The sequence below is a fragment of the Culex pipiens genome, chromosome 1, assembly GCF_016801865.2.
Source record: "Culex pipiens pallens isolate TS chromosome 1, TS_CPP_V2, whole genome shotgun sequence".
Lineage (NCBI taxonomy): Eukaryota > Metazoa > Arthropoda > Insecta > Diptera > Culicidae > Culex > Culex pipiens.
In genome coordinates, this window is record NC_068937.1 from 127,472,572 (window position 1) to 127,760,929 (window position 288,358).

At 36.7% G+C, this 288,358-nt stretch overlaps 17 protein-coding genes and 1 long non-coding RNA gene across 32 annotated transcripts; 10 read left to right on the forward strand and 8 right to left on the reverse strand.

Moving 5' to 3' along the window:
• Positions 1-7,203: 7,203 nt before the first annotated feature.
• LOC120423353 (NADP-dependent malic enzyme-like) lies at positions 7,204-9,228 on the forward strand. The gene is made up of 2 exons (XM_039587128.2): positions 7,204-7,327; positions 7,386-9,228. The coding sequence occupies exons 1-2, from the start codon at positions 7,308-7,310 to the stop codon at positions 9,193-9,195; spliced, it is 1,830 nt and encodes a 609-aa protein (XP_039443062.1). The 5' UTR covers positions 7,204-7,307; the 3' UTR covers positions 9,196-9,228.
• Positions 9,229-14,007: 4,779 nt separating this feature from the next.
• On the reverse strand, positions 14,008-20,963 carry LOC120423344 (NADP-dependent malic enzyme). Its single transcript, XM_039587113.2, has 4 exons — positions 20,617-20,963; positions 15,397-16,789; positions 15,039-15,333; positions 14,008-14,724 (listed from the first exon to the last, which is right to left on the reverse strand). The coding sequence occupies exons 1-4, from the start codon at positions 20,634-20,636 to the stop codon at positions 14,564-14,566; spliced, it is 1,869 nt and encodes a 622-aa protein (XP_039443047.1). The 5' UTR covers positions 20,637-20,963; the 3' UTR covers positions 14,008-14,563.
• Positions 20,964-34,715: 13,752 nt separating this feature from the next.
• LOC120423345 (suppressor of lurcher protein 1) lies at positions 34,716-114,919 on the reverse strand. 9 transcript variants are annotated; one of them, XM_039587121.2, is made up of 10 exons: positions 114,729-114,919; positions 94,135-94,164; positions 93,801-94,062; positions 50,822-50,970; positions 50,647-50,718; positions 38,247-38,412; positions 38,063-38,180; positions 37,611-37,700; positions 36,514-36,893; positions 34,716-34,992 (listed from the first exon to the last, which is right to left on the reverse strand). In XM_039587121.2, the coding sequence occupies exons 3-10, from the start codon at positions 94,006-94,008 to the stop codon at positions 34,871-34,873; spliced, it is 1,305 nt and encodes a 434-aa protein (XP_039443055.1). In that variant the 5' UTR covers positions 94,009-94,062; positions 94,135-94,164; positions 114,729-114,919; the 3' UTR covers positions 34,716-34,870. The 9 variants fall into 9 exon arrangements, with proteins under 9 accessions (XP_039443055.1, XP_039443053.1, XP_052565150.1 ...); XM_039587119.2 differs by having other exon boundaries at positions 94,135-94,254; XM_052709190.1 differs by adding an exon at positions 114,362-114,492 and having other exon boundaries at positions 93,801-94,254.
• Positions 38,267-38,731, forward strand: LOC128093199 (uncharacterized). Its single transcript, XR_008212321.1, has 2 exons — positions 38,267-38,406; positions 38,542-38,731. It is a non-coding gene; the product is annotated as an uncharacterized LOC128093199 (long non-coding RNA).
• LOC120423347 (uncharacterized) lies at positions 60,719-69,294 on the forward strand. Of its 2 annotated transcripts, none has more exons than XM_039587124.2 (4): positions 60,719-60,846; positions 67,706-67,823; positions 67,899-68,086; positions 68,282-69,294. In XM_039587124.2, exons 2-4 carry the CDS (start codon positions 67,733-67,735, stop codon positions 68,285-68,287), a joined length of 285 nt encoding a protein of 94 aa, XP_039443058.1. In that variant the 5' UTR covers positions 60,719-60,846; positions 67,706-67,732; the 3' UTR covers positions 68,288-69,294. The 2 variants fall into 2 exon arrangements, with proteins under 2 accessions (XP_039443058.1, XP_039443057.1); XM_039587123.2 differs by having other exon boundaries at positions 60,845-60,984.
• A 16,663-nt stretch (positions 114,920-131,582) lies between the features above and the next one.
• On the reverse strand, positions 131,583-134,714 carry LOC120423354 (myosin regulatory light chain 2, smooth muscle minor isoform). The gene is made up of 3 exons (XM_039587129.2): positions 134,456-134,714; positions 132,322-132,458; positions 131,583-132,229 (listed from the first exon to the last, which is right to left on the reverse strand). Exons 1-3 carry the CDS (start codon positions 134,636-134,638, stop codon positions 132,046-132,048), a joined length of 504 nt encoding a protein of 167 aa, XP_039443063.1. The 5' UTR covers positions 134,639-134,714; the 3' UTR covers positions 131,583-132,045.
• An 8,165-nt stretch (positions 134,715-142,879) lies between these two features.
• Positions 142,880-157,047, forward strand: LOC120423355 (uncharacterized). Of its 2 annotated transcripts, none has more exons than XM_039587130.2 (4): positions 142,880-143,019; positions 154,634-154,746; positions 154,813-155,037; positions 155,112-157,047. In XM_039587130.2, the coding sequence occupies exons 2-4, from the start codon at positions 154,744-154,746 to the stop codon at positions 156,051-156,053; spliced, it is 1,170 nt and encodes a 389-aa protein (XP_039443064.2). In that variant the 5' UTR covers positions 142,880-143,019; positions 154,634-154,743; the 3' UTR covers positions 156,054-157,047. The 2 variants fall into 2 exon arrangements, with proteins under 2 accessions (XP_039443064.2, XP_039443065.2); XM_039587131.2 differs by lacking the exon at positions 142,880-143,019 and adding an exon at positions 149,780-149,901.
• A 4,931-nt stretch (positions 157,048-161,978) lies between these two features.
• LOC120423349 (serine protease easter-like) lies at positions 161,979-164,639 on the forward strand. The gene is made up of 4 exons (XM_039587125.2): positions 161,979-162,935; positions 162,996-163,419; positions 163,913-164,109; positions 164,172-164,639. The coding sequence occupies exons 1-4, from the start codon at positions 162,014-162,016 to the stop codon at positions 164,621-164,623; spliced, it is 1,995 nt and encodes a 664-aa protein (XP_039443059.1). The 5' UTR covers positions 161,979-162,013; the 3' UTR covers positions 164,624-164,639.
• Positions 164,620-166,751, reverse strand: LOC120423350 (CLIP domain-containing serine protease B10-like). Its single transcript, XM_039587126.2, has 3 exons — positions 165,797-166,751; positions 165,318-165,741; positions 164,620-165,255 (listed from the first exon to the last, which is right to left on the reverse strand). Exons 1-3 carry the CDS (start codon positions 166,674-166,676, stop codon positions 164,655-164,657), a joined length of 1,905 nt encoding a protein of 634 aa, XP_039443060.1. The 5' UTR covers positions 166,677-166,751; the 3' UTR covers positions 164,620-164,654.
• Positions 166,752-170,283: 3,532 nt separating this feature from the next.
• On the reverse strand, positions 170,284-171,433 carry LOC120423340 (serine protease easter-like). The gene is made up of 2 exons (XM_039587110.2): positions 171,036-171,433; positions 170,284-170,975 (listed from the first exon to the last, which is right to left on the reverse strand). The coding sequence occupies exons 1-2, from the start codon at positions 171,338-171,340 to the stop codon at positions 170,330-170,332; spliced, it is 951 nt and encodes a 316-aa protein (XP_039443044.1). The 5' UTR covers positions 171,341-171,433; the 3' UTR covers positions 170,284-170,329.
• Positions 171,434-172,919: 1,486 nt separating this feature from the next.
• LOC120423339 (CLIP domain-containing serine protease B10-like) lies at positions 172,920-175,057 on the forward strand. Its single transcript, XM_039587109.2, has 3 exons — positions 172,920-173,878; positions 173,936-174,359; positions 174,416-175,057. The coding sequence occupies exons 1-3, from the start codon at positions 173,002-173,004 to the stop codon at positions 175,020-175,022; spliced, it is 1,908 nt and encodes a 635-aa protein (XP_039443043.1). The 5' UTR covers positions 172,920-173,001; the 3' UTR covers positions 175,023-175,057.
• A 304-nt stretch (positions 175,058-175,361) lies between these two features.
• Positions 175,362-176,181, reverse strand: LOC120423341 (uncharacterized). The gene has a single exon (XM_039587111.2). The coding sequence runs from the start codon at positions 176,169-176,171 to the stop codon at positions 175,422-175,424; it is 750 nt and encodes a 249-aa protein (XP_039443045.1). The 5' UTR covers positions 176,172-176,181; the 3' UTR covers positions 175,362-175,421.
• Positions 176,182-179,848: 3,667 nt separating this feature from the next.
• On the forward strand, positions 179,849-196,384 carry LOC120423342 (glutathione S-transferase D7). The gene is made up of 5 exons (XM_039587112.1): positions 179,849-180,016; positions 180,097-180,306; positions 195,743-195,884; positions 195,942-196,193; positions 196,259-196,384. The coding sequence occupies exons 2-5, from the start codon at positions 180,107-180,109 to the stop codon at positions 196,319-196,321; spliced, it is 657 nt and encodes a 218-aa protein (XP_039443046.1). The 5' UTR covers positions 179,849-180,016; positions 180,097-180,106; the 3' UTR covers positions 196,322-196,384.
• Positions 196,385-206,136: 9,752 nt separating this feature from the next.
• Positions 206,137-212,462, forward strand: LOC120423333 (uncharacterized). The gene is made up of 6 exons (XM_039587100.2): positions 206,137-206,296; positions 206,378-206,519; positions 209,948-210,410; positions 210,479-211,077; positions 211,169-211,663; positions 211,870-212,462. Exons 2-6 carry the CDS (start codon positions 206,385-206,387, stop codon positions 212,368-212,370), a joined length of 2,193 nt encoding a protein of 730 aa, XP_039443034.1. The 5' UTR covers positions 206,137-206,296; positions 206,378-206,384; the 3' UTR covers positions 212,371-212,462.
• A 1,687-nt stretch (positions 212,463-214,149) lies between these two features.
• On the forward strand, positions 214,150-219,752 carry LOC120423357 (phenoloxidase-activating factor 1-like). 4 transcript variants are annotated; one of them, XR_008211805.1, is made up of 4 exons: positions 214,150-214,575; positions 214,658-218,738; positions 218,842-218,927; positions 219,008-219,752. XR_008211805.1 is itself a non-coding variant. In XM_039587134.2 (2 exons), the coding sequence occupies exons 1-2, from the start codon at positions 214,227-214,229 to the stop codon at positions 215,455-215,457; spliced, it is 1,149 nt and encodes a 382-aa protein (XP_039443068.1). In that variant the 5' UTR covers positions 214,150-214,226; the 3' UTR covers positions 215,458-219,752. The 4 variants fall into 4 exon arrangements, 1 of the variants encoding a protein (XP_039443068.1); XR_008211803.1 differs by having other exon boundaries at positions 214,658-218,927; XR_008211804.1 differs by having other exon boundaries at positions 218,842-219,752.
• A 543-nt stretch (positions 219,753-220,295) lies between these two features.
• On the forward strand, positions 220,296-221,281 carry LOC120423329 (glutathione S-transferase 2-like). Its single transcript, XM_052706363.1, has one exon. It carries the CDS (start codon positions 220,661-220,663, stop codon positions 221,273-221,275), a length of 615 nt encoding a protein of 204 aa, XP_052562323.1. The 5' UTR covers positions 220,296-220,660; the 3' UTR covers positions 221,276-221,281.
• Position 221,282: 1 nt separating this feature from the next.
• On the reverse strand, positions 221,283-281,599 carry LOC120423326 (cadherin-89D). 2 transcript variants are annotated; one of them, XM_039587087.2, is made up of 8 exons: positions 280,930-281,593; positions 248,553-248,866; positions 242,535-242,984; positions 242,217-242,470; positions 237,864-242,162; positions 237,591-237,806; positions 221,703-222,005; positions 221,283-221,640 (listed from the first exon to the last, which is right to left on the reverse strand). In XM_039587087.2, the coding sequence occupies exons 1-8, from the start codon at positions 281,024-281,026 to the stop codon at positions 221,586-221,588; spliced, it is 5,988 nt and encodes a 1,995-aa protein (XP_039443021.1). In that variant the 5' UTR covers positions 281,027-281,593; the 3' UTR covers positions 221,283-221,585. The 2 variants fall into 2 exon arrangements, with proteins under 2 accessions (XP_039443021.1, XP_039443022.1); XM_039587088.2 differs by lacking the exons at positions 221,283-221,640; positions 221,703-222,005 and adding an exon at positions 237,254-237,382 and having other exon boundaries at positions 280,930-281,599.
• On the reverse strand, positions 266,988-269,238 carry LOC120423327 (uncharacterized). The gene is made up of 3 exons (XM_039587089.2): positions 268,913-269,238; positions 267,923-268,852; positions 266,988-267,379 (listed from the first exon to the last, which is right to left on the reverse strand). The coding sequence occupies exons 1-3, from the start codon at positions 268,982-268,984 to the stop codon at positions 267,206-267,208; spliced, it is 1,176 nt and encodes a 391-aa protein (XP_039443023.1). The 5' UTR covers positions 268,985-269,238; the 3' UTR covers positions 266,988-267,205.
• Positions 281,600-288,358: the final 6,759 nt, after the last annotated feature.

Sequence of the window (288,358 nt, forward strand, 5' to 3'; positions counted from 1 at the left end):
ATTACTTTTCCAGTGTAGAAGATCATATTCATTTCCATTGATTCAAATTCCTAAGCTAAGTGCAATTTTGTAAGTAAAGCGATTGTAGAGAGGCCTTTAATCTAATCAGAAGAGGTGCTGATTTCTGAGAACAGCTATCACCACGCTATTTGGAGCTGGCAGTTTATTAACATTCCAACGCCCAAGGCTCAAAAAAAGTTGGAACGGCAACTTCAACTCGCTGGTTCTCGGGCGTAACTTACCCAATCAAGACGATTCTTTTTTTCCAGTGATTTGTTAGGATGTCTAGATGATCCTCGAACTTTGCAGAACTCAATTTGATCAAATCTGTTCCCGTGTAAAAAAAAATCGCCAAAAATTCCGCGGAGGCAGTCATTTTAAAAAAGTTGGAACGATGTTTTCAGTAGAAATTACAGATTTGTTCGAATCAAGTTCTGTAAAATTACAAATCCCTGGAAACAAGAATCGTCCCGATTGGTTGAGTTATGCCCGAGAGCCAGCGAGTTGAAGTTACCGTTTCAACTTTTTTGGCAGGCTTGGCCGTTCGTTGGGCGTTGAAATGTTAACGAATATTACAAGAGAAAAAATGTGAATATGTGATAAGGGAAGCAGTTTATTGCCGTTGAGCGCAAATAAAATTTTATTTACAGTCACAGATATAAAAATTGCACTCAGCCGTTGAAAATGTTTCAGAAGTTTTTTATTTTATTTTTTGCAATAATTTGAAAATAAAACGAAGACTTTATAACACTATTTAATAACATCATGTTCGACAGTTTTTATTTAGAAATCCTTAATTTCATGTTAAAAATAAGTTGTTTAGTATAAAAATCAATTGAACATCGGATGGGTGCTAATGTGAAAAAATAAGGGTAGTTTTATTTTCATAAACTTGTGTATTCGTGTCAGCAGTGCTGACTCAGCACTATGGGTTGCTACCCGTTGCAACGCGTTGATACCAGATTGTCGTAATCCACGTTTCATGTTATATCAAAACCGGACTCATATTTGGATGCTCTGTGCTCTTCAGCTTTCCCGAAAAGAGTATGATGCTAGCTTAAAAAAGAAACAGCGTGTTCAAAACTCGTCTAAAACGTGTTTTTTTGCTTGAAAATAACGTTTTAGACGAGAGGTGCTCTGGCAACGCTTGCTGGATGCAGTCGAGTGCAAAATCGCGGTCGTTTATTTTTTCGATTTTTCGCTGCAAAAATACGATTTTTCTGGTTAAAAGTGGTATCAATCGTCGCGGAATTTGCTCGTGGTGTCGGAGAACATGGAGTTTTCCGATAAATTGTGGTTTTTTCGTTTTAATTGTTTCATCAAAGTTTTGCTCTTGCTCCGGCGGTGCCGATATTATTTGACGTTTTGACAGTTGCATACGCCTTCAGTGCTTGTGTGTGCGTGTGGTCAAGCAAAACTCGAGTTCTAGGGAGGTTCAAATTTAAACAAAAGATCGAATTTGCAAGAAATGTTCGTGCTGAAAGTGAAAATGAGGAAAACAAATCTGAATCTAATCAAAGTCTTGTTGGTGTCCTACTGGAAACGCGTTTTTTCGGTGAAATCGTGATTATTTCGTTCTAGAGTCGGTGCGGATCGAATCGGTTTAATGTGATTAGTGTTGATTTTTGGGATAATTTTGATGACCAAAATTGTTCCCCCAAGCCAGCCATGTTGGTTCTTTTGAAGTCGACGAAAGAGTCGCGACTCGCGAGTGTTTGTATTGGTGTGGTTGCTGCTTAAGACTGAGGAGCCGGGCTGGGCGATCAAGGAATGAGAGGACGATTCCGACGTTGAGTGGCACATACACTCTGGCTCGAGCCGGCTCTTCCGAATTGGTTGACCGGCTCGCTTAGCAGCGGAGTTGAGGGCGATGCGGCTTAATTCTTTCCTGACGAGGAAGCGGGTGAGAGCGTTCTTTTTGCACCTTTTATATTGGGTTGTGGGCTGTTATGTGTGGGTATGAGGGTGCATGCTAGTGTTGGTGGATAGTGCGGGTTTGCGTCAGGGGGGAAAAGGAGAGAGAGAGTAAACAACATTGCGCGCTCTTTCGAAATAAAAGTCGATGAATGTGTTTGTCGGCAGAAGAACTATAGTGTTTTTTTTTGCCAATGCCGGGTAGACCTAATTAAACAAACTTGCATGCAATATTATATAGACGTAAACCAGAAGACAACTGATGAAAATATTCACTTCAAATTAAATTCAAATTGCAATTGTTTTGCTCGTAGTTCGTTTGATGCTTTTAGACAGCTCAAGCCAGATTTTCACTACCATTTTTGCCGTTTATCTTCCCCACTTTGTGTGGGTGTGTTTTTTTTTCTTTCTTCAGCTTATTATTCAGTTAGGAAGGATTAGGAATAAAAATAAGTGACAATATTTTGACCTACGATTCGGTCTTTCCAAAGCCAGCTGTTTAAGAATGAATCGATTCTAATTAAACAAAATGTAATATGCGCTTATATTTTTTTTAAACTTATAATTTTTGTTTTATAGTAATTTGTAATTTTGTAATTTGTGCACTTATTTATAGTGTTATTTTTATTGTTCTCTGATGTTTAGCATATGATTCGGATTTTGCTGTGTTATTTTCAGTCGCTTTCATGTGTGTGAATTGGAATAACTCCTTGAAATCGTGATTTCTGTGTTTGTGTATTATTTGTGATTCTTAGGTAAAGAGATTAGTGCAGTGCCTATGAGGACGCACAGTCCTGTTTTTTTTTCGTGTTATTTTCGTCTCTTTTGTGTCGCTGTTTGTGTGCATGGGGTTATTGGTCTTCTTCTTCTTTTTTTAATTTTTTTTTAGTTCGTACGTTCGTCGGCCGATGAGTTTTGTGTTCTATTCATATAGTTTTTGATAGAAACGATCCGAATTTTTTTTTAAGACAAGCAAGTCGTATTGCTGGATTAAGTCCTTTCTATATCATCGATGATCGGAAGGCACGCCGACGAATATATTTAAAGGCTTATGATATAAACCCATTTTAATGAATGAAGCCCTTCCTACATCACCGTTGATCGGAAGGCACGCTGACGAAGAATTTGTGGAGAATCGCAGTCGAATTAATACTATAATGATTTGCAATTGTTTCACGGGAAGATTCGTTTTAAATTGCGTTAGCAAAATATAAATTATCATTCAATTCGACCATTCGTTTCCCGCGAATCACGGTGACAAATATTGTTTCAACGCGATTGTTCAAGTCCTTCAGATAACATCATAACTCATAAGTCATTAATTGGTCGCTCATCTAATAATAATTTAAAAGTATAAATAGTCTCAGGTCATCTCTACGTAAATATGTTACGCTGAGTTTAATATTTCACCTTTTAATCACACATAATTTTGTTTCTATCTTTCCACAGCCGGCTGTCTAAGATTGAATCATTTATGCTAAATTCAACACCAAATAACCGGAAACAGTCTCATCCGCATCATCCGATTGTTTGCTTTGAGAATACATAATACATCACCCTATTCAACGAAATACATTGATTATTGGGCCACATCATCATCCTCTATGATGAATCCTGGCCATTACCCTTCCCCACTAACAAAATCCATAGTAGAAGTAGTTTTCCGGCACACGCGGGGGTGTGGATATCGTATAGAACCCACCCTTGGTAGCAGCCTGTGCTAACTAACATTCCCGCCCCGTTCCCTCGAGATCTACAAACTGACATGGCGGGCGCCGTTGGTGGCCAACGACTGTTTCCTATTCGCACCGGCTCTAGTTTTGATGATCGTGATGTTTTATCTTTTCAGCGCATTCATGCATGCTGTTGATAAGGGAAACATCATTTGATCGTTAAAGCGTGTGACCGGTTGTGCTGATGGGATATTACGGTCCTGTTCAGCAACGGAGAAGGACAACCATGGGTGGTCTCTCATGCTCATGCTCATGCTCATGAAAATAACGTTTTAGACGAGTTTTGAGGACGCTATGTCTTCATTTAGGAGCAAGTAAGCACCATACTCTGTTCGGCAAAGTTGTAGAGCACATTCCAGAGCATCCGAACATGCGTCCGGATTTGATAAATATCAAAATAAAAAAAATGGTTTTCTCCATGCAAATTCATATGGAAAATTTAATCGCTTTGCGCAAAGTGAGGACTAAACCAATCGGTTCCCTACTTTGGGGAGTTGTTTAGGACCCCAAAAGGAACTGAAAAAGTGCTGTGCTGGAAAATCGATTTGGATATTACACCCTATTGATGCATACAATTTCAGATGGAAATTCAATCAAACAAACTTCTCGACTAATCGCGTTCGCATGGCTGCCTTGGTGCTAGAGCGTCCAATTTCCCGTCTCGGGAAAAAAATCTCGGGAATTTCCGGGATTTCCCGAAAAAAAAAAATTGTGAATTTCCCGGGAATTCCCGAGATTCAAGTGGAAATATACATCTTCCTAAGTATTCGGCACTAGAGTTTTGAAATTTTGCAAAAGAAATTTGTGAGAGAACTTAATATGATTTTATTCAATTCAATTTACTGTTCATATTGAAATAATCAGCTCGTCTGAAAATTTAATTTCATGTAAACATTTATATCAGATAGTATAAATTTCTGAAGTTTTCACAACTGGGAATAGATCTTGCTTATTTGTTAGACAGCAATAATTATAGTACTTTGGAATGAATTTGTATCATTAAATGTTTCAAACAGGGTTTTGCAAGTAGAATATGTTAAATAGTATACGAGAAAATTCAATATGAAGCTAAATATGAATTAAGCACTGGAGCTACCAAGGTTGTAAGAAGATTCAATATGAAAAACATGTATATTATTCATGACCTGAAACCAGTAAGAGTTGTTCTGGAAAATATAATTCCATCAACAATATAATTTTTGCAATTTTGTTTTCATTTTAACTTTCTGTGCCAATGTTAACACCAATGTCATATTCTCTCAAACTGGTCACGGAGACAAATTTTAAAGCAATTTTATGAATGTGGAGCATGGATTCATTTTACTCACTATTCAAACACTTTGATAAACAAATAACGCTTCTCAGCAAAAAATATAGATGACCAGGTTTTGGTTTGTTACGATTTGAAAGACAGCATGTAAAATTTGTAAAAGACCAATAACAAATTTTGTTATGATAACATAAACTGTTATTCAAGTCTTATGCAAAACTTGATTTTTCAAGAAGAATCCTAGATTAAATTTTCAAAACAACCTAGCATCAATATTAAGATATCAACATACTCAATTGGGTACTAAAGCCCTATGTCAATTTTTATGTACAACGGTAAAATTTCTGATCACTTTTTAATGCAAAAAACAAAAAAAAATGACAAGACAACATTTTTGCAATGGATCAACTATGGTCCCCTTGGAACGAACTGTCAAGTAGGAGCTTTTCTGTCAAGAAGGACCGCGAGATTAATTTTTCAAAATTGATTTAAAAATCCATTTTAAACTCTTTGTGGTCGTACAAAGGGTCATTGTACTCAGAAAAATAAGCTTTATTGCTGTAAACAATAATATCAGCAATCTAAGCTTCATTTTAGGACCCAATTTGACCAATAAAGTTGATGTTCTATGCAATATTGTTGCAAAACATTAATTAAAACCAGGATCAGAACCATTTTCGATAAATTTGGAATTTCCCGGGATTTGAGGATCGCAGCAATCCTTGGTCGCGGTTGGTTGACAAGAATTTGCGCTCCGCGTTTTTTGGTTTCTCTTCGTTTCGAATTTTTCATCGTGACGTTTTACGGTTCGCGATTTTTAGACTTTCCGGCGGGACAGTTCCGTGAGAAGTTCTTTCGGTAGTGTAGTGTTTTGAGTGGTACAAGAATTCAGACGGATTTTTGCAGGTTTTCATGTGATTTGGGTGTTGTGAAGAAGTGACACTTTGAGAAGAAATCTCGGTCACCGAACGGAGTATTTTTAATCCATTTGTCACATTTTGGTCAGAAATTTCTGCCGATACAGGAGGTGGCCTTCAAGAGAAAATGGGTGGATTCCAAGTTTGTATTGTTGTAAAGTTGTGAAAATTGCTGAGGAAAATGTTGAAGGAGTTGAGTAGTGAGTGAAGGGGGCGGGAGTAGGCAACGTTTGCTGAGATTGGCGGCTCGATTTCTGAGCGGCTCAAAATGCAGGCGGCTCGAGAAGTCGCCGGATTCGTGACGAAATAGTGAATGTAATCGCTGCCGGTTTGACGGATGATGCTGCTTTTCGGGTGAGAAACTTCCAATTGGAAATATGGAGCAGCCGTGACTGGCTGGTTACGGTGTTCGCTTTGTAAGCGAATGATCCTGGGTTCGATTCCCATCTGCTCCAAACGAGAAAGATCAGGAAATATGAATTTTTGAAACTCTTAACATGAATGAAACATTAAAGTCGCTCGAAGCGGGGTTCGATCCCCCGTCCTTTGGATTGGTAGAATTAGGAATACTACTACTACAAACTATATACGTGCTGGGTCTTTGTCCATTTGACAAGGACTTGGAAGTGCTAAATAACGTTTGAATCCGATTGATGCAAACGTTCTTTAGGGCGGGGCTTGTCGATTCAAGCTGAAGTACCTCGCGCACGGCTAGCCTGCGTAGAAATGGGTCACCGAAGCTCGGCAGAGCTAACACCTACCGAATGCCTATGCGAGTTATTTGCATGTATAGAATTTAAAATCTAAAATACATGGAAACAACTCAATTTGTAAGAAGCGACCGCGTGGTCCCGTTTGGTTGGTTGCACACACACACACACACACATTTGGAATTTCCCGGGATTTCCCGGGAAGTTTGTTGAAAATTTCCCGTTTCCCGGGAATTTTGTAACCCCGGGAAATTGGACGCTCTACTTGGTGCTAATTTGTTAAACATTACGGAAACGAATGCGTAGGACCGAATTAGTGTTTGAACTTAGTTATTCTTTAAGCTAAATGTTCAGATTTATCTCAGGTAATGTTTATTTCGCAGCCTCGAATCGATAACTTCTTGCAAATTTAATAAATTTGATTCTCATTAGACAATCGAAATTTTCCAGACAGTTTGGAGCAAATCGTCCAATCTTGGCATGACTAATCCGCCATCCAATCCGTGTGCTAATTCTAGCAAAACAATGTCAAAGGGCCGTTGTGGGTTTATAAACAAAGAGTGTATCCCTTTCATGCCAGATGTAAAAATTCTCTAGCGTGAGCAGGACACACTCTTTGTTTACAAACCCACAACGGCCCTTTGGCATTGTTTTGCTTGAATTGACCAATCATGCCGACCTAAACCAACCCTAATAAATTTCTTGCTCCACCGGCATCAAGCTCTCAGTATGCCTTGACAACTCGATCGCAAAATTTGAAGCGATGGCCCTCAAAACGTTAAGGTAGGTCACCTTGAAGATCACCCGAACATTCCAGACTAATTCCCTCCCAACTCCACAGCTTATGCCGCCTGCTGGCCACCGCCAAGCTGGTTATCACCCCAAGCCGCGCCTTCCGCGAGGTCACCGGCGACATCATCGTCCCGGGCCAGGTCAAGGGCATCAGCTACCTGCAGGACTCCCGTCTCAACAAGGGCCTCGCCTTCTCGCTCGAGGAACGTCAAACGCTCGGCGTTCACGGCCTGCTTCCGGCGACGATCCGCACGCTGGACACGCAGGTGCAGCTGTGTCGGACCGTGTTCAGCCGCTTCGAGGACGATCTGAATAGGTACGTGTACCTGATGGACCTGCACGATCGGAACGAGACGTTGTTCTTCAAGCTGGTGGCGGACCACATCGAGCTGATGCTGCCGATCGTGTACACTCCGACGGTGGGGTTGGCCTGCCAGAAGTTTGGATTGATCTACCGGAAGCCAAGGGGGTTATTTGTGACGGTCAACGATCGCGGGCACGTGTACCAGGTGCTAAAGAACTGGCCCGAGTCGGACGTGAGGGCGATCGTGGTGACGGACGGAGAGAGGATCTTGGGGTTGGGTGATTTGGGGGCTTGTGGGATGGGCATTCCGGTGGGGAAGTTGGCGTTGTACACGGCGTTGGCTGGGATTAAGCCGCATCAGTGCCTGCCGGTGACGATTGATGTTGGGACGAACAACGAAGAGTTCCAGAACGACCCGCAGTACATTGGATTGAGGCAGCCACGTGTTCAGGGCGATGAGTATGATGAACTGGTCGACGAGTTCATGAGGGCGGTCGTCAAGCGGTACGGTCAGAATACGTTGATTCAGTTTGAGGATTTTGGAAATCAGAACGCGTTTCGGCTTTTGGACGCGTACCGCGACAAGTACTGCACGTTCAATGACGACATCCAGGGAACGGCTGCAGTAGTGCTGGCTGGGTTGTACGCCTCGGAACGCCTTACCGGGAAGAAGATCGCCGATCATACGTTTGTGTTCTTGGGCGCTGGAGAGGCTGCACTTGGGATTGCGGACCTCGTCATTCAAGCCATGGTCGAGGAGGGTCTTTCAAAGGAGCAAGCGCACGAAAAGGTCTGGATGTTTGACAAGTTGGGACTGCTCGCCAGTGATCGCCCGGAAGGTGATCTTGGTGGACCAAAAAAATCCTTCATCCGTGATCACCAGCCTACCAAAGACTTTGCCAACTTCATCAAAGAAGTCAAGCCGTCCGTCCTAATCGGAGCATCAGCCGCCGCCGGTGCCTTCACCCAAGAAGTCCTCCAAACCATGGCCACTAACAACGCAAACCCGATCATCCTAGCCCTGTCGAACCCAACGGCCAAAGCCGAATGCACCGCTCAGGAAGCATACGAGCAAACCGAAGGCCGCTGCATCTTCGCTTCCGGATCGCCCTTCCCCCCAGTAGAATTCGCCGGCAAGATCCTCGAGCCCGGCCAGGGCAACAACGCGTACATCTTCCCCGGCGTAGCCCTCGGAGTGATCGCATCCGGTGCCCACCACATCCCGCCGGAAATGTTTGTAATCGCGGCAAAAGTTGTCGGTGAGATGACCACGGACGAAGATCTGGACCGCGGTTCGCTCTACCCACCCCTTCGTCGGATTCCGGAATGCTCGCTGGAGATTGCGATTCGGGTGATCGAGTGTGCTTACCAGAGGGGGATCGCGTCGTTCTATCCGGAGCCGGAGGACAAGAGGGAGTTTGTGCGGTCGACGCAGTACTTTGCGCGGTACGAGAGTGCCCTTCCGGTGACGTGGCCATGGGCGGAGCGTAGAAGGGGGGCAGCGTCTGTTATGAAACTAAATTCACCCGCGTGTGGAGGAAAGGCCAGAGGTTGATTTTTTTTTTCTAAAATTTGAATAAATTAAACATTTTGAAAACAAAATAGTATTTTCTTGTTTTACCCTCCTGAGATTTTTACATAAAGAAGAAGTCTTGAGCTTTCAAATGTAACAAAGGGAGCGTTATTACGTACACAGAAAAAAAAAATGATGGTAATATTCATCAGGAAATGGTGACAGATTTTGTGTCAAAAAAATGATTAATTTCACCCCAGATAAATTGATAAATTTTCATCAGTTTTTGATGAATATTCATCAGGTTCACATTTTTACACAATTTTTATGTAATATTACTCAAAAAAAAGAGGAAATATTCAACCTGAGCAACTCTCTACGAAATCGGCCGATTTCGACCATTTTTATTTTTTGTATTTTTTTATTTGACTCAAACTTTTTGTTCAAGTAAATGCTAGAAGTATAAGTAATATTAACCGTTTTGATAAGCTTAAATTTGCTCTTCACAAGTTGCCACGTAAACCAGATGTGCTTGTTGTGAGTGAAACATGGGTTTCCGTTGATTTAGTTCAACTATACGATATTGATGGTTACGAATCAACTTTTTCTTGTCGTAAAGATGGTAGAGGGGGCGGTCTAGCTGTGTTTGTGCTTAAAAAACTCAACTTTTCAATTATCAATAGTTCAGAAATAGTCTCTGCAAATAACTCGATAAATTTCATTCAAATTAAAATTTTTAGTGATAACGATAAATCTCTTCTTGTTTCTTCTTATTATAGGCCACCAGATGATAGTATTTTAACTGATTTTTTCAACCATTTAGAAAGTACATTATCTTCAAGTAACTCATTACACATACTCGTAGGCGACATAAACATAGATACTAAATCCTCTTCTACTAAATTAAACGATTATTTAAATATCTTATCATCATTCGGTTTTTCGATTACTAACACAAACATAACTAGACCATCCAGTAACTCAATTATTGATCATGTAGCATTTAATTATACTGAACATTTTTCAATCATTAATGATACCATCCATAATCCTGACAGTGATCATAATTTTATTGTTACTTTAGTTCCATTTTCTCCTCATTTATTACCAAACACACCTAAATTTAAACAACACATCAATTATTGTAGATTAGAGCAACTTCTTGAACTACGATTTAATCCAACCTACATGGGCAATTATGATGATCCTAATGAATTTTACAATTATTTCCTTTCGACTCTTAACAGAACTTTAACAGAATGCACGACACAAATCGAACTAAAGTCAAAACCATCAGAAATCTGTCCTTGGATGACTGATGGTTTAAAAACTTTGCTGAATTCATCGAAAAATCTAAGAAAAAAAAGAAAGAAGTTTGTTTCACTAGGTAAAAATACTGATAATATTGACATAAAAATACAGAATCTAACTGAAAGAATTCAAAATTATAACGACACATTGAACAAAAAGTACTACATTAACAAATTTGCAAATGCCAAGAACACAAAAGAAATTTGGAATAATATTAATAATGTCTTAGGGCGTAATAAAAAATTCAACTCACCATCTGAAATGACCCAAACTCTTCCTTCTGGCCAACAAGTAAAAATATCAAAAAAACAAGAAATCGTGAACGAATTCAATAAATATTTCACTTCAATTGGAGAACAAATGGCTCAGAAAATTGTAATTAACCCGAATGATGATATAAACAAATTTGAAACGTTGAAACGAAGTCAAAGAACTTTTTTCCTAAATCCTACTAATGAAACTGAAATTGAAAATCTAATTAATTCGTTTAGTAACAATACTGCTAGTGGCTTCGATAAAATTAGTGCTTTCCTTCTTAAAAAGTTAAGTCATGTAGTTTCCCCTATTCTTTCTAATATTTTCAATTTGTGTATGTCTCTAGGCATTTATCCTGATAAATTAAAAATAGCTAGGGTAACCCCAGTTTTTAAAGCAGGTTCCCCTTCATTATTTAACAATTATAGGCCCATCTCTGTTTTGTCTGTCCTCAATAAGATATTTGAAAAAATTCTATTCAATCGCTTAACCATTTTTCTAAATAGTAATAATTTTCTCTGTCCCCAACAATATGGTTTTCGGGAAAAATCATCTACATCGAATGCTGTTATTGACCTCGTAAATAAGATTCAACTTAACTTAGATAATCGCGATGACGTTCTTGGTTTATTTTTAGATTTATCGAAAGCATTTGATACAGTTGATCGAAAAATATTAATAGATAAACTTAGATATGCTGGCGTTCGTGGTATTGCTTTGGATTTATTTACTAGTTATCTTTCTAATCGTGCTCAGTTTGTTTGTATTGATGGAATACATAGCTTGCTAACTTTAGTAAACGTGGGAGTACCTCAAGGCTCTGTGCTTGGTCCATTGTTTTTTATTATATACTTAAATGATTTTTCGTTACTTCCTCTTAAAGGGGACTTGAGGCTCTTTGCAGATGATTCTTCTCTCTTTTATAATAACAAGTCTACTAACATGAATGATCTTAATTTGCGAGACGATCTAACAATAGTAATCGAATACTTTAGATTGAATAAATTAACATTGAATAATAACAAAACGAACATTATAAATATAAAAAATTCTTCACGTTCAATACCCAATAGTTTATCTCTCACCACAAGTAAATTTCCAGATTTAGAAGTAGTCTCAGACACTAAATATTTAGGTATCATTCTAGATAATCGTCTTAATTGGTCAGCACATATCAACGCTCTTATACTAAAACTTCATAAAATCACTGGTATCATCTTTAAAATAAAGCACAAGCTTCCTCAAAAAGTTCTTTTTCTCATCTATCATTCTCTATTTCATTCTATACTTTCCTATGTAACAGCTGTTTGGGGTAATGCATGTGGTCTTCTTATCAATAAACTTCAAGTAGCTCAAAATAGAATCCTAAAAATCATCTTAAATCTTCCTATTCGTAGTCACACAGTCGCTTTGTATGTAAAGAATAATATTTTACCTGTCAGGGGAATATATGTGTTTCAAGTTTGTAGTTTCATTTACCTTTGCTTAAATAATAAAACCCATAGTAATACTAAATTTGTTCGTTCTAACCATCAATATGGTACAAGATATCACGATCTGTTGAATCGTCCTAACGTAACCACAGTACCTGGTGAGCGCAGTATAAATTTCAATGGAGCTCAGCTTTATAATTATTTTAACAATAGATTTGGTAAAAGTTCATCCTTAAATATCTTCAAAAATCAACTAAAGCAGTGTTTGTCCCGACCTGACATCATAGAAAAACTTCTAAAGTCCGTTAATATTTTCGCTTAATTATTTTGTTAGTTAATTCTCCGATTCATTCCCTCGTTTGTATTTGCATCCATCTTGAACACATTTATCTTGGTAGTTTTCTTTTATTTATTTTCAGCCGCTAATCGCCAGAAACCGAACTCCTTAAAAGGTCTACGCCGATGGAGTTCTGGAGCCAGCCGCATCAACTTTGTCGTTACATTTTTATTTAATTTTCAATGACATGTAATCTACTTAATTTGTATTGCACATTGAAAAGAAACAGTTTTTTCAGTCAGCACTTTGCTGGCTTTTTCTGTCAAATAAAACAATCAATCAATCAATCAATCAAACTTTGTGGGGGCCTTCCCTATGACCAAATAAGCTATTTTGTGTCATTGGTTCACCCATACAAGTCTCCATACAATTTTGGCTGCTGTCCATACAAAAATGGTATGTAAATATTCAAACAGCTGTAACTTTTGAGTGAATTTTCTGATCAATTTGGTGTCTTCGGCAAAGTTGTAGGTATTGTTGAGGACAATTGAGAAAAAGTAGGTACACAATGACAAAAAATAGCATATTTGGTCATAGGGAAGGCCCCCACAAAGTTTGAGCCAAATCAAAAAATACTAATAAAAATCATTTCCGGTTTTGGTAGAGAATTGCTCACCTAACTAATTTTCACCATTCCAAAATTCTACTTTTTTCAGTGTAACGAAAAATTTCGGATTTTTGAAATGAGAAAATTCAGGACCACCCTAGGATCAACATGGCCAAAAGACGTAGAACTTCATACTGAACAATAGTTCCTTTGACACCAAAGCTTTTTTTTTTTTGACTAAACACCCGATATTTCCACCAACATATTTCGCAGGGATGGATGTAAAAAGGCCAAAAACATAGTGTAAATAAAAAGTCCGTTCTGCTCGCTTTAGTTATTAAATAACTAAAAAATGACGAATTCCTCGTCACAGTGTCCTGATGGAAACAAATATCGAGCTCGAGTTGTCACTCTCCCTGCACAACATGTTAGCTGTCATCGGGCGATAGGCTTAGACTGTCTAAAAACATTGTTATCTTTTTCGTGAGTAATTCATTTAATTAAAAATCATCGAATAACATGGCAAAACAATACGTTTGAGCATTGAGCCTGTGCTCGAAAATCTTCAAATGTGGCATCCCTGCTTAGACAACCAGTTATAAGTCGCATGGCATGAAAACTATAGCTATAGCTATCGAGAAATTAAAAGTGAGAGTGTGTGCAACATGGAGTTAAACTTTCTGTGAAGTTGCTGTGAAGATTACCACGGCACTTTGAAAAGTTTAACTCCATGTTGCACGCACACACTCTCACTTTTAATTTCTCGATAGAAAGAGAAAGCAGATCTGATGCAAACAAATCAACTTCTATGGCACTCAGAGGTGTAATTGTGTATAGTTAATCTTCGACTAGAAAGTCTCTGGCTTGAATTTAAGATTTAAGGAGATATGTTTTTTTAATATATCACATTTGAACAGTGTTATGTTATGAAAAGCGGCATATTTTTCGAATCATAATAAAACGTCACAATATTTTTAATGTCACAATTTATTTGAGAGTTTTCCTGTATCAACTTTACACAATTCATCAATACAGATATCAGTACGCAGATTGAAACTAAACTTTGCCTTTCTTAAAATTTTAATTCACGAATCTTCCGCTTTGAAACTTGTCAAACGTCCTAATTTTCACCGTCGCTTTTTTTTTAAAGGTGTGACTAACTATTTCTTTGTTTGTGTGTGTCTGTGTGTGTGGTGTAACGATTCTCGATCGTTTGCAGTTGTTTGTGTGTCAGGAACATAACTCATCTAACGCGCTGGCTAAGTGGATCAATTCATCAATCTAAAACACTACAACACGGTACTCTCAACTTATTATCACAAGGAGTTTAGATGGAAATGAAAGCAGCTTTTCGTTTTCCGTGGTGGGAAAGGGGGGGGGCAATTTTTCGCGTAAAATTAAATTCGTCGCTCGGCGCAAATAAATAGGGATTTCGTGTAGATTCCAGGGGGTTTTGTTTTGAGACCGACTGCGGTGGTGAGGAAATAAATACTGGGGTGTTTTGGGACAGGGACAGATCGGCTCAGCTTATGCCTGCAGCTGAGTCGGGTTGATCGAACCGCCGGTGACTTCCTTCTGCGGGGGCCACTTCCAGGTGACGGGCATGGCCGACTCGTAGTTGAAGTTGTACAGGTGCGTCTTGATGTAGGCCAGCTTGTCCTTGGGCTCCGGGTAAGTCGAGGCCAGTCCTGGGAAAATGGAAGACGTATGAGTTGAAATCTAAAGCCACAGATAACTAGCATGTAAAGTTCACTGAAGCTCTATGGAGCTATTTCTTTTCAGATTATTGTAACTGGAAGTGACTGGATAACCCAAAAACATTAGATACTTTTTACAGCCGAATGAAGTTACCTGAAGCTCTACCTCCTCGAACAAGTACCAAATACTCCCCCGTTGAGTATGTTGATCTTCAATTGACTGGTTCCTTAACTTTAGAGTGTCCCACACTAACCTGAAGTTAAATCTTCTCGAAAGACCCCCCATCGGCCCACCCCCAACTTACCCTTCTCATACGCAAACTTGGTCACCCCGACGGCAATCTCCAGCGAGCAGTCCCGGATGGCACCGAGCGGCGGGTACAGCGAGCCCTTGTCCAGGTCCTCCTGCGCGACGTGATCCGCCACGGCCTGGGCCGCGATCAGGAACATGTCCTCCGGGATGTGGTGCGTGCCGGTGGCGATCACCCCGAGTGCGATGCCCGGGAAGATGTACGCGTTGTTGCCCTGGCCGGGCAGGAAAGTCTTGCCGCCGTACTGGACGGGCGGGAAGGGCGAACCGGACGCGAAAATGCAGCGACCCTGGAAGAAGCAGAAGAATACGGTTGGTGAGTTGGGGTGAGGATCGCGATCGTGACGACTTACCTCGGTGTTATCGTACGCGGCCTGGGCAGTGCACTCGGCCTTGGAGGTCGGGTTCGACAGAGCGAAGATGATGGGCCGGTCGTTGTTCTTGCCCATGGCTTGGAGGATTTCCGGGGTGAAGGCACCTCCGGCGGCCGAAGCACCGATCAGCACCGAAGGTTTCACCTCGTTGACGACCTCGGCAAAGTTCTTCATCACTTTGTGCTCCTTGGCGTAGAAGGCTTTGTGGCCACCGAGGCGACCCTCGGGACGGCCCTTGGCCAGCAGACCGTCAATGTCGAACAGCCAGATCTTGTCGCGGGCTTCCTGCAGGGTTAAACCTTCGACCTGCATGGCTTTGCAGACGAGATCAGCAATACCGATCGCGGCTTCACCGGCACCCAAGAACAGGAACGTGTTCTCGGAGATCTTCTTGCCGGTGACGCGCTTCGAAGCCAGCAAACCAGCTACGGCAACCGAGGCCGTTCCCTGGATATCGTCGTTGAACGTGCAGTACGTGTCACGGTACTTGTCCAGGAAGCGGAAAGCGTTGTGGTTACCAAAGTCCTCAAACTGGATCAACGTATTCTGGCCGTATCGCTTGACGACGGCCTCCATGAACTCGTCGATGAAGTCATCGTACTCCTTACCCTGGATGCGGTTGTGGCGAAGGCCGACGTACAGTGGATCCTCGAGCAGAGCGGTGTTGTTCGTGCCGACATCGATCACGATCGGCAAACACTGGTGCGGTGGGATACCGGCCAAGGCAGTGTACAGGGCGAGCTTACCGACCGGAATGCCCATTCCGCAGGCGCCCAGGTCACCCAATCCGAGGATCCGTTCGCCGTCCGTCACCACAATGGCGCGCACGTCCGACTCGGGCCAGTTCCGCAGAACCTCGTAAATGTACCCACGATCGTTGATCGTGACAAACAAACCACGAGGTCGGCGGTAGATCAGCCCAAACTTCTGACAGGCCAACCCCACGGTCGGCGTGTACACGATCGGCATCATCTTCTCCACGTCCTCGGAGATCAGCCGGAAGAACAGCTTCTCGTTACGATCCTGCAGGTCGACCAGGTACAGATACTTGTTGAGATCTTCCTGGTAGCGCGAGATCGAAATCCGGCACAGCTCCAGCTGCTCCTCCTGGTTCTTGAACCGAGCCGGCTGCAGCCCGTGGATGCCCAGCACCTGGCGCTCCTCCAGGGTAAACGCCAAACCCTTGTTCAAGCGCGGGTCACGCAGATGATCGATGCCCATGACCATCGAGGGGCTGATGATGTCCCCGGTCACCTCATGGTACCGGCGCGTCGGCGCAGCCGATGGCGCCGTTGACTTGGGCATTAGACTCTTGGTCGGGGACGCCGTCGCCGCCGAAATGGTCTTCAGGGCGTTGGAAGTGCCGCTCAAGCTGTAACAAAAACAGATTTAACTCCTCATTATCTTCGAGCGATATGTTTTCATTTATCCCATCTAACGCTAACGTTTAAAGTAAAAATTGGTAGGCGGTGGCCAAAACAAACGCTAAATTTAGCGACCATCGCGTCGCCGCCATTATTATCTTAGGTTAGGTTGCTTGGATCGTTTCGTCGATCGCGAGACAAGCACTCTTGGTTGGAGATTTCATATGTTAAAAATAGCGCTGCCGCGCGGCCAACTTTGTTTGCGTGGCTTACTGTGTATCAAGCTAGCAAAAGGGGAAGTTCGAGGTCAGCGATTTGGTTTGACGATAGCCAGAACGGTTGGTTTGGTTCGGCTTCAGTTACGACATCAAACTGGTGCAGACAGCTGATTGCCACTTGTTGAGGATGCTCTATTCGAACTGTTTTGATCATGAAGTGAAAATTGGAAGCTACTCATTTGAAACGTTCAAACTCGCTAATATATTCTCTTTGCTTCATTAAGGTATTCGCAACGCTTGGCAACAGCCCCAACTTTCTTCGATTCCCTTTTGGCGTGGCACGATTTACATTGGATTTACCGTTAATCTGGATGACAGCGGTTAGGGGGCGTTAGCACTGTTGAATCTGGTGAAACTTTGTGTTCAGTGATCCCAGAAGGTTTACTACACTCAGGAATCAAGAAATCTGATATTTTTAAACTTTTAAGGGATTTATAATGGATTTTGATAAAATAAACTGTAACAATACGTGACCGAAGCCTTAATCGACCACCTGGACCAACAGTTGAACTCCAACTGAATCAAAGTCCAAAGAGACCCAACTGTGGTTTGTAATTTGAACCCTGGAACTCGTTTCTTCTGTAAGCTACCTGTACCCATATTGGTCCTACTTGGCGTGAAACGCCAACTCAAATTTGTGAATGTTTTCCTGTTCAGTAACCCTTAAACAACGCCACACGAGCAGGTATTGCGTATCCGTACGCGATACGCATATTCAAAAGTTTTTTTTTACAGCCGCGATTTGGCTATCAAAAGACAAACTAGTGGTGAGGCTTTCAAGGTTTAAGGCAAAAAGGGCTCGTGGAAGATGTGCGAAGACTAGTTTGTCTATGTTTGTGCGAACGAAACTGGTTCTTCAGGGGTGATATGCGAAATCTTTCATCAAATTTAGTAAACCCTGTAAAGAATGAAAGTTTTATTTGGCTCTCAGAATAACAAATTAAATGAGAAACACTAAAAAATTTACAAACACAAATTATCCAAAGATTTGTATGGTACTTCGGATAATCGATTCACGAACATTTTTTTTAATTTTCTTACTTTTAACATGAAATAAGAGTTCTGTCAAGTCAAATTTGATTGGTTGATTGCCTATTGAACTAAAAAAATAAGTTTTATAAATATTTGTATACCGCCATTTTGGCCGCCATCTAGGATTTGAAATTTTTTAATCACTTTAGAGTAGTATAGGGGTCATACTTAAGCTCATCAATCAAAAACAAAGGGAACCAAAAAAATGTGTGATTCGATTATCCGAAGTGAAGGTTTGCCAAGGCCTTCGGATAATCGAGTCTGAACTGTATGTGCCTGACAAAATTTTGAATAAATTCTTGCTAAAAGATTACATAGGAGACCATTTTGCAAAACTATATAATACATTGTAGAAAAAAGCAAAAACTGCTCGAATGGAAATGCTCCAATGAAACGACTGACAGATGTCAGAAGTCTGAATCCTCAGAGCAGTTCACTACGAAATCGACCTTTTTTTAAATTTTTGTATTTTTAAATCTGGCTGAAACTTTTTTGATGCTTTCTGTATGCCAAAAGAAGCCATTTTGCATCATTAGTTTGTCTATATAAATTTCCATTCAAATTTGGCATCTGTCCATACAAAAATGATATACGAAAATTCAAAAATCTGTATATTTTGAAAGAATTTTTTAATCGATTTGGAGTCTTCGGCAAAGTTGCAGGCATGAATTAGGACTACACTGAAAAAAATGATACATGTTAAAAAAAGTTGGTGATTTTTAATTTAACTTTTTGTCACTTAAACTTGATATGCAAAAAACACTATTTTTTATATGTTTTAGGGTACATAAAATGCCAACTTTTCAGGAATTTCCAGTTTTAGTGACAAAAGTAAAATCAAAAATCACCAATTTTTTTTTACCGTGTATCATTTTTTCAGTGTAGTCCTTATCCATACCTACAACTTTGCCGAAGACACCAAATCGATCAAAAAAATGCTTTAAAGGATACAGATTTTTGAATTTTCACATATCAATTTTGTATGGACAACTGCCAAATTTGTATGGAAATTTATATGAACAAACTAATGATGCAAAATGGCTACTTTGGTCATACCGAAGACACCAAAAAAGTTTCAGCCGGATTAAAAAAAATACAAAAAGAAAATCGAATGAGCGAAATCTGAGAGAATTGCTCCTCAGTTAACTGATATTTTGCTTAAATGGCAATGTGGAATTGTATCTACTTCCTACTAAAGTAATCAACACATAAACATGACAAAACTTTACAAGACAAATCTTATTTGATTGATAAATTTCTTTTAGGCAATCATGATTTTCACATTTCTTTAACAAAATGGTACAATACGAAAAGTAGGTAAGAAACTGACAAAGAACTATGGTTGAAACGGAAATTTCTGTCGCAGAACAAAGCAATCGATAATTTAATTTGATATCTGCCAATCCAAATCGCACTGTGCATCGATTCATCTTTTGTCTTCCATAGACCTTCCCCTGCTAAGTGGTCCAATTGACAATCAACAGAGCAGATACCAAATAATAATGGCGACAAAAAAACATCAATCCATCATCATTGTGTCTGGTGCCATTTCCGAAAAATAAGAGTAATATATTACCCAAGCAACCACTACCAACGACCACCGATAACCAGCTCTCAGCTGACCAACCGACCTGTAGCCAGAGAAGCCTGCTTTGTTGACAGCTATTATCACCTTCAGTAGGCGCGCGCGCTCGCATGCTATTCATTAGAGCCGTTGTGATAAGTGATAAGAAGTGTCAAAACACACGACGACGAACGTAAATCCCCATCCCACGCCTGCTGTTTTGTTCTGTTTTTTTCGGTGCGTATGCGCATACGTCACACGTGACGGCAGGCCTTGGAATTTGTTTTTTTTTTTTGGGGAATTTCGAGCGAAAACAAATCAACTTGCTGACATCGACAAAGTGTGCCGCAATGACTGCTAGATTAGCCCTAATTGCATCCTGCGCGATGCAACGCGATATGCCGCGATTATCGCATGCAAAGGCTGTCACTCTCGTGAAGTGGGTCATTCTCGAAGTGGAATTTATTTGTGTACTTTTACTCCATTGAAAATTGCAATGTATACAAACAAGTGTGACACCTTCCCGAGTGCGGTTTGGAGCAGAGGGGAGCCGATTCGCATGCGCTCTCTTTCTCTTCGAGAGGAGTTTCGCTCGCAGTGGGTTTTTTGCTCTTATTCGCTCGAAAAGAAAAAGTCTACCGAACAAACTCTATTACGTCATCCCCTATGTGGGTGACTCGTGTCTGGGAAAGCTCCATTCTTTCCGATTACGGGGGGTCAATTTGGTTACCCATTTTGACACTTTTATGGCCTTCGTTGATGACCTATTCGAGGGGGGTATGGTTAGGTCGTTCACGACTCCAGTAGTTTTCCACTAACACGCACACATCCAAGCAGGCTGCGTACCGAAATTTGATTCCCGAATAGAAAGAAGAAGGTTCAGTGCCAACTCCGATCCCTTCGGGCTTGTTCAAATTTTCGAAGGCCACCTGTCCCAAATAGCAATTAGCTGCCAACTTACATAACCTGTCTCGCTAGCATGGTTGCTATTGTCGTCGTTCCGCAGGTAATCCTTCAAGTTCAAATTTCCCTTGGGTCACTTGGATGCACCACCACGAAATCTTCCTCTTTCACTTCCGCGAAGCGCTTCTTCCAGGAATCAACGCCTACTGCCGTGCCTCGCAAAAACGCCTTTCTCCAGCTCTAGCGCATGGAATGCGTACGAATCCGACCTGCGGGAACCTGCGCCACAGCAATCTTCTTCCCAGGGGGTTCCAAAATTGGACCAATTTGAGAACACACCACACACACACGTCGACGTCGACGACTGCCTTGCTACGGCTACGGCTGCGATTCGTCTGCCAACCCGTTGGAGCAGGATATCTCGGGCAGATGACCAACGTTGGGCGAAAATTCTCGCTCCCTCTCTGCGAGAGAACCTCGCGTTCTCACACGAGTGCGCACCCCTCGCGCTTTTTATCCTCGTGACACACCCCTCGCCACGCTACTTGGCCTTTTAGCGAGAACCGGCTGTCAGCGGATTGTATCAGCTGGTGGTTACACCGACGGTGGGATTCCTACGACCACTCTTTGGTCAAACCCCCAAAAAATTACATTTCTGACAGCCATTCGTTGAAAAACGAAGATTTTTGACAGTCGCCGTTAACTGTCAAACGTCGGATTTCAAAGCTTTCCCACCGCGTAACGTAGCATGCCGCGCGGCACCAAATGTGTTGTTTACATTCGCGTGAAACCGCGGAAGAGTAGAGTAGAGAGAGTAAATCGCTCCCCTTGCGCGAATTTATCCTATAGCGTTTTTATTCGCCGCGGTAGCGCGTGCATTTTTGGCACTTTGGCGAAAACAACAACAAACGGAATCTGACGTTTCGTGCGTGTGCGGTTTGTTTTGACTGGTTGTGGTCATTTTGGAGCCGTCAGCCGCGGTGCGGCCAAGGACAAATCATTTGACCGGGTCGGGCGCACTTATCGGGCCGTTATCGCTCGTTATCTTGTTAATAGTGGGCTGTGACGAGGGGATGGACACTCCTTATTGACATAAAATGAGAAAAAATTGCACTAACTCCTAGCTTGTTAGCAATTTGTTGTTCAAATTTACTTAATTTATGTTGTAATTAAAAGTGTATTATTATTTACAATTTTGATCAACTTAGTCAAGTGTCCTACCCCCCGGTTTCAAAGTATCACGTGAAGCTGTGAATGCGGCAATTGGCGAAAATCTCAGAAGATTGCGCCGCAATTGTTATCACGAAGGCAAGACATGCGATATGTTTGAGTGTTTTGTTTGGTAATCAATAGTTCTGCAGAAGTGTGTTTTTAAAAAGATATTTGTTAAAGTTAAAGTTGAATTTTAGGGTTTTCAGAACCAATCACGAAAATATAAATAAATTGAATTTATTTTGTCCATAAAAGAGAATGTTACTGTTTTGATTTTAAACACTGAGCAATTTGTTTTCAAAGTCAGATTTATAACTCAACTTTAAAAGTAATTCAATCAAGCTGAATCTACAACAACAGATAAGTCTGGTTTCATTCCAGTGGTCTTTTGTTTCCACTTGGCCGTTGAGCTACTTGCTATTCATGATTTTATCAAGTGATGGCTTCTATCCTTGGGGCAGTGATAACAGCAAACACAAGGGTTTAAGGTCTTTCCACAGACAAACAGACCTTATTTTTGTAAAAGTACATTAATCAACAATTTATTGTTAATTTAAATATGTGGGAAGTAATCACAGTTTTTGAAAATGTTCCGTCTGTTGTGTTTTCCGTTTGTTTGTCAGTTGTTTTTCTATCGCAACAAATAAAAAATAAGAATTGACATTGAATTTTCTAAAAAAAATAACTCATAAAAAAAATATTCCATTTCCCTTTGCCGCGATGGATCCATTTGTCATCCACAAATTGAGCAATTCAATTTAATTTCAAGATGAACTGCTTTTTCCTTCTCATTTTTGGGATGACTACCCCAACTCTCCTTCTTCTTTCACTCGACTAGCCTGGTCACGAGACTGCGCCGCGTTATCATGGTCACAATTCAACAGTTAATTTTTCAAAAGGGCCTAACTACCCCGCTCAAACTAAATGCAAGCTAAAACAAGTTACGCCCTTTTGAAATATCAACGCCGAATTATGCCCAGCCTACTATATAGTCGTCATCACCAGTAATTAAATTAATGCAAATCGAAGCAAGCCGCCGCAGCGACTACCGACTTGGTGTTTGTTTTTCTTTCACTCTTTACTATTTTTATTATTCAAATTGCAACCGCTTATCACCCGCGTTCCCCTCCCGCGAAGCTGATAAGCCAGCGTGTTAACGAGGTGTGAAATTGATGTAGATTATAATTATGAATAATCAATTATTATTGCTGGGCGGCAGCGTTGAAGGCTGGCAGTGGAATCAGCGGTGTTGGCGAAGCATGAAAAATCGGACGTCAATAATTAAAAGTGGTGGTTTAAGGGTATTACAGAAAATTATTTCTTTTTTAGTAAGATTTAAGTAATAAAATATTTATGACATTTTGAAAGCATTTCTAAAAAAAACTGAAAAACAAAAAAAAAATAAACCTTATGGATGCTGATGCTGATTACTTACCCTGTTCACCTTGGTTGGTGTGCTTTTGGTTTGTTTGTTTGCAATTTTCATTAACAGACGAATGGGTAGCGTGGCATTATGGTTAACCCACAGAAAAAACAGGCGAAATTCTCCTTTAAAATACATCAATTTATAATTTAACGGCCAATTCAAATGAATTGGTTTCTCCATAAAAGTCTCACTATAAATTTGGGGGCTCTATCCAAGGCTCTATCCATAGAAAGGTTTTTTGCAAATATTTTAATCTCGAGAATGGATTTTCTGATCGGTGTCTTCGACAAAGTTGTTGGTTATGATTCGGACTATTCGGGAAAAACATGTACACTAGGGTGGTCCAAATCCGGACTTAATCCCTTGAAATCAAAAATTTACCCATCAGCTAAACTCCAAATTTGGGCTCATTCAATCCCTCCCTCTAAGCCTTTGTATGGAAAACATCGTCAAAATGTCTAAAAAAATTTAGATACATTGTGACAATTTTTCCCATACAAACTTCAAGGGCTTAGAGAGACGGGTTCCCGTGGTCAGAACGACCCAAATTTGGAAGTTAGCCTAGTGATAGACCACCAAACTAATTCCCATTTGTTGATTTCAAATTGAATTTGGAATGAAAAAAATACTTAATAAATGAAAAATAAAATTAATAAATTAATAATTAATAAATGAAAAATAAATGAAATAAATGAAAAAAATACCAGTAAATTTTTGAAAAACTAAATGCGGTTAAATTAAAATGTATGAAAACAGATTTTTTTCAGTAAATCGCAAATCGCTAGTTCTAAACGATTTTTGGGAATTTTGTGTTGTATGGAAACATTGCTTCCTGTTTCCGAAACATCGCGTTTTTGACACCCCAATATAGATCTTTTTTTCAAAATAATACAACGGGGCGAATCTGGAGTACAGTATAAATTGGGACAGCAATTTTTGGAGCACTTCCCTAGTGACATTTTAGGTTTTAAGTAGACCATAAATGCCTATTTAGGTTGTATTTAAGTATTTAAGAGCCATGATTAAACCTGTAAGTTTAAAATTATTACTAGGGTTAAATTCATGAAAATTGGAAAACAATGCAATATTTTGATTTTTTTTATGTCTGTTAGAGCGTCCAATTTCCCGGGGTAGCAAAATTCCCGGGAAACGGGAAATTTTCAATAAATTTGAATTTGAAATTATTGAAAATTGTTTTGATCCTGGTTCTGAATAATATTTTGCAACAAAATTGTATACAATAGCCACTTAAATGGTCAAAATAAGTGTGATGATCAATTAATGGCTTGACTGCTTGTAAATTAAATAGAACTTTAAGAAAATATATCAATTTTCTAAATTTATAAGTTGTCTTTAAATTCGTTCAAAATATCAAAAAATAATGATTTGTTTTTTGTTGTTGATAAGAAGTAGGTAGGCTATTTTTTTCAGACATCCATAAATAAAAAAAATTTCGATGGTTTTGTTCGAACGCGAATCAGTTCAATACGGAGCGTCTTTGTTGCGTTAGGTTCGTGTAAGCCCAAGGAAGATTTATACGCTAACTATTTGACACTTTGGCCACTCTGGAACCGATTCCGTATTTTGTATGGAATTGTATGGAAAAAAATACGTGAAATCAAATTTTGATCACAGGAGGCTGAATAAGCAGAAAAGCAATTAACGTCAACAAACGAAAAAAAGGGAGAACGAAGTTTGTCGGGTAAGGCTTGTTTTTTATATAATACAAAGTAGTTTTTTAAATGACTATTTAATGATTCAGCCTAATAAATGACATCGGTTAAAAGAATTTTCATGGAAAAAAAAGTTGTTTGGTAGTTTCATATTTATACCTCTTACGCCCTTGGTAGCTCTCATGCTCTATAAATGTTCATCTTTAAACTTTTCTTGCCATCCCTCTTTTAGACATTTAATGATACCAATTCAATTTTCAGCCAATTTGGTCATGGTAAACAAAAACGTAAAAAAAACTCAATTTTGATCTTCTTGATGGGAAGTGGTACCTTATTTTAAAATGATATAACAACATATTTTCGCTCACCAAAATTATACCATTGACAGTTGCAAAGTAACCGCCGACCTTACAAGTCGCATTCTCAACGCCAGTCCGCAGTTTGTGTGCGCGTCGCCGCTTTTTTTAAAATGTGCACCGTAGACAAAAACAGTGTGGTTCTGGACTTTTGTCAACTCCAAAACCAACCAAGCCCAAAGCTTGTAAAAAAATTTCTCGCAGACCTTCAAGTAAACCAAGAAAACTTGCGAGCATTGCAATTATGCAATAGAAGAAAAATAGCCGTGTTGCAGTTCGCCGACTCAGCAATGGTCGTCCATCATCGACAAACCTCTGGTATATCAGGGTTGCAAAATCCCGATTTACCTGGACAACAACGCTACGGAAGTTCGTGTGCTTGACCTACCTCTAGGCATAAGCAATGATGACGTAGTCAAAGTGATGAGTAAATACGGCGAAATTTTGACCATCGCCAACGACCGCTGGATTAACTTCTTCCCAGGAATCCCAAATGGAGTTCGGACCCTGCGGATGTTGCTGAAACAGCCAACGCCGAAATCAATCACTGTAAACAACGCTGCTGCAGCAGTGACGATTATAGGCAAAAAATCGCTTTGCAAACTCAAAGCAAAGAACAAAAAATGTGCGGATTCGAGTAAAAAGGTTAACCAAAAAAGCAGTACACAACCGATTGAACCCGAGCCAAGCAGCAGCAGCAGTAAAAGCAACAATAGTAAACCAGAACAAAATGCAATGGAAACAAGTGAAATCGACGAAGAAGACAAAGATGGATTCGAGACCGTGCTTTCTAAGCACACCCGCCGCCGAAATCGCTTACAGGCATATTTGGACGCGGAAGTAGAACTAACAAAAAAACGAAGAGAGATGGCTGCAGAAGAAACAGATGAAGAAGATGAGGATGTCATAAAAGCAAAATATTATAAGAAAAAGTGTTGTGAGATAACTTCTAAATCCCTGGAAGAAGAGGACGAAGATAAACTTGAAGAACTTGATAATTCATTCTTTAAATATTCTGCTAAATATTTGAAACATAGAGAGAAATCGTTAGAAAAAAGGCATGGTAATAATTATTGAAGTGATTTTAAACTCTGTAATATTTCCTCTTTCACTATCCACCTTGAAGAGATGAATGCACAATGGTGTAAAGTCTCTATAATAATAATAAAAAAAAAAAAAAAATTATACCATTAACTTTTGTTGCCCAACAAATAAACAAGATCTATTCCCAGTTGTGTATGCTTCAGAAATGAATGTCATCTGAATTAAATTGAATTTAATAAATTAAAATGAAGTTCCGTTTTTTTAATTTGGAAATTAAAAAATTCGTGCCAAAAAGTTATGTAAATTTTTAAATTCGCTGGAATTTCGGAAATTCCCGGAAAATTTGCAAATGGGAAATATATTTTTTCGGGAAATTCCGGGAATTCCAGGAATTTTGTTTTCCGGGGACGGGAAATTGGACGCTCTAGTGTCTGTTGAAACCAATAAAAATACCAAATACTGTGCAGTAACAAGGCCCAAACAGCTTGTGAGATATGTTTCAAATGAATTTGCTTGATTTCCAGGTTATTAATTTAAAGAAAAATCTCATGAATATTTTTTTATAGTTTTGAAAAAAGAAGTCTATTTTTATCAAGCATTCAAACATGTTCTCGTTTCATGGTTTGATTTGTATTATTTTTTTTCTCTAAATTAAAAAAATACTTTTTTTTGCGCATTACCTGAAAAAAAGTTTGTAAGGAGAATTTTTTCATGTCCCCAAATGTATTATTTAAATGGAAAAAAATAAATAAAATAGAAGATAATATACCAGTACACTTGTTTTGCAATAAAATAAAACTTTTTTGCGTTTATTCATAAAACATCGAAATAAAATAACTAAATAGTAAAAAAATGTGTAAATTTCGAAGCTGTAATTTTTGAAGGTTGAATATTACCTCTTTTATGATGTAATTTTACCTCAATTTAGACTGAAAAAGCGACATTACAACAGAAAAGTGGTAAAATTTCAGAGGTAAAATTACACATTTTTTCTGACATAAAAGATGTACCCCTTTCCAGATGTAATATTACCATGATTTTTTTTTTCTGTGAGTTCAACCATGCTTAAATTGATTACCAATGCAGAAAAATGCATTTTAAATAGTTTTCAATCGTTTGCACGTCTTTTTGCATTGTTATTTGAAAAAAATACTTTTCTGTCCTCTGATTTTTCAAACAAATTCTGAAGGGGGGCTGACTAGCCCTAACTGTTTTGTATTATTTTTACAATTTTTTTACAGAATTTTGGTACCACATATTGGGAAAAACGTAAAGAATTTTACCTTGACCAAGAGGGAGGGACAAATACTTTAAATGTTATTTGTATTTGCATTATTTTAAGTGCAATATAAAAAATGTATGAAAACTAGTATGAAAATGATCTTGACATAGTAGAAATATTTTTTCGAAGAACAAAATTTGCTTTGGTAAAAATGAAAAAAAGACCTCTTTTGTGAACAAATTGGGCAGTAAAGGGCTAACGAAAAATAAACAAAAATAAAGTTAAGCAAAGCAAATGATTTGGAAAACACTCAAAAATTTTAAAACTCCTTGAGAACCTGCCAAATCACTTCCCATAGCATTCTTAATTTAAATCACTCATTGAAAAACGCGACGCACACAGTGCTCTCAACCTGGCAGGACCATTAAAAATTTGCGCCTATTTTACCCTCTCTCAGAATTGCAATAAATTTCCACCTGCGTCCTTTCTCTCGCGCTAGCCAAAGCAGTAGGCTGCGAATAAATGTCGTTACGGTAACGAGACCCCTTACTTTTCACCATAATTCACGCGCCCGAAAAGCCGTCCCCGTTGCACACTTGACTTAATTGACCAGCTCGCTCCCCCTCCCCCCCTTTTTGCAGTACCGTAATGAGTTCATATATCTTAATGAGGCGGTTTGCTACCCCACCCACACTCCCCTTAGAGTTTCATCTTACCTGGTAGCCTACTGCGTTGGTTGCTGCATTTGCACGTGGTTTTGCACAGAAACTTTTTCGTTCCACGTGGTCCCTGAAAATGAAGCGGTTATTTGGTTTGTGGCACCTCTATTTTTCCCCCCTCTGCTCGAGGCGCACACAATTTATGTACTTTCGAGGAGAAGTTTGGAGGGGGGGGGACGATTTTCGGAACGGAAATAAATTGAGGCAAAATTTAATTTCTCCACAAAATTCATCATACGAAAAAGTTTTATTTATTCTAGTTTATGTGTGTATGTATGTGTGAGTGTGCCATATTTTCCTATTTCAGCCAGAGAAAATTGAATAAGTTTTTCCCAGCCACAATCGTGCACGAATTTGTCCCCTGAATTGCTGCGAACGGAACATGGCGCTCTACGCCATTTTAGTAGGTCAAGATCAAAGAAACAACATAAACTAGCTCTAGTAACTGAGCCAAGTTTCAAACATAACGACCACGCAATTATAGTTACTGTCGTTGTGCTTTTGTAAATGTTTTTGTGTGGTTATTTTTCCCCGACTTGAATTCCTCTCCAAAACCGAGCGGAATTTTCTTCCCAGTACCAGAAACCAGAGAGCAATCCTCGAGACTAAGAGTACAGTATACATGGGGAATGATGAATGAAAGTGAGCAGTCAGCAGCGCCAGCAAGTATAGAATAGTACTGAATTACGCTTGAATCGTTATGAATAGCGGCGAAAGTGAGCATTTGCTGAAGGGAAAAGTTTGAATGTGGTTAACGCGTTGGGGGAACGGTGGGCTAGAAAAAGGTTTGTTTAAAACAAATTTTACCCAATTACCTATATATTTAGACACAGGTAAAAACAAAAATATAATAATGGTTAACAACAACTAATGCAATATATAACAATAAAGTGGTTTCATACACCAAGCCCAAACCTTCTGTCAAGAATTAGATCATTTGGATCGGTAAGGGTTTACCCACTGAACATAAACAAAAGAGTTCTAACATGAGGTTCCAGGGTCATAACTCTTAGAAAATTTGGTTGATGTGCACAACTTTAAAAAATTTCTGTACCTAAAGATTTCATTTACATTTTGCAAATTTCTGATAAAAGCATAACTATTACCATGCTTTAGGAATTTAGGAATTCTTTTTATCTGACAATTTTTAAAATTGAGCTTGAAATTTTACTTTTTTTAAGTGATATTCGTTCTCTTCAAAATTTGACAGAGAGAAAAAAAGCTATTTAAACAAAATACAACCCTGCAGGAAGTTAATTTAAAAAAATCTATATTATTGTGAGAAAGGTACTAATCACCTTTAGGTGGAATTAGTGCCGTCATCTGGGGCGAATCGGGACACATGGGCGAATTGGGATAGCTGTTTTAGCCTCGTTACTGTGCATGGATATTTTTTATTGGTTTCGGATAGAACAATACAGATTAACAAAAATAGTGCATTGATTTAAAAATTTCAAACTTTCAGGTGCTCTAAAATCTGCTGTCCCTATTTAGACCGTAGTCCCGATTCGCCCCAGATGACGGTAACGTTTTTTAAGGTTATAGTTTCCTCAATTACTTGCCTCCAAAATATTTTCACATTATCAAGAAGATTGACACAATTGTGAAACATTTGAAAATACTTTTTTTAACGTTAATTTTTAATTATTTTTTTTAAATTTTAATGTTTTTTTTTCAAAATAATTTTGAATTGTAGGCCTTTAATTTACAAATGATATTTACAGGCCTGTTTTTTGTTTTGTTTAGACATTAGGGTAAACTGTGTTAGCGATTTTGGTCGATTTTTTCAAAAACCACTTTTTTAAATCGTCCAGCGTCTAGCCCAATAGTCAGTTTTCTAGAGCCACTGCATCCTCTGATGTACAGTATGTAAAAAAAGTATTTACACCCCTTGGGCACTATGCACATTTTGTGATGAAACATGTTAACAATTTAAAGTTTGATAGAAACCTAGTACAACGTTTTGTTCAAAAATTCATGCTGAACATTTTGCTATAAAAAGCTCATGAAAAGATGATTTCCATAAAAAGTTATATAACAAATACTATTACAGAAATCAAAAAAGGTGCAAAAAAAGTTTGTACACCTTTTGAAAAATTAACACAAATAAAGTTATTTGTTGACAAATCACCATAAATCCAGTCTACGAACTCCAAATAGGCATCCTTGACTGATTAAATAAATAATTTGGATTGAATATAAAGTTTACTAACTACTTAGTATAAAAGTTGTTATGGTTTTGCTTGAGCAACCTGACAAAAATGTATGGAGTTTCGTAATTTTTGGCACGTGGATCAAACTTACTTTTTGCCCAGGTATTCAAAAACGTGGGTTTTATAGAAAACCTAGATGTATGTGTATCAAAAGATCGAAAATTTTATGCCCTTTCCGATGCCACATAGGTTGACTTGTGAATCATGGACCGGTTCGGATGCCGGCGGATTTTCCGACGACGTAATTCCGGGTTGGTACAAAATTCCACCGAAAAATCTATTCTATCGATACAAAGACCCCAAAACGGTGTTATACCCACTCTAAAATGTTTATTTAGCAATTCTATAATAATATATTGACATTAAGTTGAATTAAAAGTTTTCAAAATTAAGTTTAGATAAGTTTTATATAGAATTTCGAGAGTTATATAAACTTTTATACTAAGTAGTTAGTAAACTTTATATTCAATCCAAATTATTTATTTAATCAGTCAAGGATGCCTATTTGGAGTTCGTAGACTGGATTTATGGTGATTTGTCAACAAATAACTTTATTTGTGTTAATTTTTCAAAAGGTGTACAAACTTTTTTTGCACCTTTTTTGATTTCTGTAATAGTATTTGTTATATAACTTTTTATGGAAATCATCTTTTCATGAGCTTTTTATAGCAAAATGTTCGGCATGAGTTTCTGAACAAAACGTAGTACTAGGTTTCTGTCAAAATTTTAATTGTTTACATGTTTTATCACAATATGTGCATAGTGCCCAAGGGGTGTAAATACTTTTTTTACATACTGTATAAATGAAGCGAAAACAAAAACAATTTTTATGACAATGACAAGAAAATTTTTCATCCAAACGGGCTTGAAATTTCTTACTATCGGGACAACTTTGTTTTAACCTGGACTAATACTAACAATCAACAGGCGAAAATAAAAAAGTAGCGGAAATTCTCGTATTTTTGGCAGGTCACTATTAAAACAGGGGTAATTCTCCGCCAACTCATACAGCAGTTGCCCCGACCCCTCTTCGATTTGCGTGAAACTTTGTCCTGAGGGGTAACTTTTGTCCCTGATTACGAATCCGAGGTCCGTTTTTTGATATCTCGTGACGGAGGGGCGGTACGACCCCTTCCATTTTTGAACATGCGAAAAAAGAGGTGTTTTTCAATAATTTGCAGCGTGAAACGGTGATGAGATAGAAATTTGGTGTCAAAGGGACTTTTATGTAAAATTAGACGCCCGATTTGATGGCGTACTCAGAATTCCGAAAAAACGTATTTTTCATCGAAAAAAACACTAAAAAAGTTTAAAAAATTCTCCCATTTTCCGTCACTCGACAGTAAATTTTTTTGGAACATCTCATTTTATGGGAAATTTAATGTTATTTTTGAATCTACATTGATCCAGAAGGGTCATTTTTTTATTTAGAACAACAATTTTCATTTTAAAATTTCGTGTTTTTTCTAACTTTGCAGGGTTATTTTTTAGAGTGTAACAATGTTCTACAAAGTTGTAGAGCAGATAATTACAAAAATTTTGATATACAGACATAAGGGGTTTGCTTATAAACATCACGAGTTTTCGCGATTTTACGAAAAAAAAGTTTTGAAAAAGTTGGTCGTCATCGATCATGGCCGTTCATGGTCACCTGCGACAGACACGGACGACGAAACAAAGAGAAACGCAAAAAATAACTTTTTCAAAACTTTTTTTCGTAAAATCGCGATAACTCGTGATGTTTATAAGCAAACCCCTTATGTCTATATATCAAATTTTTTGTAGTTGTCTGCTCTACAACTTTGTAGAACATTGTTACACTCTAAAAAATAACCCTGCAAAGTTAGAAAAAACACGAAATTTTAAAATGAAAAATTTTGTTCTAAATGAAAAAATGGCCCTTCTGGGTCAATGTAGATTCGAAAAGTACATTAAATTTCCCATAAAATGACATTTTCCAAAAATTTTTACAGTCGAGTAACGGAAAATGAGAGAATTTTTAAAACTTTTTTAGTGTTTTTTTCGATGAAAAAACGTTTTTTCGGAATTCTGAGTACGCCATCAAATCGGGCGTCTAATTTTACATAAAAGTCCCTTTGACACCAAATTTCTATCTCATCACCGTTTCAGGCTGCAAATTATTGAAAAACGCCTCTTTTTTTCGCATGTTCAAAAATGGAAGGGGTCGTACCGACCCTCCGTCACGAGATATCAAAAAACGGACCTCGGATTCGTAATCAGGGACAAAAGTTACCCCTTAGGACAAAGTTTCACGCAAATCGAAGAGGGGTCGGGGCAACTTTTCCCGATTTCGTGTGAGTTGGTAGAGAATTACCCACAGCTTATTTTTCAAATCTGTGTATAGAAACTTGCTTGCTCACTTCCTTTTGAGTTATTTATCACTCGATTTAAGTTGAAAACACTTTTTATGAGCTGTAATTAAACGTCAAAGTGCTGACATTAGAGGCACGATAGAATTAGAAGCTGTTCCCCAAAGTTTTTTTTTTCAACTGTCCTTATCTTAAAAAATGTATCAATTAAACAAAAATATCAAAAAATGTACACAACCATTAATAAATATATTGTTTTCCTTAATTTCTTTAAAAAATGTGAGTAATTCTTCTGACTATTTCCTATCAAGTAATCTAAAAAACTTTGCAGGCAACTACTATAAAATATTAAAAGAAATTCAGGCTAAAATGGGTTGAATAATTACTTTAATTAATTTAATGACTTTTCGTTTGCGAATATGGTTTTATTTTAAAAAATGTTGCAATATCAGTTTTGCTTGAGTTATAAAACGTCCATGGTAGAAGGGGAGATGTTTCGAAATTAATAACGCCGATGTGGTTAGTTTGACTGTCCAAAACGTTCTGATTTTATTGTAATCGAAAAGTCCCCCAGAGCCTCACACATGAGGTACTGAGGTTTTGCTTACTGAGCATTAACCGAGCTACTTGCTTTAATCGCGGCGAGGTAAACGAAGTTTAGCTTTGTTCGCAGTTTAGGTTACTGTTGTCGGCTGTGCTGACGATTTTGATGGCGTCGATCAATTATGCGGAAAGCAATTTCCGTAACTCTTGAATTTTTTTTTTTTTTCAAAAAATCCCTTATTCGATAATTTACAATTTATCGACAACAGTGGCTCAAAATATGACAACAGTGGCTCAAAATATGTCTGTTCCGGTGCCCAAAGGTCTTGACCATGTCAATTATTTTTGCAGGATGATGTATTAGAATGATATCTTGTAGCTTTGTATCATTTCATGCATTGTTCTGCGAAATAGATTTTGTTATATTGACCAAAGACCCATATAGCAGGGCCGAGGTACCCCAACGGAATCCGGAATATCTCCGGAAAAAGTGGACCATATTTGTCCCCCATCTGACAGTTGAATATAGACAAATCTGGATCTTTTGCAACCGGAAGCATGCAAATTGGTCAATTCTATGAAAAGTTACGAGATTTTTAAGAAAAAAAAAATAGGGGTTAAATGACTACCCGAGCGTTTGAGTGTTAAACATGGTCTAAAACATTCGCCAAGTTTTGGGAAAAAAAAACTTCACGTTTCAAATACAGTGCTGACTCGATCATCCGAAGGCCTCGGAAAAAATTCACTTCAGATAATCGAATCAAGAAAAAAAATATTGTTCGGTGTCTTATTCTTAATTCACAAGCTTATGACCCCCAAACTACGCTAAAGAGATTTAGAATTTTTAATTCCAAGATGGCGGCCATTACGATGGCGGTAACGAAATATTGAAGAAATAAAAAATGCATTTTATTATTTAATTTGCAATCAACTATTCAAATTTGACTTAAACGGGGTCGCAGAACTCGAATGTGATGTTTAAAACAAGAAAAAGAAAAAAAAATCGTGATCCGATTATCCAAAGTCCCATACAAACCTTCTGATAATCGAACTTCGGATGATCGAAACATTGGATAATTGGGGCATCGGATTTCGAGTCTGAACTATATTTTGCAAAAACTTCCATTATCTTAACCACCGGCCATAACTAAACCCGCTTCGCTATCTCAGTTGATGTTCACGAGCTGAAAGGGAGAAATTTTTCGCTGGTTTTTCTCATTTTCTCGCCGTCAACACCGCCAAATACTGCTGTCTGTCTGCACAGATTGTATACCGCTCGTTTTTTTAATCCATGTAGAAAACTCTCGTCTAACATTTTAATTATTTACTGACTCTGTTTCTCACTAATCAGAAAGGGAAAATAAGGGATCATCTGCTTCACGACGAAACGAAAATGAACGATGAAACAAATAAAACTAATCTAGATTTATTCTTTTATTTCCACTTTTTTTTATCACACTCAACATTCAGCACGATATGAAAGTCCCCTCGAGCGATGGGGTCCAGTTCGACCCCCTCGGTATCGATGACACAATGCCGCGATGCAATCAAAGCAACCGTCCAGCATGGGGCTGCTAGATGATCAACAACCACGTGGCCATCGCCGTCGTCGTCACCATGGCTAGCTGTGATCGGTTTAGAGCCGTGGCTGCAACAAAAACTAACCAAAACCAGCACGCGGCATTCGAGCAGATTTCTGTGAATAAATAAATAAATTTTATTATTTTCTGGTTGCGCCTGTCTGGCGAGTGTGCTTGTGTTGTGCGGGATAGTGTGAATTTAGGAGGAGATGGGGATGGTTTGGGGTAACGTTGGCAATTGTTGGTTTGTTTGGCAAAAAATCGAATTCAAAATCGATGTGCTGAGCTCGAAAGCGGAACAAACTCAAAGTCAAAAAGTAATTCAAAATGTAAAGCACGCAAGAGCGTTTGGGGATTGCGAGCTCTGCATGGCAAATGTTTGTTTTGGAAATCGCGATAGGGTGGTTCAAAGAGACAAAATATATTAAACGATTAAAATGTGCTGCGATTGATGGTTAACCACCCTATCGCACCAGATTTAGATTTATCCCATCGAAAAAAAAGCACCAAGTCGCAGCTCAGGCGCAATTGAAAACACTTCTCTTCTCACGCCACACCCTTCTCCGGCAAAGTTGGCCACGTTCCCTTGCCCCTGCCATTAGGCAACCAGCTTAGCGCGAAAAGTTTATCCACCCAGCGCGCTCTGCTCTGAAAATCGAGCTGCTGCTGCTGCTCATGTTTTATGCGAAACATTAAAATTTATGCGACGCGTTTTTCGAGGCGATGTAATCTGGAATCGATTCGATGAGGTTAGGATTCAATATTTACTCGCGAAACTGAGAAGAAAAACTTTGGTGGCAGAGGCCTACTAAGGTTTTACTTAGAGGAGAAGGATAAGAAGCTTTTTCGTTTTTTTTTCGAAATGAAAATTTATGTTGGTTCAGTAAAGAAATCAAAAGAAGCCATGTGGTTAAATAAGACCGTATGTGTGTGGCATGGGTTGTTGTGACCCAGCAGCAATGCTGATTTGTTTATATAACGCTGGCATAAATTTGCAATTTGTTTTTTATAGCTTGATTCTTAAAATAGGTTTTTTTTAAATGCTACACGTTGAGAAGATTTTGTGTAAAACGTACAAAAATGGCTTAAAACGCACATCTTATTCTTTCAAAATGAAATTACAAAATCTAATTTTTTTTTTACATTTTAACATTTTAACATTTTAACATTTTAACATTTAAACATTTAAACATTTAAACATTTGTAACATTTGTAACATTTGTAACATTTTAACATTTTAACATTTTAACATTTTAACATTTTAACATTTTAACATTTTAACATTTTAACATTTTAACATTTTAACATTTTAACATTTTAACATTTTAATATTTTAACATTTTAACATTTTAACATTTTAACATTTTAACATTTTAACATTTTTACATTTTAACATTTTAACATTTTAACATTTTAACATTTTAACATTTTAACATTTTAACATTTTAACATTTTAACATTTTAACAATTTAACATTTTAACATTTTAACAGTTCAAAATTCTAAAAAACCAAAAATCTACTAAGCAATTTTTTGCGTTACTTTTTTAAAGAACGCTCCCTTGCTTCAAAGTGTTCGTGAGAGTGGTATAAAAAGTGACAGTTGTCAACAGGCCTCTACTGTAAACCAGACACCTACCTTTCCTCCTGCTCCCCGCTCCACTCTTGCCCATCTTGGACACGGTGGCCGCACTGCGCTCCGTCGTCGCAATCTGGTGGTACTGATGGTGCGACAGATAGGGCACTCCGGCCGCGCCCACCACCCCGACGAGCCCAACCCCGCCGACGCCACTGCCCGGTCCCTGGGCCATCGAGGCCGCGATCGTACTCTCGAAGGCGTACAGCGCCCGGAAGCCGGTCCCGTCCAGCCGGTCGTTCGTGGCCAGCGTCACCCGGAAGAAGCGCCCGTCCGAGCGCACAATGAGGTCGCGGCGGGCGCCACAGTAGAGGCCAAACTTGCGGTCCCGCGTCACAAAGTTGGAAAATTCGACCGTGTCGCTGGCCGAGTTTTCGTCGCAACTGGGAGGGGGAGAGGGGGGAGAGAGGAAATAAACGAGTGTAAATAAGTGCGTGAGTGCGAATCGATGTTTTGGCGAATTTTACGAGCTAAAGACAAACAAACTAAGAGACAAATGAGCATCGTTTCGGGTGAAGTCGGGAAGAAATTCCGTTCGAAAAAAACAGGGCAAATTGTCGCAACAAACACATTTGTAGAAAATTACAAAAATAGGACTTAAAAAAAGTTAATCAAGAGTCTTGCTTTCAAAAGCCTTATTTGAGCATTATTGTCATAGAAAATTGACGGTATATGTCATGAGTCGGTATAAGTCAAGTGTCGGCATAAGCCAAGTGTCAGCATAAGTCAAGTGTCGGCATAAGTCAAGTGTAGGCATAAGTCAAGTGTCGGCATAAGTCAAGTGTAGGCATAAGTCAAGTGTCGGAATAAGTCAAGTGTCAGCATAGGTCAAGTGTCAGCATAGGTCAAATGTTGGCATAATGATAGAAAAAATAACTTTGAAATGAATGCAATCAAAATTAGGCAACATTGACGAAAACCAAAAGAAGATTCCATCAACCAAATTATGTATTCCAAATTTTTGCCGATAAAAATGAACTCGCAGTAGGCCATTTCCGGCCAACATAAAATAAAAAAAAAAAACAAAAAAAAATAATGGCGCATCGGCAATGAAAACCGGATGCGATTATCATTATCATCATCCGCGTCGTATCGCTTACGGCAGAATTCCCTCGATGTCAAAGTAGGTGAACCGGATCAGCACATAATCGAGTGGATCCCCGTAGAAAAAGTAATTGCACCGGATGTTCCTGCAAGTGAAAAAAAAGAAAGAAAGAAAAAAGAGGGGAAAACAACTTTCAATTTCGGCAGTCAGCCACCTTGAAAATGACACCCGAGACAAAAGCAAATAATGACTGTCAATGATTCTTTGTTTTCTTCATCGCTTTTCTCTCGGGAGATGACCGAAATGGATCGAAAGTGACATTTGATGGTCGTTCCGCGGTGAATTTGTGAGCGTGATTTTGAGTGGGTTATTTTTAGCCGCCATCTTTGAATCGTTTGAGATGCGAGCGAACGAGCGCGCGGTTTGCTTTGATTAGTGTGGCATTTGAAGTTTGTTTGGTTACACAATTCTACTGTTGTTGTTGTTGTTGTAATAAATCAAGCTGACCTTGGGTAGGCCCCCGGGAAGTTGGGCGACTGGATCCAGCCCTGGCTGGAGGCGTTCTTGAAGTAGTGAAACGTGCAGTCCGTCTTGTTGGGCTGGTAGCCCGTGGTGACGCCGTAATCTGTCAAAGAGAAGCCAAACTGTCAAAATTTCGATTCAAAAACTGTCAACAAACGGCGCAACTCACTTGTCACAAAGGAGAAATCCGCCGTGAATCCCTTGTTCTCGGTGTTGTTGTAGGTACTCCGGAACTCCAGCATCAGCCAGGGCCCGTTGGACAGGATTGGCTTGGGCAGTGTGTCCCCGCAGAGCGTCTCCACGACCTCGTCTCGACCGTCCACTTTGAAGTAAATCTGTAATAAATAAATAAACTCCTTTGGCATTTCGCTAGAACTGTCATTATCGTTGCAAATCCGCTGTGTGCGATCCAAGCAATCTGCTTCAAAGTGATTAACGCCAGCTCGTTCCCACCTTTTCCCTAGTAATCCTGAATCAACATGGCGGCGGGTGGCTCCAGAAAGCTCATTTTCACTCGAATTGGACACGTTCCGGATGGGAAGAGGAACCGACCGACCGAAGTGGTTCCGGATTAGAACGAGTGGAAAACGTGTGATCATAACATTACTCTGTCGCTCTCCGTTTTGGATGTTGGAGTTGCAGCTGGGCACCACCTACTCGCGGGAAATGTGCGGGAATATGCAAATATTGGCCACCGAGTAGTTTTCCGGTGTGCTTCCGATGGGGGTGGAACTTAATTAATTTTACAATTTAAACAACTTTTTGATCTTATTGGAAAAATGTGAAATCCTCAATTTACTAAAAAAAACAGAACAAGTTTCATCCGAAAACAAATATTTTTTTCCAGTGTCCAAGTTTGCTTTGATCCGCCACATTCCGATCACCCTTGGGAAATAGGGCGCACGCGTTCGCTTCTTTATCTCTTTTCCATAGAAATGATAGTGATGCGGTAATTCACGGTGTGTTTGATAGAGTGAAACAAAATCGAAATTTGAAATAATTTTCTTATTTCATTTTCATTTTCAGCTATTCCACGTTAAATTTGGCATGGGAGTTCTTTGTTCAAAGTATTAGACCCGTATTTTTTATATATTCCACCCTTTTTGTTGAAAAGTACACCATGCACTTCGGATTGCTGCGCAAAATCAAACTTTTTTTCAGTAAAATCGCTGTTTCTCTCCAATAGTTCATTTTAGTTTGAGGTTTACATTGATTACTATGTAAAACTGTCTGGGGAACACGATGGTGATAAAATAAAAAAAATAAAAATATAAGGAATTGGTCAAAACTGAATTTTAAAACTTAAAACGTTAAAATATAATATTAGGGGGCATTTAAGGGTTAACATTTTATTTTCATCGAATTCCTTGGACAATTTTCTTATACACTCAAACCCCGATGGTTTGATACTAACTGTTGTCAAACGAACGGGGTCACTTTTTAGTTTGACACCCCTTTTACACGGATTTCACACACACTACCAAACGTTTGTTTTGATAGTGTTCGTGAGCGCCGTGTAAAAAGTGACAGTTCGTCACTTTTTAGTTTGACTTTGACCAACCAACGGGGTACAAACTAAAAAAGTGTCAAACGAAAAAAAGACCAACCACCGGGGGTTTAGTGCATTGAAATGCAACCTGTAGAAAGTCTTTTGCCCAAATAGTTGCAAAGTTATGATTAAAAGAAAAAAAAGTTTTTTAGAAAGTTGTCAAAAAGAGGGCTGTGCCAAAAATATAGGGATGGTCCAATCAGCTCCAAACTTGGGATTCCTGTAAACTATCGATCGATGAACGATCCCTCCAAGTTTGGTCCAAATCGATGAAGGTCGAGTCCAAAAGTGTACCCAGTTGACCTGGAATTTTTGTCATTTTTGTAATTTTTGTAATTTTTGTAATTTTTGTAATTTTTGTAATTTTTGTAATTTTTGTAATTTTTGTAATTTTTGTAATTTTTGTAATTTTTGTAATTTTTGTAATTTTTGTAATTTTTGTAATTTTTGTAATTTTTGTAATTTTTGTAATTTTTGTCATTTTTGTCATTTTTGTCATTTTTGTCATTTTTGTCATTTTTGTCATTTTTGTCATTTTTGTCATTTTTGTCATTTTTGTCATATTTGTCATTTTTGTCATTTTTGTCATTTTTGTCATTTTTGTCATTTTTGTCATTTTTGTCATTTTTGTCATTTTTGTCATTTTTGTAATTTTTGTAATTTTTGTAATTTTTGTAATTTTTGTAATTTTTGTAATTTTTGTAATTTTTGTAATTTTTGTAATTTTTGTAATTTTTGTAATTTTTGTAATTTTTGTAATTTTTGTAATTTTTGTAATTTTTGTAATTTTTGTAATTTTTGTAATTTTTGTAATTTTTGTAATTTTTGTAATTTTTGTAATTTTTGTAATTTTTGTCATTTTTGTCATTTTTGTCATTTTTGTCATTTTTGTCATTTTTGTCATTTTTGTCATTTTTGTCATTTTTGTCATTTTTGTCATTTTTGTCATTTTTGTCATATTTGTCATTTTTGTCATTTTTGTCATTTTTGTCATTTTTGTCATTTTTGTCATTTTTGTAATTTTTGTAATTTTTGTGATTTTTGTGATTTTTGTGATTTTTGTGATTTTTGTGATTTTTGTGATTTTTGTCATTTTTGTCATTTTTATCATTTTTGTCATTTTTGTAATTTTTGTCCTTTTTCTGATTTTTGTCATTTTTGTCATTTTTGTCATTTTTGTAATTTTTGTCATTTTTGTCATTTTTGTCATTTTTGTCATTTTTGTAATTTTTGTCATTTTTGTAATTTTTGTCATTTTTGTCATTTTTGTCATTTTTGTCATTTTTGTCATTTTTGTCATTTTTGTCATTTTTGTCATTTTTGTCATTTTTGTCATTTTTGTCATTTTTGTCATTTTTGTCATTTTTGTCATTTTTGTCATTTTTGTCATTTTTGTCATTTTTGTCATTTTTGTCATTTTTGTCATTTTTGTCATTTTTGTCATTTTTGTCATTTTTGTCATTTTTGTCATTTTTGTCATTTTTGTCATTTTTGTCATTTTTGTCATTTTTGTCATTTTTGTCATTTTTGTCATTTTTGTCATTTTTGTCATTTTTGTCATTTTTGTCATTTTTGTCATTTTTGTCATTTTTGTCATTTTTGTCATTTTTGTCATTTTTGTCATTTTTGTCATTTTTGTCATTTTTGTCATTTTTGTAATTTTTGTCATTTTTGTAATTTTTGTCATTTTTGTCATTTTTGTAATTTTTGTCATTTTTGTCATTTTTGTCATTTTTGTCATTTTTGTCATTTTTGTCAATTTTGTCATTTTTGTCATTTTTGTCATTTTTGTCATTTTTGTCATTTTTGTCATTTTTGTCATTTTTGTCATTTTTGTCATTTTTGTCATTTTTGTCATTTTTGTCATTTTTGTCATTTTTGTCATTTTTGTCATTTTTGTCATTTTTGTCATTTTTGTCATTTTTGTCATTTTTGTCATTTTTGTCATTTTTGTCATTTTTGTCATTTTTGTCATTTTTGTCATTTTTGTCATTTTTGTCATTTTTGTCATTTTTGTCATTTTTGTCATTTTTGTCATTTTTGTCATTTTTGTCATTTTTGTCATTTTTGTCATTTTTGTCATTTTTGTCATTTTTGTCATTTTTGTCATTTTTGTCATTTTTGTCATTTTTGTCATTTTTGTCATTTTTGTCATTTTTGTCATTTTTGTCATTTTTGTCATTTTTGTCATTTTTGTCATTTTTGTCATTTTTGTCATTTTTGTCATTTTTGTCATTTTTGTCATTTTTGTCATTTTTGTCATTTTTGTCATTTTTGTAATTTTTGTAATTTTTGTAATTTTTGTAATTTTTGTAATTTTTGTAATTTTTGTAATTTTTGTAATTTTTGTAATTTTTGTAATTTTTGTAATTTTTGTAATTTTTGTAATTTTTGTAATTTTTGTAATTTTTGTAATTTTTGTAATTTTTGTAATTTTTGTATTTTTTGTCATTTTTGTATTTTTTGTCATTTTTGTATTTTTTGTCTTTTTTGTCATTTTTGTCATCTCTGTCATTTTTGTCATTTTTGTCATTTTTGTCATTTTTGTCATTTTTGTAATTTTTGTCATTTTTGTCATTTTTGTCATTTTTGTCATTTTTGTCATTTTTGTCATTTTTGTCATTTTTGTCATTTTTGTCATTTTTGTCATTTTTGTCATTTTTGTCATTTTTGTCATTTTTGTCATTTTTGTCATTTTTGTCATTTTTGTCATTTTTGTAATTTTTGTAATTTTTGTGATTTTTGTGATTTTTGTCATTTTTGTCATTTTTGTCATTTTTGTCATTTTTGTCATTTTTGTCATTTTTGTCATTTTTGTCATTTTTGTCATTTTTGTCATTTTTGTCATTTTTGTCATTTTTGTCATTTTTGTCATTTTTGTCATTTTTGTCATTTTTGTCATTTTTGTCATTTTTGTCATTTTTGTCATTTTTGTCATTTTTGTCATTTTTGTCATTTTTGTCATTTTTGTCATTTTTGTCATTTTTGTCATTTTTGTCATTTTTGTCATTTATGTCATTTTTGTCATTTTTGTCATTTTTGTCATTTTTGTCATTTTTGTCATTTTTGTCATTTTTGTCATTTTTGTCATTTTTGTCATTTTTGTCATTTTTGTCATTTTTGTCATTTTTGTCATTTTTGTCATTTTTGTAATTTTTGTAATTTTTGTCATTTTTGTCATTTTTGTAATTTTTGTCATTTTTGTCATTTTTGTCATTTTTGTCATTTTTGTCATTTTTGTCATTTTTGTCAATTTTGTCATTTTTGTCATTTTTGTCATTTTTGTCATTTTTGTCATTTTTGTCATTTTTGTCATTTTTGTCATTTTTGTCATTTTTGTCATTTTTGTCATTTTTGTCATTTTTGTCATTTTTGTCATTTTTGTCATTTTTGTCATTTTTGTCATTTTTGTCATTTTTGTCATTTTTGTCATTTTTGTAATTTTTGTAATTTTTGTAATTTTTGTAATTTTTGTCATTTTTGTCATTTTTGTCATTTTTGTCATTTTTGTCATTTTTGTCATTTTTGTCATTTTTGTCATTTTTGTCATTTTTGTCATTTTTGTCATTTTTGTCATTTTTGTCATTTTTGTAATTTTTGTAATTTTTGTAATTTTTGTAATTTTTGTAATTTTTGTAATTTTTGTAATTTTTGTAATTTTTGTAATTTTTGTAATTTTTGTAATTTTTGTAATTTTTGTAATTTTTGTAATTTTTGTAATTTTTGTAATTTTTGTAATTTTTGTAATTTTTGTATTTTTTGTCATTTTTGTATTTTTTGTCTTTTTTGTCATTTTTGTCATCTCTGTCATTTTTGTCATTTTTGTAATTTTTGTAATTTTTGTAATTTTTGTAATTTTTGTAATTTTTGTCATTTTTGTCATTTTTGTCATTTTTGTCATTTTTGTCATTTTTGTCATTTTTGTCATTTTTGTCATTTTTGTCATTTTTGTCATTTTTGTCATTTTTGTAATTTTTGTAATTTTTGTGATTTTTGTCATTTTTGTCATTTTTGTCATTTTTGTCATTTTTGTCATTTTTGTCATTTTTGTCATTTTTGTCATTTTTGTCATTTTTGTCATTTTTGTCATTTTTGTCATTTTTGTCATTTTTGTCATTTTTGTCATTTTTGTCATTTTTGTCATTTTTGTCATTTTTGTCATTTTTGTCATTTTTGTCATTTTTGTCATTTTTGTCATTTTTGTCATTTTTGTCATTTTTGTAATTTTTGTAATTTTTGTAATTTTTGTAATTTTTGTAATTTTTGTAATTTTTGTAATTTTTGTAATTTTTGTATTTTTTGTCATTTTTGTATTTTTTGTCTTTTTTGTCATTTTTGTCATCTCTGTCATTTTTGTCATTTTTGTCATTTTTGTCATTTTTGTCATTTTTGTAATTTTTGTCATTTTTGTCATTTTTGTCATTTTTGTCATTTTTGTCATTTTTGTCATTTTTGTCATTTTTGTCATTTTTGTCATTTTTGTCATTTTTGTCATTTTTGTCATTTTTGTCATTTTTGTCATTTTTGTAATTTTTGTAATTTTTGTGATTTTTGTGATTTTTGTCATTTTTGTCATTTTTGTCATTTTTGTCATTTTTGTCATTTTTGTCATTTTTGTCATTTTTGTCATTTTTGTCATTTTTGTCATTTTTGTCATTTTTGTCATTTTTGTCATTTTTGTCATTTTTGTCAATTTTGTCATTTTTGTCATTTTTGTCATTTTTGTCATTTTTGTCATTTTTGTCATTTTTGTCATTTTTGTCATTTTTGTCATTTTTGTCATTTTTGTCATTTTTGTCATTTTTGTCATTTTTGTCATTTTTGTCATTTTTGTCATTTTTGTCATTTTTGTCATTTTTGTCATTTTTGTCATTTTTGTCATTTTTGTAATTTTTGTAATTTTTGTAATTTTTGTAATTTTTGTCATTTTTGTCATTTTTGTCATTTTTGTCATTTTTGTCATTTTTGTCATTTTTGTCATTTTTGTCATTTTTGTCATTTTTGTCATTTTTGTCATTTTTGTCATTTTTGTAATTTTTGTAATTTTTGTAATTTTTGTAATTTTTGTAATTTTTGTAATTTTTGTAATTTTTGTAATTTTTGTTATTTTTGTAATTTTTGTAATTTTTGTAATTTTTGTAATTTTTGTAATTTTTGTAATTTTTGTAATTTTTGTAATTTTTGTAATTTTTGTAATTTTTGTATTTTTTGTCATTTTTGTATTTTTTGTCTTTTTTGTCATTTTTGTCATCTCTGTCATTTTTGTCATTTTTGTCATTTTTGTAATTTTTGTAATTTTTGTAATTTTTGTCATTTTTGTCATTTTTGTCATTTTTGTCATTTTTGTCATTTTTGTCATTTTTGTCATTTTTGTCATTTTTGTCATTTTTGTCATTTTTATCATTTTTGTCATTTTTGTAATTTTTGTCCTTTTTCTGATTTTTGTCATTTTTGTCATTTTTGTCATTTTTGTCATTTTTGTCATTTTTGTCATTTTTGTATTTTTGTATGCATCAACCCCACCATGATTTCGTTTCAAGCTAGACGAAAGCAACAGGATTATGAAAATTTCCCTGCTTTGGATCAGAGTGGGGATTCCTCCCCCGCAGGCAACATCAGCAGGTACCAGTGTCACATACAAACTCACACGAGATAGAGTGAAAGAGTCACTCCATGAATGCTATCTAGAGCTCCGCTCCATTGCGGCTTCAGAGGAGAAAGATTCGCACATTTTCCTCCCCCTAAACCCTCAAAAGGTGGATCAGGTTCCACGACACAGAGTGAAGCAACAGTAAAGGCACGTACATTCGTCGTTGACTATCTATTAATGGATTCTGGGCTCTCGCTGGGAAATCCACAGAATGTTCTAGCTTGTATGGAAATTTGAGAGGGGCACCTCTTTTTGGGGAGGTTGAATTTTTCAAAGCGGATTCCGGGGCTACGATGTCACGAACGTGGCTCGATTGGACCATTTCACACTTTCCGAACGGGGTTAGGGGCACTCCACCTCTTCGAGGTGAAAACGGAATTTCAATCGGAAAAGTGAATCAAAAAATAAATTTCAAGTGCTTCGATTCATTACCGCAGAGTTCGAAATTGATTCTGGGCACGCTCTTAGCCCTTAACAACCACGATATTGTCATTTAAAAAAAATCATGAAATTTCAATCAAAAAAAAAAATTAAAAAAACGAACCCAAAAATTTCAGTTTTTACATAAAAAACAATCCTTAAGAATGGCAACGCTGTCAAAAGCATTTCGAACATCTTTTTTTAAGTGCATAAATACAAAAAGTAAAAAAAAAGTTGAAATTGAATAAAACATAAAATAATTAGCTTTTTCAACAAAACTGTTGAAGTTCTACATTTCGGAATATCAGAACATTCCCTTAAGAGGGGTTAATCTAATTTTCTCTTTCACTTCACGTTCAAACCGATTGCAACTGAAAAAGGAACTTTTTGCTCTTGTTCAATTTGCCCTCCCCCGTCCTCCTTCCACACTACAATTCGCTCACGTACTGTTTGATTTTTCCTGACCCACCACCAAAAGCTCGAAAAGTTTCCCGCCCAGCCAAACATTTGCGCAACACTTTTATTAATGGTTAAGTCGTTTCGCGCCCCCCTACCCTACTTGAAATGGATTTCCCCAAGTGCAGTACCGACCTCCCTCTTCAACACCACTTTTCAAAGGGGTGTTATTTTGACCGAAAAGTTTTCACCTTTTTTTTTCAAACCGTTCAAAATTCGTGCCAAAATGAAGTTGGCTTCAAGCGGAAAAACTTCGACTAAAGTAAGAAAGTACAAAGAAGTTGAAGAATTCTCGACGACTGACTTAATTTGAGCGGTGCCAGAAGGGGAAAAGAAAGCTCAGCAAGCGGTGCGAGGGTGGGTTTCATGTTTCTTCACCCGTGCGAGAAATGTGAAATCATGGCTTGCTTTTCTGGGGAAATGGTTCTTGTTTCAACAGCAACGCTGGATTCAGAAGGTAGCCGCGTCGGAGATCGATTGGTTTTGGCGGGGAATTGGATAAGAGGGTGCTTTGCTTAGAGGGTGAGATTTTCGAAGCAAGCAGGTAGGAGAGCGATAACGTGAACTAACTGGGTGCATTGAATAATGGTACTGATTGTGGATGTGTAAAGTAACAAGTATTTTGATGGAAACAAAAACAAGCGACTAACAAGATTTGTTATTGTCCGTTTCTCTCGAATGTACACGCCGCGCGGCATTTCAGAATGTGCCGCAGACACTTTTGCCAGCGATTTTCTGCACTATTGGTGCAATAAAAAACATTCCCGGCAACAATGCCATGCGATTCGAAGAAGAAGATCAACAAAAACAAAACGCACAGTATGGGATTTGACAGCGCGCATTTGCCAAAATGCGTCGTTTCGAGGCTGGTATGCCGCGTGTCTTTTTCGGGAATACGCGCAATATGTATGGAAATTGTCCACTGGTTTGACATTTCAAAAAAGTTTCCTCGTGGTTTATGGATGGTCCCTTTACATAAAAGTCTAGATTTGCAAAAAAAATCGTAATTTGATTATCCCAAGGTTCACATGATGAAATTTCTGTGGAGAGTGTAATTTGAGGTACAATCAGCTTAAAACTAGAGACTCTAAATAGGGAGACTGGTCGATGTGAATTTGACGTACCCAAACAGACACAAGTTTGACGTATCCAAACGAACATTTGCCTTTACGCCCAACTTGGCAGTGTTGGCAAGCACAAAAAATACGTTGCCAGATCGATTTAGCAAAGTCTGGCCAGTCTCCCTATTTAGGGTCTCTACTTAAAAACATTTAAAATGCATTCCCTTGCGTGAAAAGGGAGGGGGGGGGGGGGGGCGGGGTGTCGGAGTCGTCAAAACTCGAATGGAGTCGGAGTCGGCTAAATTTTAAAGAGCTGGAGTTGGAGTCGGAGTCGAAAATGTCTGAAATCCCGGAGGATTTATTAACAAAATTTACACGAAAAAAAAACTTTTCATCAGGCAGTTCAACTCTCAAAACTTTATTACCATTTTACTTATTTTTAAGTCTCGTCCAATTCGTTGACATTTTTTTCATCCATGGTTCAAGAGATTTAAGAGAACCTATTAGTTTTTCGAGCATATGTGATGAGATTTTTGCATTATTGTGAAAATGTTGGGCAGGAGTCAGCTAAATTCAGAAAACCGGAGCCTGACTCTGCAGCCTGCAGTTTTTTTCATTTAACTAAATAAAACCAAAATAAATTATTGAAAATTATCTGTTATCTCCATTTTAGTCACTGCCGAAAACAGGGGATATTTAGGGCTGCAGTCTGAATAAATACTGTTTACTTAACCCTCTACTGCCCAAATTTTTTTTCGCATTTTTTTTATTTTTACCGTGTTCATTTTGAGCAACGTTTGTTCTACGAAAAACTTTACTTATCTTGTTTTATGTTTTTCTTGTTTTATTTTTAGTATTTGAATTGGCATTTATCATGTTTAGTTTTTCTTTTTTTTGAAGCATTTGGCCTATTCTACCACCTCCTATCATTGCATTTTGCCTATCTAATTTTTTCATGTTTTTACAGCCACTTTTTAATTTTTTGCTTGTTTCCACATTTTCTTCTCCTGAATGGCACCATTATCATTCAAATTGTAAAAAATGCATACAAGCATAGTCTGGGACATAGTCGGAAACGAAAATTTTTAGCTGTCGGTTTTTCACCCATTTTTTTTGTGAAAAAAAATATTTTAACATTATGAAGATCAACGAAAAATTTCTGATGATGACCAATGGAAGTTTTGGAAGCGGAGCTTTCGCGATTATCTGGACCAGCTCTCTTCAATTCCTCAAGTGTCGTCGTCGGATGAAATGGCAATTTTGGCTAGATGAGGTCTGTTTTTTATCAAGAATTTAGGGTCTGACGATCGGGACCCCACCCACCTGGCTGTGTCTTTTGAAGATTTGCTGTTCCTTGGTGAGAGCTTTCCATCATTATTTGCTATTTGACTATATTCCCCTTTATTATAATATAATATTATGAATTCAATAACCCTCCTACCCCTTTCTCACTTTCCCATTCCCCAATCCCAATTTCCCCAACCCCAATTTTCCCATTTCCACTTCCCCCCTAAAAATATAAATAATTGCCAAATTACACTAACGCATCACACCCAACTTATTCGGAGCGTTTGGTACGGTATGTCCACGCATCCTTCCTCCCCTGTTGATTCTGTGAAACCACAAGTTCTTCCAGGATGCTTTCTTCGGACTGGCTGCGCTTGTGTTCGATTAGATTAGATTAGAGACAAGCATAGTCTGGGACACCACAAAAATTACTGCATACTTCTTTTTAATTAAAATATAGGAAATGTTAGTCACATACAACAAACCAACCCATAAATTTTCTACAATTTTAAGAGTTCGTCGTTCCAATGCTGTTTAAAGATCAAAAATTTATTGAAAAATGAATTTAAATCAGGAAATTGGATTGCTGATTTTGTTGTCCTGTTCCAACATCAAATCATTGTGCAAAAAAAATGCTTCATCAGCTGTCCTCATTCGTTACATTTCTACCTAAAATGTATTTTAAATTTAAATTAAAACATTTACTTACGTAAATGTGAAAATTGATAACCAATCTTTTGAAAATATAAAAAAATAAAATAGAATATATTTAAAGAGCAAGGGAATTTGCGGCTTTGTTTCACAACCAATTTTGGATTTCCAGAATAAAATATGTATTATTTTTTTCAAATTCGAGAAAACCGGGACACAATAGAAAAAATCCCAGGAATCATTAATTTGCAGTTTTCGAAAAATCCTGGGAAATCCTTGGAATGGACGCACTAGTCAGAAGGAGCGCGCTTTTATGACATGACAGAAATAGAAATGAAACTTTTCGGAAATTTTCTGATCTTTTAAATAAAAATATTTAAAAAGAAATATAATTTGGTTCAAACTTGACTGTCAAAATTATCTATTTGTAGACCTTTTCAAAATCAGAGCATAAAATTTAGCTAAAGTTTCATTTTTTAACATTGAAAATCGGACCAATATTTTTCGAGATACCGTCAGTTGAAAAATTATGGCTAATTTTGTGACACTTCAAAAACAATCATCTATTCGAATTCTTTGTGAGGCCTGTTTCTTAGAACTTAATAGCCCAATAAGCAAAATTTCCAGAGAAAAAATTGTAGGAAATTTTCTCAACTGTTCAAAACGATTTGTTCAGGGGTGCTTTTCATTCAAGAAGTATTTTTAAAATGCAAACTAAAAAAACGAAGAGAGATAAAAATATGTCTAAAAGTAGCTATATGAGCACTTTTCGATTGCAAATTCACAATTTTTTTCCAAAAAGTCCTAATTATAACCTATAACTTTGCCGAAGACACCAATTCGATCAGAAAATCCCTTCTTATGATACATAATTTCTTACATTTCCATTTCCTTTTTTTTTATAACCAGCCCCAAAATTTTACGGAGACATGAAAAACTATGTATGCCAAATGACTTTTTTTTAACATAGGGAATGGCATGACCAAAGTTTCATCAAAATCAAAAAATACAAAACGCAGCTTTGCGACGAACAAAAAAACCAAAAAAAAATCAAATTTATTGTTTTTAAGCAATTTTTTTTAAAGACATATGGTGAAATAAAAGGGGTTATTTGGTTTTTAAGCAAGATGAACCAATGACGTCAATTGGGTTCTAAAATGATGCTTAAATTTGTGATATTTATTGTTCACAACGATAAAGCTTATTTTTCTGAGTACAATGACCCTTTGTACGACCGCAAAGGATTAACATCGTGGCCCTTCTTGACAGAAAAGGTCCTACTTGACAGCTCGTTCCAAGGGGACCATAGTTGATCCATCGAAAAAATGTTGTCTTGTCAATTTATTTTTTTGCATTAAAATAAAAAAAAAGTGATCAGAAGTGATTTTTAAGCGTGTTTTTTTACTGTTGTACATAAAAATTTACATAGGGCTTTAGGACCCTATTCAACCATTTGAATTTTGAGTTATTATGTAAAATTTAAAACGTAACCTACCAGCAAAATGTCCATCTCGCCGCACTCGTTCGGCTCCAGCTTGGAGGGCAACCGAAATTCGGAGAAAACAATCTGCAAATTAAACAAACCAGCAAAAAAGAGTCATCATTTTAATAAATCATCACCTTTGGGGACAATATGACAAAACCAAAAATAACCAAAAACCAACGCCTACCTGGATCCGCTCGGCGGTATCTTCCCCGGTGAACTCGTACCGGCGTATCACGACCGACGGAAACAGGCCCGAGTGCTTCGAGTGGGACGGCGCGATGCTGCCGTTCCGGGTCCAGCTGGACTTGAAGGTCTCGTTGCGGACGTCGGAATCTGGAGAGGGGGAGAGGAAAGAAGGGTGGAGATAAAATTTTGACAATTTGTTTACTAACCTCATTTTGAGCATGTTTTTATGTTTTTGTAAGAAACAAAATTAAAAAAAAAGTGTTCTAAAAGAGTTTAATAATTGTCATAAATTGGCGTGACTGTGATTTTTTGTTGACGTCAAACTGTGTCAAAATAGCACGGTATGATCGGAACTTAATTTAATATGAAGAGTGTCAATATTGAACGGAGTTTTTACGCTTTTATTGAATAACAAACATTACAAACTTGCTAAAACGTCCCTTTTCAGAAGGGGCGAAACGGATATACTGTTTGTTTACAATGAAGATATGCCCTAGCGGAATGTTGAACCCAAAATGTATTAAGATACCCCCAAGAAGAGTCAAACAAAGCTTAATGGAATTTCCCACAACACTGAAATTCTCCTGGGAAAATCTTCCCAGAAGGAGGATTCCCAACTGTCAAGTGGTTTTCCGCACATCGCAGTGGGGGGAAGGGGATTTGCCGAAACTTTCCAGATTAGATACGATTTAATTAAACTATCCCAAGGGCCGCCAAAAGATAAACCCTTGCCGCTCATTGTTTCCGTCGAAAGTTGTTCCCTTTCTTCCAACTTATTGCGAGAGAAGGGGGGGAGAATTGTCATCGCCGTGGCCTGCTGTTTGCACTGCCGTTTGACAGTTGAACATGGCCGACTTTGCACTTTTGGGCTCTTGGCATGCTACGAGTTGCAGATTCTTGGGGGGAAAGACCTATTTTCATCCCCTTCCGATGATTAAAATTTTCAATTTCAATCGATGAAATCTAGATTAAATTTTTAAAAGGTCCTATCTGCATAGGAAACCCATGAGGGATAGGTTGTTTTGAAAATTTAATCTAGAAATATATTCGGTATTTAGATCCTAACATTTCAAATGGGCACATAAGCTTTGTAAACAAAAAATGTACCCTTTTCACTAAAATTACAGTAAGCAAAAGGTCTTTGTTTAAATAGCTTTTGTGCCTTTTAGATATAAAATGCAAAATTTGTTTGCAAACTCGACTTGAATGACAACAATAGCCGCCACTACCCTACTAATTAAAAGGCAAAACCGCATCATTGCCAAGTTTGTAATCTTCCCGCAGTTGGATTCGAGTTGTTTACAAACACGTATGAATGCAAAATGCCGTGGAACTTCTCTGGATGAAATTTTGTGGGTTAATTTAGCTCGTACGAGCGTTGTAACGTAACGTGCCAACGTCAACATGGGAATATGCTAATTTTCGAGTTGTAGAATTGTGGATGAACTTGGTATTTGTGGGTTAATTCCATTGCCGTTTTGAGTAAACTATGGGAATAGTCGGAAAACTTTTGTATTGTCAACATTTTATCGGGGTTAACTGACAGTTGACTAGTCCAAGCAGGCGTTCAAAGTCAAAACATTCAGGTAACGTTAAATCGATTTTGCTGTCAAACGAAACATTCTTTTGAATGTTTGACAAACTGAAATCTTTGTTCAAAACATTTCATCATCGTCCAAAAAAATCCTTCCCACTGAGTCCGTTGTTGTCTAAAAATGGCTCTCCACAAGTCGCAAACAAAGTTCACCAAAGTACGCCATTCGTCGTTGGCATGGCCCGCTGCGATGATCACACCTTTTGGGGAGAAAATCGAAAGTCTCGGTCACCACCGCGGCCAACTAGATCTCCGATGACGCATGAACCGTTGACGGCGTAACGCGAGTTCACTGATCAACGGGGTACACTGACTGTGAGTGAGTACCCACCGTTTTCGTGATTCTAACCTCGAAATTTGTCGAGAGAGAGAAGGAGACTTTCGTGTCTCGAAATCCGACCAACAGAAGGATAATAATAACTAGCGCAGAACCCGGCGGTAAAAATAGCGATCCTGTCCTGTCCACCACTTCTTGGCTTGTTTGAAAGGAACTCTTATTTTTGAAATTTACTCTTGTGTTATCCGAAACAGAAACAAAATGTTTTACGATCGAACCTGAGCCGGGCGGACAATCAACGCACGGCCGCGCCTGACGAGACTCGGAATTTCAGATAAACAAAAAACTTATTTTTAGGCTATCACTTTGAGAATGGTTGGTGATAACCTAATTTTTCTTTTTTATTCAAAAGTTAGCCTTCACCGAGAAATATGAATCAATTTGGGTGCGGATTAGAATGAGAGTCATGCGTGGCCCGAAGGTCTTCATGCTGGTTGAGGTTACTTTTCTTCAAATTTTAAAATAACATTCTGACCTAAGCGGACGTAGACTTACGTCAGAAGTTCAAGACAAAAAGCTTTTGATGATCGTGAAAATCCCACGCAGCAAATGTTTTTCGTGAATGGTTTTTCATTTCCTTTTTTTTTCGAACCGAAATGACGACCTTAAAAAATATGACTTATTTCTATTGTTGAAAATGGCGACGCACACCTCAAAAAAAAGCGAAGATCAATAAACCTTGTCAAGTATTTCATATTTCGGAAGTTGAGTGACCAGTTCGGGACAGCGTCGAGGCCGACTCGTTCCGAGCCAGAGGGAATTCCTGTCAAGCCGGCCAACTAGATTTGAGATGGACAGTTTGTTTTTGCAAGAATTGAGAGTGAAGGAAGTGTGACAGATTGTTGGGGCGTAGAATGGCTGAGATTTGCGAAGAAGTTTGAGAAATGCAATTTTTAAATTTTTAGTAATGATAATCTCCGAGGGAATCAATCACTTATTGAAAAACCTCTTAGATCGCATCTACTGGTGATAACTTTATCAAATTCTTTCACAATAGAAACATGCATGATAATGTTTATTTTCCATCAATTTTAACCCTTTAAAAAGTTTATGTTAACAAAAATTACGAATTTGATTTTTCTGGTGGCACCTAGGAACCTTGGAAACGATCCTAATTTTCAATAAATTTGATTTTTCCTGAAGTTTTGATTTAATCTAATGAAAAAAAAAAAAAAAAAAAAAAAAAAACTCTCAGCAATCGAATGCAATTGTCAGTTTACTCGAAAGTGCTAGCACAAAATTTTCATATCTGGCAACACTCTACGTCAATTCAGAGTATGCCATTGTATTCTAGTCCCCCATGTCAAACATGAGCAGATTTGGAGAAGGTCGATGTTGGACGCGAGGTCAATTGGGAAGGGATGACCCATACGTTGATTACTTATATATGTATTTGACTGGCTCGTCGTTTTATGCAAAATTTAATTGATCAAATCAAACCAGAACAAAGTTTTTTTATGCCTTTTGGGCCACAAAACAACCCCCTGAAATTTGGGAGTGATTGGTTGCGTCCACACTTTGCGCATTTCATTTAATTTTTTTATGGAAATAAGTATGGAAAACCCCTCTTTGTTACATTTTGATTCACTCGGAAATCACGTTTTAGACCAGTTTTGATAACGCTGTATTTTTTTACAGGAGCAAGATAGAACAATACTTTCTTCGGGAAAGTTTTAGAGAATTTTCTCAATTTTAACGCTATTGTGTTGGTTTGAAAAACTTAGTGGAAAATAAAAATGATAAAAATCAAAATGTAAAAAAGAAAGTTTTTCCATACTAATTCACATACAAAATTGAAATGCAATGCGCAAAGTGTGGACGCAACTAATCGCTCCCAAATTTTGGGGACTTATTTAGGGGCCTAAAAGCAACCGAAAATCACATGTTCTGAAAAATCGACCATCTCGAGCCATCCTAATATGCTACAAAATTAAAACAAAAAGATTCATTTTAGTCATATTCTAAATCATATTTTGAAACATTTTGTATATATTAAACCCTCTAACCGCCCATGATTATTCCAAAGCATCACTCAGTTTTAACTCGAACATGAAACAACTCGTTGATAGTCATCAAAATTTCATTCATTTTGGTCAGTTTAGGGACCGTCCAAAATCTCATCTAAAAAACTAACTTAATCCACCTATGTGGTTGATGCCTTCCTCACTTTTTACCAACAATGGGTAATATGAGTGGTTTGGACACATATTTCAGCTATTTTTTTGAATCCAGAAAAAAACGTACACACATATAACTTAAGTAATCATAACTCGAGACAAGGTTGCCAGATCTTCAATATTTTCGATTCGTTGGAAAGGTTTTTCGATTACCTAACCAACGATGGGTCGGATGGTGGATCCGGACATAGTTTACTTACATTTAAGTGGGATCCGGCTTCAAAAAAGTGCATCAATATCACTTAAGTGGTTGTAACTCGAGACAGGGTTGCCAGATCTTCAATGTTTTGGACTCGTTGGTAAGATCTTTCGATAACCTAACCAACGATGGGTCGGATGATCCGGATAAATGTGAAAACACATTTTTATATATAACTTTTGAACTACTTATCGAAACTTCAAACAATTCAATAGCGATGTATGGGACCCTAAACCAAGTCGAATGCAACCGGTTTGATCAAAATCGGTCCAGCCAGCGCTGAGAAAACTTGGCAAGAATTTTGAACACATACATACATACACACACACACATACACACACACACATACACACACACACATACACACACACACAGACATTTGTTCAGTTTTCGATTCTGAGTCGATAGGTATACATGAATATAGGTCTACGAGCTGTATTTCAAAAGTTCATTTTTCGAGCAGGATTATAGCCTTACCTCAGTGAGGAAGGCAAAATATAAAGAAGGTATTTTTTTCGCAGTTTTTCGCTACTCAACTGTATTTTTTTTTGAGCCTGTCAATTTTAAAGAAGTTGATTTTTTTTTGAATCTGCATTAATCCAGAAGGGTAATTTTTTCATCAAGAACAAAATTTTTCATTTTGATATTTCGATTTTTTTGTAACTTTGCAGGCTAATTTCACGATTTTACGAAAAAAAAAGCTTTGAAAAAGTTGGTCGTTGTTGAGCATGGCTGTTAAAGTTACGCGCGACGGACACGAACAACGTAAAAAAAAGAATCAAAAAAAGTAACTTTTTCAAAACTTTTTTTTCGTAAAATCGCGATAACTCGTAATGATTACAAGCAAATCCGTTATGTTTGATATCAAAAAGTGTGTAACTGTCTGCTATAAATTCGGGGCAACTGCTATGTGAAATGGCAATGAATAACCCCTATTCGGATAGTCGAATCACGATTTTTTTTATGTAATAAAAAAAACTTTGATGTAAAATTTAAAAACTTCGATGTTGCTCTGGGCTAGAAGAGATTTCAAGTTAATGGTTTAAAATTATATAAAAAAAAATCAAAACATTAAAAAAAATCGAAAAACGAAAATTATTAAAAAAAGTCAAAGTAGTTATGTCACAGACATAACCGGAATGGCGTAGACTTACGTAAAATTTAGATATGTGGACATGTGGGTTTTCCATATATTAATTTGAAGAATTAGCTATATTCTTTAAATAGATTTACGGAATATGATCATGAATGGGAGATGGAATTCAGCTAAGGGCGTTATTTCGGGGTGGTTTTCTTTCAAATTGTATGTAGTGTTTGGTGGGAATGATGAACAAGAAGAACTCTTTCGTGAGAAAATTGGTGGCCCTAAAAAGGACCGATTAGAGTTGGATGGTGGCGTTGGTCGCAAGGCTCGGTCTTGGCATCAGGCTCGATCTTGGCGTCAGGCTGCAGCCGGGAGATGTTCTGTCCAGATGGGTGATAGGCCGCGGTGGATGCTGCAGGTGCTGGCGTTGTTGATGGATACGAAACCGACAAAGTTGTTTAGGAAAGCGTGTAGTATTTGCGAATGATGTGGTGCGAAATTTAGATTAGGCTGGTGTATCAACCAAAGTCAAAATCGGCCGATGATAACTAAAATACGAAACATACCTTCGTGACTGTGTTAGAACATTTCTACCAAAAACAAGGTCAAGGCATGTGCGCCCAAATGTCGTTGTCTGTAAAGGATTGGAAAGCAGATCAAGCTTGAGGTACTCTTTCATAAAATCAACAAATTTCAAATTTTCCGGTTTGAGGATATCAATGTTAAAATCCCCAGACACAACAATGCGGATGTCCTGCTTTGCATACCAGAACAAATTCCGGATCAAGAAAGAAATTTTCTGTTTGTATGTTGCACTTGGCGAAATATACACAACAACAAACAATGTTTGAATCCCATTTTCTGAAACTTTTGTGGCACAAATATCCCCAAACGAATAAGCCTCGAGTAAAATTGGATCATGTTCCTCACTTAACTGCTCAAGATCGTGAGGCATGGCCGTCGAAGAAGACGAATTTTTCTGGAATATTGCAACCCCCCCGGCCCTTACATTGGCACGTTTAAACTCAGCGATACAATGGTACCCCTCAATGCCCACATTAGAACAATTGTTCAACCAAGTTTCACTCAATGCCAGGAAATCGACTTTGGTGAGCAAGAAATCAGTCGAAACATCCAAATGATCCCTTAGTGCCAAGACCCGTGCCGACCCCTAATTGGACGGAACACCCATTCGAACGGCAAAGAGAGAAAAGAAAGAGACGAAGGAATTTTAGCGAGCCGAATGGGGGGAGGGGTTGGGGGCGAGAGCAGCCTCAGAAAGCTGTGCATTCCGTCACCCCCCCAGACCAAAATTTGTTCCTGAAATTTAAATTCAAATTAGCTCGCTGCCTCGTCCCGGGAGGAACGAGGGATGAGGGCAACTCTTTCAACAGTTTGGAATTGGACACGACGCAATTCTTTCAGAAACGCTCGCCGCGAATGCGACGAGCTAGTTGTTGTTTCACAACCACGGCTTGACCCACGAGAGGCTCTTCAGCGGAAGGCAGCAGGCGCGCGCCTCATCTCGTTGATGCCTCGTCCCGGGTGGGACGAGGGACGGGGAGTGAGGCAACTCCGAACCACGGCAACCACGAAAGATCCAAACGGTCCGGCCATCGAGAGGCAACTGGCTGACGGTGACGTCGAGAAGGCGATGCGCGCTTCTTTTCCAGTTCTGGTCCCTCTCTCCTGCTGCTGCTGCTCTGGTCTCTCTCCTGCTGCTGCTGCTCTGGGCTGAGCTTTCCTGCTGCTGCTGCTCCTGCTGCTGCTGCTGCTGCTGCTGCTGCTGCTGCTGCTGCTGCTGCTGCTGCTGCTGCTGCCGGTCCGACGTCTGAGACGTGAATGATAAAATGGGCTCTGGCGCGCGTTCTTATAAAGCCTTTCGGCCCGCTACTTCCCCTCCTTTTTCGCGACCGACACTCGGTCGCGTTGCTCGGATGATTTTCCCCTCAAAATAGGTACTTGACATTCCCGTCCGTGAGTGGGAAGCGCTCATTTTGCTTGCAAAATCTGTGCATTTTGAAAACATTTTAAAACATTCAATTGTTTCAATAGTTAAACTATTTTGCCAACAATGAAAGTTTTATAGCAAATTGCTGAATAATTTTCGAATCGAATGGCACATAAATCGTGTCGATTCGATTAGAGGGAAGGAAGATATAAGCGTTTGACGGATGACGCAGTAATCCAGGGCCTTCGGCCCGGGTTTTTTGGAATGACACCCCAGTACCTTCGACAAAGACGTAAGTCTACGTCAAAAGAAAATAATCAAAAGATATTGATTAGAGATTTTAAACTAGGCTTAAAACAACAGAAGAAAAATTTAGTTTTTTATAGAACAAAAGTTGACAAATAACCTCCTAAACTCGGAAAAATAAAAATATTTGGTGTTTTACCTTTTCATAACCCTCAGCTGCCAAAATTTAGTTTTTACATGATTTTTATTTTTCCCGTGTTCAGGAGATCATTTTTTTATATTTTTCTTTTTTCATTTTCAGTATTTTAGGGGAAATATACCAATTTTAATCACTCTAAGCCGTTCGACCAATTCTCATCACTTTTGCAGTTTTCCGCTATTAAATCAACATTTTTAGATTCATCAACAATGCAGAGTTGCTTGCTTACTTTTATTTGAGCTATTTGTTACTTTGGAACAGTCAAAAACACTTTATGAAAGCTGTAATTCACGATCAAAGTGCTGATAGGCTGATAATAGAAATAGGCTGAGAAAGGGTATATTTCCCCTAATTTGAATTTATTTTGTTAAGTTTATGTTTGTTTCTGAAAGTATTTGGCTTACTCTACCACCTCCTATCATTACCTTTTGCCTATCTAGTTTGTTCATGTTTTTACAGACACTTTTTCAATTTTTTACTTGTTTTGCACATTTCTTACTACAGAACGAAACCATTATCATTTAAATTGTAAAAAAAATGCTTAGGGACATCGTGTGGTACACCTAAAAAATACTGCATACTTATTTTCACATAATATAGAGGAAATGTTAGTAAGACACACGGCCATACTTTAAAAATGACATTTTTCAAAACACTGGCAAAGTCAAATAAAACAAGTCACACTTCCAACCTTAACATAACATTAAATTTTAAGAGTTCTTCTTTCCCATTCTTTTTCAATATCAAAAATTTGTTGAAAATGGATTTTGCTTTATAATTGCAGCGAATTTCGTTGAAACATACTCTCATTTTCGCTGGTCAGTTGAAAAAAAAAAAAATGCACGAAGGGTGAACTCAAGTTCGTGGAAAATCAACACAAAAATTTAATTTTCAGACAGAATTGAAGAAGCAGATAGGCATGATGATAAATTTGGACAAAGTTCTCTCTAAAAGAACCATATTAATCAGATAATTTAAGCATTATCTCTCGCATTGCATGAGAATTTCGTGCAGGATTTAAAACTTTGGAGTGATAAGCAGGACATACCAATAATCACTGCAGACTTTTTTTTTGCTTTAAAATGTAGTTTAGTCGAAAACCGACCAAATTGGTTCCCAATATATTTATTTAAACATAGGTAAAGTCACAAAACACATGATAAAACACCAAACCGAAAATTTTCCTAAATATATTTAATACTTCTTTCGTCCAATACTTTTTGACGATTTAATACTTGTTCAAAAGTTGAGTATATGCGTTTTTTAAGATTGAAGCAATTTGTTTGTTAGAACTCTTGAAGTGTCAATTAATTTGAATTATTATTATTATTAAGGTGAAGCCGTTGATCATTTTCGAAGAAAATTGATCATCACTCTAAAATTCTCTGTATTTAATTCAATTTAACGAATTTCTGCACCAAAATGAATCAGCATGTGCAGGTTGTTGCCTTCTTGAAGCCACTGAAAGAATTTTCGGTCTAAATCAAATGTGTTTCAAAATTTATATAATTTTGTGGTACAACCATTGACGTCCTAGTTGGCAATCATTGATTAATGACGATTTCCATAACTTTGCAAGGAATGGGATAATCGTTACCAAAAGAAATCAGCATGTGTAGGGCACTATTCTAAACAACTTGTAGAATGAATTTTATCAAATTATGGATAACGACGCAAAATTTATATCTTTGAACGAAAAATAATGGCAATGATGGAAGTCTTCACGTTAAACCAAACACAAATAATTTTCAACTCCGCCAAACCAGAGCCAAACACGAGCCAGACGCCACTTTCCCTTTTCCCGCAGTGCCCTTTACCCCCAATTCTTTGTCTAGTTAGTCACGACGATCTTGCACGACAATCCACCTGGTTGAACGTGATCTTCAACTCACCAAGTTTACGCTGTTGGTGGTGGGTGGATATTTTTAAAAATCGATTCCCAATCCCGAACAACACACACAAACACCATCACACCAATTAGCGAAAGAGAAAAAAAATCGTTCTCAACTGATCATCACTGATGAACGATGATCGTCATCGCCGCAGTTCGCTCGTGAAAACTTTCGTTCGCGCGGAGCGACGAGCCTGCTGCGATCGGACGACCACGTGGGGTTGGGAAAAAAGGTGGGAACAAAGAACGGGTCGCGCGCGGGGTTGGGTAGAAAAAGGTGTTCCCACCGTCGAGTAGGAGGCACTCACACTCAAAGACGAGGAGTTAACAACCAGCAAGAAGAAGGTGAGTAACGAGTCTCATCGCGATCATTGCCGCCTGAGAGGGATTTTTTGGGTGGTTTTTTAGTGGCCCGCCAGTATCACTCCTATCAGTCTTGAGATAACTTGCAAAAAGAACAGTTGAATTTCGCCCCGAGGACCGGTACGTTTGAAAGGTTTTTCTTTTTTCGCTTCTTTGAAATCCAAGAGTGCTTTGCCCGTGAAGTTGTGCTAATCGCCCACGCCGCACCAAAGGTTGCTGCTGAGCTTGTGAATGAAAAATATTTTTAATTTTGGAAATCAGGTGTGACACAGCTTGCTGCGACGAGGTGTGATGATGATGGAAAAACTGCGTGGGGGTGGCTTGTGAAAAAGCTCCAGTTGGTACATCCGCCTGCTAGGATTTGTGAATGAAACTCGATTCGGATCGAAAGTTTAATTTGTGGAGAGGAATTTTTATTTCCAGCCATAAATCCAATTGCGTGTGATGTGTTGTGAATGCATAACAAAAGGACTTTATATTTTTCCACAATTGTGGAAGTGAGCTGTGAGGTGAAAAATTAATTTAATTATGTCGTGACGAAAAACATAAATTTAATTTGGTGACAAATTGCCAATCCAAAAGTTCAAGTGCGACTCGATATCGGGATCAAATATTAAGCGAAAAGGTCATTTTGGACCTGGGATTTGTCCCGAACTCAAAAAAAAAAAAGTTGAGAGCTCAGTGAAGATGAGGTGACTGAAAAGTGCTAAAAATAAAGTCAGCCAGCGCAAAAGAGCACACACGCATTATGTTTCGGAGTGCGACGTTGACGGCGTGGCCGACCTTAAGAGCCGTGATCTATTTAAAATTTTCGAGTATTTTTTCTTTTCTTCATTTGCTAGAAGAAAAAAAGTGCTCTCGAGCGCACTCGCTCATTGACTAAGCGAGGTGAGCTCCTCATTAGAGTTTCGCGAAGATTATCTGGTGCGCATTTTTTTCTGTGTCTCTCTCGTGCCCCGAGCGATTTTTGATATTTTTAAAACATAAATCTTTCGGGCTAAGCACAGCTTTTTGCTAGTGCAAAATTTGAACGGCATGCTGAGAGTGGAAAAGGATTCTATTTTGGGAGCGATTTTATCAAATAAGCGATATATTATCTAAGCGGTTGAGATTTTTTAGAAATTGTCCACAAAATATATGTAATGTTTACATACAGATAGAACGTTCAATTGGCCCAAATGTACCACTTTGTAATTGAAAAGTAAACAGACTTCTGTCAATTGATGCTATGGAAAAACTTTATGTAAACTCGTTTGAACAATATTTTGAACGTATTGGAAAGATTTTCAAGCGTAAAAAAAAACTCCATCGAATCTGTGCTAGCAATCAATTTAATAATCCAAAGAGGCAACCTTATGGACAACAATAAAGCATTCCTTAAAATTAGATAAAAATCAAAAGATAATGTTTTTTGAAAAAACAGCTTATCGACTGTCGATGTTTTTGGACGTCATACATTTGGATCATTTTTTTATATAAGCATAACAAAATATGTAAATGTTTTTGAGTGAAGAATATTCAAAATAGAGAAAGTTGGACAATCCGATCACTTTTGGAATTGAAAATCAAGTGAAGAAACATTAAAAATAGGCTGTGTTTACAAGATTTCATTTTTTTTTGCTTTTTGGGTGTTTTTGAATACCCCTGACTCAAGGCGGTTTCAAAAACACCCAAAAAGCCCCCTCATCAAAAAAAAAAAAAAACTCTTGAAATGAACCGCTTATAACTTAATAAATAAGACCAAATTAATTTGGCAGATTTTTATCCCTTCACGTTTTGATAGATATTTTTATAATTATCCTTATGAATTGTTTTGGTTGTTACCGTGAAACCAATAAGAAAATAATTAATTTCCCTAGTAACATTTTTAAACTTTCAAGTTTTTTGATGGTTCCGAAAACTCTTATGCAACCTTAATAAGCTTTTATGGCCTACTTAAAACTTAAAATGTTATTAGAGTTAGATCTCAAGTTTACTTTAGTAACATCAAACTTTAAAATATCAGAGATAGATTAAGTGTCGTCAAAAATCCCGAAATATAACAATAAAGGTTTTAATTTTGGAAAAGCTTTTGCTTTGCTGGAAATAAAATGAATGAATTTAGAGGTTTAAGTAATTTATTATTTTTATTTTATTGTTTTATTAAATATAAATATTGAAATAACAAGCCATAGCTTCAACATTTGCATGGAAATAGTAGTTTATGCAACAAGTTGCAAAAAGAGGATTTTTTCAGCACGAGTCTTACATTTATCCAACGAGGTTCACCGAGTTGGATAAAAACGACGAGTGCTGAAAAAATCAAGTTTTGCAACGCGTACCATACAACATTTTTTTGCAATTCCAAAAAACACCCATTGAGTGAAATTTTAAGTCAAATTTTCATGTATTTTGTCAATAAATCGTTTAAATAAAAATAAAAGTTGAAAAGTGTAAATTTTCGAACAAGTGCTGAAAAGTTCATCTTTTCAGCACCCATTTCAACTTTTCAGCATTTATTTTGAAAAGTGTTGCTATTCGAATCTGTTATTTTTGGTACAGAAAAGTAGGCTATTTTGTCGTTCAAGAATGACAGGAAAAGTAAGTATTTTCACGACGGAATTGCAAAAAAAGCGTTTTAAAATGCATTTTAAACTCGTTCAGTTGTTTTGCAACCATTAATTTTCAATAAAATGTAAGATTTGACGAAAACAAAAAATTTAGCGAAAAAATTCTTTTTGCGATAATAAACATCGGCAATTTTCAAAAATTCAAAAGATTTTTAAATTTACCAAAACATGCTAAGAATGATTCTAAACGCAGGGGAATGCATTTTAAATTGATTTAAGCTGACTGCACTTCAAATTCTATTGAAATTTTGAAGTTTTTTGAAAAAAATGTTTTCGCTCTTTGATTTTTCCGGCCAATTTTGAAGGGAGGGGAGACAAAAACTTCAAATAAAATTTGTACCTGCCTTATATAAATACTGTTATGGACATCATTATCACAATTTGAGATAGAAAAACTAATTTAAAAAAATACCTAAATGATTTCAAAACAATTCATTTCGAGGCGCACTTTTTAAATGTTGAATGTTTGCAAATAACAAAAAAAAAACTGTATTTACATCGTGAGTTTCCCGTTTGGCAAACAAAGATAAAACTGTACTTGAAGCAAAACATCACCAATTTGTGTAATTTCGGATGATTTTAAAAGTTTAAGGGACCACTTCACGCGAACATTTTCTGCTTCGCCTTTTTGTATGGAAATTGTCATAACTTTGAATAGAAAACAGTTAGAAAATAGCTATTATTGCAAGTTTTTTTGGCTTTTTGAAGAAACTATTGAAAAATTCAGATCAGTATACTGCCCATGTTCGCATAAATGTCCCATATGCAAAAACAGCAAGATGAGAAAAACGCATATGAAGTTTGTCCCACACATAAGGCTACGTGTTAAGTTTTCACGAAAAAACTGGAATTCTTCCTGATTTCTAGAACAAAGTACTGGATATTATAGGCTTTTCTGGAAGAATACACGATTTTGAACAGAACTGCATAAATAACTCAAAAACGATGAAAATGCACATGGGAAATGTATGCGATCAAGGGCAGTTTAGGTCTTGTTATCTTTGGTCTTGTTAACAAGCGCGTGTAGTGGACCCTTAAGCAATATTTTTCAGTGGATAACATTTTGTTGGAAAAGTTTCCTAAACATATTTTGTACGTTTTGACACGTTGGCAAAAAAAAAGTTCCCCTTCACACTGCGGTTTCTGGCATTTTTCTGTTTTCTTAAGGGCTCAAATTGTTGACTCTTTTGATTAACCAACACAACGTAAACATTCAATTCCACTGAACTGTTTGTTTCTAATTTTATGTAATTTTTCCAAAAAACTTGTTGTTGATTATTTTTAACCGAAATGTATTCTAATCGATGCATAAATGTTAAAAAATTAACAGATTCACTGTTAAACAATGTACATTTTTTCTTACTTAAGACGGTCGATTAATTAAAAAGCTTTTTTTTTTCTTTTTTAAAGAAACCAATTAAAACATAGAACAATGTTCATTGTTTAAATTCGCCTAATATTTCCCAAATGCCTTTTTGTATTATCTTCTGGCTACTGTTTTGGACTAACTGCTCGTAACAACTATTTGTTTACATCACAACAGTCTGATAAAAGAAAAAATATTGAATTGGTGAAATAAAAATGATTTTCAATAAACCAACAATATTAAATGAACATTGAATTATCATGTTAACATTTGTATAAATTTTGATATAAAAACAAACTTGGATAACCTAATAATTTGATGTTTTATTTGATCGAACAGTATCAATTTGTAACCCCAAATTGTTGGATAATTGGATTCAAAAGTTAATTCACGAGGATGTTTGTTGGTATTGAGGTCGCTTTTATATCCAAAGTTCAAAAGCTTTTCCAACGGCATCCAGAACATATTTTGTCATCGAAACTCGATCCAGAAAATTGTACATTCACTGAACATTCTTTTGTTTTCATGACAATAAATTTCCCAATCCCTGTCAACGGTTAACCACAGCGTAATCAATCAGCGGCGTCACTTCGCTTTAAAATAATTGAATAGTGGCTACAGAAACAATGGGAAACCACCACCACGACCCCACTAATTACCGCGTAATTCGATCTCTGCACCACACAAACAACCAGAACACCCACTCTGATTCATCAACAGCAGTGATTTAACCCGACATTTTTAAAAATAGTCCTCCCCGCCAAATTGCACGTCTGGGGACGACCCCCGGATTCTGGCAGCCGGGTTTTGCAATTTGAGCAATTTTGCCGCAGGAATTTGGCAAATGCGACCGGCTACGCTCACTTTTTGCACCGGGTTATGCACCCGAGTGCAGTAATCAAAAATTCATGTGTGTTGTCGGGTGATTTTTGGGGAAAACGCATCTGCCTGGCAACCGGTCAAAAAACCGCGCGCCAAAACTATCGGGTAAAGGTCGGCGATTTGGTGGAAAATCGATGGTCAAATTTTCAAACTCCCATCGGAGGGGGAATTGTAATCTGGATCGAAAAGTAGGCCGCTGAAACGCGCAATGTTGGCAACGAATCGCGCCATGCGGCGCTGGCAGCACTGCAAACCGCGTGGTGGCCGCCACCGGCGGCAGATGGCGCTCTGATGTAATTTTTCTTTCGCTTCCGTCGTCTCGGCAACGGTCCACCACACAGCCTGCTGCACGATTTCCCACGGTGTGTACACTGTGGAAAATGTTCGCTTGAATTGCATGAGCATTTTAGAATGATTTTGACAGTTGCACACCTCAGTGATCTTCGATCAGGCCTTCAATCATGGGTAGATCAATGTCAATCAACGTTGAGGTAACGAAAGCTGTCCAGCTGTCAAATGATGCACGGAGGGAATTTGGTTTGCCGTTGCAGCTGTGAATGCCCAGCAATTTGGATGCTTGCAGGGAAGCTGCATTCGCACAACAATGAAAACCGATGGTCCGCTTTCGGTTGTTTTGTTGCGATTTTCTTTTTCCCGGGCTTTCCCGCAACTGTGAACCCAAGAAGGATGGGCGGAAAAAAGGTGAAAATTCTGAGAGCGTGCGGTGCGCGAATGCAATTTGTTTACGAGGTGAGCGTGTAAATTAAGTGCGGCGTGTCAAAAATAGCTCAAGATTAATGCTCGGTTCGTTAGTCTGTGCCAGTGCCGGCCGAGGGGGTTTGTGTACAACGGACTAAACCGGGAGGTAGATGGCGCCACCGCACCCGGTGTGTGTGTGTGCAGAAATTTGGTTCTGCAGAAAGTGGTTGCAACGTGACGTGAGGGAGTGCGATTTGCGCAAAGATAACGAGAGAAATGGAAATTTACGATGTGTTTTAAGAGCGACGGGAAATTGTGTGTTGGAAATACACCTTTGCTGGCAGCACTGTTTGGGCAGAAAGGATGAAATTTGTTTTTGTTTTAAAACTAGATAAATTTAAAGTTGAAAAGCTAGACAAATTTTCATAACAACTGCAAAACCAAAGCAGTTTTAACCAAATAGTGTTTAAAATCCTGATTTTTCTAATCACTTTGACTGTTTGTACTAGCATACAAGTTTTAGTATTCGATTTTCTTCATGAAAACAACAACAACATAACAAGTCTTAAATCTGTAATTTTACTCATTGTTTAGAAAAAACAGAACATCGTCAATGTAAATAAAAAGTGTGCCCAGCTTACACCATTTAAAACTGTCAGTCGTATTCTCGTTTCATATTTATATTTTAACATTTTCATGAAAACTGTTAAATCAAATTCCAAGAAATTAAATACAATAAATAGAAAAAAAATATATTTAAAAAAAATATTTTTTTTTAATGTTTGTAGAGCAATTGGGTCCTAAAATGAAGCTTAGATTGCTGATATTATTGTTTGCAGCGATAAAGCTTATTTTTCTGAGTACAATGACCCTTTGTACGACCACAAAGAGTTTAAAATGGATTTTTAACTCAATTTTGAAAAATTAACCTCGCGGTCCTTCTTGACAGAAAAGTTCCTACTTGACAGCTCGTTTCAAGGGGACCATAGTTGATCCATCGAAAAAATGTTGTCTTGTCATTTTTTTTTTTTTTGCATTAAAATGAAAAAAAGTGATCAGAAATTGTATTTAATCGTGTTTTTGCCGTTGTACATAAAAATTGACATAGGGCTTTAGAACCCAATTTTCACTAAATTGTTTGTTAAAAGATGATTTAAAAATGAAATACTTTCAAAAATGTGCACCTTGAAGATAACTGTCAAGTTGAATAGGGTACTTATGGAGGAAAATGGGGTTACAAAAAAAAAACATTTTTTTAACATTTTTTATTATTTCATTCTTTCAGCCACGAAAACCCCAAAGTCAACCGAAAATGTTTAAGCAACACCTCGAAATGATCGGAAGCTACGAGCCCATCAGCAAGAAGGCTCGCTTCTTCAACACCTACCTGAAGACCCTGAAGGGTAAGTGGACCTTATTTCGACCATTATTTTCAAATTCACACACAAATTTCCACTCCTCGCCAACCTTCACTTCAGGCTCCCAGGACATCGTCGCCAAGGAGAAGCGCAACTACAGCTCGTCGATCGAGTGCAGCAGCATTTACTCCGACTCCAAGTTCGCCGTCGAGCGCATCCACTCGCCCGGCTACCACTACAACCCGGTCAGCAAGGATACCTACGGTGTCACCCCGAGGATGATCAACACACGCGACTACGCCACCAGAGTAAGTCTATTTCGAGATTTTTGAGAAGGAACATTATTTTTAAATAATCTCACAAAACAAGTGACGCAAATCGAAGCAACCCGTTTTTTTGCTTTTCGGTCGTTTACGTGACATTGACGAACTGACAGTCAGACAACCTTGCGGACATCAAAGCAGGCCAAATTTGCTAAAACTTTTTCTTCCTCTTTTCCGCAGCGCTAAGTCCTTTCCTTAAGTGCGTGAAGCACGTGGCATTGCCCAGGTCCAGTGTTAGGCTTAAGCGAACTACAACTACAACAACATCACCAGGATAAACGTGACACACTAAACAAAAACAACATCGACAACAACAACAACAACAACAACACACGTCAGAAACATTTTGAGATTCGAAAACGAAACTTTCGAATGACTTTATTTGGCGACCTCCCTCACAATTGATTGATCAACAACAACAACGAAAGGCAGACATAAAACTGCACGACCAAATTCTAGGACATTCAAAAGCGGTTTTATCTCTCTTTTTACGCAAGATTTCAAACGACCATGCAAACATTCGACTCTAGCGAACAAGTTCAATCAATCGATCAACTGTTCTGAAAACAACAATGAAGCAAAACAAAGAAAGACTCGATGCGGATTGCAGGAAAAACAACATCAGTTTCCAACAACATCAAATGTCAAAATGAATCTAAGAAGAGAAGAACACAAATCAACAACCGAAAAACAAAATGAACTATGACAGCAAAAAGTGAAAGCAAAAGTGGTAGCTCCTCTCCAAGAACGAAACATCAACAACAACAACAACTCAACAACATCAGAAAAATGATTATGGCGACAACAAGAACAACATCAACATCTAATGAATTCAATGTATAGAAGACAAAATATCTAACTGTATAGTAACAACACTCAACAATATGTAAGAAGAAGAAGATGCGCAGGAAAAACATACTAACCCAATAAGTTTAAGGTAGCACACAAACACAGATTGAAAAAAAAAAACAAACGTGGAAAATGTAAACAGAGTTTTAACACTACGAGAAAAAAATTGCAAAAAAAAATCCAAGAATCTGAAGTGGAAGATATATAAGAACCTCTATTTTTCTTTTCATTTATTTTACGTGTACTATAATTGTTTTTATTTGTATAATCAAGGCTGTAACTATGACAACAACAAACAAAAACGAGTTAAATAAAAAAAGACCAAAAAAAGGCAAAAAAAAACACCGACCGACTTTTCACTGGCGAAGAAGCCGTCGCGTTCTTTTTTTCACGTCTTCACTCCCAGTGGAAATTAGTTTTCTTCTGATTTGCTTCGTTTAGCAGCTGGCTGGGGCCGGAAATGAGCTGCAGTTTGCCATTTCCCCACTTTTTTTTTTTTTTGCTATCCTGTCGAAGGATGTTGCACAACGAATTAAATTACACGGCTTTGCAACAGCTCGATACGCAAATGAGGTTTGACATTTAAAGCGTAAAAATTTGACATTCTAAGTGCTTTATCAACCATAGGCATGACTTTTGTACAGATTATTATGAGAAAATTGATTTAATTCTAAAAAAAATAAAAATTATGTTTTTAATATTTTATCTAAGAACCCTATTACGACAACTAAGCACCCTAATCCGACTTGTCAAAACATTACACGGTGAATTTTGTTAACCTTATTTCTAAGAAAAACAAGCAAAAGAATAATCCTGCATTCTAAGCTGTCAAATTAAAGTAAAATACACTGGCCAGGGGGGGGGGGGGGGGGCTGCAAGGGAATGATGGAAAGAGAGGAATCACAAATCCGTATAAATAATTTCAAGATTTTTCAGGTGTAAACCGAAAACGCGATAAAAAATTCAATTGGAAGAATAAGGCTTTTAATAGCTTATTGAATTGTCGATGTACAGGACGCCGCACTGTTTAATGATTTTCTGACGTACATTCAATTTTGCAGTCCAAATCCAGTCATTGAATTGGAAAAATAAAATTATTTTTCAAATTTTCTTTTCTTGATTTGTGTGCACCTACGTCGAAGACCAAGATTGTTTACTTTTTGCTCTTTGGTCTGACCGTCTTGGTCTGACAGATTTGGTCTGACAGCTTTATCATGGATTTTGGTCTGGTCTAGGCGAGGGATAGGACACAGCACCTTCCTGGGGGGCTGGGGGTGGGTCCTCCCTTTGCCAATTTTTTTTACACGCACGTTTATAATCACTCGGTTTCAGTCATAACCGATCCTACTCAAAAATGAGTAGGGGGCATTTGTTAGATTTGAGTGAATTCCACCCAGATCTGGGTAGATATCACTCAGTTTTCGTTGAATTCTGAGTGAAATTCACTCAAATCTGACAGATGCCCCCTTTACTCATTTTTGAGTAGGTTCGGTTTTGACTCAAACTGGGTGATTTTGAACGTGCGATTTGTCTAAGGGGTCATTCACAAACACCGCTATCAATACATTTTCCATTAGGGCGCCCCCCTTCTGTCAGAGCTTGGTCACGCTACTGGTAAAATGCCAAGTAAAATAATGTAGATGGGCCAAAGGTAATTTGGCAGCCGAAAATGCACGATTAAATTCATGAAATGTTCCAAATCCCATTTCCCAATCAAACACGTCGAATAAATGTCACCTTTGGCAGTTTCATCGGAGCCTCCGGTGATTGATTGACAGCGCAGCGAGTGCGCCGATGAGCAGGAAAAATCCGTCGACTTCCGCCGACAAACGGAAATGAGCTCGGGAAAAGAATGCACAACTTTGCAATTTCCCCCGCCCAATGAATGTCAAGTGTGAAGTGGGTGGAAACTTTCCTTTCACGCCATTCGAGCCAGTACCAAATGCAATTTCACACATTTAAATGTCTGAAAAGAGAGGATAAATAAAAATAAATGTACAAAAGTTTCCTCCACAACACGCTGCAAATATTGAGCCGTGCTAAATGAATTTCATTCTCCCACTGGGAAATGTCAAACAGCTCTTCGGAAAGTGTTTCGAACGCAAAAAGGAAAAAAAGAACTGGCATCGAAGCGGGCGGCTGCGAGCGGAAATTAATAAAAGTGATTTAACGTCGGAAAGCCCTTCTGTCAGAGTGACAGTTTGTCTTACGCCCACCACCGCCATCACGGCCACCCAAGTAAATGTAGCAAGCTGTGAAACAGCAAACAGATAAGCTACACTGGCGCTCACTATCGTTTCTTGGCGAGAAGAGCAGAGCGATCTTGAGAAAGTCATGTAAATGTTGGGAAATGAAAAATGGGTTGATTCAATAGTTGATTGAGTAAATTTCCTTCAGCGTGCATTGCTGTCAAAAGAAATTTGCAGTGTTGCCAAATTCACAGAAATATTTGTTCAAAAGCAGTTTGGAAAATTAAGACAAAAATGGGTTAAAACATAAGTTGATTAGGTTAACTTTTTTAAGCGTGCAATGCTGTCAAATCAAATCTACAGTGTTGCCCATTTCACAGACATATTTTATTCTAAAAGTTTTTATTTTTTGAATTGAACAAACAAACAGACCATTAAAAGTGGAAACATACATGGCGAAAAAGCTCAAAAAGCATCCTTTGAAATTCCGTGCTTCTTTAAATCGACGTTGTCGCCCTTGTCGGCCGTCGGTCGGGAAAGAGAGCGGAAAGACAAATTGTTTCCTGTCGTAATTTTACGCTCTTCCGGATTCAGGGCCGGAGGTGAAAAAGTGGATTTGTTCGTGGCCTGCTTCGATTGGCCGCAACGTGGTTGACAGTGGGAAGACATAGAATCTTGCGGGGAAGTTGGCGGATACGATCTTTTCAAAAGTGTGCGGTGTGAGAAATGTGCCAGCTTGTGCGTTCCTTTTTCCTCCCTTGAGATCAACCGAGAAAAAAAGCTTCCCTCTGAATAAATACCGAGAATTTATTTCGTTTGCCGAAACCGATCGGGAGGGTAAACAAAATCGTCATCAATTTCGGCTTTATTTATGACTGCTACAATGTTTGGTTATGGTAAATTGCAGGAAAGTGAGGTTAAGTGCTGCCCGATCGATTCATCGCAGTAACCCCTTTGCCGGCGTCGTTAGCCATCATCAATCATACGAGTCGAGCTTTTTTTTCGGACGAGTACTCGTGACATGCTTTGCTTGATGTCCGTTTCTATTTGGAAGATTTTTATTGATAGGTATGTGTATCAGAAGAATGTTTATGCCATACACTCTTGGGAAGCTTTTGACCACTATTGACACTAAGGTTTTGTACCCTTATGTCCACTATCAAGGTCTTCAACCCTATTATCCTTTACCAAGATCCTGAATCTAGCTGTCCAACGCAAGACCTAAAAAATGCTATTGACTTAAATAATTCTGTTCAGCATTTACTGGTAGAATGAATTGAAAAGTCTGACCATTAACGGCTCCTGCCTGGTCGGGTTACAGATTATGAAGGAGCAGAAAGGAAATTTCAGTGTTGCTCTAATCAATTTTACTCCAAATATAAATGAATCTAATCTCCCATATCGAAACGAACTTTAACTCGCACTAAATTTCCAAAACTGAGAAGCTCTTTAACGCAAACATTCTAACCCCAAAAACAAGAAACCGGTCCCATCTGATAAGCAACGCGGCCCCTCGACTGTCAAATCCCCTCCAGCAATGACAACAACCACGCCAGAACCAAACACGCAAAAGTCAACCAACCAAAGTTCGCACACACACACACACAGCCATGTGGGCCCGTAAATCATTGCCAGGTCAAAGTAGGCTTCGGGGCACACGATTAAATCGGGCTGCTTGGATGAATTTATTACAACCTTTCTCTCTCGCTGGCAGTCTTGAAGTTCTGCCAAGACACGTGGCGTTCACGGAGTTGTGTGGTAAATTATGGCCGCTTTTTGTAAGAGACAGCAGATTCCGCTGACAGCGGTGTTGATTCGAAGGTGCGTTTTGATGACCGGAATGGGGAATGAGCGAAGCTTTTTTTTTGCCGGGATGTTGCCATTTGGTTTCAATTTTCTAAATCGAAGGGAAAACGCTTTTGAAATCGTGCAGAAATTGCACAATTTTGGACCGCTTTGGGGGGCTACCTTCCAGGATTACAAATTATCCGTCCGATAATGAAATGGCAATTGCTTTTTCCAATCAGCTCCGACTCTGATTGAATGTGTGTGTATGTGAGTTGTAGCGTGCTTCGGACATTTACCACACATCACCGGCACTGGCCGAAGGCGAAAAGTTCGGGCTACTAATATCAGACAATCTCGGTAGCCAACTTCTGACACGAGCACTCTTGGCCCTCCGGTGGCAGTGTTGCCAGCAGAGCGAAGCGATGGTGAAGGCAAACGATTCTTTAATTAGTGTTTGGGCTTGGTACTGACAAGGGGGTTGTAAATTGATTTTTCGAAAATCGATTGAAAACCGGAAAAACTGATTTGTTTTCATACGGCTTGCGTCCTTTTGAAAACCGAAACACTGAAACACTGAAAAAGTAACTGTGGAAAATATTAGCTGTCCAATTGCCTGTGGTGCGGAAGTAAACAAGAATATTTTTAAACGCCAATAAGCGTGTAGCTGAACACAGAACTGTCAAATCTGTTGGCTTCTTCCGAGAAAACCTTTGACGAATGTACACGTGGTTTTTTACTTCTACTTCCGGGAGATGGAACTTTTGCATAAAGAAACAGTGGATCATGCTCATGTTGTTGAATTTGTTGCGGCGGAGAGCGTCCCTCATACGGTGCCGAAGCCCCTTGTTTTGCGTGGTGTCAGTGTTTGTTATTGTTTATGTTTACATGCACTCGGTAGGGTGCTGTCGTCGATTTTGTGCAGGCAAATTGTCTGAAATCGACTAAGAACATAATAACATTGTAAAACGTTCAATCACATTTTTCAAAACATTGAGAAAAACGAGGATGAAATCTGCGGTTAGTTTTTCAATTCCTATTTCGAACATAATTTGCCAATTCTGATTATTAATCAAATAAAAAGCATAAAACTAGATGTGTTATGCTTCCCCATCTTCAATTTTATGCAAAAATGTGTTTTTCCCGGGAAAAGTAATGAAAAAAATACATTGGCCTGAAAAAAAGTTATCAACATGCCGGATCGGATTTAGCCCTTTGCGATTTACAGCCTTTGTAAACATTTGCGTGTTTCATTTTCCATGTGGGTCCTAGGGCAAACGTCCAAACACGATGGTAGGCTTTGTTTTTGTTGTTATTTTGTTTTTTGGCCTCGCAGGCCAAACCAAAACAAATTGTTCTTTCGTGTTTCGTGTTGGGCCTTTGTAATCAACAATATTGACAAAGAACTTTGTCCTAAGGGCTCTATTCTGGTGAGGTGTCAATCCAGAAAAACGAAAAATGTCGCGCGTTACGAAAATGTTGCATGCTTGGTACTGCGGAAGGGGTCTGCAACGAATGAAATGTGGCAACAATGGTGCAACATTCTCGCGTGACAGTTCCAAGCAAGCAGGAGACGAGGCAAAAATTGCACCATGTTGCCACATTTCATGTGGACTATATAAGCTAACAGATAGCCTCTGAACAATTTTAGTTTTGATCGAAAATCCGTCAGAGACGGATCGACGGTGGTAATTTTATTGCTCACACACACATGCACACATTAAAAGACACAGGTTATGCACCAACTTGGGAGGAATTCTGTTCTTAAGAACATTGTTAGAACGGTCACTCGAAAACCTGAATGATTTCAGGCAATGGGGTTGGGACCAAACTGGTAGGATATTGGCCACACCCGGAGTGGCCATGGCCCTGAGGAAAGGTTCTACCGGGGGGACATTTATCGAATCATACGACTTGGGGCAATATGGGTATCAAAATTCATGGTTTTTGATACTGGTGATGAAAATGGCCATTTTGACAGGATTGGCCACACCCGGAGTGGCCATGGCCCTAAGGGAAGGATCTACCGGGGGGACATTTATTGAACCATACGACTTGGGGCAATATGGGTATCAAAATTCATGGTTTTTGATACTGGTGATGAAAATGGCCATTTTGACAGGATTGGCCACACCCGGAGTGGCCATGGCCCTAAGGGAAGGATCTACCGGGGGGACATTTATTGAACCATACGACTTGGGGCAATATGGGTATCAAAATTCATGGTTTTTGATACTGGTGATGAAAATGGCCATTTTGACAGGATTGGCCACACCCGGAGTGGCCATGGCCCTGAGGGAAGGTTCTACCGGGGGTACATTTATTGAACCATACGACTTGGGGCAATATGGGTATCAAAATTCATGGTTTTTGATACTGGTGATGAAAATGGCCATTTTGACAGGATTGGCCACACCCGGAGTGGCCATGGCCCTGAGGGAAGGTTCTACCGGGGGTACATTTATCGAATCATACGACTTGGGGCAATATGGGTATAAAAATTCATGGTTTTTGATACTGGTGATGAAAATGGCCATTTTGACAGGATTGGCCACACCCGGAGTGGCCATGGCCCTGAGGGAAGGTTCTACCGGGGGTACATTTATCGAATCATACGACTTGGGGCAATATGGGTATCAAAATTCATGGTTTTTGATACTGGTGATGAAAATGGCCATTTTGACAGGATTGGCCACACCCGGAGTGGCCATGGCCCTAAGGGAAGGATCTACCGGGGGGACATTTATTGAACCATACGACTTGGGGCAATATGGGTATCAAAATTCATGGTTTTTGATACTGGTGATGAAAATGGCCATTTTGACAGGATTGGCCACACCCGGAGTGGCCATGGCCCTGAGGGAAGGTTCTACCGGGGGGACATTTATCGAATCATACGACTTGGGGCAATATGGGTATCAAAATTCATGGTTTTTGATACTGGTGATGAAAATGGCCATTTTGACAGGATTGGCCACACCCGGAGTGGCCATGGCCCTAAGGGAAGGATCTACCGGGGGGACATTTATTGAACCATACGACTTGGGGCAATATGGGTATCAAAATTCATGGTTTTTGATACTGGTGATGAAAATGGCCATTTTGACAGGATTGGCCACACCCGGAGTGGCCATGGCCCTGAGGGAAGGTTCTACCGGGGGTACATTTATCGAATCATACGACTTGGGGCAATATGGGTATCAAAATTCATGGTTTTTGATACTGGTGATGAAAATGGCCATTTTGACAGGATTGGCCACACCCGGAGTGGCCATGGCCCTGAGGGAAGGTTCTACCGGGGGTACATTTATCGAATCATACGACTTGGGGCAATATGGGTATCAAAATTCATGGTTTTTGATACTGGTGATGAAAATGGCCATTTTGACAGGATTGGCCACACCCGGCGTGGCCATGGCCCTGAGGGAAGGTTCTACCGGGGGTACATTTATCGAACCATACGACTTGGGGCAATATGGGTATCAATATTCATGGTTTTTGATACTGGTGATGAAAATGGCCATTTTGACAGGATTGGCCACACCCGGAGTGGCAAGTGCCATGGGGAATGTTCTTCCGGGAGGACATTTACGGAACCATATAAATTAAAAACTCCTTTATTTGACCTCCTTGCCAAATGGTGTCTTCGGAAGAGTTGTTGTACTTGATAAGGGCTATCTTTTAAAGTTATTGACATACAGGGTGACGACCTTCGAGGGTGTCAACCAAAAACTAACTCTGTTGGATGACGTTGTAGAGCTTTGGTGTCTTGGGCAAAGTTGTAGAGGAGAAAATTTCATGAAAGTTTGTCAAAGGCGCCACATTTGTAGCTCTTAATCTACTCGAGATATACGTTATTTTTGCAAAAATGGTAAAAAAAGCACTTTTGTGAGATAACTTAAAATGGTAGCGTTTTAGCGGCCTACTATGTTCTGAAGAGTTGTTTATGACATAAAATTACATATCTTTGCCGAAGATAGCAACATGTTTTGAGCCTTTATTGAGGAGTTATAACCATTTTAAAGTGATTTTGAGCCTATTTTCAAGTTGCAATGTTTTCAAAATGGCACATTTTGGCGCAAAACCGAACAATGCACATGAAAGTACACACTTTCAACTTCATTTTCTGAAAATATCTCCGTGTCTATCGGTGTCGATTTAGAGATACAGTGGACTCTCTCGTTGTCGATCTTCTCGATATCAATATTACTCCAGCTGTCAATAAATTTTTCAGTCCCTTCAAATAGATTGCTTTGATTTTTTGTTCTATAATTTCATAACTCCTGCTCTCGACGGTCCCTTCAATATCGACAACGAGAGAGTCCACTGTATCTCAATCGGTAAATTGAAAGGGTTAATTGATCGATTTTAATATTGCTTATTGCGAGATAAAATCACGTTTCTCCTTCGCTGGGAGTGACAGGAGATTATTGCCGCCTTATTACCGCAGTGTAAAAATCAGCAAGTTGAACTGTAATTCTGCGTTGATTTGGCTGTCAACTTGGTTTGTTTTGAATATTTTCCAAAAAGTCAGCTCAAAACTCATTGCAACCTTTGACAACAGCCAAAAATTTGTTCTGCGGTTGTCTTGCGGCTGTCATGCGACTATTATCTTGCGGTCGTATCACCACGCGTGAACTCTTATTATTGACGCCCGCAGTAAAACATTGTTCATGCTTAAAATTATGATACACATTTTAAAATTATGAATAAATACATGTTTTTCCCAAAAATAATGTAAGTGAAAATTTTAAATAATTGTTCGTATTTAAAATTAAGTATTTCCTTTTATATTTGGTCACTCTGGAAAGGTTGTCGTATTTTTTTCATAGACAATGTAATTTCCATAAAAATCGATCAATTTACCCTTCAATTTACCGATTTTCACCTTGTATTCATTATGATTTCGAATAACATTTATTAATAAATTGATTAAAAATCGGCAAATTCAAATTGAGATATCTGAAAATAGACACCAATAAACACGGAGATATTTTCAGGAAATGTAGTTGAAAGTGTGTACTTTCAAGTGCATTGTTCGGTTTTGCGCCAAATTGCGCCATTTTGAAAACATTGCAACTTGAAAATAGGCTCAAAATCACTTTAAAATGGTTACAACTCCTCAATAAAGGCTCAAAACATGTTGCTATCTTCGGCAAAGATATGTAATTTTATGTCATAAACAACTCTTCAGAACATAGTAGGCCGCTAAAACGCTAACATTTTAAGTTATCTCACAAAAGTGCTTTTTGGACATTTTTTTGCAAAAATGGCGTATATCTCGAGTAGATTAAGAGCTACAAATTTGGCGCCTTCGACAAACTTTCATGAAATTTTCTCCTCTACAACTTTGCCCAAGACACCAAAGCCCTACAACGTCATCCAAAAAGGTTAGTTTTTGGTTGACACCCTGGATGGTCCCTTGTATTTCAATAACTTCAAAAGATAGCCCTTATCAAGTACAACAACTTTTCCCAAGACACCATTTGGCAAGGACGTCAAATAAAAGAGTTATCAATTTATTCCACTTAATTTTGCTATTCCGAATACTGTGTAATGGCCACTCCGGGTGTGGCCAATCCTGTCAAAATGGCCATTTTCATCACCAGTATCAAAAACCATGAATTTTGATACCCATATTGCCCCAAGTCGTATGGTTCGATAAATGTCCCCCCGGTAGAACCTTCCCTCAGGGCCATGGCCACTCCGGGTGTGGCCAATATCCTACCAGTTTGGTCCCAACCCCATTGCCTGAAATCATTCTGTTTTTCGAGTGACCGTTCTAACAATGTTCTTAAGAACACAATTCCTCCCAAGTTGGTGCATAACCTGTGTCTTTTAATGTGTGCATGTGTGTGTGAGCAATAAAATTACCACCGTCGATCCGTCTCTGACGGATTTTCGATCAAAACTAAAATTGTTCAGAGGCTATTTGTTAGCTTATATAGTCCACATGAAATGTGGCAACATGGTGCAATTTTTGCCTCGTCTCCTGCTTGCTTGGAACTGTCACGCGAGAATGTTGCACCATTGTTGCCACATTTCATGCGGACTATATAAGCTAACAGATAGCCTCTGAACAATTTTAGTTTTGATCGAAAATCCGTCAGAGACGGATCGACGGTGGTAATTTTATTGCTCACACACACATACACACATTAAAAGACACAGGTTATGCACCAACTTGGGAGGAATTCTGTTCTTAAGAACATTGTTAGAACGGTCACTCGAAAACCTGAATGATTTCAGGCAATGGGGTTGGGACCAAACTGGTAGGATATTGGCCACACCCGGAGTGGCCATGGCCCTGAGGAAAGGTTCTACCGGGGGTACATTTATCGAACCATACGACTTGGGGCAATATGAGTATCAAAATTCATGGTTTTTGATACTGGTGATGAAAATGACCATTATGACAGGATTGGCCACACCCGGAGTGGCCATGGCCCTGAGGGTGAGGGAAGGTTCTACCGGGGGGACATTTATCGAACCATACGACTTGGGGCAATATGGGTATCAAAATTCATGGTTTTTGATACTAGTGATGAAAATGGCCATTTTGACAGGATTGGCCACACCCGGCGTGGCCATGGCCCTGAGGGAAGGTTCTACCGGGGGTACATTTATCGAACCATACGACTTGGGGCAATATGGCTGAAAAGCGCCATTTTGTTAAGTTGCAGCAGAAGTTGATGCTTGTGGCCATCTTCTCGAGCGTCCATCCAAGTAGGCCTTGTTTTTCTCCTTCGACGTCATTTTGGCTGCAATTTCGCGCACACGCTGGCGCTGGCGTGTTTCTTCTTCTCGGAGCTCGCTTTTGATTTCCTTCAGTCGTTCTTTTTCCGCTGCTGCTGCTACTGCTACGATGTTGTCGGTTTGAACGATGACGATGGAATGAATAAAACTGGCAAAATGCTGCCTTTACGACTTCCCATCCCCACCAGTGCATCAATAAGCGAATGACGTAGGAATGGGATAACCGGCGCAAAGGGGCGGGACATCCGTCTCCATTCTAAGCCAATATAACCCCGCTCGGTCAACCCTGGGAAATCATTCAATCGTTGGACGCCGAGGTAACAACAACCTGGACCTGGAAGCAGATGGCCTGGAGGCCCAGAAGCAGTTGACCGAAAAGCAGCTAGCCCGGAGCTAGGAGCAGACCAAGCGGAGGCAGGCCAGCCGGTATTATTCAAAGCTACCGGAATATTCTGGCCACAAGACCCGGAATGGCCAGATCCCTCAGGGGTGTTCCGATGGAAGGCCATACGAGATTGGGCAATATGGGAATCAAACTTCTTGGATTTTGATACTGGTGATGAAAATGGCCATTTTGACAGTATTGGCCACAACCTGGAGTGGCCGGTGCTCTCAAGGAGGTTCTACCCGGAGGACATTTATCGAACCATACGATTTTGGGCAATATGGGTATCGAAATTCATGGTTTTCAATACTGGTAATGAAAATTACCGTTGGTCACAATATCATGGTTTTTGATACGCAGCATAAAGAGAAATTGAGCGAATATATAAATCCAATTATGTTTTGATTTTATCTGACACATAATTCACCAAAATGACATAATTTTAAAAGCTTTTCTGCTAAGTTCTTTGTCATACTGGTCATGTGTAACATAACCACCTGCACCTTTTTTTTTCGATCGTTTTTGTAAATTTTACAGTTAATGTCGCGTTTTTCATACATTGTCTGTTACACATCGAGTTTTCCTGCATTTCAAAAGGTAAGTTCAATATTTTAGCACAGTTTTCTGTGTGGGATTTGTGATTTAAAGTACATAATAAAGTTCTGTTTTACAGGAAAATGCTGGATACTTGGATGGCTAAAAAGCTCACAAACTCAGACGATTTTGACCGGAAGGTGCTCCAGACATGCTCGGAACTAGGGTGAGGACAACACGGTGTTGCTAACACCCAGAGTGGCCTTCTTAGAGTAAACAGCTTAAAGCATCTGTGGAAGGTATATCGTACGATTTCGATGGAGGCGTAGGAACCAAGCTACCAACATAAATGCTGCCAAATTGCATGGCCATCTCCGCCGAATCTTTATGTTGCCTACGGGTCGATGGCACCGACGACTTGACCGGCCACCACCCGAGAGGGAGGGGGGATCTTTCTGTGCGAAAGTTCTTATCAACGGGTACATTCATCGGAACGAGATAGCGACACGGAATAGCAAACAGGAGAAATGGACTAACAGTGTCTTCAAGTGATGGTTTTATCCGTTTTGTCTAATAAATTTATGTAAATTTTATGTTTTTTTCGTTTATGTTAGTTTTCAAAACCAGACAACTACTGGAATCATAATGACGCACGTCTTGATGGTGTAGGAATTGGCCAGAAATACTAGGGAATTTTTATTTTGATTAAATTTCTGATAGTGGAAGAGTTCATTCGTTGATTCGAGACGTCGCGGATGGTGTTGGAACGAGGTTGGCGGTTGCTGACCTGTACCGAAGCTTGTATCGGCCACCGCTGCTTACGGTAGCAGATTTTCCTCTAATGCTGCCTTTATCGGTTCTTCGCCAACAGCCTCCTACTACTCGTCGGAGCAGTCACAGCACCCTGGGTTTACGATCGCGCTCGAGGCCAAATACTCTTGTTTCGAACTCTAACGCATCCGCCGCTCAGGATCCGGCGATGTTCCGGCGACGTAGTGTTGGCGCTCGTGTCGTCGGCCTCGCTCATGTGGCCACTACCGTAATCGTCATCAGCACTTGACACCGTTCGGGTTGTAACGGGCGTCGTCGGTTGGGCTGATTCCTGGCGTAGCCGTTGGCGGGGGTAGATTCACCTGGTGCACGTCGTTGCTGCCGAAGCGGGGCGTATAGTTGACGTGCGGCCGCAGGTTTTCCTTCGTGAAAGAAATGAAGAAGTAGGGACAGTCAGGATTGAGGTGCTGCTGGGTTTTGGGATCTAAAGACAAATATTATATTGGAATCTGCACTTTCAAAATTGTCCACTCACCCAATCCCAGCAATTCCGCACACCTCCCCCGCTACTACCACCCGGTGGACGAAGCCGAGATGAAATGGAACGCACCATGCCATCCAGCCAGCGCTGGCAGGACTTTCAAGCGGGCGCGCGAACTGTTCGGAATTCCGGTGTTCACGTTGTTTAGCTTGATTAGGTCGTCCTTGTCAACGCAGCCGGAAGTAGTATGTGTCCCGTGGCCTCGCACTGCATTGCTACTCCGTTCAGTCCCGGCAGCTGGATGTTTCGTACAAATTTAAAACAAAGGGCCATTCTTTGTTTCGGTGTTTGTTTTGAAACACATTGTTTTTGTCCCTGGGTCAAACACGATTCCAAACCAAAACAACCCAGTTTCCACAATGGCCCTTAGAAGCAAAGGGTCTATGACAGGGGTGCCCAAAGTATGGCCCGCGGGCCAAACGTGGCCCGCGAGGTGATATTTTGTGGCCCGCGGACCCATTTTGAATGATCATGTAAAATGGCCTGTTGACCACTTGTAAAGTGATTTTATACTTTTTCAAAATTTTGGTTTATTATAAGCTTTTATATGCTATTTTTTTTGTTAATAAAAAAAAACTTATGATTTATCAATATTTTGATCCCCACTTTAGGATACAAATAATATGTTCAAAATATTTTATAATTAAAACAATTTCACACGTTTCAATGTGAGTGAAACTAGTAAATATCGTCAAAACTTTCATCAAACATTTTTAGAAATATCAAAAAGACGTTCAAGTTTGACTTAGGTAGAATGTTGTAATAGTTGCAAAAATAAAAGTTTTCTTTATTAATTTGCAAGTCACCCTCAAACTTACATTGCACTTCATTAGGAATTCGAACTCATTACAGTTAGATAACGAATCTGATTGACTGTCAACTGATTCAGGCAGACAAAATGTGGAAATCGGAGGATCAAGTTTGCAGCAAAAAGAATTTACTAGAAAAACCAGGACCAAAAATAATTAAATATGCATTCCTTTGTATTAAAATCATTTGAGCATGTTTGGGTTTATTAAAAATAATTTGAATTTTAGTGAAATTTCGATGAAATAATTAAAGGTTGTTTCGCTTTTTTTGAAAATAATGATTGCAGGTTAACTAACATTTTCCAATTTTTTTTTGTCATTGAAATGTTGAAATTCTGGATCTCAACGATTTTTGATTAGCCACACTTAACTTATAGAAGAATTGTTCAACATGTAATGTCACCACAATTTTCGAAATATAAAAACAAAACATTACTTTTTTTTGAAAGCACAACTACATTCAGCTAAGAACTTTTTTTTCAAATACCAGAAACAACAATACCGATAGAAACTCTTTATTTTGTGGTTTCTATTATTTTGAAAAGAATTTTTTTTAAATAACAAAAATGTCCGATCATTTACATTAAAATTACGTAATCAATTTTTTTAACAACCTTTTTTTGTAAATTTGGCCCGCAAGCTCATTTGAGCTTCAAATTTGGCCCGGCCTTCAAAAACTTTGAGCACCCCTGGTCTATGAGGATTTTGAAAACAAACAAGATATCGTTGACTTTGGCCTTTGGTAAAATAGATGTTTTTTCATAGAAAAATCATATTTTTCATAGTTTTCTCGATGTGTAGAAATAGTTTAACACTCTTAGCATCGTTTGCAAGAAAAATGTGTTTTGTTTACATTTTTGACTTTGGACCTTTTACATTGTTTTGCTTGATATAAAACAGTGCAGGCGAGTTGTCAAATGACGAAACTTATGAAGCATCCAAGGTTTCAGAGTCGGTGGAGTCCAGTCTTTTTGGTGAGCTAGCGTAGAAGTCATCAAATTTTGAGAACCAAGAATCAGGGTTTCCCTGTAAAAATAATGACAGTTCTCAATCTGAGCCATCAACCAACGAAATCGGGTGCCTCCAAAAACGGCCAATTAATTAACCGACTAAGTTTGGATGCGTATTGTTTACAAAATGGACTTAGCGAAATTATTTGCTATTTTTTCAGCAGAGGAAACAAGTGAATTACGAAGTGAAATTTATGGAATGTTGTTTTAATCCATCAAAGGTAAGTTTATACAATGAAATATGTGGTAAACTTTTAAAGGAAAACATCCGGAACCGTCCTGAACTTTGCTAGACACTTCTAGCAGAGCAGGCATGAACTTTGTTTTATTTTCAGATGCCGTAGCCAAATCAAGATTGCTGCCGGAAGAAACCTCCAGGAGTTTTAAGGTATGTAACGATCTTATTGATTATTTGCAGCAGATTGACCAGCTGGTTCCAGCAACGGTTCCCGGAACATTTTTTTATCAGCCAACTAATTGATTAATTTCGTCAGATCAAGTCGGCTGATTCCGTGTACCGATCCGTCGGTTATCGTCTGTGTTAAGCTTCCATAAGAGTTTGGTGCACCATTGACCGATTCTTCGGCCAACTTCGTCGGTTGATTCAACCGACTAAAACCAACTTAGTTTTGGGAACAGTAGGGTGTTTTTTTTACAGGGTTGCATCGCTTCAAAAGCTAAGTTTTTGTGTCAATCCTGCGTAACAAAAGTCTATCCTGCTCCTTCTTAATGTAAACATTAACTGACGTAAGCAGGATGTTTATTTACACTTTGGCAATGGTCCTTTTTCAATTCAATGTTTACATTTTTGTAGTGTTGCCAAACCTTCCTCTTTTTCCTGAAATCGCGATCCAAATATCTGTGACCCTAAAGGGACTGTCTCCTGAGTGCCAGACAAAGCGGACATCCTGCCGGGAGCCAAAGTGAGTGAGGGATTATTGCAGCCGACTGTCCAACTCACAGCAGGCCGCGCCACGTTGCCCTGCGATGACTTGGCAACAGATTGCTTACATTGATTGAGCCTCTTGGAGCAGGGGGCTTAATTACTACTTGTTCTACGGGTAGCATCGGTTGCCAGCGGTGACGGCGGTGCAGTGATGTGCCAATTATCTTCTAAATTGGTTCTATTATGAGCTGCTACTGTGTGCTCGAAAATCGAATGAAAATAGACCTGATGAAGACTGCCCGAGTGAGACAGCTTTTGTCTTAGCCCGGATTGACCTGAATCACCGGAACTGGATTGCATCGAAAGCCCAACGATTGACCGGATCGAGCAAAAGACAACTTGCAAATGGAAAAGAAAAAAGCCGACAATTTTATCTTTTCCTGCTATCGTTCCGGCAAAACATCACAAAGTTGCCACTTTTTGCTCCAGATTGCCTTTGCCTTTTCCGAACCTCAAAGGTCTTTGCTGGCCCCGATTGGCACCACTGTTTGTGCAATCCCAGTAGGCCATGATTTTTTGCTCGAAAGAACAACTTTTAATCAGATTCCATTTCTCCGAATCAGGCTTTCGATGAAGGAAAAGTTTCTCCATACGCACTCTTTTTTTTTTGTTGGTTATGAACTGGCAACACTGGTGCTTCCAGCAACGTAAAATAAGCAAAAATGTCTGCTTTGATTTCAATCTGCAGGTCATACAAAATGCAATTTTTGCATTTCGACCAGCAGGCCATGGAATTGATAATGCCATTAAAATTCATAAGTTTGCTTCGATGGATGGATTTGATGGGAAATTCGATGAAAAATGGGTGAAATTGGGACGCAAATTCGATTGGATTCCTCAATTTTGAGCGATTAAATTTTAATTTGTATTTTACTTGCGGATCATTGGGGATGGTTATGAAAGTCGGTCTTTACGGTGGGTAAGCTTTGAAATGACAATGCGCTAACATATTCTCTTTAAACAATAATTTTGATAGCTACATCGGGTTAAAAGATTTTTTTTAAATATACTGCCATGTAGATAATCCCACACGATCTATTTTAACAAAACCTCCCTCTATCCCGGAGGTAAATTGAACTTCCAACAGCTAATTAACCACGCAAATTTTGCTTGTTTGCCACACAAAACCCCAAAAACCGCAGCACTTAATTCCGCCTACTCTGTTTTTTCAGGATTTCCCCCCGAGAGAGGGAACCGCGGTCTCGTTTTGCGATGTAAATTTAAGCCCACCCCCACTCCCAAAAGCCTACTACGTGTTGTGGTCTAAACCAGTTTCGAACCCCCTCTAATTGGGCGCGATTGAAATTTTCTGACCCCCCCTCTCTCGATGGTGGGGAAAAACAGGAAATTGATTCAATTTTGGTCGCACGCGTAATCGAGCAGCGTTATTGCAAACGTAATTGATCTACTTTTTCAAGGGGGAGGAAGGGAAGTAAATTATGGCAATTTAAAGGGAACAAAACCCGGAAAAGTTTTTCCATTACATGACTCAGTAGATTGTCATTGATTGAGGTTATGCCGGTTTAATGCCCAGCTGGGACTTAATTTTTGGGATATTGAAAAAAAAAATGTAAAAGTTTTCGCATTAACATTAGTTTTAATCCCTTTTCAAGTGTTAATCTAGCGCAGGAAATAACTGTTGAGTGGACTATCCTTCGTTGAATCCACAAAAGGTAACCTATTTGAGTTTGAATCCCTTTGTGTGTCCCAGTGTATGTACATCGTCGAAATATCCTGTGTAAATAGCCTGGCGCTCACGAAACATAGTGGGTTTGGCAACCCGGCACAGCTGTCAAAAGCGGATCTACACGCTGATGCAGAACTAAACAAGTAGAAAGTTTGTAAATTTACCTAGGTTGCCAGAATGACTATATTTTGTTCAACCAGTGTATAAACACAATAACGCTTGTCGGATGTTCCCGTGTCGGGGAAATTTAGACAGGAGGAAATGGAAGGAGGGGTCAAACTTTCCAAAACGATGAAACTACAACGTGTGGAGCAACTTTTCGCATTGTTCATAATTTTCACTACACGAATACTGACAATGCGAGTGTTCGGTGCTAGCTTAAGGGGGACTTAAAAGTTGTTGTCACAGCCAAGCTACAAACTGCTCGTATCAACTTCCCAATTAACGGAAAATTGCGTTCTGAACCATAATTGAATTCACTAGAAATTTGGACGGTAACATTCCGATCCTCGTAACCCGGAACATTCAAAGCCAACTCAGCATTCATGGCCTATCTACAATCACTTAGCTTAGAAAATTTCACTTAGCTTAGGAATTTGAATCAATGGAAATGAAGCCGAGCTTCTACAATGGAAAAGTAATCAAATTAGAAACTGACGTATGGTTTGAAAAATTTCAAAATCTACGGTAAGTTGACGTTTCAATATCAAAGGTAAACAAACAACTGCATAGCAACGTATATCAGCCCAGCAAAATTTCTAAGTTGATTGTGGATGACGGCCGTAAGTTGCGTACTTTCCTAAGTAACTACTTTACTTAGATGTTCTAAGCTAAGTGATTGTAGATAGCCCATCAGTTTCAAAACACTACCAACAGGTACACACGTGCCACGGTCCAGCCATGGAAACGTAATTCTTTCAAAAAGCTCCAATTACTCCCATCCAACAGTGAAGAAGTGCTCACTTAAAACTGGCAAAAGCGGAGGACAAAATTACACGTGGCGCAGCAGCAGCAAAAAACAGCCCGGCCACGTGACGAAAGGACGTCCGCTCGATTTGCCCAGTTTCACATTTCAGTTCAGCCAGCGAGCTTTGTGTGTCGCCGGAAATGTGCTGGCAACGCTTCCGCAATCGCTGAACAGAACAAAAACCTCCAGCGCTAAAATAGCTCAGTTTGCTGCGATTTCACCAGTTTCAAGTTTCGAGTCTTTTTTTTTTGTCACAAGCCTGAAAGGACAAAGTTGGCTTTTCTGTGTTACAAAAACATGGTCCAGTCTGGGCCTGCCCTTGGCCAAGATTCAGAAGAAACAACAATCGGTTTAAAAGTCTGTTTTCCTAGTGATAGCTATCGCTGTCAGTGAGAGAGGGGGGTGACGATGGCAACAATGTCAGCGCATTGTTGGCCGGCAACAATTCAGTGTAAACAAGGACGAGAAAAAGGGGATTCAGAAGGGCATTCTGTAATGTTTACAGAAAAGAGGAATCAAAATTAAATGCCATTTGAGTACTTTTTCTCCTGCTCGGCAAAGAACAGTGGAAAAAGATATTAACAATAGGAAAAAGTTGTTACGAGAATTGGCTACAATTTTCATAAAAGCACCCTAAAATTTTAGAATTTTATAATTTTATAATTTCAGAATTTTAGAATTTTAGAATTTTAGAATTTTAGAATTTTAGAATTTTAGAATTTTAGAATTTTAAAATTTTAGAATTTTAGAATTTTAGAATTTTAGAATTTTAGAATTTTAGAATTTTAGAATTTTAGAATTTTAGAATTTTAGAATTTTAGAATTTTAGAATTTTAGAATTTTAGAATTTTAGAATTTTAGAATTTTAGAATTTTAGAATTTTAGAATTTTAGAATTTTAGAATTTTAGAATTTTAGAATTTTAGAATTTTAGAATTTTAGAATTTTAGAATTTTAGAATTTTAGAATTTTAGAATTTTAGAATTTTAGAATTTTAGAATTTTAGAATTTTAGAATTTTAGAATTTTAGAATTTTAGAATTTTAGAATTTTAGAATTTTAGAATTTTAGAATTTTAGAATTTTAGAATTTTAGAATTTTAGAATTTTAGAATTTTAGAATTTTAGAATTTTAGAATTTTAGAATTTTAGAATTTTAGAATTTTAGAATTTTAGAATTTTAGAATTTTAGAATTTTAGAATTTTAGAATTTTAGAATTTTAGAATTTTAGAATTTTAGAATTTTAGAATTTTAGAATTTTAGAATTTTAGAATTTTAGAATTTTAGAATTTTAGAATTTTAGAATTTTAGAATTTTAGAATTTTAGAATTTTAGAATTTTAGAATTTTAGAATTTTAGAATTTTAGAATTTTAGAATTTTATAATTTTAGAATTTTAGAATTTTAGAATTTTAGAATTTTAGAATTTTAGAATTTTAGAATTTTAGAATTTTAGAATTTTTAGAATTTTAGAATTTTAGAATTTTAGAATTTTAGAATTTTAGAATTTTAGAATTTTAGAATTTTAGAATTTTAGAATTTTAGAATTTTAGAATTTTAGAATTTTAGAATTTTAGAATTTTAGAATTTTAGAATTTTAGAATTTTAGAATTTTAGAATTTTAGAATTTTAGAATTTTAGAATTTTAGAATTTTAGAATTTTAGAATTTTAGAATTTTAGAATTTTAGAATTTTAGAATTTTAGAATTTTAGAATTTTAGAATTTTAGAATTTTAGAATTTTAGAATTTTAGAATTTTAGAATTTTAGAATTTTAGAATTTTAGAATTTTAGAATTTTAGAATTTTAGAATTTTAGAATTTTAGAATTTTAGAATTTTAGAATTTTAGAATTTTAGAATTTTAGAATTTTAGAATTTTAGAATTTTAGAATTTTAGAATTTTAGAATTTTAGAATTTTAGAATTTTAGAATTTTAGAATTTTAGAATTTTAGAATTTTAGAATTTTAGAATTTTAGAATTTTAGAATTTTAGAATTTTAGAATTTTAGAATTTTAGAATTTTAGAATTTTAGAATTTTAGAATTTTAGAATTTTAGAATTTTAGAATTTTAGAATTTTAGAATTTTAGAATTTTAGAATTTTAGAATTTTAGAATTTTAGAATTTTAGAATTTTAGAATTTTAGAATTTTAGAATTTAGAATTTTAGAATTTTAGAATTTTAGAATTTTAGAATTTTAGAATTTTAGAATTTTAGAATTTTAGAATTTTAGAATTTTAGAATTTTAGAATTTTAGAATTTTAGAATTTTAGAATTTTAGAATTTTAGAATTTTAGAATTTTAGAATTTTAGAATTTTAGAATTTTAGAATTTTAGAATTTTAGAATTTTAGAATTTTAGAATTTTAGAATTTTAGAATTTTAGAATTTTAGAATTTTAGAATTTTAGAATTTTAGAATTTTAGAATTTTAGAATTTTAGAATTTTAGAATTTTAGAATTTTAGAATTTTAGAATTTTAGAATTTTAGAATTTTAGAATTTTAGAATTTTAGAATTTTAGAATTTTAGAATTTTAGAATTTTAGAATTTTAGAATTTTAGAATTTTAGAATTTTAGAATTTTAGAATTTTAGAATTTTAGAATTTTAGAATTTTAGAATTTTAGAATTTTAGAATTTTAGAATTTTAGAATTTTAGAATTTTAGAATTTTAGAATTTTAGAATTTTAGAATTTTAGAATTTTAGAATTTTAGAATTTTAGAATTTTAGAATTTTAGAATTTTAGAATTTTAGAATTTTAGAATTTTAGAATTTTAGAATTTTAGAATTTTAGAATTTTAGAATTTTAGAATTTTAGAATTTTAGAATTTTAGAATTTTAGAATTTTAGAATTTTAGAATTTTAGAATTTTAGAATTTTAGAATTTTAGAATTTTAGAATTTTAGAATTTTAGAATTTTAGAATTTTAGAATTTTAGAATTTTAGAATTTTAGAATTTTAGAATTTTAGAATTTTAGAATTTTAGAATTTTAGAATTTTAGAATTTTAGAATTTTAGAATTTTAGAATTTTAGAATTTTAGAATTTTAGAATTTTAGAATTTTAGAATTTTAGAATTTTAGAATTTTAGAATTTTAGAATTTTAGAATTTTAGAATTTTAGAATTTTAGAATTTTAGAATTTTAGAATTTTAGAATTTTAGAATTTTAGAATTTTAGAATTTTAGAATTTTAGAATTTTAGAATTTTAGAATTTTAGAATTTTAGAATTTTAGAATTTTAGAATTTTAGAATTTTAGAATTTTAGAATTTTAGAATTTTAGAATTTTAGAATTTTAGAATTTTAGAATTTTAGAATTTTAGAATTTTAGAATTTTAGAATTTTAGAATTTTAGAATTTTAGAATTTTAGAATTTTAGAATTTTAGAATTTTAGAATTTTAGAATTTTAGAATTTTAGAATTTTAGAATTTTAGAATTTTAGAATTTTAGAATTTTAGAATTTTAGAATTTTAGAATTTTGGAGTTTTAGAATTTTGGAGTTTTAGAATTTTAATTGACAAAATGTCAAATAACTGAATGAGTTGTCAGAAAATATTCGTAAATAAAAATTTTATTTTTCGTTTCACTTTAATTGAAATGTGACACTCTACGTGGCCTACTGTGACGCTTCTCGACACTTCTTGGCAGCCCTAGTAGCCACTAGCCATCATTGGATTGCAGTTAAAAAGCGCTCCCGGAGCGAGAAAAGATAAAATTGTGTTATGCCATTTTACTTCACACTCACTGTCGGGAACATTTTTTTTTTTATTTGCAATCCTGGTTGAAATTGATCCTGTACAAAAAAAAACGGGAGAAATTCGAAAGAAACCAAACCATTCGTCCCCAACTGCCACCATCAATTCGAATTTTCCAGCTCGATTCATTTTCTTCCAACTGTCCCTAGGACAGTTTCACTCGATTGTTCCTCCCTTTTTATCAATTGTTTCAGTCACACGCTGTGAAATGGACCCATTTTTAAAAAAATAAACCATTAAACCAACCCCTTTCGGGCAGTGTTGCCAGCGCCCGGTGGAGTTCAAACTTTTGCTAGTCATTTTCGGTTGCCAGACGAAAAGCAATTTGAAATTTTGCAATTAAACTTTAACTTGGCCACGGCTCTAGGGAAGGGGAAGCTGCCTTCGCTTTTTAATAGGAATAACATCGCGGCAATGGCATCGTAGAAAACGTGAAAAAATTCTGCTTGAGGGTATAAAATTGAAGGACTTGGAAAATGGTGGAGCCGCCACTCGTAAAGAATTAATTTTCCGAAAGATTATCCACGGCTTTTTTCACTTTCAAAATTGCTTCGGATTACTTAATGAGCAAGGCAGGCAGCAGGCGGTGCGATTTTGGCGCGCTAAAAGTGGGTGATAAGTTACATTACCCACGCCGCCGCCAGTTACCATGGAGAAAATGACAGAAATTTAAAATTCATTCCACTTGGTAGAGATGAATTTTGGCCAGTTGTAATTGCGAGAAAATTATTTTCATTGTGGGAGAACGTGGAACTGGGAAATGACTGCAGTTTGCAGGAATTTTCCCTTTTTACATTAGAATTGTTAGGTGAAGTTAAAGTTGGCAACACTGCAATTTAAAAACTTGTCAGATATTTTATAACTGTGAAGTTGGTCGTTACTGATACATTTTTTTTTTTCATAAAATCAGTACATTCCTATTTTCATGTTTAGCAAAATTCAAATTGGCAACACTGTTTTTTTAATGTCACAATTTTATTTGTTTTGTGAAATGTTTTGAAAAATATCACTATATTTAAATTAAAGTACAAATTCCTGTGTTTAAATATCAGACAACAAATAAATGAAATAAAATTGACAATCATTTTGATTGAAAATGCTTTTATAGTTGCCTTAATAATGGCAGCACAGATGTTTGTAACGCTGTCAAATTTTATAAAAGTGTCATAATTGCCAATATTCATAACTTTTAAAACTATAAAATATGCACTCTTGTTTGAAATGTATAAAAGCATCAAATTTTATTACAGTAGTTGTTTCATCTTTTGAAAAAGTAGTGCTGCCAACTTTGAATTAACCTAAAAAACAAACAATGTAAGTAATTTTGTTATGGCACTGATGAAAATTCAAAAATATTTTTTTCTGTTGCTTGAAATTTGCCGATTTGCATTGAAAGGCTGATGGCAACACTGATTTTTGAATGTTTTCAAAGTTATTTTTTGTAGAAGCCAAATATTTTGGTATTGTTTTTGCAACAATTGATTCAAAGTTTATTTTTATTTTTATTTTCTGAATGATATCTACAAAAAAAATCTCTTCATGGTCAAAGGTCATACACAATCCAATCAATACACGCCGGAAAACAAAATTTCCAATTTCCATCCGCAATAGGCGAATCGAAACTCAAGACAAATCCGACTCGTGTTATCTTGCCTTCAACATTCGTCAGCTGATCACTCTGTATTTTCCCCATACTGCAACCGACAGCTCTCATCCTTGGCCATCAAAATGGAACCGGAAAATAAGATTTATTCCCCCTCCGTTCCTCCCTTGCTTTCCAGCCAAATTTGCCGCTCCGATAAGCCACCATGGGAAAACAAGTCCTGCTTCTTCTTCTTGCTCTTCCAGTTTAAAACTTTATTTTCCCACAAGTGTACATGCGCTTCTTACTTTTTTATCTGCACAGACAAGAAGACAGTCAAACAACTGTCAAACAGCCGTGGTGAATATAACTCGTTCGTGGTGAATTTCTAATCATTCAAATTGGTTTTTAAAATTCTTATTGATGATTTTTTTCACGTCCATTTTTCTGTTCTGTCAGTTTTCATTTAGTAATCCTTCTCGCATTTAAAAAGTGTACATCCTCGTTTAACGCGGCAAATCCTTTGCCGTCGAATGATGGCAACACTGACGGCAGCAGGAGCATCCAAGTTGAGGTCGAGCTGGCTCAGATCGCAGTAAACCACGACCAAACCAAAGTGGCTTTACATCATAAAACTTTTGATGCGTTTTACGGCGGCCTACTTTTCTGCTCCTAAATTTATACCGCATACAAACAAGCAGAAAAAAGAAAACCGGCAGCAGACAGTGAAAGCATTTTGATAGGCACGAATTGTGCGGCGCCATTGTTGTTGTTGTTGTTATTATTGTTATGGTTTGTACGCGGTCGGCACTAAATCTTCCGAATTCGGTTTCATGATGTGTACGATTTGTCTGTGCTTCCTTTCTTTTTGTCGGGAATGTATGATTTTGATGGAGCACTTTGTTGAGCGATGATGACCACCGTTGGATAACAATGGCCCTCCGGAATGGCAAACTAATTTGACGTTGCCGGACATGATGGATTGGGCAAATTACGGGATAACAATGGGCGTAAAGTTAACACGGAAAATGGCGGGAATCGAAAATGAATTACGGTAGTCCCTTTTGAAAACTCATCAATCATGGCGTTTGACAGCTGGGCAGGGTTGCCAGATGTCACACACTAAAAATTTACTAACCTTTTTGAAGCCCCTTTCCGGAACCGGTGGCCGCTCCAACGATCGCATTGGCCGACGGAAGAAACTCCTCCGGAGGCTCACCTCCGGCGGGCGGCGCTGCCGCCACTCCAACTGTCATCGTAGTTCCGTGGCGCGCCACCGGTGGCAGCACCAGCACCAGTGCCAGCGCGAAATTTGTCACTTTCACTAATAGATGGGTTTGTTTCATCGTTTACACGACTTCAGCGCGCACACTTCCGGCCAATATTTATGCCTTTTTCCTCTGGTCGGAACACTTTCGATACGACACCTCGCTCAACTAGTCATATCCGTATCGTTTCAGCCGTTTGCTCACTCTTGCTCCGTCGGTGTCGATGAGCATCATCTGTAAACTTTGCATTATTTAAACTTGCTTGTGTGTACTTTTAACCCTCTGTTTGCACTTCATTGTTCTGGAATCACTTTCGAAAATGGGCTGAAATAAAAGACTTTAGTCCCTCAAGGATTCCCATACAACTTTCTTGTTGAAACGCATGGCCAACTCTCGGATGCTGCTGAATTTCCACCCCACTTACGGGCCAGAATGTGTGAAATGAATATGTTTTACCAGTCTTCCGGTTCACTAACGATCATCGTTGCAACGGCAGCATGTTTTATGTAAATTGGAGTCATATTGAGATAGAAAGTTCCCTTTTGCAAGTCAAAGGTGAAGGGGAGTAAACTGTTGGATGAGGGTGATTTATTGCACGTTTTTTGCAGGTGAAGATTCAGTTCTGTTGTAGGTTGAATAAACAATCCAATTTAAATTGCAAAATGACCTGACTCACTTTGATAAACTTCATCTATACTATTATAATTTCCACCAATCAGCTTTTGACGGTAACTCACTAACCTTTTGATTTTTTGTTTAAAAAATCGAGGACAAAAAAATTCAAAGAAAACTTCAAAGTATGTTAAACCTCCTTCCCCCTTCCCCCCCCCCTCCACGATCACGGTCATACCAATGTGACTTAAAATATAAAAAATAAGCCATCATATTTGTATCAGACCAATTTTTCTAGGAAATTCACTTATTTTATGGTATTTTAATTTTTATATTTAAATTGAGAGAAATCAATAAAAGCAAAATTTTAGCCGCAATATTATTCAAAAAAAAATTGATTTTGTAAAATGTAATTTTATTTAATATTAAATTATTTTTTTGTATGCAATCAAATGTAAATTTTAGGTCAATTGTTTATCCTAGATTTCTTCGCTAGAGTCCATGGATGTCCAATTCATAAAATATTTTTTCCAAATTGATATTAAATGTAATTTTATGAATTTGAAAATCGGTCAAAAAGTTACTGAAATAGAGCATTGCAAAGAATATTGATTGATTAAATTTTAGTTGAAGTTTATAAATTATAAATAAATTTTACATTAAGCCTTATTTATTTTAACAGACAATATGGCGGCCATTGTAAATTTTATTCGCCTGAAAATCAAGTGAAAAAAAAAAGCTAGATTTTATTTTTAGTAACAAAAAGTAGCACAATTCGTTCAGAGTCCGTTTTGCGATGCCTGTCCGTCGGGTCGCATGTTTTTTCGCGTCGTTCGTCGTCGGTGAGTTTGTCGGGTGCGCGTGTGTGTGTGAAGGTGCGGCTGGCTCTGGTTCAAAAAATGTGTGCTCTGGTTCAAAAAATGACATTTGAGCCAGTCCGTTTTGCGATGCCTGTCCGTCGGCTCGCATTTTTTTTTCGCGTCGTTCGTCGACGGTGAGTTTGTCGGGTGAGTGCGCGCGTGTGTGTGTGAAGGTGCGGCTGGCTCTGGTTCAAAAAATGACAGTTGAGCCAGTTCGTTTTGCGATGCCTGTCCGTCGGGTCGCATGTTTTTTCGCGTCGTTCGTCGTCGGTGAGTTTGTCGGGTGCGCGTGTGTGTGTGAAGGTGCGGCTGGCTCTGGTTCAAAACATGACATTTGAGTCAGTCCGTTTTGCGATGCCTGTCCGTCGGCTCGCATTTTTTTTTCGCGTCGTTCGTCGACGGTGAGTTTGTCGGGTGAGTGCGCGCGTGTGTGTGTGAAGGTGCGGCTGGCTCTGGTTGTCACGATGACAGATGAGGCAGTCCGTTTTGTGGTTACCTGTATGTTTGTCTATTCCTTTCTATTGACGCGGCTTTTTTTCTTCTTAGTTAGATTGTAAAGTTCAAATATCGCGATCGTCTTTTTCGTTAGTCAGTCGGGTTTCTTTGTTCTATGATTCGCGATTGTTTCATGGGAAGATTCGTTCTTAATTGCGTTAGCATAATATAAATTATATTTGACCTTTCGTTTCCCGCGAAATCACCTTTTAGCATTATAGCTCGTAAAGCACGGTGACAAATATTGTTTCAACGCGATTGTTCAAGTCCTTCAGATAACTCATCAGTAATTAATTGGTCGCTCATCTTATAAAAACTTAAAAGTATAAATAGTCTCAGGTCAACTCTACGTAAATGTGTTACGCTGAGTATAATATTTCACCTTTTAATTACACACAATTATGATTCTATCTTTCCACAGCCGGCTGTCTAAGATTAAATCATTTGTGCTAAACTCAACACCAAATAACCGGGAATGGTCTCATCCGCATCATCCGATTGTTTGCCTTGAGAATACATAATACATCACCCTATCACTATACGAAATTCATTGATTATTGGGCCACATCATCATCCTCTATGATGAATCCTGGCCATTACCCTTTCCCACTAACAAAATCCCAAGTAGAAGTAGTTTTCCGGCACACGCGGGGGTGTGGATATCGTATAGAACCCACCCTTGGTAGCAGCCTGTGCTAACTAACATTCCCGTCCCGTTCCCTCAAGATCTACAAACTGACATGGCGGGCGCCGTTGGTGGCCAATGACTGTTTCCTATTAACAACGGCTCTAGTTTTGATGATCGTGATGTTTTATCTTTTCAGCGCATTCATGCATGCTGTTGATAAGGGAAACATTATTTGATCGTTGAAGCGTATGACCGGTTGTGTTGATAGGATATTACGGTTCTGTTCAGCAACGGAGAAGGACAACCATGGGTGGTCTCTCATGCTCATGCTCATGCTCATGCTCAAAAAGTAGCACAATTCGTTCATAACTATTTAAAATTCAATGTATCACGTAATTATTTGTAGTTTTAATCAAAATGGTTACTTTTAGGCTTTTTGCAAATTTTGAATTTTGGGACCAAAGATCGGTAAAAGACATAAAACATTAGGATAACATTAACAGTCTGGACCCGATGCCTGATTTTTCTGTTACATTCTTATTGGAATTCCATATAAACTGTAACGGGGATCGCAGGCACCGGGTCCTGACTATTAACTATCATAAATTCATTAATATTTTACAAATTTTCGGTAGACTGCCCATAACTGTTTTAATGTAAAAAGCATTTTGTGATACTTATTGCACCCAAATTTTGAAAGCTTTGGGCTTGAAATTTGAAAAATATAATGATTTGTTTGAAGCTTTCAACTTTTTTAAAGGGAAAACAATACATTGTAGCACATTCGCAATATAGGGCATGATTTTAAAATTTATATATATTTTTTTTAATTTCCATTGAAAATTAAGCCAACAGTTGTCACGATATGTTAATTTTAAAGTTGAGGTCTATTCGAAGACAGGTTCTCTAAATTATGAAAAAAAAAAAAATCATTTCTTGATCAAAATATTTGGTAACAGAAGTCAATTCAAACAAAAATCGGCTATATAACATGATATTCCATTGCCAAAAATGAAACTGTTGTGAAAATTTAATATTATTATTATAGTTTATTATTGAAACTTTACCATAATTTGGTATTCGTGTCAAGTAAAAATTTATGCTGTTTTCAAGCAAGACAAACATTTTAAAATTTACTTTTATGATTAATATTTTGACTGAAATGTAGGGGAGAGTGGGGAGACTTGATCCCCTTTTTTTTGTATCGCACATAACTCAGTCAATTTCTCACAAAACTATAAACTTTTTGCATGAATTGAAAGTTTAAACATTCATCTATGTTTGGCTAATAAGGCTGGTACAAATATTTTTAAAAGTTTTTGTCACCCCCCCCCCCCCCTTCAAAATTGGCCCGAAAAATCAGGGGGCAAAAAAAATATTTTTACAATAAACTTCAAAATTTCAATGAAAATTCAAGTGCAACCAGCTGAAATCAAATTAAAATACATTCTCCTGCGTTTAAAATCATTTTTAGCATGTTTGGGTTTATTAAAAAATCTTAAGATTTTTTGAAAATTTTCGATGCAAAATCTTTTTTTTCGATACAATTTTTGTTTTTGTCAGATCTTAGATTTTTTGAAAACTAATGATTGCAAAACAACTGAACTAGTGTAAAATGCATTTTAAAACACTTTTTTCATTTAAATGTAAAGACTATGGCTTGTTATTTAAATTTTTATATTTTTTTTATTTTTTTGCCCCCCCCCTTGACCTCGGCCAGGGCCGAGGGACAAAAACTTTTTTAAATATTTGCATCGGCCTAAGGGTATTTCATCAGATGAACTCTTCGAATCATGCCAAGGGTTTTAAAAAATATTTTGAACCGGCATTTTAAAAATGTTAGGGGTAACTTGATCCCCCTCTCAGCATTTTGAAGAAATCTTAAGCAAAATGTTTCTTATTCATCCAAACTTTTAATTTTCTATAAGTTACAGAAATTTCACATAAAACCTGTACGTTTGTGTTTAAAATATAACAAGTTTAGTATGTAAAATATTTAAAAACTTAAAATATTATTTTTTAGACCAAAATTAAACATGTTTACAAAAGCTGGAAATTTTTGTTTACAAAACTTTTGAAAATGGTTCAAACTGCAGTAAGTTATGTACAACTATACTAAAGGCAACTATGTATGAAAACCCAGCCCAATTAATTAATCTTGAGGCTGATTCCAGTGACTGTAAAAATGCAGGGATCAAGTCTCCCTAAACACACTTTTTTAAACAATTGATTGTAAAAATAGTATGACGATAAATTTAACATCAAATGCGTAAGTGTTTTGGAGTTGATAAGTTTATCAAACAATTCATGTATAAAAAATATTTTTTTGAATAATTTTTGAGTGTTTTCTATACATTTCAAAACAAAGAAAAAAAGATCTCTTGGAAGTTTTTTGCAGCTCGTTTTAGAAAAATATGTGTAACTCAATCTTAACATTTTTTTAATTTTTTTCTTTGTTTTCTACAATGAGTTTTAGTTAATTTCGCACAACTTTCTAGAACAAAGCTAATTGTTTTACCCACATGCTGACGAGATTTAGGCTTGGGATCAAGTGTCCCCGGGGATCAAGTCTCCCCACTCTCCCCTACTGAAAATTAAAAAAAAAACTATAGCATAGGAAGTAGAACCAATAGTTTCCTTTAGATCACTGGTTGAAAAATTAGAACTTATTAGATAATACTGAGAAACACTATTTTCACATCCCGAGCAGACGGAAATAACATAGGAATAACATTTTTTGATATTAGAAAATACTAGGATAATGACATTTTATTTATAACAGGGTCATTCCATGTCAAGACCGAGCCACGTAGCCCAGTGGTAACGCTTCCGCCTCGTAAGCGGTAGATCGGGGTTCAAATCCCGGCTCGGACCAACACAACTGGTGATCTTTTCCCTTCTGGAATCGATTGCTTAGTAAAGGGAAGGTAGTGTATCGTCACAAACTGGACCTTATCACGACACCTTAGGGAGGCGACATATGGAATGTTAACATTAACCTTAACATGTTAACATTAAGTTGAGAATGAAACTGCCACTGAATCCGCTTTGTAAATGCCGGCCCCGATACTCTTCAAGGGTGTTCCCCCCAGGAACTGGGAAAGATTTACTTTACTTTACATGCCATGTCAACTGGGTACACTTTTGGACTCGACCTTCACCGATTTGGACCAAACTTGGAGGGAACGTTCATCTATCGATAGTTAACAGAAATCCCAAGTTTGGTTCTGATTGGACCATCCCTCTATTTTTGGCACCGCCCTCTTTTTTTTCAATTTTCTAAAAAACTTTTTTTTCTTTTAACCATAACTTTGCAACTATTTCAGCAAAAGACTTTCTACAAGTTGCATTTAATAGAAAATTGTCCAAGGAATTCAATAAAAATAAAAATTTTACCCTTCAATGCCCCCTAATGTTACATTTTAACGTTTTAAGTATTAAAATTCAGTTTAGACCAAGAAGTATTTAATGACTCTTCCTTCGTTTCCCTTCTACTTTTTCTTTTAATTAATATTCTTTTCAGGAAAAATTAAAGTAATTTGTTAAACTGCAATTGTTATATTATCTATATATTTTACTTATCTGAACATAAATAACCACTATATAACACACATGAAACATTAAATTGGAGCGTTTGGTACGGTATGTCCACGCATCCTTCCTCCCCTGTAGATTCTATGAAATGTGATCCGTTCTCAGAATCCTCTCTGCGGTAAACACAACGCAGTAGGGCTGGCCGCTTTAATTTTTGTAATACATTTTCGGGTGTTCTCGGATGTACTGCAATTATTAATATTGACAAGAAAAGTGCTTGGGGCGTTATCTAAACACAAGACTTTCCAGCATGCTTTCATCGGACTGGCTGCGTTTGTGTTGGATTAGATAAGATTAGATTAATATTCAGTTTAGACCAATTCCTTATATTTTTATTTGTTCTATTTAATCACCATCGTGTTCCCCGGACAATTCTACATAATAATTAATGTAAACCTCAAACTAAAATGAACTAATAGCAAGAAACAGTGATTTTACTGAAAAAAGTTTGATTTTGCGCATTTTTGTTATGATAACATAAACTGTTATAAAACCCTTATGCAAAAATGGATTTTTCAAGAAGATTCCATAGCACATTCTGTTATTTTAATTGTATTTGTTATTGAAATGGCATGATTTTTGTTATTGCTCGGTAAGATTTTAAATTTATTAGCCTGTTTCTGACTAATCAACAGTTTCGGTCGACAAAGTAAAAAAATCAAGAAAATTGTATTTGCTTTACAAAAATATGTGTCGCAGAGTGAAAAAACTATAAAAAAACTACTTTTTCTGGAGGAATTAACCACGTTTCAAGATAAAAAATATATTTAAAGCAGAATGCGCTTCAAATAAATTTTCATTAACGACACCGTTTGCTGGAGAAATCCACTCGAACAGTGATTTTAGCAAAATTTTCCCTTTTCTTAAAAATATTCATTTAAAGTTTTCTGAAAATTCCAGTCTTAATAGGGACACCGGATTTTAGAGCACATAAAAGTTTGAAATTCTAGAAATCGATACACTATTTTTGTTAATCTGTGTCTGTTCTATCCGAAACCAAACAAAAATATAAAAAAATCTAGATAATTGCTCACTGATAGTGCGTCCATCCCGGGAATTCCCGGGACAAAAATCCCGGGATTTTCCGAAACTGGGAATTCCCGAATCCCGGGAATTTTTATATTTTGTCCCGGAAATTCCCGAAATTGAAAAGAAAATCAAATTTTGGTCTGGAAATTCTGATTTTGATGTGGAAATAGATCAACAGTTGAATACATAGTAATCGATAAGAGATTTACAACATTAAAAAAAATTTCAACATATATCAGCATTCATTTGGCTCATAAGGGAAAATTGTTAAAATATTAGTTCACAGATCCGCAAAATGCCTAGCACTTTCAAAGTTTTCTGATTAATTTTATAATTTTTTGAAACAAATCGTATATTCGTGATTTGAAATTTAGAAAAATAATATCATGTTTATTTATTTTGCATCAAACAACGGCATATGTAGCTGATAAAGATAAATTTATCATATCAAATGTTAAAGCCATTTTTTTTTCAAAATGTTTTGATATTTTTTTATTGATTTTGGTTAAAACTGAAACAGAACATAATAATAAGAACACCGAATTCCAAATGTATTGCTCTAAAATCTTCTGTACCTATTAAGACTGTTAGTAGTCCCGTTTTCCTAAGTTGGCGATAGTGACTTAAAGATAACTTGAAAAATTTCTGTAAATTTTTAAACTTATTTAAAATTTTACGTTGACTGGTATCATTTTATATGTTGTCGTTTTTTTGTTAAGTTTTTTTTAGTCATGTCACATAAAAAAAATTATAAAGGACATATTTAATTTGAAATTGTGATACATTCAAAGCACAACAAAGAACAAACAAATCTTTCAATCTATCTAAAAACTGCTATCCTTGTCTAGATTGAAGTGTAGATAATCACCAATTAATAGAATTGAGCTAAATATATGATTTTATGCTTTAAAACTTAACAAATAAAATGAAAACATAAATTTTATGACTATTCAAAAAATTTCCCGGGATCCCGGGAATTCCCGGGATTTGAAAAATATTTTTCCCGTTTCCCGGGAAATTCAAAACCCGGGAAAATTGGACCCCCTACTCACTGACAATCAATTGGACATTATCATTTTCTAAAAAATAGGAAACTTGATTCAAAAATCGACATAATTTTTGCTCCAAGCCCAACCAAAATTCAAAATAACCCCACTTTTCAGTAAAAATCCAAACACTTCCATGCCTCGTCATGGCTTCCTTAGATTGGTTGCATTGTTTGAACTCCTGGCAACGCCACACACACACACGTGTGCTCAAGCTCCCTCTCAAGGGGTTGAACCCCCAGATACCGGAAGCCGGGCGATTTTCTTTACTCCGCTCCAAGGGGGCAAAAATTAGCATTGTTAATGTCAGAACAAGAACCAAAGTCGGAAACCATCGGAAGCTGGCAGCTAAGCTTTCAACGCGCCCAGTCAGACAAAGTTGTTGAACCCATTTTCGAAACGGGGGAAGGGATTTGGGATTAAGTGATGACTTGTGAGAAGCAGGATTGGTTTTTATTTTGTTGGTTGGAAGTGATTTTGGTTATTTTCCTGATGGGTTTCACTTATATTGATTCGGGCAATTTGGGAGCCAAAAGTGGTGAAAAATTTCTTTGGATTGTTTCATGGAGACGCTTGGTTAATCAGTTATTGTGGGGAAGCATGGTGTACCACACAAAAACAGTTGAATTCGACAGCGAAAAATGTGTAAATGTGTAATTGATTGATAAAAAACCCATCCGCAACGATGTGTGACTTTCGATGAAACAGTGTAATTTGTCACCTGCTTTGAAAAAAAAATGCAAAACTTAAAAGACACAATCAATGAAAAATGGAAAACGATCAATGGACAAAGAGAGAGAGAGAGAGGACAAGCAAAGTGAAAAAACAAACCGGTTACAAAATTGTTCGCACGTGCAGAAAATTCAGCCTCGTGGAGAATGGAACTGCAAGAAATAAAAAATCGAACATCGAAACAGTGTAAACAAAATAAAATACCGTGCTGATTGGAGTGCCGTTCGCTCTGAACAAATAATGCATATTTTTGCGGAATTTTCGGTTGATGGACAATATTAAATTGGTTTTTCATTACTTTCCAATTTGCTGCGCTTTGTATAATTTGTGAATATGATGTTTACTAGTGAAGCAAAGGAATCGTGAACAATGTTTATATGAATATTTAAGAGCGAGTCCACGAACAGGGCATACCCCTTTGTATGGGACGTCGTTTGGACCTCACCAATCTGCCTAAAATTTTCGGGGGTTGTTTGTTTACATATTAAACTAGCATCTGGCTAAAATATCAGCACTCTAGGTCAGCGGGAAGTGGGGCAAATCGGGACACAAAGTTTGAAGGTTCAAAAACGTACACAGCTAAAAAAGTAGTAATCCAGCTGCGTGTAAAAGGCCTGGGTGTAAAATAAATATTGCATTATTTTATGCAATTTTATGTGATTTTACACTCTGAAATATGTAGCCCATCAGTATGGGAAACCAACTTGACCGAAATGTCAAGAGCATATATGTGTTTATCCTTTCCATTATTCATCGGTCTGATGGCCGAGTGGGCTAAGGCGCCAGTCCTTACTGTTGGTGCTGGGTTTGAATCCCGTCGGTTGCAACTTTTTTTTTGTGTTTGCAAACATTGTACATGCAGTGTGTAATATTAAGTGTTTATTTTGACGAAGGTGATGTGCATGCTTTTGCATGCGATTTTACCATCGGATTTTTTGCTGTGTAAAAAATCTTAAAAATGCTATAACTTGGGCAAAATTTAATTTAATTTCAAAATTCAAAATGCATCTGAAAGGGCTTAAAAAATGCAACAAAATGCAGGGAGAAGCATCCTTATTGGTTAAATCTAATAGAGTTATTGACATTTTAGTGAAAAAATATAATAATTTTAAAACTCAAATAAAAAAGTGTTCCATCCTGATATCAACCCGGTTCGACCTGCAGCTTGTAGGGGACATGTGGGACTACCATCTGAGACTGAAAACGCTTTGGGTAAGGAAGTTTAACATATTAATTAGACACTTTTACTTTTAATAATTTGTTTGGCTGTAAGTTTTTGCTCGGGGGAACACTTTTTTATTTGAGTTTGAAAATTGTGCTGTTTTTTCACTAAAATGCCAGTAACTCCCTTTGGATTCAACCAATTGGGATACTTCTCCCTGCATTTTGTTGCTTTTTTAAATCCCTTTCAGCTGCATTTTGAATTTTGAAATTAAATTGAATTTTGCCTATGTTACAGCCTTTTTAAGATTTTAACGTTTTTGAACCCAAACTTTGTGTCCCGATTTGACAAAGAGGCGGTACGACCCCTTTCATTTTTGAACATGCGAAAAAAGAGGTGTTTTTCAATTATTTTTCAGCCTGAAACAGTGATGAGATAGAAATTTGGTGTCAAAGGGACTTTTATGTAAAATTAGACGCCCGATTTAATGGCGTACTCAGAATTCTGAAAAAACGATTTTTTTCATCGAAAAAACACTAAAAAAGTTTTAAAATTTCTCCCATTTTCCGTTACTCGACTGTATTTTTGTTCGGAACATGTCATTTTAAGGAAAATTTAATGTACTTTTGCCTTCCTCACTGAGGTAAGGCTATAATCCTGCTCTAAAAATGAACTTTGTATAAAAACGTCGTAGACCCACCTTCATGTATACATATCGACTCAGAATCGAAAACTGAACAAATGACTGTGTGTATGTGTGTGTGTATGTGTGTGTGTATGTATGTATGTGACCAACAAACTAGCTCATGTTTCTCGGCACTGGCTGAATCGATTTGATCCGAACTTGTTGCATTCGACTTGGTTTAGGGTCCCATAGATCGAGTTTTATACAGATTGAAGTTTCGATGAGTAGTTCAAAAGTAATGTATAAAAATGTGTTTTCACATAAATTCGGATCTCATTTAAATGTACGTAAACTATGTCCGGATCCACCATCTGACCCATCGTTGGTTAGGTTATCAGAAGACCTTTCCAACGAGTCTAAAACATTGAAGATCTGGCAACCCTGTCTCGAGATATGGTTACTTAAGTGATATTGATGTACTTTTTGGAAGCCGGATCTCACTTAAATGTATGTAAACTATGTTCGGATCCACTATCCGACCCATCGTTGGTTAGGTTATCAAAAGACATTTCCAACGAATCCAAAAAATTGACGATCTGGCAACCCTGTCTCGAGATTTATCCACTTAAGTTATATTTTTGTACTTTTTTGAAGCCGGATCTCACTTAAATGTATGTAAACTATGTCGGGATCCACCATCCGACCCATCGTTAGTTAGGTTATCAAAAGACCTTTTCAACGAGTCCAAAACATTGAAGATCTGGCAACCATTTCTCAAGATTTATCCACTTAAGTGATATTTATGTACTTTTTTGAAGCCGGATCTCACTTAAATGTATGTAAACTATGTCGGGATTCACCATCCGACCCATCGTTAGTTAGGTTATCAAAAGACCTTTCCAACGAGTCCAAAACATCGCAGATCTGGCAACCCTGTCTCGATATATGGTCACTTAAGTGACATTTATTTACTTTTTTGAAGCCGGATCTCACTTAAATAAATGTAAATTTACTGTTGGTTATGAGTGAGGAAGGCTCCAACCACATAGGTGGATTAAGTTAGTTTTTGAATCTACATTGACCCAGAAGGGTATTTTTTTCATTTAGAAAAAAAAATTATTTTAAAATTTCGTGTTTTTCTAACTTTGCAGGGTTATTTTTTAGAGTGTAACAATGTTCTACAAAGTTTGACAATAAATGTTTTTTGATATATAAACATAATGGGTTTGCTTATCAACATCACGAGTTAACGTGATTTAACGAAAAAAAGTTTTGAAAAAGTTACTTTTTGCGTTTCTCTTTGTTTCGTCGTCCGTGTCTGTCGAGGGTAACCATGAACGGCCATGATCAACGACGACCAACTTAAAAAAAAAAAATTACGTAAAATCGCGATAACTCTTGATGTTTACAAGCAAACCCCTTATGTTTATATATCAATTTTTTTGTAATTGTCTGTTCTACACCTTTGTAGAATACTATTACACTATAAAAAATTACCCTGCAAAGTTAGAAAAAAAAAAACACGAAATTTTAAAATGAAAAATTGTGTTCTAAAGCAAAACATTACCCTTCTGGGTCAATGTAGATTCGAAAAGTACATTAAATTACCCTTAAAATGACATGTTCCAAAAAAATTTACAGTCGAGCAACGGAAAATGGGAGATTTTTTAAAACTTTTTTAATGTTTTTTTCGATGAAAAATACGTTTTTTTCGGAATTCTGAGTACGCCATTAAATCGGGCGTCAAATTTTACATAAAAATCCCTTTGACACCAAATGTCTATCTCATCACCGTTTCAGGCTGCAAATTATTGAAAAACACCTCTTTTTTCACATGTTCTAAAATGAAAGGGGTCGTACCGCCCCTCCGTCACGAGATACCAAAAAAAATGGACCTCGGATTCGTGATCAGGGACAAAAGTTACCCCCTAGGACAAAGTTTCACGCAAATCGAAGAGGGGTCGGGGCAACTTTTCCCGATTTCGTGTGAGTTGGTAGAGAATAACCCAAATATAATATATATTTAGGAAAATTTGTCAAACAAACCATATCTTTTGACAGGAGATAGATAGCAATATACTTGCTTTGGAAAAGTTTTAGAGATTTTTGCACCCCTCTAAGGAGTGACATTAAAAAACCCCTTTAAAAATCAAAATTTGATTCAAAGACCATGAAATAATCAAATATCAAACAATCTAAAATTTAAAAGCAGTTTTCTTTCATTTTCACTGCTAAAAGTTTGCGCCAAGTAATGTCAATCGATGCTAGGGTTTATATGCAAATCAAATCTCCCGACAGCTTTCGGCATTATCAATTCAGACGAAGAGGCTGCCTGTAAGGGAGGGAAGGTAAACTGGCGGAAAAACTTTTCACTTCAAAGCTGGCTTCCAAAAAAAAAACAGTAAAAAATGTAAAACGCGCCAATGTCGCCGTTGAGCAGCTCGAGCCTCGGGACCTTGGGCGGCTTTTCCATGTTATCGTCGTTGTCTGTTGGACCTCCTCCCCAACCTTCGCCACGTGGCATTGAAATGGCGCCACCCCCTCCCAAGGGGGGGATGGGGAGGGGAACAACAGGACATATTTCAACCAACATGGGCTCCGAATTGAAAGAGACCCCCGGGAGATGACTTTGTGTGTGTGTGTGTGTGCGTGTTTGTGTGTGTGTGCGTGTTTGTGAATGCATAATTTATGAGTCCCTGTAGTGTAATGTGATAATAATTAAATTTATCTTGATGGTCTTTTGATTGGGGAGGGTAAGCAGAACTGGTTCACATGGTCTGATGGCGCTGGGCTTTGGGAAGGATGCGGAAGTGGAGAACACCAAACGCCTCTACGGTCACTTTGATGGGCTTCTGCTTGAAGGTTTTCGAGAGTCAAAGGATGCTCCTAAGGCTAGACTGGAAACAGATGGCGCCTACGCATAGCGAAGAAAGTGAGAGAGATGGAACTGATTTGTGATATTTATTGAAGGGAAAGGAGCTTTATTGGCGTTTAATCAGTCGGAAATGACGACACGACGCTTTGATGTTTGGTTTTTGTATTTCCAAGAAAACTTATTAGGGGCTTTAAGATATGGTTTATATTTGTTAAAACTTGTCAAGAAATCATTTCTGAGCTTAACAAAACGGGATGCTGAAAATATTTGGAAAGTGAAACTAGGCTCCAATCGCCTAATAATAAGAGGAGCGTCCACAAAAAAAATCAATCATCACCAATACTGCCGCTCGAAGCTAGTCCGTCCCATATGTAATTTCGTCAATTTTGGGCAGTTTGGTTCGAAATCATGTAAACTATCAGAAAACCCAATAAATTTTAATATTTTGTTCTAGAAAACCGAAGGAAATCCACTTTTTCGTAAAATTCTAACACGTAGCCTAATGGACGGGACAAATTTGATATGCGTTTTTCTCGGCTTGCTGTTTTTACATATGGGACGGACTCGATTAGAGCGGCAGAATATGAATCAGCACCTCCTCAAGATTTTCAAGAATTATTGTTTCAAAACAAATGTGTAACAAAATATCCACATCCACAAACCACGAGAAGACTTTTAGGGAATATTAGACCATGTTTTAATCTTCTGAAAATTGGCACCACTGCAAAATGAATTCTGACCAACTGGTGCTATAGCTAAAAAAAAATGTGTATTTTGTCATCTTAAACATATCCATTAAATTTATTTGTCAAAAAAGGCTATTTTTCGTGGCCCTTTTTGTTGTTTCCGAAGACAACAAATCGATCAGGAAATCTGGCCACAAGATACAAGATTTATAATATTTTAAACCTTGTTTGGTAATAGAAAAAAAAAACACACGCAAAGTCTCGTCACAAAAAAAATCAAAAGAAATGTTCATTCTTGAGAATATTGCTCTTTGGGATTTCCACAAACAAGCTGGTTAGTATCATTGGTTGCCTTCATAAAAAATCGACAGCTGGCAAGAATGGTGTTAAAATATTCAAAAAAAATGTACCTTTAGAACGGAGGTTCTGCTTGTTTTGGCGTTTTCGGCAAAGTGGAAGTATTTAAGGGGTTACATACATGTAAATCGGCAAAAATGTCAAAGGTTGCAGCACACACTCCAACTTTTTTTAAATTCTTTTTTCGGGGCATTAATGTAAACATTTTCATCTATTTACAAAACCAATTTGAAGACATTTGGTTGTATCATTGCCGAGATGTACCTATTTGGAGTTGACAGTATGAAAAAACGGGTGCCACGATATCTCAACACTGCTTTGACCAAATCGGCTAAAAATTTTGGTGAAGGCTCGTCAAACCGGTTCCGTGTGCAAGGCCGAGCCGATTTTCGAAAAGTTTATTTAAAAAAAAGATAAAAATATTTTTTTCGTTTTTCATATAAAAAATCGTCAGTTTTAAATTTTTGTAATGTTGTAAAAAGCAGAATTTAAAAATCGGGCTTCGTTATGCACACGGGATATGTCTTGAGATTTTTTAATCTAAAATTTCAGCCAATTTGGTCCATTTCATTTCGAGATATCGTGGCACCCGTAAATCAACTCGGTGTTTAGAGAAAAACGCTCAGAAGGTTTGACAGTTTCCTTTGCGCATGCCAAAATATTTAGCTTAAATCGTCTGTAGTTTACTTTAATCATAAAATATCTTCATGAAACTTTCAGGAGTGATTGAAAATCATATTTATGTGGGATTAAATAAATTTTATGTAAAATGATATTTTGTGATTTCTACATGTATGTAACCCCTAATGCTGATATTTTATTTTGAGAAAACATTCTGTGAACTCTTTTCTACATCCTGATTTAATCGATAAAATCTTTAAACGCTAAAGTTTAATCGAACAAAAGGATTTATTTTTTCCAAAATCTCTAAACTATTCAGTAGATTTTTGATAATATTTTACAAATTATGCATTTCAATGCTCAAATTTGTATTCCGGAATACTTTAATGTACAATCAGTTGTAAAGTGAAAAGTTTTTTTCATGATGTTTAAAAAATCATTTACTTTTGGGATAAATTTTTATAAGCATTGAAATATTTGAAATTACATTTTCAATTCTCAAAAACAAATTAATAATATTTTTTTAAATTCAATAAATTATAGTTACTACAAAAATCATGCCATCTTGAGCCGGTTCTTTCACAAGACTAAAGTTTGAAAAAGAACCGCGATTCTTTTTTTGTGAGCCACGATTCTTTCGCTCTTTTCAGTGAACCGACTTTTTTTTACCCACCTCTAGTCTTTTGGTTCCTCAGATACAGCCTCTCAAATATAGAAGAAACAATATTTATTTTTAAAGGGTCACTCAAACAGCACTCACATTTTCAAATGCCAATACCTCAGAAACTAATGGTCTAATTTTCATAGCAAAAATCTGTTTCAATATTTTTCATAAAATTAAATCAATATTTAAAAAAATCAAAAGGTCCAAAAAATATATTATACGATAGAACGCACCTTTGAAATTAAATTCAATTTTGAAATATTTAATAAAAATAGAAGAGATCGAAAAATTTCACGTTAAATCAGTATTTTTTCGACTCCGAAAATCTGACTACCTTTTTTGAGAAAGGGAATGAAAATGTCTTTCTTAGATAAATTTAAAAGAAATTTAGCCTTTTTGATATTCTTTTTGCCTTCCTCACCTCACTGAGGCAAGGCTATAAAATCACTCAAAAATTGAACTTTTTAAATAAGCCTTCTAGATATACCTTTACGTATACATATCGGCTCAGAATCAAATTCTGAGCAAATGTCTGTGCGTGTGGATGGACGTAGAATTTTTTTTCTCACTCACTTTTCTCGGAACTGGCTCGACCGATTTTGTCCGGATCTATGTTTTTAGATTCGCCTTCAGGTCCTTTAAGTCTTTTTTTAATTTCATACGGTTTGGTGCAGTACTTCAAAAGTTATGTTAGAAAAACTGTTTTGGTTGATACTAAAAAGGGTCATTATTTACATAATTTGAAAGCTCCGGCGGATAGCTGTCGGAACTTTCCGCTCAGTGCACGCCGTGCACGCACACAAACACTGCAGTGCTTTCAAATGAATAATAAAAATTTATCATAGATGGCAGTACTCAGATGTATAGAGTCTTTACTAAGTAAGCGTTAGCCAAAGCTTTCAGGAGGAAGGCAGCAACCACCTTCTGGTGGATTAAGTAACGTTTTTTTAATTACTGATCATTTGACAATTTTCCCACAATCAAACAAAAAGTGGCTTTAATTCGACAACGGTTCACTTTTTCAAATAAAAAAAAAACCCTTTTCAATCGCAATTCCATTGAATTCACTTTTACATCATTGATTTTATCGGAATTGGCTGAACGAATTTTGTCCGGATGTGGTCCACTTGGTTCACTTTTAAGGTTCTAAAGCTTGGTATTGATAATTGTAGAGTTTCATTAAGTCGTTTAAAAGGGTGATTTTCACTTGGCTACGATAGCTTCGAAAGAGTAGGCGTGTTGTGACGTGCGCGCTAAAGGCAACGTTGCTTGCCTTGAGTTTTTTGACGGATGGAGAAAGAAGAGACCTCCGAGACGGATGATTTTCAACTCATCCCCGGAAATCGGAAGCGGAAGAAGTCCCTTGAGGTCACCGGAGCTATCGTCGGAGAAGAAAAAGTGGAGCAGAATCTGCTCAGCAACAACAAGTTCAGCCCGCTAGCGGAAAACAAAAACAACAACAATGCCAGCCCAGCAGGAGGAGGAGACGTCCCGGCGGTTCCACCACTCGGCCAGTCGGCAGGTAAACAAAAGCAACCGCCTTTTGTGGTGAAGAACACCACGGATTTGTACAAGCTCGTGGCGATAGTGGAAAGTTGTAAATTTGGTTTCGATCCTATTTACAAACTGACCCGATTTGGAACCAAGGTGACCTGCTTCTCTGTCAAAGATTTTGACAAGTTGCAGGAGCTTCTCCAGAGAAAGAAAGTGGAATTTTACACCCACGGCCGAAGAAGCGAACGATTTCACCGGGTGGTTGTTCGTGGTTTACCTGATCAACTGCAACCGGATGAGGTCAAGTACCTGCTGAAGAGGGATCTCAAGCTGGACGCGCTGGAGGTGCATGTCATCAAGCGGAAGGAAAAGTCCACCGTGGCCGAAACTCCGTACATTGTGGTCTTCCCCAAGGGATACACCAATCTGAAGAAGCTCTCTGCAATGAATGTTGTGGCAAGCACTATCATCCGGTGGGAGACCTACCGGAACAAGCAGCCGTACGTGACCCAGTGCAGGAACTGCTTGCAGCTGGGTCATGGAACCAGGAACTGTCACCTCCAGGGGAGGTGCAACAACTGTGGGGGTCCCCACAAGACGGACGAGTGCAAAGTCCAAGAAGCAGAGTCGAAGCGGTGTGCCAACTGCTCTGGAGCTCACGAAGCCACGGACCGCAGTTGCCCCAAGCGTGCGGACTTCATCTAGAGGCGACAGCAGGCGTCGAAACCGAAACCGCCGGCAAGGAAGGCGGCGAAGCAGAGTCCAGCAGTTCCGGCGTTCACGCCGGCGGAGCTCCCTCCGCTGCCGGGCGCAGTTCCGGACGGAAAATCGAAGGATCGCCCTCGCGCCGCAGGAAAAAGCCAAGGAAGCAGTGGCTCCCGAGACGGTGGAGCCACGAAGGAGGAAACCGGGAAGGTGCTCTACAGTTCGGCTGAGCTGTGGGGCATTTTCTCCGAGTACATCGGCAGGTTCAAGACCTGCAAGACCCGCTTGGACCAAGTAACCCTCGTCAGTTACATGATCTCCAAGTATAAAGTTTAAGGAGTTGTTGATTTTTTTTTTGTTATATATTAGTTATTTAACGATCCTCGGTCCCAACCTGGTCACAGCACCTAAAAGGACCTAATAAAAATAAGTTACGAATAAAAAAAAGGGTGATTTTCATCATAATCTCAAATGGCCGGGTCTGATAGCCACGAAAAAACCATATGGTAGAGAGTTGCCATTTTCTTCAAAGGCGGTGTCTGTATATTCTTGACATAAAGTCTGTAGGTAGTTAATTTTTCTTATTCATAACTTATTTTTATTAGGACCTCTTAGGTGCTGCGATCACGTTAAGGTCCACCCATAAACCATGTGGACATTTTTAAGGGGGCGAGGAGCGGAGGTACGGGAATTACTCTATAAATAAGCGGAAGGCACCAACCACCTAAAGATGGATTAAGTTACGGTTTTAATTTCAAATTCAAATTTAAAAGTGAGGCGACGTTTTTTTCGTTCACATTTTTTTGTGTAAATGGCGTAAGATGTTTGAAAAAGTCTCAAAATAGCGTATTAAAACAGTTTTCTTGACAAGCGCAAAAATATTTCAGAGAGAAGTCTCCTCATTGACCATTGTCCTTAGTCCAATCCTTGAGTAGATACACCGGGATTAAAAATAAAAATGTTGAAGAAACAAGAGCGTTGGCTTTATTTTTTTTGGTTTTTAGCCATATCTTTTTGAGAACTGATTTTTTATTCTCGAAAATATTTTTAAGCCTATTTACATTGCTCCTAATAAACAAGATTTTTTTTTCCAGTGTAGTTCAGTCACGAAATTTTCCAGCAGATCTGGTTCTGGTAGAATCCTGCTAGAACAATGGAACATTTCTGCTAGAATGTCACTTTTTCCGTAATATGACATCATTTTAGAAACATATCACACCGTCAAATCTTACATCTTAAAAATTTACACAATTTTCTACTGTGTGACCTAGATAGTAAATAAACTTTCATCAATAATAAAACGAGTTTAATTGAAAAGCTGTCAGTTCCCTAGAAAGGTTTATTTTTGATTTGTTTCTATAAAATCTATATACGTAGAATGACTTTTCAGTTATTTTTTTCGGTATTTTTTCCAGTAGCTCACACACACACAAAAAAAAACACACACACACACTCAGTGTGAAGTTATACCGAAAGGTGGTTCCAGGGGGAAAAGGGCACGGCGCTAAAAGCTTAAATATAAGCTAAAAAGTGGGTATTACAGTTATTTTGCAACCATTTCTTTTTATAAATTAACTAATGTTAATTAAATTGTTGTTAATTTTGTTTTGATTTAATTGCACGTTGAATTCTTTAGACATTTTAAAGTTTAATGAAACAAATGTTTTTTTTTTTGTGCCATTGATTTAGCAAATCAATATTGAAGAGAGGAATGGAAAATGCAAATATTTGAATTGATCTGGGTTTGAATTAGCTTATTTTTCAACGATACACACATACGTTTAATTTCATAATTTGTACACCAAATCGATCAATAAAATTATCAGAAAAATCGTTTGGAGTAAAATCGTTGAAAAAAATAATATTGCCTAGGAAGGCTTTAGTTTGCTGCAAATGACTATTAAAGTATATGCCACCCACATGAATAAAAAAAATACGTTTCGAAATAATAATTGATGTGTCATTGAAGATTTAATGAAATGATTAAGAATGTTTATCTGTGTTCTGTATCAAATTCTAACCAAACTGGAATCCCCTTTTAATTAAAAGAACCACCATCAACATTCCAGATCAGATTAGCTCCCCAGTATGACTGCAATCAAACCCTACCAATCAGCCAGCTCAAATTAGCACAAAAGTGCGATTCCGATAATTGTTACCAGGGTCGTCGTCCATCATCGAAGCCCTTACCCATCATCTTCACCGTACTTATCCTAGCGTGCCGTGGGAAGAGTATCCCCTCATACTTCGAACAAGCTGACCAGCATAGCATGCCATGATCCGATAATGCTCTTCTAATCCAGCAACGTTTCATCCACTACAGCAGTTTCATTCACTTTCTCACTCCTTTTCTCTCTGTGTTGATTCAGCTTCGATTCTGGTGGGAAATCCCGATTCAATTAGTCGTAATTTCCCGCCCTTTCCAACCAACAATTCAACAAAAGACGATTTCCGGTGTCCTATCAGCAATCCACCTGCAAGCTTCACGTAAACCATGACGACAGTAACTATTGTTGACCAGGTCCGAGAATCCAAAACTCTAACCACAATCGACCGTTTGCCGAATTCATCGTCCGGAACGACCCGGATTGCCTTCGACAAAACTAACCTAACCTCGAACGACGCACTGTTCACGGGTCAGCCGGTGCAATGTAAATCGAAAATGTGCAACATTGTTTCCCGCTAGCAACGAAATTCCACGTGTAAAAGTTTCGAAACTCCCGCTCGCGCGCGCTCCCAAAACACGATCCAAGCTGGCAACACTGCCTTCACTTCTGCTTTCTGCTCCCTGCTTCGCGTTGAGCCGTCCGGTGAAGACTGGAGCCTTCAGCATCCAAGCAGGCTGCTTTCATGTGTCTGGTTGAAAGGACGACGCCAACTGACAGCCTTCAGGATGCTGTCAGTTTACGATGGGAGTGCGAGAGAGCCGGTTCGCACGATTCGTGAGTCACGAAGCAGGCTTCGGCAAAATCATATGGCAGGCAGTGGATGGAAGGAGTCGACGGAAGTTCTAAGACAAAAGCAAGGACTGCTTGGACCAAGGACGAACGGGAAAGAGGAAGAATGCCGACGTGAATTTAACATGCACGGAGGGATATTTGAGCGCTTTTGTGCGCTGAATTCCGACGTGTGTTTTCCCATCAACGATGTTGCTGATGTTGTTATTATTTTGTTTTGTTGCAATCTTGGTGTACCGGACCACTGTTGCGTGCGGTGTTTCGTCGTTTTGTTTCGAGGTGAATCCTTTCAAAGTATTTAGTCGTAGTAACTTAGGAGATATCAAGGTAGGATGGAGATTTCCTGCCATTCATCCAAATTTAATGTCTGACCTTCCCACCTGTTGCACCTTGTTGACAAAAGAACACCCCCGAAAAGGTATCAAGTGACCCCAAATCACCCCAGTCATTATGTCCTTTGCGTGGGTGGATTGGATGATGTTCTCCTGAGATTAGTAGGAATTTTTCACGGCACCGGTGCTGGCTACCCGGTGGAAAGAATTTCCTCCGGTAAATCCTTGTCTGGGATGGAAATGTGAAACCACCCTTAACCATGGCATGCTAGGATGGATGGAACCTGGCGAACGATGTGGAATTTAGGCTTTTGGTTGATGAGTTTCAAGTTTGCATGCTGGTCATAATGGGCATGTTAATATTCTAAATTCTTCTTGTAAAGTTGTAGGTTATGATTATGACTTTTCTGGAAAAAAAAGTCTTTTGTACGTTTTTTTTATTTTTTTAATTGGGTACTAAAGCCCTATGTCAATTATTATGTACAACGGTAAAAAACACGATTAAAAACCATTTCTGATCACTTTTTTTCATTTTAATGCAAAAAAATATATTGACAAGACAACATTTTTTCGATGGATCAACTATGGTCCTCTTGGAACGAGCTTTCAAGTAGGAACTTTTCTGTCAAGAAGGACTGCGAGGTTATTTTTTTCAAAATTGATTTAAAAATCCATTTTAAACTTTTTGTGGTCGTACAAAGGGTCATTGTACTCAGAAAAATAAGCTTTATCGCTGTACACAATAATATCGGCAATCTAAGCTTCATTTTAGGACCCAATTGTCTGTATGACTTTGAAAAGGCATAATTTGCGCATGAGTCTAAATTTCCTACCGATTTCCTCCATGTTTTTTCGAAAAAATCATCCAAATTTCGAAATATCTTTTTTTAGATGCAAATTAAAATGTTCGATTGAAAATGATTTTATAATTTTTTCGATAAAATGCATTCATCGAAAAATGTACAATAATGTACAATTTGAAAACAGCACCCATTAGAAAAATTGTTTAGCTCAATAAAAATCCTGAAATTTTCTTCTTTTTACTACAGGTTACTCAGCTACAGGCTTTCAAAGTTTGGATTTTGTGAAAAATGAGTTTTTTTTGTCCAATGTTACCTACCCGGGCAGGTGGGAGTAGTAAAACGGAGGTCATTTCAACAACAAGTCCTGTCAAAATATCTAATTTTGTTATCAGAAAATCATGATCATTTCTAATGGGAAGACAAAATAATTACATACCCAACACTAAGTCTAAAATTTGTTATCTAAAGAGAGAGTAAGACAATAACAAACCAAGTTATGGCACATGGAAAATTATTCAATCATTTATCGCATTATTCATGTGGTATTTTAACTAAAAAAAACAGCAGTCAAAAGCAAATTTTTATTTGTTGAATTTTACTTTATCTTTTACCAATTTCATGAAGGATATTATTTTGGTTATGAAAAATGGACTTTATAAACTTTGTTTTATAAAGGTGAAAAATTGGAAAGTTGATTTTTTAAATTATTGATATACCCCCCAAGGAAATCAACACTTTGTTCAAATTTTTCTAAGTGTCCATAATACAAATTTGTTGTTATTTATTTTTTGTCTTAATATAATTAGAAGTATGGGAATTTTGTTTACCAATTTTGCCAAGGACATTTTTTTGACCATGAAATGTGTTCTTTGTACCAAATCTTTAAAAATATTGAAATTATAAAAAATATATTTATAAAAAAGGAATTAAATAACAAGCCACGGTTGCAACAATTATTCGTGAAACACAAAACTAACTTAACTTTTTTTTCAAAAAAAAAATATTGTTGAACGAGCCCAAACATGCTAAATATGGTAATATCAACGCAGGAAAATACGTTTCAAATTGCTTCCAGTTGGTTTAGTTTTCGTTGCCACTAAAATTTTCAAGTTTAAAAAAATTGCCTTCTGATGTTTTAAACCAATTTGGAGGGAGGTGGGATAAATTTTTACTTGAAAATATTGCTCTCTATAAAAAAAACGTTAATTAATCCACCCTTAGGCGGTTGGTGCCTTCCTCACATTTAAAGGGTGCTATCCAAAATATACACAAAATGGTGGTGTTTTTCAGAGTTTTATCAATTTGACTCATTATTCAAACCACTAGATTGGGTATTCAGATGTTTAGGCTTAGTGATTTTTCACGCTCGAAAATAGCAAATTTCACGGGGACCTCAATTTAAAAACACCAAATTTCACGCAAATTTCGCGGAACGTAAAAAATGTTATGATAACTCTGAAAATCTTATGTTTAAAACACAGAAACTACTTTTTATGCTTCATTATATATTATTATATATTATCATCAATAAACAAAAAAAAACTTCACTAAATTTGAACGTGACACAAAAAAAAATCCTAATTTTCAAAAAAGTTTCCATCTGGTTTATGGATAGGCTCTATTTATATTTTGAAACAAAATGCGTATTCTCATTTATTGAACTGCTTTTTTAATATTCGACTAATAAAGCTAATGTTTTATCAGTTAACATTTTATTGAATTTCATATCAAAGCAAGATTTAACAATCCTTTCCAGCCAAAATGAGTAAAATAGTTTGAATTTTAAATTTAAAATCAATAGGCAAAAATAATATAATTTGTGACGGAATCGAAATTTGTATTCACAATGATAACAAAAATAAAAAAAAGTGGTATTTTTTAACATTCACGGGAATCATCAAATATTGTTAAAATTAAACAGGACTCTGAAAAAAGTTTGAAATGTTTTTAAAAGGTGAAATACTGTTCATTTTATTTTGAATGAAACAAACTTTGATTCTTTAAAATTCTATTGAATTTATACCATTCAAATAAAATAGTAGTAAAATTTAAACTCCAGCGAATGAAAATATTACAAAATTTAATTAGTTTCTAAAATGTCTAAAACAATTCTTCAAATGGTTCAAATCAAGCTCTTTAATTGAAAACTAATAAAAATTACTAACATTCTATATGATAAAAAATTTTCTTATGATGTTATTTGAAAAAAAAAATATTGGAGAAAATTGATAAATTTAAAGAAATTCACACCGTCTGCAAAATCGTCAAAATTCACTAAACCTGTATTAGTAATTGAACAAGGGTAATCCCTGGCCTAATTCAACAGCAGTTCTTAAGATTATTTTTATTCCTATTTGAATTTGATAAAATATTTTGAGAAAATCGTTACAATTTCACACACACATAAAATTTCACGGGATTTCACGGAAAAAGCAAAAATTCGCGGATTTCACGCTGTCTGCGAAATCGTGAAATTTCACTAACCTTACAGATGTTCATATTGCAGGGCACTTATGTGTTTACAACTAATGATAGGGTAGTCAGATCTTCAATCCAATACGTGCTCGTTGAAAAGGTCTTTTAATTACCTATCCAAAGATAAGTCGCATGAATATCATGAGATAAGATGAGATGATCATGAGATCCGGCCTCCAAAATGTGCATAAATAACACTTAGGTGTTTATAAATTTTGATAGGGTTGTCAGATCTTCAATGTTTTGGACGCGTTGGAAAGGTCTTTTGATTACCTATCCAACGATAGGTCGCATGAGAGATCCGGACAACGTTTTCATCAAAATATCTGAGATCCGGCCTCCAAAAAGTGCGTAAATAACACTTAAGTGCTTATAACTTTTGATAGGGTTGTCAGATCTTCAATGTCTTGGACGCGTTGGAAAGGTCTTTTAAATACCTTTCTGAAAATGTATAGCATGACGGGTTTTCTTACAAAAACTACCCTTTTTACAATCTTCCGAACTTTTGTTCAAATCGTTTTTTTAGCATAACTTTTGAAGTACTCAAATAAACTCCATAATTTTTAATAGCGACTTGTGGGACCCTAAGACGGTTCGAATGAGGCCAAAACGGACAAAATCGGTTTAGCCAGTCTCGAGATAATCGAGTGACAATTTTTTGATCAACATCCCACCACACACACAGACATTTGCTCAGAATTTGATTCTGAGTCGATAGGTATACATGAAGGTGGGTCTAGGAGGTCTTATTGAGAAGTTCATTTTTCGAGTGATTTTATAGCCTTTCCTCAGTAAGGTGAGGAAGGCAAAACATTTTCGATTTATTATTTGACTTTGCATCTGAAAATAATTTTGAAATCATGTATGGCAATATGTTAGATTATTTTACAAAATCTTTTTTTTTCAATAATGTAAAATTTTTCACCATCTTAAACTTATGAACAATAAGAGATTTTTTTCCGTGTTCCTATTTTATCAGAAAAGTGTTTCTTCAGTTTGCCTGAAGATACCAAATCGATCGAAAATTCATTCTTAAGATATACATTTTTTTAAAAGACCCGATTCTACCGACCTTGACTCAACAGCCCTGTTTTTCTTTATAATTTAATTCCACCTCTTTCCAAATTGCTAGAAAAAAATTGATGTGATCATGATCACATTTTTAAACTTCTGAAAGAACCGGTATGATGCAAAATGTAAAATCACAGAGAGATTAGCAAAAGAAACTCCAACATTCGATAAATGATTGTGTTAAATACCAAATTATTCTGATGAAATAGCAACAAAAGAGTTAAGTTCAACTAAAAATTAAAAAAAAACTGACAAAATTTAAGTTGAAAATACAACTTGAAGCTACCTAAACTGATATTTCACGTACTAAATTTTAACATTATCATAATTCAAGTCAATTTCAAGTTGTCATATCTTCCAGTTGAGCCCCTCTTCACAACCAGTCAATTTTCCGCCAACTCATTTCCCACAAAGAAAACCCTGTCACCCGTTTTCCCCTCTCTATTTCCGTTATCGCACCCGTTTTTTGCGCCTCCTTACCTCAAACTTTTTCATTGACAACTTTCCGGGGCTGACTCCATTGTGCCCCTCATCAACACCTGGTGAGCGGAGGGTGTTAAAAATCTGAACCCAATGTACACAGGAAGTCCCCATTTTCTTTCAAAGTACCTCGTTCTCACACTCAAAAAAGGAAAGAAAAAAACAAGCAAGCAAAATGTCACTTCCGCTCAACCCAACTTTCAGAAGAATAGAGCCACCCCTCCGGAAGCTGTGTGTAACGACAAAGAAATTACTTTTTTTTTCCTCCGCTCTTTTCAACCAAACTTCATTCTTAAACACTTCAATTAGTGGGGCTCCCGAGCCACCTTTCCGCAAGAGGGTGGTAGGGCTTGGGGGGGGGGGAGATCTCAGTAACCCTTTTGTCTTTTATTATCTGGCTGCCACTTTGATGGCTCCATTCGGTGCCGCTGGTTTGGTTTTTACAGTCATGCCAGCCCCCTCTCCGTGCTGTCGCGTGAAAAACAGAGTAGGCTGGGAGAGGAAATGACGTTTGGCTTCCGCCGGCGGTAAACGTCACGGTGGGGGACGTGCACGCTTAAAAATAAAAATGTTTAAGTTTTTTTAACTTGTTTTTTTTAATAACTACAGAAAGGTTAAGAAATCTTTGAGTTTTCACCGAAATTTCAACATGAGCAAATAACCGTGTACCAGTTAACCAGCGAAGAGAACAATCAAAAGTTGCCCATCACAAGTGTCACGTGGAGCTTTGGTTGAGTGCATACAATGACAGGGGAAGAAACTTTCCTTCCCTTGTCCTTTTTTTTCGTCGGAGCTTTTCGTACAGCTTTTGGTACAGCGTGAACTAGGGTGAATCGAGACTACAGTGTGAATAGGTACTTAAAATATTCGAAAAAAAAATTAAATATGAAAATATTGTGCAAAAACAACTCTGTACCAGCTGTCCCGATTCGCCCCACATGACGGTACCTTCATTTGGTAGTGTGTGGCAATAATAAAGAGATTCGTCGTCAAGGTACAAAGGACTTCCACCGCCACAACCAGGCCGCCAAAATCTGGCACGTGGGATTTGTTGTCGTGTAATAACATGACAGCGATGCTTTTCTTTTCGGTTTTGCCAAGTTTACCCGGCGGCTTTTGCATCGTTCACAACTGGGAGCTACTGTTTCGTGGAGTGAGTTTAAAAAAATCAAAATTTTACTACATGACTGCAGATTGAATGAGTTCGTCGATTTTTTTGCAATTTTTCCGAAAGATATATTTTTTAATTCAATTACAAAAATTTCATGGATTCTTAAGTTTAAAAAGCTATTGAGCAATTCTCTGAGATTTCGGTCATTCGATTTTTTGTATTTTTAAATCAGGCTGAAACTTTTTTGGTGCCTTCGGTATGTCCAAAGAAGCCAGCTGTTCATACAAAAATGATATATGAAAATTCAAAAATCTGTATCTTTCGAAGGAATATTTTGACCAATTTGGTGTCTTCGGTTCGGTTCAAGTTGCAGGTATGAATAAGGACTACACTGAAAAAAAAATTATACACGGTTAAAAAAATTGGTGATTTTTAATTTCACTTTTTGTCACTTAAACTTGTTTTGCAACATCACTTTTTTTATATGTTTTAGGGTCAACTTTTCAGAAATTTCCAGAATGCGCAAAAAATCTAAAAGTATCAGCCGGATTAAAAAAATACAAAAATCAAAATTAAAAAAAAGACCTGTTTCGTAGCTAATTGCTCTATTGTACATCAATAGTGGTTCCATACAAGTATAATCTCTCAAAGGATTTTCAGTTCGATTTGGTGTCTTCGGCAAAGTTGTAGATTATAATAAGTACCTTTAAGCAAAACGGTACACGAAAAGATAATTTTCCGATCCATTTTTAACTTTTAATATTAAAAGTTGTATTCCCAAAAATACGTTGTTATAAATTTTTGGAACATTTTGATATGTTGTGAGGGATGGTGCAAAATTTGGTACCAAAGTTATAAATTATTGAAAAACAATTTTTTTTTTCAAATCATAGGTTTTCAAAAATTATTTCAAGATTCAAAATCAAATTTACAAGACGATTGTAGAAATTTTTTTGATAAAGTCGAATGTCAAAAGGTCGAATAGACAAAAGGTCAGAAGTTTGAAATATTTTAGAAGTCAAACATTTTATTCAAAGAACTGCTCATGTTTGAAAGAATGAAAAACTCCCAAAAATATTATAATCATCAAGGATAGTTTTTTTTAAAGAATGGAAAGACTATAGAAATATTTTAGAAGTCTGAATTTGTTTAAAGAACTACTCATGTCTGAAAGAACGGAAATCTAACAAAAAATATTAAGACAATCGAGAAAAAGTTGTTTTTAAAATATTTAAAAGAACGCATTCATTTACAGAACTGCTTAAGTTTAAAATAATGGAAATGCGTTAAAAAATATTACGACAATCATCGATAGGCTGTCTTTAAACATAGAGAAAAAGATATAAAATATTATAGAAGTACGACTTTTTTAGACTTTTTTTTTTGATATTTTTTCACATTCGACCATTTGTCCTTTCGACGATTGGTCCAATCGACCTTTTGTCCACTTTTGACCATTTGTCTACTCGACCTTATGTCTTTCGATCTTATGTCCTTCGACCTTTTGTCGCACATCCCATTGGTCCAGACACGGTTCAAATGGCATATAAACACCTAAACTCCCAAGCTCGAGAAAAAGTGGGAATTTCCATACAAATTCTCCCTTTTTTCTCGAGCTTGGGAGTTTAGGTGTTAAAGCTCCATACGACTTTTGCAAATAATGACTAGTTTTTAAGTCCTCAAGTTACAAGAATTTTTTTATCGTTTTTTCTAAAAAAAAGTATATAAAACATTTTACCTGACAAATTTTGAATCAGTTTAAAAATTAGAGTTTCAACTTCATACGGAATTACTGACTATTTTTTATCCCACGATGTTCAGAAAAGTGTTCAGTTGATATTTCTATATCTAAATTTGAAAAGTTCCGTCGATAAATGGATGAACAAAGTATCATTCAAATATTAAATTTTCAAATAATAATTCTTAGCAATAATTTGCTTTTCTTTAGAAAAATACTAATATATGTTATACTACCCTTGGCACACGGTAGGTTTTGAGAAAGAAGAAACCAAATTCGCTTGGGGTGCTCAGCAGGAGAATTACAGTAAAAGCAAAATCTAAGTACAGATTTGACTGGGAAGGTTGTATGACTTCTAGACAGACTTAAATAACGGTTAAGTTTGTGAAAAGAGCGTAAATTAAAAGTCTTGTAAATTTGTTTCTTTGTGTTTAGATAGTTCGAATAATTTCAGTAAGTTTATTTTTAAAGGAAAAGTTTCACTAATTTTTCATGTATTTTTGTAAAACAAATCAATAACACAAAAAACACATTCGAGTTGCCATCGGCAACCCAACTTTTCCGGCATCACCAGCCAGCTTCGACTGAGCAAACCGGGTGAAACTTCCGACAGGCAGAAACATATGCATTAAATTCAGTAAGCACTCGTGTTGTTCCTTTTTTTTCCTTTCTTCATAAATGGCTTCAGGCAAGTCGACGGCAGCGCGCTCTTTTGAGAGCTTTAAGCTTGTTCAAAGGGTTTCCCAGCGATGGTTTGTGGTTAGCTTTTTTTCGAAGACTTTTCTGTGCAGGAAGAATGATTCCAAGGGAAAAGTTGGATTCAAAGAAAATCTTGCTGTAATAGTTTCAGTTTCTGTTAACTTTTAAGGATTCCTGAACATTTTTTTTTCCTTCTAAAACTAGCAACTAAATCATCGTTTCGCTAAGCTTCTTTTGTAAAGCTTCTTTGCAAAGCTCACTAGATCACAAGGAAGAAGGAGAAAGCAATGTTTGCTATGATTTACAACATATGATGAAGGCACTCATTCCTCTTCGCAAAAATGCTTTATCAGGACGATTGTGAAACAAAATGGCATACAATCAAGTCAGCCGTGGAATATGGTGAGTGAGCTTTTTGTGAAATTGACTCGCAAGAAAATATTCGAAATCAGCAATAAAATTGCACCATGAGAAAAACAACAGATTGTTGCAGCTCAACGACGTTCAAATCTAGAGTTTTTTTTTATTAGGTCCTATAAACATATGAAAGACAATAGTTTATTGGTCCTTTTAAAAAAAAACTCTGGAAATTTACTTCTGCGGAATTGTGTTTGAATATTTACAAAAAAAGAAATGCAAAACGGTACTGAATGTAGCGCATTCCAATAGAATGTAGTGCGCAAAGCTGGCAACACTGGAATGCACAAGAATGCTCCGGAAAGAAAAGAAAAATAAACGCGAATAAGGTTACGTTGAATTGAATTTAATGACCCGAAAGCTGCATTTTATTATTGTTATTGTTTCAGTCAGTGGAACAGCAGAAGCAGCAACGATTTCCACGAAAATGTAAACAAAAGGTTGGATGAACCAGCAAAAAAGGTGGTTTTGGGAAGTGGACTTTTTTAGGTGAGAGAGTTATTTTTTTTTTTTTTGCTTTTCCTTCTTGGCGAACGACGAAAAATATCGACGGTTGTGCAAATATTATGAATTTATTTAGGATGAATAAATATGGCCTTTGTCGTGTCCTGATGAATATTCAAAAATGAAATTGATGAAGGCAGCACTCAAAAACAAGTCTTTTTTATACTCACATAAAAAACAAAAAACAAAAAACAAAAAACAAAAAACAAAAAACAAAAAACAAAAAACAAAAAACAAAAAACAAAAAACAAAAAACAAAAAACAAAAAACAAAAAACAAAAAACAAAAAACAAAAAACAAAAAACAAAAAACAAAAAACAAAAAACAAAAAACAAAAAACAAAAAACAAAAAACAAAAAACAAAAAACAAAAAACAAAAAACAAAAAACAAAAAACAAAAAACAAAAAACAAAAAACAAAAAACAAAAAACAAAAAACAAAAAACAAAAAACAAAAAACAAAAAACAAAAAACAAAAAACAAAAAACAAAAAACAAAAAACAAAAAACAAAAAACAAAAAACAAAAAACAAAAAACAAAAAACAAAAAACAAAAAACAAAAAACAAAAAACAAAAAACAAAAAACAAAAAACAAAAAACAAAAAACAAAAAACAAAAAACAAAAAACAAAAAACAAAAAACAAAAAACAAAAAACAAAAAACAAAAAACAAAAAACAAAAAACAAAAAACAAAAAAACAAAAAACAAAAAACAAAAAACAAAAAACAAAAAACAAAAAACAAAAAACAAAAAACAAAAAACAAAAAACAAAAAACAAAAAACAAAAAACAAAAAACAAAAAACAAAAAACAAAAAACAAAAAACAAAAAACAAAAAACAAAAAACCAAAAACAAAAAACAAAAAACAAAAAACAAAAAACAAAAAACAAAAAACAAAAAACAAAAAACAAAAAACAAAAAACAAAAAACAAAAAACAAAAAACAAAAAACAAAAAACAAAAAACAAAAAACAAAAAACAAAAAACAAAAAACAAAAAACAAAAAACAAAAAACAAAAAACAAAAAAACAAAAAAACAAAAAACAAAAAACAAAAAACAAAAAACAAAAAACAAAAAACAAAAAACAAAAAACAAAAAACCAAAAAACAAAAAACAAAAAAACAAAAAAGGATTGAAACTATTGCACAAAAACAAAAAATTAAAGCTGTTTCATTGAATTCCTCTTTTTTGTACAATATTCTACAACATGAAAAAAACAACAATGGCTGTTACATTTTAACAAAAGCCTACTCTCACAACAATGTACAACCTTTTGTTCCTCCCGACGCTCATTAAACCTCCTTCAAGGTGCACGTTTATTCAGAATTACTCCATTTTCCTACCGAGAAAAAAAAAACAAAACAAACGACAAAAAAGGCACACGACTTACTAAAACAAAAATGCTTCTGTCTGGCAGATTGCTTGATTTATGAGCTTTACACGGAGGGAAACCGGCAGCGGTTGGTGGGTGAAATTAGCCGCTTATTTCTGTCTCTCTTTCTATTTTCCCAGCAAAATTTCCACTCATGAAAGGAAGCACACGGTTAATGAAAGCATTCTGCTGTACTCGGAAGGTTGTAATGACTGTGGTGAGTTTATTTCCTTTTTTTGTGATACTGGCTACTAGAAGAATGACCTCCCAAAATGGGCACTATTGCCATGGTAATAAAGGGCACCTTCTTTTGAGTGGGCAACGCTTTGCGTAATTACTGATTGCTTAGTAACGGGGCAGTTCTCGTTTAGAGTGTACGTGAGAACGAGCGTTTGATCGAGTTCAAAGGTTGCTGTGATTTTATCGGTAATTGAGTTTCAAGCATTATTTGGGCATTAATATTTGCTGAAAAAAGCTAAATTAGCTATGCATTTAAAATCCTGATTAGTTCTAAAAATAGCTACTCTGTTACAGCACGCCAGGATTCCCAGGATTAAAATATATTATACAGAACACACAAAAAAAAACCTCTCACTTCTATTTTTTCATCGTCTCGCCAGCGCCATCCACGTCCAGCAGCGCCATCGTCATAATCCCGTCTAGTCTATCTTACAGTGGGTTAGTGGTGTGTATATTAAAATTTTCATATCCCTACCGTACACTGAGAAAAAAATATAATCAGATTAAAACAAACGCAGTTTCGTCCAGCCTACCTCAACGCTACGCTCGCCACTTTATGAAATGTGTCAAAACAACTCCAAGTAGGCGGTTTTTTCCGTGTACTGGAAATCCGCATCAAATGAAAATGCTCCGAGGGGGTGTGCACGGAGAGAAAAAAAAGAACATGGACCGAGGGGTTCCTTTTTATGAAGTTCGTGTGTGGAATGTAATTACTCCGTTGTTTGGGTTCTGGTTAACTGGAACGGAGAGCATGTCGAGGTGTGTTGGTTTTGTTGATGGATTTGGCGTAACATTTCTCCCAACTTTCTCTGCCGACAGGTGGTCCGGCAGTATTCTTGCAAGCTTCTTTCGTGTGTAGGCTTTTGTTTTTTCTGGGAAAAACTTGGCCGGATGTTCCCGATCCGGAGGAGGAAGGTGGGTTGGGGTTGGAAAATCCCTCCTACTCCCCATATTTGTTTAGGATTTACTCTGCTGTGTTTCGTGCTATCCCTTCAGAATCTGAAACACCCCACGGAGGAGATTTTGAGTCACTTTCTTGTGAGCTGACTTACCCTTTGCTTTTTTGAGCTTCAAGGAATGGAAACGAGTTGTGAGACACAACAAAGGAGTGTGCGAATTTTGTGCATGTATTGTGTGTGTTTTATGAGCTTGAGAACGGGAAATCTGGCGCTGTTTTCCGTTTTGAGGGCCCCGAGGGAATTACTACGAAACAAATGTGAGGATCTACTTCCACATTTCGGTATTTGGGTAGAGCGAGTGGAAATGTAATGAATTTTGTTTGCCCTCTGGGTGAATCTGTCGGTTTGACAGTGAGCTGGGCGAACATGTGGGACACCAAAATGTGTCATTTAAAGCTGAATCAAGTGGAATCGAACATTAAATATTGAATTTTGTTGATTTAAATGATGATTTCCTGGTGGTGGGACTTTTCACACTTTTCGAGGTTGATTCTCCGAAATGCGTCAAATTCAAAATGTTCGAACTTATCCTGAAACAATCTGATTGTAAAAATAGTTAAACTTTGTTGCAGTGCGTTCATCCCGGGAATTCCCGGGACACAATTCCCGGGATTCTCGAGACTGAAAAAAAAATCAAATTTTGTGCATTTTTTTGGCTTATTAGGCCAATGGGTCGTTTTTTTCAAAAATTCAAAAAAAAAAATAACAAAAACTTTTAAAAATATTTATACCAGCCTTAGGAAAAATTGTTTTAATTGCAGACTCGCAAAACGCCTACAGCTTTGAATATTTTGTATTTAATTTTATATTATTTTTTTTTTTTAAGACTGGGTATTATATTTACGCATAGTTGAATATGATTTTAAATTTGAAAAATATCATATTTAATTATTTTTCATCAATCACTGGCATCTTGGGTAAATTAGGACAAATGTATCGAATTAAGATAGTAGGGTGGAATCGAAAATTGGTTTCTTCAGCAACACATTTTTTGGGTCCCTTTTAGGGTCCCAAACATGCTGTCAAAATTTGAGAGCGATTGGTTAAGCCCACGATTGGCGCAAAGCGAATGAAATTTGTATGGAAATTACTATGGGGAAACTTGCATTTTTACATTTTTGAAATTACAAAATTCATGTTTAATTATTTTATGAAACTAATACCGTAGAAGTATAGCCCTCAATGTCCTTAACAACTCTCTCGAAGACAGTATGGTGATAACTTGCTTTTAACAAAAGTTACAGAGCGTTCAAGAGAGTCATTTCGGAATACTCGGTAAAAATCATACTTTTTGCCAACACTGCCAAGTCAAGTGGAAACTTTCGTAAACTATAATATATTTGAGGAATTGGGGTGCATTTTAACTAAATAATGTCTTCTGAACATTTATTCATAACGATTTTACGTAAGGCTCATCAAAATATAAGAACAATCGTGTTTATTTTGTATTTCATGGTTCCTTCGGCAATGTTGGCAGAAAATGTGAGTTTCACTGATTATTTCAATACACTACTTTTGAAAACTCTGTATCTTTTTTGTGACGCACTTTAGCACCATACTGTCTTCGGAAGAGTTGTTTAGGACATCCAGGGCTATACTTCTACGGTGTTAGTTTCATAAAATAATAAAACATGAATTTTGTAAATTCACAAATGTGAAAATTCAAGTTTCCCCATAGTAATTTCCATACAAATTTCATTCGCTTTGCGCCAATCGTGGGCTTAACCAATCGCTCCCAAATTTTGGGAGGTTGTTTTAGACCCTAAAAGGGACCCAAAAAATGTGTCATTTTAATTTTTTCCATATAACTAAATTCCACCCTATTAAGATAGCTGTTCAAGCCAATTTTTTTTGCAAAATATTTTGATTGATTTCGGAAAAGGCCGTTGCAAATATTTTTTGAAGTTTATGTCCCTCGGCTCTGACCAAAGTCGAGGAGGGGGGGGAGGGTGGGGGCAAAAAAATAAAAAAAAATGAAATTACAAGCCTAGGTTTCAACATTTGGATGAAAAAAGTGTTTTAAAATGCATTTTACAGGCGTACAGTTGCTTTCCAATCATTAGTTTTGAAAATATCAAGGAATTGACGGAATTTTGTTTTTGCAAAAAAAAAACTTTTTGTGGGACTGTACATTGGTATTTCATGAAAATTTAAAATGTTTTCAAGGAGTTCAAACATGCTAAATATGATTATAAACGCGGGAAAATGCATTTTAACTGGTTTTCATTTGATAAAACTTTAATTTTCATTAAAATTTTGAAGTTTTTTGAAAAAATATTCTTTTTGCCCCCTGATTATTCAGGCCGACTATGAAGGGGGGTTTTATATCAAACATGAAATTCTAAATTTATCTAAAATTTTACACTGACTGTTTTAAATTTTGTTGACTTCTTGTTTTTTATATATTTTAAAGGATTTTTAAAGATTTTCAAGTAAAGCGTGTAAAAAATAAATAATGGAAAAATTATGATTCCAAGAGCCTTATTCAATTTAAATCACATTAGATTAAACATTGTGGTTCATTAACATTCCAACGCCCAAGGCTCTAAAAAAGTTGGAACGGTAAATTCAACTCGCTGGTTCTCAGGCATAACTCACCCAATCAAGACGATTCTTTTTTCCAGTGATTTGTTAGGATGTCTAGATGATTCTAGAACTTTGCAGAACTCAATTTGATCAAATCTGTAATTTTTGCGATCAAAAACATCGTTCCAACTTTTTTTTTCGCGTGTAAAATAAAATTCGCCAAAAATTCCGCGGAGGCAGTCTTTTTGAAAAAGTTGGAACGATGTTTTTGGTCGCAAAAATTACAGATTTGATCAAATTGAGTTCTGCAAAGTTCTAGAATCATCTAGACATCCTAACAAATCACTGGAAAAAAGAATCGTCTTGATTGGGTGAGTTATGCCTGAGAACCAGCGAGTTGAAGTTACCGTTCCAACTTTTTTGAGAGGCTTGGGCGTCCGTGTAAGTTGGAAATGCGTTGGGCGTTCCAGTGTTAAACATCCAAGCTGCTCCAAAGAACAAAAATAACAATTTTAAATTTCTTTTAAGTTATCTAACAGCTGCTTTCTTTGTTTCTATTGAAGTGTAGATAATTACCATTTAATGCTATTGAGTAATTCTATGATTTTAAGCTTTAAAAACATAACAAATATAATGAGGAACATAGATTTTATAACTCGGGAATCTCGGGATTCAAAATATATTTTTCTCGTTACCCGGGAAATTCAAAACCCGGGAAAACTGGATGCCCTACTTTGTTGTAAATAATTTTGTATACACTATACTTTAGGGGATGACTACCGTCAACTGGGGCGAATCGGGACTACATTCTAAATAAGGACAGCACGTTTTAGAGCACTATAAAGCTTAAAATTTGCGAATGAATGAATACATTTTGTTGCTCTGAATCTGGTCTAACCGAAACCATGTAACCTAAATATTAGGCTGCAACGTTGCTAAAACTGCTGTCCCAATTCGCCCCATGTGTCCCGATTCACCCCAGTTGACGGTACAAAATTATATCACAATTTGTGTAACAAAAATGTTGATGTGCACCGTTAAATGAAGTAGAATGACAAAAATGAAACAAATGAAACAAGTGGTTCAAACTACATATTTGTGGATTTTTGCATTCTTTTCAACATGATTTGTTGTTTTAAAAACATCGACCATTCAAAATGAGTATTCGCTTCAGTTTTTTAGGCTGGTACAAATATTTTTAAAAGTTTTTGAAAACATAAGTTTTGATTATAAGATAAATTTCACAATTTAAAACTGCTTTTTAAATCAAGTTATTTTTATGAATAGCAAATTGCTTAACCATTTTTGTGCCTTTGATGAACTTAGCTCATAGGGGAAATTTACCCATTTTAATCAGTCTAAGCCGTTCGACCAATTCTCATCACTTTTGCAGTTTTCCGCTATTATATGTCAACATTTTCAGCTACATCAACAATGGAGAGTTGCTTGCTCACTTTTATATGAGCTACTTATTACTTTGGAACAGTCAAAAACACTTTATGAAAGCTGTAATTCATGATCAAAGTGCTAATAGGACGATGATAGAAATAGGCTTAGAAAGGGTATATTTCCCCTAAATTGTCTTTTTAGTCGTAAAAAAATGCAAATTTTAAAAAATAAGAAAACCTGATTGTTTTTTAAAGTTATTTCATTTGAACTATAAATAATTTTCAGAACATCACGAAACATTGTTCTGAGCCAATCTACCGCAATTCCAGGGAAAACATTTTCAATTTACGAGCTCCACAACAACAACCTGGTAAACAACAACAAAACACATGAAATCAAAAGGGAAAACTTTCCTTTATTGCTTCACACTTGACCGCACTCGTGCCAAATCTGATTCTCACTTTTGCCACAGACAAACAGACAGCTCACTCAATTGTTTCTTCAATAACGTTAATCTACTGCAAAGAGCATCCCCTGTTTGTCTGTTCTTTTCGGTTGCAGCTTTTCCGGCGGCAAACAATCGAATGAAATTTCCCATTTCCGTTGGCCAATCCCCGAAAATTACGATTATCCCATTTCCACCGGGTTGCTTTGTTCTTTCTCGACTTTCCCCCCAGTGCAAAAGCTGCATAACCCCGTGGCCTCCCTGACTTTTGTCCGAAAAACAGCCGTTTTCACTCGCAACCTTCCCGGAATCGAAGCAACCCTTGAGAAACACAAAAAAAACTATTTAAATAAAAACAAAAATAAATAACAAAACTTTGGTTCTTTGGTTTCTTTTCTTCGCAGGAACCGAGGTCAATTGTGGTCCGTCTTCTGGAAGCCGGAAATGTTCTCCGCAAAGTCCATGTAGTCGATCCGCTCGACCAGCTGGCCGTCCCGGTTGGTTTGGGGCCCCCGGGACACGACGGCATCCGCCAGGGCCTGGTCCGCCTCGTCCTCGGTGAACCGGTCGCCGTACGTCATGATGTCGAACTTGAACCTTTGATTTTTCGTTTTTGGGGAGAAATTGAGAAATGAGAATGAAAAAGTTACTCGTCCGCTAATTAAGGTGAGACCACGCTGGGAGCGTACTTTTCCTTGTCGATGAAGCCGGTGGCGGCCTTGTCCCAGTGGCGGAACGCGTTCACCATCACGTCCAGCGGGGCCAACCCGTTGGCACGTTGCAGCACCAGCAGCAGGAACACGTCCAGCTTGAGGGGTTGGACGACCTGAGTGCGAGTTTTTATTAGTTAGTAAGATATTTGATTGAAGACGGAAATAAAATGGTATTTTTTATAATTTCCTATCAATTTCCTATTTTTTGACATTTTTGTCATTTTTGTCATTTTTGTCATTTTTCTCATTTTTGTCATTTTTGTCATTTTTGTCATTTTTGTCATTTTTGTAATTTTTGTAATTTTTGTAATTTTTGTAATTTTTGTAATTTTTGTAATTTTTGTAATTTTTGTAATTTTTGTAATTTTTGTAATTTTTGTAATTTTTGTAATTTTTGTAATTTTTGTCATTTTTGTCATTTTTGTCATTTTTGTCATTTTTGTCATTTTTGTCATTTTTGTCATTTTTGTCATTTTTGTCATTTTTGTCATTTTTGTCATTTTTGTCATTTTTGTCATTTTTGTCATTTTTGTCATTTTTGTCATTTTTGTCATTTTTGTAATTTTTGTCATTTTTGTCATTTTTGTCATTTTTGTCATTTTTGTCATTTTTGTCATTTTTGTCATTTTTGTCATTTTTGTCATTTTTGTCATTTTTGTCATTTTTGTCATTTTTGTCATTTTTGTCATTTTTGTCATTTTTGTCATTTTTGTCATTTTTGTCATTTTTGTCATTTTTGTCATTTTTGTCATTTTTGTCATTTTTGTCATTTTTGTCATTTTTGTCATTTTTGTCATTTTTGTCATTTTTGTCATTTTTGTCATTTTTGTCATTTTTGTCATTTTTGTCATTTTTGTCATTTTTGTCATTTTTGTCATTTTTGTCATTTTTGTCATTTTTGTCATTTTTGTCATTTTTGTCATTTTTGTCATTTTTGTCATTTTTGTCATTTTTGTCATTTTTGTCATTTTTGTCATTTTTGTCATTTTTGTCATTTTTGTCATTTTTGTCATTTTTGTCATTTTTGTCATTTTTGTCATTTTTGTCATTTTTGTCATTTTTGTCATTTTTGTCATTTTTGTCATTTTTGTCATTTTTGTCATTTTTGTCATTTTTGTCATTTTTGTCATTTTTGTCATTTTTGTCATTTTTGTCATTTTTGTCATTTTTGTCATTTTTGTCATTTTTGTCATTTTTGTCATTTTTGTCATTTTTGTCATTTTTGTCATTTTTGTCATTTTTGTCATTTTATTTAGTCATTGGTCATTAGTAATTTTTTTGTTCAATCAATAAATCAATTAATTGGCGAATCTCCAAAACTTAAAGCTGAACTTTTATTTTTTTAATTCCACAGAACTTTCCGTTCCCTTTTGGAAAACTTGCCCAAGTCTTTATGAGCCAAGTTTAATTGCTTTTTCTACCAGTCTTCTCGTAACAGCCAAAGTGCGAAGTGAAGCTCAAAATTTTCCCCTTTCCCATTCTTAAGGGGAAAACTTTCAAGATAGTGACCTCTCAGAGGAGACTGTTTAGGGCAAGTCACGCGCCGCCACTACTTTAATCCCTCGTCAAAAGCTCTTTCCCTCAAGAGTGAAGAGTAAAGCAGTTTAATTTTCAAAATAGAACCCAACGAGACTGGTCACCACTTTTGAGGTCATTGGCTAATCAGCACATAGATTACTGTATTACCATTCACTTTGCAAACTCTTCTGCCCTAATGGGCATGTCTGGACGTGGACTTCAATCCCTTAATGTATTCATAACTTGCCTTTCCACCAAACGCATTTACACACATTAGATGATTCAATTTCCCTTTTGCCATGCTTCGAATCGTCTCGGAGGGAAATTATGGCACTTATCGTATTAAATTATTCCACGTTCAAAGTGTTAGCAAGCATCAAAGTAGGCTGGTTTTCCCACCAACCGCCATTAGCATTCGATTACAGTGAAAGCTGAATAGTTTGACACTTTTTTTCAAATCTTCACGGGTCGACTATTTGCCACTTTCAAACTTAGCTTTGCCAAACCACTAAAGTTTCACTGTACTCTGGCTTCATCAAAGTAGCCACAGCATCCTCGGATTATCGCCCACAAACAAACAAAGCACACTCACTCCGTCGAACATTTTGATGATTTCCGCGTCGGACTTTTCCACCCCGAGCGTCAGGAAGGTGTTCCTCACGTCCTCCTCGCTGATGACCCCGTCCCCGTCCAGATCGAACAAGCAGAAGGCCTTCTTCAGCTCGTACACCTTGGGTTGGTTGAGGTCCTTCAGGAAATCCGAACTTCCGGGCATCCTCGTTGCGTTAGGCTGCTTGGATACGCGCGCGTGTCGAAGAGGGAAATTTGCACTACTGAGCGGAAATTTTGGGGAAAGTGTCGCTTTTATAGTTTTTTATTTTTCCTGAGTTGCTTTCAGTTGAGGAGGAAATTCACGGTGACACGTTTTTTTTTGGGGGGGAACGTGCGTGCAATACTCGTGTGAGAAGCACCTGTGACTCCAGCGGAATAGGGTTGTCTGTCAGCACTAAATCGACAATTTTGTCGACAAAAACGCTTATTTCTTTAATCTTTTTTCCAATAAAAAAAAACAGCTATAAAAGCTAGAAAAAAAGTTGACTAAATCTTTAAAAAATGTTTATTTATTTTTATGGTGGATACCTAAATTTATTCTTTTTGAAATTTTAAATTAACTTATAAATATTGATTTGAATGATTTTTTTTTGTTTTGCTACCTTATTATTTGTATTTTTGATTATTTCTGAAATTTCATTCCATTCTAAGCTTGTTCTATTTTTAATTCCATGGTAATTTATATATTTATATACACATAAAAAAATGATTTTTGAAAGGCACATTTGAATGATTTAGTTTTCCCGTAAACCGGGTGACATAGATAGGATTTCTATTTATTTTTCTCCTTGACTTTAATAAACAATGTGTTTCTTTCAAATTTCAGCTTAAAAGTGAGGAAATAAAAATGATGACGTAAAATTGATCATAAGTAAGGTTTTTATAAATGTTTCATTTAAAAAAATTACATTTAAATGTTTGTTTGTCTTTGTTAATTAACTTTCAACATTATTTTATTTTTAGAAAATAAATGTTGCAGCTTGATTCATAATTTTTCCAAATTTACTTAGAAAATTTATCTTCATAAAATGCCTTGAGACCTGAAGATATTTTTTATTTCTGTTTCAATAACACTTAAAACTTGTAACCTAGGAAATAATGTTTGCTCTGCCGCTCTAATCTAGTCCGTCCCATTTGTAAAAACAGCAAGCCGAGATAAACGCAAGGCAAATTTGTCCCGCCCATAAGGCTACGTGTTAGTATTTCATGAAAAAGTGGAATTTGCCATGGTTTTCTGGAATAAACTACTAAATTTGATTGGGTTTTCTGATAGTTCACATTATTTTGAACCAAACTGCATCATTGACTCAAAATTTACGAAATTACATATGGGACGAACTTGATATAATCGGCAGTAAGGCCGTTGCAAATATTTTTCAAAGTTTATGTCGCCCCCAAATTTACACATTTTTTTACTGTGTAGTGAAAAAAAAATAATTTAACCCAAAATGACGAAATCCTCGTCACAGTGTCCTGATGCAAACAATGATCGAGCTGTAGCTGTCACAGCCCTGCGAAGTATGTTGGTTGACATATCGGGCGGTCAGTAAAAAAAAAAAGCTAGAAGTCGCCTGACAAAAAACTTTTGCTAGAAAGAGATAGGAGATCTGATGCAAACAAACGTCCAGTTGTCATGTAAACATACTTTGAGTGTGTTAGTAAATTTCTGATTAGAAAGCCTTATTAGTTGCTGAGAGTCAGCCTTGCAAAGAATAATAATTGATAAAATTGGATTTTCCAAGTGTCAAAGCTTGGCAGCCAATCGTCAGATTTGCAATGTTAAAAAAAACAAAAAAAAAACATTTGTGAAATTGTTCGATCTGTCCAGAAAAAAATATTGGATGTTTTTTTTTAATTTAGCTAACGTTTGAAAAGCCGCTTAATCAAGCAAACAATGAAAAAGGGCCGAAGCCGAAGTGTTAACAAAGATTCCATCCTGCACACGTCAGTTGATGTTTACATTGGGAACGAGCAGGATAGCTCATTTTTTTTTCAAAGAATCATGTAAACTTGGCAACTAAATTATTGTCAGAACATAATCTCTTGAATTGGAAAATTTAGCTTGAGGCTTGAAAATATCTTTTTTATATAAATCAAATGACCAATGGAATAATGCTATCACGCAGAAAAATAAGGCATATTTCAATCAACAAAACGTTTTGTTGATTTGAAAATCATGATTTTTGTTGAATCAACGCTAAACGTCAAAGCAGCTTTTTCAAAACAACAAAAGATTTTTGTGGAATTGAGAAAATCAAGGTTTGTTTCAACGCAAAATCGGCGTTGATTATATTCAACAAAAAAATTGTTGATTCAAACCTCGTACAGGCTGATTCTACAAAATATTTTTCTGCGTGATTGCATTCAAAATAATTTCAAATCAAAACAGTTAATTTATAAGAATCTCGTCAAAGGACGACTTCACAAAATTTTAAGGAAGGAATTTAGAGTGATTCTGGTCAACTATTCTATCGAGAAATTAAAAGTGAGAGTGTGTGCGTGCAACATGGAGTTAAACTTTTCGAAGTGCCATGGGAACCTTCACAGCAACTGCACAGAAAGTTTAACTCCATGTTGCACACACTCTCACCTTTAATTTCTCGATAAGGCTTTCTAGGCCCAGTGAAAAAAATATAATTTAACTCAAAAATGACGAACTTCTCGTCACAGTGTCCTGATGCAAACAATGATCGAGCTCGAGCTGTCACAGCCCTGTGAAGTATGTTGGCTGAAATATCGGGCGGCCAGTCAAAAAAACCAGCTAGAAGTCGCCTGACATAAAATTTTTGCTAGAAAGAGATAGGAAACCTGATGCAAACAAACTTCCATCTGTAATGTAAACATACTTTGAATGTGTTGGTAAATTTCTGACTAGAAAGCCTTATAGTAAATGGTTCTCGTCTGAATTTTAAAATGAATAGGTTTGTAGGACAGGATTTTATTTATAAAAAAAGTCATTTAATTTAGAAGAAAATTATATTTCAATAGACTTTTATGCTGAATTTTTCAAAAACTTTTTGATAATTGATTGAATTCATTGCAAATCTACAAACTTCAAATAACTTAACTTTTTCACATATTTAGACAAATGTTTTGTCAAACCCTCTCTCCCGATAAAGAAAACCGTGAAATCACCCCATCAACAAACCGTGGGCAGTGTGGACATTCCACACCACGGGAGCAGTCCGTGTACGTCCACACCCTGTCCAGCAAGTAGAATGTCGGAATCTCGGCTTCTGGCCCATCTCCGATTTACGCTACGATCGCGATGCCCGCGGAGGATGCTGCAAAATTCATCGCTCGAGAATCTTAATGAGAACGATCGCCATCCTTGCAGCTGCAGTGGTGTTTTTTTTTTCTTCTTTGGATTTCAAATTTCCCTGCACGCCTTGTTAGATTCTTGCAACGGTACAAAGATTCGGGTACCGTAACAGGGGGATTACTTGGAAAGTTTTGTTATAATTTGAGCTGGTATTTTTATTTAACCTTGAAACAACATTTATCCCATAAATTACTGCTTTAATGTTTGCCTTTAAATCAAATTTTTTAACACATTTTGTTTTCAATTTATCTCCAAACTACTGTAGTATGCAAAAAAAAACTTGGACACTGCGACTGGAACCAAATCTTGTCTTTGACGTCAAGCCGAGTGTCGCTCAATCACAATCTTTTTCCGTGTGCATTCGCATCTCTGTGAGGGCCTGACTCAACGCTTGCTTTGCTGTTGACCTGGAACTAGAGTGAAAAGTATCTCATTTTTCTTGGGTAACTTCTCACAGCTGACAGATATTAGACAAGAGAATCTTTACGATAATTTGGAGTTTAGGAATATTTGTAATTTGGAAATTCTGTACTGTTTTTGTTTTTTTTTTTCCTCTTTCACCGCGTGGCCACGTGGGTAATGGGTGACCCCTAGGTACTAGGCCCTATTTAGGGACAATGGCGCAGTAATCTCGGGTTGGATGGGTTTTTCGGATTATGAGGTTAAAGGCAGCACATGTTTTTATTTTACAATTTCATTTACTTTTGATTTTGGTTTTTACATGCCTGCATCGTTTTTTTCCTTTGAAATCACAATTTTGTACTTGGATTTGTAGGCGTTCATATTTCAATTGCACGAATAAAACATTGAAAAGAGTAAATAAATAAATAAATAAATAAATAATCAATCCAAAGCTCAAAATACAATACTTCAAAAAATTAAACATTTTCTCTACTAACTAACTAACTAATCCGCAGGTGTTTGGTTAGCTGGATATGGATTTGGATCTGTTAAATGAGTGAAAATTAACTATTATTGTGCATGTGTTCTTGCTTCACAGAGCTGTCATGTTCTCAGATATGTTTGTACCTCAAGATGACGACTTCCCCCACTGTCATGTTTTAACTTTAGAAAACATTAATTGTGTATCCCTGACAATTGTTTAGCGAAATTCTCTCTCCAAAAAGTAGTTCAGAATAGAACCTAACACGTGTTGATACTTTTTTTTGTGACGATATTCCGATTCTTTGCTAAGTGAAAAAAAAACTAATAATAATCAAATTTTGCTTACTAGAAAATTATAAAAATGTTGATAAAAAAGTTTCCACAGTGACTTTAGGAAGGGTACATTTGCTGATGCTGTGCTGATTCATTTTGCTTTTGCTGATGCTGTGCTGAGACATTTTTTTATGGACGAGTTCACCTTAATCCGCTTTGTTATCCGGAGGTTTTTGCTCTTTCTTCAACATGTTTTTTATCATTTGCCTCACTTCATTCTCCACACGAGGCACAAAGGTTAATTTCAAGTCAAATGGTGCTGCTTGTTGCTGTTGCTGAAATGATTAAATTAATATCATTGATTTGCATGGAATATTTTAAAAGCTTACTTCTTTACCAGGAGCGTTGGCCATGCTTGTTGAACAATTGATCGAAATCTGGAATGGGAAAAAAAACTTTGTACTAAATACAACGACATGTCAAAAACAACGAAAAAAGCTTTGGTGATTTTTTAAGCGCACAAAAATCTGCTTTAGGGTAGGGTAGTCATCAATGAGACACTTTTGGTTTTCAACTTTCAACGATTTTTCTAATTTTTTCATCAGCATGTTTTAATGAGCTTTTAGTTGCATTATCATTCTTTTAATGTGTTCTAACATTGACAAAAATATGAGATCGATCCGACATCTACAGCCAGAGTTATTCAACTGTCTCATTGTAGACGCACTTGGCAGGAACAATGAGACAGGTGGGGAACAATGAGACACTCTACGAAAATCAACATTTTTCTAGCAAAACATCATGTTTTTGTATTGTTCCATTGCAGGTGACTTGCCTTGAACATTTTAGAGCAATTTTGCCAACATGAAACTTTTAATAACAAAAGTTACACTAAAAAGTATTGAAATTTTGTAAAATCCATATATTAATACCAAGTTTAAACTCTATAAATATGCCAAAAATCACTTTTAATTCATGTTTTGAAAGATTTCCATCGATTTTGAAAAGTTTATTGAAGAAAAATCAAAGTGTCTCATTGTTACCCATGGGCTGAAATGAGTGGGGAACAATGAGACAGCCCTGGATTCTGAGTTTATTCTAAATTTTGGCCAAATCTAATGAAAGGACATTGTAGCCCAACTTAATCCCTATGGAACGTCGAAAGAAATTTGAAGAAATATTAGTTTTGGTGTAAATGGCAGCCTACGAGCGAAAAAGTAATTTTTGTCCATAATTTACTTTTACACCCCAGAATCAAACATTTATGAATAACTTTTCAAGGGAGCGTCCATAACCAAAGCCACTAATATGGCAGACGTGTATCCAGTAGACACACCTTTCCCCCAAATATGAGCCTGATTGGTTGAAACTTCGACTTGTGAGAGCCATTTTATCATTGTTCCCCGTGTCTCATTGATGACTACTCTACCCTATGTACTTAGTTATTAGGTATTTGCGGTTAAGGCATAAACAACACAGAAAAATGAATCATCACAAGCGTTCCGTTACATCTTTGCAACTCGACGAAACTCGTTGTAACACGTTGAAACAAGTTAAAACGCGTTGCACTACATTTCAATAATCGATTTTGTATGTTCTAGAATTTCAAACTTTATTGCTTTGAATATCACATAGTTATATAAGCATTTTTTGATTTCTTCCAATTGGTCGCAAAAATGTTACTCTCAATTATGAACAAATAAAAAATAATATTGAAAAAATATTAAATGGCATGAATTGTTTTTATTACTCATGAGAAATTCCATTTAGCCGTTTGTTTTCAGCTTTTCAGTTGTCATTTTTGCCTTTTAAGCAAAAAAATAGTTTCTAAATTAATAGTTGTATGTGCCATGTATAAAAACCTATAAATACTTAAGCCATTCGATTTGCTCACTTTTGATTCCAAACTTCGGAATTTCAAACGTATAAATCTTGAACAAGCCGTACCAATTGAAACACATTTGCAAATATATTTTGAAATGCTATCAATATCATCCTGATTTACGGTCATCAAATAATCAACCAAATTAAATAGCAAACTAAATCGATTTAGGGGAAAAGTGTGTATTTCATCGAGTGCCTAATGTTGACTCATCTGCACTTTTCTTTCCCAAAATACATATTTTTTTATTTTCGAGATTTTTTGATATGTTTTAGAAGACCAAAACCCGCAACTATTGAGCCATAGAGAAGTATGGTCAAAAAATCTGCCACCGAGTTATATATTTTTGAAAAAAAGTGATTTTTCGATTTTGATCGAAATTTTATACAAAAACTAATTTTGACAAATTTTTTAAGGCAAAATTGAATTTGCAATCGAAAGTACTTTACACCGAACCGAAAGTTTGATTTTAGCGAAATATTTGCAGTTTTTCGAATTTTAAAAATAGTGACCAAGAGTGACAATTTCTGAAAATATATTTTTTGACTTCAGAAAATTTGCTATAAAATTGTCAAAGAGATCTTAAACAAATTTAATTCAAGACTAACATTTTAAAAGGGCCAAACATTCAATATTATGCCCTTTGGAAATGTTTGTCTTGATTCAAAAATTTCAAAATATTTTTTTCGAAAAGATCGGATAATTTCACGAATGTTTCATGTATTAACATTGAAAATCGGACCATCAGTTGCTGAGATATCGACATTAGAAAATGGTGGGTTGTTTAGGTGAGACTTAGAAAACTTCAATTTTCGTGTTTCTTTTTCTTAAAGCGGCTCTATCTCAGTAACCCGAGGTCCAATCTTCAATGTCTCTTAGACAATTTTATAGCAAATTTTGTGAAATTTTCAAATAAAATATTTTTAGAAATGGTCACTCATAGTCACTATTTTGAAAAATCGAAAAACTGCAAATATTTCGCTAAATTCAAATTTTCGGTGGCTATATCTTGAAAACAGAGCCTTTTATCAAAAAATCCGTAGAGTACTTCTCGATTGTAAATTCAATTTTACATTAAAAAATAACGTCAAATTTGTTTTTGCATGAAATTTGGATTTTTTCCAAAAATCACAATTTTTTCAAAAATTCATAACTCGGCTGCAGATTTTTTGACCATGTTTCTCTATGGCTCAACAGTTGCGGGTTTTTGTCCCCTGCCTAAAACATATCAAAAAATCTCGAAAAAAATACGTCATTTTAGCAGGTTTTTTTTTTATTTTTCTTGCTCTTGTTAGTGCCATAGTTATAGAAATAATTGTTCTAAAATGGATTATGATGCAACACACAGCTGAACGGAACTCCAAAACTCTGTTATAAATTGCAAAGAACTAATTGTATCTTGATTATTCACCAATAAAACCGAATTGAATTGAAAAAAATACGTATTTTGGGAAATTGAGTTTTTGTGAAAAAAAAAAGTTGATTAAAAAATCTGCAAAAATAAATTTATACGCGTACCTATTTTTTTGTCAATAGTCCTCAACAATACCTACAACTTTGCCGAAGACACCAAATTGATCAGAAAATTCACTTAAAAGTTACAGCTGTTTGAATATGTAAGTACCATTTTTGTATGGACAGCTGCCAAAATTGTATGGAGACTTGTATGGGTGAACCAATGACACAAAATAGCTTCTTTGGTCATAGGAAAGGCCCCCACAAAGTTTGAGCCAAATAAAAAAATATAAAAAATGGTCGAAAACGGTTGATTTCGTAGAGAGTTGCTCAAGTGTGAAACAATATCTAATTTGGGGGAAAAATACACTCTTTTCTTCACGATTACACAATCTTTTCAATAAAACAGTTTCGCTATTCTCACCTTCAAAATAGATTTTATTTATGCAGTTTAGCTCAATACTAAATTATATTTCAAACACAATGATAAACGCAAACACTCTTGTTTGATTAATCAACAGATAACGAAAAGCTCCTTCATTTATATGGGCTTGGACCGTAGGACTTGTTTCAACCCGTTGAACGCGGTTTTCTCCGAATTACGTGTCGCACGTCAATGAGTCTAAAGTTACACTTAAAATGTAGCTGCAACGTGTTTCGGAACACCAGTTCTTTGGAAACGCTCGTTTGTGCTACAGGACTGAAATCACAAGTTTGTTTTATTAAGGTGAGTCACTCAGTGCTGATTTTGTTAGAGTGCTGCTTTGATATATGAAATGGTTTATGATTGTGCAGTGAAAACCATAGGAGGTGTAACATCCCACGATTATGGGACAGTGTTTTGTTGTGGAGTTTGAAAAATTCGCAGAACACAATTTTATGATGCGAAAAGGTTTTTTTTTTACTGATGAAACAGCACGAAGTCAAAACAAAAGTTGCCCTTATGGATGATTACCAAGTTAAAACAACAGGATGCCAAGTTATCAATTAACAAAACTCAAAGTTAAAAGAACGCTTGACCTACCTACTACCCAGCTACCATATTCGCCAGTCACGTTGGACGGATTAAATCGTGTTGAACGCGTGTCAACGCGTTTCCACATGTTGTAACCGGTTGTACGGCTTTTCTGTGTCGCGTCGCGCCAGACTCGGTGACGGTAGCATAGAAAGATATCACTGTGACAAATATTTACTAGCGGCGTGGTGATTGAGAAAGGCATACTGTTCTGCGAACAGCTTTTTTATCATTCAAAAATTGGTTTCTAGAGTTTTTTTTTAATAGGTCCTATAAACATATGAAACACAATAGCTTATAGGACCTTTTAAAAAAACTCTAGGTTTGGATTCGTCCTTTTTCCTAAAAAAAAACAATCGAGAATCCTCATCTGAAGTTTATTTAGCGATTTAGAAAGTTGAGAGATTTATGATGAGAAAATAAGAACTGTCGAAGTTTTGTAGAAAATTTTAAATATAAATCCGTGCAATGCAAACTTTAAACGGTGACACAAATACGTCAAATGCAAGTTTTTTCAGCATGCCCTTCATCAGTGTCTTGCGAACCTTCGTGGTGAACGGACACTAGAGCTGCGGTATTTTTTACTACCTAAGCTCAGAGTTATTTCAAAACAAAATTCACAGTCTTTTTAAAGACTACCTGAGTTATTTTCCAAAATTCTAAACAGTCTTTTCAAGACTAACCCCACCTGAAATTTTGTTGTATTTTACAAACGAAGCCATCTTTTTAAGAGAACTTTGCTTGCAAAATGCGTCAAAACAAAGGTAAACGCAAATCTTCTGAAGATTTGGTCGTTACGTCGGTGAAGCGTTTGAACGCTAAACCGGCTAACGGAAACAGAAAAAGAAAACAGCCTCTTCTGAGGTCTGATTCTGATTCTGAATGTGAGGTCAATCCTCCAATTCCATTGACAAACAGTTTCGGTGTTTTATCCGAAACTGATGACAAGGAACCTTCTCCTCGTACTGAGCCTTCTGCCGTCGAGAAACGAGTAAAGGCTCCGCCAATTGTTGTGACTTCCGTCTCCGATTTGGCCAGCTTTCGAACGCAACTGAAGAATTGCAAGGAAACTTGCAATTTGAAGGTTTCGTTCCAGCTTGGTCGAAGAGGAGAATGTCGCTTGTTGACGGAATCTTTACAAGATCACCAAACTTTTGTTGGTTATTTGAAAAACCACAAACACAATTTCTACACGTATGAGACCAAGAATGCTCGGCCATTCAAGGCGGTCTTGAAAGGTCTCTCCAACGACTTGTCGGTGGATGAGATCAAAAACGAACTTAAGGTGTTGCTTGGCTTTGCCCCATCCCAAGTAATACCAATGAAGAAAAAATCAAACGGGAATATTTCTCGCTTTGGTTTGACTTCACAATTTTATCTGATTCATTTCAACAGAAATGAAATCAACAATTTGAAACTTTTGGACAAAGTTCAGTTTTTGTTCCATGTACGGGTAAAGTGGGAGCATTTTAAGAAACATGGCGGTAATGGCCAGAATCTGACCCAGTGCCGGCGTTGCCAGGCATTCGGTCACGGTACTGATCATTGCGCCATGGTTCCAAAATGCATGGTTTGCGGGGATTCTTCTCACGACAAGGACAATTGTCCCGTGAAAGAAGTCACCCAATTTAAATGTGCAAATTGTGGTGAAAATCACAAATCAAATTTTTGGGATTGCCCCATCAGAAAAAAGGTTTTGGATTCTCGTGCTAAGCATCAGCCGAAATCCAAACCGAAATTTTCTCAAAGTCAGGTTGTACCTGCATCTTTAAATCAAACGTTCGTGCTGTCTCACTCGAACAATTCTAGAAATACCCCTACCGTGGAAAAGTTAGGTAACAACAATGGCATTTCTTATGCTAACGTTGTTTCGGGTTCATCCACGAATTTTAAATCCTCTACCAATCTTTCTGAAATTGGGCAGGTACCTCAAATCTCATTTGAAAATTTTTCTGCTGGCAACGCTTTGGGATCTTCTGATCTCGGCGATGTTACGTTTGAAAAAATGACTTTTTTGCAAAACTCATTGTTTGGTTTGATTCAAACAATGAGTAATGCTACATCCATGATGGAAGCAATCCAGATTGGATTAAAATTTGCGAATGATGTTGTTCTTACCCTGAAGTTTAATCATGGATCTAAGTAATTCCATCAATATTATGAATTTTAATGCTCGCTCTTTAAAAGCGAAAGAAAATGAATTTTTCAACTTTTTACGAGTTCATAACGTGCATGTTGCTGTTATAACCGAAACATTTTTAAAAACTGGCACTTATTTGAAAAGTGATCCAGATTATAAAGTTATAACTAATAACCGAATGAATCGAAATGGCGGTGGAGTTGCAATAGTTATCCACCGTAGTATGACTTATAGCACGTTACGTGACTTTAAGTTAAAAGTTATTGAAAGTTTGGGCATTGAACTTGAAACTTCTTTTGGGAAAATTATGATTGCAGCTGCATATTTGCCATTCCAATGCACTGGGGAAAATAAAAATTATTTCAAAGGGGATTTGAATAAACTTACTCGGCATAGATCTCGATTTTTGATCATCGGTGATTTTAATGCCAAACACCAATCTTGGAATAATTCAAAAGTAAATTCCAATGGTAAAATTCTGTTCAGAGATTGCACTTCTGGTCTTTATTCGGTATTATACCCGAATGGGCCAACTTGCTTTTCTTCTGTTAGAAATCCATCAACAATTGATTTGGTTTTGACAAATCAAAGTCAGTATTGTGGTCCTTTAGTGACTCATGCTGATTTTGATTCTGATCACCTTCCAGTAACTTTTTCACTTTCTCATGAAGCAGTTACCAGACCCAATAGTTCTGTGTTTAATTACCACAAAGCTAATTGGGACAGGTATCAGCATCATATTGAGAATAATTTAAATCATGATTTTGTTTTAGAAACCAAAGCTGATATTGATTCAGCCTTGGAATCTTTAACTAATGCAATTTTGGATGCTAGGAATATTGCTATTCCTAAAGTCCAAGTCAAATTTGATTCTCCCATTATTGATGACGATCTTCAGCTTCTGATTCGTCTGAAAAATGTTCGCCGAAGACAGTATCAACGTTCTCGTGATCCTGCACTGAAGCGAATTCAAAAAGATTTGCAAAAGGTTATTGACCACAGATTCACTCTCCTGCGAAATGAAAAGTTCGCAAGAGATGTCGAACAAATTAAACCTTATTCCAAACCTTTTTGGAAACTTTCAAAGGTTCTTAAGAAACCTCAAAAACCCATCCCTTCTTTAAAAGATGGTGATAATATTCTATTAACTAATGGGGAAAAAGCTCAAAAACTTGCTCAGCAGTTTGAGAGTGCTCATAATTTCAACTTGAATGTTTTGAGTCCTATTGAAAATCAAATTTCAATAGAATTTCAGAATATTGTTGAACAAGAATTTTCATCAGATGAAGTTTTTAATACGGATCTGAATGAAATAAAAACTATTATCAAAAAATTTAAAAATATGAAAGCCCCTGGTGAGGATGGCATTTTTTACATTTTAATTAAAAAATTACCAGAAGCAACTTTAAGTTGCTTGGTCAAAATTTTCAACAAATGTTTTGATTTGGCATATTTTCCCAGTAGTTGGAAAAATGCCAAAGTAATTCCGATTTTGAAACCGGATAAAAATCCTGCTGAAGCCTCAAGCTATCGGCCCATTAGTTTGCTTTCATCTATTAGTAAATTATTCGAAAGAATAATTCTTAATAGAATGATGACACACATTAATGAAAATTCAATTTTCGCTGATGAGCAGTTTGGTTTTCGCCTTGGGCATTCAACTACTCATCAGTTGTTGAGAGTTTCAAATTTAATTCGAAGCAACAAATCTGAGGGCTATTCTACTGGCGCTGCTCTTCTAGACATAGAAAAAGCATTTGACAGTGTTTGGCATAAAGGTTTGATTGCGAAATTGAAAAGGTTTAATTTTCCGATTTATATCGTGAAAATTATTCAAAATTATTTGACGGATCGTACTCTGCAGGTATGTTATTAGAATAGCAAATCTGATCAACTACCTGTACGTGCTGGCGTCCCTCAAGGAAGCATTTTGGGTCCAATTTTATACAATATTTTTACTTCTGACTTGCCTGATTTGCCCCCAGGATGTCAGAAATCACTTTTTGCTGATGACACAAGCATCTCCGCCAAAGGCAGAAGCCTTCGTGTCATCACAAGAAGATTACAAAAAAGCTTGGATATTTTCAATTCTTATTTGAAAGAATGGAAAATTACTCCAAATGCTGCAAAAACTCAACTTATTATTTTCCCTCACAAACCAAGGGCTGATTTTCTTAAACCAAAAAGTCATCACATTATAAAGATGAATGAGGTAAATTTAAAGTGGGAGGATCAAGTGAAATATCTTGGACTTGCTTTTGACAAAAACCTTACTTACAAGGATCACATTGAAAGTATCCAGGTTAAATGTAACAAATATATTAAATGTTTGTATCCACTTATAAACAGGAATTCTAGACTTTGTCTCAAGAATAAACTGTTAATTTATAAACAAATTTTCAGACCTGCCATGCTTTATGCTGTGCCGATCTGGACAAGCTGTTGCTTAACCAGGAAGAAAAAACTTCAGAGGATTCAGAACAAAATTCTGAAAATGATTCTGAAACTTCCTCCCTGGTTCAGCACCAGTGAACTTCATCAATTAGCCGAAGTTGACACTTTGGATGTTATGTCCAATAAGATAATTGATGCATTTCGACAAAAATCATTGCAGTCTTCAGCTGCATTGATCCGCTCTTTATATAGTTTATAAGTTAGTTTTAAGGTATCCCTTTTCCCTTTTGTACATGTAGGACCTCCTACATTTGAAATCACTGAATAGCGAAAGCTACAATATTTCATGAATAAATGAAAGTTGCTAGTATTTAAAATTGAGGTGAAAAGTCATCGTTTGTGATTGGACACTCAATAATATTTTAACTGAATGAATGTACATGGAAAAAAAAATTTGAATAAATATAAATTAAAAAAAAAAAAAGCATGCCCTTCATAGTTAAATTTCAGGAAATTGTGATGTTTTCAAGAACACTTTTAGATTGCCAAAAAGCGAACACGTGCCTCGGCAAATTTTAATTCGAATAATCGAATCATTATATTTTTTACGTTGTCTCATTTTTGGTTGATGAGCTCAAATATGACCCCAATACTGCTCAAAGTGACTTAGAATTTTGTAATCCAAAATCGCGGTGAGAAAATTCATTTGGTATGCTAACAGGCAATCAATCGTAGGAAAAAAAGGAAGACAAATTCCCATACGAACCTTCGAACAATTCAACTTTGGATAATCGCTGTGCTGTGCTGAGTATTTTACACCAAAGAAAAAGGTATCGACGATATGCAGCTTTCGTTGTAGCAATCAGACTAAACTTGTTGAAACGCGTTTTGTGACGGGATACGACAGAAACGACGAAAAATCTCAAGTGAGCAGATTAATATTAATGTGTTCACCCTGGAGCGATATGACAATTTATGCGATTGGCTGCGTGTCAGTTGCTCTTTTATTGGTAAATCCGTGAAGAATAATTTGCAACATGTTGCACTACCGCTCGATGCTAGTCCGTCCCAATGCAGTTTGGTTCGAAATCTTGTGACCTATCAGAAAAACCAATAAAATTTAGTACTTTGATCCGTAGAAAACCGTAGAAAATTCACTTTTTCGAAAAATTCTAACACGTAACCTTATGGGCGGGACAAATTTGAAGTGCGTTTTTCTCGGCTTGCTGTTTTTATGGGACGGACTAAATTCGTGCGGCAGTGCAACAAACAACCAAAAAAACTGAGAATGAGAGAGAGCTGCAACTCGTTTCTACATGTTTAATGAGAGTAAGCGACATGACGGTATGTTGCGCAGCAGTTCGTCGATTTTGTTGTGTTGCACTTACAGTTCAGTTTATTTGAAAACGCGTTGCAACTTGGGATTGCCCCTGATATGATCTAATTTTCCATGAGTTGGTACTTTATGCCTCGTTTTTACGAATATTCATACAATAATGGTTGAAATAGATTACTTACTATAAATTTTCATAATTAAGCAAACTTGATTTAAATTTTAACTTATTTGTCTAAAAAAATTATTTGATCTTTTGATTTGATGATTGCCGCAAAAAGCACTATCGAAAATAATGTTTATAAGATTTTTTTTATATATTCGAAGCGAATTCAATTTTATTCTCCGAACAAAAAACCCTGAGTTGATAGAAGTAGTCGCCTCAAATTGTGACCATTACTTCTTTCCAAAAAACGCATGGAAGCATTTTTATTAAATTCCAAATCCCCCAAAAACAAGTTTCAAACCGAAATGAATAAAATCACGTTAAACATGTGGCCACGCGTTTGCGTCTGTTGCGCACGAAGAAAGTGCAACATGCCTGATGTGTAGCACTACAAAATATTTTCAATATACAACTGTAGGATGGACAATAATCCATTAGTTGAAGGAATACGGTGCAGTGCAGTTTGTCGCAGGTTGTTACACAGACTACGTTTTGTTTAACTAATTGTGAAACATTTCAAAAGCAAAGCCACCACAATCACAATAACTATTCGTCTTTGAGGTAAGCATTTAGCAATGCAGTCAATCGTTGAATCAACGTAATCGCTGTTGTTGATTGTTGGCATAAACAGCTTCGAAAACGAAGCCATCTTTGATTTTAACGGCGTTGGTCAACGCCGCCTAATTCAATGCCTCCGTTGATGTTTAAATCAAAGATGGCTTCGTTTTCGAAGCTGTTTATGCCAACGATCAACGACAGTAATTATATTACAGTCGACTCTCTGGCTGTCGATCTTCTCGATATCAATAATTCTCCATCTATCGATCCATTCCATTCAGTCCCTTCAATCTGCATACTTCAATTGGGTCCTAAAATGAAGCTTAGATTGCTGATATTATTGTTTACAGCGATAAAGCTTATTTTTCTGAGTAAAATGACCCTTTGTACGACCACAAAGAGTTTAAAGTGGATTTTTAAATCAATTTCGAAAAATTAACCTCGCGGTACTTCTTGACAGAAAAGCTCCTACTTGACAGCTCGTTCCAAGGGGACCATAGTTGATCCATCGAAAAAATGTTGTCTTGTCAAAAAAAAAATTGCATTAAAATGAAAAAAAGTGATCAGAAATGGTTTTTAATCGTGTTTTTTACCGTTGTACATAAAAATTGACATAGGGCTTTAGTACCCAATTATCTTCATTCCTCGATATTTTCCCTTGCTTGAAGGATCTCTTCCTCGACGGTCCCTTGGATTCTGTTTGTTTTAAAAATCTCTTCCGGTTATCAATAATTTTACTTTCTCATGGCTTGCATACACTCAAAAAAATGAGTTCGCCTAAACGTGAACAGAGTTCATACCACCGGGAACCAGGAAGAAAAGTGTTCAACTTTTATAGTGCATTGCACCATGAAAGTGAACAGTTTTCTTCCTGGTTCCCGTTGGCATGAACTCTGTTCACGTTTACGCGAACTCATATTTTTGAGTGTAGACATTTTTCTTGGCGAAACGAAGCTTTGAAGGGTGTTTGACATTAGTTTTTTTTTTGTTTGATGGACGTTGCAATGATTCTCTCCCATAGCTGGGTATCAAGAAAAAAATATTTTCAATCGAGCCTTCATTTTGCATCGTTCTGTAAACTGACTTCTGTTCCTCGACGGTCCCTTGGAAATTGACAACCAGAGAGTCGACTGTAACAGCACTGGTTTTAAGGATATTATCCAGCCAACGAACTGGAGCATTCGTTTTCAACATATATTTTTGTTCAATATGTGTCCCTTTCGAGATGGTTGCCGTAGGATTAGCATTAGTGCTACCAAATGGATTCACTCATTTTTAAATTCATATCAGTGCTCAGAAAGCTGTTGTCGTTATTCGGACAGCAGTTCCAATCCACCCCAGGTGACGGTAGTTCTTTTTTTTTCAAATTAAGGTTTAGAAGTTTTAAAACTCAATGTCAAAAAACAAAAATTTTGTGAATTTATCTACTCCTTGCAATAAAAATATATTCTTAATTTTTTGATTCAGCTTTTACATAAAAAAAAGGGATTAAACACTCATTTTGGGCATTTTCAAAGTTCAGGCCTAATATGAAAATTTTGAAAATATTTTAATTGAAAAGGGTCGTGTCGTGTTGTTCGCGTCTAGAAAGGCACCAGTGCTATGCGGACCCGATTTGGCCACTGCAGTTCCTGGGAATCGATTCCAAAGGAACAAATTTTCCGGCAAACCGACTCTCATAAGTTTTATTAGAATTAGCTATGCAATTAATGCATAATCTTCTATATATGGGTCATTCCAGGTCAACTGAGTACACTTTTGGACTCGACCTTCACCGATTTGGACCAAACTTGGAGGGAACGTTTATCTATCGATAGTTAACAGAAATCCCAAGTTTGGTGCTGATTGGACCATTCCTCTATTTTTGGCACCGCCCTCTTTTTTAAAGATTTTATAAAAAAAAATTATATTAATCATAACTTTGCAACTATTTGAGCGAAAGACTTTCTACAGGTTGCATTTTATAGAAAATTGTCCAAGGAATTCGATAAAAATAAAATTTTACCCCTTAAATGCCCACTAATATTATATTTTATCGTTTTAAGTATAAAAATTCAGTTTTGACCAATTGCTTATATTTTTATTTGTTTTATTTTATCACCATCGTGTTCCCCGGACAATTTTACATAATAATCAATGTAGACTTCAAACTAAAATGAACTATTGACGAGATACAGCGATTTTACTGAAAAAAGGTTTGATTTTGCGCAGCACTCGGAAGTTCATGGTGTACTTTTCAACAAAAAGGAATGAATCTCGCATAATCCGGTTTTTATATGTGAGAAACTTATTTCGGATTTGAATTCATAGGACAGAGTGCAGTGCAAAATCAAACTTTTTTCAGTAAAATCGCTGTATCTCGCCAATAGTTCATTTAAGTTTGAAGTCTATTTTGATTATTATGTAAAATTGTCCGGGGAACACGATGGCGATGAAATAAAAAAAAATAAAAATATAATCAATTGGTCAAAACTGAATTTTTATACTTAAAACGTTAATATATAATATTAGTGGGCATTTAAGGGTTAAAATTTTATTTTTATCGAATTCCTTGGACAATTTTCTATAAAATGCAACCTGTAGAAAGTCTTTTGCTCAAAAAGTTGCAAAGTTATTATTAAAAGAAAAAAAAAGTTTTTTTAGAAAATCGCCAAAAAAGAGAGCGGTGCCAAAAATAGAGGGATGGTCCAATCAGCACCAAACTTGGGATTTCTGTTAACTATCGATACATAAACGTTCCCTCCAAGTTTGGTCCAAATCGGTGAAGGTCGAGTCCAAAAGTGTACTCAGTTGACCTGGAATGACCCTTATACTTTTATATATATATGTATAAGATACTTTTATTACATATTAAATATATATTTTTAATCAAGTCTCACGTCTAATTTGGCAGTTTGAAATGTCAGGCTTGACTCGGACATTTAGAAAATATTTTCCTCATTTAAAAAAAAGCCATGCTCAGCCAAAATGTTCAACTCGTTCAACGCGTTGAAACGGGTGGCAACACGTTGAAACTCGTAGTTCCGGGTACAACGGACTTGGCAGCGTATCAGTGACAGTGAGCCAAACAAGAGTGCTGCTACAATGTTGTACTGCAACAACGAACGAAGGACAGTAAGTGAAAAAAGCTTGAAAGGAAAGAAACGTCGTCGTTTTGGATATTTCAAGGGTTTATATTAAAAATAATCTCCTTTTTTCACTTGACTGAATTTTTTGTTGTGTCATCAATATCAAAGATGCGCTCAACTCATAGATTGGATCGTTATTTCTAAGAAATCTCCCATTTTGCTCTGAGTAACAGGGATTTAGAATGTATTTTCGTTGAATGTTTGTCCCGTTTAATATTAGTATTCAGTCTGGAAAGACACAGTGGGCACAGTGGGCGAAATGGAACCCAAAATCGGACTTAATTGAACGCGGCTGGTTCCCTGGTATGAATAATAGTGTTTCTTATGTAAAAAAATCCGGGGAATCGATTGGTGATGGTTTCATCCACCGCACGAAACGGCAAAGGGTCCATTTTGCCCCAATTCCCCATTTTTTAACATTTTTTCTTGAAAATCGGTCTGTATTTAGAGCGGAGGCTTTATGCGGCCTTCCAAAATGCACTTAACTCATGTGAAAATGTCCCAGGAATCCAGTAAAAATAACCACTTGCACCGCAAAAATCATCTAGGGTCCATTTAACCCCAATTCCGCAATAAAAGCATTTTTGGCCGTTTTCAAATGTTAGGTCAGATTTTAAAAATCTGAAAATATTTTTATCGTAAAGATCAGACTGACGATTTGCACTTGAAAGTTGGACACATTTATGTTGATATAGAAATTAAACTAAATAAAAAGATTGAAGAATCACTTTTGGGCCAATTTTCCCAAACGCAGAATAAACTGCCTTTCACATACATTTTATTTTTATCAACATAAATGTGTCAAACTATCAAGTGCAAATCGTCATTCTTATGTAAAATTGTCTGATCTTTACGATAAAAATATTTTCAGATTTTTAAAATCTGACCTAACATTTGAAAACGGCCAAAAATGCTTTTATAGCGGAATTGGGGTTAAATGGACCCTAGATGATTTTTGCGGTGCAAGTGGTTACTTTTACTGGATTTCTGGGACATTTTCACATAAGTTAAGTGTATTTTGGAAGGCCGCATAAAGCCTCCGCTCTAAATACAGATCGATTTTCAAGAAAAAATGCTAAAAAATGGGGAATTGGGGCAAAATGGACCCTTTGCCGTTTCGTGCGGTGAATGAAACCATCACCAATCGATTCCCCGGATTTTTTTTACATAAGAAACACTATTATTCATACCAGGAAACCAGCCGCGTTCAATTAAGTCCGATTTTGGGTTCCATTTCGCCCACTGTGCGGTTGGTTGGTCTTTTAAAAATAATACTTACAAAACTGTCTTCAAAATGTCAGCAACAGAAAATTAACTGCAACTCTTTGTACATCTATTAGCTATTTTATTTCACCAACCTTCCAAATTTACACAACTTTTTACTGTGTACGCGTTGGCACTGGTGTAACAACGAATCACGGTTTTTTTTCTGTTTCCCGTGACAATACACTCGGAGGAAGCAAAAAGAAAACGAATCTGCGACATAGTGTTACATGTTGCAGAACCCTGCTGCAGTGACTGCGGAAAAGGAAGAAACAAAACCTGAGAATGTCGATGATTGTTAAAATATTTTTCTTTGAAATACAATATTCTCACTTTTTTTCCAGATTGCTTTAAAAAATCACAATTAACTTGACAGTGTAAAAGGATCAGTAAAACGATTCTTGTAAAGGAAACTTTGAAGTAAACAGTAATATTGGAGCTGACATGGACAGTCATGGTGAGATAAATTTAAAAAATAATTATACGCTTTTTCGAACAACTAAACTAATTGTCTTCTTTACAGGAGCGAATAATCGTGCTGACCATGCTGTTGATAATAATAAGCCGATCGTTCAACCATCAGGGTCGGACCGCATCGAAATACAACTCAGAATCCCCGATCAGCACATGGCTAAGCAGATCATGGATAAGACGATTGCGTTACTTAAAAGAACAGCTGATGAAACTTCGGATCCAAATGAAAAGACACAAGCCTTGCAGTGCATTGACCTCATTTACCGCGACAACCGTTAGTTAATTCGAAACAAAGTCGTAGAAAACTGTGATTTTTAAATATTTTTTTTGTGATTTGTTTCATTTCAGCTCAATTGTCCGCGATGGGAAAGCCCTAAATTGAAAGAAAAAGCTGAAACAACAACAACTCGGCAAAGATCAGACACGAAAGTGCATAATTCTGGACAGGACATTGGACAAGTAGAGCTGGATCAGGAAAATATGCCAGATTTAATATCAGTTAAGCTTAAGGTCGACCATTTTTATATAACACTGGAAATTAATGTTTCCGGAAGTGAAATTTACGTTAAAAGCCGTAGTTTATTAGATCTCAACGACGGGAATATAAATTTATCAAAAAAAGTTTGGCATGTTGGCAGATTTATAAAGTTTTTGCCGCCTAAACTGATTGCCATTGAAAAAGCAAAAGTCGTTAAAAATCAACAATATGATTTTACTTACGGAATGACACAATCAAAAATATACTTCGGAAATTCAAAAAATAATTGTATGTATCTTATACTACTGGTACACGAATCAGAAAGTGATAATCATGACAAAAGTGATGAGAAGAAAATGAAACTATTCTTAAAAAATTTACATACAGAAAACATCAAAGAATATTGGCCACATAAATGGATTGCCAATACAATAGGAAAAGAAGTGACTAATATGGAAAATTATCTAATTTGGCAGTTATCAGCCAATTCATACTTCTATGATAGGATGAAATCCAATACAAAAAAGGATCTTTCAATTGAAATGGAAAGTTATGTTTTCAAAATAAGTAACGAGAAGTTCAATTTAACTTTTAAAAAAAATCTGCATCCCAAGACAGACACACATGAAATGAGACAGGTTACTGCAAACATCATTGCAGGGAAGAAATTCAAAATAAAAATAAGCAATGTAAATTCAACAATATATCAAATACTTGAAACAAATAATGATGAAAAAATGTTGTTTCAATGCAAGATTCAACTGTTTTGGGCGGTCAAAAAACAATTTGCGCTTCATAACTGGCAGAAATGAAAAAATAAAAATGGATCTTGTAATTACAACAAATAAGATTCATATAAAACAAATACTTCAGACTATTGTTTCTGAATTTGAAATTTATATAAAAAGTAAAATATGTACTAATACTATGAAGAAATTTGAAGTAATCATCAAAGCATTACACATTGAAAGAATAAAACCATATTTGCAATTTAAAGTGTTTGCTACTAAAATCAGACCAGTAGTTACAGTTCAATACAATATTTGGAAATTATTAAGCGAGTTGCACTTCTTTGCTGGGAAGAAATCGCAAATAAAATTTAACAATGTAAATCAATTACTTGTTCTATTCGGCTTACATCAAATACTTGAAACAAATAGTGATGAAAGTTACGAAATTCAAGTTAAAGGTGATTTACTCACCATACAACATGAGAAGTTCGAATTATTCATCAAAATGGTGTTTTTAAAAGAAAAATCAGAATGGGGTGCAAACGAAGTGATCTCTATTTGGTTTCAATTGAACGATTTGCACTACATAGTATGGCAGAAATTCAAAAAGAAAATTGACTTGCTAGTTCCACTGGACTCAAAAGAAATGAGACAGGTAATTGCCAACTTTTTGGATGAATATATTATTAAAAACGACTTGCCCATCTTTGCTGGGAAGAAATTCAAAATAAAAACGAACCTTGTGATTTCAAAAATTGATCAGTTACATAAAAAATTGAGTACACATACTGATGAAAGTAAAATTCCAGCGAATGATAACTTAATTACCATAAAATATGAGAAATTTGGATTGTTCATCGAAATCTTGCTTCTTGAAGAAATAACAGAATGTTTGCCATCTGAATTGATCACAAATGAATTTAGGCAAGTAACAACTAATCAACAAAATTATCTGACATGGCAGCCAAAACATAATGATCAGTTTCGTAGGAATAAAATACCTCAGATGAAAATGTCTGAAATTGACATTTATGCGAAAAGACAAAACTGTCCTGAGATCATCAAAATGCTTCTAGAGAAAATATCAGACATTCAGAATCTGCCACTTAAATTGATTGCAAATGAAATGTTGAACGATTTGCACTTCATTTTATGTCAGAAATTTAAAACCCAAATACACTTGCTAGTTTCGATGATTTTTCTTGTAATATTAACATGGATTTTTGATTCAGTTAAAGAATACCTTCAGAATGTCTTTTCCTTACTATGTACAGTCAGTGCATTCTTTAAAATGCCTTTTTATAAAATAACAAAATCGATCGTAAATGAAAAACAAGCCATTTTTTTCTGCTATGACAAACATAAAATTGCAAATCAATTCCAATTCTAGAGTTTTTTTTTAATGGTCCTATCAACATAAGCAAGACAATAGTTTAAAAACTCTAGAATTATTGATAATCAAGTTTGAATTGAAGAAAACCCCGGAAAACTCCTCCTTTTTAAATCAAACTCACAGAAACCAAAAATTTCTAGTTAACAAAAGCTTCGACCAATCAAAAAAGCAATTCAATGATTAAAAAGTTGTTAAAATTCCGTACAAATCCGTATTATGCGTAAAATTCCCTACAAAAATTCCGGCCTGTTAAAAATCCGCGAAGAGCTTCGAAAATCCGTATGGTAAGGAAAAAATCCGTACAGTTGGTAGCCTTAAACATACTCTATGGTTCAAGTCAAACAACCAAATCCTTGCGTTCCATACACTGCAGTGTCAGTGTCAGTGCAGTGTTCCAGATCGCAAAATTATGTGGAAAATGGATTTTCCGAAAAATTGTGAAGTTTTGGAGATTTGGTTTCCGTTGAAGTGTGGTTTTAAATGGAAAGGTGCAACTTTTGGTTTGGTTAAAAATAAGGGTGGTTCACGATTTGATAAAATTTTGGAGTCTTCGACAAAGTAGCTTGGATTGGCAAGCGCAAAAACTTTCTAGAAGATTTTTTGAAATTAAATATGTCTTTATTGAACTTTCTTATAATAATTACATTTCATTTACATTCTAAGTGGTATGGCTACATGCTCTTCATCTTTGTTATATTTTTCGTTTTCTTATTAACTGTTCATATTCATTTATTTACTTCAAATTGTTTTACATTTTTGCATTAAATCGAATACATTTGGGTAAAAAAGAAAAAAAAATCACTTTAACAACTAATCCTAACTTAAAACTAAAAAATCAAATTCATTGAAATATTCAAAATCATTAGAACGAGTAAACTACGAACTGTATTTTAAGATAAATCCTCCAAGCGTTCTTACTGGTTCCGCACGAGTTTTGCAACCACGCAGTGTTGTTGTCATCTCGATGAAAATGTTCAAAAGTTCTTGTGTTGAAAACAGGTCACTACTGCCTTCATCCGTTGATGCTGGTTGGTTTTCCCTCGGTTGCTGACTGAAGCCAGGAGGTGTTGTATTCTCTGCAACTTTTTGCCGCTGATTCAACGGCAATGGCTGCAGATTTGGAACCACTCGAACAGATCCCGCTCCAGGTGACGCCAAAGCAGGAAAATCCACGTCCGTGTATGCTGGTGGTGTTTTGCGACGATTTGGTTGGTGCCTCGTCGTCGCTTGCTGCCGAATTTTTACAAACTCAGCTCGTTTTGGGCAGCTTCGATTCTTGGTCGAATGGTCGCCGCCGCAATTGAAGCATTTGGCTTCGATGTTCTCGTTGATTGTTTCGCAAGCTTGAGTTTTGTGCTCACCTCCGCAGGTTGCACAACGACTCTTGATGAAACAGTTCCTTCCACCATGTCCAAACTGCAAACAGTTCGAACATTGTGTCACGACACGGTGCACTGGACGATAACGTTCCCAAGTCACGATGAAGTTGAAAATTGCCCGAACTGCTTTCAGCTCAGACGGCGTTGTCGATCCTCTCTCGAGATGAACCAGATACAGTTGATCACGATACTTGATGTCCTTGTTGTGTCTCGTCATCTTGAAGACTTCGATCACGTTCAACTTCAGAGTTTTGAGCTCTTCTTTCAGCACACTCACATCCATGTCGTACAGACCACGGAGGACCTGTTTCATGGGGCGTTTACCTGGATCGTCATGGCTGTAGTATTCAATCTTTGTGTTGTTCAGGAAATCCCGAACGTAGTTGTAATCCTTTCTGGTAGGTAGCAGAATTTTGAGTCCATCAGCACACAAGCGAATGGAAGCTCGTAAAGCACCAGATTTGATAAACCCGGTCCGATGACGATGTTTTCACAAAAATGGGTGGCAACTTTTCCCGTCGTTCAAATTCTTCCTTCTCGCTCACGTCCACGGGGAGGGTAGCGAACTGGTTTCCAGACAATTTTTGAGCGTCCTTGCTCAAACTGCCTGGCTTTGCAGGTAGCGCTTCGGCATTCTTTAGCTTCTTCAAATCTGCCGATCCTGCTGGTGAGGACCGCCTCTTTTTCTTGCCGTGAGGCATTTTTTGCACTTTTTAGCACTTTTTTGGTTTGTGAGGGACGCACGTCTGACTCGCTTCTCTGCTGATCGCAGACTCACTTTCTAGAAGACAAAAACAATATTTCTGAAAAGTTAGATTTTCAAAATCCCCCTAATCGTGAACCACCCTAATTTTCAACCAAACCAAAAGTTGCACCTTTCCATTTAAAACAACACTTTTTTTTCATAAAATTATTTTTATTATGTCTTTTTCGGTACTGGGACCTGGTTAGGACCGAGTCGGCTTTTGCAATTACATTGTTCTTAATGCTAAGAGTAATTACAGAGGATCTTGTGTGTAAATGTTAGTGGGAGGGGAGCCGATTACCCGCGGCCTACTCGGGGTTAGTAGGTAAGGGTAAAACAACACTTCTGCGGGCACCAAATCTCCAAAATTCACAATTTTTCGGAAAATCAATTTTCCACATAATTTTGCGATCTGGAACTCTGCACTGACACTGACACTGCAGTGTATGGAACGCATTCCATTCTGCTAAATCGAGCCGGCGTGGTGATAACACATATTGATGGTTTGCGAAAGGTTTTTTTCGATTTTTTTTTTATTGTATTTCAATTACTGGGAGTGCCTCCCAGTCAACTCAATCGGAATTTTGAAACGAAATTCAACTCGAATCGTTTACGTATTCCGTTTCAAACGCGACACCGTATACATACCGGTTGTTGCGTTTGAAACGGAATACGTTAACGATTCGGGTTGAATTCGGTTTCACAATTCCAATTGAGTTGACTGGGTTATTCATTCGGCTTTGCGCCACTCTGATGCCATTCATAAAGTAACTTTTTTTTTTTTCTACGAGCCTAAAAGACCATTCCCGGGCAGACGGTAATAACAAAATTCATGCCATTTCAATAACAAATACTGTAAAAATAAGCAGTTTAAATCGCGCTGCCATTCATAAAGTAACTTTTTTTTTTTTCTACGAGCCTAAAAGACCATTCCCGGGCAGACGGTAATAACAAAATTCATGCCATTTCAATAACAAATACTGTAAAAATAACAGCAAGTGTTATGAAATCTTCTTGAAAAATCAATTTTTGTGTAAGGGTTTAATAACAGTTTATGTAAAAACGAAACTATTGGCACTACGCCCCCCGGGGCATGGCCTTCCTCTAACGTGGGATTTCTGCTCCAGCGCCTCTGACGAGACAGGAGAAACCGGGACCGACGTTTTACTTCACCATCCGATAGAAGCTCAGTGGATAAGGCGGGAATCGAACCCGCGTCTCATAGCATCATCGGGATCGGCAGCCGAAGCCGCTACCCCTGCGCCACGAGACCCCACAGTTTATGTTATCATAACAAATTTGTTATTGGTCTAAAATTGGTTGAAAGCCAAAACAACTGGGGAATAACTTTTTTTGTTATGGAAGAATACCTCAAACTGTTATTGGGATGATCGGATTAGTTGTTAAAATAACAAAAAATAATAACAAAGATTTGTTCGAAGAATCACTAAAAATGTTATTAGTCTGTTAATCCAATAACATAAAAATCATAACGGCAAACAACAAAACTTGTTATAAATAACATAAAATGTTATTGTCTTAGTATTTTCAAATAACAAAAAAAAAGTTATTCCCACGTTATTTCCGTCTGCTCGGGTTCACAGATTTTTCTAACCTTCAAAATTCAACATGACTAAACGATTGAGAATTAAGATAAATTAATTGAAAAAAGTGTCAGATAAATAAACAAAATCCCTTAAAAGAGCTGGGATTTACCAACCTGCAAAGTGCTAACAGTAATGATTGTTCAAAATGATAAAATACGTAGCTACCGAACCTAACTCTTTAAAAAGAGTAGGTAAATGTTTCCAGCAATCAACGCTGTGAAGTGCGAAATTCGGTTTTAAATTAAAAAAAAGTACTCCTAGAAAATGTAATCCAATTTCCAGTCGCAAGCCGTCAAAATTTTTCTGTATTCCACTCTGTGAATAAATAATAACAAAAATAAAATAAATCCACATTCTGTGCATTTGAAAGAAAGCCATTGGTTCTTGAATTTAATGAATTGAATTTAAAAAAAAATATAGAAATTTATTTAATGCAACTAAATGCTTAAACGAACCGGTTCCAAATTTTAGGGTGTTGTTTGGAGGTGGGCCATCCATAAACTGTGTGGCCACATTGAGGGGTTTAGCGAGATTTCACGCTCCATACAAAACGTGGTTTATGTATGGCCGTGGTCGTGGGTTTTCAAAGCGCGGTCAAAATAATTAGATAAAAGATTACATTTTCATAACAGTATCGATCGCACCGGATTGCAATGCAAATCTCGACCGGCATTTGACTCGACTCGGGAAAACCCCCCTCGCCGAAGAACAACACCAAACAAACCAACTCTGTTTACCAACAGGTTCTGTTTTGGTTGCTCTGCGCCTGACTCACGGCCAAGATCACGAACATCAAAGTAGGCTAGTTTAACCGGTTTTTCGAAGACAACGACAACGCTCGCGCGACGTCTACGCCAGCCGCGATCATCTTCCTTTGCCGAAAATTGACACAGCGATCAGTTGATGCTGGCGAGTCGATGCGTGCAGTAGTTTGCTGTGATTGTGCGATGATGTCTCCGCTGATTGTGGTGACCCTGGTCGTTTGGGGTGGACTCACGGTGGTCAGTGCGCAGGACAACAAGTTCCAGTGCGGGTTGCCGCGGGCGAGGTCCCAGTACTTGATCGTCAAGGGCGAGGACACACGGCATGGAGCGTGGCCTTGGCACGTGGCCATGTGGCTGAAGCAGCGGGACGGGACGGACAAGTACTCCTGCGGAGGGACGCTGATCAGTCAGAAGTTCGTGCTGACCGCGGCGCATTGCGTGCTGAGCGAGAACCGGCACAAGTTGTTGCGAAGTGCGACCGATATTACCGTGTGGGCGGGGGTCTTTGACCTGAACAATCCGGAGACGGACACGAGGCAGGTGCGATCGGTCTCGAAGATTCACATCAATGGGTACACGCGGGAGAGTTTGTTGAACGATATTGCTTTGCTGGAGCTGTCGGAACCGGTTACGTACAGTGCGTACGTGCTTCCGGCTTGCTTGAGCGAGAAGACGACCTTGAGAACCGACTCCGGAACGGTCGTTGGGTGGGGAGTGGCCGATGATGACAAACCGTCACCGACGTTGAAGAAACTATCGCTTCCGGTGGTGGCGGAATCGGAATGTCTCAAGAGTGATCCGTTGGTGTTTGGGGTGGCGCTGCAGAAGGAACTGTTTTGCGCTGGGTACGCCAACGGTTCCGCTCCGTGCAACGGAGACAGTGGAGGTGGACTCATGGTTCAACGTGGTGACGCTTGGTATGTGGCGGGTATCGTTTCCTTCACCAAGATCCGCAGCGGTGGGTCGAATCTCTGCTTGGCGGACTCGTACACCGCGTTCACCAACGTCACCGCCTACTGGGATTGGATCGAAAAGACCACCAACATTGACTTCCGCGGCCGGTACAACGATGAGAGTGAGTTTTAGAAATACCCCAAGCTACTTGGATCAACCCTAACTTCCACCTACTTCCCAGAAAACATCCCCTGCGAAACGCCCAACAAAATCCCCGGCATCTGCGTCCCGCTCCAGCAGTGCAAAAACATCTTCAACCTGATCCGGGCGCCCCTGCTCTCCAAACCGGACGCCAACTACATCAGCCGTTCGGTCTGCCAAATTGGCGGAATTCCGCGTGCGGTTTGCTGTCGAAAGGACCAAATCGAACCGATCCCGCTTCATCCGAACGCGCTGCTCCTGCCGAGCGACTGCGGCCGCTCGAAGGTGCGGAACGTTCCGCCCAAGGGCCAAACGACGTCCGTGTTCGAGTTTCCTTGGATGGCGATGGTGCGCTTCGAGCGGAGGAAAAATGGCGTCATTCCGTTCTGTCTGGGAACGCTGCTGAACACGCGCTACGTGCTGTCCGTGGCGGGCTGTATGAGCAAGCTGAAGTCGGTGCAGGTGTAAGTTGGGGATGATTTTTGGAAGGGTTTTCTTAAGTTGACATTACGAATAAGAGAAATATGTCCATTTTCAGCAGTCTAGGAGGTGGTGTCTGGATGATACTGGATAAAACGAGGTTTTCTTTGAAATTTTCTTAAACCAAGTACACCAACCAGTAGAGCAGCTTTTTCAAACATTTTGGTTTAAAAAAGAAAGTGTTATTCCTATTCCTTGAAAATATATAGGTATTACAAAAGTTTTTTCCAAAATCTATTATGGTCAGAGAATAATGCACTGGTAGCCTGTCAAGTGCTGCCAGTTCATGACAAGGTAGAGATAAATACACATTCTAAATTATTACATGTTTCGGGACTATTTTTCAAGTTACATTCACTAGCAAATGTTGAAAATTTCAAAGAGTTCGGATAATTGAGTATAAATGTTAATGTTTCATCCCGATGATCAGAAAAAAGTCAAAATAAAGATCAATGACTAACAAAATTGCCATTCTAGGGACCACGTCCGGCTCGGCGAACACTCGGAAACGACCGAGATCGACTGCGCGTTCGACGCGCAAGGCCGCCGAATGTGCGCGGACCGCGTGCTGGACGTCAAGGTCGAGTCGATCGTGCGCCACCCCCAGTTTGACGTTCCGATGTACACCAACGATCTGGCGGTCGTCCGGCTGGCCACCGATATTCAGTACTCGGGTAAGAAAGATCTAGTTAGCACCGAAAATTAGCACGTTTGCGTTGACGCGCGATCATTCCAGATCACATCAAACCGGTCTGCCTGCCGTTGAACTCGCCCCATCGGACCAACATCCCGAACGAGATGATCATCACGGCGTGGGATTTGGACCTGATGAAACCGAACACGTACATCGGGGAGCTGAAGCGGTACCCGCAGCGGAACATGGACATTGAAACGTGTCAACGGCGGTACGAACTGTCCGGTTTTACGCCGGAACTCGACGAAGATCGAGTGTGCGCGCTGCAGCTGGGACCGGAGTACAACTGCCAACGGATGGCCGGAGCCCCGGTCGGGGCGTACGTGAACATGGACGGCGAACGGTTCGTGCAGTTCGGGATGTGGAAGTTCGCCCCGCTGAACTGTACCGTACGCGAAACGGTTCCCGGGCTTGCGATGCACATGGGTCGCTACCTCGATTGGGTGCTGAGCACGCTTGAACCCTCGGACCGAAGCATAATTAGGAAGAATTAAAGTCAGTTATATCAAGGTTCTAAGTGTTTTATTACGGTGAAATACTCTCCAATATCCAATCCACAAACACAACCACGTTCATGTAGACCTTCGGAACGGTCTGCGCGATCGTGCAGTTGGTCTCGGCGTTCCGGGTCACCCCGTACTGCACCGCCCGGACGCGATCCCCTTGGGTGACCCGCGCGATCAACGGTGCCCCCAAGTGTTGCGCGCACAAGTACTTTGGACCCTGGGCTAGCGCGCAGAACATCCTGTCCGTGACCCACGGCGTATAGCCAAAGTCCTCAAAACGCTCCTCGCACTCGGACTTTTCGACAAAGCTCGAGCGGGTCTTGTACAGCTCCAGCCCGGCACCGTTGCCCTCGAACAAACTCACGGTGAACTCCTTGGGTAGCGTTGTGCGAAGATCTTCTCGGATTGGTAGACAAACCGGGCCGATGTTGTCCGTGAAGATCACCTTCTCCTGCAGACGAACCAGTCCAAGATCGTTGTTGATGCTCTGCTTATCGGTTTGCGGATGCAGGATGAACGGTAGCACGGCCTTGACGTCCAGCGGAGGTCCACTGCACTGGTCAGCTCCGTCGCAGTCTCTTTCCTGACCGAGCGATCGCTCCCCTAGACGAACGTAATCCCTACAAAACAAACCGCAATTATCTTCATTGACCCCCGAAACCTAAGCTTAACCTCAACTTACAGTTCCTTCCGCTCCTTGGCCTTCAAACATCTCGCAGTGGTCAGCACGTAGCGATTGTTAATCAGCGATCCCGTACAGTACAGGTCGTGATCTTCGGTAGCCTTGCTCGATCGAATCAGCGCAATCCACGGAAACTCGTAGACGTTCGCTTTGGCAGCGGTGCTGGGCGGTTCCCACTGCTTCGAAACTCCACAATCTAGCGGCAGCAGGATCGCGTTTCGGTGGATCGCAATCCGTTCAACCTGATCTTGGGCGCAGCAAACGCTGCGGCGAACTCCACGCAGTTCACAGACGTTTTGACGAATTTTGTTGGCGGATTCTTCAGAAAGAAGTGGCGATCGAAGGGTATCGAAGACGTCGCGACATTGCTGAACTGGGACGCACGTTCCGTTGGTTTGACCGGATGTTGAACAGGGTACGGTTTCTAGAATGGACGATCGTTGATTTCTAATCTTCAATTACTTACCTAGATTACTCACTCTCAATTCCGTACTCCTGGCTAAAATCGGTATTGGTGATCTTCTCGATCCAGTCCAAATACGCATTGACTTTGATGAACACCGAATACGTCTTGGTCTGGCAGAGATGTGAGCCGTCACGGGTTCTTGTAAACGACACAACCCCACCCAAATACCAAGCGTCACCCCTTTCAAAAACCATTCCACCGCCACTGTCTCCGTTACAGGCCGTTGTTCCGTTGACATACCCCGCACAAAATACCCTCTCCGTCAGCACTCGTCCGTACAGCTCCGGCTCCTTCCGCTTACACTCCAACTCGTCGATCACCGGCAGCTTGGCCAGCTTCAGCTTCGTCGACGGAATATCATTCTCGGTCACTCCCCAACCGACCACGGCTCCCAACTTCCCCGGCGCCAATTCCGTCCTCTTGCTCAGACAAGCCGGCAGGATAAAGTCCGTAAACTCAACCGGACTCTCCAACTCCAGCAGCGCAATATCATCCCGCAATTCTTCCAACGAAAACCCACCGTGCCGATGAACCTTCTCCACGTTGAAGGTCTTCCCCTCCGGCGAGCCAACCGCATTGACGCCCAGCTGAACCGACATCCGCGGAGCCTTGTTCGGATTGTCCGGATTCAGCGTACAGTGCGCGGCCGTCACGACGAACCGCTCGCTGATCAACGTGCCACCGCAGACGTACTCCGTCGTAGAGTCGTTCGAATGCAGCCGAATCGCAGCATGCCACGGCCAGTCGCTGATCTTCGCGTCCACCCCGTTGACGATCAGCAGCGTGTTGGCGTGCTTCGGGATGCCGCACTGGAAGGCTGCATTTTGAAAGACTTCCGATGCGCGGTTTGATGCGATGAAGATAAGACAAAGTAGGCTGACAGATTTGGACATTGCTGGTGGAATCTTTTGTAGGCGCTGGTCACGGAAAGACTGAAGAACTTTTGAGCGCAAGTACTAATGGCGTCTGGTGGGACAACTGCTGAATTTTACAGTATGGCCCATAAAAAAATGCGACATGTGCATTTTTTCACAGAAAAAATGGTGCCATTCTTAAATTTATTTAACAATCTGATTTTTTATGTATTATGGTGTTAGTTTAGTATGTTTTGAAGATATCGTCATGATAATTTTTTGCAGTTCACCAAAACTGTGTACAGGCGGTCTACAACTATGAATGTGTTTTTGGAACAATATTTACCCTAATTAAATAATTTATATTTCCAAAACGAAACAGTTTAAAATGTCCAACAATGTACTGAAAGCATCATTAGAAGTCCTTCTTAAATACGCCCAATCAAGAAAGTTTTTTTAATTTTGTTAAAATTGGTAATTTGTGTGAAAAATGCCATTTTGGTTATTATTTTGTGTGATTCTGTCAAAATAAACCAATAACTTAAAACCATTGTCGATGGCTCAAAAGCGTGCCCAGCGGCTCTATATTGTTAAAAGTCACATCAGAGCATCTGTTAGCATCAATTACCATCATTAGTAGCATTTGTTTTTTTCGTTGAAACATTTCAGGCTCCAAAAAATACCAAAAATTGATGCATTTTCAGAATCGGGATATTTTTGAAAAGTTCACTATTTTACTATAACTGGTAAATAGAATGCGTAAAATTCGGTGGAACTAACTCTTACAACTCTCAAAAACAGTAACCTTGAAGGATGTATACTTTTTAGTCCATAAAAAAACCATAATAGGCTATCCAGATCGACCAACATGAAAAAAGTATGTTTTTCTTTATATGGCCTGGGCGTAGAGCAAATTGGAAAATTATAAATTTCAATGAGCTGTAACTTATTTTATGTTAAGGGGAATGTACACATTAGGGTGGGTACGTTCTTCAAAAAGTTCTCGGATCAAGTTTTAGTATGGTTCCCCTTGTAGGGCATGCCCATAGGGACTTTCATGCCAAATATCAGCTCATTTGGTTGTAAACTGGCTGCGCGCATCAGGGTTAAAGTTTACATGGGAATTACTATGGGAAAATTGGACTTTTTGTTCAAGCGCTCCTACAGGTCTGGGAAAATAACGCGCCAACTTCTGGTATGGTCAGGCCTATGGGGAATGGTCTGGAGAACAATTTCCCGAAGAGAGCATATGGATTCGTTGTCCCTAGACTTGGCGCATCGGCAAACAATCCGATGTCTCCGGAATCAACGGTTTTTCCTGAAAAAGCATCAAATTTTCCTTAGCATGCTATGAAAGCTTGATGCACACCGCGACGCCATAGTCAGGCAGCTACCACGTGGGTGAAAAATGGCTGGAATATTCAATTGCAAACTTTCTTTTAACTAGAAAATGATCATTGCGAGCAATCCTGATATTATTCAGTCGAATTCTGAATCTTTGCATAGCAAATTTGTATTTTTTTGCAAATTTTTCATCCACGTGGTAGCTGCCTGACGTATGGCGTCGCGGTGTTCATTAAGTTTTCATAGCATGCTAAGGAAAATTTGATGCTTTTTCAGGGAAAACCGTTGATTCCGGAGACATCGGATTGTTTGCCGATGCGCCAGGTCTAGGGACAACGAATCCATATGCTCTCTTCGGGAAAAGTGTTCTCCAGACCATTCCCCATAGGCCTGACCATACCAGAAGTTGGCGCGTGATTTTCTCAGACCTGTAGGAGCGTTTGAACAAAAAGTTCCAATTTCCCATAGGAATTCCCATGTAAACTTTAACCCTGATGCGCGCAGCCAGTTTACAACCAAATGAGCTGATATTTGGCATGAAAGTCCCTATGGGCATGCCCTACAAGGGGAACCATACTTAAACTTGATCCGAGAACTTTTTGAAAAACGTACCCACCCTAGTACACATGCTACATACATCATAAATAGTAAAAATAGTCCCGATTTACACCTATAAACAATGTCGCATTTTTTTATGGGCCATACTGTAGCAAGTTTTGGGATGAGTTTAAGAATCAATTAACATGTTCTTAGTCACCTCAGGTGCGAAGATTAAGTTTTTGAGGGAAAGGTCTAATTTGTTTCTTTTTGCCTAAATAGTGGAAAACCCAATGAAATAAAGTGTCTGTGTTGTATTTTTTGTGTATTGTTATTATTTGCAATGTTAACATTTTTCAGGTTAACATTAATCTACCCTCTCTCGGCCCATTTCTATTATCAGCTTATCAGAACTTGTTCATGAATTAAAGCTTTCATAAAGTGTTTTTGTCTATTTCAAAGTAATTAATATGTCAAATAAAAGTGAGCAATCAACTCTCTATTATTGATGTATCTGAAATTATTGATTATTTAGCGACAAACTGCAAAAGTGACGATAATAGGTCGGAAATGATTTATGTTGTTAGTTTTTAGTTTTTAATTTTTAGTTTTTAGTTTTTAGTTTTTAGTTTTTAGTTTTTAGTTTTTAGTTTTTAGTTTTTAGTTTTTAGTTTTTAGTTTTTAGTTTTTAGTTTTTAGTTTTTAGTTTTTAGTTTTTAGTTTTTAGTTTTTAGTTTTTAGTTTTTAGTTTTTAGTTTTTAGTTTTTAGTTTTTAGTTTTTAGTTTTTAGTTTTTGGTTTTTAGTTTTTAGTTTTTAGTTTTTAGTTTTTAGTTTTTAGTTTTTAGTTTTTAGTTTTTAGTTTTTAGTTTTTAGTTTTTAGTTTTTAGTTTTTAGTTTTTAGTTTTTAGTTTTTAGTTTTTAGTTTTTAGTTTTTAGTTTTTAGTTTTTAGTTTTTAGTTTTTAGTTTTTAGTTTTTAGTTTTTAGTTTTTAGTTTTTTGTTTTTAGTTTTTAGTTTTTAGTTTTTAGTTTTTAGTTTTTAGTTTTTAGTTTTTAGTTTTTAGTTTTTAGTTTTTAGTTTTTAGTTTTTAGTTTTTAGTTTTTAGTTTTTAGTTTTTAGTTTTTAGTTTTTAGTTTTTAGTTTTTAGTTTTTAGTTTTTAGTTTTTAGTTTTTAGTTTTTAGTTTTTAGTTTTTAGTTTTTAGTTTTTAGTTTTTAGTTTTTAGTTTTTAGTTTTTAGTTTTTAGTTTTTAGTTTTTAGTTTTTAGTTTTTAGTTTTTAGTTTTTAGTTTTTAGTTTTTAGTTTTTAGTTTTTAGTTTTTAGTTTTTAGTTTTTAGTTTTTAGTTTTTAGTTTTTAGTTTTTAGTTTTTAGTTTTTAGTTTTTAGTTTTTAGTTTTTAGTTTTTAGTTTTTAGTTTTTAGTTTTTAGTTTTTAGTTTTTAGTTTTTAGTTTTTAGTTTTTAGTTTTTAGTTTTTAGTTTTTAGTTTTTAGTTTTTAGTTTTTAGTTTTTAGTTTTTAGTTTTTAGTTTTTAGTTTTTAGTTTTTAGTTTTTAGTTTTTAGTTTTTAGTTTTTAGTTTTTAGTTTTTAGTTTTTAGTTTTTAGTTTTTAGTTTTTAGTTTTTAGTTTTTAGTTTTTAGTTTTTAGTTTTTAGTTTTTAGTTTTTAGTTTTTAGTTTTTAGTTTTTAGTTTTTAGTTTTTAGTTTTTAGTTTTTATTTTATGCACGGAAATAAACAAGTCAATAAATCTGTAACGAACATAAAAACGTTGTTTTACTTCATCAATTTTTATTGAAACCATAAATTCCACGCTTTTACGCCTCCAGATTATCGGTAATCCACTTCATGTACTTGGTAATGCGCATCGAAATCATCGGCACCGTCTGCCGCAGGGTACAGTTCAGCGGGGCGAACTTGGCCATCGCAAACTCCACGTGCCGCTGGACGCCATCAATGTCCACCTCGGTCCCGATGGGCGATCCCGGAACTCGACTGCACACGTAGTTCGGTCCCTGCTGGCCGGCACAGAACCGATTCTCGCCGTCGTCAAATTCCGGCGTGAATCCGGCGTTTTCGTACTGTCGCTGGCAGGTGTCCAGGTCGATGTTCTCGACGAAGTATTTTTCAAGGGTGCCAACGTAGTGATTGGGGGCGTTCATGTCCAACTCCCAGGCCGGCATGACCAGGAAGCGGGGGACGTTGGCACGTAGTTCGGGGGTTGTCGGGAGGCAGATTGGCCGGATGTAGTCGTTGTACTCGACCTCGTGGGCCATCCGGATCAGGGCCAGGTCGTTGGTGTACATGGGTTGGTCAAACTCCGGATGGAACACGTAGGACTCGATGAGGACGTCCAGGACGGGGCCGGCGCACTCCTGGACCTGCTTGCCGGTGGCCTTGTCCGTGAAGACGTTACAGTCGCGGTCGGACCCTTCAAGCTGTTCGCCGAGGCGGACGTAGTCACTGTGAGAAATTGACCCATTAGATCTTCAAAAACAACCTAACAATTAATTAAAAACTCACGGATCCTTCTTGGTCTTCCGGATGCACCCGATAACGGACAGCACGTAACGCCGGTTGATCAGCGATCCCAAGCAGGTCGCCGGCCTCCTGGTCTTGTTGAACCGCACCAAAGCGATCCACGGAAACTCGAACGCCAAACTCTTGGTCGCGTTGCCCGTTTTGCCCAGCTTCGTTACGCCGCACTCCTTCGGGAGCAACGCCACCTTGGACGGGTTCAGCTCACCGTCATCGTTGCCCGCTGCTCGCGTGCCACCTACTTGGATGGCTATCAACACCGCACCCAACAGAACTAGGAAACTCTTCATGGCCAACTGTGTTTGTTCGATTCTTGTTCTTGCGCAAAGCGTCCGATTAGCGCAAAGTCGCTGCGAGGACTGAGCTTGAATTTTGATTCGACCGCGGGAGAGATCGCAGTGATGATTGTGCTCTGTTTTGTCATCCACGACATGCCTCGAGTGTTTTCCCCATGGGAACCGGTTATACTGGTTGCGCACGGGGAGAAGAGGACGCGCGCACGGCTGTAAAGGATTAATTAGCTTCTTGTTATCGTAAGCTGGGGATCGTGGTTTAGAATAAGTCCAAAATAGAGGTAACAAAAACGGTTGTTGATCGACCAAATTTCGGGGATTTTTCAAATGAGCTGTAACCTACTTTGAATGAAGTCACCGACTCTATTTGGCAAACTTTTTAGTCATTTTATTTTCAGCACTCGTATTATTGTTTTTTTTTGCTTTTATTCCATTGACGATGATGAAACCGTGTGTGATATTGTCACGGTAAACTGACTCTTAAAGTGATTCCGAAGCAATTGTTAGTTTTGTTTGAATGATATATTAGTTAGGTTTAGCGTCATCCACGAACTAGCTATAGCTTATTCCGGTGGTTTTCAGACAATTTTTTTTTTCTTGTCACAAATCGCTTGATGCCCAAACCCAAGAAGCAAGCAAGTTACACTGCAGTTCTTACAACTGAAGTCGATTTAACTAAATGTCCGTAGTAACAGTTCAATAGGGCAAATCTGCGATTGTAAACAAGCAGTCTATCCCTTTTTCTCAAGTGACAGTTCAAGTTAAGTAAGAGGGGGATATACTGCTTGTTTACAATCGCAAATTCGCCCTCCTGAACTGTTACTACGGATATGGTTGAACGATAACATGATTGATTCATCCATGAAGGACCTTCCGGTGTAGCAGTCCCATTGATCCAAGCAGGCGAGTTAAACCGCGACAATCCAACCTAATACCCGCTGGCCGGCAGTGAAATTATGGAGAAATATAATGAGGACTTAAAAAAAAGGTATTGTAAATCCCCAAAATACCAAACTTTTGAAATTGTTTTTTTTTTCAAAATTTATGGAAAATCGATCGGAAACCAGCTTTGTTTACAAAAAGCTATTGAGACTCTTAGATCACTGAAGAAGACATGTTAATTTCAAACTATATTCGTACTCAAGCGATAAGCACCAGACAGCCTACTGAGATCAACAACTTCACCTCATAGCTGGCACTGACATTGACTGCCGGCCCAACCTTGAACTTTGTGGACGCGTCTCAACATATGAAAACAACGCGAAACATAACACCATCTGCGTCCAAGATGATAACGACCGCGTCTTCATCTTGGGCCTGATCGCAGACACCGCAGTATCAATTCGAACCGGTTTTTTATGTTTTTGCAGAATTTCCCAGAAAAACCTGACGTCACTTTTGTTGTTGATCATGTGATCGTCGACCTGGGCTACGCCGGGAATCCCCACAATTATGATCCCCCCCGGGACGACCACATTATTGACATGATCAAACTCACCGAACCGGTTCAGCTTGTTTACACGGTGCTGGTTCAGGTTTGAATTCCCGCGAGGAAGATGCGCGAGTCTGCGCGACAATCAGAATCAGTCGTTGAGCGGAACTCTGCGCAAGCAGCCGCACAAAATTTGAATTGGTTCAGTACAAAAAAAAGTTAGAACATGTTGAAGGTTTGCTTGCTATTGGCCGCAGTAGGCTTGGCGAGCGGAGCGGAAGTCTTCCGTAATGCGGCGTTTCAGTGTGGGATCCCGAAGAATCCGCCTACCTTGTTGATCGTCAACGGAGTCGACGCGAAGATCAGCGACTGGCCGTGGCATGCTGCGATTCGGTTGCACTTGGCGGGTGGTGGCGAGCCGGAATACGTCTGCGGTGGCACGTTGATCAGCGAGCGGTTCGTCGTGACGGCCGCGCACTGTACGCTGAATCCGGAAAACCCGAACAAGGCACCGCGGATGTCGGTTCAGCTGGGCGTCAATGCGGTTGGGTCGCCGGAGGGGAAGACCTTCAACGTGGAGAAGGTTCATCGGCACGCTGGGTTTTCGTTGGAAGAACTGCGGGATGATATTGCGCTGCTGGAGTTGGAGAGTCCGGTTGAGTTTACGGACTTTATCCTGCCGGCTTGTCTGAGCAAGAGGACGGAATTGGCGCCGGGGAAGTTGGGAGCCGTTGTCGGTTGGGGAGTGACCGAGAATGATATTCCGTCGACGAAGCTGAAGCTGGCCAAGCTGCCGGTGATCGACGAGTTGGAGTGTAAGCGGAAGGAGCCGGAGCTGTACGGACGAGTGCTGACGGAGAGGGTGTTCTGCGCGGGGTATGTCAACGGAACGACGGCCTGCAACGGGGACAGTGGCGGTGGAATCGTGTTTGAACGGGGAGACGCGTGGTATTTGGGAGGCGTGGTTTCGTTCACCAAGACGCGTGACGGCTCACATCTCTGCCAGACCAAAACGTATTCGGTGTTCACCAGAGTCACCTCCTACTTGGATTGGATTGAAAAACTGACCAATACCGATTTCAGCCAGGAGTACGGAATTGAAAGTGAGTAATTTAGGTAATATCTTGAAGATTAGAGTTCAACGAGTTCTGTATTTCCAGAAATCGTCCCCTGCTCAACGCCCGGTCAACCCAGCGGAAATTGCGTTCCAGTTCAGCAGTGTCGAGACGTGTTTGACGCGCTGCGATCGCCCCTTCTGTCCAAGGATACCGCCAACAGTCTTCGCCAGAAGGTGTGTCAATTGCGTGGAGTTCGTCGTAGCGTTTGCTGCGCCTCAAATCAGATCGAACGGATCCCGATCCATCGGAACGCGATCCTGTTGCCGCAGGAATGTGGCACCTCGTTGAAGCGAGAACCGACGACGACCGCGGCCAGAGCCGGTGTCTACGAGCTGCCGTGGATTGCGATGATCCGCTACAGCAAGGCTACCCCCGATCATGACCCGTACTGCGTGGGATCGCTGATCAACAACCGCTACGTGCTGACCTCCGGCAACTGTTTGCGGGCCAAGGAGCGAAGGGCTCTGTAAGTTTCAAGTAATGTTTCGAGCTTCACCTTGCTAATCGATCACATTTACTTAGGGATTCCGTCCGTCTGGGTGAGCGAACCGTCAACCAAGCTAGGGACTGCGACGGAGCTGATTGCACCGGACCTCCGCTGGAAGTCAAAGCCGTACTTCCGTTCACCTTCCATCCCCAAGCCAACAAACCATTCCGCAACCACGACTTTGCCCTTGTCCGAATGGAGAACAAGATCGCCTTCACGGACAACATCCGACCCGTTTGTCTGCCCGTCCGGGAGGATCTCCGCAACACCCTACCGAACGAGTTCGTCCTGAACCTTTTCGAGAACACCGGCCCCCAAGGTTCCATCCTGGAACTGTACAAGACCCGCTCCGAGTTCAGCGAGGTCGAAGAGTGCGAGGAACGCTTCGAGGACTACGGTTACAGCCCGTGGGTAACGAAGAACATGTTCTGCGCCCTCGCCAAGGGACCGAACTTTATCTGTACGCCGCACATCGGAGCGCCGCTGGTAGCGATGGTTCCCCAAGGGGATCAGGTACGCGCCGTGCAGTACGGACTGTCCATGTTTGGGCCGACCAACTGTACGATCGCGCAGACCATCCCGAAGGTGTACAACCGGGTGGCGCTGTACGTGGACTGGATTCTGGAGAATATTGCGCCGTGAGGATAGTGTTTAATAGATATTCTTCAAATATTGTATTTATCTTATTATATTTAATTCCTTCGAAACATCCAGATTTCCGACTAAATTAAAATAACAATCTGCATAAAGAAAGTACCTCACAGATGATCGAAAACTTTGCAGGCGCGGAAGAAAAGTTATGCATTGAAGCCCGCCGATATTTTTATTGAAATCGGCAATAGTTATGTTATCATTTAAATTCTAGGTGTCAAATCCGCCAAGATCCATCAACATGAGGTGAAGCAATACAAGAAAAACCAAGCGCCTACTGTGATCGAACATAAATTTGGAATTTCTTTCAGTGCAAATCAACTCACTCGATTACTTAAAACAAACTATATTCAGTCTTAGAAATGGCCACAACTCTACAAAACCCCCTTCTCACTGTCCCCGTGCCGCGGCCGCCTTCCGCTCGCTGGCCTCCCTCACGACCGCGTTCAGCTGCTGGAACTTGTCGATCGCCACCTGCACAAACTCCGCCGCCCGTTTGACCCGCTCGGCCGTGACCTGCTCGCCGACGGCGTTCATCACCTCCTGGACGGTCTCACCGACGCCGGATCCGATCAGCTTGGCGTTCCGGAACGACAGCGTACAGAACGGCGTGAAAAAGCAGAGAAGCGACGTCAGCACCGTTCCCAGCACGACCGCACCGGCCGATCCGAGCACCAGCTGGGCCAGTTGACCGAAAAAGCCGACCACGGAACGGGCGGACGGAATTACGGAGTCGCGGACCGAGCCGAACAGGGAGGGCGAGTGACTTTCCTGGACCACCGAATTCGTGGCCGGAATGGCCAGGTACGTCTCGAATCCTTTGGCCGGAATGGCCGCAAAGCCGGACGGGTCAAAGTGTTGCGATCCGTAGCTGCTTGCGACGGCGGTCGGATGATTCTGGTGGTAGTTGGGACCGGTGTACGATTGGACGTACTGCTGGACGGCGTCCTGCGGCAGGAACTGATGGTACATGGTCGGGTCGTACGCCGGGTTCTCCAGCACCGGAGGACGATCACTAGCCGGGGCGGAACCGCTACTGCTGGCACCACTGGCAGTCGTTGCGGCTTGCTGCGGTTTCGCGCCAACTGTCACTGCACCGAGCAGCAGCAGTGCTGCCAGAATCACGTTTTGGCGGGACATGTTCGAAAGTTTGGAAGAAGCACGTGCTCACTGCGGAACTATCACTGGGCAACTGAACTCGACAGCCTCCGTTGGGACACTTCTTATAGCGTCCAGTCCTTTCGACAGGTCCTTTTCCCCCACTTCATTTCGCATATCTCAAGTTTCCAGGAACAGAGCAATAACAACGATTCTCAATTAGAAGCACACAACTAATGGACGAGTCTAGTTTCGGAGCCAAGGATGCAATTTTTCTTACGGCAGAGTCCTTCGTAGTCTGTTATCTCTACCGACAGGTAACTAAATCCCTTTTTTTCGTTTTTTCCCAGTTTTTTTTTCAGGAATTTGCTTATCTCCAGTTAGAGAGTCAAGTGCAATAAAACAGCATCCCGACTTCGACGATGTCCTTTTTTTCATTTGCGACTAGAGCTGGTACAGGGATTAGAGAAGATTAGAGAAAGCTCGAAAAAGGAAGAGAAAAAGGATATCCCTGCTCTGTACCTGCATCGCGAAGGGGATTCAGCTAAACTGAACCTGTGAAGCTGTTGTGCATTCATCATCGCAGGAGGTGATTGATTCGTCGCCAAGTGGAATGGAATTTGAAGACTGTAGATAACACGTGCTGAAAGATTTTATTTTTTTGTTTCATCCCTTTCTTTATAACTAATGGATTTCGGGCTGGGTTGTTACTTGGAAAACAAATATTTGGACAGATCGCATTAGTGTAGTTTTTCTTTGCGGAAGATATCCTAAGGGAATTTGGCGCTGACCAATTCTACTTTTCTGACGACCACGTGATTTCTTGCCAGTAACTGACACTAGCTGCCAATAAATGCAAATTTCAATTCCATAATTATTTCTCGAATTCCCTCGTAAGTTTAAATTCAATTTATTTTACGAGTGGATAATCGGTTCACAAGCTCGTATTATTTATGACCTAATAGCGTTTTTGAGTTGAATTGATTCATGAATCAATTATGGTTTTTTGATTCAATTTGATGTAATTGGATTATCTAGCAATGGTACTAACACGAGAAGGTTTTTCTCTCAATTCTCTCCATAACGTTAATTTTATGTTTATTTTGCATACATGTTTTTAAACAAAAATTTCAAAAAAAAACTTCAAACTTCAACTTCTCATAAACAATTAATATTTATTTTCCAAGTTATTTTGCAACGGAAGTGCAAGAAGATTTTTTAATTTTACAATCACTCGGCAAGGTTTTCAGTTATCTGTTAAATAATGTTCAAAACGTGGCTGCGTGGGACTTTTTCATGCATATGCACACCATCCACCAAAGGTTTAACAAACATCACTATACCATATAACTTTGTTGAATCAACACTGTATCCCAGCCATGCCAGATATACAGATTCCAAAAATCTGTAGATACAGATTTTTTAATTTGATTATAGTTAAACATTTCAGCAATTTAGTATTTGAATTATGCCTTAATATGATAGAAAAGATTAAATCCGCTGTAAAAATTCTATAAATGGCTTCGAATTCGACATGATACAGATAAATTACAGATTTATTTTTAAGAAAATACAGATCTCCCATAAAATAATCTGGCATCGTTGCTGTAGGTAGACCATCAAACTTTAGTACCAGGGCTAGTAATTTTTTAAGCTAAAAAAAGAAATTTCGCCGCATACCAATAATGTACAAAACATTTAAATTTCGCGGCAATTTCCGACTCTCCGTTGAACTGATTCGCGTTCGAACAAAACCGTTGACATTTTGTATATATGTATATAATAATATGATTTAATTTCTTCCATGATTTGAAAATTTTATATCATAGGGGTGTAACGTAAAATTGGACCCTCGATTTGATGGTGGACACAACAAGTTATTTTATTTGAAAATTCTGATTAAAAAACGATAAAGAGACTTATTTTGAATGCATGCTCTTAAAGTTGACACCTTGACTTTAAAAAACATCAATTTTCCTGTTTTTAAACCTTTTCATGGCAATAACTCAGCAACTAAGGGTCGTATCAAAAAAGTTAAAAAAAGCAAAATATAAAGATTTTTCTCAGCTTTTCAAAAATATTTTTTTCAAAAGTGCGCAAACATGGGCACTAATTTAAAAACATGAATAACTGCAACTATTTTGAAAAAGTTACCTAAAAATGGATATAACTTGAAAACGGTGCACTTTGTCAAAATTTCACTACAGTACTTTTTGTTTGCAAATTCAATTTTACATCGAAAAATGAAGTCGAAAAATTTTTGCGACCAATATTTCGAGTTTTAAAAAAAATCAGTATTGATTCAAAAATTCATAGCTCGCTCAAAGATTTTTTAACACAACCTGGAAATTTCTGAAAAGTTGGCATTTGATGTCCTCTATAATATATAAAAAAATAAAAATAGTTTTTTTTTGCAAAACAAGTTTTAGTGAAAAAAAAGTGAAATAAAAAATCACCAATTTTTTTACCGTGTATCATTTTCTCCAGTGTAGTCCGTATCCATACCTACAACTTTGCTCAAGACACCAAATCGATCAAAAAATTCCTTCAAAAGATACAGATTTTGATTTTTTACATATAATTTTTGTATGGACAGCTGCCAAATTTGTATGGAAAATTATATGGACAAACTAATGATGCAAAATGGCTTCTTTGGGCATACCGAAGGCACCAAAAAAATTTCAGCCGGTTTTAAAATTACAAAAATTTAAACTGAAGAAAAAAGACCGATTTCGTAGAGAATTGCTCATTATTCTTTCGAATTTAGCGTTGAGCTCTCAATAAATTTTGGTGGAACTATTCTCTAAGCTCTTATTTTTTGGTGTAGAAAATGTTTTACGACGCGCCACGTGTAGAATCGGGAAATGTGGAAATAAGAAAAAAAAACAACATTTTTCACTAAAAACGAGATAACTAGAAAATTTTAGCAATGATCTATACTATTTTCGGTATTATTATTTTTTTTAAATTGATTGAGGGCTTCGAGCGGCAAATTACTTCATGGGGAAATCTTTTCAAAATGAAAAAAATATTCTTTAAAAAATATTAAACTTTTGGTAGTAGCAAGAAACCATTCAAGTCTCTTGACAACCCTATTGGAAGCCTACCGCAAAACGATGACGTACCACTTTCCACTTGATACGCTTTCTCCTCGCGATGCGAACGAAAAAATCAAAACATTCGTCCGTCCGCAAGCCTACTACGATTTCCCATCGCCAACCACCCCCACATTATACAACATACCCAGCAGAGTAACCCGAAGAATCCACCGTGGCCGTCGTTGTCGTCGCTTTCGGCTGCTAGGCAACCGATACAAACACTAAACACTTTTGTCGTGACGGGACATCCACCAAACTACTAAGGCAATCGCCGAGGACAATACCGAGCCCCGTAGTTGTACACTACACGCTTTATTAAAACTAATAATATGCATTACCAGTGACAAATGGACCGATAGTTATGGAGCTTTGATACGAGATAAGAAGTTGATTTATGGTTTTTGTACAAACATCTTCAGGTGACCGTTATTTTTTTACCAAGTCAAAATGTAAGAGTTTTGTGTCCGATTGTCTGTGGTTTTACCATGAAGATAGAGAAGGTGGGTTGGTGGAAAACTTTTCCATCAAATCGTGAAAAATCGAGGTGGAATAACACAAGCGAAAAAGGACAGTCGATCGGCTGCGTATAGTATTTGTTCGGCTTCCTGGCTGGAAGCATCGCGCGAAGACGAGGCCGCTGGAGGTCGGGACAGTGGTCAGTATCAGTCGAGACACCAACCGCGAACGCAGAGCGCGTCGTCCGTTGCAAGCGTAGGTCGTAGCAAGCGCCGCCGTCAAGCTGGGGAACTGCATCGAGAGTGTTGCCGTGATTCAGTCCAAGTTTGCCAGGTAATAATTGGTGACCGGAAGGTGTCAACAAAGTGGCCGGTTGCGTGCAATTAATGGTCACTCGTTTTTCTTCACGGAAGCCACGGCCAGATGACTCCGGTACTGTACTACCTGCCACCGTCGCCGCCATGCCGGTCCGTACTGATGTTGGCCAAAATGATCGGCGTGGAGTTGGAGCTCAAGACGCTGAACGTGCTGGAGGGCGAACAGCTGAAGCCGGAGTTTGTCCAGCTGAACCCGCAGCACACCATTCCGACCCTGGATGACCACGGGCTGGTGCTGTGGGAAAGGTAAGAACTCGTAGTAGGCAATGGGTTGAGCGTGCATCAAAGCAAGCTTATGTTTTTACAATGGTTTGTTTTCGCGTCGGGTGGGTAGTAAATCTTGACGGTATTGATTTTTGCGTTCTGTTGGCGCGCGCAAAATTCTGAGTTTGTCGAGTTCTAAGTGCACCCTTGGCATCCGGCAGGGTATCGGGACCGATTGTTGATAGCATTCGCTATTGCCATCTTCAAAAACTGAACTGCAAGGTAAAATTCTAAACCTTTAGCATCGCCGTACATGTACAACTGACCACATTTTTTTAAAGTCATTGATTCTACAATCAATTGTTTTTATTTTTTTAGGCTTCAAACTGTCATATATCAATCAATTTAAACAAAAAAAAAAAGGTTGTTGAAATAGAAGTTTATAAAAAAAAGCAAAGCAATCGACTTTAACGACCCCCGGGTGTTTTGTGGTCTCTGTTGCAAGTTTTTGCTCATTTCTAGGCGTCCGAAGGTTAAGTGTGGTAAGTCACCCAAAACCTCTTTTCCGCAAATGGACCAGCGTTTTACTTACCCATCCGATCAGCCAAATGTCGTCTCGAAAAATGCCACCTTTCTGGGTTGAGAGGATTCCACGCTAACAGCTACATCACCGGACCCGGAGTTTATTCAACGAATTGTAAAATACAGATTTTTAGCACAAGTCCTTAAAATTAGATATTAATGAACAAAAAGCCAACAAATTCTAATTTTGAATTCAATTGAATATAAGAAACACAAATTTTCAGTGTCACACATATTTTTTTATCTTTAATCCATTTTTTTCTCTTTTAATAGTTTATATTTGATTTATTTATTTTACAAATAAGAAAATTGTCAAAACGGATTGTAAATAAAAAACAAACATATATTATTATTATAATAATTATTTATATTATAAACACAATTTGAAAATATTAGAATTAAACTTTGCTTATGAGTAATTTTCGTGAATTTCGCAAATATTTATCTGATTGATTTGAAGTCTTCGGCTAGGTTAATTGCATGGGATGCAAAAAATAATAAAATATATATAAAAGTTGAAATAACAACCCAGAGTAACAATACTTGAATGAAAAAAGTGTTTTATAATGCATTTTACACTAGTACAGTTATTTTGCAATCATTGATTTTCAAAAAATAAAAGATTTAAGGAAAATAAAAATTTTAGCGAAGAAAAAACTTTTTGCGGTACTGTACAAAGAAAATTTTCCAAAAATTCTAAAGATTTTTGAATTTACCCAAACATGCTACAAATGATTTTAAATTGTATTTTATATTGTTTTCAGCTGATTCCCGAGCAGGGGTAAATAACACGGGAATACCAAATTTTGGTATTACTTGGGCAAATAACTGCGACCAAAATGTGCCCTTGGTTGCCCAGTAATAGATGGTAAAATACCATGAAATCATACCAAAATCTTGTATGTGGAAGGGCACAACAATACCAAACCATGTTATTCCAAGGGTAAAATAATACCTCAAAATAAAACCATTTCAATACCAAGTTGAAGTCTTCTGGATTTTTCAACATTGCTTGAATACCAAAACTTGGTATTGCCATGGTTTTATTTTTAGGTATTCCCGCGCCCTTGGAAAATCATATTTTGGTATTTCTGTGGTCTTTCACATACATGATTTTGGTATGATTTCATGGTATTTTACCATCTATTACTGGGCAACCAAGAGCACATTATGGTCGCTGGTATTTGAACAAGTAATACCAAAATTTAGTATTTTCATACCATTTTTAGTGCAGCAGTTGCAGTTAGTGAAAAAACGGAAATTATTCATATGCAACAGCCAAATATACTCACCTGATGATTCCATGTTGTTATTAGTGATATTCTTCACCACACCGAATGCATTTGTCATTGATGAACGGCCTGTGCTTGAAGTTCTTGAAGCTTCTGAAAAATAGCAAGATTGAAAAATAAGTATTATTAAAATGAAACTGAATTGAAATTCACCAAAATTCATTAATCTGTCGATTGACTCGTTTTTCAAAGTATTTGGTTATCCCGACTTAGAGATATTTCAACGTTTTTGAAAAAAATATTAGTGGTTATATCACACTAATTTTTAAAATCATCTTTAACATTTTTGGGTTTCAAGTAATTTTAGCGCAAAATTAATTAACTCGTAAACTTTTTTTAACAAATTTCCCATAGTTTCAGAGAAAATTCAATATTCAAATAATACCAAAATGTGCCATCCTGACTTAGAAAATTTTCCACAATTTCAAGTCATTTCTGTAGGGGGTATATCAAAAATGTTTAAAATCAAGTTTGAAATTTCCGGTTTTGAATGAAAGCATTCGCTTTGAGACATGATTTTAGCGCAAAATTAATTATTTTGTCAAAACTGGTCAAAATTTTCCCATAGTTTCAGAGTAATTTGATAAAACACTTTAATACCAAAATAATACCAAAATGTGCCATCCTGCCTTAGAAAATATTCCCCAATTTCAAGTCATTTCTATAGGGGGTATATCAAAAATGTTTAAAATCAAGTTTGAAATTTCCGGTTTTGAATGAAAGCATTCGCTTTGAGACATCATTATAGCGCAAAATTAATTATTTTGTCAAAATTGGGATTTCTAGAACAAAGTACTGGATGTTATAGGCTTTTCTGAAAGAGCACACGATTTTGAACCAAACTGCATAATTAACTCAAAAACGACGAAAATGCATATGGGACATTTATGCAATCATGGGCAGTACACTTTATCAAAATTTCATTAGATTAATATTTAATTGCAAATTTGACATCGAAAAATATTTTTTTGAAAATTTTAATTAAAAATATTTCAGTTTTTTTTAATCAGTATTGATTTTAAAATTCATAACTCGGTCAAAGATTTTTTGCACATCATGGAAAATTGGTATTTTATCTCCCCTAAAACATATATTAAAAAATAGTGTTTTTTGCAAATCAAGTTTTAGTGATAATTTGACAATAGCATGCTAAATGCAGCTTTTCTGTCGACCCTTCTATTTTTAGGACCTTCATTTCGACATTCTCTTGCTATTTCTCTAGTAAAAGTAGTTCTTTTTGAACATAAAACTGCATTTCGAGACTTTTTTATTCAGTATTCCATAATTGTGGGATGTTATTGTGCCTTCCACAATTATGGAACACCAGAATTTAATTGATATTTTCACAAAAAAGTTATCAAACCATGTTCAAAACATCACTAAGCTTGAGTTTTATTGGAAGTCATTATTTTGTAAAAAATCTGTATTCCTGGGGAGAACCAAGGTTTGTTTACATCCGTAAGAAAAAAGTGTTCCCAATTTGTGGTTTTCATGGGTCAATATTTTTCTTTTTTTATATATAAAACGTAAAAAATCGCAGCCGGTTTTTACATCAATCGAAAGATCCCAAGAAAAGCTTCCACATGAAGGTAAAAGCAAATCATTATGTTCAACTATCGATTTTATATGATTTTTTGACCATCGGCCGATCTGTAAACCGTTCCGAATATGTGGGATGACTGTACCTACAACTTTGCTGAAGACACCATCAATAAAAAAAATCCTTCAAAAGACACAGATTTTTTTATTCTCATACATCATTTTTGTATGGACAGCTGCCAAATTTGTATGTAAAATTATATGGACAAACTAATGATGCAAAATGGCTTCTTGGGCATACCGAAGCCACCAAAAACAGTTTCAGTCGGATTAAAAAACACGAAAATTAAAATTAAAAAAAAATACCGATTTCCTAGAGAATTGTTCTCTTGTTTTCTCAATTAGAAAAACGTTCGAAAGAACCATTTCTAAGAACACGTATTCAAAAGTTGAAAATGCAAATGATCAACATCAACAAGCAATCCTATCAACAATTTACAGACAGTAAACAGCACTGTCTTTACTTCTGTCACATTTTCAAAGCCACTTAAAGCTCTATCAAAAATTCCCAGTAAGGGTTCAACAACTAAGTGACCACAAAGTTTTTAAGTGGCACAGGGCGAAGACACTTGAGTAACTTTTCCGATCACGAATGACAATTTATTTATAGATGCTTGCCCTCTAAAACAGATGAATATTTTCTCACAATAATGAAAAAAATAATTTTCATTCATACTTTTGACAGTCACTCTGACGACATTCTTGTCACTTAATGACGCACCGCTGCCTAAAGAAACTATTCCAGCTGATTGCTGATTCAATATTTACACCCTAGTTTTCCCCGTCCCTATTATTTCACCATCAATTGTCTACCGATCCTGCACGCACCACCATATCGATGACAGGTCGGTGACAGGTGTCAAAAATCGATACCCCCACCCCACACCCTCAAACCCGCTAAATTTAACTCCGTGTGCGTTTCCCCCTCAACAACAAAGTAGGCGCCTCGACCGAAATCACGTGTGTGGACTCCAAGGCCTTCTTCGATTCGTCGCCGGTCAAACGGTTCCTTTTTTTTTCATTTTCCTTGTGACCGAGAGTGACCTTCTTGAAAACTGATGCGAACCCCCCCCACTCTCCCCTCCCTGCTTGGGGTGTGGATTGGAAAACCGCCGCAGTGCAATCAAGTGCACGCGACATCGAGCCGCTGCCAACACTGCTGCTGTCACTGAAAGAACAAAGAGAGAGAGAGAGAGAGAGAGAGAGAGTGGAAAATCATCATGACTTGACGAGCCGTTTGAAAAATAGTAATTTTTGAATTTTTCATTACAACCTGGTGCATTCGGGGTCGGGATCGGATCGGATCGAGTGTGACCGCATGGTTGGGCAGCTGCCCAGTGAGCTTTGAATAATTGATTGATTTGTTAGCATGTTACAAGGGTGGGAATTTTGCCCAGCTGGCAGCACTGGATTGCGGGGGAGAGGGCGTAATAATTAGCGTTGGCGAAACTATTTCAACCCGGAATAAGTCGGGTGCGTTCGGGTGCATTTGAAGGGAAAATTAATTTATGCCTTGCAATTATGTGGGAGCGTGGAATTTGAAAATGACGAAAGCTATAATTAAAATTTGAATAAATTGAAAGCATGAAACGCTACCGAGTCATGTGTTGTTGAATGAATATGGCTTGTTATCGATAGTGCATCAATATAAAATGTCGTAATTATTATGATTATATATGATTAGAACTCGTAATGCAATGCATCATTATCTTTCTATTGATTTTTTCTATGGCAAACACATTAAAAGTTATGTTGAAATTGCGTTTTTTTTTATTTATTTGAATATGGAAACTGTATTTTTTTTGGTTCCGGTGATTTTGATCCTTAAACTTTGGCAGTGTTTACAAAAATATATTTAACCGTGTTTTTACACATTTTGTGTTATTGGTTCAAGCTTGGTAACATATTTAAATCTGTGTATACAAAAATGGTACGTAAATATTCGAAAATCAGAATCCTTCATGAAAAAATGTAAGATAGATTTGGTGTCTTCGACAAAGCTGTAGGTTTTGATGAAGGCTAACGTCATGATTCGAAATCCGGACACTTAGTAGCATATCATTTCTGTTTTAGCTGGCAAAAAATCATGCAATAAGTTGAAAATGTTGAAATATCATCAGGTTGTAGTATAAATAGTCAGCAAAATATGTTTTTTCAAACAATTTTTCATCAGAATCTCAAAATTAAAATGACTTGTTGTGCTTCGAATCCCGGACACTGTTGAAAGCTGTTTCAAAATCCGAACACTTTTGCTTCGAATTCCGGACACTAAATTTTGCACAAATTTGGACTAAAATGTTAGTGAATGGCATTCTTTAGGTTGCAAATAAGCTGTTAACATCAAAACAATCGATATTTTATATAGATATTTGTTAGAATTTAAGGAAATAAAAACTATAAATTTCTGTATTGCATTCCCGGTGCTTCGGATGCCTATGAAATATTTCAGTGAAATGTTTCACATTTTTTGTTAAACTTATAATTTTATTTTATCTAATTGTTTTGGCATTAACTGTTCAAACAAACTTTAAATGAAATTTGAGGGCTTTTGTTAATTTGATTTGGTTAACCGCGGTGGATTTTCTTGAAATAATTCGAACTGTCAAAAATCCACCAAAGCATCTACCACATTGATCGCACAAAAATCTGTGGTAGAAAAGTATCCACCGGTAGATGCTTTTTTTTGACAGTTCGAATTATTTCAAGAAAATACACCGCGGTTAACCAAATCAAATTAACAAAAGCCCTTTGATGTCATAATTAGGCTTAGTGATTTTTCACGCTCGAAAATTGCAAATTTCACGGGGACCTTAATTTAAAAACACAAAATTTCACGCAAATTTCACGGAACGTGAAAAATGTTAAAATAAATCTGAAAATCTTATGTTTGAATCACAGAAACTGCTTTTTAGGCGTCATTACATATTTTTTAAATAAACTAAATAAAATTTCAATAAATTTGAACCTGCCTTAAAAAAATCTCCTAATTTTCCAAAAATATTCTATCTGGTTTTAGGATGGGATCTACATATATTTTGAAACAAAATGTAGGGCATGCGTATTCTCATTTATTGAACTGTTTTTTTTTTAATATTTGACTAATAAAGCTAAAACGTTTTCGCTGATTTACTTCATTTTATTGATTTTTATATCAAAGCAAGATTTAACAATCTTGTCCAGTCAAAATGAGTTAAATAATTTAAATTTCTTGCGACATCTGGCACATTCAAAATAATTTTGAAGGTTTCATCTCTCTATTCAAATTTAAATTTTAAATCAATGTGCAAAAATAATAAATTTGTAACGAAATCGTCAGTCTGTGTGGATCAATCGGACCGCGCACTGGACTCACAATCCAGAGGTCGCCGATTCGAATCTCGAGGTGGACGCAAAAAATAAGTCCTTTGGGTTATAGAAATAATTGTTCCAAAATGGATGATGCTGCAACACACAGCAGAAAGGAACTAAAAACTGAATTACAAAAAAACTGATTGTATCGATTGTATCTTGATTATTTACCAATAAAACCGAATTGCATTGAAAAAAAAAATCAAAATGAAAACAAAACCAAAAAAGGAGTATTTTTTAAACTTTCACGGGAATTATCCACCCAAATAATCAAATATCGTTAAAATAAAACAAGACTCAGAAAAATCTGAAATGTTTTTAAAAGTTGACTTCAAAGATAAAAAATACCCTTCATTTAAGTTTGAATAAAACAAAGCTTGATTCTTTTAATTTCTTATGAAACTATACCTTTCAAATAAAATAGCAGTAATTTTTTTTATTACAGCGAATGAAAATATTACTAAACTAACCTGAAGTAACAATCACAACATCCTTCCTTAATCTGATACAAAGTGTTATACTAACAGGCTATCGTTTCCAATAAATTACAAATTAATAAACTTAGTTAGTTTAATTCTACAGTGTTCCATAAGATTGTTAAAAAAAAATTATTCTTATTTGAGTTTGGTAAATCATTTTTAGCAAAATCGTTACAGTTTCACACAAACAAATAATTTCACGGGATTTCGCGGAAAAAGCCAAATTTCACGGATTTCACGCTGTCCGCGAAATCGTGAAATTTCACTAACCCTAGTCATAATTCACCAAATAACACAGCTTTAACATTTATAATGCGAACTTATACCCAAATAATTGATAAAACAAGATGAGGTGTCCGGGTTTCGAAGCGTCCGGGAATTCGAATCATGACGTTATTTAGGAAAAATATAGGTACACGGGAAAAAAGCTGATTATTACATTCTCTTGTTTTTTTACAAAAAAAAATCAATTTCCTCAAATCCGTGCTTTATTTATATTTTAGAGGGAAAAAATCGTTTACTTCAGTTTTAAATTAAACATTGAATCTAAATGTGCTTTACAGAAATTTAGATAAAGTGCACCGTTTTTGAAACATGGGAAAATAATAAAGTTGCCCAAATTTAGTGAGCACAGCACTTTTTCAGAACTCCCCAAAGTTTGGGAACGATTGATTTAGTCCTCACTTTTGCTTTTAAATTTGTATGGAGAAAACCATTTTTTTTTATTTTGATATTTGTCAAATCCACAGTTCATGCTATATCATAACCGGACTAATACTCGAGTGCTCTTGAATGTCCTCTACAACTTTCCCGAAGAGAGTATGGTGCTAACGTGCTCCCAAAAAAAGATACAGCGTGTTCAAAACTCGTCTAAAACGTGTTTTTTTGCTCCAAAATCGCCTTCTATCGGATGGGGAAGTAAAACGTCAGTCCATTTGCGTAAAAGAGGTTTTGAGTGACTCACCACACATAACTTTCGGACGCCTAGAAATGAGCAGAAACTTGCAATAGAGGGGGTCGTTAAAGTGGATTGCTTTGCTTTTTTTGGTAATGTAGTTACACAGTAAAAAAATGTGTAAATTTGGAAGGTTTCATATTGCCTCTATTATGATGTAATTAAACCTCAATTTAGACTGAAAAAGCGACATTACAACAGAAAAGTGGTAAAATTACGTATTTTCAGAGGTAAAATTACACATTCCCAGATGTAATATTACCATGATTTTTTTTCTGTGTAGTTTTCAAGCATAAATACAAAAAAAATCACAAAATGAAGTGAAATTGTGTATGCTTTTTCACATTTGTTACAGTTTTTTTTTGAAATAGCTATTTTTTTGCAAAATTTCGTATTGTAACGAACATACTCAAATTTTGATAATTTTCAATATCAAAAGTATCAAAAGAAGCAAATTTTGTTATGCATTTAAATTTTTTTGCAGTTTTTTTATAAATACATTTTTTTACAAAATATCGTTTTTTAAATACTATATTTTTATAATTTTAAGTATGGGTTTAAACGATTTGAAATTTTGCGTTAATTTTCAATGAGATTTTTTCAAATGAAATTCTAAAATTTTCACAATTTTTGAAAGGTACGATAATTTAAAAAACTTTGCCATTATTTTAGTATTTTCGAAAAATGCGGTATTTTATGAAAATTTGGAGCGGAATTTTGTATGCTTGTTCACATTTATTAGAGTTTTCTCTGTAAAATATTAAAGTTTTCCCAAAAAACCGTATATTTTTCGAAAACATTCAAATTTTCCTAATTTGCAATATGAGTATCAAATGAATCGAAATTGTGTATATTTTTTCACTTTTATTTCAGTTTTTTATTCTAAAAGTGCTATAATTTTCACTACAAATCGTATCTAAACGAAAACACTAAAATTTTGATAATTTGCAATATGGGTATCAAAAGAAGCAAAATTTTGTATGCTTTAAAATTTTATTGCAGTTTATTTTGGTAAAATTCAATTTTTTAACAAAATATCGTTTTTTAAATACTTAATTTTCATGATTTGCAGTATGGGTCCAAAAGATTTGATATCATGCGTTAGTTTTTAATGAAATTTTTTAGAAAGAAAATCAAAAATTTTATTTTTAAGGTACCTAAATTTCAAATGTAGTTGTTCAAAATTTTGCATGTTTGAGACGTTTTTTTTTATTTTGAATAATTTGCAGCCTGAAAAGGTGATGAATTTGAGGTCAATGGGTCTTTCATATAAAATTGAACGCTCGATTTGATGGCCTTTTAAAATTCCGAAAAAAGGTTTTTTTCATCGAAAAAAAACACCTACAAAATTAAGCTCTAACATTTTTCGTTTCTTTCGCATTCGCATTCGCATTCGCATGGAGATGGTGATCTTAGCGGGTTGCAGACTGGATTTCTTCATGTACATGTGATGATTGTCCAGCCCAGGTTGCTTAGAAAATGATTAAAGGGAATTAAAACCAATTCTACCCGAACAGGACAGGCAGCACCATGAAAGCCATCCATTGCCGGCCGCTCCCATCTCCACCATTCACCGGGAGAGGAAAAAGGATTCGGAGCACGGGAAATGTTGATGCTTGACTTACTTAGAAAAAGGTAGCGAAACCGCAGGCTCTTTTTACCAACCCTATTGTGGAACTTGACCAAAATGACCGTTGGACCAAATTTGATCGAATTTAAACAACAGGGCTGCGTAAGTGTCGCGGGGAGTTGGTAGTTGTGATAGGTAAAGGTCTGGGATTCGCCCTAAGCAAGCGATACGACCATTGGCATAAGTGAGATTAACGGATAAACTATTATTCTCAAGGCAAGCAATCGGATGCTGCTGTTGAGACATTTCCCGTTTAGTGAATGTGCGGAATTAATATTTTAACGATTGAAGGTTTATTCTAAAGCAACTAAATGTTGCTGTCGAATCAGTTTCTATTTAGTTTGTTGTTAGTATTTTTAAATGTTTAATCCCGACGCGAATAATAGTTTATGATCCAATATTAGACAGCCGGCTGTGGAAATAAAGGATCTTATAAATAAATCAATTCTGTTGACAAAGTCATAACGACAACTGCAAATCCCGTTCAAGATGACTAAAGAAAGTATAAAGAAAAAATCGAAATTGCGAAACCTACAGAATCTAATCTGTACACGATTCTTGAATAGAACATGATAAATTTAAAGAAAATTTAGACTGATAATCCATCAGGAGATATTGCTATAAACGCGCGATTCATGTTTATCCTGATTCATATTGAAGAATTCTGCCGGTGCAGGAAAACAGCATATTTTGTATTTGTATCACGCAAGTAATCACACACACACACACACACACACACACACACACACACACACACCATGCATTAACACGGAACAAACTCACCGGAGTCATCCTTCATTGGCCGATTTATCAAATCCACAAAAGCAGCTGCATATTTTTTCTTCCTTTGCACAGATGTCCAAACAAATGATTCGTACTCGAAAAACGCACGCGAAAAGTTTCTTTTGCATTAAATTTCTTATTTTGTTCACTTTTTCTCATTGCTAGCTTGTACAAACATAACAGTTAGAATGTACAGATATTCAAAAACACTAGCTGGCATCCCTGATCTAAAAGCTCTCCTATAACGCACGACGACCCTTTTGACGTTTCTCGCCGAGGAACAGCAGAAAACGAAATCGCACAAAAGCTCCCCGCTGCCTCCCGAATGAAAACAAAAACAAACTAAACCGCGTTGGACCGGTCACGCAAAATTCGATTTTTTCCTTCAATAAACCACGATATTTGTTTTAAAACCACTATATTCCACTACTATACGTAGTAATAAAAGTTTTAGAACACAATTAAGCTACAATAAGGCACAATTATCACGTCAAATAACAGAAAACAACGGAGCGCGAGCAAAAGTGAACTTCCACACCCTAATTTAATAACTTAAGCGCTCTAACATTTTTCGTTTCTTGACTGAAAATTCTATATATTTTGTATTTTTGAACTTTGTTGATACGACCCTTAGTTGCTGAGATATTGCCATGCAAAATCTTAAAAACAGGAAAATTGATGTTTTCTAAGTCCCACCCAAACAACACACCATTTTCCAATGTCGATATCTCAGCAACTAATGGCCCGATTTTCAATGTTAAAATATGAAACAATCGTGAAATTTTCCGATCTTTTCAAAAAAAATATTTTCAGATTTTTAAACCAAGACTAACATTTTAAAGGGCGTAATATTGAAATTTTGAAAATATTTTTTTTCGAAGAGATCGGAAAATTTCTCAGCTTTTCAAAAATATTTTTTCAAAAGTGGGAAAACATGTGCACTAATTTAAAAAAAAATGAAAAACTGCGACTATTTTCAAAACAGTTACCTAACAATGGATTTAACTTGAAAACGGTGCACTTTATCAAAATTTTACTATAGGGTAATTCTCTACCAACTCACACGAAATCGGGAAAAGTTGCCCCGACCCCTCTTCGATTTGCGTGAAACTTTGTCCTAAGGGGTAACTTTTGTCCCTGATCACGAATCCGAGGTCCGTTTTTTGATATCTCGTGACGGAGGGGCGGTACGACCCCTTCCATTTTTGAACATGCGAAAAAAGAGGTGTTTTTCAATAATTTGCAGCCTGAAACGGTGATGAAATAGAAATTTGGTGTCAAAGGGACTTTTATGTAAAATTAGACGCCCGATTTGATGGCGTACTCAGAATTCCGAAAAAACGTATTTTTCATCGAAAAAAACACTAAAAAAGTTTTAAAAATTCTCCCATTTTCCGTTACTCGACTGTAAAAAATTTTGAAACATGTCATTTTATGGGAAATTTAATGTACTTTTCGAATCTACATTGTCCCAGAAGGGTCATTTTTTCATTTAGAACAAAATTTTTCATTTTAAAATTTCGTGTTTTTTCTAACTTTGCAGGGTTATTTTTTAGAGTGTAACAATGTTCTACAAAGTTGTAGAGCAGACAATTACAAAAAATTTGATATATAGACATAAGGGGTTTGCTTATAAACATCACAAGTTATCGCGATTTTACGAAAAAAAGTTTTGAAAAAGTTACTTTTTGCGTTTCTCTTTGTTTCGTCGTCCGTGTCTGTCGCGGGTGACCATGAACGGCCATGATCGATGACGACCAACTTTTTTAAAACTTTTTTTCGTAAAATCGTGATAACTTGTGATGTTTATAAGCAAAACCCTTATGTATATATATTAAAATTTTTGTAATTGTCTGCTCTACAACTTTGTAGAACATTGTTACACTCTAAAAAATAACCCTGCAAAGTTAGAAAAAACACGAAATTTTAAAATGAAAAATTTTGTTCTAAATGAAAAAATGACCCTTCTGGGACAATGTAGATTCGAAAAGTACATTAAATTTCCCATAAAATGACATGTTCCAAAATTTTTTACAGTCGAGTAACGGAAAATGGGAGAATTTTTAAAACTTTTTTAGTGTTTTTTTCGATGAAAAATACGTTTTTTCGGAATTCTGAGTACGCCATCAAATCGGGCGTCTAATTTTACATAAAAGTCCCTTTGACACCAAATTTCTATCTCATCACCGTTTCAGGCTGCAAATTATTGAAAAACACCTCTTTTTTCGCATGTTCAAAAATGGAAGGGGTCGTACCGCCCCTCCGTCACGAGATATCAAAAAACGGACCTCGGATTCGTGATCAGGGACAAAAGTTACCCCTTAGGACAAAGTTTCACGCAAATCGAAGAGGGGTCGGGGCAACTGCTGTGTGAGTTGGCGGAGAATTACCCTATAGTACTTTTTGATTGCAAATTTGATTTTACATCGAAAAATAAAGTTGAATAATTTTTGCGAGCAATTTTTCGATTTTTTGAAAAAATCAGTATGGATTCAAAAATTCATAACTCGCTCAATGATTTTTTGCACAACCTGGAAATTTCTGAAAAGTTGGCATTTGATGTCCTCTAAAACATATCAAAAAATAAAAAAAAATAGAAATAGTGTTTTTTTGCAAATCAAGTTTAGCGACAAAAAGTTAAATAAAAAATCTCCAATTTTTTTTACCGTGCATTATTTTTTTTCAGTGTAGTTCGTATCCATACCTACAACTTTGCCGAAGACACCAAATCGATCAAAAAATTCCTTCAAAAGATACAGATTTTTGAATTTTCATACATCATTTTTGTATGGCCAGCTACCAAATTTGTATGGAAAATTATATGGACAAACTAATGATGCAAAATGGCTTCTTTGGGCATACCGAAGGCACCAAAATAGTTTCAGTCGGATCAAAAAATACAAAAAAAATCGAATGACCGAAATCTGAGAGAATTGCTCCATAGTAGAAATTTAAAAAATTGAATAATTTAAAAAATGTCAAAAAAAATCAAACCATCCACATTAACGACCCCCGGGTCTTTTGTGGTCTCTATTGCAAGTTTCTGCTCGAACCTAGGAGTCCGAAGGCTTGAACGGGGAGAGCACCCAAACCTCTTTCTACTCCAAGGAACCTTCCACCCCAGTGTTTGAACTGACGACCTTTGGATTGCGAGTCCAACCGCCGCCAGCGATTCCACCGGAGTAGGCTTGGTTTGGTGTGTTGTTTGTACTTATGCCATGGAGACGACTCCTACACCTGGAATGACTTGACGGCCTAACAACCAAGGCCGGGACCGACATTTTACTTCCTCATCCGATGGAAGGTTGCAGCAGATGGGAATCGAACCCAGAATCATCCGCTTACAAAGCGGACAGCGTAACCTTTCGGCCACGCACTGCCACAATATGTAATTTGTGTAAATTTTAGAATTTTTCAAAAAATTCTAGTAAAAATTTAAAAGCATACCAAATTTTGCTTCGTTTGATACCCATATTGCTAATTATTTTCATAAAAAAACACACGGTATTTTGTGTTTTTGATAGTATTTATGATTTGAAACTTACTACATCATCAAAAAATATATTCTTTGTCTGAGCAATGGAAATTTATCATGGTATTGATTGATAAGGTCAATTTTAGAACGATTTTAAAATTAAGCTATCCAAAATATTTTCAAACGAGCCCAAACATGTCCAACATGATTATCAAAGCAGAATAATGCATATCATATTGTTTTCAATTGATATGTGAGTACAGCGGATAAATAAAAATTAAACAGGAAAATTTAGGGTTCCTCAGTCTCAACCAAACAGGCTACATTTTCAATGATAAAAAATGAAGAAGATTGGTGGTGTGTATATTCGACAACCTGATTGCAAACGCGTGTTTTTTTTTTTTTCATTGTTTTGTTCAAAGAGAATGGTGTCTAATCCACCATAATCCCAAGCCAGGTCAACGGGAACGATTTGTCTGCGTAGGTTACACACTCTGTGTAATACACAGTAAAGATAAAGTGAACAATTTTGATGGTGAAATATTTGATGAAGAACTTTTACATATTTTTCAGTAAAATTTTAGATTTTTAAAAGTAAAAAAATGAATGTTCAATAACGAAAGGTTATTTTATAAACAACTTAGGTTCAAAAAGAATATTTTTTATAGTTGAAGTAAATATATATATGAAGTTTAACAAGTTTTTTTTTTATTGTGTTTAGAGGATTTCTACTATCGCTCCGATTTTTCCCTTTCATTTAACAAAAAAAACACACGCAGACACTTAACTAGCAATTAATAGTCACGCAAGTCACGGCCCCCGCCCTTAACAGTTCACACCCCAAAAAGACGCAACAAGCAGCTCAATGTCAGTCGCAAAAAAAATATCCTGTCCCCACTATTTAATTGTCGATTGAGGATAATTACAATCCTGCCCGAGGCAACGAACAGCCCCTCCCCCTTAATTTGGTGTGAATTAAACGCCGGAACCCCGTAATCGGGTGATAGCATCTGTTTCAGCTATTGTGTTTGAACACCACAACACCTGTAGAGCAGGAAGAAAACGAAGAAAATGACCACGCAACCAAGGGTGGCTTCACGATTCGCGATTCTGTTACAAATGCCCAAGTCACGTGACTGCGTGGAGGTTGGGGCAAAATGTCAATTTTAGGTTTAGATTTCGATTTCGAATTATCTGATAAGACAGTTGAAAATATCTAATTTGGATCTTATATCTTATCTAAGAACACAGTTGGGAGTTATAAAGTATATGTTATAAGTATGTTTTACCCTACAACAACTTTCCCTTCCTTCTCTATCTCTTTCGCAACGCCAGCCGTGTCATCCTGTCCTACCTGGTGTCCGCTTACAGCAAGGACGAGAACCTGTACCCGCGGGACTTTCGCTCGCGCGCCATCGTTGACCAGCGGCTGCACTTCGACCTGGGCACCCTGTACGCGCGGGTCGTCGACTACTACGTGAGTACACACATTTCGGTTGTCACCCTGTAGCCTACTGACATCGTTCCCCAAAAGTTTCCCACCATCACGGTCGGCGCCCACTTGGATCAGACGCGCAAGGCCAAGCTGGCGGAGGCGCTCGGCTGGTTCGAGGCCATGCTGCGCCAGTACACGTGGGCCGCGGCCAACCACTTTACGATCGCGGACCTGGCGCTGGCCGTGACCGTGTCCCAGATCGAGGCGTTCGAGTTCGACCTGCACCCGTACCCGAAGGTGCGCGCCTGGCTGGCCAAGTGCAAGGAGGAGCTGGAACCGCACGGGTATCAGGTTGGTGCAAAGTTTTGAGAATTTTAGATTTCTTCTTTTTTATTTTAACGATATTTCTTTTTAAGGAAATTAACCAAACTGGAGCGGAAACACTGGCGGGACTATTTCGGGCTAAGCTTAAACAGTAGGAAGATTTAATAACAATACTATTATGTACTTTACATGAAATGAACGTGCTTTTTATGAACCGACTTTGCGTAGACTTTTATTTTATTTCCTTTATAGTTTTTTTTTTTTTTTCGTAGAGCTATATTTTATATTTGATTAAAGAATTCTAAATTCAGAGTGCATTTAAATTGACTTATTCATAATTTCAATGAAAAATGTGGAAAATTAATCAAATCCTCAAAACGTAAAAACAGATGAATCGGTATTTTTTCTTCAATTTTAATTTTTGTATTTTTTAATCCGACTGAAACTTTTTTGGTGCCTTCGGTGTGCCAAATGAAGCCATTTTGCATCATTAGTTCGTCCATATAATTTTCCATACAAATTTGGCAGCTGTCCATACAAAACTGATGCATGAAAATTCAAAAATCTGTATCTTTTGACAGAATTTTTTGATCGATTTGGTGTCTTCGGCAAAGTTGTAGGTATGGATCTAACTTTTTTTCACTAAAACTTGATTTCCAAAAAATCACTATTTTGATTTTTTTTTTAAATTTATTGTTATATTTTAGAGGACATCTCGGCGGACACAGGACACTTTTCAGAAATTTCCAGAATGGGCAAAAAATCTTTGGCCGGGTTATGATTTTTTAAATCAATACTGATTTTTTTCAAAACAATCGAAATATTGGTCGCAAAAATATTTCAACTTCATTTTTCGATGTAAAATCAAATTTGCAATCAAAAAGTACATTGATGAAATTTTGATAAAGTTCTTCGTTTTCAAGTTAAATCCATTTTAAAGGTGACTTTTTTGAAAATAGTCGCAGTTTTAAATTTTTTTTAAATAGTGCACATTAGGCCGTCCCAAAAAAATTAAAAGTTATCAAATCTTCGGTGCTCACCCCTAGAATGATAGATTAGGATGTCAGGAACAATGTTTTCATGCAACAAAAAATTCCCAAAAATGGTTTACAACTCGCGCGCGGAGCTTGAATGAAAAAAGTGCATTTTTCGAGTATTTTTCAGAAATGCGAGTAACAATCATACTAAAGTCATTCAAATTTGGTCGCCATGGGCTTCAAGTTATAGTTTAATGTCCCCTGAACAAATTCCTGTACAGAAATAGTCCATAAAAGCTTGTGTTTGGGCGTTTTAGGAAGAAAAAATTGTATTTTTTTTGTCAAAAAATTTCAAAAATCACTCCCCAAAACAAGCCAAAAAAAATTTGCAGTCAAAACTAATGCATTCAGCTTATAGGAAATTTTACGGAGATCATTTTGCTTTTTTTAACATTCAATTAATGTCCACGCAAAGCCGAGATATTTGCATTTTAGTGAACAAAAAGTGTCGAATTTTCAAAATTCTTGGTATATAAGCGTTTTTAGCATAAAACATTGTCTACTATGATTACAAACGGGAAGGCATATATTTTGGAAATTTTTATTTTGCTCGCTCAAAAACGATATTTGTTAATAACATTTCATGAAAAAACATGAGATTTTCTCACAATGTGACGTAAACGAAAAATAATCATAAATCAAAATTAATTTTATTAAAGTTCATATCTTCAAGCTGTGAACGTGATTTTTTATGTATGTACATTCGAATGAAACAAATTCATTTATAAAAAACTTATTTTTTCAAAAAAAAGTTACCCATTAGAGCTTTATTTGTTCATATCGAGAAGAGCACAGAGCAGTACTTATAAATATGTCGTTTACGTCACATTGTGAGAAAATCTCATGTTTTTTCATGAAATGTTATTGACAAATATCGTTTTTGAGCGAGCAAAATAAAAGTTTCCAAAATATATGCCTTCCCGTTTGTAATCTTAGTAGCCAATGTTTTATGCTAAAAACGCTTATATACCAAGAATTTTGAAAATTCGACACTTTTTGTTCACTAAAATGCAAATATCTTGGCTTTGCGTGGACATTAATTGAATGTTAAAAAAAGCAAAATGATCTCCGTAAAATTTCCTATAAGCTGAATGCATTAGTTTGGGCTGCAAAATTTTTTGGCTCGTTTTGGGGAGTGATTTTTGAAATTTTTTGACAAAAAATACAATTTTTTCTTCTTAAAACGCCCTACCATGCCCAAACACAAGCTTCTATGGACTATTTCTGTACAGGAATTTGTTCAGGGGACATTAAACTATAACTTGAAGCCCATGGCGACCAAATTTGAATGACTTTAGTATGATTGTTACTCGCATTTCTGAAAAATACTCGAAAAATGCACTTTTTTCATTCAAGCTCCGCGAGCGAGTTGTAAACCATTTTTGGGAATTTTTTGTTGCATGAAAACATTGTTCCTGACATTCTAATCTATCATTCTAGGGGTGAGCACCGAAGATTTGACAACTTTTATTTTTTTTGGCGCTGCATATGTTTGCCCAACTTCGAAAAAATATTTTTGAAAAGCTGAGAAAATTCTCTATTTTTTGCTTTATTTTAGCTTTGTCGATACGACCCTTAGTTGCTGAGATATCGCCATGCAAAAGTTTAAAAACAGGAAAATTGATGTTTTCTAATTTTCTAATGTCGATATCTCAACAACTAAAAAAAAACTTTTTTTTAACCAAGACTGACACTTTAAAAGGGCGTAACATTGAATGTTTAGCCCTTTTGAAATGTTAGTCTTGATTTAAAAAAAAATAAAATATTGTTTTCGAAAAGATCGAAAAATTTCACGAATGTTTCATATTTTAACATTGTAAATCGAACCATTAGTTGCTGAGATATCGACGTTAGAAAACGGTGGGTTATTTGGGTGAGACTTAAAATACATAAATTTTTATGTTTTTAAACCTTTGCATGGCAATATCACAGCAACTAAGGGTCGTATCGACAAAGTTAAAATAATGCAAAATATAGAGAATTTTCTCAGCTTTTCAAAAATATTTTTTCGAAGGTGGGCAAACATGTGCACTATTTAAAAAAATGAAAAACTTCGACTATTTTCAAAAAAGTCACCTAAAAATGGATTTAACTTGAAAACGGTCAAAATTTCACCACACTACTTTTTGATTGCAAATTTAATTTTACATCAAAAAATGAAGTTGAAAAATTTTTGCGACCAATATTTCGATTTTTTGAAAAAAATCATTATTAAAAAAAAATCATAACTCGATCAAAGATTTTTTGCACAACCGAGAAATTTCTGAAAGGTTGGCATTTGATGTCCTCTAAAACATCAGAAAATGGAAAAAATTAAAATAATGTTTTTCTGCAAATCAAGTTTTAGTTAAAAAAAAGTTAAATAATAAATCACCAAAATTTGTTTTACCGTGTATCATTTTTTTTCAGTGTAGTCCGTACCCATACCTACAACTTTGCCGAAGACACCAAATCGATCAAAAAATTCCTTCAAAAGATACAGATTTTTTTAATTTTCATATTTCATCTTTGTATGGACAGCTGCCAAAATTGTATAGAAAATTATATGGACAAACTAATGATACAAAATGGTTTCTTTGTACATACCAAAGGCATCAAAAAAATTTCAGTCGGATTAAAAAATACAAAAAAAAATCGAATGACCGAAATCTGAGCGAACTGCTGAGATGTCCGATCAATTCATAAATTTAATTAATTATTTTCCTGAAACCAACATTTGAAAATGTTCTATATATGTGAGTGAGGGAGAGTAAAATAGTTCTCTACTCCATAGAAAACTAAATTGGTTTATGAACAGATTTTCTACAGTAGCAATTAAAAAAAAAATGTTTTTTAGCATATTTGTATACAGGAGCGATTCTCTACCAAATTTGAATTTGTATTTTTTTTATTTGGATCAAACTTTGTGTCATGTAACTTTTGAATGAATTTTCTGATGAATTTGGTGTCTTCAGCAAAGTTGTAGGTATTGTTAAGAATTTTTAAATTAATTTTTTTCCCACAAAAATTCAGTTTCCCAAAATACATATTTTTTTATTTTCAAGATTCTTTGATATGTTTTAGGTGATTTATCAATTATTTATAATATAAGTTCGCATTATGAAACTGTGTTATTTGATGAATTCTAACATCAACTGTCATTTAAAGTTTGTTTGAACAGTGTAGTTAATGTCAAAACAATAAAATAAAATTATAAGATTACCAAAAATGCGAAACATTTCTCGTGAAATATTTCACAGGCGTCAGAAGCACCGGGAAGGCAAAGCAGAAATTTATAGTTTTGATTTCCTTAAATTCTAGCAAATTGTTATTTATAATATCAGCTGTTTTGCTGTTAACAGCTTATTTGAGACCTAAAGAATGCCATTCACTAACATTTCAGTCAAAATTTGTGCGATTCATTAGCAAAATCCAGTGTCCGGAATTCGAAGCAAAAGTGTCTGGATTTCGAATCAGCTTTTATCAGTGTCCGGGATTCAAAGCACAACAAGTAATTGTAATATTCAAATTCTGATGAAAAATTGTTAGAAAAGACATATTTTGCATGCATTCTTTAAAACTGACTGTTAATACTACATCCTGATGATATTTCTTCATTTACAACTTATAGCATGATTTTTTGTCAGCTATAACGAAAATGCTACTAAGTGTCCGGATTTCAAATCATGACGTTATCTAAGTATTGTCGAAAATTTAATTTTTCGCGAAAAAAATTTAAATTTCAAAAGTTTTAAATTTAAAATATTTTTAATCCAACCCAAACATCCTGAATATGGTTATCAATGCAGAAAAATTCATTTTAGATTGTTTTCAGTTGAAGATAACTTTTACTTTCATTAAAATTTTGAAGTTTTATAAAAAAAATTTTTTTGCCCCCTCCTGATTTTTCCGACAAATTTTAAAGAGGGGAAAACAGAAACAAAAACAGCTTTTACAAAAAGATTTTTGGCGTTTTACAAAATTTGTGTCTCGATTTGCCCTTTTTTCCGTTGACCCAGTGTGCTCAAATTTGGCCCAGATGCTCGTTTGTCCAACTTTCAAAACTGCAGTTTTCTGCAGATTTCTATTTTCTTAAATTATTTTTTTTTTTTTTTTGATTAATCTTTTGAGCAATGGTTAATCTACGAAAAAGCATAGATTTGCCTATTTGACTATTTGTGTATTTTAACACAGCGAAGTTTCTCGAAATCATTTACCAAGTAAATCAAACAGAATAAATTGTTTCAAGGAAACTTTATTCTGACAAGTCACGACAGCACCATCGAGTGCTGCTCAAATAAACCTTTCCTATAAATATTTAAAACACACATATCTTGCAGTCAAGAGTAGTGTGACTTGTCATGATGCAGCTGCAGTTACTGCCTTATCCAAATACCTAGTTAGTTAAATATTTGTAGTTACAAATACTAGCGCTGACTCTAGTTGCGAAGCAGAATCGAGAACGACAATTTTCTTATTAAAAATGTATTTGTAGGTACTTAAGTGAAGAAAAACAATCACCACATAAATAAGGTAAACCAATGACAAAAGGAATCCATGAAGTGATAAAAAATTCACTTTCACAACTGTAATCTCGTAATCGACACCGAACACCTGTTACACCTACATCGGGGTACTGGGTCAAAGCCACACAGATACCGCACAACAGAGCAGCTAGTAAATAGTGTTGATATGAACTTGTAATCGTGACTGGCAGCATGCCGTGCAATCCACCACTAATTGAAACCGACACACAACAAACTTTATTGACTCAGTTACTAGTTGGGTGGTGGTTGGCGCTACTGCGATAGAATTAATGACAAGTGTGTGTTTGGGTGTTGTTGACGTTTACATTTGCTTCGGACGGCGAAAGGGGGTGTGTCTCCGTTGCATTTGAATTGCTTTGAATAAGTTCATTTAGACTAAAAAATCTAAAAAATGCTACAAAATCATTCAAATTTGAACAAAATTTTAAAATCGATGGAATATTAAATGATTTCACTGAAAGTCGCTTCAATGTGATGAAAATTTCATCACTCCAACAAGTTGCAATAATCATACTCGTTTTTTAGTAATCATTCGTCTGAATATTTCATGATTAGCAAGAGTCGCTAACGATTCGAGAATCGTCCAGAACTTGGCAGTGACTCACCCTAAAACTCTGGAATTATTCATGCTATGTTCACCATTACAAGAACAATTTTAAACAAAATTACGACAATGTCGCTTGCCTACATGTCTATACTCATTCAACATGACTTGCGAGTTCTCTTTTTCTCAACAACGCCGTTTAGAAAGCCGGTTCCATGAATCAATCAAAGCAAGCCGGCGTCGTCATCAAAGTGTGCGCTGGTATTTGTTGGCACACTGACCACTAAAGACCACCACCACCGTGCAGTGTGGTTAGGACCAATTACACGGACTACTAATCAGCAGACAGCCTACTGTGATACCGGCCCAAAACCTTGACATGTCATCACACCGAAGGCATCACGGCAGGTCGGTGGCTGACCGATTTTCAACACTTGACTGCACTTCTGCAGCATAATGATAAAATGAAATGAAATGAATTTCAAAAAATAAACCAACAAGATAAAGTTGTTTGAAATGTTTGCACAAACAAAAAGTGTTGTGTTTAACGATGATAATAAAACGCACCAACACACACTCTCGCAAGCTGCTTACCAACGGTATGGTTTTAGTTTTTTTTTTCAACCGGCTTTTTCGACTTGTTTGCCGGCACGGAGATAGTGTGATGTTTTATTTTTAATACACTCATTTGGGCGTGTGTATGAGTGCGCGAAAAAAAAGCAAACCCGCAGTTGGAAGCGATTTGGACGCTTGCTGCTCGAAAATGAGACAAAAAAAATTGTTAAATCAAGACTGAGATCATCGTGCCACAGGGTTGAAGCACAGTTGTTTTTCTCTTTTTTTTTCTATCGGTAAAAATTGTTTTTTTTTTAATCTTTTAAATCTCTTGAAAATTATCCAATAACTCTCAGCAATTTAGATATTTGTTGGTCTTATTTTATGAAAACATTAGTTTTGTAGTTCCAAAACATGCCGTTTGCCGTTAGGATTTCTACATCCTACTTCAAAATAGGGCTTTTTCCTCATTGCTTTTTTTTAAATTCTGGAAAAATGAATTTTCCTCGTGTGTATCATAACTTATTGTGTGGATTTGTTACAAATATCATCTAGAATGAATTCGCCACAGAAAAATTACTATTACATCAAATCTTTGAAAAAATAATCCAATTGTAATGTACAAAAAGGTGATAATTTTCTAAATTGTGTAATGTTTATTTTTTCTTGTTATATGCGGCTACATCGATAATTTCCAGTTCGACAAATCAAATGTCCTGAGTTACCAATTTTCAATTGAGTCCAAAATAAAGCCTAAATTAGTGATATTATTGATCACAATGGTAAAGCTTTAGATTAAAAATAGATTAAAAATAACTTCGCTGGGTGTACCCCATTTGGCATAACGGGTTTTCAAGAAGGACGTTTGGCATAATGGGTCCAAGACATCAAGGACGTTTGACATAATGGAGATTTGGCATAATAGACGTTTGGCATAACTCGTTAAAAAATCATCAAGGACGTTTGGCATAACTATTGCTAGCTTTTTTTTGTTTTTATTTTTTATAAAGTATAAAGTTTTTATCTTTTGTAAAGAATAATAATGTAAAGCTTTTTTCTATTTATTTTCTAACTAAACAGATAATATTACTTAAAAACTGATTTTTTTTTTAAAGAAATCAAGTATCTTTGTCATTTTCTCCCAATAGATGCAATTTTTCCCCTTTTTTGAATATTTCTTTGAAAAGCTTTAAAATGAAATTTTTCATAAATTTACTTAAAAATGCATTTAAAAATAGTTTTTATAATATCAAGATATTTCTCCTTTGAAATACTTTGCTGCTATTTTTTTATTAAATTTTTCCTTCTTTTATTTTAAATTCAACCTAACAAAGTGATGTAAGTTTTGCCAGTCTTTAAATATTTTGCAATAAAGATTTTTCACTATTTTCCCTTTTCCCTTCTTTTTTATATTCAACCTAAATAATGTATTTGCATTTTGCTCTTCTTTAAAGGAATGCAATAAGTTTTTTAAAGCAATTTTCTCTTCTTTTATTTTGAAACTTGAAGAAGGCAAAATCATGATATTTACCCTTCTTTTATTTTGATTTCAACTTTTAGAAGGGAACATCTCTTAAAAAAATACTTTTTTGAATATTTGAAATTAGAGTTTGTTTATGAAACTTTCCCTTCTTTTATATAAAAAGCAACTTATAGAAGGAAAAATCTCTTTTAAGATTAACATTTTGCTACTCTTTAAATGTTTGACAATCGCATTATTTTTTATGTTTTTCACCTACATCTATTCCAAAAACCAATTTAACTAGCTTTTATTTTTAAAAATTGTCCCGTCTTTAAGACTGGTTTTGAATAAATAAAAGAAGGGAACTTGCGTAAACAATTTTATTGCGAAAAAATAAACCAACAGCGAAAAAATTGCAGAAGTGATAGAAATGTTTAAAGAGAACATGTATAATAGAATTTCCCTTCTTCAAGTTGAATATAAAAAAGATGGGAAAATTGCAAAAAAAATTAAATGCAAAATATAAAGAAAAGCAAAATTGTCTCCAATGTCGAAGATTTGAAGGGGTTTTTCTCATCTTTAAGTTGAAATTCATATTAAAGAAGGGAAAATTTCATTTAAAAAATATAAATTCCTATTATATTGAAAGAGGAAAAATGTAAAGCTAACAAGAGATATTTCCTTCTTTAAACTAAATTTTAAATAAAAGTATGAAGACTTCATAAAAATACTTAATTGTGAATTATTCAAAAAGGAAACAATTTACTATTGTGGAAAAAATATAGAGATACCTAATTTTTCGAAACAAATGATAATCTCTTATAGTAATATAAAAAAGGTAAAAAACAATACATTTACATTTGTAAAATTGAGAAATACTTATAACAAAAAAACAAAAAAACAGTAATAATTATGCCAAACGTCCATTATGCCAATCGTCTTTCTTGAAAATCCGTTATGCCAAATGTCCATTATGCCAAATGGGGTACACCCAATCTGTCTGTGGTTGATCCATCAAAAAATGTTGTCTTGTCATTTTTTACCGTTGCACATACAAAATTACACAAGACTTAAGGACCCTATTGGAACCACAGATTGGAAGAAGACGTCTTTGATTTATTGCCGGAAGAAGAACTCTGGAGTTTTTTTATGAAAAGGTTCAATAAAAACATTTTTTTTTTGCTTTTTGGGTGTTTGTGAATACTGCTGACTCAAAGCGGATTCGAAAACAGTTTTATTTCGAGGTTTTGAAAATTAGGGGAACATCACCTAATTTCAGCGTGCCTCTAATGTTGGCAGGTCAGAACTTTGACATTCAATTAAAGCTAATTAAAAGCGTTTTTAACTGAAATCGAATGATAAATAGCTCAATAAGAAGTGAGCAAACAAGTTTCTATCAAAAGTTATGCAAAAATAGTTGTTTAAATAGTGAAAATCAGCAAATAGGATGGAGTTAGGAGCGAGTGCAAACATACGAAAATTTCCCCTAGGCTTGCAATATGAGATCTATTTTTTCAAGACTGCAACCCTGTCCCCACCCAACTGCTCGAATCCGCAAGAAAGCAAAAAAAAACTTTCAATCCCGTATTGGTGTATGTCATGATGTTGGTTCCTTCGGACACACGACGCCGGCCGGCCGGCCCCAAACAAATTTTGGAGCAACCGCCGCCGCCCCCCTTGACGTACGAGTCGTGGTCACTCCACTCACACTACCTTGCACCTTAACAAAAAAATAATGTTTAAAGTGCAATTGTCGTCGTTTGGTACCGCGATGAGGGGAAGGGAAGGGGTTGGAGGGGTCACCAACGGAGCGTGGCCTCCATCCAACTCAGTTATGTCTGGCTCTGTCTCTTTCTGGCCCCAGCCGGGTCTCCCCGCTCTTGTTCCGTGTATATCTCCGATCGGCAACGTCCGCTTGGCGTCAGTTGAGTCGTACCCTTCGCTGGTTGAAGATCGATTCTTGCCTTGCCCGTGCCTTAAGCTACCTTTTTTTTGCTCCACACTTGGTTAGTATTTCTGGGCTGTGATTTTTTTCTCCATATTAGTGCCCTAATTTGTGTGATTTTTCATCCGATTTCCCCGCATAGAAAAAAGATGGATTTCTACTACCTGCCAGGATCCGCGCCGTGCCGTGCCGTCCAGATGACGGCCGCGGCCGTTGGCGTCGAGCTGAACCTTAAGCTGACCAACCTGATGGCCGGCGAGCACATGAAGCCGGAATTCCTCAAGGTATGTCTTAAAACTAGAAGTTGAAAACTCATCTCAGTGTGATTTGTGTCGTGACTCTCAGTGTGCTGTGCTTTTTAAACGTGTCGTGACGTGTGCCGTGATCCAAGTAATCACTGTTAAATATTCAAGCATTTTCAACATTACCAATCAAGCTGTGTGTGTTACGTTTCTGCATGCTGATCTAATCGATCCGCGAGTTGGCCCCGCGACAGACGATCCCGCGGTGGAATTCGCCATTTTTCTTTTCTTTTTTGGGGGTTTTTTTGTTGGCGTCGGTCGTCAAGATGACCACCCCACGAAACAGTTTTGGAAGGCGGGAGGAGAAGAGGGAAAGTGCTCATTGTCTGTGGCGGTGGGGTTCAATTGTGTGTGATACTCTCTTATTATCTTCTCTTTTCGCGTTTGCACAAAAAGGGAAAGATAATGTTGCAAGTCATGGAGAATATTCGGTTAAATCAGAGTTAGCATTTGATGATGACTAAGTCTTGAAGTTTTGTTGGTGAAGTGTAAAAAGACTGCGTAAAATCAAACTTTTTGTAGTAAAATCGCTATATCTTGCCAATAGTTCATTTTAGTTTGAGGTCTACATTGGTTATTATGTAAAATTGCCCGGGGAATACGATGGTGATAAAATAAAACAAATAAAAATATAAGGAACTGGTCAAAACTGAATTTTAATACTTGAAACGTTCAAATATAATATTATTGGGCATTTAAGTGCTAAAATTTTTTATCGAATTCTTGGGACAATTTTCTATAAAATGCAACCTGTAGAAAGTCTTTTGCTCAAATAGTTGCAAAGTTGCAAAAGAAAAAAAAGTTTTTTAGAAAATCGTCAAAAAAGAGGGCGGTGCCAAAAATAGAGGGATGGTCCAATCAGCACCAAACTTGGGATTTCTGTTAACTATCAATAGATGAACGTTCCCTCCATGTTTGGTCCAAATCGGTGAAGGTCGAGTCCAAAAGTGTACTCAGTTGACCTGGAATGACCCAAATGCATCCCAACATTGCCATTTTGGCCGCCATTTTTTATTTAAAATTTTTAAATCAATTTAGCAAAGTTTTTTGGTAAGCTCGAAAATTAAATAACTAAGGGAATGTTTTTTTTGTGATTCGATCATCCGAAGTCAAATTTTCCCAAGGTATTCGGATAATCGAGTCTGGACTGTGCTTTCATTTTTGGCATGGAAAATTGAACGTAAATTTGCTAAATGATTCCCGAGCAGACGGAAATAACTTGAGAATAACATTTATTGTTATTTAAAAATACTAGGCCTATAACATTATATGTTATTTATAACAAGATTTGTTATTTGTCGTTATGATTTTTGTGTTATTGGATTGTTATTGTAATAACAGACTAATAACATTTTTAATTATTCTTCGAACAAATCTTTGTTATTATTTTTTGCTACTTTAACAACTAATCCGATCATCCCAATAACATTTGGAGATATTCTTCCATAACTAGAAATGTAATTTCAAAGTTGTTTTGGATTTCAATCAATATCAGACCAATAACAAATTTTGTTATGATAACATAAACTGTTATTATACCCTTATACAAAAATGGATTTTTCAAGAAGATTATAACAATGAATTTTGTTATTACCGTCTGTCCGAGTTAGTTCTTCTGTAATTTTCTTTTAATTTGAGTAAATTTATAGGAAACTTTCTGATCTCAAAAAAATATGCTCAAGGATGGTCTTGTAATTCATGTATGTGTAATGTCATGAAAAAGTTTCGTTTTGAACAAAAACATATTTTATTATCAAAAAAACTCGAAAACGGTGCACGAAATAGATTTTTTTGTTTAATACTTTTCGAATTTTTTTCGAAAAATTGCCAACACTGCCAGTTGTAAAAAGCTGGCATTTTTTGCGATATAAAATATCTAAAAAACGAGATTTTCAAAAAAAAAGTTTTTGTGCAATCTATTCCTTTGTATGAAAAGTCGAATAAATTTAGATGGATTGCAGATATTTTTCCTCAGAAGTCCCACAACTTTGCTGAAGACATCACAAATATCGGAAAATCCTATTAAAGTTTGAAAAATATTGGCAACGACCTTATGTGGTCAATCAAAGTTAAGCTTTGTTAAAAAAATTGTAAGTAAGGCAAAACAAAAACTCAATTTGTAAGCTAGAAAACAAAACTGGTAGGTATGTGTAATTTTCATTGTAGAAATCAACCATTTAAATTTGTTTGACTTGTTGAAAATCCTTGAATGGTTATTGCAAGTTCACCACCATTTTTAACCGCATGCTGCATATTTCAACCTCCAACTTGCAATATTGTGGGGGAGTGCAAATCTGCAGCAAAACAGTATGAAAGAGAGAGAAGACGGAAATTCAACCAACCCAAACTTGGGTGGGTGTACGTGCGAGTCTCGAAGAGGGGGGATTTCCATGCAAATCTCCCACTTTTTACCAAGAATCAAAAAAAGAAGAAACAATGTTAAATTGCGCTCGACAGATTGATTTGGTCACGAGAAAGGGTGGTTGGAATGTTGTTTGGCTGTGTGTGTGTGGGTCTAAGTAGGCGAGTGGCGCGACTTTTTTTAGTGGGCTTGAGTTTGGCCGGTGTTGAACCGGTTTCAAGCCGGAATGGAGTGGCAGTAGGCTTTGATTTATATTCGTTAGGAGTTATGTTTTGTTTTATGGGTATGCTTCCGCTTTTTCCGTTAATCTAGATTTGAGTGAAGGGATTTTGTTTTTACGGGGTTTGAACTAGGAAATTAATTTTTTTTATGCCTAATGATGTTGGTTGATAATGTGTTTAACTCTTGTTTCTTAATGAGTATTCTGACATTTGCAAAACAACTTAATCATTATCAAGAACCAAATTCACTCATTAGGATTCATTAAGATTAAATGACTTACACAACAATAAAGCTTATTTTCCTTAGCGCAATGCCACTGTGGGCGAGCACAAAAGGAATAAAGAGGATTTTTAACAAATTTTGATGATACGTATTGTGAACTTTGAGAGGAAGTCTCTTCATTGACAACCCGATCCAAAGGGATTATAGTTGATTCCATGCAAAATGTCACTCTATAAAACTAAATATGGGGTTTTTGGAGCTTGGTTCGAAAATTCTCTTAAAATATCGTATAACGCCTGTTAATCAGTTCATCGTCGAAAATTTTTAATAATTGCATGTCTAACTGTCTTTTTCCCTTCACTAACATCACAAATTTGATTGTCAAACACATTCCCTGGTCGCAGTAACCTCCAGCAAATCATAGGTTCTCTCGTTCATCCGGCATCGCCTACTATCGTTCGCTTCTTTCGCACAACCTGCTGCGTTATCTGTCTCACCGTGAATGTTCTATGCCTAGCTTAGTTTTGGTTGCCCTGCAGCAAATTCCGGCCGGAAAATTAATATCCCTTTCTCCCCGCCCAAAAAAAAATGCCAACTCCACCAGCTGAACCCTCAGCACTGCATTCCGACCCTGGTGGACGGCAGCTTCCCCGTGTGGGAGTCCCGCGCCATCATGATCTACCTGGTGGAGAAGTACGGCAAGGACGAGTCGCTGTACCCGAAGGACCCCCAGAAGCGGGCCGTCGTGAACCAGCGGCTGTTCTTCGACCAGGGCACGCTGTACCAGCGGTTCGCGGACTACTTCTACCCGCAGATCTTCGCCAAGCAGCCGGCCAACGCCGACAACGAGAAGAAGATGCTGGACGGGTTGGACTTTTTGAACACGTTCCTTAGCGGTACGAAGTACGTCGCAGGGGATCAGTTGACCATTGCCGATCTGACCATTCTGGCGACGGTTTCGACGTACGACGTGGCCAAGGTTGATCTTGCCAAGTACCCGAACGTGGCCAGCTGGTACGCCAGACTGCGCAAGGAGGCTCCCGGAGCCGCCATCAACGAAGCAGGCTGTGAGGAGTTCAAGAAGTATTTTTAAAAATGTGGTTGAATAAAGTTTTTTCTTGTTAAATTGTAGTAGGCTGTTTGTGGTATGCTTGCGTCATTCATCCGTCATTCTCGCTGTCATCGCCTACTCGTCCTTTCCCCCATACTAACACCTCCCTTGCGCAGATTAACCCGCAGCACTGCATTCCGACCCTGGTTGACGATGGCTTCTCCCTGTGGGAGTCTCGCGCGATCCAGATCTACCTGGTGGAAAAGTACGCCAAAGACGATGCCCTCTACCCAAAGGACCCGCAAAAGCGGGCGGTCGTGAACCAGCGACTGTTTTTCGACCAGGGAACCCTCTATCAACGGTTTACCGAGTACCACCATCCGCAGTTGTTCCACAAGCAACCCGCCAATCCGGAACTGTACCGCAAGATGAACGAGGGGTTGGAGCTGCTGAACTCCTTTCTAACCTCCCAATTCGTGGCCGGGGACGTCTTGACCATTGCCGATTTGTGTATTTACGCGACCATTTCTAGCTACGATGCCGCAAAGGTAGATTTGACCCCCTTCCCTAACGTGACCCGCTGGCTGTCAAAACTTCGCAAAGAAGCTCCCGGTGCCACCCTCAACGAAGCAGGCCTTGAAGACTTTAAGGCCTTCCTCGCCAAGTTTGTACAACCTAATAAAGTAAACTAACCCCGTCAGAGTTGAAGCATGGTTTGATTTGACCCCCGAAACGGTGGTGGTGGCTTCTCTAACCCGTTCCTCCCCCCCAAAGCTGAACCCGCAGCACTGCGTGCCGACCCTGGTGGACGGCGACTTCTCCATCTGGGAGTCTCGCGCCATCATGATCTACCTCGTCGACAAGTACGGCAAAGACGACTCGCTGTACCCGCGTGACCCCCAACGCCGTGCCGTCATCAACCAGCGACTGTTCTTCGACATGGGAACGCTGTACCAGCGGTTCGCCGACTATTACTACCCGCAGATGTTCGAGGGAGCGGCGGAGAATCCGGACGCGTACACGAAGATCGGCGAGGCGTTGGGCTTCTTGGAGTGCTTTCTGGAAGGTCAAACCTTTGTCGCCGATGGCGACTCTCTCTCGCTAGCTGATTTAAGCTTGCTGGCATCCATGACAACGTTTGATGTGGCGGGTTATGACATTTCAGAGTTTAAAAATGTTTCAGCTTGGTATGAGAGTGTCCAGAAGATTGCTCCGGGAGCGGATGTCAACAAGAGTTGGGCAGAGGCGGCCCGGTCGCTGTTCGATAAGGTTAAAAAACAACAGTAGGCTGCGCGCGCTATCGCGAGCATTGTTTACACATTCAAGATTGCGCGAGGCCTACTTGGATGTGCCGGCCCCTTATCAGCCGTTGACATGTAATTTGAATAAATAAATGAGATTTGAACAAACTGAAGAGTCCACAATCACACTGGGAGTTCCCCACCAACCAAGCTAACCCCCCTGTCCATTCACAGCTGAACCCGCAGCACACCATCCCCACCCTGGTGGACAACGGCTTCTCCCTGTGGGAGTCCCGTGCCATCCAGATCTACCTGGTGGAGAAGTACGGCAAGGACGACTCGCTCTACCCGAAGGACCCCCAGAAGCGCGCCCTCGTCAACCAGCGTCTCTTCTTCGACATGGGTGTGTTCTACCAGCGCTTCGGAGACTACTGGTACCCGCAGATCTTCGCCAAGCAGCCGGCCAACGCCGACAACGAGAAGAAGATGCAAGAAGCCGTTGCCTTCCTGAACACCTTCCTCGAGGGACACCAGTACGCGGCCGGCGATCAGCTGACCATTGCGGATCTGAGCTTGGCGGCGTCCGCTGCCACGTACGAGGTGGCCGGATTTGACTTCTCCAAGTACCCGAACGTGCAGGCCTGGTTGGAGCGGTGCAAGAAGAACGCCCCGGGTTACGATCTGAACCAGGCTGGCGCTGACGAATTTAAGGCCAAGTTTCTGGGAGGAAAGTGAGGTGGGTTGAGGGTGCCTTTTAAGGAAGGTTGGAAGCATTTAGCAGAGCATGTCACATCACACAAAATAAAGGGGTAAGATCTGTCGACAAAGTTGGCTGTGACTTGTGTTTTCTTTTAAATTGAGAAATAAATCCGACTAGAGTCCGAAGTATTGTATTTATTGTGGATTTAGCTGGTAGCTGGATTTTCTAGCATCATCTCACGGTCATTGGAAACGGTCGTGGATAGACCTAGAGCAGGCCTGCCCAACGTCCGGCCCGCGGGCCGGATCCGGCCCGTGAAGCCATTTTATCCGGCCCGCGACGGCTTTTTAAAATATTTCTATGACCGGCCCTTAGGCTGTTCAAGAAGTATTAAATAAATAAAATTATTGTCTGAATTCAAAAAATAAGCTCCAGATCAAATTTAAACATATTATAAAAACATTTTTCATGTTTGAATTTAATTCTTATAATTATTATTGAATTTAATTTAATTCTTATGATTTTTTTTAACTGAAAAATTGTGCAAGAAAACAAAATTATCCCTTTCGTAAAATTGTGAAATTTATGAAAATACTTGGATTGTTATCTTAAAATTTACAAAAAGAGACTAAATAATATTTCTTTCAGTTTTGACTGTGTTTACTTAAATTTGAAGTAAATAAATAAATAAGCAAAACTAAGGTTTTTTTCCAGAACAACTGTTTTGGCTATAAAGTTTTTTTTAAAAAAGCTTAAAAATCAAATTATTGGCACTGAAAATAGATCGCTGGAAATATTTCTAAAATATTGAAAAATGTATCAAAAACTTCAGAAAATTGCAACGATCTTTTTATTGAAAAAAAAATATATATATATCAAGGTATTTAATTGCAATCCTCAAAAACAATATCTATACAATTTTAAACTAGCAAAAATTAAAATAAGTCAAATAAACACATTTTTTCATGTTATCTTTGTTTTTCATTTTCAAAATCAAGTTGTATAAATCATATTCGCAACACTAGTTCTTTTATGTATTTGCTTTAAAAGAACCCAAATCATATGAAAACTGAAAAAAGAAATGTGTTTAATTTTTAAACTTTTATCAAATATTTATTCCGGCCCACCACTGCTTCAGAAAAATCATACCTGGCCCGCAGGGCCAAAAGGTTGGGCACCCCTGACCTAGGGGTTCCCAATTGGTGTAAAAAAAGTTCAATTCTAGAAAAATTATGGATTAAAAATATGATTTTGATGTCACTTCTCTGACATCAGGATTAATTGTTTGAAGATGCTCGCAATTTTTTTATTCGGTCGGAAAAATATTATTTTTCTTGAAAAAAGTTTCATTTTTAACCACATGACCACCCCTAACTCTGGCACGATGCCGCCATCATGCGACCGCGTGCTCCGTTTGTTTGTCAACAAAGCTGCAGCTGGATGGTGAGACGAAGTGCGGGGAGAGAGGTTTTGACATTTTTATTTTTATTTATATGCCCGCATCTCATGGCTTTCTACCTAAGGTACTCGCGATTGAGTGTGTAGTAGTGCGGTTGTCAAAATCGTTATCTCTGACTCTCTCACTCCACTGACACTGACATTGTTTATGTTTTGGTTTTCCTGGCACGGTCCATTGTTCGTTTGTTATTGTTTTGGTTTTAGTGACACGGAGTCATGCACTCACACTAATGCAAAGCAAGATCGCGAGTACCTATGATATACAGCCTTGCCCGCCTCTGGCCCACCACCCAGTTCGTCGGTCGTTGAGCCGACGGTCGTTTCCAACGACCGAGTCCAGTTAGGAACTGTTCTTACAATATAAAGGATTTGTAAAGAGACCATCCATGTCTTGCCGGTGTTACTCGTAGAAGAAGAACCCCCCGCAAGGACCATGGGAACAGTCGTAGGTTTTGGATATACAGAAGAGTCTGGGCCGTCGGAACCGCTGAGGCAGCTTGAATTGCCCGTCATTGACTCGCGGCACTGCACATTTAGGCACGCAAATTACAAGCTGGACTTGGGGCAATTCTGTGCAGGCCACAGTGACAATAAAACAGCTTGCAACGGTGATAGCGGTGGTGGTCTGGTATTCCGAAAAGGCCGAACATTTTACCTTGGAGGTATCGTTTCGTACTCAGAAAAGCAGATTGAATCGAACGCGTGCAGGTTTGATGGTTACTCTGTTTTCACCAGTGTGCACAATTATCTGCCATGGATCAGAAGAATAACAAAGTTGAATCGTAAGTATCGAAGATCGTGCTTGTTACCCACAATTTTAGGCAGTTTAGAGATCATTCAAAGTTTTAAACTTTCTATTTCCAGTATCATCAACTGAACCCAATAACGTTCCATGCGGGGTTTCAAAAATTCAGCGATTTCGTCGAGTTGTTAGAGGACAGGAAACAGTACCAGGACAATGGCCTTGGCATGTGAACATTTACCACGATGTAGAAAACAACTACACATATCAATGTGGAGGTGTATTGATAAACGATAGATTTATCCTAACATTGGAAATGTGCGTCAAAGACCATCGAAGAGGAAAAATGTTGGATATATTCGTAAAGCTAGGGATAACCAGATTAGATGAAGCAAACCGAGAATATTATAAAGTCAAAATCTTTCATTCACCTGAAGGTGATGAGTATGCTAGTGATAACAATAAGATAGCTTTGTTGCAATTACCAGAAGATGTTGCTATCTTTTATACAGACATCGTTAGACCGGTGTGTCTTCCCGTTTCTGACATTGAATATGGTGAATACGGAACAGCAATTGGCTTTGGATACACGGAAAAACGTGAGATTTCGAACATTCTAAGAATGGCTAGTATGCCCACAATGAACGCAACTTATTGTTTTCGAAAACTAGAGATACACGACGTATTGAAACAAGATAATTTTTGTGCAGGCTATACAAACGGTACAAACGTTTGCAATGGCGATTCTGGTGGAGGGTTTTACGTTAAAGATGGAAATGATACTTGGTACATTAGTGGGCTGACAAGCTTCACAGCGGTAGACGAAAATACACACACATGTGCTGAGTATAAGCCAGCTGTATTTAAAAACGTTTTCATGTACTTGCCTTGGATAAAATCTGTAATGTTGTTAAATAGCTAATGCTTAAACTACCCCAGTTTGCATCAATGAGTTATTCTATAAATAAATATCGCAATTCGCAATTTTCAGTGTAAGAACGGGCCTTGACCGATCTTATGCACTAGGTTCCCGACGAACACGCACTGCCCTTACACCTACATCTCACCCTTGCTCTGAGTCAGTACGAGCAACATGCTAGAACACGCTTTGAGTGTTCGTGCCAGGCATGCACACCTTCTTTTCCGGTTACGCATTTTAACTCGGCCGGGGGTGGTACATTGCGTAGGGTTTGATGCTTACATGCTTACAAGCGTCTAACCATTTAAAGTGTGCCTATCAACTTTCATTAAAGCATGTGTGGAGTGATACACCCTATTGCGGTGTAAGTGAGCGCACTCCATTGGATCGAGTCGAATAGGCTCCTCGTACGATACGCAACCATGCACTGACAAAGCATGGACGCAGCCACATGAATGGTTCGGTGACAGCTGGCAATGCAAACCCAGCTCGCGTCCTCTTTCCTCGTGTGACGTTCGGCCGGATCGGTTGTGAGTCCGCACCGATTCCCCCGGCGGGCGATTTCCCGAGTGGAATTATCGATTCACACATTGGCGACCGTGACGGAGTTGAAATTTTATTTTCAACCTCAAAGAACCGTCGGGAAATCGCCTGCCGACGTGGTTTTGGTGCAGATTTGTTTGTTTGTTTTGGTGCTGTTGGTTGAAATTTTTTTTTTGTTTTTTTTTTTGAGGAAGGATTGGAGTGGAGCAAAGGCGCGAGCGTAAGGTCTATTTGACCGAGTTGTCCGGAGCGCACCGTAAAAGGAAAAAATCAAAGTGTTGCTGAGGATTTAAAAAATGGTTTTGTTGTGAAAAAGGCTTGTTCGGTGGGTGAGTAAAGTGAAACTGAGTTTGACAGAACGGAATTTGATTGAATCGCGTTGGGCACGGAGGTCAGATGGGCCTGCCGTGGGAAATAGCCTGGAAGGCCGCGATTGGTGGAGCATTTTGTCGCGATGGGCACGGTGGGTCAGATGGGCCTGCCGTGGAAAATAGCCTGGAAGGCCGCGATTGGAGGAACATTTTGTCGCGTTGGGCACGGTGGGTCAGATGAGCCCGCCGTGGTAAATAGCCTGGAAGGCCGCGATTGTTCCGAGGAAAAATGAATCGCGTTGGGCACGGAGGTCAGATGGGCCTGCCGTGGTAAATAGCCTGGAAGGCCGCGATTGGTGGAGCATTTTGTCGCGATGGGCACGGTGGGTCAGATGGGCCTGCCGTGGAAAATAGCCTGGAAGGCCGCGATTGGAGGAACACCCGTTGTAAATAACCTGGAAGGCCGCGTTTGGTCCAATGAAAACATGGCACTAATCCTGCGATTGGCGTTACTGAAATCGCTAGAGGTGTGTTAGGTCAGTTGGTCCAGCCGTAGTTTAGAAAATGGTGGTTCAGACTGACTCTCTGTGGTTGAATAGTTTTAAACATGCAAAAGGCGAGAGGTGTAGCTGTAGGTTATTGAGATTGCTTTGGGAAGTGGTTAAAATATAGTCACGAATGCTCTCGTAATGAATTTTGTGACAAAGCTGTGGACAGATGACGATGCTACGCATAATGATTTGTTTAAGGTGAATTTGAGTTAATCAAAAAGATGCAAGGAATATTGAAAAGTTAATGATTTTAGGGATTTCTGTATGTAAGTAAATAAAGAAAGTAGAAAATAAGACTTGAATAATTTGGTAGTGAACTGTGAGCAACTCCAAAACTTAATTACAATAAAGTAGGTTGTTATGGGCCAGAATGGTTTACAGAAACCAAGATAGAAAAGAGAGAGAGAGAGAGAGAGAGAGAGAGAGATAGATAGATAGATGAATAGATAGAGAGAGACAGGTAGCTGGATAAATAGATAGATAGATAGATAGAGAGGGAGATAGATAGATAGATAGATAAAAAGAGAGAGATAGAGGTAGAGCTAGAGAGAGAGAGAGAGAGAGAGAGAGAGAGAGAGAAAGAGAGAGAGAGAGAGAGAGGGCTAGAGAGAGAGAGAATCATGATCAGTTCGGTGCGTTAAGTGATATGCTTGTTAGAAATTCTAACGTAACCTTCTTTTCTTTGATCAATGTTGGCGATGGATCCAAAAGTTACTGGGAATTCGTTTTTTTTTTGGTTTTATTGAAAACTTTTGCAGATTGCATAGGAATGCCGTTATGTAGTTGTAGTATTTATTTCATAGTTCAATTGTTTAAACAATATTGTTTTATGGAGAAGAGGAGAGATGTGTGGAGTGATACACCCTATTGCGGTGTAAGTGAGCGCACTCCATTGGATCGAGTCGAATAGGCCCCTCGTACGATACACAACCATGCACTGACAAAGCATGGACGCAGCCACATGAATGGTTCGGTGACAGCTGGCAATGCAAGCCCAGCTCGCGTCCTCTTTCCTCGTGTGACGTTCGGCCGGATCGGTTGTGAGTCCGCACCGATTCCCCCGGCGGGCGATTTCCCGAGTGGAATTATCGATTCACACAAAGCAGAAACTGTTTTATTTTTAGTTTGAATTCAAAAACTTATTGTTATTTACTGTGTATTGTTTTCTCCTGAAATCTTCCCTATTGTTGAGTCTGTTTATCTGTTGCTATTTATTTTGTCGCGGTGTTTTGTTACAATTTTTGGTCCTAAGCATGTTAAAAAAGTTTACCAAAAATACAAAAGTAATATTTGTGTTAATCCTTTAACCATTCCATAAATTGAGTAAGTGCTCAAACCTCACTTGTTTGAAAAAAAGGGTGAAGATTGAAAACAAAAGACAGTAAAAGAGAATATATTTTATAAAAATCAAGAATCTATAGTAAGAGAATGAAAAGCGTATTTTAAAGAATAAAAATGAGAAGCTGGATGTATTAGATGTAAAATTAGGCAATAGGTAATAAATAGAGATACAAAACAAGCTTAGATTATAGTAATGATAATTTATAGGACAGATAAAGAATTATTCAAATAAATAAATTCGCAATAAATCAAAAAAGATTAGACAAATGATAAATCGACTTGATATTACTAGTACATTAAGGAAAAGTATATTTTTAAGGGAAAAACAAAGTTTTTTACAGCAGTATCAATTGGTAAAAAAGAGTGGAAAAGCTTTGAGAGATAAGAGAATCAAAAGTTAGTAAAATCAAAATCAAATGATTGATATTAAACAGAAGAATCAGTGAAGAAGTGAGAATTAGTAGAGCAAAATAGAAATAGGAGATAGGTGGTAGCTGAGAGTGAAGAGAAGAGAAACCCCCGTTGTGCGATGTTTCAGGTACATCCACAGCAGTTGACTCAACATACTGCGAATCAAAACAATACCGTCTACAATCACAAATTACATCCCTTTCCCACATTGTCGCGCCCCTTTCTTTCAGCCGTCTCGACTCTGACCCGCGGTGGTCAAAGGCACCAGCTTGGTCACACCTTGTCATCAGGATGACTAAACCAAGCCAACTTGGAGGTAAGAAAATAGGACACTTGCAAGGAACCAGAGCCATTCTATAAATAAATATCCTAGAAATAACCAGTACTTTGTTCTAGGAATATGGAGGAAATAAAGTTATTCGCGGAAACATAATACGTAGCCTTATGTGCGGGACGAAGTTGTCTTGCGTTTTTCTCAGCACGTGTTAATGCATAAGAGACATGTAGATTGTAGAGAAATATCTCAACATTTTTTGGCGTTGAACAAAAATGGACAATATTTTAAAAATTTGAAAAAGTAAAAAAATAAGCTGCACAAAAGAGATCTCGATAACGAAGCACGTCCTGAACCTCTAATTCATCAAAACTAGAATCATTAAAATAAGTGCAATAAGGATTTTTTTTTACTTTCCTCAAGTCAGCAATAGGGAAACTTTAGTTTTTAATAAAGTACAGGCAAAACTTCATTAAAAGCAGTTTTTACATTTATTGATAACTCAAAAAGAAATATATTTTTTCATTTGGTATTGTTTTGCTAATCAATTGAATCAAAACACATAATTTATATTCAAAATATTTAAATGCAATTTGTTCACCGTCGTTTAATATAGTTGATTAATTAAAATAAATTTTACTTGAATTTAAAAAAGGTATTTTTTGCATATTCTTTTAAAGAAGTATTGATTAATGTTCTTTTAAAATCTTTTTGGAATTTTGTGGGATAAAGCAACTATCTGCATTTTGTTGAATATTCTAATGAACAATATCTTCAAAAAATTGTTGTAGATATGATATGGGTAATTCTCTACCAACTCACACGAAATTGGGAAAAGTTGCCCCGACCCCTCTTCGATTTACGTGAAACTTTTGTCCCTGATGACGAATCCGAGGTCCGTTTTTTGATATCTCGTGACGGAGGGGCGGTACGACCCCTTCCATTTTTGAACATGCGAAAAAGAGGTGTTTTTCAATAATTTGCAGCCTGAAACGGTGATGAGATAGAAATTTGGTGTCAAAGAGACTTTTATGTAAAATTAGACGCCCGATTTGATGGCGTACTGAGAATTCCGAAAAAACGTATTTTTCATCGAAAAAATCACTAAAAAAGTTTTAAAAATTCCCCCATTTTCCGTTACTCGACTGTAAACAAATTTGGAACATGTCATTCTATGGGAAATTTAATGTACTTTTCGAATCTACATTGACCAAGAAGGGTCATTTTTTCATTTAGAACAAGATTTTTCATTTTAAATTTTCGTGTTTTTTTCTAACTTTACAGGGTTATTTTTTTGAGAGTAACAATGTTGTACAAAGTTGTAGAGCAGACAATAACAAAAATTTTGATATATAGACATAAGGGGTTTGCTAATAAACATCACGAGTTATCGTGATTTTACGAAAAAAAAGTTTTGAAAAGCAAAGTCTCGTCACGATAACTTAAAAACAGGTTTTAATTTATTTTTCTACGTCGTCTCGCCTTAGAAAAAAAAAACCGCACACAACTAAACACTCGATTAAATTGTCGAAAAATAACATTCGCCAAATTTTACGAGATAATGCTATCACCCGCGGTCGGGTGTTTCGATTATTAAATAACATTTTTTTCCCTCCCAGTTCTCTTCGCCTCTGTTTGCTTGACTTTGTGTGCGTTCCCCCCAATCCAAGTAGTCTAACCAGCTAAGAAAACACCGAACCGAATTTTACGCTTGCTGCGCTCAGTTCGATTTCTTTTGCGCACCTGAAAACAGGTTCTGCACCGCGCGCCTACGGATGGATCTGTTCCACCGCCCAAGTTCTGCGCCGTCGCGAGCCGTCCGCATGACGGCCATGGCGCTGGGCGTTCCGCTGGAACTGCGGGAGCTGCACGGCGACCAGCAGCATCTGCGGCCCCAGTACAGCATTCCGACGCTCAAGGACCACGGGCTGGTGCTGTGGGAGAGCCACACGATCCAGATGTACCTGGTGGACCGGTACGGATCGACGCCGGAGGACGAGGAGCTGTACCCGCGGGAGGCGGCGCGGAGGGCGTTGGTGAACCAGCGGCTGTTTTTCGACGCTTGTGTTTTGTACCACGGCTTTGTGGAGTATTACGAGGAGCAAGTTTTTGACGGATTGGGTGGGGACGGGAGGAAGTTGGAGTCGTTGAAGAAGGCCGTGGAAATGGTGGACCTGTTTTTGGAGGGACAGCCGTACGTGACGGGGCAGGCCATGACGATCGTGGACCTGAGCATGCTGGCCACGGTTGCTACGATGGTGGCGCTCGGGTTCGATTTGCGACCTTATCAGAACGTTAGCGAGTGGTACAAACACATGAAGGACGTCGCGCCAGGGTCGGACCTCAACGAGGAAGGGGCCAGGGAATTTGCGAAGATTAAAAGTATTTAAGTTTTATGTTAAAAGTGTTTTTATTTACAACATTAGTTTGCATCTTAATCTTTGTCACCGGTTGCTTCGATTGCACTTGTTTCGCTCACACTCACGCTCACGCTAACGCTCACCTTAAAAAACTAGATAACAAATAATACTTATCGAACATTGGCTTGCTTGCTAGAGTTATTGCAGGGCACTTTTGTTTGTTGTTTGTCTAAAATTTTTGGTTCGTCCTATCGGCTATTCTGTACAGCTGGCTTTGCTGGCGGGGCTGGCAGCGACGCATTTGGCTTCCCCTCGATCCAGGGGGAGCCGCCCCCTCTCGTCAGAGGCTCGTGTTCGACGTCAGCGAATCCTTCAGCGAGTCCTCGTAGCTATCACTGTCAAAAAAAAAGTCGGATTGTGTTGCTAATCTAAAATTATTCATCAAAAAACCCCGTACCTATTATTCTCCTCATTGACCGGCGGAACCGCGCTCGACTCCGTACTAATGTTCGTCACAAACTGCCGGTGAAAGTTCGGATGGAAGATCGAACTCTTCAGATCGGACCGGTTTATCACCGGCTGGATGTCCACCCTCGTGATCGGTCGGCTAATGCTGCTTCCGTTGGTTCCACCGCCGCCACCGTTGTTGCTGTTGGCATTCAGCGTGGACGTTCCGGTGTTGCGGATTCCGGTACCGCGCACGTCCTGCGAGACGCTGCCGCCGCCAATGCCACCACTCAAGTGGGGCAGCGGAATCAAGCTGGAAATGGTTAGGGGAGGATAGGCGGTTTTGGGATCACACACGGTTTGAATTTCGTTGAAGCATGAGGTTAATCAAACCCACTGTGTGAGCGGCGCACTCTAGTTTCAATGTTGCATGCAAGTGAGAAGGTGGTGCTAAGGTTTAAGTACTTTATTGAATCAATAACACTTATTCGCTACGTTTTGTCTACGAAATTATATTAACACTACAATAAAACTAGTATCAGTTGAACATAATTGATTAAATAGAGAATTTGCAGCAAAGCTAAAAGACGCGTGTCGCCACCTATGAACAAATAGCGTAAACCTATGATTTTTAGAAAAAATGTGTTTTTTCCTTCCTAACCAACATTTTTATAAAACTTATGCCAGATTCGGATGAGAAAAATTATTTCCAACAATTTGGTGTATAACTTTTCAATATTTGTTTGATTTTTCTATGAGAAAACTGTAGATTTAGAAAAAGATAGTAATTTGGACTATTTGGCAAGAAAGTCTGTCAAAAATCAATACAAATTGTTGAATATACGTTAACACATCTGTTATCAACTATATAACTGTTTATTTCATTGATATATACGGGGAAACTCATTTTTTCGTGTTCCAAAACATGTTTTTTAAAGAAAAAGGTCACAAATTTTTGCGCGCCCAAAAGTTGATGTTCATTATTTTAAAGCAAAATTTTTTTCTCGTCTTCTGCAACCAGTTTCATGAAGATTGATGCAGGGAATCATGAGAAATAAGCGATTTTGTTCTTTAATCGACAGAAAGGCATACGACTTTAGGCAAGTAACCTCATTTTGGCGCCACCTACATTTGAAACGCAGTCGCGCTGCAAAACCTCAATTATCTAATAGGAATGGATAAAACATGCAACTATACGAAAATGGAGCACTAAGTTGAAGCATAATAAACTTGCATGCCATATTCTATGCAAGCTTGCCATCTAGTGGTCACTAGTGGTATCCGCGCTGAATGGATAATGAATGAACTTGAATGAACGCAGAAAAGGAGAACGCAGTTGAACACTGAAAAAATAATTTCTAAAATTTATTACATTCATAACAAAAAAGCATAGACTTTTTTAGCTTAACTGTTTTTGATTATTTTTTTTGTTCTGAAATTTAAGCGGGGAAACAAAAGCTTCACAAAAAAAAATCAATTTAAAAAAACTCGATTGAATTATTTTCGAAACTTGTTGGACTAACTCATATTATCAATTGCTCATGTTCAATAAAATGCAAAACCTCACTAAACAGTAATGTTACAATCTTTCTCGTAAAACATCAATTACATCCTTCCGTAAAAGAAATAGAGCCGTTCTTACAAAATTAAGTATTTTTTTGAATCGAGCAAATTATTGCAATTTGTTATATTTTCATAAGCTTAGTTGATAAAAATAAGTGATTTCCTGAAATAAATTATGAAAAAAAAAAATCAAAATCAAATTATTCGCTCTACAGCATTGCCTTGGCGTTCTCGATTGCGAGATTCCTACTCGAAACTAGGTGTTCGAAGGCTTGATTGTTGAGGCAATTGAAGAATTCGACGACGTTTTTTCCGCTAGGTTCGCTGTTGTTCCAGCGGTGTTCGGAATGACAGCCCCCATACAGTTTGAGCAGTTTTTAGGGAAAAATCGCGTTTATAATGAAAAATCAAGCATTTTGAGAAAAGTAAGGTCTTGCAAAGGGTGGCAATTTCGCTAACGATCATAATGCGTGATGATTTGTAGTGATTAAATGTGAATGGTATTTTATTTAAACGATTTTCTAAAAAGATGATCAATATTTTAGATAACTTGAGTTAAATGTTGCAAAAGTTAAAAGTAATGATGAAATATTATGTAAGAGTGTTTAAACTTTACTTTTCTTCCCGTTTGACCAAAATATTGACCTTAGAAATGCATTTTGGTGATTTTTTGGAAATTTTTGGAAAAATTCGAATGACTGGCAACTTTTTGAGAAAATTATTGTAATTATTCTGTAATATGACTCTAATAGTTTGTTCTATCAATAATACACACATAAGGAGCATTATCAATCAAATAAATCTTATTTAAATCAATTTTTCAAAAGATCTTTTTGGTAAATTTGACGAAAAATCATGACAAATTAACTCAGTGTCTATGATTTAAACATCATTCGATTCTGTTATGCGATTGCCACACTTTACAATAACTTTCATCGACGTTAAAAAATATTTGAAGGAAATAAAAATCAAAAACTGCAAAAAAAAATAATATTTCCAAGCACGCTGTCATTCCGAACATCGTTGCGTAGTGCTTCTACTCGCCACCAGGATGCGTGCACGTTTCTGTCGAATCTCTCAATTGCAAACCTCTTTTTACACTTTAGCTTCCATTCACCCCGGGATTCGAACTGACGACCTTTGGATTGTTAGTCCAACTGCCTACCAGCGACTCCACCGAGGCAGGACCCAGGGAGACGACTCCTACACCTGGACTGAGCTAACGACCTACCCTTTTTTAGGTTAGTCCGGGACCAACATTTACTTCCCTTCCGACGGAAGGCGTGATCAGACAAATCTCGTCTCGAAAAATGCCACCGGGACCGTCTGGGATCGAACCCAGGCCGACTGGGTGAGAGGCAATCACGCTTACCCCTACACCACGGTCCCGGCTAAATAAATTATGAACATGACTTAAATCAATCAATAAAAAATAACATTTTAGATTTATATTATTGAAAACAACATGTAATGGACGCTCAGTGAATGTAATTATTCAGACTCGATTATTCGAAGCCTCGATTATCCGAAGTTCAATTCTGGGGCAACATTTGAAAGGGGCGGTACGACATTGCTCTTACGGCCTTTCATTACACGCGTTTAAATGGGACGAAAGGCCGTAAGAGCAATGTCGTACCGCCCCTTTCAAATGTTGCTCCAGAATTATCTAGAGCAGCGATTCTTAACGGGGTTACCGGGCCTACTTGACATACATGGCAGGGGGTACCAGCCTAAAAGAAGGTTGAGAATCGTTGATCTAGAGGTTTGTATGGGACTCCGGATAATCAAATCACGAACAAAAAACATGATTTCTTGTTATTTTGTTCATTTTCGTGATTTTAACATTAAATTCGAGTTCTGCGACCCCATTTTAGTCGAATTTGAATAGTGTATTGCCTAGTAAATAACAAAATATTTTTATTTTTTTTTTTAATATTTCATCACCACCATCTTGATTTACATTTTTTGAATCACTTTAGCGTAGTTTAGGGGCCATACCTTTTCTTGATCGATTATCCGAAGATTTGATTTTCCGAGAGCTTCGGATAATCGAGTTTGGACCGTAGAATAATATTACAGAAAAGAGCAGGAACTAAAAAAAATAGCTTATTGAAATTCGAACCAATAGTTTACAAGATATAAGATGAAACATAAAGGCTAATTAGGCGAAACTGAGAAAAACCTTCTTTGCATAATTTTTAAATTTTAAGAAGCTAGTTGTATGATCAACCAAGTCTTAAAAAAATGTTAAAGATTATGTCAGTTTTTTTTATTTGTATTTTTTGCAGGGTTACGTTTTTCTATTTAAAATATTTTGAGATGCAAAACACGGCGCCCTTTATCAAATATACAATAAAATCATTTTCGATTGCAATTTCAATTGGATCCTAAGATTAAGCATAAATTGCTGAGTATCATTTTTCACAATGATAAAGCTTTTTTCTGAGTACAATAACACTTTGTACGACCGCAAAGGATTTAAAAATAATGTTTAATTAATTTTTTTTTAATTAACTTCGTGGCACTTCTTGACGGAAGGCATCTTACTTCCACTTAAATGAAAAAAGTTATGGTTTTCGATCGAGTTTTTTTACCGTTGTACATACAATAGGGCTTTAGGACCCTGTTGTTAAATTATATTTCAAACTTTTGTATGACTAAGGCTACCAACTCTTGCTGAGCAAAAATCCGCAATTCAAAATATGAAACTGTGTCGTATTTACAGCTTACAAATTTAACTTCGCTATCAGAGTGCTTATGACTTGCACGTTCAAAAATATTCACAAAAATAAACCGTGATTTGCTGAAACAAATGTAAATATTCGTCATTTTTTTAAACCTTTAAAAGGTAACGAAATGTTAAGTTTGCTTTTACGAATAATATCGTTTTCAGTTTTTTCACGAAAACATTTGTAATTCAAAGGTTATCACAAGCTTTAAATCTTTCATTGGATAAATATGTTTTATAAGGACTTTGAAAAGAACAATTATTGACAGTCAAGTTTTACCTAAGGATATCCCGGAAAACTATTTAAGTTATCATTTTCAAATTGAACTGACAGTTGAATAAATATGTCAACTTAGCACCAGCTATGGTCGAATCAAAAAGCAGTTCACTTTAAGAAAAATGTTTAAAATTCTGTACAAATCCGTATTATACAAAAAAATTTCGGCCTGTTAAAAATCCACGAAAAAGGTCGAAAATCCGTGCGGTAAGAAAAAAATCCGTATCCGCCTTATGAATTACCATAATTTAAATTTTCTACACTTGATTTTTATTTTCATCAAAAGTTTTGAAAACAAAGTTTAAGGTCATTTTTGTCCGATTCCGACGTACAGTAATACACAAATACTTGTTTTACTAGAAAAAAAATAGATTTCATCAATACTTGGATACTTTGAAAACCAATGAATGCAAACTAACTGGACTGGTGAAAAATGCATTTCTAAGCACCTTTTTCATCCTAATGTTGAAACCAGGGTTTGTTGTCAATTTTCAATTTTGTATTTTGATTGGGCAAAGCAATGAAAAAAATATATTTTTGAATGTTGCAATTGTTCAATAAAAAGGGTTGTATTAAACTTTTTATTCATCCTTATAACATGAAAAAAAATTTTATTAAGAAAATTGCAATTTTATGGATTTTTATTTATAGACTCACACATTTTTTGGTTAATTATGTCATATTTTTTTCAGTAATGCATTCTTTAGATCAGCGACATTTTGTGGTTTATATTTGAAATCTAGTTGACTTTTGCGATACATTGCAAAGAAATCTTATGAATTGAAACATTTATGTACACTACAGATTACACAGCGTAACAAAAATTTTTTTTTTGTGATTAGCAGGACGATTCAAAAAACTCCCCGAGGGATCGGCTTCCTGAACACAATGCAACCTGGCCCATGTCTTAATTGTTACCCTAGCTCGAGATATTCAATGCAGAAGTTTTGCATATGAATCACCCCCCGTCGAAAAAATATTTTTTATTTTGTTTTCACTGTAACTTAAGTTCTATTAGGTCTTTTTAGATGCTTCTGGTGTCATTAGACGGTAAATTGTTAGAAAAACCCAAAATATGGTCCCATTGGTCGGTTCCCGTAACCGGTTCCGGTGGAAATCCGGATTATTGGCCAAAATTGTGCGAAATCTTCAAAATTTTGAAATTTGTTGCTCTTTATGCGAAAAAAACATACTATTGCTTCAAACAATCAATACAAACTCAAAAAATGGTTTGTCCAAGCATATCCGAAGGTGTTTTATCGAAAATGTGGCCATTGAGAACCGGTTCTGGGCAATCCGGATCCGGAAACTAGAAAACATTTAAGCAGTTTTTTTTTTCAAAATTCCTATGTGCCAGACAATTTAGAAAAACAAATGTGGTGTTGAAGAATTTTTTGCTACTCTATACATTCAGAATCCCAAAATATGGCCAAGGGGCCAATTGGAACCTGTTCTGACTGTCCCGGATCCGGGAAACAGTGGTCACATGACATTTTTATTGAATTTATTAAAAAGTTGTTTTAGTTACCAGAATTTCAAAATTCCTTGAAAAAAAATCTGAATTTATTTATAGCCAGAATCAGAAATGTGGCCATCGGGAATCTGTTCTAAATGTTCCGGATCATGAAACCAGTGGACACTTGACAATTTTATTTAAAATTAAAAAAAAAATTAGTTTAATTTTTTTTTAAATTAATCTAAATTTTATCAAAATTAGATTCAGACATGTAGCCAAATGGCCAACCGGACCCTGTTTATATATTCCGGATCAGGGAACCAGTGGACAAAATTCAAGATTCCTGGAAAACAAATCAGATCAGAAATTTGGCCGAGTGGCCAACCGGAACCTGTTTTAAATGTTGTTTAAATATTGTCAAATATTTAGTTAAGAAATTTTCAGGATTCCTTAAAATGAATCTGAATTTATTTAAAATCAGATTTATTAATGTGGCAAATGGGAACTTGTTCTAAATTATCCGGATAAGGAAACCAGATGACACTTGACATTTTAATAAAATTTATTTAAAAAAATTACTGGATTTATAAGATTCCTGTTCTATTTTAAATTTATTTAAAATTTCTTTGACATTATAATTAAATTTGTTTTAAAACATAGTTACTGGATTTATAAGATTCCTGTAAAAAATAAGAATTTATTTAATATCAGATTCCGAAATGTTGCCAAATGGCTGATGGGAACCTGTTCTTAATAATCCGGATCAGGAAACCAGTGGACACTTGACATTTTAATTAAATTTATTTAAAAAAAAAACATAGTCACCGGATTTATTAAATTTCTGGCAAAATTCTGAATTAATTAAAAATTGTTTTGACAATTTAATTTCATTTATTTTAAAAACATAGTAACTGGATTTATCAGATTCTTCGAAAAATCAGGGAACCTGTGGACAAAATTCAAGATTCCTGGAAAACAAATCAGATCAGAAATTTGGCCGAGTGGCCTACCGGAACCTGTTTTAAATAAAATAATGTCAAATATTTTAATTAAGAAATTTTCAGGATTCCTTAAAATGAATCTGAATTTATTTAAAATCAGATTTATAAATGTGGCTAATGGGAACCTGTTCTAAATAATCCGGATTAGGAAACCAGTTGACACTTGACATTTTAATTAAGTTTATTCAAAAAAAGAGATATCGAATTTATAAGATTCCTGTTTAAAAAATCAGAGTTTATTTAAATTTATTTTTACATTTTCATTTAATTTATTTTAAAGACATAGTTACTGGATTTATAAGATTCCTGTAAAAATCTAAATTTATTTGAAATCATTTTGAAATTTTAATTAAATTAATTATAAAAATAATTACACGACTTAAAAAAGATTCCTGTAAAAAATATGAATTTATTTAATACCAGATTACGAAATATTGCCAAATGGCTCATGGGAACCTGTTCTTAATAATCCGGATCAGGAAACCAGTGGACACTTGACATTTTAATTAAATTTATTTTAAAAAAAAACATAGTCACCGGATTTATAAAATTCCTGGCAAAATTCTGAATTAATTAAAAATTATTTTGACAGTTTAATTTCATTTATTTTAAAAACATAGTAACTGGATTTATCAGATTCTTCGAAAAATCAGAATTTATTTAAAATCATTTTAAAATTTTAATTAAATTTATTTTTAAAAATAGTTCCTGGACTTAACAGATTCCTGGAAAAAAAATCAGAATTTATTTAAAATCAGAATCTGACGTGTGGCCAAATGGCCAAATGAACCTGTTCTAAATAATCCGGATCAGGAAACCACTGGACACTTGACATTTTAATTAAATTTATTTAAAAAAGTTACCGGAATAATAAGATTCCTGTTAAAAAAACAGATTTTGTTTAAAATTATTTTGAAATTTTAATTAAATTTATTTTAAAAAATAGTAGCTGGACTTTACAGATTCCTGGAAAAAAAATCTGAATTTATTTAAAATCAGAACCAGAAATGTGGCCAAATGGCCAATTGGAACCTGTTCTAAATAATCCGGATCATAAAACCAGTTGACACTTGACATTTTAAATAAATTTATTTTAAAAAAATTACTGGATTTATAAGATTCCTGTTAAAAAATAAGAATTTATTTAAAATTATTTAGACATTTTAGTTAAATTTATTTAAAAACATAGTTACTTGATTTATAAGAGTCCCTGAATATTCTGACTTTACTTAAAATTATTTTGACAAATTAATCAAATTTATTTAAAAAACATAGTTATTGGATTTATAAGATTCTTCGAAAAATCTGAATTTATTTAAAATCAGAATCAGAATTTAATTAAATTTATTTAAAATCAGAATCAGAAATGGGTCAAATGGCCAATTGGAACCTGTTCTAAATAATCTGGATCATGAAACCAGTTGACACTTGACATTTTTATGAAATTTATTTAAAAAAAAATACTGGATTTATAAGATTCCTGTTAAAAATACAGAATTTATTTAAAATTATTTTGACATTTTTGTTCAATTTATCTAAAAACATAGTAACTGGATTTATAAGAGTCCCTGAAAAATTCTGACTTGACTTAAAATTATTTTGACAAATTAATCAAATTGATTTAAAAAAAAAATGGTTACTGGATTGATAAGATTTCTTTTTTAATTTTAAATTATTTTGAAACTTTAATTAAATTTATTTTTTAAAAATAGTTACTGGACTTAACAGATTCCTAGAAAAAATCCGAATTTATTTAAAATCAATATCTGATGTGTGGCCAGTTGGCCAATTGGAACCTGTTCTGAATAATCCGGATCATGAAACCAGTTGACACTTGACCTTTTTCTAAAATTTATTTTAAAAAAATACTGGATTTATAAGATTCCTGTTAAAAAATCAGAATTTATTTAAAATTATTATGACATTTTAGTTAAATTTATTTAAAAACATAGTTACTTGATTTATAAGAGTCCCTGAAAAATTCTGACTTTACTTAAAATTATTTTGACAAATTAATCAAATTTATTTAAAAAAAAACATAGCTACTGGATTTATAAGATTCTTCGAAAAATCAGAATTTATTGAAAATCATCTCGAAATTTTAATTAAATTTATTTCTAAAAATAGTTACTGGACTTAACAGAATCCTGGAAAAAATCAGAATTTATTTAAAAACAGAATCTGATGTGTGGTCAAGGGGCCAATGGGAACCTGTTCTAAGTGTCTTGGATCCGGGAAACAGTGGTCACATGACATTTTTTTTGAATGTATTATAAAGTTGTTTTAGTTACCAGAATTTCAAAATTCCTTGAAAAAAATCTGAATTTATTTATAGCCAGAATCAGAAATGTGGCCATCGGGAATCTATTCTAAATGTTCCGGATCATGAAACCAGTGGACACTTGACAATTTTATTTAGAAATAAAAAAAAATAAGTTTAATTTTTTTTAAATTAATCTAAATTTCATCAAAATAAGATTCAGACATGTAGCCAAATGGCCAACCGGACCCTGTTTATATATTCCGGATCAGGGAACCAGTGGACAAAATTCAAGATTCCTGGAAAACAAATCAGATCAGAAATTTGGCCGTGTGGCCTACCGGAACCTGTTTTAAATGTTGTTAAAATATTGTCAAATATTTTAATTAAGAAATTTTCAGGATTCCTTAAAATGAATCTGAATTTGTTTAAAATCAGATTTAAAAATGTGGCCTATGGGAACCTGTTCTAAATAATCCGGATTAGGAAACCAGTTGACACTTGACATTTTAATTAAGTTTATTTAAAAAAATAAATATCGAATTTATAAGATTCCTGTAAAAATCTAAATTTATTTGAAATCATTTTGAAATTTTAATTAAATTTATTTTAAAAATAATTACACGACTTAAAAAAATTCTGCAGAAAATCTTGATTTATTTAAAATAAGAATCAGAAAGTATCTGATTTTAAATAAATTCAGATTCATTTGATTGAGTTTTGAAATTATCCTAATTAATATATTCGACAACATTTTAACAACATTTAAAATACGTTCCGGTTGGCCACTTGGCCACATTTCTGATTCTAATCTAATCTAATCTAATCTAATCAGACCCTAGCGCAGCCAATCTTTCGAAGGGATCCTGGAGAGTGCCTTAGGTTAGATGACGCCTAGCACTCTTCTTGTCATTTATTAACATTTGTAGTGCGCCATTGCATTAGAATGCATTGAAACATCACAAGCGTTAAAGCGGCCAGGCCTACTGCGTAAAGCCGTATCGCAGAGATGATTCGTAATTGGGTTGAGTTTGAGCACAGAGTGTTCGAACAACAACACAATTCTGAATCGACAGGGGAGGAAGAAGCGTGAGGACACACCACCATACGCTCCGAGATTTTTGGTTGTTTTCGTTGGGAGCACCATGCTAATAAGGTTTGGTACTCCGGGACCCTCTGGGATGGGACATTGTATTTCCACGAATGCCCTGGACACTATTTGCCGTGGTTATAGCGCCACAACTCGCTCTCTGAAACAGTATTCCCAATTCCAGTCCACGCTCACCAAGTCGTCATGGCCTAGTGGTTAGCATTTTTGCTTACCAATCCAAAGGACGGAGGATCGAACCCCGCCTCGAGCGACTTTGATTTTTCGTTCATAATCATCATTTCAAATTTATGTGTTCTTAACTTTCTCGTTGGGAGCAGATGGGGATCGAACCCAGAACCATTCGCTTACAAAGCGAACACCGTAACCAGTCAGCCACGGCCGCTCCCACTTGGCCACATTTCTGATTCTGATTTAAAGTAAATTCTGATTTTTTGCAGAAATTTATTAAGTCAAATATTTTTTTTTTGAATAAATTTAATTATAATGTCAAAATAATTTTAAATAAATTCTGATTTTTTAACAGGAATCTCATAAATCCAGTAACTTTTTTTTTTAATAAATTTAATTTAAATGACAAGTGTCATCTAGTTTCCTGATCCGGATAATTTAGACAAAGTTACCATTGGCCATTTGGCCACACTTAAGATTCTGATTTTGAATAAATTGCGTTTTTTTCAGGAATCTGTTGAGTCCAGTAACTATTTTTAAAAATAAATGTAATTAAAATTTCAAAATGATTTTAAATAAATTCAGATTTTTCGAAGAATCTTATAAATCCAGTAACTATGTTTTTTTTTAAATAAATCTTATAAATCCAGTATTTTTTTTAATAAATTTAATTAAAATGTCATGTTTCAACTGGTTTCATGATCCGGATTATTTAGAACAGGTTCCAATTGGCCATCTGGCCACACATCAGATTCTGATTTTAAATAAATTCAGTTTTTTCAAGGAATCTGTTAAGTCCAGTAACTATTTATTTAAATAAATTTTATCAAAATTTCAAAAATATTTTAAATAAATTCAGATTTTTCGAAGAATCTTATAAATACAGTAACTAAGTTATTTTTAAATAAATTTGATTAATTTGTCAAAATAATTTTAAGTCAAGTCAGAATTTTTCAGGGACTCTAATCATGCAATTAAGTATGTTTTTAAATAAATTTAACTAAAATGTCAAAATAATTTTAAATAAATTCTTATTTTTCAACAGGAATGTTATAAATCCAGTATTTTTTTAATAAATTTAATTAAAATGTCATGCGTCAACTGGTTTCATGATCCGGATTATTTAGAACAGGTTCCAATTGGCCATTTGGTCACATTTCTTATTCTGATTTTAAATAAATTCAGTTTTTCTCCAGGAATCTGTTAAGTCCAGTTACTATTTATTTAAATAATTTCAATTAAAATTTCAAAATAATTTAAAATAAAATCTGTTTTATTTTAACAGGAATCTTATTATTCCAGTAAATTTTTTAATCAAATCTAATCTAATCTAACCCTAGCGCAGCCAGTCTTTCGAGGGCATCCTGGAAAATGCCTTAGGTTGATTAACGCGTAGCATCCTCTTGTCATTATTAACAGTTGCAGTTCCCCAATGCAATAAATTGCTTTGAAACATCACAAACGTTAAAACGGCCAGGCTAACTGCGTAAAGTTTACCACAAAGATGATTCGTTGAATTGGATTGAGTTTGAACACGAATGTTCAAACAGCAATACAGTTCTGAATCTACAGGGGAGGAAGAAACGTGGGGATCCCCCGCTCACGTTCCTGTTTGTTTAGGCAATTTATCGTTGGGAGCCACCATGCTAAGAAGTTTTGGTGCTCCGGGACCCTCGGGGAAATAAATAAATAAAATTAAAATGTCAAGTGTCCACTAGTTTCCTGATCCGGATTATTTAGAACAGGTTCCCATTAGCCATTTGACCCATTTCTGATTTTGATTTTAAATATAAACAGATTTTTTTAGGAATCTGTTAAGTCCAGCAACTACTTTTAAAAATAAATTTAAATAAAATTTCAAAATGATTTTAAATAATTTCAGATTTTTCGAAGAATCTTATAAATCCAGTACCTATGTTTTTTAAATGAATTTGATTAATTTGTCAAAATAATGTTAAGTAAAGTCAGAATTTTTCAGAGACTCTTATAAATCAAGTAACTATGTTTTTGAATAAATTTAACTAAAATGTCAAAATAATTTTAAATAAATTCTGTTTTTTTAACAGGAATCTTATAAATCCAGTATTTTTTGTAAATAAATTTAATTAAAGTGTCAAGTGTCAACTGGTTTCATGATCCGGATTATTTAGAACAGGTTCCAATTGGCCATACATCAGATTCTGATTTTAAATAAATTCTGATTTTTTCTAGGAATCTGTTAAGTCCAGTAACTATTTTTAGAAATAAATTTAATTAAAATTTCAAAATGATTTTAAATAAATTCAGATTTTTCGAAGAATCTTATAAATCCAGTAACTATGTTTTTTTTTAATAAATTTGATTAATTTGTCAAAATAATTTTAAGTAAAGTCAGAATTTTTCAGGGACTCTTATAAATCCAGTTACTATGTTTTTAAATAAATTTAACAAAAATGACAAAATAATTTTAAATAAATTCTGTATTTTTAACAGGAATCTTATAATTCCAATAACTTTTTTAAATAAATTTAATTAAAATGTCAAGTGTCCAGTGGTTTCCTGATCCGGATTATTTAGAACAGGTTCATTTGGCCATTTGGCCACACTTCAGATTCTGATTTTAAATAAATTCTTTTTTTTTCCAGGAATGTTTTTAGTCCAGTAACTATTTTTAAAAATAAATTTAATTAAAATTTTAAAATGATTTTAAATAAATTCTGATTTTTCGAAGAATCTGATAAATCCAGTTACTATGTTTTTAAAATAAATGAAATTAAACTGTCAAAATAATTTTTAATTAATTCAGAATTTTGCCAGGAATTTTATAAATCCGGTGACTATGTTTTTTTTTTAAATAAATTTAATTAAAATGTCAAGTGTCCACTGGTTTCCTGATCCGGATTATTAAGAACAGGTTCCCATGAGCCATTTGGCAATATTTCGTAATCTGGTATTAAATAAATTCTTATTTTTTACAGGAATCTTTTTTAAGTCGTGTAATTATTTTTATAATTAATTTAATTAAAATTTCAAAATGATTTCAAATAAATTTAGATTTTTACAGGAATCTTATAAATCCAGTAACTATGTCTTTAAAATAAATTAAATGAAAATGTAAAAATAAATTTAAATAAACTCTGATTTTTTAAACAGGAATCTTATAAATTCGATATCTCTTTTTTTGAATAAACTTAATTAAAATGTCAAGTGTCAACTGGTTTCCTAATCCGGATTATTTAGAACAGGTTCCCATTAGCCACATTTATAAATCTGATTTTAAATAAATTCAGATTCATTTTAAGGAATCCTGAAAATTTCTTAATTAAAATATTTGACATTATTTTATTTAAAACAGGTTCCGGTAGGCCACTCGGCCAAATTTCTGATCTGATTTGTTTTCCAGGAATCTTGAATTTTGTCCACAGGTTCCCTGATTTTTCGAAGAATCTGATAAATCCAGTTACTATGTTTTTAAAATAAATGAAATTAAATTGTCAAAACAATTTTTAATTAATTCAGAATTTTGCCAGAAATTTAATAAATCCGGTGACTATGTTTTTTTTTTAAATAAATTTAATTAAAATGTCAAGTGTCCACTGGTTTCCTGATCCGGATTATTAAGAACAGGTTCCCATCAGCCATTTGGCAACATTTCGGAATCTGATATTAAATAAATTCTTATTTTTTACAGGAATCTTATAAATCCAGTAACTATGTTTTAAAACAAATTTAATTATAATGTCAAAGAAATTTTAAATAAATTTAAAATAGAACAGGAATCTTATAAATCCAGTAATTTTTTTAAATAAATTTTATTAAAATGTCAAGTGTCATCTGGTTTCCTTATCCGGATAATTTAGAACAAGTTCCCATTTGCCACATTAATAAATCTGATTTTAAATAAATTCAGATTCATTTTAAGGAATCCTGAAAATTTCTTAACTAAATATTTGACAATATTTAAACAACATTTAAAACAGGTTCCGGTTGGCCACTCGGCCAAATTTCTGATCTGATTTGTTTTCCAGGAATCTTGAATTTTGTCCACTGGTTCCCTGATCCGGAATATATAAACAGGGTCCGGTTGGCCATTTGGCTACATGTCTGAATCTAATTTTGATATAATTTAGATTAATTTAAAAAAAAATTAAACTTATTTTTTTTTAATTTTAAATAAAATTCTCAAGTGTCCACTGGTTTCATGATCCGGAACATTTAGAACAGATTCCCGATGGCCACATTTCTGATTCTGGCTATAAATAAATTCAGATTTTTTTTCAAGGAATTTTGAAATTCTGGTAACTAAAACAACTTTTTAATAAATTCAATAAAAATGTCATGTGACCACTGTTTCCCGGATCCGGGACAGTCAGAACAGGTTCCAATTGGCCCCTTGGCCATATTTTGGGATTCTGAATGTATAGAGTAGCAAAAAATTCTTCAACACCACATTTGTTTTTCTAAATTGTCTGGCACATAGGAATTTTGAAAAAAAAAACTGCTTAAATGTTTTCTAGTTTCCGGATCCGGATTGCCCAGAACCGGTTCTCAATGGCCACATTTTCGATAAAACACCTTCGGATATGCTTGGACAAACCATTTTTTGAGTTTGTATTGATTGTTTGAAGCAATAGTATGTTTTTTTCGCATAAAGAGCAACAAATTTCAAAATTTTGAAGATTTCGCACAATTTTGGCCAATAATCCGGATTTCCACCGGAACCGGTTACGGGAACCGACCAATGGGACCATATTTTGGGTTTTTCTAACAATTTACCGTCTAATGACACCAGAAGCATCTAAAAAGACCTAATAGAACTTAAGTTACAGTGAAAACAAAATAAAAAATATTTTTTCGACGGGGGGTGATTCATATGCAAAACTTCTGCATTGAATATCTCGAGCTAGGGTAACAATTAAGACATGGGCCAGGTTGCATTGTGTTCAGGAAGCCGATCCCTCGGGGAGTTTTTTGAATCGTCCTGCTAATCACAAAAAAAAATTTTTTGTTACGCTGTGTTATGATTTTCAGTTCAATACTATTTTATTGAACAAAACTACAACTAAATTCATCTATTTGACTAATCTATTGACTTAGGGTGCATGGTGTGTGTTATTGTTGCGAAATGTGATCAGTATCGATAATTGCTGTACAAAATGAATGAGAAAAAGATGAAAATACAATAAAATCCATTAGTGTGGAATAGTGGAATTTCTACTGATCTAAACAAAAGTTGTTAAAATGTTTTCTATTTCAAATCCCCTGTTAAAATTTAGAGTGTACTCTCTGAATGCGCAAGCGCCCGAATGAACCCCTCATTCATGAATTGTGAACAAATGAACTCAAACAACTCACCGTCGATAGCGGGCACACGCGATGCACAGCGCCGTTGCCGTCCCGCCAGCAAAGATCAGTCCCCCGATGACGACGGTGGCCAGCTCGATGCCCTTCATGCCCGCCCCGGAACCCGCGTCGAACGAGTGCGGCTCGAGCGCGTTCGACGACAGATCGGTGAGCTCGATGATGGGCAGGTTCGGCTTCAGGTTGGCCATGTCTAGCGCGGCCAAGGATCTTGAGGGGAGAGGTAATTAGAAGTTTTGATTTGCGGGAATTTTTAGCGGGAGTTACCTCTGAAGTTCGCCCATCTCAACCAGCGAGTTGGTCCTCCGATCGATGGCGTACAGGTACAAATTGGTGGCGTCCTCGACCTTGTCGTTGCTCTCCAGCGCCCGTATCCGGACGTCGTACCCGGTGGCCATACTCAGGCTGATCGTGATCATACCCAGCTGCTTCTCGATCTCCACCGGGGGTCCCGCGAGTATCAGGCAGACCTCCTGTTGGGCGTTCAGCACGTACACAAACACGTTCGCGATCGTGGACTTTCCGTCGTCGGCACCGACGCGATCGGTCGCTTTGACGTCGAAGCCGAACACTCGATCCTGGAAGGTCACCAGCGAACTCAGCAGTCGAATCTGACCCGTGAGGGCGTCCACGTCGAACAGGCGAGCCGGTTCGTTGAGCAGTGAGTAGCGAATTTCCCCGTTGTTCCCGGAGTCTTCGTCGTAAGCCTCAACTTTCAACACCGGGTAGCCGTAGTTCGCACGATCCGGAACAACCGCAATGATCGGACCGTCGTTTTCCTTAAAAATCGGCGCATTGTCGTTCACATCCATGACCTTGATCAGTATCTCGACCTCGTTGTCGTACAGCTTGTGGGACTTCCTCCTGACCGGGTTCTCCAGCGCGTACAGCACACTCGGCACGTTCCGACTCTCCCGATTCTTGACCTTGTCAACCCGAATCTTGATCTCGTACAGTTCTCGCTCCTCGCGATCAAGCGGCTGCAGCAACCACAGCGACCCGTTCCGCTCGTCAATGCGGAAGCGTTCACCGAACTCATCGTTGACGATCTGCCACCGGAACAGCTCCTTGGAGTGCTTCTTGTTCAACGTGACGTTCAGCACCACCCGCGGAGCGTGGTCGTTCTCACGCAGCTCGATCTCGTAGTACTTGTACGGAAAGAGGGGGATCTTTTCGTCGAAGACGCTCGATCGATCGGGATCGCCTTGCAGGTTGACGATCAGCAGAGCCGAACTCGACCGCGGAGGTGTCCCAAAGTCCGAAGCTATCACCGTTACGTTGACGTGCTGGTAGCTCTTCCTACCGGAAGGTGGGACAAACTTTGAAGCTGTGGTGATCACGCCATCTTTAGGATCAACGGAAAACTGAAGCAGATCGTTTTGTCCGCTTAGCGAAAAAATCACCAATCCGTTTCCATTTTCGGCAAAGTCGTTGTCTTTTGCTTGCACCTGCTTCACGAACGTGCCCGGCTTGGCGTTAACGTTGATGTACGACACGTACACCGGAAGCCGCTTGACACTGTTGCGATCGAACTGAAGATCGTCATACGTGGTAAACTCCGGACTGTTGTCGTTTTTGTCCTGCACGATCACCTCGACGTCCACCATGGCCGATAGCTTCAGGTCAACTCCGTTATCCGACGCCAGTACCTTGAATCTGTACGAAGCCACCATCTCTCGATCGACCTCTCCGGAAACCCTGATCGTACCATCCAGCGGCGATATGGCGAACGGAATCTTCCGATCATCTTCCGCCAGCAGAAGATACGAAACGTTCCCGTTCACGCCCAAATCCTCGTCCGTCGCCCTGACCTGGCCAATTCGCGTCCCCGTGATCGGGTAGTTCCCCTCCTCAACCCTAAACGTGTACCACTGCTTCTCAAACACCGGCGCGTTGTCATTCACGTCGTAGATCATAAACTCCAGCGCAATCACGTCCGCCAACCCGCCCATGTCCTTGGCCGATACGTTCAGCTTGACCTCCATATCCGGCGGCAACCGCCTCACCGCCTTCAACTCCCCCGAGCCCCGATCGATCCGGAAGTAACTGCTCCGATTACCCGTCAGCTTGTCCTCCTGGTTCACGATCTCGTAATAAACCTTCGAGTTCTTGTCAAAGTCGTCATCGCTCGCCGTCAACTTCAAGATCACCTTGCCAACCTCCACGTTCTCCGGCAAGCTGAACCTCAAACCCGGCTTCTTGCTGATCGCCCTCGTTTTCCTCAACCTCCCCTTTGGCTTGTACCCCTTCCGCCTCACCCCCGTCGATCGATTCCCCATCACCAACTGGCCGTCAAACAACCGCGGCATCCCGACGTACGGCGCCGACTGGACCATATCGAACAAGCTATCAACACCGTAGCTCATCCGCGCCGACTCCCGGTTCATAAACTCCGGCAGCACCTCCGTCTCCAGCTCATCCAGATAGAACAACTCCAGATCGCTCGTATTTTCCACCATCTCGCACTTGCTCTTGCGAAAGATCGCGATCTTGTCAAAGATTGGCGGATTGTCGTTCACGTCCAAAATCAAGATCCTCAGCTCGACCTCCGACGTCAGGCTGTCGTGGTCGGTCGCCATCATTTTCAAGCTCAGGCTGTCAATCTCTTCGCGATCGAGCTTGTTCGGTCCCATGAACAGGATGTTGTAGTGCGGGGTGGACCCGTTGAAGCCCTCCTTCTGGCGAAAGTCAACCCGTCGGTTGCTCAGCTCGCCCGAGTCCATGTTTGCGATCTGCAGGTTCTTGAAGATGTGCGCCACTGTTTTGTTGTAGTTTGAGAGGGTAGAGTTGGAGAATTGCGCTGCGAAGGAGTTCGATTCTCCCGACAGGACCAACTCGTACTCGGAGTTGATTCCGATATCCGGGTCGGTGATGATGATCGGGTTGTTCAGTACGATTTCCGTCCCGATTGGGGAGTTCTCCGCGATCACTCCCAAATAGTACGGCTGGTTGAACTTTGGCGGGTTGTCGTTTTCGTCCTCGATCGAGATCAACACTTGGTAGATTCCGGCGAACGTTCGGTGTTTGTAGAAATACTCAGCGATGATGGTGACCTTGATCATGTCTTGCTTCTCCCTATCTAACCCCTTCACCGTCATCAACTTACCCTCATCGGTCAGTTTAATCAAGTCAGACACGTCGTAGCTGTTCACCAGCGAGTACTGAACGCCACTCGTCGGTGTCCTCGAATACCTGGAGTTCCTTGCCTTCCTCGTCCCGTTCGTAACGTACATAGCGTCAAATGCCACCAGCGGGTACAGCTGGACGAAATCCCCGCCCACATCCCTAATGAACCGTCTCCCATATCGCGTCCGATTCTTCCCGTTCAAGTTAAAAACCTGACGATCGCCACGGTTACGATCGCCCCGAACCGATATCAACGGCGGCAACCCTTTCTCGTCCGCTTCGCACTGCTCCTGAAAGTCCTGGAACTTTAACTGCCCAATCAACGTGTTCGGCTTGTTCTCCTTGACCTTGAACTCGATCGGCGTCGAGTTGGTACCCCTCAGCAGCATAAAGTTGTTCTTGATCACGTGAATGGTCACATTCGTAACGATGATTTTCTCCAGGTTGTTGTACGCCTCCGGCGTCAACTGATCAGCTATCTTTCCCTCCGAGTTCGGCAGGTACGACACAACCGTTTCAAACTCGTAGCACCGGCGGTCGAACTTGTTCAGTCCCTCGATGACCGTCACGATGCCGGATCGCTCCTCGATCGCGAACGGAACACCCTCCGGGTAGGAGTGCAGCAGGTCGAAGAAAATCTCCTCCTCCGTGTTGGAGTCGAACGTGGTTCGGATTTGACCGACGGAATTTCCGATTGGCGCGTCAGCGCCGACCCAGAATTCGTACGGCGCTCCGATGAACTCGATGTCCTCGATTGATTGACAGACGATTTCGACGGTGACGAGCGCTACGTTGAAGCGGGATTCGGACGGGTTTTGGGGTTGATCGCGTGCTTCAACGAAGAACGCGATCTTGCCGTAGGAGAGCGGTTCCGACACCTTTATGTCTCCGGTGTCCGGGTCGAGTTTGAACGGGATCGCCAGGTTGGGTCGGACGTTCTTGATGTGGTACTGCACTTGACCATTTCCTCGATCGTCTGGGTCTTTCGCCAGGATTGACCCGATCTTGCTCCCCATTCCGGCGCTACAGTTCGCCTTGAACTCGTACAACGTTCCCTTCTCAAACTCCGGCGTGTTGTCATTGGTGTCAAGCAAGGTGATCTCCACCTGAACCGTCCCGTAGTTCTGACTACGATCGACCTGCTCGATTCGTTCCATGGCGTTGACCGTCATCCTTAGCGAGTTTCTCGTCTCCTTGTCCAAAAACGTCTCATCGTTGACCACGATCCACCCACTCATATGGTCGATCACGAACGCCCCTTTCGGATCCTCGTTTGCCAGGTAGTAGTAGAACTCGGCATTTTCCGCTTGATCGCGATCGATCGCGTTTACCTGAAGGATGCTGAACCCCTTGGGAAGATTCTCGATGATGGATATGTTGTACAGATCGACCTCAAACTCGGGCAGGTTGTCGTTCAGGTCGATTATCTCCAGCTCGATTCTGTGGGATCATAATTGGTTTATTCTGACAAAATGCGATCAACCTACAACTCACCTCGCGAGCGCACTCTTGGTCGGATTGTTCGCCTGACGTGCCTCAATCTGCAGAATGATCGTGTTGTCCGGCAGGCTTTCCTCCTCCAGGTCAATCTCCTTCTGCAGAAACAGCGTACCCGTTTCCGGTGACATCCAGAACAGCTGCCGATCGTTACCGGCAATGATCCCAAAAATCAGCGTCGTATTCAGCGAGTCCTGATCGAACGCGTCGATCGGTGGATCAAAGTAGACCGGTTCGTGAATCGGTTTGCCCTAGAAGAAAAAAAAAGAAGAAGTTACGATCACGTGATCGCGACAATACTAATAAACTCCTCACCGTCACCGGGTACGACTCCTTCATCTTGGTCCGGTACACCGCCCGCGTGAAGATCGGCGGCAGGTCGTCCACATCGCGTATCGTGACGCGCACCGTTGCGTTGGCCGTGCGCGGTGGGTTCCCACGGTCGGTCGCGATCACCAGCACGTTCATCGTGTGCTGACCCGCATCGTAGTCCAGCGGGCGCTGCAGGATCAACTTGGGCCGCTGGGAACTCTCGAGACGAAACGGGAAGTCGCCGCTTTTGATCTGCTTCGGCGCGATCGCGTACTCGACGTCGGAATTCGGCGTGTTTGGCTTATCACGATCAATTGCCTTAATTCTATTAAACACCACCGTCTCAATTGGCGTTGATTCGTCCAGCGTGATCGCATACGGTAGATTGATAAATTCGGGATCATTATCGTTAATATCTTCAATGTAAACAGTAATTGTGAAAAATGACGACTGCTGCTCGGCGACCGGCGGCGACGGACATTGTATTGTGTGTTTGTAGTTGTTGCGATCATTCATTCGGTGAGAGCGAAAGGGAAATGAAATCAGATTAACATTGGTGTTGTTTGCAAAGAGAAAGAGAGAGAGAAAAGAAGAGAAGTACATACATTGTGTTTGGAAGGGGAGTGGAGGGGAGCATGATCATAAATAAGTGACTGACAAGAGTGGATCAGTTTAGGAGGAAGTATTTCACAGCTGCTTCTAGCTTTAGCTGGTTGGCTGACTTTGTTAGCTTTGTGTTATTTATGGGATGGAAGTGTATTATTTATTTGTCTAGTGGACGAACTTGGCATGGGTTACGATGGAGTTGAAATGTCAACGAAGCCTGTCATACTAGTTTTGTTCGGTTTTCGTTTATTGTTTCATTTTGCACATGAAATACAGCACAAAGTAATGATAATGAAACCGTAGACAAAACTGCCAAAAAATCATCAGAATAATTTAAATATTCATTAATTTAATAATTTAATAATTTAATAGATTAATGATTAAATAGTTTAATAATTTAATAATTTAATAATTTAATAATTTAATAATTTAATAATTTAATAATTTAATAATTTAATAATTTAATAATTTAATAATTTAATAATTTAATAATTTAATAATTTAATAATTTAATAATTTAATAATTTAATAATTTAATAATTTAATAATTTAATAATTTAATAATTTAATAATTTAATAATTTAATAATTTAATAATTTAATAATTTAATAATTTAATAATTTACTAATTTAATAATTTAATAATTTAATAATTTAATAATTTAATAATTTAATAATTTAATAATTTAATAATTTAATAATTTAATAATTTAATAATTTAATAATTTAATAATTTAATAATTTAATAATTTAATAATTTAATACTTTAATAATTTAATAATTTAATAATTTAATAATTTAATAATTTAATAATTTAATAATTTAATAATTTAATAATTTAATAATTTAATAATTTAATAATTTAATAATTTAATAATTTAATAATTTAATGATTTAATAATTTAATAATTTAATAATTTAATAATTTAATAATTTAATAATTCAATAATTTAATAATTTAATAATTTAATAATTTAATAATTTAATAATTTAATAATTTAATAATTTAATAATTTAATAATTTAATAATTTAATAATTTACTAATTTAATAATTTAATAATTTAGTAATTTAATAATTTAATAATTTAATAATTTAATAATTTAATAATTTAATAATTTAATAATTTAATAATTTAATAATTTAATAATTTAATAATTTAATAATTTAATAATTTAATAATTTAATAATTTACTAATTTAATAATTTAATAATTTAATAATTTGATAATTTAATAATTTCATAATTTAATAATTTAATAATTTAATAATTTTATAATTTTATAATTTAATAATTTAATAATTTAATAATCTAATAATTTAATAATTTAATAATTTAATAATTTAATAATTTAATAATTTAATAATTTAATAATTTAATAATTTAATAATTTAATAATTTAATAATTTAATAATTTAATAATTTAATAATTTAATAATTTAATGATTTAATAATTTAATAATTTAATAATTTAATAATTTAATAATTTAATAATTCAATAATTTAATAATGTAATAATTTAATAATTTAATAATTTAATAATTTAATAATTTAATAATTTAATAATTTAATAATTTAATAATTTAATAATTTAATAATTTAATAATTTAATAATTTAATAATTTAATAATTTAATAATTTAATAATTTAATAATTTAATAATTTAATAATTTAATAATTTAATAATTTAATAATTTAATAATTTAATAATTTAATAATTTAATAATTTAATAATTTAATAATTTAATAATTTAATAATTTAATAATTTAATAATTTAATAATTTAATAATTTAATAATTTAATAATTTAATAATTTAATAATTTAATAATTTAATAATTTAATAACTTAATAATTTAATAATTTAATAATTTAATAATTTAATAATTTAATAATTTAATAATTTAATAATTTAATAATTTAATAATTTAATAATTTAATAATTTAATAATTTAATAATTTAATAATTTAATAATTTAATAATTTAATAATTTAATAATTTAATAATTTAATAATTTAATAATTTAATAATTTAATAATTTAATAATTTAATAATTTAATAATTTAATAATTTAATAATTTAATAATTTAATAATTTAATAATTTAATAATTTAATAATTTAATAATTTAATAATTTAATAATTTAATAATTTAATAATTTAATAATTTAATTATTTAATTATTTAATTATTTAATTATTTAATTATTTAATTATTTAATTATTTAATTATTTAATAATTTAATTATTTAATAATTTAATAATTTAATAATTTAATAATTTAATAATTTAATAATTTAATAATTTAATAATTTAATAATTTAATAATTTAATAATTTAATAATTTAATAATTTAATAGTTTAATAATTTAATAATTTAATAATTTAATAATTTAATAATTTAATAATTTAATAATTTAATAATTTAATAATTTAATAATTTAATAATTTAATAATTTAATAATTTAATAATTTAATAATTTAATAATTTAATAATTTAATAATTTAATAATTTAATAATTTAATAATTTAATAATTTAATAATTTAATAATTTAATAATTTAATAATTTAATAATTTAATAATTTAATAATCTAATAATTTAATAATTTAATAATTTAATAATTTAATAATTTAATAATTTAATAATTTAATAATTTAATAATTTAATAATTTAATAATTTAATAATTTAATAATTTAATAATTTAATAATTTAATAATTTAATAATTTAATAATTTAATAATTTAATAATTTAATAATTTAATAATTTAATAATTTAATAATTTAAAAATTTAATAATTTAATAATTTAATAATTTAATAATTTAATAATTTAATAATTTAATAATTTAATAATTTAATAATTTAATAATTTAATAATTTAATAATTTAATAATTTAATAATTTAATAATTTAATAATTTAATAGTTTAATAATTTAATAATTTAATAATTTAATAATTTAATAATTTAATAATTTAATAATTTAATAATTTAATAATTTAATAATTTAATAATTTAATAATTTAATAATTTAATAATTTAATAATTTAATAATTTAATAATTTAATAATTTAATAATTTAATAATTTAATAATTTAATAATTTAATAATTTAATAATTTAATAATTTAATAATTTAATAATTTAATAATTTAATAATTTCATAATTTAATAATTTAATAATTTAATAATTTAATAATTTAATAATTTAATAATTTAATAATTTAATAATTTAATAATTTAATAATTTAATAATTTAATAATTTAATAATTTAATAATTTAATAATTTAATAATTTAATAATTTAATAATTTAATAATTTAATAATTTAATTATTTAATAATTTAATTATTTAATTATTTAATTATTTAATTATTTAATTATTTAATAATTTAATAATTTAATAATTTAATAATTTAATAATTTAATAATTTAATAATTTAATAATTTAATAATTTAATAATTTAATAATTTAATAATTCAATAATTTAATAATTTAATAATTTAATAATTTAATAATTTAATAATTTAATAATTTAATAATTTAATAATTTAATAATTTAATAATTTAATAATTTAATAATTTAATAATTTAATAATTTAATAATTTAATAATTTAATAATTTAATGATTTAATAATTTAATAATTTAATAATTTAATAATTTAATAATTTAATAATTTAATAATTTAATAATTTAGTAATTTAATAATTTAATAATTTAATAATTTAATAATTTAATAATTTAATAATTTAATAATTTAATAATTTAATAATTTAATAATTTAATAATTTAATAATTTAATAATTTAATAATTTAATAATTTAATAATTTAATAATTTAATAATTTAATAATTTAATAATTTAATAATTTAATAATTTAATAATTTAATAATTTAATAATTTAATAATTTAATAATTTAATAATTTAATAATTTAATAATTTAATAATTTAATAATTTAATAATTTAATAATTTAATAATTTAATAATTTAATAATTTAATAATTTAATAATTTAATAATTTAATAATTTAATAATTTAATAATTTAATAATTTAATAATTTAATAATTTAATAATTTAATAATTTAATAATTTAATAATTTAATAATTTAATAATTTAATAATTTAATAATTTAATAATTTAATAATTTAATAATTTAATAATTTAATAATTTAATAATTTAATAATTTAATAATTTAATAATTTAATAATTTAATAATTTAATAATTTAATAATTTAATAATTTAATAATTTAATAATTTAATAATTTAATAATTTAATAATTTAATAATTTAATAATTTAATAATTTAATAATTTAATAATTTAATAATTTAATAATTTAATAATTTAATTATTTAATTATTTAATTATTTAATAATTTAATAATTTAATAATTTAATAATTTAATAATTTAATAATTTAATAATTTAATAATTTAATAATTTAATAATTTAATAATTTAATAATTTAATAATTTAATAATTTAATAATTTAATAATTTAATAATTTAATAATTTAATAATTTAATAATTTAATAATTTAATAATTTAATAATTTAATAATTTAATAATTTAATAATTTAATAATTTAATAATTTAATAATTTAATAATTTAATAATTTAATAATTTAATAATTTAATAATTTAATAATTTAATAATTTAATAATCTAATAATTTAATAATTTAATAATTTAATAATTTAATAATTTAATAATTTAATAATTTAATAATTTAATAATTTAATAATTTAATAATTTAATAATTTAATAATTTAATAATTTAATAATTTAATAATTTAATAATTTAATAATTTAATAATTTAATAATTTAATAATTTAATAATTTAATAATTTAATAATTTAATAATTTAATAATTTAATAATTTAAAAATTTAATAATTTAATAATTTAATAATTTAATAATTTAATAATTTAATAATTTAATAATTTAATAATTTAATAATTTAATAATTTAATAAATTAATAATTTAATAATTTAATAATTTAATAATTTAATAATTTAATAATTTAATAATTTAATAATTTAATAATTTAATAATTTAATAATTTAATAATTTAATAATTTAATAATTTAATAATTTAATAATTTAATAATTTAATAATTTAATAATTTAATAATTTAATAATTTAATAATTTAATAATTTAATAATTTAATAATTTAATAATTTAATAATTTAATAATTTAATAATTTAATAATTTGTAATATAATAATTTAATAATTTAATAATTTAATAATTTAATAATTTAATAATTTAATAATTTAATAATTTAATAATTTAATAATTTAATAATTTAATAATTTAATAATTTAATAATTTAATAATTTAATAATTTAACAGTTTAAAAATTTCATAATTTAATAATAAACAAAAGTAATAGAGAATTACTTACATTATCCTTGTTCATGACCATCGAACTCCCGCTGCAAAACACACTGAACTTGAGTATACTTTGCGGAGCGTCACTGTCGACCAGGTCGTCCAGACTGCGGTTCAGAATCACGCTCACCACCGTGCTGTTGACCTCCTTCAGCTTAAAGTACTCCCCGTCGCTGGAGTTCTCGGTGCGCGCAATCAGAATCGAGTTCCGGGGGTACGCGTACAGGGACACTATCTCCCCTCCCACGGGGAAGTCCTCCTTCAACCGGAGGAACTGCACTCCGTCGGATTTCGTTCGGAGGTTGCTCTTGGAGTACAGCTTGCAACCTATTGGGAAATTTTTGGGAAAAGAAATATTTCTAGGTTATGTTTTCTTTATTGACAGTCGATACAGTTCAATCGCACTAGGTCGAAATAGATCGATTTTAACCGACTGTCAAACCATAGCATTTCTACTGTAACTAAGCGTTTTAAACCTGTTCCAAAGTGACGTAGTCGTGACAGGCGATTTAACGAGATTCCGGAGTTCCAGTTTCGTATTAAAACTTTAATTGATGATCCAGTTTTCCAAAAGGGGGGAAGCGCAGCTTAAAGAGAGACGCAAAATCGAAACATCTCAATCGGTTTAGGGATTTTGAGATAAAACGAAAAGAAAAACGCAGACTGTTGCCGCTGGATGAAATTAATATTAATTAAGCCAAAGTCATTTATCAATCGTCGACGTCGTCGTCGTCGTGCAGCTGGGTGCACTTCCCCTCAATATCAGTTCGATGGAGTAGAATAAAAAAAAACAAAACACGTGGTGATGATGACGGGAGCGCGGGAAGCAAAAAAAAATAAACAACAACAAAGTGGTTTTCGTCGCGGTTGTCGGTCAAGTTGGCCCTGGAATGTGGAGCAATCAGAACTTGAGCTGGCGATTGATGACTGCGACTTGCCGAGGGCTTTCTGGGAATTTCAATCCAAGCAAGCGCTGGAAGCTCTAGATTGGTTGTTAATGGAGTGGGTAATTGTTCGAGTGATGAGAGATTTGCGTTGTTTGAAGTCTTTGTTTTGCTGAAACAATTTTGACATATGGATGTTGCAGTAATTCAGTAAATTTCTAATCTAAAATGATCTTATCTAAAATCTAATTGAATTTCAGATTACGCCCAAGCACTTATCTTGTCACTATAGTGCAATACATCCGGGAAAAAACGAGAATGTAATTCAAAAATTTAATTGGCCAGCCCTACTGCGTCGTGTTTGCCGCAGAGAGGCTTCTGAGCACGGGTCAAATTTCACAGAATCTACAGGTGAGGAAGGATGCATGGACATACCGTACCAAACATTTCAGATTGAAGTTTCTTCAAAAGCGATACGTTAGCGTGTTTAGAGTGATTTTTTTTTTTATAAAATCAATGAAATAAATTACGAACTGTGCGACAAGAAAGAAAGTAACCCCGCAAATCCAAATTCCAGCCACATCTCCAAATACAAAAAAAGTGGGAAACAAAAGGCACCTTTTTTCGATGTCGACCTCCGCCCAACTAACTGTGACTACCTTTTTGCTGGCGGCAGTGACCGTTTTCGGAGTCCACCAGAAGGATGGGGGGGGGGCATTCATCACATCATATATCATGATAATCATCTCCATCATCACTCACACACGAGCCCCTTCCACACCTCGTTTTGTCCCAGTTTGTCTGGTTGGGACCTTTTTTCCAGCATATTTTTTATTTGTTTTCGTTTTGAAACAATCTGAAAAATAAAAAAGTTTCAACAAATCGCACGTTCAAATTTACTATGTGCTAGATTAATGTTTGCAAATAACTTATGAATTGTTTTTTTTAATTATGTTATTAAGTTAAAATTTTAATTTGCCGAAAAATTTAGATTAAATATTAATCCCTTATAAAAAGTCAGCCTACAGTGACATCGGCCCCAAGAGATCAACAGTTTATTGTGCACAATTTAGCTTTTTCAACACTCCGCCCCGCAGCCTACTGTTACTCTCGACCCGTTGCCCTTCTGTTTTTTATTGCAATTTTTTGCCCCGCCCCTTTACTAGGTCCAGGCAGCTCAAGGTAGTATGTCAAAGGTAAGCATCATGTTGACTTGCATTAACGATCATAGAAAACTCAATAATAACAAAACCGGGAATAATTTTTGAACAACAAAGCAAATCCTTATTTAAAACCATTCAATTTTCAACAATTTGAACTTACTCAAAAATGAGCTATTTGAAAAAAAAATTGGTTTGAGAGAATTACGAACAATTTACAAAAAAAAAATCTGACTGAAATTAACTCAAATGTAATCAATGTTTACATATTTTTAAGAAATCTGAGCGGTTTGAATTGAAACTTAGATTGCTGATATTATTGTTTACAGCTTATTAAAGCTTATTTTTCCGAGTACAATGACCCTTTGTACGACCAGAAAGAGTTTAAAATGGATTTTTAAATCAATTTTGAAAAATTAACCTCGCGGTCCTTCTTGACAGAAAGCCAAGGGGACCATAGTTGATCCATCGAAAAAATGTTGTCTTGTCAAACTTTTTTTTTGCATTAAAATGAAAAAAAGTTATCAGAAAAAGGTTTTAAATCGTGTTTTTTACCGTTGTACATAAAAATTGACACAGGGCTTTAGTACCCAATGGATGACTATTTTGACAACCTGCTACGTTCTCAACCGCTCCAACCTTGGATTTAAGGCTTTGAGCAGTGCCGACAGCGTTCCCATCGTGATACCGGGAAAACAAAAGTTACCACCGGGTTGCCTTGTTTTTGTTATGACAACTTTTTGCCAACCGGGTTAAGGTCGTCCCCCAAGGGAACTTTCTGGGACTCTAACGGATTCCGGTTCGGAATTCCCAGTGACAGTTCCAAGCTGTTAAGCCTTCTTTCCCTCCGCTTTAACGTACTGTTTAAGAGCTCTGTCAAGACGTCAAAATCACTAATCTGCGGAGAAAGCTTTCAAAAAGATCTTATCGACCTCGGGGTCGTTTGTTTCCCTCCCCAAAACGAGTAAGTAATGGCCCCGTGGAGGATGGATTTCGGCTCCGGTTTTTGATTAACTACCACCCCGAACACATGTTTATGTTTACAGAGCCTCGGTGAAGTTTGAGTTTGCTGTTTTGGGCCCCTCCCGCGAGAGGGTAATTTAGCCGAGCTTAACCATTTCACTTTGTTCAGTTAATAATTTTGCTTTTTTTTTTTTGCGCGCTTTTGCATTTAATGTTTGCCGCGGGCTGCCTCCTCATCAAGTCACCGGGAAACGCCGCGGTTACGTCAGATCCAAGCAGGCAGTGCGAATTTTCCGCACTGCCGGCGACTTACCGGCAGGTTAAGGTGAACCATTGAAGTTTGCATTTGATAATTAATCTTTGTATTTTAAAATTTAAAGAAGCAAAAGCAAATAAGATGCCACTCCCAATTATGTAAAATTCGCCTTTTCTTTGCTCAACTGCCGTCATGAAACCCACTAATTATCATCAAAAAAAGTGTAACAATCAATCGATCGATCGGTTCAAACACAAAAAAACTATCCCACCTCACCAATAAATCACCTTGATAACAATAATTAAACGGGCGGCGGCACGGCCTACTGCAGTAGGTGCCATTTCACCTTAACTGAAAAACTCCGGCCACTGAACTGCATTGACGTTGATTTCTTGCGGGAATTTCACGAAATTTTAATTACGTTTTACCAAAGCTACTCATGCCCGTAATCACGTGCAGCTTCATTTCAATCAGTAGATTTGGGATCTCGATTTGGGGCGACCCACATTGGTGGGATCGCGCTTTCCACTAAACTATTTCGGGGAGAGCACAGCACACGTGTGCGGTAAAGGGATTTAGTACGGAGATTTGTGCTAAATTTGCTCGAGTACGGAATGTGAGAGATCTCATGTTTAGCACTTTTCACTCTTTGATAGCTGTTTTCAGTTTTTAAAAGATTAATTGTTAATGAGTAGCATAAGCATTTTTCGAATCAAAGCATAATTTTAATATTATAAAAAAAAAGTGTAAGTACTTTACATATTTTTTGATAAAGGGCTCCGTTTTCTAGATATAGCCACCGAAAGTTTGATTTTAGCGAAATATTTGCAGTTTTTCAATTTTTAAAAATAGTGACCATGAGTGACCATTTCTAAAAATATATTTTTTGAAAAGTTCAGAAAATTTGCTATAAAATTGTCTAAGAAACATTGAAGATTGCGAACGAACGAAATCATCGGGTGGTTCTTCGTGGTTTTCCTGATGAACTGAAACCGGACGAGGTCAAGTACCTTCTGAAGAGGGATCTCAAGCTGGACGCGCTGGAGGTGCATATCATCAAGCGGAAGGAAAAGTCCACCGTGGACGAAACTCCGTACATTGTGGTCTTCCCCAAGGGATACACCAATCTGAAGAAGCTCTCTGCAATGAAAGTTGTGGCAAACACTATCATCCGGTGGGAGGCCTACCGGAACAAGCGGCCGAACGTGACCCAGTGCAGGAACTGCTTTCAGCTGGGTCATGGAACCAGGAACTGTCACCTGAAAGGCAGGTGCAACAACTGTGGGGGTCCCCACAAGACGGACGAGTGCAAAGTCCAAGAAGCCGAGCCGAAGCGGTGTGCCAACTGCTCTGGAGCCCACGAAGCCACGGACCGCAGCTGCCCTAAGCGTGCGGACTTCATCCGGAGGCGCAGGCGTCGAAACCGAAACCGCCGGCAAGGAAGGCGGAGAAGCAGAGTCCAGCAATTCCGGCGTTTACGCCGGCGGAGTTTCCTCCGCTGCCGGGCGCAGTTCCGGACGGAAAATCCAAGGATCGCCCTCGTCCCGCAGGAAGCAGCCAAGGTGGCCCCCGAGACGGTGGAGCCACGGAGAAGGAAGCCGGGGAGGTGCTCTACAGTTCGGCTGAGCTGTGGGGGATTTTCTCCGAGAACATCGGCAGGTTCAAGTCCTGCAAGACCCGCTTGGACCAAGTAACCCTCGTCAGTTACATGATCTCCAAGTATGGAATTTAAGGAGTTTTTTTTTTTGTTATTATATATTGTTATACTGATCCTCGGTCCCAACCTGGTCACAGCACCTAAAAGGACCTAATAAAAATAAGTTAAGAAGAAAAAAAAATAACGATATCTCAACAACTAATGGTCCGATTTTCAATGTTAATATATGAAACATTCGTGAAATTTTCCGATCTTTTCGAAAAAAAATATTATGAAAATTTTTTTTTTTGCCCTTTTAAAATGTTACTCTTGATTTTAAAATTTTCAAAATATTTTTTTCGAAGAGATCGGAAAATTTCACGATTGTTTCATGTATTAACATTGAAAATCGGACCATTAATTGCTGAGATATCGTCATTAGAAAATGGTGGGCTGTTTGGGTGAGACTTAGAAAACTTCAATTTTCGTGTTTCTTTTTCTTTAAGCCGCTGTATCTCAGCAACCAGAGGTCCAATCTTCAATGTCTCTTAGACAATTTTATAGCAAATTTTCTGAACTTTTCAAAAACTTTTCACTCATGGTCACTATTTTTAAAAATTGAAAAACTGCAAATATTTCGCTAAAATCAAACTTTCGGTGGCTATATCTAGAAAACGGAGCCCTTTATCAAAAAATATGTAAAGTACTTTTCGATTGCAAATTCAATTTTGCATTAAAAAATAATGTCAAACTTGTTTTTGCATGAAACTTCGATTTTTTCCAAAAATCACTATTTTTTCAAAAATTCATAACTCGGCGGCAGATTTTTTGACCATGTTTCTCTATGGCTCAAAAGTTGCGGATTTTTGTCCCCTAAAACATATCAAAAAATCTCGAAAATCAAAAAATACATATTTTGGGAAATTAAGTTTTAGTAAAAAAAAAGTTGATAAAAAATCCTCAATTTTTTTCCGTGTACCTATTTTTTTCTCAAAAGTCCTCAACAATACCTACAACTTTGCCGAAGACACCAAATTGATAGAAAAATTCACTCAAAAGTTACAGCTGTTTGAATATTTACATACCATTTTTGTATGGACAGCTGCCAAAATTGTATGGAGACTTGTATGGGCCCGAGCATGGGTAAATAACAAGGGAAATGCGTAATAATACCTTTCTCTGGTATCAATACCAAATTTTGGTATTCCTGGACCCTTTAAAATTTGTCTTGAGGATTATGCAAGAGCAAAATGTGGTATCATACCAATTTAAGGTATTGTTTTGATATTGCAAAATTGCAGAATTTGTCAATGGTCGAACACCACATTTTGGTATTATTTTGGTATTACAGTATTTTATCAAATTCCTCTGAAACTATGGGAAAATTTTGACCAATTTTGACAAAATAATTAATTTTGCGCTAAAATGATGTCTCAAAGCGAATGCTTTCATTGAAAACCGGAAATTTCAAACTTGGTTTTAAACAATTTTGATATACCCCCTACAGAAATGACTTGAAATTGTGGAAAACTTTCTAAGTCAGAATGGCACATTTAGGTATTATTTTGGTATTAATGTGTTTTATCAAATTCCTCTGAAACTATGGGAAAATTTTGACCAATTTTGACAAAATAATTAATTTTGCGCTAAAATGATGTCTCAAAGCGAATGCTTTCATTGAAAACCGGAAATTTCAAACTTGATTTTAAACATTTTTGATATACCCCCTACAGAAATGACTTGAAATTGTGGAAAATTTTCTAAGTCAGGATGGCACATTTTGGTATTATTTTGGTATTAAAGTGTTTTATCAAATTCCTCTGAAATTATGGGAAAATTTTGACCAAATTTGACAAAATAATTAATTTTGCGCTAAAATGATGTCTCAAAGCGAATGCTTTCATTGAAAACCGGAAATTTCAAACTTGATTTTAAACATTTTTGATATACCCCCTAAAGCAATGACTTGAAACTGTGGAAAATTTTCTAAGTCAGGATGCCACATTTTGGTATTATTTTGGTATTGAAAGGTTTCATCAATTTTCTCTGAAACTATGGATTTTTTTTTTAATTTTTGACTTGATAATTAATTTTGCGCTAAAAGGATTTGAAACCCAAAAATGTTAAATCTGATTTAATTTTTTTTTTTGTGATATACCCACTAATATTTTTTTCAAACGCGTTGAAATTTCTTTAAGTCGGGATAACCAAATACTTTGAAAAACGAGTCAATCAACATATTATTGAATTTTGGTGAATTTCAATCCAGTTTCATTTTAATAATACTTATTTTTCAATCTTGTTATTTTTCAGAAGCTTCAAGAACTTCAAGCACAGGCCGTTTATCAATGACAAATGCATTCGGTGTGGTGAAGAATATCACTAAGAACAACATGGAATCATCAGGTGAGTAGATTTGGCTGTTGCATATGGATCATTTCCGTTTTTTTCACTAACTGCAACTGCTGCACTAAAAATGGTATGAAAATTCCAAATTTTGGTATTACTTGTGCGAATACCAGCGACCAAAATGTGCTCTTGGTTGCCCAGTAATAGATGGTAAAATACCATGAAATCATACCAAAATCATGTTTGTGGAAGACCACAGGAATACCAAAATATGACTTTCCAAGGGCGCGGGAATACCTAAAATTAAAACTATGGCAATACCAAGTTTTGGCATTCAAGCAATGTTCAAAAATCCAGAAGACCTCAAGTTGGTATTGAAATGATTTTATTTTGTGCTATTATTTTACCTTTGGAATAACATGGTTTGGTATTATTGTGCCCTTCCACATACAAGATTTTGGTATGATTTCATGGTATTTTACCATCTATTACTGGGCAACCAAGAACGCATTTTGGTCGCTGTTATTTGCCCAAGTAATACCAAAATTTGGTATTCCCGTGTTATTTACCCCTGCTCGGGGGTGAACCAATGACACAAAATAGCATATTTGGGTATAGGGAAGGCCCCCACAAAGTTTGAGCCAAATCAAAAAATACAAATAAAATCCATTTCCGGTTTTGGTAGAGAATTGCTCAAGTGTGGTCTAAAATATGAATTGAGGAATCTATTCTATCTATTTCTAGACTATTTTTAATTAGTTCCATAAACATAAAAAAACAATAGCTTATAGCCTATAGGACTTTGTCAAAAAATACTCTAGAAAATACGCTAAATCAGTCGACTCTCTGGCTGTCGATCTTCTCGATATCAATAATTATCCATCTATCGACGAATTCTTCAGTCCCTTCAATCTGCATACTTCAATTATCTTCATTCCTCGATATTTTCCCTTGCTTGAAGGATCTCTTCCTCGACGGTCCCTTGGATTCTGTTTGCTTTAAAAATCTCTTCCAGTTGTCAATAATTTCACTTTCTCATGGCTTGCATAGACATTTTTCTTGGCGAAACGAAGCTTTGAAGGGTGTTTGACATTAGTTTGTTTTTGTTTGATGGACGTTGCCATGATTCTCTCCCACAGCTGGGTATCAAGAAAAAAATATTTTCAATCGAGTCATCATTTTGCATCGTTCTGTAAACTGATGATTCTCTTCCTCGACGGTCCCTTGGATATTGACAACCAGAGAGTCGACTGTACTGTGATTTTGAAAATTTATGCAAAATTAAAAAAAAATGCTATGCCTTTACTACAAAACTGGGTTCATGCCGATTTTTAGAAGCTGTACTGCCTACTGAAATCAAATTTAAAATTTAAATTGATAGTTGACCAATCAAAAAGGCTTTCACATATGGTTGGTCTATTACAAATTTTGTTTAAAGTTTATATGCCTCAAACTTGGCCAAGCATGAGTGAAAGACACAAAAATGATTTTTTGAAATTCCGTCGTGAAACTACTTACTTTTCCTGTCATTCTTGAACGACGAGATAGCCTACTTTTCTGTACTAAAAAGAACAGAATCAAATAGCAACACTTTTTAAAATAAATGCTGAAAAGTTTTACTTTTCAGCACTCAAATGGGTACTGAAAAGTTTAACTTTTCAGCACTTGTTTCAAAAAATAACACTTTCCAACATTTTTTTGATTTAAATGATTTATTGACAAAATACATGAAAATTTGACTTAAAATTTCACTCAGTGTGTGTTTTTTGGAATTGCAAAAAATGTTGTATGGAACTCGTTGCAAAACTTGATTTTTTAAGCACTCTTCGTATTTATCCAACTCGGTGAACCTCGTTGGATAAATGTACGACTCGTGCTGAAAAAATCCTCTTTTTGCAACTTGTTGCATAAACTACTATTAAAGCTTAATTTTCAAAAAAAAGTAAAACGTGTCACAAAATGCTATGAAGCAAGTCTCCAAAGATTCGGCCATCGATTATTGTTTGTATTCTTTTATATATCTTACACAAATTTTGCGCCATTGGTTTCTCCATACAAGTTTCCATACAAAGTTTAGACCGACATTTTTGGTGAAAAGAATTTGGCAGTGTTGCCAAAAAAACATAATTTTCGGAATACTTTCAAAAACGGTCGATAAAATTTCCCCCCCCCCCCCCCTTCACTATTGGTCTGAAAAATCAAGGGCCAAAATTTTTTTTCAAAAAAATTCAAAATTTCTATGAAAATAGAAGTATAATCAACTGAAAACAATCTATAATGCATTTTTCTGCATTGATAATAATGTTTAGCATATTTGGGCTTGTTTAAAAATGTTTTGAATTTTTATGAAATTCCAATGAACAGCACCGCAAAATTTTATTTTTCGCAAAAAAAAAATTACTTCAATACTTACATATTTTGGAAACTAATGATTGCAAAACAACTGCACAGGTGTATTATGCATTTTAAAACACTTTTTCCATTCAAATGTTGAAATCATGGCTCGAAAATTAATTTTTTTTCCTTCGGCAAGAGGCAAAGGACATAATCTTCAAAAAATATTTGCAACGGCCTAAATGCCCAAATGTGACAATATTGTTTTCAAAAAGTTCAGAAAAAGAAACAGGGAAAATGCACTCAATTTTCTAATGCCGATATTTCAGCAACTGTTCATCCGATTTTCTTTGCTTAGATGTTTTTTTTTCTCTGAGCGTCAAAAATATTCAGAAGAAAAAAATAAGTTTTTTCGAAAAGATAATTAAAAAAATTAAAAACTGAGGCTATTTTAAAAAAACCCCCTAAAATGGATTTAACTTGAAAACGATGCACTTTATCAAAATTTCACTTAAGTACTTTTTGATTGCAACTTTGATTTTACATCGAAAAATTAAGTTGAAAAATTTTGCAACCAATATTTCGTTTTTTTGAAAAAAACAGTATTGATTCAAAAAATCATGACTCAGTCAAAGATTTTTGGACAACCTAGAAATTTCTGAAAAGTTGGCATTTGATGTCCTCTAAAACATATATAAAAAATAGTGTTTTTTGCAAATCAAGTTTTAGTCACAAATATTGAATAAAAAATCACCAAAAATTTATTCCGTGTATCATTTTTTCAGTGTAGTCCGTATCCATACCTACAACTTTGCCGAAGACACCAAATCGATCAAAAAATTCCTTCAAAAGGTACAGTTTTTTTTAATTTTTCATACATCATTTTTGTATGAACAGCGGCCAAATTTGTATGGAAAATTATATGGACAAACTAATGATGTAAAATGGCTTCTTTGGGCATACCGAAGGCACCAAAAAAGTATCAGCCGAATTAAAAAATACAAAAAAAAATCGAATGACCGAAATCTGAGAGAACTGCTCATACAGAGTTTGTATTGACCCTAAAACAATGATATAAATTTAAGCTGAACAGGATAATTGGGCTTATGTGGATGCCAATGTAAACAAGGAGTAATATTTTTAAAATCATATTGAAAATATATTTATAAAAAAATTATGATTTCATTCAAAACTTTATGAACAGTTTTTCTGAAGTAAGGCTGCTAAAATGAATTGGGAGTTCTATGATACAGTTTACTTGAACATTTAGTGAAAAGGGGCATTAAAAATATTATTATTTTCCAAAATGGTGAAAAAGCGTTCATGAAATTCGGAACCACGAACAAAGAGCTCAAATTCCATGGGATGATTTTGAAAAATGTACCACGGAATTCAAACATTTTGTTCGTGGTTCCGAATTTCATGAACGCTTGTTTACGACTTTGGGAACTGATTTTTCTCCGTCATACACATTAAATTTTGGTGTATTTAAGGCATCAATGACAGGGGTAGACCCAGTCAGTGAATCTCGTTCGTTTTCGATTCTTTTGTTAATGTATTGTGAGAAATACACTGGAAGATTTGCAAGAGTAGCGTAACATTTCTGAATTTGCATTTTCGAACTTTATTTTTGCATTCATTTCATAACAGTGAAAATCCTTTTGAAACGTCAAGCGGAACCATCTTATTCCGGTTACTCAATTCACTCCTCACAAAGCCAAACAATTATTCCCCCGCATCACAAAAACCCATCAAACAACAAAGCTTAAGTTTGGACCATTTGTTTCGCTTCCACGCGCGTTCCAAATGGGCTCCAGCCCCCAATTAGCATTTCCATAAAGATATGCTAATCAAAACGCTTCTCCTCAGCGACGCGAGCGCCTCCACTGTCACACCACTCCTTTAAGCAAAATACAGAAAAAGCTTCAAACTAATTGACTAATTCCTCTTGTATTCTACACTTTGAAGCCAATAAACTGGGCCCAGCCAGACTGCACTGACACTGCAACCCCAAATGTCAACAGCCGTAGTACAACGCCGCGCCGCGTGGCGGCGCTACCACAAACGTCACGCACCATATTGACTCGCAAATTAAGTGGCGTGCGAGATTTATGAGATTGTTCAGAAAACTTTTGCTCTTCGTTTTGGCGTTTCTTTTTTCACGCCCCAACTTGTTGCTGAAAGTGAAACCGACCCGGCGAGAGGGTGACCTTAACCCCCGCAAAGGCGCCATATTTTTTGCGTGAGGGCCCTTAAGATTTTGATAGACGGCCGGGGAAGCTCAGCTCGTTAATTACTTAAAGTGATACCTTTTTATTTTATTTTCGTGCGGCCACGGCGCGAGCTGGAAAGTGGAAGCAAACTAAATTACTAAAGATGCGCAGAGATTGCGAGCGCGCCCGCTAGGTGGCAGGTCGGCAGCGTCACCAACTGTCACTCTTCGTTAACGAACGCGCAAAGAGCTGGCCAGAGTGGCCGGAAAAGTGTGGTTAGAGTACGAAATTTGCTCGCTGGAGTGTCTCCTCGGATGTCTCCACTTCTGCTAAGGTTTTAAAAGAGAAAATAGCACCTTCACAGTAGGCACAGGTCGGAGAAGGTGGTTGCTAGGCGATTGCGATTCTTTCTCACCATAAATCATAAATATTCATTGCTGAGAGGGTGGTGAGTACTTTTCGGATTCGTTCGGAAAAAAATGCTCAAACAATGGAAGAGAGAAATTTCTCCAGCCGCAACCTATTGTTGTGGAATATTGTTCTGCGAATGTATTCTTTTGTTTACTCATCTTGGAACTCGCTCACTGAAGAGAAAATGATGTTTTGCATAGTGGGATTATGCTTGCTATTTTATGAGGTAACGCGATACACATGTTACCATAAATAATAACGATTTGCTTCCACAATATTTAAATATTAAATATTTTATAAGTCTGTCTTGAGCAAAGAAGCCTAGAAAATACACATAACACTTGTTGACTGTCTTTTTGACAACACAAAAGATTCCAAAAAGCTTACGAATGCTGAGATCCTGAATAAAGAGAGAGGTTATGGAGTTTGAAAATCTGACAAAAAAATTACACCTCTATTTAAGAGTTAAACCATCAACTAAAATTAACTTAACCAACAACCCGTCCCGCAACGAATCCTAATTAAACCATCAAGTTATGCAACACTGTGTCGCTTTTCAGACCTCAAAGACCTGCTCCACGCCAAGTCAGCAGGGGGTCGTTGCGGCACAAAGCATCCAAGTAGGCCTGCGGTACTTGTGATGGGTTCACCGCGTGAGGAAGCAAAAACAAACACTCCGCAAAGCAATCCACACTTCCCGCAGCCTGCTGTGCCTAATGATGATGACGGACGACGAGCGACGAGGGTTGCTTCGATTGCTTGATGATATTTTCACGTTCAGCGGCGCTGAAAAAAGCGCGTCCAGAGTTCGCGGAGTCGCCATTGTTTAAGTTCTCCGCGGTGACGTTTTGCACCCGCGAGGGGCGCGTCAATGGTCGTGAAAGCTTGCGGGCAGATGTCAAATTGGCGTTGTTTGTAGATTCAAGTGTCTTGGACAGCTGAGTAGCGAAAGTTCCTGACTTTTGTTGATCAACAAGGCCGAGGGGCGTTCTTTATCAAACGGGGGGAAGGTCGATGATCGCTTGGGACTGACAGATAATGATCGCTTGACAGCGGCAGCGGCAGTGGATTCTTGTCATTTTTGTAATTTTTTTGTAATTTTTGTAATTTTTGTAATTTTTGTAATTTTTGTAATTTTTGTAATTTTTGTAATTTTTGTGATTTTTGTAATTTTTGTATTTTTTGTAATTTTTGTAATTTTTGTATTTTTTGTAATTTTGGTCATTTTGGTCATTTTGGTCATTTTGGTCATTTTGGTCATTTTGGTCATTTTGGTCATTTTGGTCATTTTGGTCATTTTGGTCATTTTGGTCATTTTGGTCATTTTGGTCATTTTGATCATTTTGGTCATTTTGGTCATTTTGGTCATTTTGGTCATTTTGGTCATTTTGGTCCTTTTGGTCATTTTGGTCATTTTGGTCCTTTTGATCATTTTGGTCATTTTTGTGAATTTTGTGATTTTTGTTATTTTGGTCATTTTGGTCATTTTGGTCATTTTGGTCATTTTGGTCATTTTGGTCATTTTGGTCATTTTGGTCATTTTGGTCATTTTGGTCATTTTGGTCATTTTGGTCATTTTGGTCATTTTGGTCATTTTGGTAATTTTGGTAATTTTGGTCATTTTGGTAATTTTGGTAATTTTGGTCATTTTGGTCATTTTTGTCATTTTTGTCATTTTTGTCATTTTGGTCATTTTTGTCATTTTTGTCATTTTGGTCATTTTGGTCATTTTGGTCCTTTTGGTCATTTTTGTAATTTTTGTCATTTTTGTCATTTTTGTCATTTTTGTCATTTTTGTCATTTTGGTCATTTTGGTCCTTTTGGTCATTTTTGTAATTTTTGTAATTTTTGTCATTTTTGTCATTTTTGTCATTTTGGTCATTTTGGTCATTTTGGTCATTTTGGTCATTTTGGTCATTTTGGTCATTTTGGTCATTTTGGTCATTTTGGTCATTTTGGTCATTTTGGTCATTTTTGTCATTTTTGTCATTTTTGTCATTTTTGTCATTTTTGTCATTTTTGTCATTTTTGTCATTTTTGTCATTTTTGTCATTTTTGTCATTTTGGTCATTTTTGTCATTTTGGTCATTTTGGTCCTTTTGGTCATTTTGGTCATTTTTGTGATTTTTGTCATTTTGGTCATTTTGGTCATTTTGGTCATTTTGGTAATTTTGGTAATTTTGGTCATTTTGGTCATTTTTGTCATTTTTGTCATTTTGGTCATTTTTGTCATTTTGGTCATTTTGGTCATTTTGGTCCTTTTGGTCATTTTTGTAATTTTTGTCATTTTTGTCATTTTTGTCATTTTGGTCATTTTGGTCCTTTTGGTCATTTTGGTCATTTTGGTCATTTTGGTCATTTTGGTCATTTTGGTCATTTTGGTCATTTTGGTCATTTTGGTCATTTTGGTCATTTTGGTCCTTTTGGTCCTTTTGGTCATTTTTGTAATTTTTGTCATTTTTGTCATTTTTGTCATTTTTGTCATTTTGGTCATTTTGGTCCTTTTGGTCATATTGGTCATTTTGGTCATTTTGGTCATTTTGGTCATTTTGGTCATTTTGGTCATTTTGGTCATTTTGGTCATTTTGGTCATTTTGGTCATTTTGGTCATTTTGGTCATTTTTGTCATTTTTGTTGATCCAAAAGAATTTTTGTTTTGCGGCTGTCATACAGTCAAATTATTATTCTAGGAAACTACACATTTTTTGGGAAACCGTCTTTGCCTGATTAATGAACCACTTTAAAAATTAAGATGCAATCTTTTTTCACGCTCAGCTGCCGCTCGTGACCAGAACTCGATCCGTCATCGCGCGACCAGCATCTCGGCTAAATTTCCATAAATCTTCGTCACTTTTAGTGGTGGGCGCTGTGCGGGACTCGTTAAAAGCCAAAAACCCCGAAAAAGAAAACCACCGCACTAGCTGCTAGTCTGTCTGATTAATTTTCCCAGCGATAAATTTTAAGAGGCGGTCTGTGTTGACTTTTGCCACCTTCCTCGGCGACTTCTCCCTTGTTTGCCCAAAACCGAGGGGTCCACCAATTGGCCGTATATGGCGCTTCAAGATTCAAGAGTGCACTCTTTCGCGAGGAAAAGTAGAGCTGACGTCGAGCACCTACGGAAGCTAATTAGTAATTGCTCGCCATACTAGACTACGAGGGGGTCATTAGTCATCCGGGCTTAACCGGGCAGCTTGCGCGGCGTTCAAGAGTTGAACTCTCCAGACTGCGGCGTCAAGACGTCAAGCCGTGAAGTGGTGTGAGCACTCTTTACATGTTGCGAATTTGAAAGTGAGTTCACCCGCAGCAGCAGCAGGTGAACAACAATTTAGAAAGGTGGGCAATATCATCAGCGTATAGTAGGCTGGGAACAAAATCGCTGGAGAGCTGACAGATGATGAGGAACACTCAAAAGTGTGCGCTAGAAATGTCATTCATCTGGAGTGCTGGAATCTCCTGGAATGCGAGAGCTGCTTGGCAGCTTGAAATCACTTTTTATGCAAAACTTTTGGCGAACTGATAAATATAGAAAAATAAACGTCAACAAAATAATAACCAGCATCGACCGACCCCTCGGTACCATGTTTTGCAGCACTGCATTAGCGTTGTTTGTAAACAAACACTTATTTCAATTTGGATCAGCTGGTCGTTACTTTCAAAGCTGTTTACAAACATTGCACACTAGACATTGCCAAAGCTCACACATTTTCAAAAACCATTTGACACAGAACTGGTGCTCGTTGAGGGGTGCGCCAATGCATTGTTGACATTCTAGTGAATCGTCTTTTGTTTAGAAAAGAAGACGCTATAGAGTTATCTACGTGCGCATGTATTGCGTGTACGTACACGAAAAAAGTGAGGTTAAATTTTGTACCGACCAGCAAAATAAATGGTGTGCTAGTGTGCGTAAGAGCGGGCTTAGATAATATAATTAAACCCTTTCCTTTTGACAACGATAGCTGTCAAAACGATGGCCTCTTTGGTAGAAGAATGCAATAAAAAAAATCTTTTTTACGATTACTTAAGAACGGAGAACAATAACAATCGTACGGTCATTAAACAAGCTATGAACACAATTAGTCGTGTATGTGTGTGTGTGTGTGTGTTCATCCACATCCAAGTAACCACTTGTAATGACGCTACGTCCGACACTCTTCCACGCCAACTGCTGGATTGTTTGGATCCGGCCCAGCTTGGACCAGAAATCCAGTTCTTTTGCTCTGGTGTTACCGTTCGTTTCTTTTACTACTCTTGAAGACACTAGCTCAGAATGGTCATCGGGTTGTAAAACCCGATTTCACCACACATAACTTTAATTCCCGCTTCCTCACTCTTCCTCTTTGTGACGAAAACGAGCTGAGGTGCGATCTTTTGTGCAAAAGATGTTTCTTTTTGTTTCCATTGTTACCGTAATCTGGGGCGAATCGGGACTACAGTCTGAATAGGGACAGCCGTTTTTAGAGCACTTAAAGCTTTTAAATTTGGAAATGGATATACACATTTTGTTGGTCTGAGTCTGTTCTATCCGAAACCAACCAGGAAAATCAAAATATTGTGCTCCAACATGGTTAAAACTGCTGTCCCAATTCGCCCCATGTGTCCCGATTGACCCCAGTTTACGGTATCCAAAAAAGAAAAGAAATTTGCATTTTTTGTTGACATTGCGTCCAAGTGTCACAGTTAACACGTTAAAAGCGCTTCAAAAATTATTCGTCAATTTTGATACAAAAAATAAACATAGTCAAACTTTTACAACAAAGGTTATTTTCTAGAATTAATCATGTTTTAACTCAATGCGATGAATTTAATTTTTGCAGAATTCCTCAAAATAGCGTTCCACTATTTCCATCGCAGCAAGCCAGCATCCTTTGTCCAGAGGTAGCACCAATTCAAGCCAGAGCAAAATTCCTCGCCAACATTCCAACGAACCGTCATTCACCCTAATTATGACACATTTTCCGGTTTGACATCCCGCCATCAAGCGAGGCGAAGCTTTGCAGGTTATGTGACGCCATTATGGCAAACTGACAGGTTCAGTGTCAGCGGCAGCAAGCCATGCCGTAGGAGCAGGTTTTGACGACCTGCATGGCTTGCTTGATGATGGAATGGGAAGTTTGACGATCTAGGTTAGCAGGAAGAAGACTTGTTTTCATCCTGCCGCGATGAAAGCGAAATGGGTCAATGGACAGTTGATGATGATTACGTGACGAGGATAATTAGCAGTTTTGTGGTAAACAACTAACTGCAGATTAAGCGGAAGTGAGGCAAGAGTTTTTACGGCTGCGAACGAATTGAGAAGTTTACGAGTGACAGGAAGTGTCAAAAGATTGCAGACATAGACTTGAGTTGAAGACAAAAATAAGTGGTTGATAAAATTATTATCGCAAAACTAAACTCCAAACCCTCAGTAAAAATATTTTTATAGCATCCGCCATTATGGCTAATCGCTGTCATTCGGCTTCAAATTTCCGGCTTAAAGTAAGGCAATAAGGAGCGATGACGCCACCCTTTAAAGAGCGCAAATTGCTCCCAAACCAATAAAATAAGAGCTCAAATTGTGCATCCAGTGCACCCAGCGGTGCACCAAATTGCGACCAATTCTCTAGAGAGAGAAAAAAACAACTCATTGATTGCCACTTAATCCGACGTCGCCGGAGTGAAAGAGAAAGTCACACCCCGCACCCATTGTTTATTGCTCGCACCCGCTCACTCCCAGGTGAGTAGCTCAGCCGAGAGCTCATTAGTGACAGATTGAATTCGAATAAAAACGAAACTTTCTGCTGGCTCTGCAACTCGTTAACCCAGTGCCAACTTTGATGGGGGGCGATTACCGAAAATTATTGGCCTTCAGAATCAGGCACGAGCTGTTTGGCGTTTGCGACGCCTCTGTCAGAGACATCTAGCGAGCAATTGGTGAAACTTAGGGTCACACGCGGTAGAAGTTTTTCCATTGAAACAGAAAAAGGGTAAAAGTTTTGCGCAAACATATGTGAGGAGGGGGGAGAAGGGAAAATTTTGCCGAAACAATACTCATAAGTTGCGATAATTATGAGCACTTGGTGCCAAAGGGCCCTGCCAACAAGCGAAAGTGCTCTCCCTCCCGGCTATTGTTTACGATGACAGGTTCAGGTTCTCACGCGAGAGGGGAGCGAAAGTGCGCATCGACAATTAGTTGCCGCCGCCGGCAGGTTTGATGAGTTCGAGACGATGACTGTAATGAGAGACGGGTGGTAATTTGCGTTGAAAATTGAAAGTTTTTTTTGACAGCTGGCATCACTGCTTTTGACAGTTGACGGCCATTTTTATTCTCTAATAGCGCCAATAATTAACAATTTATCACTATTCAACAAGAGTGCCTAAACACAACAAACAACAACAATTGACAGTTGCGAGGGGGGTAGGACACTTGCGAGTAAATATCACGATTTGGGACAAGTGTCCACACCCCCGTCGGACGATATGTTTAATCGTAGTCCAGCAGCACGCGGCAGTTGGGCAGGTCGCGCCGCAGTGGTTCCAGATCGTGGTACTGGACGCGCTGGAAGCCCTGGCCCGCGTGGAACAGCATGCACGAGTCGAACACGAGCTGCCGCAGCTCGGGAAGCTTGGCCTTCAAATCGGCCAGGAAGAGCGTCTCCTGGAAAGTGTAAACAAACGCTTAGGAGGATATGGCATTCAATCGGAAATGGTTCAAAAGGGCGTTGCTTTTGATGTAAACAATCATTGCAACGAAAACAATCATACAATGTCAAATTTTCAAAAGGGCACACTCAAACCCCGATGGTTGACACCAAATGTTGTCAAACGAACGGGGTCACTTTTTGGCTTTACACCCTTTTTACACGGAGTTCACACACACTATCAAATGTTAGTTTTGATAGTGTGCGTGAGCGCCGTGTAAAAAGTGACAGTTCGTCACTTTTTGGTTTGACTGCGAGTCTGCGTTCTGTTGGAATTGGAAAGCTTCTGTCACCACATAAACGGACAACTGTCAAACTAACTCAAAATTCGACCAAACTAAAACAAACTCTAGGAAAAAGCCGACAAGCGGCTTTTAGGTTAGAAATTTGACCGCTTGCGTACAGTGAAAATGTGAGACTTAATTATGAGAAATTATTAGCGAGATAAACAGATGATTACAAAGCAAGTTACGCCCTTTTGAAAAGTTAAAACTCCATACCAGGTGACACTCGACGAAGATGAGTTTGTGCAGCAGGCTGCTTGGATGCATCAGCTTCAGAACGTCAGCGGGGATGGCGACGGCGCCCAGCTCCAGCGTTGCCAGATTCGGGAACTTGTCCAGCTGCTCGAACACGTGCTCGGGCAGGATGGTGCGGGCGGTAAAGTGGACGCACAGCCTACTGATGGCGCTGATGTTGGTGGCGATCGATTGCATCGTTTTGGGCGCGTCCGTCCCGTTGGTGTGGATGAAGAACCGCTTCAGGTTGTCGGTTTTGAAGTAGAACGTCGCCTGATCGGTCGTGTTGATCAGCGAGAGGTTCTCTAGGTTAGGGAGGTTGATGGGTGGGAGCGGTGGAAGGGCGTACGGGTAGTAGTCGCTGATAAGGAGTAGTTTGAGCTGGCTGAGTTGCGATAGTTTCTCGAGCGCCTTGGGGTTGTTTATGTTCATTTCTGCGATGACTAGGTCTACGAGATCGGGTGAGTAGTCGCAGATTGCGGCGAGCATGGACTCCTTGAGGCCCATTCCGAGGGGGATGTACTTGGCGCGGGTGTCGATAAGTTGAAGCTTGCGACTGCGGAGAAGGCGCTCGGAAACGCACGATTCTAACCTCAAATCGGCCATATTGAAATATAGAGATTCTGCGTTTTGACAGATTTGCTGAACAACAAACTGAACTATTTTGAGTCGTGCCATTGTTAGTGGAAGACCTAGGTTTGCCTTCAAGAAGATGCTGTAGTATTCACGATCGGATTTCTCTAGAATCTGAGCCATTAGCTTAAGTTGAGGCAAGATTTCGTTCAAGCTAATCATCAGCTTGAACCGCTTGATGTACAGTTCGGAGAATATGATTTGGTGCCATCGGTGGCAGACGAGCGAGGCCGTTTTGATATCCGTCAGCGGCAGATAGTCGAACAGGTCGCACAATATCTGCAAAACCCCCCAAGAAAACCATTATCAAGCGAAAAGCAAATCCGACGAATCACGTACCTCAAACGGCAGATCGTTGATGTTGAGTGCTGCAGCCGCCGACGACGGGGCTGCCGCTGCTGCGACACTCATTTTCGTCACGTACTTTCGGCGTGACCCCCTGGCACTTTTCGCGTTGCCCACTTTCGCTCCGAACGTGTAAATGACGCTGCTGAAAACTTTGATTCCAACTTTTCACTCCTCGCAACTCCGCAAAATCGATTCCTCTGACGAGCAAGATGAAAATGTGTGTTACACAAAGCACTGCAGCACTCTCACTGTAAATGCGTCAACTCTTTTCAATGTCAAGTTCAGCGCGAATCAGCTGCTTCTGTCAGCGAAATTCACTCGTTTGTTTTGATTTCCGTGAGCTCGCATATGTAACAACACGAGTGAACCGCTGCACGCAGAGCGCATGCCTCGAGTCCGGTGCATCCCCGACCACGTGGAGCATACATTCAGGATGAATGTGCGGGTGCTATGCATCGCAGCATGCGGTGAACGGAATGTTACATCGATCGGTGTAACATTCGGTTCGACCAATGACAGATTGACAGATTGACAGAGTTGACAGAATTGACAGATGTTCACTTCACTTCACTAAAACACTTCGAAACAACAGCTGTGCTACATTTGGGTATATCGAATCTGAAGTCCGTAGTCGAGAACTGTTCCACTTTCATCGCGAGCCTATTGTAATCACTCCCAATTTGTTCATAACACGTATGCTAATTTCCTCTCAATTACCCATCAATATGCCGTAATCCTATTTAAACAACACCTAACCATTCCCTCCCATCACCACGCGTCAGCTATCGACCTGCCGATGATGTAAACCAATACCCCCAAATAGCGGCCCGATCGAATCTTCTCAAAAGAAAGAGAGAGAAAGAAAAACCTCCCCGCGCAAATTACAACTTAAACACACGCGCCACAAACATAACCTCACAAAAGAAGAGGCGTCCCGCACAAAACGAAATTTTGCCCAAATCTACAAAAAGAGCGAGAGAAAAAAAAAGCTCCAAGCAGAAATTAATTAATCTCTCACCAAAGCTGGCCATGTGTTATTATTTTCGGACCAGCATAATATCTGTTTACTTTGCTTCCTCCTCCTCCTCCCCCTGTCAGTCTGCCTTCCTTTTTTTTCTCAACAACCCCCTTCAATCGACCTGCAAATCGTCAATTTCCCACTTCATGGCTTGCGCACTTATCATCAGCGTCTAAGATGGCGCAATTTTCAAAGTCGTTTACAAAACCTACTGGGATTTGCGGTCAAAAACCCATCGACTGTGTTGCACAATCGCGCGCGCTACAACTCGGTCAATTTTCGCGAGTAAGCATTGTGGCTGGCAGCACTGCTGTCAAATTGAGACAAAAAAGTGCATTTGTTGCAATCTAAAGGTGCAAAATTGCCAAATGTGTGGCGATATGACTGAAAAGAAAGTCAACAAAGGCGGTGTGTCCAATCGGATCAAACGCGTCTCATTAGCGATGTTTTGCTCGCTGTTCCAAAAAAAAAGGTGAACGCAACGCCTACTTGGGCAATTTGTTGAACTAAGAGATCAAGACACACGAAAAAATGGTTTCCCTTTCGTTACAGTTGAAGATTTGCTTTATGGACTTTGCTGTCTCGAACAAAACGCCGCCCGTGAGTTATGAACTTCCGTTTTACAGGGCGTTGAGGCGGAAAAATTACGACCGTGGGATGGCAGCACTGCTGGCCTGATAAATGCTTTCGGCGGTGATTTACTGGCTAATAAGAGTTTGTGATTTATGTGTGTTATCTTTGGAGGAAGGAAGGTTAGAGGGGCTTTAAGAGAGTCTAAACTTTTAACTGTCAAAAGCTTCGCAAAAGCTTCGCAAAATTCCCGTAATTGACTCCGGTTTCCTAGAATATGTAGACTCTGACTCCAGTTCCTCATGAAGAACTCAACTTTGACAAATAATCCGAGCCAAGCAGAAAACAAATAACAAAGCGTTTTATAGTAGTGAAGACGAACTGTCAGTTTTTATAGCAAATGCCATAATGGCCTCCGCAATCGATCGTTTATCGCTCAAAACATCGCGAAATCTCAGAACAACAGCTCTTAACGGGCCAGTTCCGTTAACGAAGTCCCATTGTAGACCCTTTCCGCTCACCCAAGTTCATCAGAACGGTAAACCCCTGCCAATTTGTTCAACAATTCTATCGCGCAGAACGTTTTAATTCCCCAGAAATATGAAAGTTGCCCACACAAAAGAGTCCCCCTCGCTTCAATTGGGCCCGATAGCTTCAATTTACCTTTCAAATCGTAGCACCTTTCCCCGCACCAACTGACCTAATCTCTCGCGCCTGAAATCGAATCTTTTTCTTCCGCAATTGAATTAGCTTCGTTTTACGTCTGTCGGACTAATCGCAACCAGATCCAAGCAAGCCAATCAACAACGCGAGAAGAAATGGAAAATCATTAGTTTAGTTTGGAATGCAATCCGGGCTAGCGCCCGGTTGCCAGCAGCAGCCTACTGACAGACTGACATTTCACCGGCGCGCCATCTTTGATTGGTTTTTTGCACCTGATTCGAGGGGCGCGTGCATGTGTTTGATGGTTGCCGCGGGAATAAATAAGCCATGGCCTACTCAATTTGATAAATTTTTAAGGTCGAGTGGTAATTATTTTCAAGCGATGCACTTGTTGCGTTCGAGGTTATCGTGCCCTGGGGAGTAATTTCGGCGTTCGGGATCGAATTACGCCGCCCTCGCGTGTGACAAGCGTGACAAGTGAGAAATGCTACAATAACAATAATCGAAACGAGTGGAAGAGTGTAATCGCATTCTCAGCTCTACATGTTTCATTGCACTTCAGCAGCAGTGCGAGTTCGAAACAAGAGTGACATGTTTTAATTCTGCTCAATTGATGGGCCCCTCGTCGGCGGATTTTGCCTTTTTTATGGGGACGTTTTCGCCCTGAAGTACACAGAGAAAATGCCTTTTCTGAACTAGTCTTTTCAAGTTATTATTACAGACATAAAAAATTACACGACATAAAAAAATAAAAATAAAATATTGTGAGGGAGCACTCTTTTATTACGTAACGCAGTGGATTTTTTTTACGAGAGGGGGTTTAAAAACACATTTTTTGCGTAACGTAATAAAAAAACGCTCCCCAACAAAGTACTACAATTTGATATGACAGATGTTTGTTTACTAGTGCACGCTGATAAAAAAAAAGATTTACACGGAAAGAGTTTTATCAAAAAATCAAACTTTTTTACCGTTCAAAGTTTTTATTCTCTTTTCGTTGGAATTTGTCGGCCCCTCGTCAAGCGCCACAGAAAAGTCAAAGTAAACATTGAAATTGAAGTGTCCCGTGGGACTGCTGCGCTGCGCCTGCTTTGATGAAAATGGGAACACTGACTGTCAACGCGGTTGACATTCGACCTCAGCTTTATTGTTTGGACATGGTGCGGCGTAATTAGTTGGAAATTTATTGCAGCTGAAGCCTTGGTTTCTGGTTGAAATCAATCAGCGCTGTCAGGTTTGATTGAAATTTATTGTTGCGCTTTCAGTTCAGTAAACGAGTTAAAGTTGGAAATAACAATTATTTTTGTAAATTTTTGAGACATTTTTACACATTCAGTGAGAGTTTTTCAATGTCAGTTTGACACTTGCAGACATATCCAACGTCAATCAGCAGTATTGTTATTTGAAAAATAAAACCAAAACGTTTCGATTTAATTATGGTTGATTTTAAGTAGCTTCGATAAAGTAGTTAATATTTACACAAATCTCACCGCAATCTTGCAACCTTGTGTTAACATCTCGATCTCACACAAAGACGCAATTTTCTCTATTGTTTTAGCTACTTTCTTCTAAATACTCTCTCGCTCTCCAAACAAGATTTTTCTCCCACGCAAAGTGCATTCATCTCCCGCAATCAGCAATGCAAACATCGGTAACCTGCACGAATTTCAACAAGTTCAACAACTTTTTAATCTCCGACAAAGTTCACCGGTTCAAGCCTGGGCCCCCTCCCCCGAAAATCTACCCTTTTTCTTCCCTTCGCAACTGTAATTTGTAATGCAAAGTTAATAGAAAACGAAACGATTTTTTTCGTTGGTTGGTTTTTCTCAGCAACCTTTGCGTTTTTTTTCACTCCCTCTGGAGGAGAGAGCAGAAGGGCGTCTAGTTGGCTAGCTAAAACTCGCTTCACAGCATGATCATCATGGCACCCTTCGATCAATAACGGAAGTACGGGGGTAATTTTCGATCTAATCGATTCTCACCTCACCGATGATTGCGTTCTCGCGAGATGGTCATTACGCTGACAAAAGAAGCATAAACTTCTCAAAGTGAGCGATTTGAGAACTGTCAAATTTCAAGCGAGCGTCGCGCGAGTTCTCACTCGCGATAATTTGCTCCAATCGCACGCGAGAGTCGATCGCGATCGCGATAATGCTCGCTAATTGATTGATCGCTTCGCGCGCTAGCGGATTGAAATCGATCAATTTTGATTTGTGAGTCAGAGGCTGCTGCGGGGAAATTCTGGCGAACCAAAACAAAAGTCGGCGTTGTCGATCATCGGGCGCGTGATCATGTGCGGAGAATAATCGCGGCGTGCCAAAAAGTGTACCAAACATATGAAGCAGTAGGCCTTGGCCACAGCCGCCGATCGGTACGGATTGCATAACCTCACTTTTTCCGGGCTTCTTTTTTTTTTGTTGGCTTTCCGATCGTGCACAGGAAGCCGTTAGTGAATGTTTGGGGTGAGAAATTGCCTACGGCGCAACGGAGAACACATCGCAGCAAGCGATCCAGAATTGGAGCAGTTCCTGCCGTGGGAAGTTCTGGCAACACTTGTGAGGAGTTGGCCATGGGTTGTCGATTACGCGTGAATGATTTGATACCATGTTTTTGGGCATGCAAATATCAAAGATTCAGTATAATCTGGAAACCAACCATCTATGAATCAACAAAAGCAAGAAATGATTCCAGCTAATTTCTCCCCCCTTTCAAATGAAAGTGTACTCTTTCCAGGAACGCAACTAGGACAAAAAAATCAACATATGCGCCGCAAAAACGAAACTAATCTCACTTAACAAATGACCCACATAAATCCATCCCACCTCACTTTTACCAACGCCTTAGGCCTTCGCCCAAACCGGTCACTGCCTCACCCTCTCCCATCAACGCAGCAAACTTCCGCAAAACCGCACACATAAAACTATCCCACCCAAAAAAAAGGGACCAAAGTCGTCAAAACGACGCAAAATCATCGCCATCATAGGATTTCTATCGTCCACCCCCAAGGCAATTTCTGCGGCTTTTCTGCGCGCTCAATTTGACTTCCCCTTGTACATTGTTTTCGCCTTTTTTGGATCAATTGGGTCCTTAAAGTAGGCCTGAAACGTCAATTTCACGTGAAGACCATATTTTAAAGGTATTTTATTGTCATTTTTTGATCATTTACCGCGACAATGAGGGATCAAGGTGAACTAACCTATCTAGGTAACAACTACAGATTGTCTAGGGAAACAGATTGGCCAATGTTTCTGGACACCAAACGCGCTGGACACCAAACGCCCTTTACGCCCAGCAAAACTGGCAGTGTTGCAAGCGCAAAACATACGTTGCCAGTGCCTGTTTATTTTGCATTGGCCAGTCTGTTTCCCTAGACAGTCTGTAGTAACAACCTGTCAAATCCAGTGTTGCCAGAAATTTGTGTGGGCCAAAATACGACAATCAAAAATAAGATAACGTACAAAAAAAAATCCTGATTCAATTATCCGAAGTGAAATTTTTCCAATGCCTTCGGATAATAGTTTTTTTAAGCAAGATTAAATCAGTTTAAACATATCTCGACTTTTTTTTGATTAGGTCCTATAAACATATGAAAGACAATAGCTTATAGGACCTTTTCAAAAAAAAACTCTGGATATTTAGATTTTTTTTGAAAAATGTCGGTGCACAGGCTTATTATTTCAATCTTTAATTTGTTTTGCCCTGCCCCACAACTTTGGCCAGAGTCAAGAGACATACACTTTGGAACATATTTGCCCCGGCCTCATCAATTCTTTTTAAAAAATCCAGGTTGCATTCACTCGATTCTGCACAGCAAAAAAACTGATGGTAAAATCGCATGCAAAAGCATGCACATCACCTTCGTCAAAATAAACACTTAATATTACACACTGCATGTACATTTTTTGGTAACACAAAAAAAATTGCAACCGACGGGATTCAAACCCAGCACCAACAGTAAGGACTGGCGCCTTAGCCCACTCGGCCATCAGACCGATGAATAATAGAATGGATAAACGCATACACAGCAAAAAAACTGATGGTAAAATCGCATGCAAAAGCATGCACATCACCTTCGTCAAAATAAACACTTAATATTACACACTGCATGTACATTTTTTGGTAACATAAAAAAAATTGCAACCGACGGGATTCAAACCCAGCACCAACAGTAAGGACTGGCGCCTTAGCCCACTCGGCCATCAGACCGATGAATAATAGAATGGATAAACGCATATAAAAGCTTGACATTTCGGTCAAGTAGGTTTCCCATACTGATGGGCTACATATTTCAGGGTGTAATATTACATAGATTTTCAAAGAAAAATGCAATTTTTTTTTTTGCACCCAGACCTTTTACACGCAGCTGAATTACTATTTTTTTAGCTGTGTATAACAGCTTGACATTTCGGTCAAGTAGGTTTCCCATACTGATGGGCTACATATTTCAGGGTGTAATTTTACATAGATTTTCATAAAACAATGCAATTTTTTTTTTACACCCAGACCTTTTACACGCAGCTGAATTACTATTTTTTTAGCTGTGTGGTACATCATTATTTATGATCTGTTTCATGCCTTTTACAGGGTTTCTCAAATATTTTTGGAATAAATCGAGACATATGATGTAAATTTCTGGAAAAATTGTATATTTTTTAAATTAAGTTTAACTAACCTTTTGAACAGATTTTTCGCTTATTCGAATGTAGTTCCATGTTCCAAAACCCGAATTAGCTAAGGGAGTATTCTTTTATCACGTAACACCACACCCCATCATATCAAATTTCCATACAAATTTTGATATGTGTTTGAAGCTTAAAACAGCCTGCGATCCCCCTCTCCACCCTCCCTCCCAACCAACTGTGTTACGTAATAAAAGGACGCTCCCTTATTCGCCCGACTGACAGCTGTCAAAAGTACGAAACTAAATGATGGAAAGAAAACTGGGATTGTTAACACCATTTAGACGCCTTAACTCCCATGTTCCGGAAAAGGGGGGAATTTATATGGAAATTTCCCCCTTTTTCTCGAGCTTGGGAGTTTAGGTGTTAAAGACCAATTTTGACTTTCGGAGTGGATTAATTACCAAAAGCGAATCCGCTCTGTATTTCTCCCGGGATTTTTCAAAAACCGGGAATTCCCGAATCCCGGGTTTTCTTAATTTTGTCCCGGGAATTCCCAAAATTGGAAAAAAAATAAAATTTTGGTCTGGAAATTCAGATTTTGTTGTGGAAATAGATAAACAACCATAAAAAAATAAAAATAAAATATTGAGCATATATTTATCAGCAGGGTCATTCCATCTCAACTGTGCACGAAAAAGTGCAAATTTGAAAATTACCCTCTCCGATCCTGCTCAAATTTGGCAGAGCTGTTGATACTATCAAAACATGCAAGAATCCCGAATTTCATCCAAATCGGACCACCCCCTCCATTTTTGTACCTCCCCAAAAAAATCGACCTTTTGGCGATTTTTGACCAAACCTCCTAGTTTCAAACGACGATAGCTCAGGAACCGCAAACCTTAGAAGGTCGGTCTTAGACTCAATTTTGAAGGAAATTGGACGTAGAATCCATTTCCGTGATCAAAATGTTGATTAATTTATTTTATCTACCTGTATTGCGCAATTGAAAACTTTAAACGGCCGTATCTCAAAACACCCCAACTTATTTTTTTTATTTGACCTCACCATCGTGTTCCCCGGCCAGTTTTACATAAGAATCACTTATCGACAGAAATGAATATGTTTCGTTCCAGAGATATCGAATTTTAAAGTTTTGTGTTTTCGAAATTACCTACATCAGCTTCAATCGCCGCATCTGCTAGAAGCACACAGGCGGGCTGATCAATAACTGCTACCTGGTGCTCTGCGAGATGATTAATTTAATTTATATTTTTAATAATTTTACGCAAATATTTATTTAAATGGCTAATAGGGACCGAGCCACGTAGCCCAGTGGTAACGCTTCCGCCTCGTAAGCGGTAGATCGGGGTTCAAATCCCGGCTCGGACCAACACAACTGGTGATCTTTTCCCTTCTGGAATCGATTGCTTAGTAAAGGGAAGGTAGTGTATCGTCACAAACTGGACCTTATCACGACACCTTAGGGAGGCGACCTATGGAATGTTAACATTAACCTTAACATGTTAACATTAAGTTGAGAATGAAATTGCCACTGAATCCGCTTTGTAAATGCCGGCCCCGATACTCTTCAAGGGTGTTCCCCTCAGGAACTGGGAAAGATTTACTTTTTTTTTACTTAATAGGGGAAATTCTCGTATGTTTAGCAGGTTAAGTCCTCGCTTCTAGTTTCGTCCAATTTGCTCATTTTCATTTAAACAACAAATGTTGCAAAACTTTTGATAGAAACTTGCTTGTTCACTTCTTATTGAGCTATGTATCATTCGATTTCAGTTAAAAACACTTTTAATCAGCTGTATTTGAATGCCAAAGCGCTGATATGGCAACATAACAGGAATTCTGGAATTAGATGCTGTTCCCCTACCTTGATCAATTTATTTTTTTGAAAGGAATATTTATTGGGTTATTTTGAATGCACCGTTTTTTTAACGTGCTGCTAACCGTTTTAGATTACCTCCGAGGCCATGACTAGGGCCTTTATCATGGGCGGTAGCAAAACAGTGCCATTCAGCAAAACCCCCAAAACCTGCGTTATTATTATTATTATTATTATTATTATAGTTTATTATTGACATTTTACCATAATTTGGAAAATCTGATTTATGGTTTAAAAGATTGATCATATTAAATCAATTTTTATATTGTGAGCCAGCTCCATTTGATTAAAAGATGATTTTGGTCAAGGTACATTTAATTTAAAAAATCCTTATACGTGAGGACAGCAGCCGTACTGTGTTCCAAAAATCCAAGAATGATAGAAGAAAAAAAACACTGCTGCGGACGGTGTCGAAATCATCGCAACTAAATTTGGGGAATTAGCCGCTTTGCAGCAGATCAAACTTTGAGATTTTCTTACATTTTTCAGTTTTATACTTTCCAGAAATCCTTTTCCTACTCCTTGTGATCGTCCTTCACTAGAGTACAACGTATCAAAAATTTTTATTCATTTTAAATCATAGTTTTTACTCAATAATGTATCGTGCAATTATTGTTCAGTGTCACTAACAAGATTAATTGCATTTTCCTGCTCGCTCCGTCGGAATCCAATTCTGCCCTTTACTGTGTGTCGTTATTGCTCTGTCCTGTGGGTTAGCACAGAAAATCACTTTATTCATATTTTTGAGCAGATAAACATTCGCGATTAATCTCCAGTTTCCTACAGTGTTATACAGTTAATTTTTGCCCAATTTGATAAAGATTATTTATGAATATGATTAAACATTATTTCAATAAATGTCCAGGTAGCATTTATTGATCAGCCCGCCTGTGTGCTTCTAGCAGATGCGGTGAATGAAGCTGATGTAGGTAATCTCGAAAACACAAAACTTTAAAATTCGATATCTCTGGAACGAAACATATTCATTTCTGTCGATAAGTGATTCTTATGTAAAATTGGCCGGGGAACACGATGGTGAAATGATGGTCAAATAAAAAAATAAGTTGGGGTGTTTTGAGATACGGCCGTGTAAAGTTTTCAATTGCGCAATACAGGTAGAAAAAAATAATTAATCAACATTTTGACCACGGAAATGGATTCTACGTCCAATTTCCTTCAAAATTGAGTCTAAGACCGACCTTCTAAGATTTGTGGTTCCTGAGCTATCGCCGTTTGAAACTAGGAGGTTTGGTCAAAAATCGCCAAAAGGTCGATTTTTTGGGGAGGTACAAAAATGGAGGGGGTGGTCCGATTTGGATGAAATTCGGGATTCTTGCATGTTTTGATAGTATCAACAACCCTGCCAAATTTGAGCAGGATCGGAGAGGGTAATTTTCAAATGCTGTTCCGCTTCAGATGGAATGACCCAGCATTAATTTGACTTATAAAGTAATATTGTTCAAATTTACCGATCCGTAAATTGTCCAGCGCTTTAAAAAAATCTATTTAATTTTATTAAGTTTTGAAAAGATATTTTTTTTATTTCGAATTAAAGAAATAATATCAATTCAAATTATTTTTCATGGAACATCTTTGGCAAATCAAGACGAATGTATCGAATTAAGACAGCTGTTTTAGTCATTATTTTTGATAGATTGGTTAAAACAGGAATAGAACAAAACAATTATTACACCGATCTCCAAATAAATTACTCTAAAATCTCCAGTACCTATTCAGACTGTAGTCCCGATTTCCCCCAGTTGACGGTAGTGACTTTAAGATAATTTGTAACATATTTTTTATATAAAACATGAATGTCTAAACTTAATTATTATTGGCTTTATATTGGCTGGTATAATTTTATTTGTTGTCTTTTTATTCGTTATTTTAGACATTTTAAAAGATTTTTTAAACTTTTCTAGTCATGTTTATTAAAAAAATAAAAAAAAATTGTATTTTATTATTTATTTGAATCACATTGGAACTTTTTTTTTTTTTTTGATGAGAAGTTTTGGTGCATTCAAATCCAAAGCACAACAAAGAACAAAAAAATCTTTCAAGTTATCTAAAAACTGCTATCCTGGTTTCGATTGAAGTTTATCACCAATGAATATTATTAAGCTAATTCTTTGATTTTAAGCTTTAAAAACATGACAAATAAAATGAAATTATAGATTTTATTACTGTTTTAAAAAAATCTCGTTACCCGTTTCCCGGGAAATTCAAAACCCGGGAAAATTGGACGCCCTATTTGTCAGATTTGTAGAATGAAGCACGTCTAAAAGGGCTTTGGAGGTAAGATACTACTACGACTCCGAAACTGAATTCTGGAGATTAAACGACTTCGAACCCAGCTTTCCAAAATCGCTCGACTCCAACAACAAATTTCAAAAAACGATGTTGAAAATTATCCAAATCCGACTCTGGCTGATAAAGATTTAATACCTAACTCCGATTCCGACTTTAGTTTGAGTAGGCTTATATTTAAATTCTTTAAATATGAAAATCAATGTACTGTCAATCTTGCTTTAACCAATAAATAATATCATAATATTATGCAAAACCATGAATTGTTGTAAAGCGATTTTTTTTTTGATGATTTTAAATTTCTAGAGTTTTTTAAAAGGTCCTATAAACATATGAAACAAAATAGCTTATAGGACCTTTAAAAAAACGCTAGATTTGACAACTCAAGTTGTCAAAACCAGTGCTGCCAGCGGTTTCTTGAATTTGAAAATGCGTTTAAAAATGTGTAATATTCTTTGGTTTGAATAATTTCCAACCTAAAAAAAAAAAATCTTCACAGTCGACCAATTTAGGACCCCATTGCTCGGATTCCGAAAACAACCCCGCCAGGTTTGGCATCGGTCAAAGTAGTCCTTCTTCTGATTCACGATAATTGCGCCGCGGAAAGCAAAAACGAAGCATGCCACACACGCACTGCTGCTGCCCTGGACTTGATTCTATCCCATCCCCCCTTCCACCCCGGGGGAAAACTCGTTCTGCCGGTCTGGTCCGGACCGACCGCCGTCGCGTCCATGGCCTACTAACAGTAAAACGTGACTTGACGGGATGCAACCTGTTTTGCCTCTTCGATATGTGGCACACGAGAGCCTACTGCGAGTTGCATCGCGGAAATGAGGTCGGGAGTGCACCTCTTTGCATCTCCCGGACGATTGGGAAAAGGGATTTGAAGATCCGGAGGCTTGCTTTGGTGACCTCGATTTGGAGCGGGACCTACCTTCACTTGTCAACGGGTTGAAGAACAGCAGAAACAGTAGCAGAATTGTCCTAGTTAGAAGCATTGTTGTGGTTTCCAGCGTTGAGCGGGCTGTCATCTTGATGTTTTTTGGTATTCCTCTATTGCACTTCTGTGTCGAGTTGACCGTAACTTCACTTCAACTTTTTTGCTTCTAATACTTTCTTCTCCTTACATAATGCCCAGCTGCGATCGATTCTCTTCGGCAGACACTTTGTTTGATCTTCACTCATTTGTCGAATCTTAAGCTTTCCATTAGTGCGCGCACCTGCCGTCACTTCTTGGCACTTTTCTCAAACGAGAATATCATTCAGCATCACATCTTTTCTTCTTTCCATTTTTTGCTCAGTCTGCGCAAAAATTGCTCACACATGAACCCGTTGAACGATCTTTACCGATTGATCGCCGTTTCCTCTTCTTGCTCACTAGTTCCCACCCCAAACTCCGAATTCAATCCCAGCTACCCAAACTGTCACTTCTTCTTCTATGGCTCCTCCAAACTCTCTCAGCACACCTGTTGCTCGAACCGCGCAAACACTGTCGGAAAACGATCCGACCCGGCCAGCCAACCGAACGCGAATAAGCCCAACTTCTTCTTGCGGAGTTCGGGACAGCCTCGCGCGAGCCTCAGCCAGCTGGAGTTGCCGGAGTGAGCGAGCTTTTTTTGCGCAACACGATCCAAGGTGGCCTTGGAAGAAAGGTTTTCTTCGCGCGCAAGGCAAAAAAGTGAGCAAAATGGCTTGCTGAGTTAGAAGAACGGAGAGAGAAAAGCGGAGCGAGCCATCGGAGCAGGCGCGCGGGAAAATTGGCTGAGCTTTTTGTGGGGTTGGTGAGCGATTGTTTGGGTGGAAAAGTTGAGCTTTTTGCGAGGGGGAGGTTGGAGGCAAAGACCGGTGAGTTGCGATTGTCGGATTAGGGGAGAGCTTTTTGTTGGAGAGTTGTGGAGAGTTTTTCTTAGTCGAATCGTTGAGGAGTTGATTTAAATTGCGTTGTTTATTTTTGTTAATTTGACCGGGGTTTTCATCATTAAACATTAAAAAAGGAAGTAACTTGATTTTTTTTTGTCTCCGATTTAATGACTGAAATGATTCTACCACAATCTACCAAATTCTATTCCAGGAATGAACAATTCTCAAACGGACATTTACAGAAATATAAATTCTTAATATATTTACTCAAAAATAATATTTCTTGAAATAAACATAAACATATGAAAATGCTAGCACAAAGTAAAAACAAATAAACGATGGTAGCGTACGTAGAATTCTTTGAATCAAAGCAAGTAAAATTTTCCAAGATATTTTCAACTTATCAAAAATCAAATCAAAAAGCGTTTATTGTTTTTTAACAAAATCGATCTACATATAAATGGAAAAAATAATTCAAAATGAAGAAAAACAAATTCTTCATTATTTCAATAAGAATTTATGTTTTATAAACATTTCTGGAGTTTTTTTTGAAAAGGTCCAATAAACCAAATTTCCAGTTTTTGCTTTTTGGGTGTTTTTGAAACCGCCTTGAGTCAGAGGTATTAAAAAACACCCAAAAAGCAAAAACTGAAAATTTGGTTTATTGGACCTTTTCAAAAAAACTCCAGATTTATTCAGAGGCTTGAATGTTGAGCAATATAAATAATTTTCCATACAATTTTGGCAGCTGTCCATACAAAAATGATGTATGGAAATTCAAAAATCTGTATCTTTTGAAGAAATTTTTTGATCGACTGAAAAAAAATGATACACGGTAACATTTTTGTTTAATTTAACTTTTTGTCACTAAAACTTGATTTGCAAAAAAACACTATTTTTATTTTTTATATGTTTTAGAGGACATCAAATGCCAACTTTTCAGAAATTTCCAGGTTGTGCAAAAAATCTTTGACCGAGTTATGAATTTTTTAGTCAATACTGATTTTGTCAAAAAAAAAACGAAATATTGATTGCAAAAATTTTTCAACTTCATTTTTCGATGTAAAATCAAATTTGCAATCAAAAAGTACTTTTGTGAAATTATGATAAAGTGCACCGTTTTCAAGTTTAAGCCATTTTTAGTTTACTTTTTTGAAAATAGTCGCAGTTTTCATTTTTTTTAAATTGGTGCACATGTTTGCCCACTTTCGAAAAAAATATTTTTGAAAAGCTGAGAAAATTATCTATATTTTGCTTTATAGAACTTTGTTGATATGACCCTTAGTTGCTGAGATATTGCCATGCAAAGGTTTAAAAACAGGAAAATTGATGTTTTTTAAGCCTCACCCAAACAACCCACAATTTTATAATGTCAATATCTCAGCAACTAATGGTCCGATTTACAATGTTAAAATATGAAACATTTGTGAAATTTTCCGCTCTTTTCTAAAACAAATATTCCCAAAAAAAATTAAATCAAGACTAACATTTCAAAAAGGCAAAACATTCAATATAACGCCCTTTTGAAATGTTAGTCTTGATTTATTTAAATTAAAAGAAAAAGACCGATTTCGTAGAAAATTGCTCATTTATAATAAATTTAATTTTGAAATAGGTGGACAAAAACAAATCTCAAATAATAAGAAATCTGCTATCCAAATTCAAAATGATTTGCCTCTTTTTAATTGATTTTAATTTGAGTCATTAGTTTCTCTTTACAAATCTTTATACAATTTTGGCAGCTGTCCATACAAAAAGACTATTAAAATATTCAGGAATCTTTATCTTGAGAACAAATTCTCTGAAAAAGGTGTTGTCTTCAGCATAGTTGATGATATTGCTGAGTTTTCCACAAAAAAAAGCAATAATTGCTCATTAAGGTGAAGCCGTTGATCATTTTAGAAGAAAATTGATCATCACTATAAAATATTCTGTATTAAATTCAATTTTACGAATTTCAGCACCAAAAGGAATCAGAGTGTGCCGGTTGTTGCCTTCTTGAAGCCACTGAAAGAATTTTTGATCTAAATCAATTGTGCTTCAAAATTTATATAATTTTGTGGCACAGTCATTGACGTCCTAGTTGGCAATCATTGAATAATGACGATTTCCATAACTTCACAAGGAATGGGTTAATCGTTACCAAAAGGAATCAGCATGTGTAGGGCACTATTCTAAACAACTTGTAGAAGGAATTTTGTCAAAATATTGAAAGCGACGCAAAATTTATATCTTTGAGCGAAAAATCATGACAATGATGGAAGTCTTCACGTTAAAAGGCATCAGTAAGAAAATTAAAAAAAGCTTAAAAGACATTGAAGACCAAAAGAAATCTATATTGCTGATTCAGCACAATGCGCCGTTAACCTTTCAATAATGATATGTATATTTACATACCTTGCCTACTATTTTCCTTCCTTTAGAAAATCTGAACGTCGTTTCATTGATGAAAATAATTAAAAACTAGGAGCATTATTTGCATTAAAAAAAGGAATTGTATTCTGGTAGAAATTTTTAAACATGATTTTTATTTGATAAAAAAAAACTTATCTTTATTTTGGCTCTTTTTCAGGTTTTCCAGTTTAAATAAGTTCAACCTACAAGATTTCTGAAAATTGCATTTTCAAAAATCCAGATTTTTCAATGAGCAAGGTTAAAGTACACCTGAGTCAACAATACATTTGCGCAAGTTGTTGAAAATCACCTGAATCTCAATCCCGTTTCTTTTTTTCAAGGTTTGTTTTGTCTCGAACGAATTGAACAAACAGTTGTGACTGCATTGCAATTGCAAATAGTCTGCTGGTTTGGCAAATTTTACTAAACTGAACTTAATCTTAATAGCTCTCAAAAACAAATAAGATTAAAATTTCAGCTTTATTTGCGAGGAAAACCTTTAAAAAATACTGAAATTTAAGCCAACTACAATCATCTAACGACGACGGTGAAACTATGAGACACTTGTGCCATGTTCTCTGTCTGCGGTAGCTTGGATGCTGGCTGACTGACCGAGACTGACACTGAACCATCGACAAACGGACATGTATGTTCTATATCCCGGCATGTCTTAAAAAATTAACGGTCGTTTTAAAAAAATGGTAATTTTTTTTCAGAATGACTTTTCGTACTTCTAAATCCTCTTATCTGTGACTTCAACTACTGTGTGTGTTCTACACCGAGTAACCGGCTGAGAGAAAGCATATATTTGTAAAGTGGTGACTTCCCTCTTAATTTATTCTGTTATTTGAATTTTGTTTCCTGACTAAATTAAATGACATTCTCGGTGTTGTTTTTTTGCTTCTATCTCTTTACTGTCGCATTACATGGTGGTTGATATTTGCGAAAAGCTGCAAAAAAGGGTCTGAACTAGTGGTTAGTTTTCGCTCGTAGAAAGTAATTGCTTCCTTTTCCAGAAGGTCGACTTTGAATGACGTATTTTTCCTCCCTCAGGAAAATTCCGTACTTATTTGAATCGGAAAGGAAAAGCTCACCGCACCATAACAAAGCGAGTCATTCAAAGTAATATAATATGATAATGATCTGTTTTCTGCGGTGGCGGCGGCATCTTCAACATTTCGCATTTTACTATCTCAAGACGATTGGAGCGCCCCTCGGTTCACGTGACAGTTTTGCACTTTATTACTGTCGCCACCGCGCGCTCTGACGCTCACCCTCTCTCGCCCGCGCGCCACCATGGCAACAAAGTGCAGCCCCGCGATTGCTGCGATTGTCGCGATACGTCCGAAGAGGCGCACGCGAGGGGTGCGTCAGCGGAGAGGAAATCTTCAAATCAAGTGGATAATTTTAGGGTGCGAAATGAAAGAATAGCGCGGAGGGGTGCAATTTGAGCAATTTTTCACAGGAAATTGACGATCTGTGAGAGTCGCTCCGTGTCGGCGGCAACACTGGCAGAGAGGTGTGTCTCCAGAGCAGACGTTGACGTTTGCTGATGGCTTAAGAGCACACTCTACCGGATCAATTTGGAGCTGTGACAGTGAAAGTAATTGGATCAAGTGCGGCTTGAGAACCTTGGGTTGTATTGTGTTTTTTCTTTGGAGAAGGCTTTTTCTTATTTCAGAGAAATATTTTAATGTACATTTAATTACTTCTCTCAACCGCAGCAACCGTTATCTCCATGTATATTCTTCCAGGGCCTTCTTTGTCATTTCCGTTCGACGACCACAAAAAGATCGTGACCACCGGCGAGTGCTGCGTGTGTCTGTATATGTTTTGTAAGAACATAATGACCACACATCATTACAACGACAATTATCCAATTTCTACCACGCCATTCTGAACCCCGGCGTCGTCGTCGTAAAAGCACAACAAAAACGAAACATAAAAAAAGTCCGATCGACCGCAGGTCGCGTGTTTGTTTACATTCTTCGCCTTCTTCGATCGTACCTTTTGTTGACCAGACAAAAGAAAACCGGCAAAATGGCAACCTTGCCTCGCGCACAGCTCAGCAGGTTTGACAGCTTACTGCGATGATGGCAAGTTCCGGTCCGGCGTCAATATTCCAGGGGAAACAAAAGCCCTCGCGGGTTGTCAAAAAAGTGGTCGAGAGAAATGTTTAAGCCGGTCCACAACAAGTGACGGCTGTCAACAATCGTTTTGTATAGAAAAACGGACGGTGCCTTCAGGGGGACGTGCCACCCAGCGTCCTTTGTGTCCAGCTCGAAAGCGATTCGATTCATTTCGTTTTACAAAATAACTGGGAAAGACCAGCTCCACTGGGCTGGAGAGACCACTTAACGAGCCAAAGTTTTTTTAAATTTAGATGATCAAAATCAGCCATGCAAAACTGGCAACACGGACGTGAAACTGACGTTTTGCCAAAAAATGACAGCGCTTCTTTTGACAGTTCGTAAAGTGTTGCCAGCTGGGTTGACGTTATCCGGGGGCAACTTTCGTGCGAAAAGTATTTCAAGCACCTTTCCGCAAGAAGAATTCCAGCGAGTCCCCCGGAGGGCGTCGGTAAAACCGGGATTGGACGCGAAATTAGCATTGAGATGATTTGTTTGACGCGGGGTGGCGAAAAGTTAAGCCCGGCCCGGGAATTTACGCGCTCATTTCGGATGCAAAGTAGACGGCAATTAGAGGGGGCTTTGATGGGTTGTTTTGGAACGGGCTGAAAAGGGGTTGTTTATGGGATGAGTCGAAAAGCGCGGACATTTTCCGGAATTTTAGAAGGAAGGAGTTGTTTTGCAGGAGCTAATGCGGATAATACGAAAATTTATTCACATTTTGAGTCACTTTGATCTTGAATTGTTAAAACGTAGTTATTTTTCCGGTAGAATCGCATAAACTCTACCATCGAATCGCCCCTCGGCGTTGTTCACCAACAGTGTTGCCTCTAAGAGCATCTCCACCGGTGCGCACATAACTGAGTGACTATTTTGTTCACCCACAGCGCTACTATTTTAGTTTAGTCACCCTTCCCACACCGGTCGTTGATAAAACGGGTCGGTAAAATAGTTACAGCCAACCCCACCGGGGGTGAGTATCAGCTTATTTTGACGTTTCGAAATAAAATTTGTTTTAATTTATTGGCATGACCAATTTGCCAAAATCTTCAAAGCCAGAAGTAATTATTTAAAAAAAAAACTTGATTGGCCGCAACCTGCATTGGTCCGGGTTCCCCGGGGGATGTTCCGTTGGAGGGACATTGGCGGCACCGTATGGATATGGGCAATATTGGTGTCAAAATTCATAATTTTCGAAATCACACATGAAAATTTATGAAAATGGACATTTTCATTGGGCTGGCCACAACCCGGATTGGCCCAGATTCTCCGGGGGATGTTCCGTTGAGCGTACATTGGCGGTACCAATGAATATGAACAATGTTGGTGTGAAACTTCAAGATTTTTTAAATCGCAGATAAAAATTTCGAAAATGGACATTGCGAGTAGACTTGCCACAACCCGAATTGGTCCCAGTTCCCCCGGGGATGTTCCGCTGAGCGGACATTGGCGACACCGAATGAATATGGACAATATTGGTGTCAAACTTCACGATTTTCAAAATCATTTATGAAAATTACGGAAATGGACATTTGCAGCGAACTGGCCACAACCCGGATGGTTCCGGTTTCCCCGGAGGATGTTCCGTTGGAGGGACATTGGTGGCACCGTATGAATATGGGCAACATTGGTGTCAAAATTCACAATTTCCAAAATCACATATGAATATTGCAAAAACTGACATTTTACGACATTTGACTGGCCAGAACCCGGACGGTTCCGGGTTCCCCGGGGGATGTTCCATTTGAGGGACATTGGCGGCACATATGAAAATTACGAAAATAAACATTTTCAGTGGATTGACCACAACACGAATTGGTCCGGGTTCCCGCGGGGATGTTTCGTTGAGCGGACATTGGTGGCACAGTGTGAATATGGGCAATATTGGTGTCAAACTTCACGATTTTCAAAATCACATTAAAATTACGAAAACTGATATTTTGAGTGGACTGGCCACAACCCAGGTAGTTCCGGGTTTCC

Excerpts from the sequence above, each read along its gene's own strand:
- LOC120423345 (XM_039587121.2), bottom strand. The coding sequence starts at position 94,008 with ATGAAACAAACCCATCTATTAGTGAAAGTGACAAATTTCGCGCTGGCA. Across the intron at positions 38,181-38,246 it reads GGATTTCTCCTTTGTGACAA|ATTACGGCGTCACCACGGGC; the intron begins GTGAGTTGCGCC and ends TCTCTTTGACAG. Across the intron at positions 36,894-37,610 it reads GACATCGAGGGAATTCTGCC|TTGCGACGAAAACTCGGCCA; the intron begins GTAAGCGATACG and ends TCCCCCTCCCAG.
- LOC120423329 (XM_052706363.1), top strand. The coding sequence starts at position 220,661 with ATGGATCTGTTCCACCGCCCAAGTTCTGCGCCGTCGCGAGCCGTCCGC.
- LOC120423340 (XM_039587110.2), bottom strand. The coding sequence starts at position 171,340 with ATGAAGAGTTTCCTAGTTCTGTTGGGTGCGGTGTTGATAGCCATCCAA. Across the intron at positions 170,976-171,035 it reads CGGAAGACCAAGAAGGATCC|TGACTACGTCCGCCTCGGCG; the intron begins GTGAGTTTTTAA and ends AATTTCTCACAG.
- LOC120423326 (XM_039587087.2), bottom strand. The coding sequence starts at position 281,026 with ATGACAGCCCGCTCAACGCTGGAAACCACAACAATGCTTCTAACTAGG. Across the intron at positions 248,867-280,929 it reads CAACCCGTTGACAAGTGAAG|GTTGCAAGCTGTACTCCAAG; the intron begins GTAGGTCCCGCT and ends ATTTCCCAATAG. Across the intron at positions 221,641-221,702 it reads GTCAATGAGGAGAATAATAG|TGATAGCTACGAGGACTCGC; the intron begins GTACGGGGTTTT and ends TTTTTTTGACAG.
- LOC120423327 (XM_039587089.2), bottom strand. The coding sequence starts at position 268,984 with ATGAGTGTCGCAGCAGCGGCAGCCCCGTCGTCGGCGGCTGCAGCACTC. Across the intron at positions 268,853-268,912 it reads TCAACGATCTGCCGTTTGAG|ATATTGTGCGACCTGTTCGA; the intron begins GTACGTGATTCG and ends GGGGTTTTGCAG. Across the intron at positions 267,380-267,922 it reads TCTTCGTCGAGTGTCACCTG|GAGACGCTCTTCCTGGCCGA; the intron begins GTATGGAGTTTT and ends TACACTTTCCAG.
- LOC120423344 (XM_039587113.2), bottom strand. The coding sequence starts at position 20,636 with ATGCTAGCGAGACAGGTTAT. Across the intron at positions 15,334-15,396 it reads CCGCGTACGATAACACCGAG|GGTCGCTGCATTTTCGCGTC; the intron begins GTAAGTCGTCAC and ends TGCTTCTTCCAG. Across the intron at positions 14,725-15,038 it reads CAAGTTTGCGTATGAGAAGG|GACTGGCCTCGACTTACCCG; the intron begins GTAAGTTGGGGG and ends CCATTTTCCCAG.
- LOC120423347 (XM_039587124.2), top strand. The coding sequence starts at position 67,733 with ATGTTTAAGCAACACCTCGAAATGATCGGAAGCTACGAGCCCATCAGC. Across the intron at positions 67,824-67,898 it reads CTACCTGAAGACCCTGAAGG|GCTCCCAGGACATCGTCGCC; the intron begins GTAAGTGGACCT and ends CCTTCACTTCAG.
- LOC120423341 (XM_039587111.2), bottom strand. The coding sequence starts at position 176,171 with ATGTCCCGCCAAAACGTGATTCTGGCAGCACTGCTGCTGCTCGGTGCA.
- LOC120423342 (XM_039587112.1), top strand. The coding sequence starts at position 180,107 with ATGACTCCGGTACTGTACTACCTGCCACCGTCGCCGCCATGCCGGTCC. Across the intron at positions 180,307-195,742 it reads GGGCTGGTGCTGTGGGAAAG|CCGTGTCATCCTGTCCTACC; the intron begins GTAAGAACTCGT and ends TCGCAACGCCAG. Across the intron at positions 195,885-195,941 it reads CGCGGGTCGTCGACTACTAC|TTTCCCACCATCACGGTCGG; the intron begins GTGAGTACACAC and ends GTTCCCCAAAAG.
- LOC120423355 (XM_039587130.2), top strand. Across the intron at positions 155,038-155,111 it reads CCTCATTTACCGCGACAACC|CTCAATTGTCCGCGATGGGA; the intron begins GTTAGTTAATTC and ends GTTTCATTTCAG.
- LOC120423339 (XM_039587109.2), top strand. The coding sequence starts at position 173,002 with ATGTTGAAGGTTTGCTTGCTATTGGCCGCAGTAGGCTTGGCGAGCGGA. Across the intron at positions 173,879-173,935 it reads CCAGGAGTACGGAATTGAAA|AAATCGTCCCCTGCTCAACG; the intron begins GTGAGTAATTTA and ends CTGTATTTCCAG. Across the intron at positions 174,360-174,415 it reads GCCAAGGAGCGAAGGGCTCT|GGATTCCGTCCGTCTGGGTG; the intron begins GTAAGTTTCAAG and ends ACATTTACTTAG.
- LOC120423353 (XM_039587128.2), top strand. The coding sequence starts at position 7,308 with ATGGCCCTCAAAACGTTAAG. Across the intron at positions 7,328-7,385 it reads ATGGCCCTCAAAACGTTAAG|CTTATGCCGCCTGCTGGCCA; the intron begins GTAGGTCACCTT and ends CCAACTCCACAG.
- LOC120423333 (XM_039587100.2), top strand. The coding sequence starts at position 206,385 with ATGGATTTCTACTACCTGCCAGGATCCGCGCCGTGCCGTGCCGTCCAG. Across the intron at positions 210,411-210,478 it reads CGCCATCAACGAAGCAGGCT|GCTGTTTGTGGTATGCTTGC; the intron begins GTGAGGAGTTCA and ends AAATTGTAGTAG. Across the intron at positions 211,078-211,168 it reads AGTTTGTACAACCTAATAAA|CTGAACCCGCAGCACTGCGT; the intron begins GTAAACTAACCC and ends TCCCCCCCAAAG.
- LOC120423349 (XM_039587125.2), top strand. The coding sequence starts at position 162,014 with ATGCGTGCAGTAGTTTGCTGTGATTGTGCGATGATGTCTCCGCTGATT. Across the intron at positions 162,936-162,995 it reads CGGCCGGTACAACGATGAGA|AAAACATCCCCTGCGAAACG; the intron begins GTGAGTTTTAGA and ends CCTACTTCCCAG. Across the intron at positions 164,110-164,171 it reads CACCGATATTCAGTACTCGG|ATCACATCAAACCGGTCTGC; the intron begins GTAAGAAAGATC and ends CGATCATTCCAG.
- LOC120423354 (XM_039587129.2), bottom strand. The coding sequence starts at position 134,638 with ATGCCCGGAAGTTCGGATTTCCTGAAGGACCTCAACCAACCCAAGGTG. Across the intron at positions 132,459-134,455 it reads TCATCAAAATGTTCGACGGA|GTCGTCCAACCCCTCAAGCT; the intron begins GTGAGTGTGCTT and ends ACTCGCACTCAG. Across the intron at positions 132,230-132,321 it reads GGCTTCATCGACAAGGAAAA|GTTCAAGTTCGACATCATGA; the intron begins GTACGCTCCCAG and ends GAAAAATCAAAG.
- LOC120423357 (XM_039587134.2), top strand. The coding sequence starts at position 214,227 with ATGGGAACAGTCGTAGGTTTTGGATATACAGAAGAGTCTGGGCCGTCG. Across the intron at positions 214,576-214,657 it reads AAGAATAACAAAGTTGAATC|TATCATCAACTGAACCCAAT; the intron begins GTAAGTATCGAA and ends TTCTATTTCCAG.
- LOC120423350 (XM_039587126.2), bottom strand. The coding sequence starts at position 166,676 with ATGTCCAAATCTGTCAGCCTACTTTGTCTTATCTTCATCGCATCAAAC. Across the intron at positions 165,742-165,796 it reads CCAGGAGTACGGAATTGAGA|AAACCGTACCCTGTTCAACA; the intron begins GTGAGTAATCTA and ends CGTCCATTCTAG. Across the intron at positions 165,256-165,317 it reads GCCAAGGAGCGGAAGGAACT|GGATTACGTTCGTCTAGGGG; the intron begins GTAAGTTGAGGT and ends TTTGTTTTGTAG.